Source organism: Pistacia vera, unplaced genomic scaffold, assembly GCF_008641045.1.
Source record: "Pistacia vera cultivar Batoury unplaced genomic scaffold, PisVer_v2 Contig970, whole genome shotgun sequence".
NCBI classification, from domain to species: Eukaryota; Viridiplantae; Streptophyta; class Magnoliopsida; order Sapindales; family Anacardiaceae; genus Pistacia; species Pistacia vera.
In genome coordinates this window covers 28,016-315,170 of record NW_022196857.1, presented here as the reverse complement: position 1 = coordinate 315,170, position 287,155 = coordinate 28,016, and the positions used below count along the sequence as shown (strand labels likewise).

Here is a 287,155-nt window from a genome sequence, read left to right as displayed (position 1 = left end):
TACTTAGGAGCTTCAAGGCTGTCACCTTCATTTACCATTTGAAAATGAAGTTCCCTAATCCAATAGGGATTGAGGAAGTAAAAGGATCTCAACACGAATCTCAGACTGCTACGTGAGAGCAGTGCAGATGGTGTGCAAGGGAAAAGGGAGGCCAACAAGCATCCCCAACAGGCTATGGCGATCAATAGGATCAAGCCACAACCAGGCCTAGTGGAAGATGGTATAGATCCTCGCATCTAGGGGGAGTATTCTCATAGTGGGCTAGTTAAGACTCTGTCTGAGATATCAGTTGACCAGAATGAGCTGACTTGAGTGTTGAGAATTGGGAGTAATCTCAACCCTCAGCTCGCGGAAAACTTGACGAGCTTTCTCAGAAAGAATGTCGATGTTTTTGCATGGACTCATGTTGATATGATTGGGATCAGCCCCGAATGTGATATGTCATGTACTCAACATTGACAGTGCTGTCAAGCTAGTTCGCCAAAAGAGAAGAGTCATGGACCTGGAGCATTATGCTACCTTAAAAAGTGAGGTAGATAAGCTCATTTCAAGTAGGTTTATTCGGGAGGCGCATTACCCAAGTTAGGTCACCAATCTGGTTTTGGTGAAGAAGTCCAATGGAAAGTGGCGAACCTACGTCGACTTCACCAACCGTAACAAAGTCTTTCTGAATGACAGTTTTCCTTTGCCAAGTATCGACTAACTGGTTGATGCCATCTCTGGGCATGAGCTACTGAGCTTCATGGACGCCTACTCGGGGTACAATCAGATCCCGATGTATGTACCCGATGAAGATCATACCTCGTTCATTCAGATAAAGGACTGTACTATTACAAGGTCATGCCTTTCAGCTTAAAAAATGCTGGGGCAACCTACCAGAGGTTGGTTAACAGTATGTTTTTCGAGAAGATCAAAAGCTGATGGAAGTCTATGTTGATGACATGCTGGTCAAGTCACATGTCTCTTCAAATCACATAGCGCATCTCGTTGAGATGTTCGACGTGCTCCGAAGGTATAGAATGAAGCTCAATCCTCTTAAGTGCTCATTCAAAGTATCCTCAGGGTAATTCCTCGGGTATATGATTAACCAAAGGGGAATCAAAGTCAACCCTGAGAAGATCCAAGCTCTCTAAGATATGAAAAGTCCCACCAACCAAAAACAAGTCTAAAGCCTGAATGGGAGGATAGAGGCTCTCAGTCGCTTCATATTGAAGGTAACAGATCATTGCTTGCCATTCTTTAATATAATGAGGGCCAACAAGAAGTTCGAGTGGACTTCAAAGTGTGAGCAAGCCTTTCAGAGCATAAAGGAAAACCTCTGATATCTAAGCCTCTTCCTAAGGAAACTTGTTCCTCTACCTATCCATGTCTTAGCACGCGGTCAACGCAGCTCTCATTCTGGAAGAGGGTCGGGTTCAGTGGCCAGTGTATTATACAAGCAAGCGATTGCTGAACGCAGAAACGCAATATCCAGAGTTGGAGCAATTAGCTTATGCCCTGCTGATCGGCTCCAGAAAGCTACGACCTTACTTCCATGCTCACACCATCTATATTTTGACCAACTACCCACTCAGGCAAGTTCTTTAGAAGCTAAAGGTTCCGGGTAAGTTGCTCAAGTGGGCTATGGAATTGAGTCAGTTCGATCTACATTATAGATAGAAGACAGCAATCAAGGGGCAGGTTGATACCGATTTTATTTCAAAGTTCTTGTACCAGCTAGATCGAGAATCCAAACAATCAGCCAGTGAAGTCATCAAGGAAACCATTCAGAACTTATCAACATGGGGCCTCTATGTCGATGATTCTTCAAGCAGAAAGAGAGCCGGAGCTGGTCTCCTCCTCCTCAATCTCGAAGGGACTCGCGTCCACGGAATCCTTATGTTTGGGTTCAAGGCTACGAATAATGAGGCTAAAAATGAAGCACTACTTACTAGTCTACGACTAGCAAGAGAAATGGGGTCGGACATAATCGACGTCAATAGCAACTCCTAGCTGGTTGTCAATCAGATTATGAGAGAATATCAAGCCAAAAAGGAAAACATGATCAGTTATCTCAAAAAGGCTAAAGTCGCGCATGAGCTCTTCAAGCATTCAATCAAGCAAATCCAGAGAGACAATAACTCTATCGCGATGCCTTAGCGAAGATAGCCTCATCACTAGACTCCAATGTGTCAGACAATATCCTAGTTCGGTATATCAAGATACCAAGCATAATTTCCTCTGAACAGATCGTAGCTGCAATAGAATTTGCCTCCTAGATGACTCCAATCATTCAGTATCTCCAAGATGGGACTTTTCCCAATGACAAAACTGAGGCAAGAATCCTACGCACAAGAGCTAGTCGTTACACACTCATCGAGGATCAACTGCACAAACGGGGGTTTAGCGCTCCCCTCCTCCGTTATATAACCGACAAAGAAATAGACTACATCATGAGGGAGATACACGAAGGGATCTTTAATAATCATACTGTCGCGCGATCTCTTGCCAATAAGATTATCCGTTAGGGATATTGTTGGCCCCTACTTCAGAAATACACTTTCAACTTCTTGAAGAAGTGTGACAAGTGCTAAAGGTTCTCGAACATCCCGCGTGCTCCTTCCCACTAGTTGACAACAATGACCAGTCCTTGGCCATTCTCTATGTGGGGGAATAGATCTCATCGGGCCCAAGCCAACCGGAAAAGGGGGCGTCATGTACACAGTGGTCGTAGTAGATTACTTCACTAAATGGGTTGAAGCGGCGCCTTTGGCCGTGATCACTACCAAAAAGCTTAAGGACTTTGTCTTCAAGAACATAGTGTGTCGCTATGGGATTTCTCATATGCTCGTCTCTGATAATGGAAAACAATTCAGCAAAGAGGAATTCAAGCAGTTTTGCGATGAACTGGGGATTCATAAGAAGTTCACCTCAGTCACAAGACCACAAGCCAATTGTCGGGTTGAAGCTGTCAACAAGACCATTAAGCACACATTGAAGGCCAAGCTTGGCACTGCCAAGGGCAATTAGGCCGACGACCTCCCAAAAGTTCTATGGGCATATAGAATGACTTCGAGAACCTCTACTTCAAAAACACCATTCTCGCTGGCATATAGCTAGAGGCGATGATTCCAATGGAAGTAGGAACTGGTTCACTTCGAAGAGACCTATTCAATGAAATAGACAATGAAGCACTTTTGCGTGCAAGTCTGGACCTAGTTGAAGAGCACTATGACAAGGCTCAATTAAAGATAGCATCCTACCAGCAACAGGTGAAAAGGTTCTTCGACTCTAAGGTCAGAAGAAGAGACTTTTAGGTCAGCGACCTGGTTCTGAAGAAGTCCTTCTCGGCACAAGGGAACCAAATACGGGGGTATTGGGACTTAACTGCGAAGGCCTATACCACATCGCTAAGGTAATACGACCTGGCACGTATCACCTCAAAAGGCTTAACGGTTCTAAAGTGTCGTGAGCTTGGAATGATGAACATCTTCACCCCTATTATCAGTAATTCCAAACTTGCTTTTAATCTTGTTCATTTCTTGTACTTGTAAAGTTTCCCTTGTAATTTTTATGAATAAGATTGTTTCGCTTTCTCTTGAATGAATATTTGTGTCATGTTCTTTTGAATAATCTTGTTCGTTATAGTATCTTTACAAGTCACATTGTCATATATCATAATATTTGTCTTGTGGAGTACTTGAGTTATAAAAGTATTATCACAAATGACCAAAAACTTATATATATATTCAATAAAGCGAGTACAAGGGACAGGGAAAAGCTACTGAAAGTTAAAATGAAAAACTACGAGAACAGAAAGGAAAGGCGATCACTGGTCTTCGTTCCCCGGCCCCTCAGGTGCGATCTCTTGATCCATTGCTTGGTTATCAACCTCTGGATTGTCTGTTTGGTCTTCAGGAACATCTGTTCCTTTTTGTTCATCTTCTAGAGGAGGCTTCTGCTCCTCTTGCTACTCGACACCCTCGTCCTGGATCATGGAGAAGAGAATGGCCCAATACTCGTCTGGAAGGTCAAAGATGTCCATCTTTGGGTTTCTTGGCCGTAAGCTATAAATAGCCTTTATCGCCCAATGAGTCACTTTCCTCTCGAGCTCAAGGTTTTGTCGCTTCATCTATTCAGTCAATGAAGCAACTCGCCTTTGGAACAGCTCGAGGTCGGCCTCTATTGCCCTCTTCTATTTCTCGGAGTTCTCCCACAGTTGAGCACGATTCTTCTTCGCCTTCTGTACACTGTCACTGCTCGCCTTCAGCTCATTCTCACTCTCTCGCCAAACTTTCTAGTGAGTTGAGCCACTATCCTTTGGAGCTCCTTATTGTCCTCGTTTCTCTTCTCAAGCTCAGCCTTTTGGAAGTCCACTGTTCGAAGAGCTTAATTTCTCTCTACCAAGTACTGATTCGCTAGAATGTGAGCCGCTTTCGCCTCTGCATCCAAAGTTGCAAAGTCCTATTTCAACTTGGCATTCTCCTCCTTCAGTTCATGGAGTCTTCCAACAGAGTCTATATCGATCTTCTGTTGGGCCATGTGCAAGGCAAGCAGGGACTGTATGAGAAAAAGAAACGAGAGTTAGCTTCCTTTTTCTAAAAATCATAAAAAGTTAAGGAATCGACTAGTACTGAAAAGTTCTCAATGAGAACTGACTGTTTTACCTAGCTTTCCAACTGAAGTGCTGTGGCCACTAGGTTTGTGGGTCGGGAAGCCATGAACTCCTCGAAGGCTGCAGCTAGTTGGCATTCCAGCGGGGTTTACACCATCGGCTGCAAGTGCTTCGACAATTGCCCCATGGAATCCAGCAACAGGCGGGTGTGGTCCCTAAGGGGCATGTGCCTCATCGACCCGTTGCTTGCCCACTCTCCTTTTGGTAGTCGTGGTTGCCTCTTCTCCTCTGTGTGAGCTCTCAGGAGCCGCCGAAGTGCCAAGGGAACTCCTTGGGGGCATCCCTGAGCAAAAAGTGTGGTAAGGTTGCGATATCTCCGACAACACCCCAAAGCCCTCCGGCTCGGACTCTGACTCCTCCTCAGTGGCAGTTGCTTCCTTTTCTTGGTCTTCTGGCCCATGGTCTTCTACTTCATGGCGTGAGTAGCCACGAGCCGAGGAGCTTCTTCACATTGCTCCGTGGATGGTCGCCTTTCAACACCAATTTGTATCCCTCCTATGGGGATATCGTTGGGGAAATACGAACCCCCTAGTCCTCGTCGATGGCCTCAGAACCCTCGGTGGCATGGTTGCTGCGTGCCATGAAAATGTGTCAATGAAAAGGTCACCTTTGATAAAGAAGTCAAGAATTTTTCTAAGTATGAAAACACTTACGATTATGAGGTTCCAAAGATGCCTCGGGGTTGAAAAAATCGTACTTTTGCAAGTTGGCAGTAGTCACGAGCAGTCTTACGTCATGATTCTGTTCGGATAGACGACCGAATGCCATAATGCGATTAAAATCTGTTAGAGTTGTCAACCTAGTCGTCTTGTTTTCTGCAAAGAAACAAAAGTCTGTTAATCTTAAATATCGAAGAGGAGTTGAAGAAAAAGGGTAGTTCGTAAATTAAAGGGAAAAACCTACTCGACTCCCTAAATTTACAAATGTTGTTGTATTCAAAAAAAGAAAAATTTGGTTTCATAGGCCTCGACATTGTTGGGGTAACCAAAAATTCCTCCGTCGATCATAGATCGCTTCGAGAGGTAGAAAGAATCTTTATCTTGGCTCTTCTTCAAATAATAAGCGCAGGCGAGCTCCAATGTTGTCAGCTCGCCAAGACCACTTTCGCCACATACATAGTAACCCCTATCATATACGCATTAGGCGTTAATTGGAATGGTGCGACCTCGAAGTGGTCGAGGATCGACATGATGAAGGGGTGAAAAGGTATCAACGCCCCACACTTAAAGATCGCCTCGAAGATCGCGGCCATTCCTTCTGGGGGTTCCAAGCTGTGTGCAACCTGTGCTTGTAGACGTTTAAGCTGAGCGCGAACTAGTCCATCGTTTTCTGTATTTCATCCCTGGTGGTCATTGATAATGTCTCTTACACGAGGCTCGCTAAGGTGCTCGATGACTATGAGCTCATCCCCTCAATTGCTCTAGTCCCTAAAGTGTCCATTGCTCTTAAAGTCTAAAAAAAAGGGAGACATGCAGGGATGACTTAGTCTCCGTATAATGTTCCATACGATGACGTGGAAGAGTAAAAAAAACCCTAGTTTATCTTCCTCGACCCCTAAAAAACCCTAAAAACCCTTAAGAATGGATTCCCAAGGATCTGTGCCCTAAGTTTTCACTTTTAAAAGTGTTCCTTCTCAAACACTGTCCAAGGACATACATCGTGTAAGTTTACTAGGCAGGTCATACCCGTCATTACCATAAAAACCAAGCTTTTAAAAAAAAAAAATGGAGGAGAATTCTCCTTACCTGTTGGTTATTGGGAACGAACTTTCTATCATAACGACAAGTGCGCATCAACCAGGAGAAGGATGAACTGATTTCTCGTGCGCAAAAGCCTTGCTTTTTCCTATGAAAATTTGAGTTCTATGAAAAACTCAGAGTAAACTTGGGGTTTTATAGGGAGAAAGATGACATTTGGCTTCCCTAGCAAGCGATGTTTGGGCAGGACACGTTTCTCGCCATTGATCACGACCACGTATCATTAATCCTCGTAAAGAGTAACCTTCATGCTTTGCGAAAACCAATCAACGGTTCCCTCTATCGAAGTAACCAAGCGTCGGCGCAGTTATCTCCACTACATTAAATGCGCCCCCATCCGCATTTAATGCTTTGAAAGGGAATATTGTTTTAGTATGGCTCACATTTAATGCGCATGGCTGACACTTATTGCGCAAGAGACACGTCTGTCAAAATAAAGTTCACTATATTGACCAAGCCAGTTGTCAACCGCAACGGATAACATATGAAGAGGCCATTCAAGTAAAACACTCTTTTCCATATATTGAGCTCGAGGTGATGTGATTCCCAGCTTTCGAAAAAAATGTGCTAAGTATTTTCAAGTCGCGAACGATGGATGAAGTCCAAAGCATGTTGGTATAGTACTGAGCAGGGTCCGACCCAAGTCGTTGAACCTATGGGAGAAGACCACCTCAAGTTACTTGTGCAATTCTTAAAGACCCATGCTGCGACCTCCTTTCAGCTCGCTGGTTGAGTTGGGCCAATAGTTTCGCATCATTTGGACTGTTTGTCTCATGCAGCTTGATCGAGCGTTTCTTAGGATAAGTCGGATCATGGCATAGTCATGAAGTTCTCAAGGTTTAATCCTTAAACCTTAAGAACTGGGGGGCTTCTATTATATATGCCTAAAAAATCAAGGCTGACGTAAGCCCACATTAGCAAAGGCTAATCAGAGTTCAAGAAGGCTTTGTGCCATCTACATGCTGCCATGTCGCCCAGCAAAAGAGGAGGTAAGGTTGTCGTTAGCGTGGTAGGCAAGGGCTTGGCTTGTGAGTGGTTGGGAATTGTCCACCTGCCTAAGCCCTACGCGATTTAAGGATATCTCCTGTACAGTCACCCAATCGAAGGCATGGTAGGAATTGTACTACATCTGCCCGTCTGCAAATCATGATTACTACCTTGAACTCTTCGACTATAAATAAAGGGCTCCCCTCTCGTTTATAGGATTCGGGAATTTTGATATTCTGATGACAAACACTCTCCCTCTCTCTCTCTCTCTCTATATATATATATATTTCTAATCTCTCTGGATTGTAACTTCAGCTCGCTACTCGCGACCTGATTGTAATCACTCATTAATACAAACACAATGGACGTATGATTCGCTTTTGAGCATCCAAACCACTTTAAAAATTGTCTCTTGTTTGTTCTTCCATTGCACTTTCCATATAACGTGTAATTTCTAAGACTTTCTTAGCATTTTGCACGTGCGAGTCATTGGGGTTGAAATCATTGAACTAAACCTACTTCTAAAATTTAATTTTGCTTTCATGTATATTTTAAGGTTTATCTATTTTTGTCTTTGGTTATTTCTTTATGATTATGAGTATGGATACCTTATAATAATTACAATAGGTTGCTAATCGGAGGAATTCTTTAATGGAAATGTATTTAAGTGATTTAATTCACCTTTAAATCCTTAATTTTCTTTTAACTCTTTAATTCTTCTTTTTCCTTTTCACGTTGTAGCTTCAAAGCTCCCATGGCTTCCACGTGCACACTCCTTCATTGTCTTTCTCAACCAAACTCTGCTCACCTCAATCATCCCATCCCATCCCATCAAAACTTGTCTTCCATAACCAATTATCCAAAACCCACTTATCCATCAAATGCAGTACCACTTCAAACAACTTAACCCCCACTCCAGATGATGGTAAACAAATTTTTATAACTACTCGCATCAAAACAACCAAAACAACAACAAATCACACAGCACAAATCCAACAGAAAAATGCACACACAACACACCAAGATTTACCGTGGTTCACTTGCTCAGATTGAGCAAGCTACGTCACGTTGAGCTCGGGAAACCAGCGAGCTCGCTGCACTATATTGATCAAGATTACAGTACATACCTTTTCTCAAGATTAAACCCTTTCCTAATCCCTTCTGAACCCGTAACACCTGGAGACACAGATCTAGTATCCCAAATACACTGTGAACCCTAGCACCCTCAAGTAGCCTCCAAACCAGCCACTCAACTCCTAGTTACAAGATTCAAGATCACAAACAAAACCCAAACCCTAGCAAATACAGTTTCGTTTTATAGAGAAGAGAAAATACAAATTCATTCAATCGATTTGGACTGTTTGGCTGCTTTTATACCGTTGACTATCAGGCTGCTTTCTCACCGTTGGATCCTCAACCAGCCAACGGACATGATTGATCTTTACTTGGCTCAAAACAACGTCGCTCCACTTAATGGTGAAACGTCACCATATAAAGCCATCACCCTAACACAAATCCAAGACTTTCCTTCTTCTTCTCCAAACTCAGTGGTCACCACCAGCCCTGAGTCTTTCCCCATCAAAAAGAGAAGAAAATCTGAGATACTACGGGAGAGAAACTCAAAAGCAGGTTTTTTGAAGCCAAAACCACCAAACTTCGAAGTAGGTTGGAGAAGAGCCAGAGAGATAAACTTGGAGAAGCCAATAGGGTATGTGAATGAATAGAATGTTGTGGTTATGGCTTGATCACAGCCTCATTACGTACTATGAATACATGATTTCGATCGAATTCTTGTTTTACATTCAAGCCTTACAATAAATATCGTTCCTACTTCCCTTTACATACACAATGCAGTGCATTTTGTTTGGAATATCTTATTATAGTTTACATAACTTAAAAACTTTTAGCTTCACTTTGAATACTGAACAACATAACTGCAATACCAAAATCTGTTGTGACAACTTCAGAAATATTTGAATTGAATAAACTTAAGAAAATTAGAAATTGAATAACATTAGAAAATTAGAAATTGAATAAACTGGACAAGCGCTTCTGTAATTTTCACGGCCTGGTTTAACTATATTCAAAAGTAAAATAAAAATAGACAAATAAATCTAAATTATAACTAATTTTTTTTGGTAAGTCTGGATCATAAGAAGGAGATTTAGGTCTTGAAAAATAAACGAAGAAGCAACACAACACGCCACCAATGCACAGGGCCGTCTCAAGAACATTTATGACCCTAGATAAGAGTTACTTTGGGGCCCTTTTAATAATATAAACATATATTAAAAAATTATTTCAAATTTATTTTTCTTGTCTTTTGAGATGCAAAATCATTAATTAAATTTTTATATTCAAATTTAGAAACCAAATCTTTTTCAATTGATAATATAGTCAAATTACCTAATCTTTCTTGTGTGGGCGAGCGGTAGATGGCGGGCTACTGGGGTCAGGTAAGTGAGGGGTTTTGGGGAGGGGGCTGAGGGGACGAACATGGTGGTGTCGGGGAAGGTCAACAACAACGGATACGTGCCGAAAATGGTTGTCACATGCGGTGAAGAATGAAAATGGGTTGCGAAAATCAGCAAAAATCGACCAAATTGAGGGTTGTCAAGGCTGAGAAAATGTTTTGGAAATGATTAAGTGATGAATCCAGTCGATTTTGGTGAGAAAATTGACCAGAATCATCACTTTAATGCCGACAACGACACTATGGTGGTGTAGAGGGGTGGAGATGCAATGTTTTCATCATTTTAGGGATTGAATGGGTGTTTTGAAAATTTAGACATTTAAATAACTAGTTTAGTCAATTTAGGGGTGTGAATGAAAGTATGAAACATGGTTTTTTTGTAAATTTCTGTAAAAAAATTATAATGAATTTGGGCCTTTTCGGCTTTTTTGGGGCCCTTTGGACCAGTTTGGATAAAAAATTATAAACTTATTTAGGTCCAATGATATTTCTGTAAATTTATTTAAAAAAATCTTAAAATAATTTTGGACCCTTTTTTGGGGCTTTTTTTTGGGGGGGCCCTAGGCAGGTGCCTCACCTGCCTTCCCCTTAGGCTGGCCCTGCCAATGCATTACCAAGAGAATCTGCTATCACATTTTCTTCAACAGAAAAAAAGAAAAAAAGAAAAAAAAGCAAAATTATAATGTGATGACATTTATTCATCAAGCTGAACCTCTCGGACATGAGCAATCTTCGACTCATCACGTCTGCAGCTTTCACTCAGAGTAGGACAGCCTTGAATCTTCAGTTGTCCGAGGACAGTAAGGCATTGCATCCCTTCTAGAAGACATGACAAGCTCGGGCAATCTAAAATCTCCAGTGTTTGAAGTGATGTGAGATTTTGCAGCCACTCCGGTAGTTCTACTAACTTGGTACAATTTTTAATCATTATGCACTATAAAGTGTTTGCCGATCTTTGAAGAATAAGTCGGGGCAAATCCACTGACGATGGCAAATTGATAATTATAAATTTTCGAATTCCCATCATCCCATGCAAAGGTTGTCTTTATCTTCTCCTTGAAATTCCATCTTCAAGTTAAGCTGTTCACAGCCACTAATCATTACCTGCTCTAATCTCTTTTAAGGTACTTGATACTATAAAGCAAGGAGGTCAGAGAACAAACATGAACTCTCAATCTTCAGAGGCTTGTGAGACCTTGCATCCCTTCAAACAATCTTACTAGATTCCTGCAGTAATATAAGCCCAAAATTTTAAGAGAACTCAAACATCTGTGTTGGTTTGAATGCCATATTATACAAAGAAAGAAAAGAATCCGGAGAGAAGAAGCTTAATTCATTGAACCATCATAGCACAACTTATACAAAATATTTGCAGTCATAACCACTCTGTCAGGACACTTTTGCATGATCAAAACTAAGCCACACAATATAAACTAATACAATACAATTAAGGGACAGAGAGCCATATTTCCAGCTCCATCTACCTAATTACATCACAACAAAAAATATCATCACTACAAGAAAAGTGTCTTTCGGCGTCTAGCAAAATTAGACACAGAAAGTAAAATTTAGATGCTAAATCTCTTTCACATCTAAATTTCGTAGTCGCCACGTAGTTGAAAAATCGATGTCGCAAAAAGTATGGGCGTCTAAATTGTTGGTTAGACGCGAAAAGTTTTTTTTTTTGCGACTAGCAAATTAGTCGCTAATTGTTGGTTAAAATAGTCTCCCCACTTAGACGCTAATTGTTCAAGGGTAATTTGGTAAAATAGTATCGCAACTAATCAATTAATTAAAAAATGTACCTTTTAGTGTTTAATAATTTGTCGCGAATGCCACAAAAATTAGACGCTGAAGGTGTAAGGGTACTTTCATAAAAGGTTTTCACAACTATTTTATTAGTAGACGAATGTATCTTTTGGTGACCAAAATTTGGTGATTAATGCTAATACTTTTAGACGCTGAATGTGAAATCCAAAAGGTTTTTGTGATTATTTTATTAGTGACCGAATGTATCTTTTGATGACCAAGATTTGGTGGCCAATTCTAATAATTTTAAACACTTAATGTGAAATCCAAAAGGTTTTCGCGACTATTTTATTAGTGAACGAATGTATCTTTTGATGACCAAAATTTAGTAGTTAATTCTAATCATTTTAGATGCTGAATGTGGAATCCAAAAGGTTCTCACGACTATTTTATTAATGGACGAATGTATCTTTTAGTGACCAAAATTTAGTGGTTAATTCTGGTTACTTTAGACGCTGAATGTGGAATGCAATTATGATAAATTACTTTTTGCTACTAAAAGATTAGTTGCAAAATGTGTTTTTTTTTTTTTTTTTTTTTTGAGAAAATAATTAGTGACAAAAGCATTTCGTATTGATCTAGTTTATGCATTCAACATCAACAAAATAATTGACACTATAAAAATCTGATCACTAATATCAAATATCATATTTTCATACATATATATATTTTTATATATATAGTCCATACATGGATTTTTATGCATGATGACAATAAAAATCCAAAATGCACTATCACGTGTGCATAACCAAAAAAAAAAAAAAAAAGCATGTACCCACATTTTCCCCACTAGCTATCTATCTGTGCATAACTAACAAAAAAATGCCCACCCCATGTACACCATCTAACAGATATATGCAAATAATCCTAAAAAGACAGTCCTATCCCCATGTCAAAATATCTACTGCCCATACAACAAAAAACTAACCATTAATACTGTTAGCATCTCAAGTGTCACCAATTGAGGTTTTTGAAATAGCTGTAGCTAATGAGGACAAGTCTTCATCAGTTAAAGATGGCAATGGCTGTCGAGTTGGAGCTTTATCAGATTGTTGTAGTTCAAGGGCTATAGTTAGCTGCTTCATCATCTCCAATAGGACAAATTGTTGTTGTTCAAGGGTTTTTATTTTCTCTTTTTGTTGATCAAATAAGATGAGCTGCTCCTCCAACTGTTTAATCTTATTTTTTTTTTTTTGGTTGCACTATGCACCTTAATTTTGCTTCTGTTGTAGTATCATGATGTTGAATCTATGAAAATGCAAAATTTTGATTATATCCCACAGCTTTACCTAGAACTTCCTCACATATTTCTGCTTCTGTTTTTTCACTTTCCCTTACTTGTGTTTCATGTTGCAGCTGTATCATTTTTTCCTGCCATCAATTCAATGCATAATCAATAAGTTAAGCAAGAAACTAAATAATTACATATAAATTATAATTAACAAGTCAATGCATAATCAATAAGTCAGATAACCATGGATAAATTGCTCGAAACCAATCTTGTTGGAGCCATCACTTTAATAATAGTAAAAAGATAACTCAAGAAATTACCTATTGTAATGCAAAAGAAAATGACTAAAAATTCTGTCAGAACATTTACATTGAGAAATAGTTGACAAATGGCTTAGGGGGTGTTTGTCTGAGCTTATGAAAATTAGCTTATAAGCAACAAGTACTTATAAGCTAATTTTAGCTTATAAGCATTTGAAATTTTAAGCAATTACGTGTTTGGCTAAAGTATTTATAAGTGACTGATAAGTAGTTGACGTGTTTGGTAAAATGTGGCTTATAAGTACATTTTATTATAAAATGACTAAAAAAAGTACCACATTAAACAAGGGTATACTATGGAATTTTAAAATTAAATATGGATAATGTGGTAATATATTTGGTCAAACTAGCTTATAAGCAGAGTGCTTACAAGCCAAAAACAAAAGTACCTCCCCCCCAACTTATTTTTTTTGGCTTATAAACTCAACTTATAAGCTCAAAAAAATTATAAACAAACAGGTCAGCTTAATTTTAGAGCTTATAAGCAAGTTTGACCAACTTATAAGCTTAGACAAACACTGCCTTAATATTGAATGGAAAAAGCTTTGATACTATTTACCATGGAAGAAACACCCTTACTTTCAGAGGTTAAATCTCATAATTACTTTTCCACATTTTGTACAACTGGATGATTATTAGCATTTAAAGAAATAAGCAGATAAGAAAAACATTTTACCAGCTTTGTCAGCTGCATGGAAGAGCAGCTCCTCTATTAGGTGTTGTGCAGGATCACCATCTGGAAACTTCTCCATGAAACTCTCAACATTTGAAACCACTTCCTGATTGGTCAGATATTGATATAAGCCATCAGATGAGAGGATCAAAAATTGATCTCTTGGGCAGAGTCTATGGTGATGAAGAGAAGGCGTGTAGGATATGTATGGAGCAGTTCCAATATACTCATTTCGAAACATTTCCAATAATGAATCGTTCAACTTGGGCTTCTCCAAGATGCCATGATATTATTGTGCAAGTTTTTAAAACACACCATTGGATAAAACAATACACTGGGAACTTCATCAATTGAAAAAATGAAACATAAGTGTAATGCTCAAGTGTGGTTTTGTAAGAGCAAGAATGCATAAACAAGTGAAGCATTAGCAAAATCAGTAATGATATTCTTGTGGTTTGTTAGAGCAAGGACACATATATTGAAACATTAAAAAAATAAGTACAGTAATGATATTTGGTTGGCTCACATGACATGGCATACAATAGAAATGATATTTTTATGCACTGATAAAGGTGACCTGCAACTTGAATCATTTCCAATGCTATATACAGCATTTCCTCTATCACAACACTTTTAAAAGATATCCAAAAATAACAACATTTTAATTTATACACTGCATTATCTGTAAAAGCCAATGTGTCTTATCCATATATCGTAGTGATGAATATTATTCATGAGGATATAATTTACTAGAACATAGCAAGCAATGAGCACCTATAACGAAGATATATGCTACCATAATGTACAAATCACCAAACAGTAATAATCATCAACCATAATTACTTTTTATCAGAAATCCTTGCAGCAAATAGTTATTACAAAGGATATACGACAAACCTTTTTCAGAAATCCAGCTCCAAATGCTCTGGTGACCTTAAGACGACCTTTCACATTCAAACCTACAAGTAACCATCCAAGACTTTAATGCATATACATGAGTGTTCTGATTATAAAATTGGAATATAAAAAAATGAAAATTACCATATTTTGAGAGTCATTATCAGAATTCTGCTGCTCAGATGCCTTAATCTTGTCCTGAGCATCTCCAGAACTTTTCTTGATTTCATTTTCACTCTGATTCAGATCAATGACCTGTTTGATGATATTATCTGTTTGAGACCGATCAACATCATTTGTTGTAGACAAAACTCTAGCTAATTTATGCTATCTTGATTCTGCTCATACAGCAAATTTAACCCATAAGATACAAGTACTGACAACTTCCCAATAAAAGTTCTTGAACTCACCACACAAACAATGAGAAAGAATCAAAAAGCCAACCTGAATAAACTATTCCAATGGGTACTTTACGGGTTGTGGAAGATTCCTATATGCAACAAGGAAGAAAAAAAAAAAGAGATTTTGAAGGGATAATATATAAAGATCTGAGCTTTATGAGTAAGAAACTATTTTAAAAAACAAAAAACCCATGAACATACAAGCACTTGGGGAAGAAGATTTAGATGGATGGCATCACCACTGACAGTCTAAAGAGAAAAAACGAAGAAAGATTGAAACTTTACTATCTTATCTTGTTTGAAAGACAAGGGGTGAAAAAGGAAAGTTGGAAAAACTTACAAAAGCTAAAAGATCTTCAAGAAATTGGTTTCTAGCTGCAAAAACGAAACAAACCCAGAAAAATGTTAATTGAAGAAGAAGAAACAAGGTATGAAATTGAGATAGGAAAATAAATTAATTGATGAAGAAGATGAGGACATACAAAAGAAGCCTTGAAAGAGGCAGAGAATCTATCAGTATAGAGAACAATAAGAGCTATAACCGTAACACATAACATCAGCAACACCAAATTCCTGGTCTTCATTTTGGTTTCAAAAGCAAAGAAGCACTTTTAGATCTTTCTTTTTGAAGAAATCAATCTTTGTTGGTTTTAATATAAACGGAATTTCATCAACAACAACATTATTGTATAATACACACACCAACCTTTAAGATTCATCACCTATTTTTAAATTCTAAAAACTCTTTGCCTTCTTTTTCGGGGTTCAAAAGTAAAGCAGTAGGATTTTGTAATGTTTTATATGTGGTGTGGAAAAATGGAGAAGAAGATGCGAACGGAGTGGAGAAGTGGAGAGTGTTTTGCGTTTTAGGGTAAAATTAGTTTGGGGATTTTGTATATGTGGGTTTACTATCTTTTTAATTTTAAGTTTCAAAAATTTCTATGCAACATTTTTTACTTTTTTTTTTATGTTACCCTAAAACCGGGTTTGGGGTTTTGTTTTTCTTTAATTGTAAGGATTTAGGGACTTTCAATTTGTTTACTTTTTAAATTCTAAGGAAAAATTGTTTACTTTTTAATTTTTTTTTTTTTAATTGGAAATTCAGTTTTTCGTCTTTTTGTGGACCACAATCAAATGGTTTCCCAGATAAACGAAAAACTGGTTAAGTTCCTGGTTAGGTTTGGTTTCTACATTTTTCTAAACACTGCTATATTTGGGTGTTCGGGATACGCCTAGCCAAAACTCATCGAAGTTAACAATCTCCATTGAAATAGACATAGAATAAGTGTCAGAGTCAGTGAGCGAGTCATTGTTACTGAACGAGAGTGAGAGTGGTAGAAACTAAAACTGTTGTTCCAGTGCCGGAAGGAGGTCAACTATTAAGGTTTGTACAAATGAGTGAAATAGCAGTTAAGCAAAAGTTGTAGGGAAAAACTGGTAATGTCAGATGAAAGAGAAGACAAAATAAAATCAAACACCATTCATTTATTAGTAACAATAAATGAATTTAAAGCACTCATTACAATTATAATAGCCATTGTAATGTTAGATGAAAGAAAAGACAAAAATAAAATCACCTATTACAAAGTTAAAGCCACCCATTTAGGAACGTCAATAACAACATATGCTTAAACAAATTAAAGCAAATGTTGTGAAGAAACGGATTGAAAAACAAACAATAAAATTGAAATACCATATGTAAAAGAATGAGCTTTGACATAAAAATAAAAATAAGTTACCTTCAATGGGGTAATGTAAGCGGCGAAAGTAGAATCAAAGAGATGGTAATGTAGGCAGCAAAAGTAGAATCAAACAATAAAATTGATTTTGGTTACTAGTAGTATATATTATTTTTAATAAACAATATTTAGTGGCTAACATTTTGGTTGCAAAAAAATCCTATTAACAACTATAACTTTAGTTGCCAAAATAACATACCCAAAATTTCAATTTATTTCAAGTGGGAACATGGGGCGCTCAAAATTTACCATACATTTGGCAACTAAAATCTTAGTTGCCAAAAGAAGATAATTTGCAACTAACTAATTAGTTACGCAACAGTAATTTTAGTCACAAATTAAAATAATATTTTTTTCATTTTATCGGGAAAGTTGGGGTAAAAAAAATTCATCAACTTTTAGCGACGAAATACATTTTAGTTACTATACATGAGTTTTTGCAACTAGTTGTAATATGCACAAAATAATTAGTTGTCAAATGTACCATGGGCCCTTTGTAATTATTGTCAAAAGCTTGGATATTTTAGTAATTGTATTATTTTGTAACTAATAAAAATAGTTACAAATTAATTAATTAATATGTGCATCCAATTTAACAACTATTCAGTAGTTGTAAATAATTGTTTTCTATAACCATAATTTTAGTTGCAGAATCCCTTGTTGTAGTTGCCAATTGTGCTCGCGCAAGAATTGGCAACCAAATAAATTAGTCCCTGATGTGATATTTTGGGCAACAAATCACATTAGTCACAAAATATTAATTTTAGACGCTAAAGGCGGGAATAAATAGGCCCTATAACTTTATTCCCTTTGGCCGACTAATTGGAATTTAGTTACTAAATGTGGGGTATCTACAACTATTTTTGCCTAGTTGCAAAAAAAAAAATTGGTTGCAAAAAGTACTTTTTCTTGTAGTGCAGCCAGTTGCCCCTTAACCAACTTCTTCCAGCACAGCACACTGCATTTCCTTGGTGCCAAAAACCATCTTCAAATTACCAGCCCTTGAACATTACATTTCCAGCAAAATATCATAACTTTATCACTCCTCCTTGATATTTTTGCTGGAAACACCAAGTTTTAGGCTTAAGTCTTCAAACTTGGCTTTGGATAAGGCTTTTGTCATAATGTCAGCAATCTGATTTTCTCCTCTGCAATGCACCAAACTGACTTCCCCACATTGTCTAGCTTCCCTCACGACATGGTACTTGATCTTAATGTGCTTGGTTTTACTATGGAGTACATGATTTTTGGCCATGGCTACAACAGATTAATTGTCACACAAAATCAGTGTTGGATTTCCTTGAGTTTGTTTCAAATCATCCAAGATTTTCCTTAGCCATACAGCTTGGTTCATAGCTGAAGCAGCGGAGATATACTCTACTTCTGCTGTGGATTGAGCCACAGTCTCTTGCTTCTTTGACAACTAACAAATTGCACCTGAGTTTATGTAAAACACATAACCAGAAATGCTCTTCAAGTCATCAAGGGATCCGCCCCAGTCACTGTCAGTATACCCCAACAGCTCCAAGTTTTCTTATTTCTTAAACCAAATACCAAGCATGGTACTCCCTTTCACATATCTCAAAACTCTGTTGGCTGCTCTAAAATGCAGCTTACTTGGATTGCTCATGAACTTGGAAAGGTAGCTTGCGGTAAATATGAGATCATGTCTAGTGGTTGTAAGGTACATCAGGCAACCAACCAGACTTCTATACTGACCTTTATCCACTCTCTCTGCACCATCCTCTTTGCTCAGCTTCAGATTGGGAACCAATGGAGTATCCATAAGTTTACAACCTTCCATGCTAAACTTCTTGAGTATCTCACTTGTATACCTCTGTTGGCACACAAAAATACCATCTCTAGACTGACTTATTTCCATACCAAGAAAGTAAGTCATCAATCCCAAGTCAGTCATTTCAAATTCATTTTGCATGGTTGTCTTGAACTGATTCAATTCTTCAGAGTTGCTTCCTGTAATCAGCAAATCATCAACATACAATGAGACCATAGTCAAGCCACTTTTAGTCTTCCTAACATAGAGTGTATGTTCATTAGGACTCCTAGTGTATCCTAAGTTGCATGGATGGTCATTTATCCAGCTATACTAGGCTTTAGGGGCCTGCTCTAGGCTATACAAGGGCTTCTTCAGCAGATACACCTGGTCCTCTTTACCTCTAACCTTATAACCTTTCGGTTGTTCCATATAAATCTCCTCAGTAATCAAGCCATTCAAGAATGTTGATTTAACATCCAACTGGAAAAGTTTCCAGTCAAAGTAAGCTGCAAATGCAAGCAATAACCTGATGGTGTCATGCCTGGCTACATGATCCAAAGTGTCAGAAAAATCTACCCCTTGCTATTGTGCAAACCCTTTAACTACAAGTCTTGCCTTGTGTTTGTGGACTGATCCATCAGGATTGACTTTCTTCTTGAAGATCCACTTCACTTGGATCACTTTTCTATTTTCTAGTCTATTAACAAGTTCCTAGGTGTTATTCTTTTCTATCATTGATAGCTCCTCTTGCATTGCAGCCTTCCACACTTCTGATCTTGCAGCTACATTATAATTTTGGGGTTCAAACACAGCCAAATTGCACCTTTCATACACTTCAGCTAAGGATCTGGTTCCTCTAACTGAAGGTTCTTCCTCTTCATCAGAATCTGCCTCATTAATCAATTCCCCTGTTGGCTCTTCCTATCGTGGCCAAATTCCTTCATCTATTCTCTTCTCTTCCCTGTTCCATACTGATGTTTCATCAACCCTTACATCCCTTGTAATCACAATCTTCTTGGACTCAAGAATGTAAACTCTGTAACCTTTTAACTGATTATTGTACCCTATAAAGATACCTACCTTAGCTTTGTCATCCAACTTTGTTCTCTTGCTTGCTGGAACCATGACATAGCAAATACTCCCAAATATTCTCAGGTTGCCCACTGCTAGTTTTACTCCACTCTAGGCTTCAACTAGAGTTTGGTTCTTGACTATTTTAGTTGGTAGTTTGTTTAGGAGATAAACTCCTGTATTAATAGCTTCAGCCCAAAACATCTTGGGAAGCTTCTTCTCAGCCATCATGCATCTTGCCATCTCCATGATGGTTCTGTTTCTCCTTTCACTTATCCCATTCTGCTGTGGGGTATAAGAAGTGGTAAACTAATGCAAAATCCCAACCTCTTTGCAAATTAAACTAAACTCACTTTATGTATATTATATCCCATGGCACTTCTTATGGCTTTGATCTCTGACCCAGCTTGATTCTCCACTAAGAGATTGAATTTTCTAAATACAGCAGCCACTTCACTTTTCTGCTTTAAGAAATACACCCAGGCCATCTAGGAGAAATCATCAATAAATAGCACAAAGTATCTACTTCCAATTAGAGATTCAGTCTTCATGGGACCACACACATCAGTGTGGATCAGCTGCAGTTTATCACTAGCTTTCTAAGCCTGATCTGATGGAAAAGATAGCCTGCTGAGTTTACCAAGCTAGCAGGTTGTGCAAAGGATTTTCTTCTCTTCAATTTTAGGTAGGTCTAGGACCATGTATCTACTTCTAAGTTCTTTAAGACCTATGTAGTGGAAATGGCCAAGTCTTTTGTGCCAAAGCTCAGATTCTTCTGACCTATTGGTTAGTGCACAAATTCTGATTTTTTCCACTCAACCGGAAAGCTCTTTCCCAACATCTTCACACTCATCAACTCATTTCCTTCACTATCTAATATAACACATGATTGGTTTTGAAAATGCAGGGAATAATCATTTTCTAGCATTTTTCCTACACTTAATAAGTTTTGAGTGATTTCGGGTACATACAAAACATTTGAAATAACTTTGGTACTGGATTGTGTTAAGACAGCAACATCACCAATTCCCTTGGCCTTCACATAGTCTTCATTCCCAATTTTGACTCTAGAGTAGTAAAACTTATCCAGCCTGATGAAGTTCTGCAAATCTGCTGCCATGTGGTTGGTGCAACCACTATCTATTAGCCACACTTCATTGTTGGCCTGAGCTGTGTAACAGGAAGCCACAAACAATTGTTTAGACTCATGGCCTTGCTGTTGATCTTCTACAACTTGAGCTTGTTATGGTGGCTGAGTTCTTTTGTTCTTGCACACCTTCTCAATGTGGCCAAATTGTTTGTAGGCCCTGCATTGAATTCCAGGCCTAAACTAGCACATGTTCTCTGAGTGACTCTTTTTCTTGCAGTGGGGACATGGTCGATAGCCCCTTGTTCCACTTGATTTTCCCCACTGACCATTGGTCTTTTCTTTCCCTTTCTTATCTCCGACTGTAATATCCCACTTGAGGTACGTATTTAAGATTTACTGTATTAGTTAAAAGTTTACTGCTTCAGTTTCAATTGAGTTTGTATGTTGAGTTGGTTGAATGGTTGCCTTGAAATTGGTTGAATTTTGGTGAAGTTTGGAAATCCAATCTTCGCTGAGGAGCTGCACCCACGGGTAGGTTCTACCCTGTTTCGCCGGGGCGACGGAAAGTGCTTCGCCGCGGCGACGAGCCTAATACAAAGTTTCTTGAGTTTTCTAGAGAATTCTTCTTTTGGGGCACAATGACCATTCTACCCCTAATTAGTAGGAAAAGTGGAGAGTAAAATGAAAGGAAATTTAGTAGAGATTGTGTTTGGATGTATTTGTAAAGAATCAAAGGATATAGATGGAATTTCCAAAGAAGGGCAAGGGCAAAATGGGAAATGATGCTTATAATATGAACTAAAAAGGGTTAAGTGTAGAGAAACCCTTTAGTCCATCTATTCCACTGCCTCTTCCATTTGCCTACTTTCTCTCAATTTTTCCATCCAATCTTCCAAGATTTTTAATGGATTTAAGAGGGTTTTTGAGTAGAGATTTCATCTAAAGCATCCTAAGGTAAGGATTCATGCTTTAGATGTGAGTTTTCTTATAATTGTAGTGAAGTCTTATTTGGTTGTTGTTGTTCTTGTTGTGGTTTTGAGTTGTAGAGAGGAGATAAGACAACAAAGGAAAGGAAAAGTGCTAAAGAAGTCACCTTTGACAAGGTAAGTAAATCCAACCCAAGTTAAGGTTCAAGCAATCAAATGATGAATATGTATGCTTATATTTATGAGCTTGAGATTGATTGTTGAGAATGATATTATTGATGAGTTGATGGCTTTTGATGAGAAGATTTGAGCCATGAGAAGTAGAAATGAAGTTGTGGTAACCAAGTTGGGGGTGCTGGATATTCATCACCCGCCAACTTGAGGGGGGGTCTTGGATTGTTATATTTGTTGTTATATTTGATGTTAGTTAGGTTGTGGTTTAGTTAGTAAGTCAGTTAATTTAACTGTGGTGTAGTTGGTTAACTGTGGTATAGTTGGTTTAACTATGAGTTAGTTGTAAATGTATATAACGAAGAGAACATTGTATTTCCTGCTGGCTTTGTAGCTTTATAGCTGAAATAATAGATTTGTGAATATTCATCATCTTCTTCTCTGAATTAAAACAGTAAGAAAATAATATGCACCAAAAAAAGATTGAGTTCTATAAGGTCCCCAAATATCACAATGCACTAAATCAAAAGGTGATTGACTCTTACTAAAAATTAAAGGAAAAAAATTTTGAGTTTGTTTAGCACGATGACAAACATCACAACATTTATTTGAATCATTAAAAGACAAATCAGAAAATTGAGTAATTGAAGACAAACGATTAAAGGAAGGGTGGCCTAAACGTTTGTGCCATAGATTTGGTGAGGAAGAACAGGAAGTAGCGGCAACAAAAGGTATGCGAAGCCCACTAAAGTAGTATAAGCCATCATGAAATTCACCCATTCCAATCAACTTCTTCAAGGTGAGGTCCTACAATACACAAAATGTAGGGAAAAAGTCACGGAGCAATTAAGATCTCTTGTCAGTTTACTTATGGAAATAAGATTACACTTGAAAGAGGGTACATAGGGAACATTGTTTAAATTGATGTTGGATAACATCATTTTACCATGAGAATGTACAGGCAATGTTGACCTATTGGGTAATCTAACAGGTAAGGAATAATTTGAAAATGTTATATCAAAAAGAGAGGATTTATTGGAAGTGAAATGTTCTAAAGCACCAAAATCTAGAATCCAATCAAAAAGTTTTGTAAGGCGTTGAGATGTCTTACCAACATAATTTGATGTTAGGATTTCTATCAGAAGATAATAAAGACATGAGTTGGCCATATTATTCTTGCGTTAGAGTAAAGCCCCCATTCGAAGACTATTCATGACCCAAAATGATGTTGTTAGTAGAGGTTGAATCTGTTCCCCCTTTCGTGAATTTCTTTTTTCTTTTCCATCTTGGTGGGTATCCAACAATTTTAAAACATGTCACCTTTGAATGAACCATGAAACCACAGTGCTCAAACCTATTCTTGATAGCCCTCGTGATTGCTCTTTCTAGATATCAGCCTTGGGATGACTTGTGTGTTTAGCAGCAAAGGCAGTTGCCTCCACTATTTGTGTTCGAGTTGCAACAAGACTTTGTTGCTCCTTCTCTTTTGTCACAAGTGCATAGGCTTTGTTAAGTGTACGGAAAGGCTCCATGTTTAATATTTGGGAATGAATAAGTCCATATTGGTCATTTAGACCCATAAGGAATTGATGAGTCTTTTCCTTTTCCTTCTCTGCTAAAATCCCCTTTCTAGCCCCCAAGTGGAAGACGGAACCTCAGAATATGTAGCCAACTCATCCCACAATCCCTTTAATTTCGTGTTGTAAACTGCCATAGAGAGGTTCTTTTGTTGTGCAAGACATATTTCTTGCTTTAGTTTGTGAATACGCAGGACATTTCCTTGATAGAAATGTTCTTGTAAATCGATCCACATCTCATAAGCCGGATCTACATATGCAACACTATTATGTAATTCTGGAATTAAAGCATTAAAGATCCAAGAGATTACCATAGAATTGCATTTTTCCCAGGTTTGTATCTCATGTTCTTCTACTTTTGACTTCGATAGAGATCCATCGACAAAGCAGAGCTTGTTCTTGTAGAAATCAATATAGGAGAGGAGAGGTCATGTCCAGGTATCAACTTTGATGACAAACTTTTTGTGGTTGCTGAACTTCCTAGGGAATGTTCTGATGTCTTTACACCATCCATGCCTCCAGGTTTTGGATCCATGACTAAAGGTTTTTGGGAAATCAATATTGATTTCTTGTTTACTCTGATACATGTAAAATAATGGAAAAGTGAAAGTTTTTCTATTTCACCATATGTCTTCATATACACGATACATTGATGAAATTTAGGAGAGAAATTAGCAAAAAAATAAGCTAATCTAACTAAGAAGGGAATACAACTAATATTTATCGAATAAAAGATTCAAGAGCTAATGTTTATCTCCAATACAGCTAATTTATGTCTCCAATATAATGTCCATCTCCAATAGGATTCAGCCATGTTTTATTTGAAGAGAGCGAGAATTAGGCAGTTTAAGAGAAATGAATCAGCAAATAATGGATATTTGAGCATATTCAGCTATATTGCTAAAACTAAAACCTTTAGGTTGTGTTTGCTTAAGGCTGTGGAAAGATAACTCTGGTAATCTATCTTTAATTCTGGACATTCCCTTGTTTGGTTGTCAAGTAATAAAAGATTTCAGTAATCTTTTAACACCAATAGTGATTACTATAGGTTAAATAGGGGGTAATCAGATTACCTCCTCAGGGGGTGGTATTTAAAGATTACTGGGGTAATCTTAATTTTATACCCATTTTTCCCTTAATTAAATACCATTCCGAGCACAATTGCCCTCAAATGTCTACCAAATAACAACCCCCTAGACCCCCTACATTTTAGAATTTAGCTAAAACACCCCAACCACAAAAAGTTTAAAAGTTATCAAAATACCCCTAGCCACCACTGTCGACCACCGGCAATAGTCGCCAGATTGACACACGACTGGCGGGATTTGGTCATGTGCCAATCTGGCTGTTTCCAGCAAGATCAAAGGCCAAAAACAACCAGATTGCCATGGATCTGGCCAGAAACGACCAGAATAGATCAACCATTTGTGGCCGTTTCTAACCAAATCCACGGTGATTTGGCTAGAAACGGCTAGATCGCCATGGATCTGATCGTTTTTTGCTAGATCCACAATGATCTAGCTATTTTCGGCCTTTGATCTGGCCGAAAACAACCAAAATGGCGCACGACTAGCCTGATCTCGCCGATCATGCATCGTTTTGGTGACTGACGCTACTGGCCAATGGTGGTCTTAGGTGGCTGGGGATATTTTGTTAAAATTTAAACTTTGTTGTTGGGGGTGTTTTAGCTAAATTCTCAAATATAGGGTGTTAAAGGAACTTATTTAAAAAAAAATAATAATGGTCTTGGATGGTTGGGAGTATTTTGTTAAAATTTAAACTTTGTTGTTGGGGGTGTTTTAGCTAAATTCTCAAATATAGGGGTTAAAAGAATTTATTAAATAATAATATTATAATGATATTAAAAAGGAAGGGCAATTCAGTAAAAGCCTCTGTCAATAATATTTTATTCTTCCCAACCAAACATCTTAATTATTTATACTCACTAATCTAACCAAACATATTGATATAATATTTTCCCGTAATCTTCAAAGTAATCTATCTCGGTGGTAATCCTACCTTTTTAGTAATAAAATATTCCCTGAACCAAACACACCCTTAAAGTCGACATGCGGAATAAAAAATGCATGAGAAGTTGGTAAAAGTAACTACTAACTGTCGAATTGTATCTAATAAAATAAAGTGACGTGGGTCCTTATTATTTATTCTTTTACCATTTTTTTTCAATATTTTTAACTTTAGTGCTTTTATTGGAATGACATCTAATAAAATAAAGAAAATAGTGGAAAGAAACTGATCTGGGTTCTCATAATATAATAAATATTATTTATTCTTTTACTTTTTATTTTCAATATTTTTAACTTTAATGCTTTTCTTCAAATGGCATCTAATAAAATAAAGAAAGTAGTGAAAAGAAACTGATGTGGATCCTTCTAATAATATAATAAATTAAAAAAATTAGTAAAATATTATTTATTCCTTTTATTATTTTTAACTTTTATGCTTTTCTTCGAATGGTATTGTTATCTAATAAAATAAAGAAAATAGTGGAAAGAAATTGACGTAGGTCCTTCTGATAATATAATAAATTTATAATTTGAGTAAAATGTTATTTATTCTCGTACTGTTTTTAATATTTTCTTTTCTCTCTTCAAACAAAAACATCATTTTAAATCAAAACTTATAATGAAAATCGAGGATCCTATGGATTTGACCTTACTTACCGGTAATTACAGTAATTATATTAATTTTGTAGCCATAACGATTGGTTCGACAAAATGACATATTAAAAAAAAAAAAAAAAAAAAAAAAACCTTTTTGAGACAAATAACCTATGGTAATTTGAAGTGGTTTTACCTATTTGGTAAGTAATAAATTTTGTATTTTTATTTTTTACATTGTTAAATAATGTTTTCAGATAAACATATTAAACACGTTTTTATTTTCATATTATTCAATTATTATCAATATTTTCAAAAAACCAGAATACAAAAACTCAAAATTCATAACCAAACACACCCATGTTTGTTTGAATATTTAAGACCATAACCCCTATTATTAGTTCCCTAATATTGACAATGCCAAACGGCTTAGTATGACATTGTAAAATATTATATAATCATTTATTTCAGAAGTTGAATCTGTTTCACTTCATCGAGTCTAATTTGTTGGATTATTATGGTGTATATTTGGATTGGATATAGGGTTTAGGATCTTCTTCGTTTGAGTTAGCTTTTGAAAATCTCTGTTTGTTTAAGTATTTAGGATAGCATTCTATTCTGAATATGAATTTTGGAAAATAGGATAGGATTCTGAGAATATTTTGGTACATTTTTGGAAAATATTTTCTAAAAATATTTAGATTATCTTTAACCACCTAGGTTTGTTAATTTAACTAAACACACCCACAATAAAAGTTTATGAATTGACAAAAACACCCCTACCTACCCAACTATTGCCAACAATCAGCCACCACCGCCAGACGGTGGTCAAAAGTCATCGGAATGGCATACAATCGATTAGATCTAACCAGTTGTGCACCGATATGGTTGTTTGCAACCAAATCCATGGTTGATTAGGCCAGATCAGCACACGACCAGCTAGATTTAGTCGGTCGTATGCCATTCCGGTGGCTTCCTACCACCATCCAATGGTGGTGGCCAACTGCAAACAATAGTTCGATGGGTGGGGGTATTTTTGTTAATTTATAAACTTTTATTGAGAAAAATAGTTATTAAATGTTTTTGAGTTGAATAGAATATGATTAGATTTTGAATTGAATTGTGAATATTAAAACAAATACGTATTTTGATATGATTAGATATGATAATAGGATAGGATAGGATAGGGTGAAAATAATGAAACAAACGAACCTAATTCTTCCCAAATCAATACATCAAAAAAAAGCCACATGTTATAATTGTTTACATCATTGAATAATAACCTTTTAGTCATATCAAACATTAAGAACTAAAACACACACACACACACACACACACACACACAAAAAAGCAACAAATTAAACCCTAAAAATCAAAATGCACTTAGTTATATATCTCTTTCCAAGAGGTTCCAAGCAGTAAACCATAAAGTACTGAAGAGTAAAGATCAACTTATTATTGGTTGTTGGGTGCCAAAGAGTGCAAGTAGCCTACACTAGCAGTGAAATAGTTGACAAGCTTTTCTCTTGGGGGAAGGTTTTCTTTGATGAGAGCAATTTGGATGAAGTTATGGCACCATTCATTCAGCAATGGCAATTTCTCACCATCAACCAACTTCATTTCTCCAACTTGTTCCATTAGCTTTAGCCAGTGAGGGATCCAACCCAATGCTAGATCCAGATATCCTATTTCTTCTCCACCTAAATATTTCTTTCCTTCAATCTGCTTCTCAAGAAAGGCAAATGATTCTATTACAAACACCACTGTTTTGTCTTTTTCTTCTCCTTCTTTCCAGCAAGCTCCAAATGCACCCATCAAACACTAGTTTCATACAAATTTAAAACAAGATTAGAAGCCTTGTATAAGCACAAAGTTAAACACTTGATTAATCAAACATATTTTTCATGTACCTTCTCATCAACAAATTTAGGCCAAAAGCGAGCCATGGCTCTCTCACATGGATTTTCAAGCGGTCTTTTCCTTCCACAACTCATCGATATATTCAAGAATTACAAGAGATTTAGCAATCAGTTTGTCGTCAGAACCAGCACAGGGACTTTCTTATGCACAAGATTGTATTTCACAAGGATTGGACTCTTATTCATTAAATCTTCCACTATGTATTCATATTCAACCCCTTTAAGCTTTACAGTCCATTCAATTCTTGTGCAGAAAAGGCTTAAAGTTGACCCAATCACCTTCACTTCACCCATGTTAATAAACTTCGATATTAACTGTGAACTCAATTTGAAATTTATTCCAACTATCTTCTGGTGATTATCGATCTAATATAAAGTATTTAGCAAAGAGTTGCCTTATGTTTTTCGTTTGAAAAGTCAAATGACTATAAAATATGCAGACGTGCATTTTGACTTCAAGGATAAGCAAAGAAGTTTCACTCATGGAGAATTCGTAACCGACGACTCGCGCATGCAAAATGTTAAGATGTTCTTAGAAATTACACATGAATGATTATGAGAGCTGATTATGGTGCTGAGATGATATATGTTTGATAAAACATAAATAAAAGATCGACAAGAATGGTTTTTATAGTGGTTCGGATGCTTAAAGCGAATCCTACATCCACTATTTCCTATATATATATATAGGAGAGATTACAAGAGGTCGCGTATAGCAAACAACGAACAGTGAGCAGAGATACAATAACTAAGTATTCAGAAAGAATATCAAGTTAGTCTCTTTCTCGTAGGTTATCTGATAAGAGTGTTACTTATATATTTTTTATTCCTTCCATATTATGTTTTTTGTTATGTTTTATGCCTAGCTGAGTTTATTTATGTTTATTTTGTAAGTTTGGCGTATTTGGATAGACTTTATGAAATAATTGAGAAAAGATTAGGAAATTCCAGATTTTTGTTATTCTGACCAGTGCTGCGTTTTTCAGGTTTTTCATGGAGTTAGATTTCTCGATTGCAAAAGTGTTCTTCAGAAAAAGTAAAGTAGATGAATCAAGCCTTCCAGGAAGGTATTATGGGTGAGAATCCGGGTTCGTTTGGGCCCTCGTTAGTTGTTGTGAAACCGGACCTGGAATCCTATTCGCGGAAGGATTTCCTGGCTGAGTATTGAGTCTTTGAATGGGCTTAACTAGAGCTTCAGATATCGAAAGCAAGTGATTCAAAAGCCCAAATACATCTACACATCCAGGACTACAATGTTTATGAAGTGACCAAGCCTAGAAAAGTTCTTTTACATTGTAAGAACCCTGGTGCAAGCTGGATTACAAATTCTATTTTCCATATCTGATAAGATTTTGACAGTTTTGAAAGTCTATCATTTAGGAAAGATCTAGGAAAGTAATTTCCGTGATTCATGGGGAAGAATTAAGGAAAAAACACATTATTTATTTATGAGTTGTTAGGTTAAACGGGGGAGAACAGCAGTGGAGTTTTGTTTTGAGTTTTTTACTTTCTACGTCAATATGTGCAGCTAATCTTTCTTCTTCAGTTCAAGGGGATTTTGAAGCCTGAATTCATGTCATTGGTGTAACTTAACTCATTAACATTGTTCTTAATCTCGTTCTTATTGGAATTGTTTATGTTATTCTGTTTTAATTGTTTATGTTATTCTGTTTTAATTGTTTATGATTCTTGTTTGGGTGATTTAGTAATGGCCTGCTAAATTGTTTAATCGGAATTTTATCAGTTAGAATTAGGAATTGTGATATGTAATTGTCCTCTTTCTATTCAATGAGTAACACATGATGATAGATGATTATGGACAAGTTCTCAATCTGTCACCTTGAATAACATAACCTAAGTTAAATAATCCGATCTTGTGTGATTTTTGCTTGGATTGATCTATTTTCCTAATTCTTAAGGCTGCCATTGAATTAAACTTAGAGAGCTTATTCTAGGTTGTTCAAGGGTTAGGATCTAGTTGAAGAGCTTATTTCAGTAGTGACAATTAAGGGGAAATTCGGGTAATAGAGCTTGTTGTTTCCTAGGGTCAATAATTCCATAATAATGAGATAGAATAATGTTACGGTTAGTTCATGTCCAATGCATGTTTAGGTGGATCTTGAACCGAGGACTAGTTGTTTTTAATCTGATATTTTCTACCATTGGAGATTTATTCGTTTCACTTTAGATTGCGTTGTCTACAACCCCTTTCATTATTTTGTTGTCATGTCTACTATTTAGGATTTTATTTTATTTTATTTTTATGTTGTTTTCGTTGTGGTTATTGGTTAGAATATAGGATTTAATTGAATCATTTCATGTGGGATCGACCCTTGCTCACCCTATATGCAATTTAGTAGTTAGGTTAGTAAGGTTATTAATTTGGAGCATTTGGCACGCTACCATTATCTTTGCTCTGAAAATAAGGTTTACAATCAGAATATGGGTTCAGTATCAGAATCCCAAAAATGAGAGAGGGAGTTCTCTATTTATAATAGAGGAATTCAAGATAATGATTACAAATCTGCAAATGGGTAGGTGTCGTGCAAGTCCTTCCTTGCCTTCCATTGGCTGATAACTTAGGAAATATCCTTGAATTATCTTGGGCTTGGACAAATGTGCGGTCCTCATTCACTCACAGACAAAACTTGAATTTGTTGGGTTGATGACAGCTGTATTCTTTCTGTCTTGGGGCGACAAGGTAGCTTCTGGATGGCGCAAAGCCTTCCTAAACTCTGATTGGTGCTTGTTGATGTTAGCCCTGATTTTTTAGGCATAACAGAAGCTCCCCAGTTCTTAAGGTTCAAAGATTGAATCTTGAGAACTTCATGATTATGCCGTGACCTAACTTGCTTCGAGGAGTGTTTGCCTAAACTAGCAGTTGAGAACAGCCACATTGCTGCAAACAACATGAAGCTGATAGTTTGACCTGACCAATGAAGTGAGTGTAGATTGTGACATAAGTCTCAAGAACTACACAAGCAACCTGACATGATCGTTCACAGGGGTCTAGCAACCTAATCCAAATCATGATCAGTGCTATGAAAATGTGTCTTGTACTCTACCTATCATTCATGACCTGAAAACACTTAGAATATTTCGCTATTGAAAATTGAGAATCGTTTTGCTCAATGTTTGAATTTGACATGTGGAAAAAAAATGTCTTATTCGAACGACCTCCTCAGGTGTTATACGTTGCGCTTGATAGTTGTCTTGGTCAATAAGATAAGCTTTATCTAATAAAGGTGTCTCTGCACAACGAGTGCTAGCCATAAGCATTAAATGCAAGCCATGCTGAAATGACATTCCCTTTTAAGGCATTAAATGCGGATGAGGGCACATTTAATGTGAAAGAGATAATCACACCAGCGTTTGGCGATTTCAATAAAGAGAAACGCCGGTTGATCTTCACGAAGCATGAAGATTACTCTTCACGTAGATCAGTGACACGTGGCCATAATCAATGGCTGGAAATGTTAGTAATCGATCCAGTAACATAGCGGAAAAACAAAACATTTACAACATAGATCGTTACTTAGAACCAAGATCTAGGTACAAATTTACAGTTTATATATATTAAATAAGAATCTGCAGATTTTAGTTTAGAGTTTAAGAAATCATACGCACGTTTGGAGGCTCCTCCAACTTGTCTCTGAGCGTATTTCGCTATCGACCCAAGTGTAGGATCAAACCGGTGTAGTCCACACGAAAATAACCTCAAGGAACTAGAAAGGGATTTGCTAGATCCTCTTTAGCCTTTAAGAACCAAGAAGAAATCAAGTGTATTTGATTTTTAGCAAAAAGCAAAACTGGCGTAAGAGTGTTTAAGGGGCTAGAATTTTTCCTTTCAATGAAATGAATGAGAGAATTAAAATATTTCACAAAGTGTGCACTTATATAGTGCACACTATACCCTATTCCATCATGGAATGGGCTTAGGCTCCAACCCAAACACCCCTTGTATCCAAACATCCCCTTTAAGATATTTTAATTTTAATTTATCATTATCTCAATTAAATTCAATTAATATATATTTACAATATATATATATATTAACATTTAACAATAATGATAATTTATTTAAATATATGCAAACACATATTTAAACGTAATCTCACTTATTTAATTTTAATATCAAATTAAATAAAGGCTACGACCTTAGCAAATTTAATTGCACTATGAAATTACCAAAATACCATTTCACCTAAAAAGACAAAAACGCCCTTCTTCTAAGCTGGCTCTTAAATTATCTTCTATATGTGTGACTCATAGGCTCCTCATCATACCGGTAGTGTGTAGTATCGCGATTAACACCAATTAATCGTCTCACTACACACAGACCAAGATTGGTCCCTAGCTAGGCATCATGGCCACCCGATAGATTCGGATTCAGCGAAGCAACTACCTATCAACGATATGGTTACCGTACAATTCAATCCTTTCATCATCCGTTATCTCGACGAGACCAAGGCATAGAAATAGTGTCAACCTTCGGTTACTCTCGATATTGTGTATTCAGTTACTAGACCAATAACCTGTATTATAAACTGGATAGAGCAACAACTCAATCCCATTGTGGCCACAGTTTTAGTGTCATTGCCATTTACTGAACTACGCCGTGAGATAACTTCTCCCATACCCGAGAGTGATGAATCCTCTGTCTATCCACCATAGTCTTGATACACTCCTTGATGCAGCCAATCACCACCGTATTGATAGCTTTGAATAAAACTGCGTTAGGCTAGTGTCAAACTACACCAATCGGTGCATAAAGTGCTCCAATGATCTCAAGTCTAAGGATCACATGCACCACCATTGGTTAGAGGATTTGTTCTATAGACACTGGGGTTACCATCCAAATGGAATCCTCTAGTGGGTCAGTCCAGTGAACTTGCCTACAGCAAGCGCCTATGTGTTACACCAGGTTGTCACCAAACAAACTTGATAAGTGAGATCAATCACTACCTTTCGACAAGGTCGTTCAACACTATGATAGCCTTACCGTATTATCTGTGCCCTTACTTCAAAATAATACTGAGGCTACAAAAATTTCTAGAATGACCACCATATGTGCTCATAGGGTTCTCACTATCAAGATTTGAAACACTTGATACCCTCGTCACGATTCTACCATTCTAAGGACATATATCAATACATACAATGATAATTTACCCGATATAGTATAAAATGCCCTTTATTGATCAATGAACATTATTACAAATAGTCAATTCTACAATAATTGATTGGCTCTATGGCATCTACTCTAACAGGAAACATATTCCTGCCCAGTCGTCACTTATAAAAGAAACCAAGCATCGTCTTCCACCTTATAAAACCCAAAGCCTATTCCAAGTTTTTTCACATAACTCAAACTTTCAGAGAGAAAAACAACGTTTTTGTACTTAAGAGATTGGTTCATTCTCTTCCCGGTTGATGCGCACTCGATCCTATGATAAAGCATTCACTCCCAGTAACCAAGAGGTAAAGAACTTTCGTTTCTTCCTCTCTTTTTTGTTCCTGTCAAAAAACTTAGTTTTACTATAATGGTGGGTGTGAACGTCTAGTAGGCTTAGATGATGAACACATCCTCGAGTATTGTTTGGAAAGAACACTTTTAGGAGTTAAAACTTAGGGCACAGATCTTTAGAAAATCTTTCTTAAGAATTTTTAGGGTTTTGGCAGCTATGGAAGAGGAACCAAGGTTATTTTATTCTTTTGAGTCGTCGTACGAGGTAACTTATGCAAAGTTTGAGTCACCTCTATATGTCACCCCTTTACAGACTTTAAGAGCAATGGATATCCTTGAGCTGAGAATAGCCGGAAAGGGAAGCTCGCAACCACCGGGCATCTTAATGGGCACCTCGGCGGGTTTTGAAAAGGTGATACGATCAACAGTTACAAAGGATGAAATCCAAAAAGCAATTGACCAATATGCGATCAATGTAAACGTGTTCCAACATAGGTCATACACTGCTCAGGATCCTCATGAGGGACTAGCCCCGATTTCGAAAGCGATCTTTAAATGTGAGGATACCCCTTCACCCCTATAGCAGGTTGATTCTCAATCACTTCGAGATCGCACCATTCCAGTTGACACCAAATGCATATATGATAGCGGTCACTATGTATATCACATTTGGTGAACATGACCTTGGCAAGCCAATAGTAGAGAAAATCGGCTACGCCTATTACTTAAAGAGGAGTAAAGACAAAGATTCGTACTATCTCTCCAAGCAATCAATTTGGTTACCCCAGCAACGTAGGGGCTTATGAAACCAAGTATTTTTTCTTCGAGTATGATGGAGTCTATAAATTTAAGGAGCCAAGTAGGTTTTCCTTTTAATTTCCAGATTACTCATCTTTTAACTTTAGTATATTATGCTAACGAATCTTTTGCTTTCTTGCAAGAAGTAAAATGGCTAAATTGTCGGCACTAGTTGATCGTAGCTGCATTGAAGCATTTGGTCGATTGCCTAACTAGAGTCGTGAGGCAAGACTCCTCGTGACTACCACCAACCTTCGGAAGTATGGGTTTTTCAATCCCAATGCATCTTTGGAAGGTCCAACTCATAAGTATTTCTGACACAGAAAACTTTAATTCTTTTTTAACAAAAGAAGACTCTTTTTGCTGACGCAACTTTATGCCATGTAGCAACTATGCCACCGAAGCTCATGAAGACAACGAATAAGCCCAAGGGGTTCGCATTCCCTCAGATTAATCCAACTGAACCAACTGGAGCGACCTCCAGCGATACCCCTGCAAGAGGGATACAAATTGGTGCTGAAAGGCAACAACCCATCGAGCGACATGAAAAAGCTCCCCAACCCGCTGCTGCCCATCCGCAAGGAAGAAAACCATGGGCCAAAAGTCAAAGAAGAGGAAGACAATGCCCATTGAAGAGGAAACTAAATCTGAGCCAAAAGGTTTCGGGATATTGCCAGGTAGACTACAGCCCTATCAACTCTTCTCTGTGAGGATGACCTCAAAGGACGCTCTTGGGACGTCGTCTGCTCTTGGGAGCTCACAAGGGAAAGAGGGAGTGACTACAGCTGTTCAAGGGAAGGCTGGCGAGTAGCACGCACGTGAGGAGCAGGTCGAAGGGGTCCCTGCTATGACGATGCTTGACCCATCGGTGTTGGATCTTCTAAGGCAACTATAGGACCATCTACGGCTGGTGATATACACCCTATTGGAATGTCAACTCGCCACAACCTTTGACAGGTACGTGGCCTCTAGACCTACCGACCTGGTGGCTACTGCACTTAAGATGCAAATTTAAGTAAAATGACTTGTTCTCTTTGAGAACTCTTTCATATGAGTCGATCTTTTATCTTTTTAAGAAAAAACTTAACTATTTATTCCTTTCCATGCAGTCTTTGCTTGGCCTAACTATGGTCCATTATAAGATGAAGATCAACTCTACTGGCAAACTCCACGAGATGAAAGAGGAAATTGCCAAATGGATGCAAGACCTTGCGGCTTCAGATGAAGAGGCAAAGGCTACCCACATTTAGGCAAATGTATATATGACTGAAAAGAATTCTACTCTGCAAGCAACAAACTTCTAGAAGATCGAGTTCAAAAAGAAAGATAGTAACAATAAAGAGCTCCAACGAACAATAGCAAGGCTCACTACAGAGTTGGGCCAAAGAGAAAATAAGTTGCAAATGAATTTAGAGTGCGAAAAAGAAGTGGAAAAGAATCAAGCTAAGTTGTAGGAAAACTTAGAGAAATAGAAGAAGGCACTGCAGACAGGCCTTAAGCTAGCTCATGGGTGAATCACGTTGCTGACCGAGCAAATGAAGTAATGGAACCTCGAAATGGAGAGGAAGGCTACTCACTGGGCGTTGCAAGCTATTTGTAGCTTGCGGCCGAACAATCCTAACATGGATATCTCCAACCCCCCTGAGGAATACCATGTTGCTCTTACTTCTATGGTCGAGGTCGGTGAGCAAGAAGAACAAAAGCCTACCCTAGAGGACGATCAACAAGAAACAGATGTCCCTAAAGATCAAGAGGACGACCCAGAGGTCGGCGATCAGCCAGAAGACCTAGAGGTCGAGGTGGCCAAAATCAAGGATCCTGGTGATCAAGACCAGCGATTGTTCTTGGTTATTCTTTTTTCTTTGATGTAGCTCCTAGTCGTTCCTTATACACATTTTTCAAATATATAAAAGGAACTTTTGACTACTAATAGCACTTTTATAACTTAAGTACTTCACAAAACAAATATAGCATAAAACTTGTAAAATGTTATAAATAACAAGATTATTAAAAACTTGAGATTACGAGACAAGTGATTCTTTGAGAAGAATTGGAATAATCTTATTCATGGTATTTACAACAACGAAAACTTTTCAAGTAAAAAATGATCAAGCTATAAACGAGTTCAAAATTACTGATAATAAGAGTGACGATGCACAGCATTCCAAGCTCACAGTACTTCTGAACCATTAAGCCTTTTGACGTGATACGTTCTAGGTCATATCACCCTGGCATCTCGATATGGGCCTTCCTAGTTAGGTCCCAATACCCCTACACTTAGTTCTCTTGTACCGAGAAAGACTTCTTTTAACATTAGGTCGCTAACTTGGAAGTCCCTTCTCTTAACTTAGAGTCGAATAATCTTTTTGCCCGTTGCTGGTAGGAGACTATCCTTAACCGAGCCTTGTCGCGATGTTCTTCAACTAAGTCCAGACTTGCACGTAAGAGTGTTTCATTGTAAAATTCTCTCCAAAGTGAACCAGTTCCCACTTGCACTAGAACTATTACTTTGTAACCATATGCTAGTGAGAATGGTGTTTCTAAAGTATAGGTTCTTGAAGTCGTTCTATATGCCATAGAACTTTTGGGAGATCATCAATCCGATTGCCCCTGGCTACGCCAAGCTTGACTTTCCATGTGTGCTTGATAGTCTTGTTGACAGCTTCAACTTGACCATTAGCTTGCGGTCTTGCCACTGAGGCGAATTTCTTATGAGTCCCCAACTCTTCGCAAAATTGCTTGAATTCCTCATTATCAAACTGTTTCTTATTATCAGAGATAAGTGTGTGAGGAATCCCATAGCGGTACACTATGTTCTTGAAGATGAAGTCTTTGAGCTTCTTTGTAGAGACCGTAGCCAAAGGCTCTGCTTCAACCCATTTAGTGAATTAATCCACTGCAACCACTGCATATTTGATGCCACCTTTATCGGTTGGCATGGGTCCGAAGAGATTAATTCCCCACATAGAGAATGGCCAAGGACTAGTCATCTTTGTTAACTGGTAGGAAGGAGGTCGTGGGATGTTCGCAAATTTCTGGCACTTATCACACTTCTTCACAAAGTTGAAGGCATCTTCATGAAGTATAGGCCAATAATATCCCTAGCGGATAATTTTATTAGCGAGAGATCATGCAACTGTGTGATTACCACATATCCTTTCATATATCTCTCTCATGATATAGTCTGCTTCATCATCCGTTACACATTGGAGGAGGGGAGTGCTAAATCCTCGTTTATACAACTGATCTCTGATGAGAGTGTAATGAGCAGCTCCAGTTCGCAGGAGCCTTGCCTTAGTCTTGCTGTTAGGAAGAACTCCATCTCTGAGATACTGAATAATCGGAGTCATCCAGGAAACAGATTCATTTACGGCTACGACCTGATCGGGTGAGCTGATGCTTGAAGCTTCGAGGTACTTGATTGGAATACTATCTGGAGCATCGAAGTCCAGTGATGAGACTATCTTTGCCAAAGCATTTATGATAGAATTACTATCTCTTGGAATTTGCCTGATTGTATAGTGCTTGAAGGGCTCGAGTGCGGCCTTGGCTTTCTTCAAGTGACTGATCATATTCTCATCTTTGGCTTGATACTCTCCCATAATTTGATTGACAACCAATTAGGAGTCATTATTAATATCGATCATATCTGACCCCATTTCTCTTGCTAGTCGCAAACCAGCAAATAGTGTCTTATACTCGGCCTCATTATTCATAGCTTTGAGTCCAAATTTGAGGGCTCCATGAATGCAAGTTCCCTCAGGGCTAATGAGCAGAACCAGCCTCAGCTCTTCTCTTATTTGAAGACCCATGAACATAAAGACTCCAGGTTGACAAGTTCCAAACAGTTTCCTAAACAACTTCACTGGCTGGCTATTCAGATTCCTGATCTGGCTGATGAGAAAACTCTGAAATAAAGTTAGCAACAACCTACCCTTTAATTGTTGTTTTTGGTCTGTAAGGCAGATCGAATTGACTTAATTCCATAGCCCATTTAAGTAACTTACTCGAGGCCTCTGGCTTCTAAATGAGCTACTTGAGTAGGTAGTTGGTTAATACATGAACGGTATGGGCATGGAAGTAAGGTCATAACTTCTTAGAAGCGATTAGCAGGGCATATGCCAATCGTTCCATCTTTGGATACCAAGTCTTAGCGTCCAGTAGTTGTTTGCTCGTGTAATAAACTGGCCACTGAATTCTGCTCTCATCCCGAATGAGAGCTACGCTGACCATATACTGAGAGACAGACAAGTAGAGAAATAAGATTTCATTGGGAAGGGGCTTGGACAGAAGAGGTGGCTTTCTAAGATGCTCTTTTACACTTTGGAAGGCTCGTTCACGCTCTGGAGTCCATTCAAATTTCTTGTTGGCCCTGAGTATATTAAAGAATGGCAAACAACGATCCGTTGTTCTCGGTATGAAGTGACGGACATCCGCTATTCTCCCATTCAAGCTCTGGACTTGCTTTAGATTGGCAGGACTTTTCATATCTAAGAGAGCTTAGATCTTTTCGAGTTGACTTCAATTCCCCAATGGTTAACCATATACCCCAGGAATCTCCCTAAGGATGCTTCGAATGAACACTTAAGAGGATTAAGTTCATTCTATATCTCCAGAGTATGATGAACATTTCTGCAAGGTTAGCTTTGTAATCTGAAGCAACATGCGACTTGACCAGCATGTCATCAACATAGACCTCCATTGACTTCCCTATTTGCTCGAAAAACATACGATTAACTAGACGCTGGTAGGTCACCCTAGCTTTTTTCAAACCGAAGGGCATGACTTTATAGCAATACAGTCCTCAATCTATGATAAACGAGGTGTGCTCCTCATCAGGCGTGTACATCGGGATCTGATTATACTCTGAGTAGGCATCTATGAAGCATAACAACTCATGCCCAGAAGTGGCATCAACGAACTGATCGATTATGGGCAAAGGGAAACTTCGGACAAGCTTTGTTGAGATCCGTGAAATCAACACAAGTTCACCATTTGTCTTTGGGTTTCTTTAACAAAATAGGATTAGCAACCCAACTCAAGTAGTGAGCCTCCCGAATGAACCCGATTGAGAGGAGCTTATCCACCTCAACCTTAAGAGCAGCATAACGCTCTAGGTCCATGGCTCTTCTTTTTTAGCGAGTTGGCTTGATCTCATTGTCGATGTTGAGTGCAAGACAAATTACATTCAGGCTAATCTCGTTCATGTTAACATGAGTTCATGCAAAAACATCTATATTCTGCCTGAGGAAGCTCATTAGATTGGTAGTGAGCTAGGTATTGAGAACTATCATAGCGTTGAATGACCCTATTAAAAGGCAGTGACAAATCTCACTTGTCAAAGTTGTTTGCCGATAACCTGGTGCAACGCATGGGTGCTTACTGGAGGCAAGTTCACTAGACAGAGCCACCAAAGGATTTCATATGGATGGTAACCCCAATGTCTATGGAATAGTTCCTCTAACGGATGGTGGTGCATGTGATCCTTAGACTTGAGATCACCGGAGCGCCTTGTGCACCAATTGGTGTAGTTTGACATTAGTCCAACGTAGTTCTATTTAGAGCTATCAATACAGTAGTGATTGGCTACATTGAGAAGTGTATCGAGACTATGGTGCATTAACAAAGGATTCATCACTCATGGGTATGGGAAAAGTTATCTCACTGAGTAATTCAGTAAATGACAATGACACTAAATCTGTGGCCACAGTGGGATTGAGTTGTTGCTCAATCCAATTTAATATTCCTATCATTGGTCCAATAATTGAATACAAACATGTCGAGGGTATCTGAGGTTGACACTGTTTTTGTACCTCAGCCTCAATGAGATAACGAATGATGAAATGATTTGATTGCACGGTAACCATATTGTTGACAGGCTGCGATTTCGCTGAATTTGAATCTATTGGGTGACCATGATGCCTTGCTGGGGGCCAATCTTGGTGTATGTGTGTAATGAGACGATTAATTGGAGTTAATCGCGATACTGCTCACTGACGATATGATGAGGAGCCTACGGGTCAGACACTTAGAAGACAATTTAAGAATCAATCCATGAGGGGGTATTTTCATCTTTTAGGATGAAAGGGTATTTTGGTAATCTCACAGTGCAATTAAATTTGCTGAGGTTGTTGCATGTATTTAATTTTAATATTAAAATTAAAATTAGTGAGATTATATTTAAATATACGTGTGCATGTATTTAAATGGATTATTATTAATAATTAAATGCAAATATATATATATATTAATTGATTTTAATTGTAATAATAATTAATTAAAATTTAAAATACCAATTAAAGGGTGTTTGATTGCAAAGGTGAACTAGGGTTGGAGCCCATGACTATTCCTAAGTGGAATATGGTTTTTAATTGTGCACCATATAAGTGCAACATAAAATTAAAAACATTAGATTATTCATTCAATAATTAAAACCTTAGCCACCCAAAAGCTCTTTCTCACGTTTTCACCTTTTAATGCAAAAGAAAAAAAAAAATTTCCCTTGATCTTCCTTGATTCTTGAAGCCCTTGGTTGTCCTAGCAAAATAATCAAGGGTTTTACGGACTGTCTTCGTGTGGACTGCGTGAGTGCATTTCTACGTTGAATCGAGTAGCGAAATCATATCTAGAGATATTCAAAGGAGCCTCCAAACGTGCAAAAGCGTTCTAGATCCTTTTATGGGTTGTTTATTTTACGCATATCTGTTTTTATACATTTTAAGTTTATGCATGTAAACAATATAATTTGTGCCTGGATTTTGGGATGTGTAAGTGATCTTTTTCATTTTAAAATACATTTTTCCATTGCGCAAAGACGGTCACTTACCTACGCTAGTGTCATGTATTCTTCTTTAGTAGAGGATATAGCCACAGCTTTCTGCTTTCAAGAACTTCATTGAATCAGATTTGGATCTAGAAATAGACAACAACCACTTGTGGATCTCCTGTCCTAAACACTACTAGCCCAATTAGCATTAGTGTAACACTCTAAACTGAGTCTTTGAGCTTTATGAAATTGAACACCATAAGTTAAAGTTCCTTTGATATACCTAAGAAGTCTTTTATAGTCTTGCCAATGTAGCTGATTTGGTGCTTTCAGAAATCCACTCAGCTTATTACGTTTACAACCTTTATGGAGAATTTGAAAGGCAATCCTACACATTTAATTTACCCTTTTCACTACACAATCAACCACCACAACTCTATCTCCGTACATGATTGTCAACACTTCCAATTGAATCCACCAGCCAATTTAAAGGCAATTCCACCAACAATACATTTAATTCAACATGGTTGAAAAGTACCTTAAATTAATGAATTAAAATTTTGACATGAAGTTATATCTCATATTAATTACAAATATCAACCGAAAATTTTAGCATGCATGCCTTAAAAACTAAGGGTGTTCAGTTCCGGGTACCCTGTATTTTTTGAAGGAATCGGAACCGAAACCGACGGTTCCTTGAAATTTGGAACCGAAATCGAAACTGACAGTTTCGGTTCTTAGGTACCCAGAACTGAAACCTGTAACAATGGTTTCGGTTCCGGTTTGGGTATCCTATAAAATTTCAGTACCCCCCAAAAGTTTTTAAAATTGCAAAAAAAACCCTTAAAAACTTGCAAATACTGCCCCACCTGGCACTTGTTAACAAAAATAAAATTATAAATTATAAATTCAAAATTACAAACTCCATTACTTTGTAAAAGTAGATTCTCAAAAGTAAAACAAACTTGCTTTAAATGTTATGAAATATAAATATAAATGTATTCACATTACTTTTTCTACAAAAGTTTTTATTAACCCCCCTACTCTTTAATTTTATTTTATATTAGTCTCGGTTCCCAGTTCCGGTTCCTAACTAAGGAACCGAAACCGCACAGTAACAGTTACAAAAATTTGGAACCGAAACCTACCCGTTGACGGCTGATTCCGAGTAGGAACCAAAACCAAATCTCGGGCCGCCAGTTCCGGTTCCAATCGATTCTTTTGAACACCCCTATTAAAAACTCAATATTTCTACACATGTAAAAGCTTTTCTCCATCTATTCTTCAACAACAACAACCACAACTCAATTATATCCAAAAACAACATATCCAACAAATGCAATCCTTTTGAAAACAATGACACTCCTTGCATGTAAACTCCATCAACAATTTCAAGTCTAAAACTCAACACATTAATTCAGTTTAAACACACAAGCTTGAATTTGAAGGAAAATCTTAGTTTTTACCACTCACAACTTTTGATTTTCAACCCTTAAGCTGAAGAAGGTTCATGGTCCTCTAATGGTGCCCCCTGCTTGTCTCCTGGTATACAAAATTCAATAATCTTCATACAAAGGTCTCCCTATGGTAAAACATCAATATTAAAATCATAAGACATCTCAAATACAAATGTTTAAACTTAACTTACTTTTAACTACAACTGTCCTCAAAACAAAACGCTCATCACTCTCGAAATTTTCATAAAAACTCCATGCACCTGATCAAGCTATAATTTTCAATGGGGCATTTTAAACACATATATGTTAATCCAGTAATAATTTCAAGTCATTTTAGAATCAAAAATTATTTCAATCGTGATTTTCTTCCAATCTTTATAAAATTGCCAAATTGATTTAAGAATTGATATTGTTGCCTTGGAAAATTCATATCAAATCAACCTTTAATTAAAAATTCATGAAACTTTATAGAATTAATCAAGACACATGATGAAATCACCAGAATTCAAAATCACTAATTTTGGATGAGTATAGGTGTATCAAATTAGTTCCTAAAAATGCATACTCTGTAGAAAACTTAAGCGCTTGTTTGGTAGATTATTTGAAAAAATGATATTCTGAAAAACTATTTTAAGTTGAGTTGAGTTGAGTTGAATAGGATAGGATTCTGATAATGTGTTTGGTATAATATCTGAAAATTTTATCAGAATTGGATAAAATACTAAAAAGTTGTTCGGTACATTTTTGGAAAATATTTTCTAAAAATACTTAGACTATTTTTTAACCCCTTACATTTGTTAATTTAGCTAACACCCCCCCCCCCAACAATAAAGTTTAAAAATTAACAAAAACATCCTCACCCACTCAAGTCACTACCAACCACCGACCACCACCGTCAGATGGCAATCGCTAGAACGGTGCACGATGAGCTAGATCTGGTTGATCGTGCGTCGATCTGGCTAAATCTGGCTGTAGATTTCGTCGTTTTCGGCCAGATTCATGGTAGATCTAGCTAGATCCATGGTGGATCCAGCCAGATCGATGCATGATCGGCCAGATCCAGCTGGCGACAAGTGGTGGTGGTCTTGGGTGGATTAATTTTCATATTGGAAAGAGTGAAAGGTGATTGTTTTAAGTTGAATAGGATTGGAAAAATGTTTTGAGTTGAAAAAAATAGTTTAATAGAAAACAACTCCCCTCTTCTTTTCATTTTCAACATAAAAAATCTTATTTGATTTGGATTAATTTTCAAAATAATGATTCCAATAAGTAAACAAACACATATTGTGTTTTTTAATCCAAATGAAATAACAGAAAAATGATTCAAAAGAGTGAAACAAATAGGAGCTAAAATTCAAGGATCACATAGCATATTTCAAAAATTCATAAAAAGTCCAATACGTAAAATTTTTGGGTGAAATAAGTTTTTAAAAAATCCTCAATAAGTCTAAAATAAAATAGCTGGAATTGAGCTTCAATTGCAAACCCAAAGCATAGATAGAATTTTCGGAAACTCATATTGTCAGAATTTCACAGAAAACTTTTTATATCAGAAGTCATAATTAAGCAAACTTTGGTCTTTAAGATCAACATGTATATACATATTCTGCCCATATAAAATTATTGTACTTAACCTCCCAATTTCTGTTTAATCTCACACGTGAATAGCCCAAAAACTTATTTCAGTTCTGCGGCAACCTCCAATCATCCTTAGAAAGATAAACTGTTGCAAAGTTACTTTTCATCAATTCCTTATCTAACAGGAGGATACTGTGTTGGGAATAAACATTTTAAGATGGTTCTTGAATTTACTTTAGCTGGAAATCATAGCCATCTCCAAGGTCCTTGATTTTGTAAGGATCCTCTTTTTGAGGATTCATTCTTTTATTCTTTATAAATACCTTTACCCAAAAAAAAAAAAATCATAGCCATCGTTCATCGATCATAAAAATTATTTGATTTATTAAATATCAAATATTGCTCAATTGAGCTGAGGCAATAGTACATATTACATAATTAATTTAGTATCTGAAGCAGCCCTTTATTTAATTCTAAGCGTTCCATCAACTTGGAAGAAACATATCATGGATATGTAAAAACAAATCCATTAGATAGGGATTGGTTCAATGAAGAGTTTGGCTATGTAATCTTTCAAACACTCTGGAAATGAGATCCCATCTTTGTTCTTGTAGAAGACAATCACCAAGCGTGCAATATTCACTACTCTACGTAAAATTTGCATGAAGACAAGTGTTGGCTTCATGCATTCTTCGTTTATATCCTTCCATGCATTAGAAATCGTTGTGTTAAACTCCTTAATTGCTTCTTCTCTGGAGGCTCCATATTGCTTCATATAGCATTCCATAGTAGAGGCAACATGTCATCTCTCTTGCTCAAACTAATTAATGATAATACAAAAACGTTATATTAATTAAACATTATAAGATAGAAATACATGAGCTTCACATTAGTAGTAGTTCTATCTACCTTGTGAGATACCATGTCACCCCTGAGACGGCCAATTGTATATGCAGCTCTAACGATTTTCGGAAAGTTTTGCAACCATTCAAATGCGTTAATCCCTACAATTTCTCCCATTCCCACAAATAATGCTGCTATGCCGTAAAAACAAGTAGCAGTGACCAATGCATTTTCCATACGTTCTTCGAATGATGGGACAAGTCCTTCGTGAAACCACTGGGCCTCGAGCAGATAGGCCCTCGCAAGCTCCTTCAGCTGTTTATTTACAAAATAAATAAATACATAAACACCAACTGATGCAATTATATATAAAAATTGAGTAGAACAATCTACACTTGTATACAAGACAGAAGTAATAGAGAAAGAATGTTGATTACTTTATCCTTTGTAAATAAGACACTATAAGATCTTCCTTCTTTGCTCATTTCTTCGTCCAATTCATCGTAAAGATTCAAGATAGCGCTATAAAGAGCTTACATATATTCTGGCAAATCAACTAGCGCACTAGGATCCCACCTAAAAGTATTAAAGATTTTAATTACAAATTAGATATATGGATGACTATAAGCTCCTATAAAATGGTAAGATTAGATTTGTTAAGACTAATAATAAACTAATAAAAACCTTTCTAGGGCATCTGTGAAACTTTGGAGCTCTTCAACTGTACCATATGCGTCATATGTATTATCCGGGCCATCGAGAAACAAAGCTCAAAATAATCTGCTATCAACCAAAAGTAGATCTCCACAATTCTGTCTCTTGAGTAAGGATACTTTGATGCCAAGTCACAATCCTTCCACCTTCTGCAATGAGATTGTAAAATTCATCATGTTCAGAACTTTCTTCAGAAAAAAAATAACTAAAGTGAGAGATATAATGGTGTAGAGATCATAATCATTATCATCCGCAAGGTTAGGTTGTGCTTCAAAAATTTGAGTTAGTTGATCTTCAATTTCCGTCTCAAAGTGATATGACACACCAAGACGACATATAGAGTCAATCAAACAAACTTTCTCCACTGGATCACTCGTTGAAGCCATTAACATTTCTTTCACCTGTTGCCTTAGCTCTTCAGCGAGTTTATCATTTGATTCAATTTCCTAAAACCAAAACAACATAAATTTATACGTTAGAATTTAGTAAAACATAGAGAATAGTATAGTCATATCTCAAAAAATTACTGAAGAATACGAAATTAATTAGATATAGCTAATTATTTAACTTAACGAGGACCAATCAATTTGCTAAAACATGAAGATTAATATGGCATGGAAAGGAAACTAATATAAATTAATTATACCGAATGAAGTATTTCAGAAGTGAAGATGTTGGGGTCTTTCCAAATGGTTGGGGCAAAGTTTGCCACTGGACGATAAGTTCCTTGGTTGCTTCTAGATGCTAAACATGGCTGCAGCCTCCTTGATGCTTGTAGTGAGTTTGCAGAATGCTTAATAATATTGCCGGGAGAAGCAAAAAAATCATGAACAAATATTTTAGAGGGAGGATTTGCGGATGATAGTAGAAAGCATTTGGAGGAGTTCAGTGCTGGTACAAGAGTTTGCATTGATGAGTTCATGGAAATGTAAATGAAGTAAGATACATGACCAACTTGTGCTAATCAAAGGCTCAAATGGACCCTATTTATAGAAAGCATTCGATCATATTCTGACTGGTAAATAACGTGTTCCATATTCTCTAATATTTCAGGAGGTATCTGCTCAGACGCCTCATTTAACACTATGGAGTGAATGGTTCATAACAACTAATGGCACAGAAGGAAACCCTGGAGCTCAAACAGTGCAAAATTGGTTTAAATTTGAGAGGGCATTTGGAACTACAATGCAGCGAGATTGGCGTTTTTACCACTTCAAGAGGTTTGGCTCTCAAGCCTGATAGAGAATTTTTAGTTTTTCGGATAATTAGTTTGCCACCAGCTATGACACCGGCAAATTGCATAGACAATTAGTTTGCCATTAGCCGGCTAGTTTTCTGTTAGAAGTTAGATAGTGTGCGATTTGTTTTTAGTATTTTAGATAGTATTTTTGAAAAAGTAAAAGTTTGGTAGTAATCACGAGGTATGATTTAAAAATTAACAAAAACACTTCCTTGGGTTTGTTAATTTACTAAATACCCCTGTAATAAAAACATTAAAAATTATAAAAACACCTCCACCTACCCATTAAATACCGACGGCCGGCCACCACTGCCAGAAGGTGGCCGAAGTCATCGTATCGATGCACAATTAACTAGATCTAGCCGGTTATGCGCTGAGATCGCCTTTTCCAGCCAGATCCACCATGGATCTGGCCGAAAAATGTTAAATCTACGGTAGATGTGGCCATTGACGATCAGATCCGGCTGCGTTTGGTTGTCAACGACGGCCACCGTCTGCTTTCTTCTACTTTGTTCACTTAATCTCGTGTCTATTATTCATGACAATATGGATTTTGCCTGGTGAGCTCCAGTTAAATTGTCCACATTAATAAAAAAAATATTATATATATAATTATTTTACTTTTTCATAGGAATAACCTTATTATATATATAATTATATAATTATGTAAATGCTAAACTAGTGATAAACTTGAACGAGTGTCTTTTGTACGATAGACTAAAATATAAGTAATACAATACAGTATAACTTTTTTAAATTAATAAAATTAGGATCATATAAATTCTATTAATTAAAAGAGGTATTAATTAATCGATAAATTAATATATTGTATTAATTTATGGAACATACATTTAATCAACTAAAAATTCATTATATTTTACCAATCTAATCAATTGAATATAAATTAATCCACTAAATATACATTAAAGCATTAATTTAAATTCATTGTACTTATTTACTTAATTAAATTGTGATGATGATGTGGCTTGTGTATGCCACGGTGGAGTCAGCATCAGTCAAAGAAGTCAGCCTCAAATTAAACCAATACGGCAGCGTTTCAGCCATCAGTTTTAAGTGCCTTATCTGGCACACGAATTTCATTCTGTTGCAACAGAATGCGCAGCTCCTTTTTACGCCTTCTCTGGTTCACTCTCAGCCCTAACAATAGAAGATTCTAGTGCTCCTTTGCTCTAACAAACTGCAGATTTTTCTGGACAGCTAGAGGATGATCAATGGAGTCCTGATCTGTATAAAATTAGATCTTTTGTGCTGAAGAAAAACAGAGTTTTCAGAGGGATATTTCGGGTGTGTTCTTTCTTGTTTTTCCTGGTTGTTTACTCTTTGTAATCTTGGTTTCCTTGAGTAATAAAATACCCTATAGTGTGCCTTGAAGAGTGGATGTAGGCTACCTTTATCTGACCCACTATAAACCCCTGTGTCAATTGTTTTTCTGTTATTTCATGGTTTTCTTAATCTCTACTTTGATTGCTTGTTGATTGATAGATCGTGTTAGCCCATTGATTGATTTGATATGCATAACTGAAAGCCCTAATTAGTCACTACAAATTGGTATCAGAGCCTAGTTCGAATCTAAGTTAGGGTTATTTGAATTCATTTTCTGTCGTTGAAAATCTTATTCCAAAACATGTCCACTAATTTGAACTCGAAAAGTTACAGGGGACAATGATTTTGGACTCTGGAAGATGAAATGGAGCTGTGCTGATTAAAGAAGGACTAGCATTAGCTCTGAAAGGGGAATCTGAGCTGCCTGACACCATGACTGAAGCGGAGAAGCAGGATGTGCTCAACAAAGCTAAGAGCTCCTTGATCCTAGGACTGGGTGACAAATCCTGCGAGAAGTGAAGAAGGAGAAAACTGCTGCTGAGATCTGGAACAGGTTAGACTCCCTGTATCAATCTAACTGTCCCTAATAGATTGTATTTAAAACAAGTCTGTTTGGTTTTAAAATGGATGAGCAGAGATCTTTAAAGACAATAGGATGGTTTCTGAAACTTATACAAGATTTAGAAAGCATATCAGTAGAGGTTGATGATGAAGATCAAGCTGTAATTCTTCTAAATTCCCTACCTAACCTACTCCAATTTTGTAGAACATTAAAATTGTAGGCAGTCACTTAAATTAAGAGGTTGTAGAAGCATACACAGCTAAGGATAGAGAGAACAAAATAACATTAGGCAGTGATGGGGAAGGTCTCATGGTAAGGGGTAGATCAGAAAAGAGAAACTGGAAAAAGGGGGGACAAATAGGAATAGATCTAAGTCCAAACTGGGAAGTGGAAGTGTTTTTTCTGTCACAAAGAAGGGCATCTTGGAGGACTCTGAGAGGAAAAATAAGAAAAAGCATGGAAATAGGAAGAAGAGGGCAGTGCTAGTGTTGTTCTGAAGGTTATGAAAGTTCAGAAGTTTTAGTCATCTCTGAAAGTAAAAACATTGAGAATGGATCTTAGCACAGGATGTACCTACCACATGACACCAAATAGGGAGTGGTTTAGCTCTTTTCAAACTATAGATGGTGGAAAGGTTGTGATGGGAAATAATGCAGTATGTGGCATAAGGCATAGGTACTGTTAAGCTAAGCCTTCACAATGGCCTAACCAAAACTCTCACTGATGTAAGATACATCCCTGACCTAAGAGAAATCTAATATCACTAGGTACCCTAGACTCAATAGGACTAAGTTACAAAGCTTCAAGTGGATGTCTTAGTGTAATGAAAGGGTCATTAATAGTGATGAAAGGTGAAAAGAAAAATGGTCTCTATGTGTTAAAGGGTAGGACAGATTATGGCATAGCTGCTGTAGGTCTCTATTAACACAGGATAAAACCTCACTGTGGCATCAAAGGTTGGCACATGTTAGTAAAAGAGGGTTAGATGAGTTGAGTAAACGAACCTGTTGGAGGGGATCAAACTGGAAATTACCTTCTGTGAACACTGTATTTTTGGCAAATGTGCAGGGTAAAATTTGGATCTGTAAGCATTACTCAAGCTCACCACTTGAGTATGTTCACTCGATGTATGGGACCGCTAGACACTACTCACTAGGAGGCTGTAGGTATTTCATTAGTTTTGTGGATGATTATTCTAGGCATGTCTGGATATATTTTCTGAAGACTAAGGATGAGCATTTCTTAGTGTTAAGGAATGGAAAATAATGGTTGAAACTCAATCTGGGAAGAAACTTAAAAGGCTTAGGACGGATAAGGTCTTGAGTTTGTGAATGATGAATTCAATAGTTTCTGTAAAAACCATGGAATTGTTAGGCACAAAACTGTTAGAAATACCCCACAGCAGAATGGCCTCTGTGAAAGGATGAATAGGACCATCCTAGACAAAGTTAGAGCATCCTGTCAAACTCTAACTACTTGTAAATTTGGGCAGAAGCTGCACATACTGTGGTGTATTTAATTAATAGAACCCCTTCATCTGCCATAGGTTTCAAGGTACCCTTAGAAAAATGGACTGGACACCCTATAAAGTTGGACAACTTAAGAGTTTTCGGGTGTCTATCTTATGTTCATGTAAAGATGATAAGCTGAAACCTAGAGCTGTAAAGTGTCTGTTTCTTGGATATCCAGAGGGAGTAAAAAGCTATAAGTTCTGGAATCTAGAAACCAAGAAGTGTATAATCAGTAAGGATGTGGTTTTTAGGAAGAAGTCCTTCCTGGACTAGAATGTGAACCTGAAAATCAGTTGATAGTGGCTCAGACAAATCAGTTGATAGTGACTCAGGATCAGACCTTTTAGAACTGGAAATTCAGGATGTAGTTACTAATCATCAAGGTGGAGCTGATGAAACAGAGGAGAATCTTGAAAATCCTAATACAGATGAGTTGATGAGCAAGGAGAACAGGAACTAGACTTGATACCTATCAGCTAGCTAGGGATGAACCAGGAGGTCATTAACCTCCCAACAACTAGGATATGCAGATCTGGTAGCTTATGCACTTCAGGTAGAAGAAGAGCTAATGATGAGCCTAAAACATTTCAGGAAGCTATCTTAGGACCTGATAAAACTGAGTGGAAAAGGGCAATTGAGAGAATTCAGTTCCTTAATGAAAAACAATACATGGATCCTAGTTGATAAACCAGAAAACTGCAGGGTGGTTAAGGGCAAGTGGATCTTCAAAAGGAAACCAGGTCTAACCCCAAAAGACCCACCTAGGTATAGGCTAGACTGGTTGCAAAGGATTACTCAAGTGGAAGGCATAGACTATAATGAAATATCTCCCCATTTGTAAAGCATGCTTCAATCAAATTCTGATTTCTCTGGTTGTACAGTTCAATCTGGAACTGGAGCAACTGGATGTAAAACAGCCTTTTTACATGGTGACTTGGAAGAGATATTCTAATGGAGCAGCCAGAGGGATATTCAGGACCAGCAGGTAAAGTTTGTCTTCTTAGAAAATCACTTTATGGCTTAAAACAGTCACCACGACAGTGGTATAAGAAATTTGACTCTTTATGATTGAAATTGGCTTTAATAGATGTCAATTTGATAGCTGTTTTTATTTTAAAAGAATTCTGATTTGTCTTATACTTACTTATTGCTTTATGTGGATGACATGTTGGTTGCTTGCCATGACAAAACTGAGATTATTCGTTGAAGAAAATTCTCAATACCAAGTTTGAAATGAAGGAGCTGGGTCAGCTCAAAAGATTCTTGGTATTACCATCATAAGAGACAGAATGCAGGAAGATTGAAGCTGGTTCAAGAAGAATATGCAGAGAAAATTCTACAGAAATTTAATATGCAATGCTAAGGCTGTCCAAACTCCCCTAGGCACACATAAAGCTTTCTCATGACATGCCCAAAACAGAAGAAGAGCAAAAGGAATGTCCACCATTCCATATGCAATGCCCTGGGCAGTCTATGTACCTAATGGTTTGCACCAGGCCAGATTGGCATATTCTGTGAGTTTAGTAAGTAGATTCATGAGTAATGCAGGAAGACTCCATTGGTCTGCACTCAAATGGTTTGAGATACTTACAAGGATCAAATCTGTGGGCATAGTTTTTAGTAAGAACAAGGAAGAAAAATACTGCATTAGAGGTTATGTTGATGCTGATTATGCAGGGGCCTTGATAAGAGAAAGTCCACTTCAGATTGTGTTTTTACCTGTGGGAAATGTGATTAGCTGGAAGTCAAAGCTTCAGCATATGGTTACTCTCTCATCAACAGAATCTGAATATGTAGCCTTGACAGAAGCATCAAAGGAAGCGTATGGCTTAAGGGTTTTGTGAATGAATTGGAGCTGGACAGAAAATTGTGGAGATCAAAAGTGACAGTCAAGTACAATATATCTGTCCAAGAACCAAGTCTTCCATGAGAGGACAAAACACATAGATGTAAGAATGCATTTCATCAGAGAATTGATTGAAAAAGGAGAAGTCAAGGTTGAGAAGATAGAGGAACTCACAACCCTGCAGACATGCTCACCAAACTAGTCACTGCAATAAACATAGGCTCTGTAGGAGCCTAGTACATGTTCAAGCATAATTCAGTTTTGCCAAGGCCACTTAGGGTGTCAATTCACAACCAAGTGTGAGAATTGTGATGATGAGTGGCTTGTGTATGCCACGGTGGAGTCAGCATCAGTCAAAGAAGTCAGCCTTAAAATTAACCAATACGGCAGCGTTTCACAGCCATCAGTTTTAAGTGCCTTATCGGGCACACGAATTTCATTCTGTTGCAAAGATCGCAGCTCCTTTACGCCTTCTCTGGTTCATTCTCAGCCCTACAGCAAAGATTCTAGTGCTCCTTTGCTCTAACAAACTGCAGATTTTTCTGGACAGCTAGAGGATGATCAATGGAGTCCTGATCTGTATAAAATCAAATCTTTTGTGCTGAAGAAAAACAGAGTTTTCAGAGGGATATTTCGGGTGTGTTCTTTCTTGTTTTTCCTGGTTGTTTACTCTTTGTAATCTTGGTTTCCTTGAGTAATAAAATACCCTATAGTGTGCCTTGAAGAGTGGATGTAGGCTACCTTAGCCGAACCACTATAAATCCCCTGTGTCAATTGTTTTTTCTGTTATTTCATGGTTTTCTTAATCTCTACTTTGATTGCTTGTTGATTGATAAGATCGTGTTAGCTCATTGATTGATTTGATATGCATAACTGAAAGCCCTAATTAGTCACTACATAAATAATGTTCATTGTCTATAATAAATTCATTGTACTTATTTACTTAATTAAATAATATTTATTGTATATAATTGCATTAATTTAATTAAATGTATTCAACAAAAAACTCTGTGTGCATAATTTAATTGAATTAAATGTATTCATTGTACTTAATATTTTTAATTGTATTAAATGTATTCAACGAATTAGATTAAAAATAATCTTTATACTTTATAAACAAATACAATGTCTTATTATATTTCATAATTATAATGGGTTCCCATCTAAAATTGTTAAAAAATCAATCATGACAGATTTAATAAAATATCATAGTCAATTAGCAAATTATTTATTTATGATATGAATGAGATTATAGAGTTATGTAAGGTTTTCCAGAAAAGTATTATTTTATTAATTTATTGAAATAATCAATTTAACCTACTAGCTCAAATCGGGACCGTAAGAAATTATTATATAATAAAGGTTATTAATTTATCGAGTATTAATTTATAGAGGTTATACTGTATAGGGTTAAAGAATATACCCCCCTGAGGTAATATAAAATAACAAAAATCCCCTTTTCGTTAATATACTATTAGTTGATCATTAAATTTTCCTTGTTAGAAGTTCATAAATATTACCAAGTTGCCTCTCTACCCTTTTTTTTTAACACCCAAACCTTAAAGGCAGGGGTACTTTTGTTATTTCTGAAACCTCAAAGAATTATTTGTTACTTTATCAAACTTTTCGTCAATGTCATTAATTATAATATACACACTTTTATGAAATAGTTGTGTAAATATTATGATTAATGTATCTGAAATTTAAACATTCAAAACATAACTCTACTTCAAATAGTTCTTCTTCCAAGCAACAACAAATATTGAACTAATACATTATTAGTTCATAAGTCTTAATTAAATAGGAATTGGATGAATGATAAGCTTGGTGATGTAATCTTTCAAAGCCTCTGGGCATGTAACTGCATCTTTTTCCTTGTAGAGAATTTCTATTACGCGCGCACTATTGACAAGTGTAATTAGGACTTTTGATGACACAGCTGTTGGCTTCATGCACTCCTTATTCAGATCCTTCCATCCATCACTCATAATTCTCTTAAACTTTTCAACTGTTTCCTCTTTCGAGATGTCATATTCCTTCATGCAACACTCCACGGTAGAGGCAACATGTCCCCTCTTTTGCTCATCCTTCAAATATCAATTTATAATTAATTAGATACATACAAATTCAATATATTTATAGGGTCGGAATTTAGTCTAGTTTTTATATATTACTTCTTTAAGCAAGTTCTACTGTGTTACACGAATTGATATTGCTACAAACAAATTAAAGATTGAAATTTCATATATATATATATATAAAATACCTCGTGAGATACAATATCACACTGGAGACGGCCGATTATATATGCAGCTCTAACAATTTTAGGGCCGCTCTTCAGCCATTCAAATTCTTTAATCCCTACAGCTCCCATTCCAACAAAATAAGTTGCTGCATAGAAGGAAATACTACCAGCTGGGGCTAACTCACTGTTCAAACGTTCCTCAAATGGCGGGACAAAGCCTTTACGGAACCATTCAGCCTCAAGAAGGGAGACTTTCAGCAGGTCCTTTATCTGAATATTATAAACGAAGTATATAAATAAATAACAAACATATACACATGAGATGGAATACTCATTAAGAGTTAATTTCTCTACGCAGACTTTATCTCTGATTTTTCATCCAAAATGGTTTCTATTTATGTTACAATGTTTTCATAAAAATAATGTGATGATGTGGTATATACCTAACAAGGTTATTGCTGTTAATTTGTAATAAAAAATTTCCATGCTACAGAGGTTGCACAAACACAAAAGTTTCTTTTCTTTTGTGAATGTCTAATTTTTTTTTATATAGTTCACGAAGTGACCAAGGTAACTGAATTCTTGGTAGTGAATTGCCCATCTACTTTTAATAGAATCCTAAGGCGACCTCTGTTGAGAAACTTTAAGGCAGTCACTTCGATATACCATCTGAAAATGAAGTTCCCCACCCTGACGGGGATAAGGGAAGTCAGCGGATCTCAACGCCCATCTCGCGACTGTTATATGAAAGTAGTATAGATGACATGCAAAAGGAAAGGTATCTCGTGCAACATTCCCCGACAGGCAATGGCGATCAGTCGGATCGAGCCACAGCCCAGCCCAATCGAGGATAATATGGATCCTCGTATTCAGGAATGCCCTTCTAGTGGACCAGTTGAGGATCTTTCTAAAGTATCGGTCGACTAGAGCGAGCCGAGCAGAGTGTTAAGGATTGGGAGCAATCTCAACCCCCAGCTCGCCACCAAACTGATCAGCTTCCTCAGATAGAATATCGATGTGTTCGCATGGTCACATGCGGATATGGTCGGGATTAGCTCGAATATTATTTGCCATGCATTGAACATCGACAATGTAGCCAAGCTGGTTCAAAAAAAGAGAAGAGCGATGGACCCGGAGCGATATGCTGCCTTAAAACTTGAGGTGGATAACCTAATTTGAAATGGATCCAACCGAGAAACGCTCTATCCGACTTGGGTTGCCAACCGGTCCTAGTGAAGAAACCTAATGGCAAATGGCGAACCTGCGTCAACTTCACCGACCTCAACAAGGCATGCCCAAAAGATAGTTTTCCCCTGCCCAAGATCGACCAGCTCATGGATGCCACCTCAGGGCACGAGCTGCTGAGTTTTATGGACGCGTACTATGGATACAATCACATTTCGATGTACACGTCAGACGAAGAGCATACATCCTTTGTTACAGATCGGGGGTTGTACTGCTATAGAGTTATGCCCTTTGGCCTCAAGAATGCTGGCGTAACTTACCAGCAGTTGGTTAACTGAATTTCTCCAAACAGATTGGAAGATCGATGGAGGTCTATATGGATGACATGCTAGTCAAGTCGCATGTCGCTTCAGATCACATAACGCATCTCGCTGAGATGTTCGACATCCTCCGACAGTACGGAATGAAGCTAAACTCCTTCAAGTGCTCATTTAGAGTATCCTCGGAAAAATTCCTAGGATACATGGTTAACCAACGGGGAATTGAGATCAACCCCGAGAAAATCCAAGCCCTTTTTGACATAAAAAGCCCGAGCAACAAAAAGCAAGTCATGAGCCTGAATGGGCGAATAGCGGTGCTAAGTCGCTTCATATCAAGGGCAACAGATCACTGCTTGCCATTCTTCAATGTTCTAAGGGCCAATAAAAAGTTCGAGTGGACTCCCGAGTGTGAACAGGTATTCCAGAATATTAAAGAACACCTCGAAAAGCCACTTCTTCTGTCCAAGCCTCTCCCACAAGAGATCCTCCTCTTGTACCTGTCCGTCTCTCAGTTCACGGTCAGTGCAACCTTAATTTGGGAAGAGGATAAGGTCTAATGGCCAGTATATTACACGAGCAAGCGTCTGTTAGATGCTGAGATGCGGTATTTGAAAATGGAACGATTAGCTTATGCCCTGCTGATCACTTCCAAGAAGTTGTGACCTTACTTCCATGCTCATATGATCCATGTAATGACCAATTACTCGCTCAAGCAGGTCCTCCAGAAATTAGAGGCATCGGGTAAATTATTATAATGGGCCATGAAATTAAGTCAGTTCGATCTGAAGTACAGACTGGGAGCAACTATCAAAGGGCAGGCTGTTGCTGACTTCATATCAAAATTCTCACATCATCCAATGAATGAGTCGGAGCAACAGTCCAGCGAAGTCATTTAGACAACTGCTCAAAATCTATCGACCTGGAGACTCTACGTCGATGGATCATCGAATAGAAAGAGGGCCGAGGCGGGTCTTCTCCTTTTGAGTCTCGTAGGGGCTCACATTCATGGCATTCTCCGGTTTTGTTTTAAGGCAACCAATAATGAGACCGAGTACGAAGTTCTGCTCTTTGGACTACGGTTAGCCAGAGAAATGGGTGCTACTGCGATCAGTATCCACAGTGACTCCATGTTGGTTGTTAACCAGATTTGGGGGGAATACCAAGCTGAGGAGAAAAATATGATCAGCTATCTAGAGAAAGCTAAGGTCACACTCGAGCCGTTCAAGCACTTCACGATCACACAGATTCCTAGAGATAACAACTCTGTGGCAGATGCCTTGGCAAGAATAGCCTCGTCATTGGACTTAGATGCACTGGAGAGCATTCCTGTTCGACCCATCGAGATCCCCAGTATCAGTCTGATCAAACAGACCATGAATGTAACAAAACCAGATTCATGGATGGCCCCTATCACTCGGTATCTCGGAGATGGAACCTTGCCTGACGAAAAGGTCTAAGCAAGGACCATCTGAACAAGATCTGCTCGTTATACCCTCATCAGAGACCAGCTATACAGGCGAGGGTTTAGCGCCCCTCTCCTCTGATGTGTAAACAGCGAAGAGGCAGATTACATCATGAGGGAGATACATGAAGGGATCTGTGGTAATCACGTCGCTGCACGGTCTCTCACCAATAAAGTTGTTCGTCAAGGGTACTACTGGCCCCTAATCCAAGAAGACGCCTACAACTTTGTCAAGAAGTGTGACAAGTGCCAACGGTTCGCGAACATACCGCAGGCTCCCTCCTACCAACTAATAACTATGACTAGCCTCTGGCCTTTCTCCATGTGGGGGATTGATCTCATCGGTCCCCTGTCAGTTGGTAAAGGAGGAGTAAAATATGTCATGGTCGCGGTGGATTACTTTACCAAATGGATCAAAGCCGAACCATTAGTCGCGATCATGACCAGAAAGCTCAAGGACTTCATCTTCAAAAACATCGTGTGCTGCTATGGGATTCCTCATACCCTTATATCCGACAACGAAAAGCAATTCGATAACGAGCTGGGTATTTACAAAAAACTAACTAAGGTTCTCTCTATTTCTCAATTTCAAGAACTCAAACAAAACTAACTGTTACTGAAGTTAAGGCCTCTTGACATAACCTTTTGTCCTGTCATGTTGCAGTTGTTATTCCTTCCAGAATTTGTGTATTTTTTTCATGATGCAGCTATTATTCTTTCCAGAATTTGTGTATTTTTTTTCATGATGCAGCTATTATTCCTTCCAGAATTTGTGTATTTTTTTAGAAGAATTGATATCTTTCAATGAAGGAGTGTTGTAGAGGAGTATTATGCAGAGTAGTGTTGTGCAGAAATGATGATTTTGTTTTGTCATGTTTGTCATGAAGGAGTTCTACAGAGAAGTGTTTATGCAGAGTAGTGTTCTGAAGTATTATGTGGGGAAGTGTTTATAAAGAGTAGTGTTGTGAAGTATTATGCAGAGTAGTGTTCTGTAGAGTGATGTTAATCACTACTATTAAAATGTAGATTTAAGTTGCTATTTTTAGAGTGATGCAGTGCACTATTCAGATTCTTTTTCAGTTCATTAAGTTCAGTTGGTATGCAGAGGAATGCTTTACAGAGTAATGTTATGTAGAGTGATGCAGTTCCTTTTTCATATGCAGATTTAATTTCAGTTGGCTGAGTTCAGTTATTATGTTGAGAAGTGTTATACAAAATAGTGTTATGCAAAGTAATGTAGTTCACTATCTAGATATAGAGCTTCAATTTTGGTTTTGCTTCTTCAGTTGTTTGATTTTGCTTGCAACTCTAATTTCATTAGTTTAGGAGTAAAGCTCATATTCGTAATTCAATTGCATCAGCTCAGATCAAGTTATCTGGCATTAATACAGCCTAGTTAACTCAACTAAGTCTTCAGCAGTCTTGATAAAAGCTTAGTTGAATCAATGTTTTTGATCCAATATAGACAAGTTGGTTGAGAGTAGTCCAGTCTACAAAGGCATGTTGGCCACAAATATAAAAAAGAACTTTATAGGTAAACAACTGCAGTTTAGTTTAAGAGGGAGTGTTGGTAAGAGGCTGAAAAGAGCAATAATTAAAAGGTTGAGGAATCAATCTGTAATTTCTCCTATTTCTCTCACAAAGAAAGGTGTCGTTTTTGTATACTCAATAGCTCTTATCTTAGCGTACTCAGTCTCTCCAGCTTTGTATATAAATCTCCAATCGTGTAATCTCACTCTCTTAAGTTCAATAATACAGATTCTTTCCAAAGTAATCTAGAATTTTGGTTTTTCTTTCAATTCCTTCACATTTCCAATGCAATAGCGAAAAGAAAAAAAAAATTAACCCCTTTAAAAGGACCTGGTATTAGCTAGCTATTTATTATTACAAAAATTTTCTTATTATATGTTTTATTAGTTCTCCTACATAAGATAAATCTATCGTGCATGGTTAAAACGTGAGATGTTCTGCTAGATAGTCTTTTTCTATATTCAATATTCAGTGTTTTTTTTTTTGTTATTTAATTTGTTGTCAACAGATTAGGTTAGGTTTTCTTCTATCTTGTCATTTCATGCTGATTCCATATCTTTTTTCATATAAGCCTTGTTGCTCTTTATTTACCATTAATTAATGTTTATGCCAAAGAATTTTTCCTTAATATCTTTTTTTTTTCTTGTTGAATGACAAAAGTAATTTGTAACATGTTTAAAATGAAAACAGATATTCTTTTCCATGCCTAACACCACTCTAAAAATGAAGATGGCATTTTTTTTATGAATCCTCTAATCTAAACATCAAATTCTATTCTCAAGACTTTGTTTGCTTGCAAACGATTTGGAGTGTTGATCATAATGACTCATCAACCGGTCAGTGGTTTATGTTGCTCCCCCTTCCTGGGCGTCCCTATTAGGGTTTGTTCAACGAGGCGAGCCGCTGTTAGAGTAGGTGCCCTAGAGCCAATCAATTATTGTAGAATTGACTCTTTGTAATAATGTTCATTGGTCAATAAAGACATTTTATTCTATATCGCGTAAATCATTATGATGTATTGATATATTTCCTTAGAATGGTAGAACCGTGACGAGGGTATCAAGTGTTTTAAATCTTGATAGTGAGACCCTTATGACACACATGGTGGCATTCTAGAAACGTCTTAGCCCTAGTATTATTCTGAAGTAAGGGCACAGATAATATGGTAGACTATCATACTGTTGAATGAGCATGTCGAAAGGCATTGACTATCTCACTTGTCAAGGTTGTTTGGTAACAACCTGGTGCAACACATGGGTGCTTGCTGTAGGCAAGTTCAGTGGACTGGCTCACCAGAGGATTCCTATGGATGGTAACCCCAATGTCTATGGAACAAATCCTCTACCGAATGGTGGGTGCATGTGATCCTTAGACTTGAATCACCAGAACGCCTTATGCACGATTGGTGTAGTTTGATACTAGCCCAACGCAGTTCTATTCAGAGCTGTCAATATAGACAGTAGTGATTGGCTGCATCAAGGAGTGTATCAGACTATGGTGGATCGACAGAGGATTCATCACTTTCAAGTACAGGGGAAGTTATCTCACGGTGCAATTCAGTAAAGACGATGACACTAAAATTGTGGCCACAATGGGATTGAGTTGTGTTTCGATCCAGTTTATAATTCAAGTCATTGGTCTATAACTGAATACATAATATCAAGAGCAACTGAGATTGACACTATTTCTATGCCTCGGTCTCGTAGAGATAATAGATGATGAAAGGATTGGTTGTATGGTAACCTCGTTGACAAGTAGCTGCTTCACTATCTGAATCTATCGAGTAGCCATGATGTCTTGCTAGGGGCCAATCTTGGTCGTGTGTAGTGAGACGATTAATTGGTGTTGATCGTGATACTACACACTACCGGTATGATAAGCAGCCTATGGGTCACACCCTAGAAAATAATTTAAGAGCCAGTTTATAAGAAGGCATTTTCGTCTTTTAGGTGAAAGGGTATTTGATAATTTCACATTGCAATTAATTTGTTGAGGTCGTAGCTTTATTTAATTTGTTAATAAAATTAATAAGTGAAATTATATTTAAATATGTGTCCGCATATTTTTAAATGAATTTTGTTAGTGTTAATATTAATATTGAGATATATATATATATATATATATATATATATATATTATATATATATATATATATATATATTGAATTTAATTGAAATAATAATAATAATAATTAAAATATCTAAATGGTCCTGTTTGGACATAGGGGTTGTTTGGGTTGGTGCCCAAGCCTATTCCATGATAGAATAGGGCATAGTATGCACTATATAAGTGCAACACTTTGTGAATTAATCAATTCAATTCATTTCATTCACAAAATTAAAACCCCCTGCCCCCTTTTTCTCTCCCATGCCATATTGTTTTGGTGCTTGAAACAAAATTTAGCTTGATTTTGTTCTTGGTTCTTAAGGCTAAAGAGGATCTAGCAAATCTCTCTTTAGTTCATTGGGGTTATCTTCGTGTGGACTAACGGTGGTTCGATCCTACCCTTGGATCGATAGCGAAACCCATTCAGAGATAAGTTAACGTGCGTATGGTATCTTAACTTTAAATTGATTTTCCTGCAGATTTGTATTTAATGTACAGATTGTTAAATTTGTGCCCTGATCTTGGTTCTAAGGAACGATCTATGTTGTATATGATTTTTGTTTTCTACTGCCATGACTTGATCGTTTCCTAATAGCCGCTCGCGAGCCGACTTGGCTTGGCTCGAGTACTGCTCGTTAACGACTCGCCTCATCTGGAATCGAGCAGGCTCAGCTCGACTCGTTAGGCTCACGAACCGAGCCAGGCTCAAATTATTAGGGGTGTTTTAGGGGTTTTATTAAGTATAGGGGATTAAACTAAAATTTTTAAAACAAAAAGTTTGCAAAAATGACAAAGAACACCCTGATGTTAAAATCCCTAAAAAAAGGAGACTAAAATCCTTTCCCATAAAACCAAACCAAATCAAACCATTTTAGGCAAGTTGTCGGTGTCAGATTTGGTGGAGAGTGTAGTGAAACAAGGAGAAAGAATGAAAGAAAGAAAGAAAGAGAAAATAGGAAAAACAGGCGTCTTTAGAGAGAGAGTAAAGAAGAGAAAGCAAAGAGTAATAATTAACAAAAGAGAAGAGGAAGAGAATTCAGAGTTGGTGGAGACTAGAGAGAGAAAGGGAAATAGGGAGAAAGAAAGAAAGAAAGGGAAAAAAAAACTGTGAGCCATTGGAGTCTGGAGAAAGAGAAAAGAAGAGAAATCAAATCAATAATAAATTAGAGGGGAAAAGAAGTGAAAGAGAAAGAGTAATAAATGACAAAGAGAGAAAAGAAAGAGTAATAAATCAGAGAGAGAAAATATGCACCGAATTTTTAAAAAAAAATTGCATACTTTTTACTGGGTCACGAGCCGACTCTAACTCGGCTCGTTAAGCTGGCTCGCGAACCAGGCTCGAAAATTTTTTCTCTCTTTACGAGTCGAGCCGAGTCAGAAAATTAAAGGCTCTGCTTGACTCGGACTCGGCTCGAATTCTTCTTCCTTTTCATGAGCTGAGCTCATTAAGCCAAAAACTTGGCTCGGCTCGGCTCATTAACAGCCCTAGTCCCTATCCTATGGGATCTAAGTGCTCTTGAGGAACTCAGGATTTCGAGAGGAGGGTAATTATTTAGAAAACATTTTACAAAATTCATTTTTATAAAACATAAATAAAGTATGTTACAAACTAGAATGCTCATAAATAAAGTTCTGAAAGCGGAAATACATAAATCCAAGTTCAAAGATTGTATCAGAGTGCATGCACTAGAGCTTTATAAAACATGCAGATGAACACACGTCAGTGGATCAACCTAAAGCGTAGATTAAGCTCCGCACGAACCTTGTTTAAAACAGTTAGTTGGCAAGAGATTTAAAACAGTGAGTTGAGGAGCCCAGTGAGCAAATAATACATTTATATGCAAAAATAATATTTTTGTTTTAAACATGTTACAATATTTTTTGTCATTAAACAAGGAACAAAAATGAAAGATATTAAAGGAAAATCTCTATGGTATAGAGCTATTTATTGGAATTAGCAACATGTATATTGAGCTATATATAATATTAATGTCATATCTTATGAGATTAATTAGTATTACTATTATTTAGAATCCAGGAAACAAATTTGGGTTCAGTTGTACATGTTAAATTGTATGAAGTTTCTGTTCGTTTAGCTTTGCTCTAAATAGTATACATTCCAATGTGATGCACATGACGTGAAAAAGAACCTAGCCTAATCTTGTCAATGTCAAAATACATTGAATATAACCTTAATAGGTATGCTAGTCCAAACTCATAATGTTTAACTCGAAGAATAGGAAATTTTATCTTTTCTGCGGTTGTGGTCTAATTACCTAACGTTTTAATCATGTATCTATTGACCTGGAAATTTACCATTAATTTCTTCAGTTTCATTAACTCCCTTTTTAAAAATTTACAATTCTATAAACATGTTGTCCTAAGTCACAATTCTGGAGACGATATTGTTTGAAGTTCTAATCGAAATTCCTTAACGGGTTTAATAAATACAAACAAAATAATGTTTCAAGAAGAAATGGTTTGTGTCCGCTGGATGTTTTCTTAGACATTAATAGCGGCCTACCATCATTATATACTTTCACCAGCGACTGAAAATGAAGATGGATTTGTTTATGATTCCACTGATCTAAATATCAAATTCTCCAGTCTTCTACATATTCCAGATATTCCCTGCTCCAAGCCACTAGTTTGGAGATTGGAGGGTTGATGATAACTATGACACGTCAAGGAGGTGAATGGTTCATAACAAGTAATGGTATGCAATTGAAGGGATTTAGAGAAATTTCAATACATAAAATTTAAAATTACCTCTAATCTATTTTTTTGTTAAATATTTTATGATAAGGTCATCATAAATTATTACTTTCTTCTGTACATTTGTTCATGTAATTTATATATCTTTTATCTGTTGATTTTCTATCCTTTGTTTTTTTTTTTTTCTTTTTTTTTTTAACTTTCTATAATTTTTTTTTTTTTTAAAGCAGGGTTGCCTATATTGTTTAATGATTTTACAATTAAAAATAATGGTCAAACACGGTTAAGTATCCTTTATACACTGTTTCTGAAATTTGCGTCTTCTATAAACATATATCATGTTGAGATTGCGGTTTAACAACACTAAAGACGAAGATTTAATTTTCTTGTTTTAGTAGTCTCAATCAAACTTTCAAATCTCAAATTTAAGATTAACTACCATCTGCCAAAGAGTTTTTCTCTGTCCTTGATAAGTGTTCAATAATTGATATTTTCAATCCTTTTATATCAATTTTCATGATATATTTTGTGATTAATTGGGCTGATTAATATATCTTGTAAATTAGGAAAGGAGTGGAGGCATGCGAATGAAAGTGGAGCATAATGTGCAACTTTTAGACATTGGCAAATTCGACCTCTGAAGGTTCAATGAAGACTTTGACAATCTTAAAGTTCTAGAATGAGAAAGAGGTCTTCTTTGAGGTTTGAAGTAGACATCTTGAGCTTTTTAGATTAGGCTTACGTGTTTTAATCCCAGTAGATTTGGGTATTCAAAGATTATATCCAAGTAGAAGATCTAATCCTATCACAACTTGGGTATAGGTCAGTAATTGGACTACAAAATAAGTTTTAGAAGTCCAATTGAGATTATTGAAGATACGTTGGAAAGCTTATAACCACGGCTACAACTTTCATACGGAGCCTAGGCCCAAATTCAGTTGTTTTCTTACTAAAAATCTGCTCACAAGTTCTAGCAGAAAATTAGTCAGCCTGTTTTGGAAAGAGTAGGATTCGATTCCTATAATTTAGGAATTTGAGTTGTAAACCGTTTGGGGAGGCTGTACGCATGTTTTTTAGGGTTATTTGAAGGGGCTATAAAGAGAACATTAGGTTTTTAAGAAAAAAAGGACCCCACACACACAAGGAAATTCATTCAGAAACACTTGTGATTCTCAGTTTAAGATGTTTGGCTAAAGTTTTTCAGTTCAGTTCGAGGGAATTTCAATTCCTAACACATATCGATGGTATAATTGATAAAGTAATGAAATTTCTTACCTTTCTATGGATTTGATTTATGTCATTATGTTTTAATGGAATATGATATTTGATTCGTTTAATTTACTTCAGGCCTAGTAGATTGATTGAGTTGATATCTATTAGATATAACGTAGAAGAAGTGTTTTGGATGGTTGAAGAGAAGCTATGTTTGAGAGGGAATATTAATATAGTGTAGAAGAGGTGTCCTGTATGGTTTACTTTGTAATAGTCCAAACAACTCAAACGCAGCGTTTTTAGAATGCTGTATGTTCCAAAACGCTGCGTTTCTGATGTGTTTCACCAACTATATAATAGTTGGCTTTCATCTTCTTCAGATATAGAAAAAAACGCAGGTTGTTCGTGAAACATATAGCAGTTTTTTTTCTCTGTTTTTCCTTTTTTGTTCAGTTACAAATTCTCAACAACATCTTTTATGGTATCAGAGCCAAAGACTAACGTCAATGGCAAATGTGAACTCTGAATCCCTTTCTAACTCTTCCAAGATTGATGCAAAGCAGGTCAGTAATGGCAGATCTCAAAGTTTTACAGGTCACTCCTCACTACCAAATCTGTCCGTAAAGCTAGTAGAGAAAAATTACAACTACTGGCGCTCTCAGATTGTACCAGCCCTAGCCTCTCACGAGCTAGATAGCTTCATTTTAGGTACGAATCCTTGCCCTCCTCTGTTTGTAATGGAGAAAGTTGAAGGTACTAAACATTCAATTAAACAACCAAACCCTAAGTATTTCAATTGGAAGAAGACAGATCAGTTCCTAGTGAGTTGGTTGCTCTCATCAATTTCCGAATCCATGTTTAGACATGTATCAAAATGCAATAGTGCATATGAAATTTGGCACACACTTGAGTTACATTTTCAGTCTGTTTCAAAGGCCAGAACACTTCACCTTAGAAATCTGTTACAAGTTACTAAAAAGGAATCACAAAGTATGAATGATTACATTTTAACAATGAAGGAATTAGGCGATGAATTGAATGATAGTGGAGTACACATCGTGATGAAGAGTTGTTGTTATACTATTGGATGGGTTAGGCTCAGAGTATGATGCAGTAGTAGCCAACCTTGTATCTAATGTGAGTCATACGAATTTTCAAGAAGCACAATTTCACTTCATAAGCATAATGCTTTGGGAAACAGAACAGTGCATTACTACCTTCCACAACAGATGTCATCTGCTTTAATGGCTTCTAAAAGTGGCACAGGTAAGGACCTACCACTATTACTCAAACTAGTTCAGGAGGTGTGTTAATCACTCTCCAGGTATGAAACTCAGTAGCAAATGTCTATACTCAAGCTGGAATGACGACTCACCAAACACAATCTCCTCAGATGTTATTTTGGAACTGTTACTCTCAACATTTCAATGGGTTCCAGGACCAAATCAAGTAGGACAGTACAGATCTGAGTATGACAGAATGGCCTATATCCGGACCACAGGTTACTCAGGTGGTTTTGTGCCTCCACAAGGTTACTCAGGTGGTTTTGTGCCTATTGGTAGAGGCCGGGAGAGAAGAAGCTATAATAAGCCAAGGTTATGTGCCAATTATGTGGAAAGCCGGACATTCAGCTCTTCATTGCTACCACAGTTTGATCATGATTACCAGGGTTCCCTACAGCTGGATTTCCTAATGCAGGACATAATCAATCAATTCTGGTCCTGGTTCAACTCATTCATCGTTTTCATATCATCCATGAATCTGCACAAGCACAAGCTCTGTTTGCTGGAACAAATGTTCAGGATAAATCTTTTCATTGGATGTTGGAGCTCATCATGACTACACCTCTTATGCTGTCCTCTGGGAAATCAGTTTAAACCTGGATCTGTTAATACCACCTATCTCCTCAAGGAGTTACTCAATATCAGCAGCAACGTTGCTTCTCCATGAATAATGTAATGCTAATCATGCTGGAAATCTTGGTGTGAACTTAACCTCAGGTTCTCAAATGGCCACCCCACAAACTGTGAAGGATCAGTCCTGGTACATGGACTCAGGAGCCTCCAATCACATGGTTCTGAATCATCCATATGTTGAACAGAACCAATTATTCAGGAGGGTCCAGGTTCATTGGCAATGGAGAATCTCTGCAGATCACTCATACAGGTACATTGTTACTCTCCCTCACTTATCAAACAGACTTGTGCATCTTCGAAACATTTATGTGTTCCAAAAATTGCCAAGAACTTATTGAGTATATCACAAATAACAAGAGAAATAATGTGATAGTAGAGTTCTATTTTGATCATTGTGTGATAAGGATAAAGCAGCAACTTGATACTTCTTCAAGGTACAGTCAAGGATGCCTGTACCAGTTGGATTTTCCTTCTCCTGCTGCTGGTGTTCCTATGACAGTTCCAGTTCTGGTGATAACCTGGCCCTCCAATCCTCCAGTGATAAACCAGAAACATCTTTCCTTCAGTTGTCAATAGCTGTCGTAACTACTTTTGTATCAAATAAAGTTTCTGCTTGCAATGTGTCTGATGATGTATCTGCTTCTTCATTACTGTGGCATGCTCGACTTGGGCACCCTAGTGCTAAGGCTTTACAAGTTGTATTAAATAATGCATGTAAACATTCTTCTATTACAATGCAAGGTCTGTTTGTGAAGCTTGTTGTTTGGGAAGTTAAAGCAATGCAGTTTTCCTACTTCTTTATCCCGAGCAAAGGCCCCGTTGGAGTTAGTACATTCTGATTTGTGGGGGCCTGCTCCAATATATCCAGAGAAGGGTATCGTTATTACATCTCTTTTGGATGATTTCAGCAGATTTACTTGGATTATCCCCTTAAAGTCAAGTCTGAAGCATTTGAGGTGTTTTATCAGTTTCACACACTTTGTAGAGACCAGTTCAGTACTAGGATTAAAAGTCTACAAACTGATTGGGGTGGGGAATTTCGGTCATTTTCTAAGTATCTCATCAGCATGGTATATATTCAGGCACCCTTGCCCCTATTTACACCAGCAGAATGGAAGAATAGAAAGAAGGCACAGGTCTATCACTGAGTTTGGACTCTCTCTGCTACTCATGCTCATATGCCACTCAATTTTTGGTGGCTGGCCTTCTCTACAGCAGTATATCTGCTTAACAGACTGCCTTCCAATGTGCTTGAGTTTGTATCTCCTCTGACTGTTTTAATACAACAAGAACCTAATTACCATGACTTAGAGTCTTCGGATGCAGTTTTTTCCATATCTCAGACCCTACAACAAACACAAACTCTCATTTCATACTGAAAAGTGCATATTTATGTTATAGTCTGTCTCACAAAGGCATAAGTGTATGTCAAGTCTGGAAAAATTTTTGTTGCAAAACAGGTGAAATTTAATGAAGAAGAGTTTCCCTTTAATCTGGTTTTCTGATGCTGAAATTCTGGTTTTTCTAGTTCTGTTTCAAATTCAAATCTTCTTTAGTTCCTTTAAGATCAACTCTGGCTGGTTCATTCCTGGTCAGACAAAACTTCTCTAATAGAATATTGACACAATGCTACTGCAGAATTATCTACAGAAAATCTGGTTGTACTAGCAAGATGTGAATATAAGAACAGGGCCTTCCAGTAGATCTAACAACCAGGATACACTGCATATTTACCTACTGCAGTTCCAATACATGAGCTGGTGCTCTATACAGCCTTCAGTTCTGACCTCCTCAGATAATACTCTATCAGCTCATCGGGGATTATCTGGAAGTAGTACTGCCCATAACAGACAACATACTGTTGTGTCTACTGCTAATATACACCTATGGCACACGACTTAAATCCAAAAATGTCCAGTCATCAGCTAAAGCCCTCCTCACTACTCACACGATTCTTAAAGAACCCAGCAGGTTAAAGAGGCATTATCTATTCCTGAATGGAAGACTGCTATGGAGAAGGAATATCAAGCTCTCCTTGATAATCAAACCTGGGAATTGGTTCCGTATGAGGAAGGGATGCACATAGTGGGCTGCAAGTGGATTTTTAAAACTAAACTCAATGCTGATGGACCTTACGAAGTATAAAGCTAGGCTGGTGGCTAAAGGGTTTCAACAAACCCCCGGGCTAGACTACTTTGAACATTTTCGCCAGTGGTCAAGGCTGCTACAATTCGAATAATGTTCACTTTGGCAGTCCATCACACTAGATATTCATCAGTTAGATGTGAACAACGCATTTTTAAATGGGGATCTTACGGAACAAGTGTTTATGATGCCTCCTGAAGGGTTTTCTCCTCTCACTCATCCTCCACAAGTATGCAAACTTAGAAAGGCATTATGGTCTAAAGCAAGCCCCCAGGGCCTCGTTTGATAAATTGAAAACAGCCTTTCTGTCTTGGGGATTTAAAAACAGCACCTCTGATGTGAGTTTGTTCTTTTACAATGCTGGATCATTGTAGTGTATCTATTGGTGTTAGTGTGTATGTATTTAGTCCTGGAATGCTCCTGATCTTATAACTAAAGTAATTCAAGACTTGAACAGTAAGTTTGCATTGAAGTGATGGGTCCAGTTCATTTTTTCCTTGGATTCGAAGTTGCAAGAAGTGCTTCTGGTCTCTTACTTACTCAGTCAAAATATGCACAAGATCTGCTGGAAAAGGCAAATATGGCAAGTTGTAATCCTTGTTCAACCCCCATGGCCATTGGAACTAAACTCAGAAGAGGAGGGAGAGTTTTTTGATCAACCTACCTTTTATAGAAGCATTATTGGAGGATTACAATATCTAACGCTGTCTCGACCTGACTTAGCCTTCACGGTGAATAAGTTAAGTCATTTCTTCAGCATCCAACTGTCACACATTGGGTAGCATGCAAAAGGGTGTTGCGTTACATTCAAGGGACTCTGAATTATGGTCTGCAATTCACAAAACTCCACATCTGGCACTGGAAGCTTATGCTGACCTGACTGGGCAAGTGATATTAATGACCGCAGGTCTACTAGTGGCTATGCCATCTTCCTTGGTAACAATCTTGTTCATGGAGTTCCAAAAGCAGAAAGTAGTATCACTCTCATCCACAGCTGAGTATAGATCATCAGTCAAGCTGCCACAAAGTTTTTGGATACAGCATTTATTTCAGGAACTGAGTGTTATAGTAATCTTACTCCTGTATCTGTTGATAATATGAGTGCAGGGGCTCTTTCCTCAAATCCTGTTTTCATGCACGTACTAAGCACATAGAAATTGATGTTCACTATGTACAAGAACTGGTTGCAAAAAAGCTTAGCAGTGCATGTGTTGCTTCAGTACCAAAAGGCAGATTTTTGACCAAGCCGTTATCTGGAGCAAGATTTATTTGTTAGGGAAAAGTTAAATGTAACTACACGCTTACCTGTTGTGTACACTGCCAAAGTTGATCAGAAAACTGATGAATGTAATGCTGAAGTTGAATGCAGAAGAACTTGCAGAAAGTTGATCAGGAAACTGATGAGTGAAATGCTGAATCTGAATGAAGTAAAACACTGCAGAAACTGAATTTGTGTTAGCAAACTGAATTTGTGTTTGGCATAGGAGAATGAAGTTGACTTTACTTGTGATGGTGTTTCTTATTGCAGAAACTGAATTTGTTTTGCAGAAACTGAATTCTTGTTGGAGCATAGGAGAATAAATGCTGAATTTTCATGAAGTAGAAACACTGCAGAAACTGAATTTGTGTTGGAGCATAGGAAATGAATTTTGATTTCACGTGTGATGGTGTTCTTAAGCAGAATTTTTTATGCGGTCCAGCAGACTACTTATAGTGGTTTTGATATGCAGAAATTTTGTAGAGCTTTGATGTGATGATGCAGAAATGGTCATTAATTCTTGTTGTGTTGTTGCTAATCTAATTTTTATGCAGTGTTTTGGATTGATGCAGAATTTGTGATGAGAAAAAAAAATAATAAATAATGCAGTAGATCAGATTGATGATGTAGCATAATGTGGCAGATTTTATGCAGTTTTGGTGGTGCAGAAAATAGTGCAGCAGATCAGAGTTTTGTTTGTGTGAAGAATATTTGATTAAGTGGAGAAGAGTTGTACTGGATGGTTGAAGAGAGTATGTTTGAGAGGGATATTAGATATAACGTAGAAGAAGTGTTTTGGATGGTTGAAGAGAAGCTATGTTTGGAGGGAATATAAATATAGTGTAGAAGAGGTGTCCTGTATGGTTTCCTTGTATAGTCCAAACAACTCAAACGCACGTTTTTAGAATGCTGTATTTTCCAAAACGCTGCGTTTCTGATGTGTTTCACCACTATATAATAGTTGGCTTTCATCTTTCAGATATAAAAAAACGCAGGTTGTCGTGAAACATATAGCAGTTTTTTTTCTCTGTTTTTCCTTTTTGTTCAGTTACAAATCCTCAACCAACTCTTTTAATATCGATTTCTAGAATTAGGAATTGTATTGATTTCTAGAATAGGAATTGTATTACCTAATCGATCTATTCCTAATCACACAGTAGCAATTAGTAATAAAGTTAGGGATAAATTTTCTATTTTATTACTTGAATAACAAACCTAAGTTAATAATCCGAGCTTGTGAGATTGTTGCTTAGGTTAACCTATTTCATTGAAACTTAAAGCAACCATTACATTAAATCTAGAGAGTTGGTTCTAGGGTTTCTAATGTTTAAGATTGTTGAAGAGTCTATTTCATTAGTCAAAATTAAGAGAATTTCGGGTAGTAGAGTTTGTTACTGCCTAGGTTGATACTTCTATTAAAGGGTAGGTTGCATTGCAATTGAGAATATACATTGATTGTGAGGATCAGATTGAACCGAGAAGTCAAGTTGTTTTCATATGATTTTCATTCATAATTTGTATTGGTATTAATTAGTTTCCTTGATTTTACAAACCGCCAATTTATATTTTGGTTATTTAGGTCAATTTGGTTATCAAGATTTAATTTTAATGATTGGAATTTAGATTCAACTACTTCCTTATGGGATTGACCTCACTCACGCTATCTACGGGTTAATATTAGAAGTAAAGTTTATTAATTTTGTAGTGTCATGACACTGTCAATCCTATTGAAGACTTTTGAAACAACAGACAGAAAGAAGAAACAATTCAGAGAATTAGAAACTCAAGAATGATGGGTAGTTTTTCATTGATGGAAACGGTTGCATTCTCTTTTTTATAGCCAGCATGCGGCTGTTAAAACACAAATGAACTTACAGAGGTTAAAAATTGAATCATTTACAGTATATAAACTTAAATTAAAGAAAATATCATCCCATCATTAGAGTTTTCAAAATAGTCAAGCGGAGAGTCAGTCTTAATAGTCTTATGGATGTCGGCCACAAAGATCGCAACAAATTAAGTGAGAGTAAGAAAGATAAATGTAGTTTCTCTCAACAGCAAGCTTTTGCCTTGACCCGGTCAAGGGTCGGTTCCCCGTGTTGACCGATCAGATCGGTGATATCAATAACTAAAATAGTTTTAAAAATTTGCTAGTTAATCCCTAAAATTTTAATATATTTTAAAAATACCCTCTAAAAATTTAATTAGTCTCTAAAATTTAAGATATTGCAAAAATACCCCAAAAATACATTATTAGGCTCTAAGATTTGAATATTAAAAAACCCCTAAAATTACCAGTTAGTCCCTACAAAATTAAAATATAGCAGAAACCCCCTAAAACCTGAACCGGATTGGAGAGTTGCTGGTTCTTGGTCCGACCAGTCCAACCAGCCAGGTCTGGTCCGCTTTTCAGAACACTACCCAGCAGCTAGTAAGATAATTATAATCACATATGCTAACTATATTTCAACACAAAATAAATAAGAAAATAATAAATTAAGCACGTAGCTTTTATTTATGATAATTTTAAACACCTTGTCTTACAACATTACCTTCTACACCACTTAATCTAGCTACTACAGTCATGCAATCCAAGGATCACACAACGATTTTATTTTAAGGAACTCGGTTCAACTAGATTTGTCGAGAATCCATCATCTTATTTAATTCACCATGCGAATGATATTTCTATCTGCATGAAGAAAATTGTACTCCTCAGCCTTGATGAAATTAATCAAGAAATTTCCTGGATCAGCTTTGAGAACCAAACGTCTTGTTCCACTCAACAAATGAACGCCAACGTCGCCGCACAATGTTGCACAAGTGTCGCACACTTTTGGACAGTGAACAATTTTGTATGAATGTGTATTTCCAAACCTCTCAAATTTAAACCAATTTAGCAACGTTTCAGCTCCAGGGTTTCCTGCAACTCCACTTCGGGTTATAAACCACTCACCAGTTGATGAGTCATAGTCATTAACCCTCCACACTATCTGCAAGCACAAAGCGTCTTGAGAATAGAATCTGATATTCAGATCAGAGGATTCATAAACAATTCCATCTCCATTTTCAGTGGCTGGTGAAAATAATAATGGTAAGCCCTTATCTAAATCGGATGGTAGTTGGATAACATTACGCGGGCAGCGATCTCTGGTAGGGAAAACGCTCACGCCGCCACCACCAGCTCCTCTGATTGCCGATACAATGTAGTAAGGAGTTCCAGTAAGGACCTTCTCACCATTGATGTCGAGCAAAGGCTTAGGATCCCCAGCCCCCAACAAGGGTTTTGAGGCAATCAAGGCAAGAAAAAGGAAGGAAAGCACTAAAGGAATCTTCATGGTTAATAGCTAGCTTCAAATTAAGGCCGGTTTGATGTGTGTGGAGGTGAATGCAAGGAGAGATTCAATTTATAGAGGTAGAGGATTGGTTCATTGGTAAGTGCTTCATGCACAATTTATTGAGGATAACTTTGGATTTCAGATGGTCCAAACACCAAATTTGGCATTTTGCACATAATATTATTTTGTTTTTTTCTTTTCAGAGTGGGGGCAGGCATGAAAAAAATATACCGAGTTTTCATTTTAAACATGTTACAATATTTTTTGTCGCATATGTATGAATATGATAAAATATAAAGTGATACATTGTTTCTTGAAAAAGAATCCATTCTAAATATTTTCTGGATCTATATATATAGAGCTAACACGTATGCTGGTCTAAACTGGACGTGAAACTCGATCCTGAAGATTTTTTAGCTTTTCAAGGACTTGTTTGGCAAGAATATAATATATCTCACGTTTTAACCGTGAATACAGGAAAAATCAATAATTGAACTTTCTAGATTCCTTATTATCTTTTAAGTGGATGGTCCAAATTAGTAGGTTACCTTTTGTCTTTGATTTGATAATCTTACTAAAACACGCAATTTAAAATTTAAAATGTCAGACTTAAAGTATGTTAAATATCCATATATAGGTGGAATAAAAGTCAGACTTTGATCACCTTTCCAAGTTCATTAATTATTGATTTTTACGCATAGGCTAAAGTTTGGCATTTCATATTACTAGTTACTTACAGAAATACCACTCTCCGATAAATTATGTCAATAAATTTTTGAATATTTGTCAAGCTTGGCTCTTAATAGCCAATACATAATTAATTAGTTTAGTGAAGAAGTGATATGATACCGTCTCCTAAATTTATTCCTTTCTTCGATTGGTTTGTGATAGTTTAAGGTATTTAATTCCATCTACCTAATTAAATGAAATTTTTTTTATTGGCATNGCGAAGAAAAGATATGATACCGTCTCCTAAATTTATTCCTACCTTCGATTGGTTTGTGATAGTTTAAGGTATTTAATTCCATCTACCTAATTAAATGACATTTTTTTTATTGGCATTAAAAATTTTTGTATATTTTTTAAGAAAAATTTAACTTACATAGGCTAAAAATTGAATCATTAATTAAGAAAAGTCCAATCCTTATTTTGAATGCTAGGCCTGTCTAGCATTAGGGTCTCCCCTTTTCTTTATGTTCATTCTTTTTTTTTTTTTTTTTTTTTTTTTTTTTTTTTTTTTGGTATCTAGGGGTGTCCGGGTCAGCTTACGCACATCTCGCCTAGTCTCTCAGGCTCTAAAGTTAACGGTCAGGTTAGCCTCCAGTGGCTACCCCTTATTAGTAGTTGTAGATATTTGAACTCAAGACCTCTTGAGTAATACACTCAAGAGTCCAAAGGAAATAATCAAACTACCTAGAGATAGTTGTGTTTAGGACTGTCAGCCGAGCCAAGTCTCTCACGAGTCGACTCGGCTCAGCTCGTTAATTACTAGAACTCGGTTCGAGTAAACTCAAGTCAAGCCAGCTCATTTAAGGCTTGCATTAAGTGTCGAGCCAAGTTCTAGTTTACCTCGGCTCAGCTAGAATAGGCTCGCGAGTTAAAAAGTGGCTCGTTTGGGTTTTTTTGTGATATTTATAAATAATAGGTCTGTTTGGTAATTTGACATGCAAAAGGTTGAAAAAATCACAAATTAACCCCCAAATCCCTATTTGTGTTTCTTTTTGTCGTGGATTGTATAATTTGTTGTGTAACACATTATTTTTGTTGATTTGGATGTGATTTATGTTGATTTAGATGCAATTTACAAGGAATTGGATCTCTTTTGTGTAAAAAAAGAACTACAGGTTTAAAAAAAAAAAAAAAAAGGAGAATGAAGCCGTAATCAAGCTGGCTCAAGCTCATGTGACTCGAGTCATAATCGAGCTCCCTCAAGTTGAGTCAAACGAGCTCAAATTGAGTCACAAGCCGACTCAACTATAAACGAGTCGAGTCACGAGCCGAAATTTTCTGACTCGTGACTCGACTCAGACTTGCCTAACGGTAAACCGAGTCAGACTTGTTTAGTGTGAAACTCGACTCGTTTACACCCCTCGTTGTGTTCATTCTTTGTTCTTTATAATATTGCCCTTTACCAAAAAAAAAAAAAAAAAAAAAATGTCCAATCCTTATCATCATTATCGTCTACAATTGGTAAGTGCTTCATGCACGATTTATTGAGGATAACTTTGGATTTCAGATGGTCCGACAAACAAATTTGGCATTTTGCACATAATATTATTTTTTTTATTTTAAACATGTTACAATATTTTTTGTCGCATATATATGAATACGATTAAATATAAAGTGATACATTGTTTCTTGAAAAAAGAATCCATTCTAATTATTTTCTGATCTATATATATAGCTAACACGTATGCTGGTCTAAACTAGACGTGAAACTCGATCCTGAAGATTTTTTAGCTTTTCAAGAACTTGTTTGGCAAGAATATAATACGTCTCACGTTTTAACCATGAATACAGGAAAAATCATTAATTGAACTTTCAAGATTCCTTATTATCTTGTAAGTGGATGGTCCAAATTAGTAGGTTACCTTTTGTCTTTGATTTGATAATATTACTAAAATACGTAATTTAAAATTTAAATGAGAGACTTAAAGAATGTCAAATATGCATATATAGGTGGAATAAAAGTCAGACTTCGATTGCCTTTCTAAGTTCATTAATAATTGATTTTTACGCATAGGCTAAAGTTTGGCATTTCATATTACTAGTTACTTACAGAAATACCAATCTCCTATAAATTATGTCAATAAATTTTTGAATATTTGTCAAGCTTGGCTCTTAATAGCCAATACAAAATTAATTAGTTTAGTGAAGAAGAGATATGATACCGTCTCCTAAATTTATTCCTATCTTCGATTGGTTTCTGATAGTTTAAGGTATTTAATTCCATCTACATAATTAAATGACATTTTTTATTGGCATTAAAAACTTTTTGTATATTTTTTAATCAAAATTTAACTTACATAGGCTAAAAATTGAATCATTAATTAAGAAAAGTACAATCCTTATTTTGAACGCTAGGCATGTCTAACATTAGGGTCTCCCCTTTTCTTTATGTTCATTCTTTTCTTTTTCTTTTTTTTTTTTTTTTTTTTTTTTTTTGGTATCTGTGGTTTTCCAAGCTAGTTTAGCGCACCTCAACTAGTTCCTCACTCCCTAAAGTTAACGGTCAGATAAGACTCCAATAACTATCCTTATTAGTAGTTGTGGAGATTCGAACTCAAGACATCTTGAAGAATACACCCAAGAGTCCTAAGCGAACTATCAAGCTACCTAGAGGTAGCCGTGTTTAGGACTGTTAGCAGAGCCAAGCCGCTTGCGAGTCAGCTCGACTCGACTCGTTAATTACTAGAACTCAATTCAAGTAAACTCAAGTCGAGCCAGCTTGTTTAAAGCTCCCATTAAGTGCCGAGCCAAGTTCGAGTTTACCTCGGCTCGGCTAGAATAGGCTCGAGAGTCAATAGTGGCTCGTTTGGGTTTTTATGCGATATTTACAAATAATAGGTCTATTTTGGAATTTGACATGCAAAAGATTGAAAAAATCATAAATTAACCCCCAAATCCCTATTTGTGTTTCTTTTTGTCTTGGGTTGTATAATTTTTTGTGTAATAAATTATTTCTATTGATTTGGATATGTTGATTTAGATGCAAATTTACAAGGAATTTGATCTCTTTTGTGCAAAAAAAGAACTACAGGTTTTCAAAAAAAAAAAAAAAAAAAAAAAAGAAAAGAAAATCAATCCGTAATCAAGTTGGCTCGAGCTCATGTGACTCCAGTCATAATCGACCTCGAGTTAAGTCAAACGAGCTCGAGTTGAGTTGAGTCGCAGGTTGAGTCACGAGCTGAAATTTTCTGACTCAATTGACTCATAATTCGAGTCGAACTCCCGTAATAGTAAACGGAGTCAGGCTCGTTTAGGGTGAAACTTGACTCGACTCGACTCATCTACACGCCTAGTTGTGTTCATTCTTTAAAAAAAAAAAAAAAAAAAAAAAAAAAAATCCAATCCTTAGCATCATTATCTTCTACAAAAATTCTTTGTTTTCAGTCTTTGATGTACTATTGGACTCAAATATAAATATTGAATCACCGCCTACTAACTTAAGCTTTAAGATAAAGTATCAATTTAATAGGTATCAAAGGTTTTAGTATTAAATAAAACTTTAAAATTTAAGAAATTAATCCATTATTACTGTTCACCTCTAAAGTCGTTATGATGTTCTTAGTGCTTGTAGGTTAAAAAGGTTTTCCTAAGAAATAAATAAAAATAGAAAAATACCAGTAAGTACCATTTTTGAAATTGTCATGCCAACAGCGATTATTGTATTTTGTGCCAAACAAAATCATCAATTTTTTCTTTGATCCGAAATAGCTATTTAATATAATGCATAAGATATTCTATTGTTTAGGCAGAGATTGTCTTGCCAGCAGTGATTAGTAAGATAATTAAAATCACATTTCTAAACTAAATAATAATTTCAAGCAAATTAAATGAGATAATAATGAAATTAAGCACTTAGCTTTTATTTATAATTTTTTTAAACACTGAAAATATTACAATCATGCATTCCAAGGATCACACAACCATTTTATTTTATTTATATTTTTCCAGTGATTAAGTTAAGGAACTCGGCTCAACTAGATTGGCCGAGCATCGATCAATAATATTTTTCCATGCAATTGCTCTTTCCATCAGCATGAAGAGAATTAAACTCCTCAGCCTTGATGAACACGATCCTGAAAATTCTTTCACCCTTGATAGCCAAACGTCTTACTCCGTCAATCTCGTAAAGGCCAACCTCGCTGCACAAACTCACACAAGAGTCGCACACTTTTGGACAATGAACAATTTTGTATGAATTTGTATTTCCAACCATCTCAAATTTAAACCAATTTTGCAATGTTTCAGCTCCAGGGTTTCCTTCAACTCCATTAGTGGTTATAAACCACTGACCGGTTGATGAATCGTAGTTATCAACCCTCCAAACTGTTGGCTGGAAGCAGATACTAGCTGGAGTAGAGAATTTGATATTTAGATCAGTGGATTCATAAAGAACCTCTTCTTCATTTTGAGTGGCTGGTGAAAATAGTAATGATTGGCCCCTATTTGTATCTAAATTTTGTTGGATCACATCGAGCGGACAGAGTGTTTTGCTAGGGAACAAGCTCAGGCCACCGCCACCGCCTCCTCTGATTGCCGATACGATATAGTAAGGAGCTCCAGTAAGGAGCTTCTCACCATTGACGTCAAGCAAAGGGTCAGGATCCGCAGCCCCCAACAAGGGTGTTGAGGCGATCAAGGCAAGGAAAAGGAAGGAAAGTAAAGATGAAGTGTTCATGGTTGCTTCAAGTTAAGGATGTTTTGATGTGTGGAGATCAATGCATGGAGAGCTTCTATTTATAGAGGTAGAGGATAGGTCATTGGTAAGTTTAGCTGGTAGCATATGTGGACTTTAACCCAAATTCTCTCCCGTTAATAGAAGAAGGCTGCGTTTAGTACACTTTTTTTAATAGGATTTGTAAAATTCTGTTTTGAATACATTTTAGGATAGGATTCTGAGAATGTGTTCGGTATATTAGTGGAAATCATTTTCTAATACTTAGATTACTTTTTAACCCCTACATTTGTTAATTTAGGTAAACGCCTCTCACAAATAAAGTTTATAAATTAACAAAAATACCTTCATTCACCCAATCGACTTCTACCAATCGACCACCACCCTTAGATGGTGGCTATCAGTCACACTAGATCTAGCCGATTATATGTCTATCTTGCCTTTTCCGACTAGATCTACCGTGGGTCTGGTCGAAAAAGGTCAAATCTATAGCCAGAAACTATCCGTCAATGACGACCAAGATATAGTCGTCGTCAACGGCTAGATCTGGCAGTTGATGCTAGATCCAGGATGGATCTGGCCCAAAAAGGTAATACCGGCACATGACCAACCAGATCCAACGGTGTAGTATTGGGTTAAGTTGAACGGCGTTGTTTCATGGAAGTGTTAAGTGAATCTAGACCACAGTTTTTCATCAGATCCAGCGGCCATCATTCAGCCTCCGGGTCAACCATATATAAACCCAATTTTTCCCCAAATTCTCAGTTCGATTGTTCTTTCCATTATTCGATTGAGTGAATCCTAGGGTTTGTGGAAGTGCTTAATCAAGATTGGTGTAATCAGGTAGACTTGAGTGATTAGGGCTGTAATCATTCTTGGGAGGGTGTTGTTCTCTCGAATTAGAGTTTCCAGGTGAGATTCCCTAAGGGGCTGGTTACGGGATATCTTGTATTAAGGTAGGGTGATTCTTTTAGATTGATTCAACTGTGACTATAACTGTGATTCTTGAGTTAATAGTTAGTGCAATGAGCTCTTCCCTTTCCAGATCTCAACATGGATGTAGCTTATTCTAGAAGGATAAGTGAACCACAGTAAATCGTTGTGTTCTTTCTATTCCTGCTTGATTGAGTGTGTGCTTGGTGTTTAGTAGAGTTCTTTAATTTGCATAACAGAAATAAATAGTAACTTGTCCAATGCAATAGCGAAAAGAAAAACAAATAAACCCCTATAAAGGGACCTAGTATTAGGTAGCTATTTATTGTTGCAAAAATTTTCTTATTATATGTTTTATTAGCTCTCCTACAGGAGATAAATCTATCGTGCATGGTTAAAACGTGAGATGCTCTGCTAGACAATTTTGTTCTATATTCAATATTCAGTGTATTTTTTTTTTTTTTTTAATTTTTTGTCAAAAAGATTAGGCTAGGTTTTCTTCGATCATTGTCATTTCATGCTGAATTCCATATCTTTTTTCATATAAAGCCTTGTTGCTCTTTATTTACCAGTAATTAGTGTTTATGCCAAAGAATTTTTCCTTAAGAATTTTTCCTTTAATATCTTTTTTTTTTTTTTCTTGTTGAATGACAAAAGTAATTTGTACCATGTTTAAAATGAAAACATGATATATCGTTTCCATGTCTGACACCACTTTAAAAATGAAGATGGCATTTTCTATGAATCCTCTTATCAAAATATCAAATTCTATTCTCAACACTCTGTCTGCTTGCAAACGGTTTGGAGCGTTGATCATAATGACTCATCAACTGGTCAGTGGTTTATATGTCACTCCCCCTCCTGGGTGTCCCTATCCTGTGGGATCTAGGTGCTCTCGAGGGATTCCGAGAGCAGGGTAATTATTTAGAAAACATTTTACAAAAGTCATTTTTATAAAACATAAATAAAGTACGTTACAAACTAAAACGCTCATAAGTAAAGTTCTGAAAGCGGAAATACATAAATCCAAGTCCAAAGATTGTATCAGAGTGCACTAGAGCTTTATAAATCATGCAAATGAACACACGTCAGTGGGTCAACCTAGAGCGTAGATTAAGCTCCGCACGAACCCTGCATACAATCCTTTTTTTTTTTTTTTTTTTTTTTTGCAGGGGGGGGGGGGGGAATTTAAAACACTGAGTTGGTGAGTGATTTAAAACAGTGAGTTGAGGAACCCAGTGAGCAGATAATACATTTCTATACGAAAATAATATTTAGTTTAGTAAAGAAGAGGTATGATACCGTCTCCTAAATTTATTCCTATCTTCGATTGGTTTGTGATAGTTTAAGGTATTTAATTCCATCTACATAATTAAATGACATTTTTTTTATTGGCATTAAAAACTTTTTATATATTTTTTAAGCAAAATTTAACTTACATAGACTATTAGTAGTTGTGGGGATTCGTACTCAAACACCCTTGAATAATACACCCAAGAGTCTCAAACGAACCATCAAGCTACCTAGAGGTAGTTGTGTTTAGGACTGTCAGATGAGCCAAGCCGGTCGCGAGTCGGCTCGGCTCGGCTCGTTAATTACTAGAACTCAGTTCGAGTAAACTCAAGTCGAGCCAGCTCGTTTAAGACTCGCATTAAGTGCCGAGCCAAGTTCGAGTTTACCTTGGCTCAGCTAGAATAGGCTCATGAGTCAAGAGTTGCTCGTTTGGGTTTTTATGCGATATTTACAAATAATAGGTCTACTTTGGAATTTGACATGCAAAAGATTGAAAAAATCACAAATTACTCTGTCTGCTTGCAAACGGTTTGGAGCGTTGATCATAATGACTCATCAACTGGTCAGTGGTTTATATGTCACTCCCCTTCCTGGGTGTCCCTATCCTGTGGGATCTAGGTGCTCTCGAGAGACTCAGGATTCCGAGAGCAGGGTAATTATTTAGAAAACATTTTACAAAAGTCATTTTTATAAAACATAAATAAAGTACGTTACAAACTAAAATGCTCATAAGTAAAGTTCTGAAAGCGGAAATACATAAATCCAAGTTCAAAGATTGTATCAGAGTGCACTAGAGCTCTATAAATCATGCAAATGAACACACGTCAGTGGGTCAACCTAGAGCGTAGATTAAGCTCCGCACGAACCCTGTATGCAATCCTGTTTGGGGAGAGGAGGGGAGATTTAAAACACTGAGTTGGTGAGCGATTTAAAACAGTGAAAAAAGGAAAAAAAATGAAAGATATTAAAGGAAAATCTCTATGGTATAAAGCTATTTATTGGAATAAGCAACATGTATATTGAGCTATATATAATATTAATGTCATATATTATGAGATTAATTAGCATTACTATTATTTAGAATTTAGGAAAAAAATTTGGGTTCAGCTGGACATGTTAAATTGTATGAAGTTTCTTTTCGTTTTAGCTTTGCTGTAAATAGTATACATTCCAATGTGATGTACATGACGTGAAAAAGAACCTAACCTAATCTTGTTAATGTCAAAATACATTGAATATAACCTTAACACGTATGCTAGTCCAAACTCATAATGTTTAACGCGAAGAATAGGAAATTTTATCTTTTCTGCGGTTGTGGTCTAATTACCTCACGTTCTAATCATGTATCTATTGACCTGGAAATTTACCATTAATTTCTTCAGTTTCCTTAACCCCCTTTTTAAAAATTTACAATTCTATAAACATGTTGTCCTAAGTCACAATTCTGGAGACGATATTGTTTGAAGTTCTAATCGAAATTCCTTAAGGGGTTTAATAAATACTAAACAAAATAATGCTTCAAGAAGAAATGGTTTGTGTCCGCTGGATGTTTTCTTAGACATTAATAGCGGCCTACCGTCATTATATACTTTCACCAGCGACTGAAAATGAAGATGGATTTGTTTATGATTCCACTGATCTAAGTATCAAATTTTCCAGTCTTCTACATATTCCAGATATTCCCTGCTCCAAGCCACTAGTTTGGAGATTGGAGGGTTGATGATAACTATGACACATCAAGGAGGTGAATGGTTCATAACCAGTAATGGTATGCAATTGAAGGGATTTAGAGAAATTTCAATACATAAAATTTAAAATTATCTCTAATCTATTTTTTTGTTAAATATTTTATGATAAGGTCATCATAAATTATTACTTTCTTCTGTACATTTGTTCATGTAATTTATATATCTTTTATCTGTTGATTTTCTATCCCTTTTTTTTCTTAACTTTCTATAATTTTTTTTTTTTTTTTAAAGCAGGGTTGCCTATATTGTTTAATGATTTTACAATTAAAAATAATGGTCAAACACGGTTAAGTATCCTTTATACACTGTTTCTGAAATTTGCGTCTTCTGTAAACATATATCATGTTGAGATTGCGGTTTAACAACACTAGAGACGAAGATTTAATTTTCTTGTTTTAGTAGTCTCATTCAAACTTTCAAATCTCAAATTTAAGATTAACTTCCATCTGCCAAAGAGTTTTTCTCTATCCTTGATAAGTGTTCAATAATTGATATTTTCAATCCTTTTATATCAATTTTCGTGATATATTTTGTGTTTAATTGGGCTGATTAATATATCTTGTAAATTAGGAAAGGAATGGAGGCATGCGAATGAAAGTGGAGCATAATGTGCAACTTTTAGACATTGGCAAATTCGACTTCTAAAGGTTCAGTGGAGACTTTGACGATCTTAGAGTTCTAGAATGAGAAAGAGGTCTTCTTTGAGGTTTGATGTAGACATCCTGAGCTTTTTAGATTAGGCTTACGTGTTTTAATCCCAGTAGATTTGGGTATTCAAAGATTATATCCAAGTAGAAGATCTAATCCTATCACAACTTGGGTATAGGTCAGTAATTGGACTACAAAATAAGTTCTAGAAGACCAATTGAGATTATTGAAGATACGTTGGAAAGCTTATAACCAGGGCTACAACTTTCATAGGGAGCCTAGGCCCAAATTCAGTTGTTTTCTTACTAAAAATCTGCTCACAAGTTCTAGCAGAAAATTAGTCAGCCTGTTTTGGAAAGAGTAGGATTCGATTCCTATAATTTAGGAATTTGAGTTGTAAACCGTTTGGGGAGGCTGTACGCATGTTTTTTAGGGTTATTTGAAGGGGCTATAAAGAGAACATTAGGTTTCTAAGAAAAAAAGGACCCCACACACACAAGGAAATTCATTCAGAAACACTTGTGATTCTCAGTTTAAGATGTTTGGCTAAAGTTTTTCAATTCAGTTCGAGGGAATTTCAATTCCTAACACATATCGATGGTATAATCGATAAAGTAATGAAATTTCTTACCTTTCTATGGATTTGATTTATGTCATTATGTTTTAATGGAATATGATATTTGATTCGTTTAATTTACTTCAGGCCTAATAGATTGATTGAGTTGATATCGATTTCTAGAATTAGAAATTGTATTACCTAATTGATCTATTCCTAATCACACAGTAGCAATTAGTAATAAAAGATTGTGGATAAACTTTCTATTTTATTACTTGATAACAAAACTTAAGTTAAATAATCCGAGCTTATGAGATTGTTGCTTAGGTTAACCTATTTCATTGAAACTTAAACAACCATTACATTAAATTTAGAGAGCTTATTCTAGATTGTCTAATGTTTAGAGATTGTTGAAGAGTCTATTTCATTAGTCAAAATTAAGAGGAATTTCGGGTAGTAGAGTTTGTTACTGCCTAAGTTTGATACTTCCATTAAATGGTAGGATTGCATAGTGATTGAGAATATACATTGATTGTGAGGATCAGATTGAACCGAGAAGTTAAGTTGTTTTCATATTGATTTTCATTCGTAATTTTGTATTGGTAATTAATTAGTTTTCTTGATTTTACAAACCCCCAATTTATATTTTGGTTATTTAGGTCAATTTGGTTATCAAAGATTTAATTTTAAGTGGTTGGAATTTAGATTCAACTACTTCCTTATGGGATTGAGCCTCACTCATGCCCTCTACAGGTTAATAATTATAAGTAAAGTTTATTAATTTTGTAGTGTTGATGACACACTGTCAATCCTACATGAAGACTTTTGAAACAACGGACAGAAAGAAGAGTGGGTAGTTTTTCATTGGTTTAGAAACAGTTGCATTCTCTTTTTTATAGCCAGCAGTGACGGCTGTTAAATACACAAATGAACTTACAAAGGTTAAAAATTGAATCATTTATAGTTATATAAACTTAAATTAGAAAAAAATATCATCCACTATCATTAGAGTTTTCAAAATAGTCAAGCGGAGAGTCAGTCTTAATAGTCGTATGGAATAGTCGGCCACAAAGAGATCGAGCAACAAATTAAGTGAGAGTAAGAAAGACAAAAGTAGTTTCTCTCAACAGCAAGCTTTTGCCTTGACCCGGGCAAGGGTCCGTTCCTCGGTTGACCGATCAAATCAGTGATGTCAATAACTAAAATAGTTTCAAAAACTTCCTAGTTAATCCCTAAAATTTTAATATATTTTAAAAATACCCTCTAAAAAATTTAATTAGTCTCTAAAATTTTATGATATTGCAAAATGCCCCAAAAATATTATTATTAGGCTCTAAGTTTTGAAATATTAAAAAAACCCCTAAAAATTACCAGTTAGTCCCTACAAAATTAAAATATAGCAGAAACCCCCTAGAACCTGAACCGGACTGGAGAGGTTGTTGGTCCTTGGTCCGACCGGTCCAACCGGCCGGTCTGGTCCGCTTTTCAGAACACTACCCAGCAGCTAGTAAGATAATTATAATCACATATGTTAACTAATAATTTCAACCAAAATAAATAAGAAAATAATTAAATTAAGCACGTAGCTTTTATTTATGATAATTTTAAACACCTTGTCTTACAACATTACCTTCTACAACACTTAATCTAGCTACTACAGTCATGCAATCCAAGGATCACACAACGATTTTATTTTAAGGAACTCGGTTCAACTAGATTTGTCGAGAATCCATCAATATTATTTAATTCACCATGCGAATGATATTTCTATCTGCATGAAGAAAATTGTACTCCTCAGCCTTGATGAAATTAATCAAGAAATTTCCTGGATCAGCTTTGAGAACCAAACGTCTTGTTCCACTCAACAAATGAACGCCAACGTCGCCGCACAATGTTGCACAAGTGTCGCACACTTTTGGACAGTGAACAATTTTGTATGAATGTGTATTTCCAAACCTCTCAAATTTAAACCAATTTAGCAACGTTTCAGCTCCAGGGTTTCCTGCAACTCCACTTCGGGTTATAAACCACTCACCAGTTGATGAGTCATAGTCATTAACCCTCCACACTATCTGCAAGCACAAAGCGTCTTGAGAATAGAATCTGATATTCAGATCAGAGGATTCATAAACAATTCCATCTCCATTTTCAGTGGCTGGTGAAATAATATGGTAAGCCCTTATCTAAATCGGATGGTGTTGGATAACATTACGCGGGCAGCGATCTCTGGTAGGGAAAACGCTCACGCCGCCACCACCAGCTCCTCTGATTGCCGATACAATGTAGTAAGGAGTTCCAGTAAGGACCTTCTCACCATTGATGTCGAGCAAAGGTTAGGATCCCCAGCCCCACACAAGGGTTTTGAGGCAATCAAGGCAAGAAAAAGGAAGGAAAGCACTAAAGGAATCTTCATGGTAATAGCTAGCTTCAAATTAAGGCCGGTTTGATGTGTGTGGAGGTGAAGCAAGGAGAGATTCAATTTATAGAGGTAGAGGAGGTTCATTGGTAAGTGCTTCATGCACAATTATTGAGGATAACTTTGGATTTCAGATGGTCAAACACCAAATTTGGCATTTTGCACTAATATTATTTTTTTCTTTTCAGAGTGGGGGCAGGCATGAAAAAAAAATACCGAGTTTTCATTTTAAACATGTTACAATATTTTTGTCGCATATGTAGAATATGATAAAATAAAGTGATACATTGTTTCTTGAAAAAGAATCCATTCTAAATATTTTCTGGATCTATATATATAGAGCTAACACGTATGCTGGTCCAAACTGGACGTGAAACTCGATCCTGAAGTTTTTTAGCTTTTCAAGGACTGTTGGCAAGAATATAATATATCTCACGTTTAACCGTGAATACAGGACAAATCAATAATTGAACTTTCTAGTCCTTATTATCTTTAGTGGATGGTCCAAATTAGTAGGTTACCTTTGTCTTGATTTGATATCTTACTAAAACACGCAATTTAAAATTTAAAATGTCAGACTTAAAGTATGTTAAATATCCATAAAGGTGGAAAAAGTCAGACTTTGATACCTTTCCAAGTTCATTAATTATTGATTTTACGCATAGGCTAAAGTTGGGCATTTCATATTACTAGTTACTTACAGAAATACCACTCTCCGATAAATTATGTAATAAATTTTTGAAAATTTGTCAAGCTTGGCTCTTAATAGCCAATACATAATTAATAGTTTAGTGAAGAAGTGATATGATACCGTCTCCTAAATTATTCCTTTCTTCGATTGGTTTGTGATAGTTTAAGGTATTAATTCCATTACCAATTAAATGAAATTTTTATTGGCATAAAAACTTTTGTATATTTTTTTAAGCAAATTAACTTACATAAGCTAAAATTGAATCATTAATTAAGAAAAGTCCAATCCTTTTTGAACGGAGTAATGCTAGCCTTACTCACTCTCCCTAATCACTTCTCTTACTCACCTTTATTAAAAAGTTAGCTTTATTCACTTCTCACCTTGTTTAACAAAGGTGAGTAACAGAAGTGAGTAAAGGAAGTCATTAAGGCTAGTATTACTCTTTTGAACGTCAGGCCTGTCTAGCATAGGTCTCCCCTTTGCTTTTCTTATGTTCGTTCTTTTTTTTTTTTTTTTTTTTTTTTTTTTTTTTTTGGTTGTCTAGAGGTGTCTGGGCCAACTTACGCACACCTCAACTAGTCTTTCAGCGCTAAAGTAACGGTCAGGTAAACTCTAGTGGCTCCCCTATTAGTAGTTGTGGAATTCGAAGTCAAGACCTCTTGAATAATACACTCAAGAGTCCAAGTGAACCGTCAAACAACGTAAAGGTAGTTGTGTTAAGGATGTCAGCCAAGCCAAGCGCTCGCGGTCGACTCAGCTCGACTCGTTAATTACTAGAACTCGGTTCGAGTAACTCAAGTCGAGCTAGCTCGTTTAGGCTGCATAAGTGCCGACCAAGTTCTAGTTTACCTCGGCTCAGCGGAAAAGGCTCACGAGTCAATAGTGGCTTGTTTGGGTTTTTTTGCGATATTTACAATAATAGGTCTGTTGAAATTTGACATGCAAAAGGTTGAAAAAATCGCAAATTAACCCCAAATCCCTATTTGTGTTTTTTTTGCTTGGATTGTTAATTTGTTGTGTAATACATTATTTTGTTGATGGATGTGACTTATGTTGATTTAGATGCAAAATTACAAGGAATTGGATCTCTTTGTTTAAAAAAGAACTACAGGTTAAAAAAAAAAACAAAAAAAAAGGAACAATCAAGCGTAATCGAGTGGCTCAAGCTCATGTGACGATTCATAATCGAGCCCTCAAGTGAGTCAAACGAGCTCAAATTGAGTCACAAGCAACTCAACTATAAACGAGTCAAGTCACGAACCAAAATTTTCTGACGATTCGAACTTACTAATAGTAAACCAAGTCAGGCTCGTTTAGTGTGAAACCAACCCGTTTACACCCCTAGTTGTGTTCATTCTTTATTCTTTAAATATTGCCCTTTACAAAAAAAAAAGTCCAATCCTTATCATCATTATCTTCTACAAAAATCTTTGTTTCAGTCTTTGATGTACTATTGGACTCAAATATAAATATTGAATCACTGCCTACTAACTAAGCTTTAAGATAAAGTAGTAATTTAATAGGTATCAAAGTTTTTAGTATTAAATAAAACTTTAAAAATTAGAAATTGATCCATTATCATTTTGCTAAGTTCTGCTTCATCTTGAAGATCTAACATGGTATCAGAGCCAGGTTCAAAGAGTTTAGTGTTTGACCAATGGGTGAGGAGTTAGAGCCAGCACCACCTAATAACAGGCATGAACCAACATATGGGCTTGACCGTGAGGGGGAGTGTTAGAGTCCCACATCGACTAGGCACGCTCAAGCTTATTGGGTTATAAGAGGGGCAATCTCCCATTCAATAAGGCCTTTGAGTGAGAAGTTAGGGCCACCTCAAATTCTAACATATCAATCTTCACCTCTAAAGCGTTATGATATTCTTAGTGCTTGTAGGGTAAAAAGGTTTTCCTAAGAAATAAATAAAAATAGAAAAATACCAGTAAGTACCATTTTTTAAATTGTCATGCCAACAGCGATTATTGTATTTGTGTTCAAACAAAATCGGCAATTTTTCTTGATCCGAAGTAGCTATTTAATATAATGCATAAGATATTCTATTGTTTAGGTAGAGATTGTCTTGCCAACAGTGATTATCTCTGCAGTAAAAGTACCATTTTTAAATTGTCATGCAACAGCGATTATTGTATTTTGTGTCAAACAAAATCATCAATTTTTTCTTTGATCCGAAGTAGCTATTAATATAATGCATAAGATATTCTATTGTTTAGGTAGAGATTGTCTTGCCAACAGTGATTATCTCTGCAGTAATTAGGAAGATAATAAAATCACATTTCTGAACTAAATAATAATTCAAGCAAATTAAATGAGATAATAATGAATTAAGCACTTAGCTTTATTTATAATTTTTTTAAACACTGAAAATATTACAATCATGCATTCCAAGGATCACACAACCATTATTTTATTTATATTTTTCCAGTGATTAAGTTAAGGAACTCGGCCAACTAGATTGGCGAGCATCGATCAATAATATTTTTCCATGCCATTGCTCTTTCCATCAGCATGAAGAGAATTAAACTGCTCAGCCTGATGAACACGAGCTGAAAATTCTGTCACCCTGATAGCCAAACGTCTTACTCCGTCAATCTCGTAAAGGACAACTCGCTGCACAAACTCACACAAGAGTCGCACACTTTTGGACAATGAACAATTTGTATGAATTTGTATTCAACCATCTCAAATTTAAACCAATTTTGCAATGTTTCAGCTCCAGGGTTTCCTCAACTCCTAGTGGTTAAAACACTGACCGGTTGATGAATCATAGTTATCAACCCTCCAAACGTTGGCTGGAAGCAGATACTAGCTGGAGTAGAGAATTTGATATTTAGATCAGTGGATTCATAAAGAACCCGTCTTCATTTTGAGTGGCTGGTGAAAATAGTAATGATTGGCCCCTATTTATATCTAACTTTTCTTGGACAACATCTAGCGGACAGCGTGTTTTGCTAGGCAACAGGCTCAGGCCACCGCCACCGCCTCCTCTGATTGCCGATACGATATAGTAAGGAGTTCCAGTAAGGAGCTTCTCACCATTGACGTCAAGCAAAGGGTCAGCATCCGCAGTCCCCAACAAGGGTGTTGAGGCGACCAAAGCAAGGAAAAGGAAGGAAAGTAAAGGAGTCTTCATGGTTGCTTCAAGTTAAGGATGTTTTGATGTGTGGAGATCAATGCATGAAGAGCTTCAATTTATAGAGGTACAGGATAGGTCGTCGGTAAGTTTACATGCACAATTACTCATGATAAGGAGATTTTTTTTTTCCCCTTCTGGTGGGTCATTTTGTTAGGCTGGCAGCATATGTTGACTTTAAATGAAATTCACTCCCGTTAATAAAAGTAAATTAGTAAATGTAATAGTTGACAGAATTTGGGAAACTCTTATTAAATTTCAGATACAAAAGTTATTAGCAAGAGTTCAAGTCTGAATTTAAAAAAAAAAAAAAAATAGTATGTCAATAAGAAAGATAAATTGTGGACTTAAATATATTCATTCGGAAATCTGAGATATCTCTTGTTATATCATGTGGTCCAACAAATGAAAATGATTGTATACGTACTAGGTAGGATATGTTTTTTACCACAATCTCATCTTAGATGTACTGGATAAGTTTTCCATTAGTGATTTTTCTATAAATTGAAAAGATTTTTACTAAATTTTCTGGTTATACATTGTTTTTAGGTCTGTTCTCCACAGAAAAGAAAGACTAAGAGTTACAAGTATTTGAATTTGAAAACGTTTGATCAGATGGTCCAAACACCAGGTTTTGGCTTTGTTCACATAATTTTTTGTCGTTGGTTTTTCAGAAGTGACAGGCATGAAGAGATATATCAAGTTTTCTTTTAAACATGTTGCAATAACTTTTGTCATTGGATATTGAAAACGATACATTCTTTTGTTGTTAAGATTATTATGAATATTGGAATTTCTGCAGCTTTTGGCTTTACTCACAATTTTCGGATCTCTAGCTAACACGTATGCTGGTCCAAACTCAACGTGAAACTCAATCCCTGAAGAAATTTTAGATTTTCAGGATTGTCTTGCAGGAACAGATCTCACGTTTTAAACAATAACCATGCATCCATTGCACAATAAAATTTACCTTATCTAGAAGAACTAGAAGGAATAGTCCCGTAAATCAATTCAAAACAATTAATTCATAAACGTTAATGAGAACAGTTCTTCCAAGCTTTATATATAGAGTCAAACTTCTCACACTCAGAAATTGTAAAATTTTATCTTCTAGTAATATTTTCAGATTAACTTGATCTGAATTTTAGAAACTTAAAAAGATGCTTGGATTGGTGGACCAAAAGCTATCCCAGTGACAACAGACCCCAGACCTCTAGTAAGAAAATGACTTTATATTGGATCCAAAAGATGGGTAAGATATGGATTTGTGAACCTGCGTGGTTCGCAATATGTAGGCCTTCCTGTGAAGACGCCAAGAGTTGTAAGATCAATTTTAAGGGTGTTTTTTTTTATTTATTTATTTATCTATTTACAGATATATGATTTAACTGAATAACATTACAACTACACATCCTAATTAAGAGATAAAAACAAAAAAAAATTAATAATGCATGAAGAAGTCCTAGAATCGAGAAAGGAAAGTCGTAAAACTTTCCAGAGAAGAAGAAATGAAATTTGACAAAAAAACAGAGCAAGGAAAACTTGCTAAAGAAATGTTTATTAGAAACATATCAAAATGTTACAATGCACTGATCGTGCAGTCCTTTTTATACAAATTCTAAGATGTAACTGAATCTGAATCAAGTTGCAGAATAACAGAATCAAGTTGCTTCGTTTGGCAACGGCTGTAACAGCATCCAGTTGTAACAGAGTCAAGTTGCAGAATCAAGTTGCAGAATCAAGTTGCAGAGTTAGTTCGGCAACGGCTGTAACAGAATCCAGTTGTAACAGAGTCAAGTTGCAGAGTTAGTTCGGCAACGGCTGTAACAGAATCCAGTTGTAACAGAGTCAAGTTGCAGAGTTAGTTCGGCAACGGCTGTAACAGAATCCAGTTGTAACAGATTCAAGTTGTAGAATCAAGTTAATCAGTTTGCCAACGTAAGTGGTGAGGTGGTGAGGTGAGTGGTTGATGCAGGTTGCACTTCGTAGCAACTGATGCAGCACACACACGTCCTTTTGCATCGTAATATCCTCCCTCGAACTGAGCAACAGTAAGTTGTGATAGTTTGAAAAATAAACACCATAATATCCTCCCTCGAACTGAGAACTTTTAATAACGAATCTACAACGAGCTGATGAAGTTAGCGAGCTAATTAAGCGAATAACAGCTGATGAAGTTAGCAAGCTAATTAAGCAACCAACAGCTGATGAAGCGAACAACAACAGCAAACTGATGAAATGAGCAATAGCAAACTGATGAAGCAAACAGAACAACAACTGATGCAGCGAACAACAACTGATGAAACGAACAACAGCGAATTGATAAAGTGAACAGAACAACAGCTTTTAACCATTACAAAATGAAACTGCAACGAGCTGATGCAGCGAACAACAGCTGATGCAGCGAACAACTGATGAAACAAACAATCAACAGCGAACTGATGAAGCGTAAGGTGTGAAAACAAGTTTACAAGTTTACTTTTGACTTGAGTGGATGCTCAAAGAGGTTAACTAGTTACAAGAGGGAACAGGAGACAGAATGTCCTCCCTGAAACTTATAGGACAGTTGATAGTGAATTGTGTGTCCTCCCTGAAGCGGGTAAGAGAGATCAAACGCAATTTATCACACAACATTTGAAAACGTGTGACCGGCAGAGGTTTTGTAAGTATGTCTGCAATTTGAAACTCACTGGCTATGTACTGGACAGCTAACCTTTTGGAGAGAACTAAGTCTCGGACGTAATGCACATCAATTTCGATGTGCTTAGTTCGAGCATGAAACACAGGGTTTGCAGCCAAGGCATTTGCACTTTTATTATCACACCATAAGACTGATTGATTAGGAATAAAAATCTTCAATTCATATAACAATTGCTGAACCCAAACAAGTTCGGTAGAGGCTTGAGTAAGTGATTTGTATTCAGCTTCTGTAGAACTTAAAGCCACCACCTTTTGTTTGTGAGATACCCAGCTAATGAGATTGCCAAAGAGACAAATACAGAAGCCGCTGGTTGATTTTCTATCATTCAAATCATTGGCCCAATCTGCATTAGCAAAGCCTTCTAACACTATAGTTTGGGAAGGCTGAAACTGAAGACCAACGTCAAGAGTACCTTTGATGTAACGAAGGACTCTTTTACAGGCAACCCAATGGGACATAGATGGACTTTGTAGGAACTAACTTAACCTATTCATAACAAATGCCAATCTGGTTGTGTCATTGTCAAATATTGCAGACTGCCAATAATACTTCTATACAGAGCTAGGTTGTCAAATAAGGCACTATCATCTTTAACCAACTTAGTATTTGCGGCTATAGGTGTTGAACTAGCATTGGCATCAAACATACTAACCTTTTTTAGTAGGTCAGCAGCATACTTAGATTGATTTAGGTGAATACTAGCAGTAGTTCTCACTACTTCAAAACTAAGAAAGTAACTCAACTCTCCTAAATCTTTTAAGGCAAAAGTGTTATGTAATTCGTCAACTAGCTGCTGAATATAAACAGAATCATTGCCTGTAATTAAAATGTCATCCACATATACTAGCAAATAAACAACCTTTGTAGAGGAATGATGAATGAACAAGCTACTGTCTGATGAAGAGTTCTGAAAATCCTTTTTCAATAGCACTCCTCTGAGCTTTTCAAACCAGACGCGAGGGGCCTGCTTAAGGCCATACAAAGCCTTGTTCAACTTACATACATAAGCAGGCTTGTTTGTGTCAATAAATCCAGCTGGTTGTGTCATGTAAACAACTTCAGTAAGATCACCATTTAAGAAGGCGTTGTTGATGTCAATTTGCTAAATTTTCCAATTGAATTGGACAGCCAAAGCAAGGATTATTCTGATGGTACATGGCTTGACTACTAGAGCAAAGGTTTCAAAGTAGTTAATTCCAGGAGTTTGCTGAAACCCCTTAGCCACCAACTGTGCTTTATACCTAGAAACACTGTCATCCATGTTATACTTAATATGAAACACTCATTTATTATCCACCAAGGTCATTTGACTTTCATATGAAACTAACGTCCAGGTGTTATTATGCTGCAGTGTATCATATTCTTGTTTCATGGCTGAAAACCATTCTGGAGAGCTCAAGGCTGCATGTACATTAGTAGGTTCATGAATTGGTGCTACAGATGATGTCTCGGCAATTTCAGCAACCAGAGCATTCGTAGGATTATGAACTGGTGCTGCAAATGACATCTCGGCAATTTCAGCAACCAAAGCATTCGTTTTGCGTTGAGATCTAGTTATCATAGGATGTTTGTTGGTTTTTAACTACTGTAAGGCTGATGAATTTTGAGGTAAAGGAAGTTCAACGTCTAGGTGAATTGTAGGAGTTGATGAGGATATTTTATTATCCATAACTTGGTAGAGTCCTAGAGGCTGATGTTCTGCCAATATTGGAACATTTTTAGTGACCTTTTCATCAGGAGTCTAACTTTGAGGTTGAGTTGAAGAAAACGACGCAGTCAGATTGTCATCTGAGGGTGTTGTTGCTGATTTCGGTAAATTGCCATCAGTGGTAGGTGTGAGTGAATCTGCAAATTTTTGTGAAAAATTTAGTTGGTAGTGCACATGGAAGCTGCCAGTTAAAGGGATACCTTACTGACTTAGTTGATTGTTGTTGAGATGCAGAAATAACACTTTGCACATCCTTGGATGAAAAATTTGTTTCATCAAAATCAGCATGTCTGGAGATGTAAACTCATCCTGTTTCACTTAGACATAAGTAGCCCTTGTGAGAAGAGCTATAACCAATAAAGATGCAGGATTTTGTATGATAATCCATTTTATGAGAATTATATGGCCTTAGGTAAGGAAAACACCTATAGCCAAACACCTTTAACATGGTATAATCAGGAGGCTTATGAAACAACTTCTCAAACGAGGATAAGAACTGAAGGATTGGAGTTGGTAACCTGTTTATTAGATAAACTGCTATATGAAAGGCATGCCACCAAAATTGAAAAGGTAGTGAGGATTACGCTAGTAATGTCATACCAATTTCTGTAATGTGCTGGTGTTTCCTTTCAATTTTTCCATTTTGTTATGGACATGGGAACATGGATGCCTGAACTTGATGCCATGAGAATTTAGATAAGGTAGAAAACATCTAAACTCACCCCACACAACCCCCCCCCCCCCCCCCCCCCCCCCAAACACCCACACACACACACACACACACACAATCAGTTTGAATACATTTCAATTGAGTTTTAAGTTGTCTTTCCATAAACACATGAAATTGTTTGAAAATGGCAAAGGCTTCTGATTTTTTGCTTTAGTGGATATATCCAAGAATAGTGGCTGAAATCATCAAGAAAGGCAATGTAATATTTGTATCCTTCCTTTGAAACTACTGGTAATAGACCCCATAGGTTAGCAAAGATCAACTCCAAGGGCTTTGTGCTAACTGTTGCTGACGGAGAGAAAGGTTGCTGATGCAACTTCCCAAATTTACAGGTTGAACAATTGTGTAACATAGATTCTGGAACAAAAGTTTTTTTTATTTAATGCATTATGTAACAGGGCTTGAAGAGTTTTATAGTGAGGGTGGCCAAGTCTCATATGCCATACAACTGAGTCATGCTTATTGATAGCAGTAGCTATATTTGAAAAATGTAAATTTTGAAGTCTTGAATTGTTAACTGTGGAGACAGCTTCTATATCAGTGGACGACTTTATTCTTCAGGCAAACTTATCAGAACCTAGGGCTAATGATCTTTCATGGAAACTTTGAGACAGAGTAATAGGTGAAGATATCTTATACAATCCATTGCTAAGTCTCCCTTCCAACAGAATTGTTTGCGTTTCCTTGTCCTTTATAATACACAAGTTAGCAAGAAACTCAACACTAACTGCATTATCTTGAGTGAGTTTTGATATGCTAATCAAATTCTTTGTAATTTGTGGTACAACTAGCACATTATTAACTAGTAGTTTATGTGAAGATGATGATGTAAAAAGATGCAGATTACCAGTATAGGTGATAGTGAGACACTGACCATTTCTAACCTACAATTTTTCTGGACCACTATAAGGTGTAACAGTCTCCAGAGATTGAATGTTTGAGTTGATGTGATTGGTGGCTCCAAAATCAAGATACCATTGAGGATCTGCTACTGAGATAGGTTGAGCAAAGTAAGACATTGGACCTGCATGCTGAGGAATTTGCTGCTGATGTTGCTGTAGTTGTGATGGATTAGATTGTGGTGTAAGAACTTCTTTTGATTGATTGGTAGAGCCATGATCCTTTTGCAGGTAGTACACTTGATTTGCCTGTTCTAAAAATTCAGTTTGATTGGGTGATATTGAGACTGTTAAGGCTGGTCTTGATTTTGAGGACCATTATAGGATAAGTCAAGCCTATGATAGCATTGTACAGCCATGTGACCAGGTTTCCCACATACCTGACAAAAGATTTTTGGTTTGAAAAAATTTTAACCTCTCCCTCGTCTAGAATTTGGATTTATTCTTCTTGTGTCTTGCACCATTAAGGCATTGTGAGGTAAAAAGGTGTTGTTTGAGTTGCTGAAGTCTGAAGCTGGAGTTGGTGATGGATTGTAGTGTAATAAAGGTACATAATATTGTGGTGAAGAAGTGTATGGTGCTGGTATTGACTTAAAATGTTGAATGTATTTATGCATGGTAAGTGACTTGTATTGACAACATGATAAGGATGTATCGAGGACTGTTTCTGTGCTATTAAGGCTGAGTTATCATGGTATATGTTGTGTGCACTATTGTATCTCTCTAGTCGAATTTCATGTTTGTGGAGCAAGAGTTGTGCCTCCTGGAGAGTAATATCATCTCCTCTGGCTGATAGGTGTACTGATACAGCATCATACTCGGAACCTAAGCCATCTAGAATATAGGCTATCAATTTGTTAGTGGTTAAGATCACTCCACTTGCAGAGAGAGAATTATCATATCCTTTCATTTTGAGCACAAATTCATTGATACTTAAGAATTCTTTCTTTGTATTCTGCAATAAGTTCCTAAGATGCATTGTTCTAGCCTTTGATTCGGTAATAAAATGATTCTCTAAAGTTTTCCAAATTTCAAAAGAACTTGAGCATTTTGCAACATATCCAAACATTGATTCAGAGATTGAGGAATATAACTAGCTCATAAGAAATTGATCAATTCTTTTCCATAGAAAATAATCAAAATTAGTTTTTCTCACCAGGTTTCCTGTTTCGTCATCTTTGTTCAAGATAAACGGCTCAGGACAGGGATGTTCACCATTGACAGAAACTTCAAGCTAAAATGATGTAAGAGCTGGTAGTACTTAAGATCTCCAGTAGTTGTGGTTCTTTTCTCCTAATTTGACAGCAACATTAGGTAAGGAACTTGGAAAGCTGAAGTTCTTCAGCTGATCATTGCTATAGGCTGATTTCTCCAAATCTGTCATTTTGATCTTACTTTTGGAGTTGGATAAGTCTTCAAAATTATCCATGTCAACTGAATAGCTCTGATACCATGAAGAAGTCCTAGAATTGAGAAAGGAAATTCGTAAAACTTTCCAGAGAAGAAGAAATGAAATTTGACAAAAAAACAGAGCAAGGAAAACTTGCTAAAGAAATGTTTATTAGAAACAGATCAAAACGTTACAATGCACCGATCCTGTAGTCCTTTTTATACCAATTCTAAGACATAACTGAATCTGAATCAAGTTGCAGAATAACATAATCAAGTTGCTTCGTTCGGCAACGACTTAACAGAATCCAGTTGTAACAAAGTCAAGTTGTAGAATCAAGTTGCAGAGTTAGTTCGGCAATGGCTATAACAGAATCCAGTTGTAACAGAGTAAAGTTGCAGAATCAAGTTGCAGAGTTAGTTTGGCAATGGCTGTAACAGAATCCAGTTGTAACAGAGTCAAGTTGCAGAGTTAGTTTGGTAACGACTATAATAGAATCTAGTTATAACAGAGTCAAGTTGCAGAATCAAGTTAATCAGTTTGCCAACGTAAGTGGTGAGGTGGTGAGGTGAGTGGTTGATGCAGGTTGCACTTCGTAGCAACTGATGCAGCACATGCACGTCCTTTTGCATCGTAATAATGCATATCGTTCTGACTGTGTTTAAATCTTAGGCATACTTAGATTTTTTGTTTCTTAAGGAAAAATAAAGAAATAAATGCTAGCAGAAATTAATGGATGTGTGTAAAATTTTAAAAGAAAGTTTTGCAGAGTGATGCCCTGACTATAAGTATATAAGCTTATGTTTATACTGTTGGGATATTGTGACTCATTTTCCTATTTTTTCCCATATAAAACTATATGTCTTTATAAAAAAATGTTTAATAAAGAATACAACTGTAAATAGGAACAGAATTATGGGATTCCTATTAGGAATTGAAATATGAATCCTAATAAAAATAGAATATCTCATATCCTACATATAAATATAGGGTTGAAAACCAATTCAAGGTTATGAGAAAATGTGAGAACATAGGGTATTTGCTGTAAGGGTTATTAAACACCATGGGTAGAGTGTCTTAGAAATTAGGATTGTTTCTACTCTATGTACTGTGTTGAGCGTGGTTAAAAACTAGGATTGTTTCTAGTCTATTAATCATGTATCGGCTTTACGGTGTTGTGGACTCTTATCGATCGTGTTCATAAAACTATAATGGATTTTTCTTATCAGTGGATCTTGGCAGGTTATGTCGAACCACTTAAATATCGTGTCTTTTTATGTAGTGTGGTTTTAATCTTAAATTATTTATCTCAAAAGTATATTTTCCGCTATACAATTCCCTACCAAGTGATATCATAGCTTTAAGTTGCGACTTAAGAGATGAGTTCTTTCAAGATGGTAGATGCACATAAGAGACAAACTACAACATGTTCAAGTTGTAGGTGGAGTGGTTCTCAAATCTTGATGGCAAAATTTGGCATGGTTATTATGCGACCTAGATGCTAGCATTTACTCAATGACATGTATGTCGTGATGTTGGAGCGTTATCTTCGTCGTGTTCACTCTCACGGTCATTGTTGTGATGGAAAACTCGCCAAGGTGGAGATTGTTAGAAAATTGTGGCTCATTTTCCTATTTGTTCTTATATAAAATTGTATATCTTTAGAAAAACTATTTAATAAAGAATACAATTGTAAATAGAAATAAAATTATAAGATTCCTATTAGGAATTAAAATATGAATCCTAATAGTAATAGAATGTCTCATATCCTACCTATAAATATAGGGGTGAAAATTAATTAAAGGTTACAACAAAATGTGAAAACACAAAATATTTGATGTAAGGGTTATTAAACACCATGGGTAAAGTGTCTAAGAAACTGAGATTGTTTCCTCTCTAGGTACACGGTTAAGCATGGTTAGAAACTAAGATTATTTTCGCTTTGTTAATTGTGTATTGGACTTATGGGGTTGTATACTCTTGTATATCGTGTTTATGAAACTATAGTGGATTTCTCTCATTCGTAAATATAGGTGGGTTATGCCGAACCACGTAAATATCATGTCTCTTTATGTGGTTTGATTTTATTTCTATGTTATTAATCTTAAATGTATGTATTCCGCTATGCAATCTCCTAACATATCCAAGAATTATTTTATGTCCATTAGTATATAATAACTCCAGTTCACCAATTGAATTAATTAATAATTATGATTCCCAATTTTTTCCCGTTCCAATCTATTTTCAATGATTTTATTATATTTGAGGAGTTGTTTTGAGCAGCCAGTGGATTACACAATTATCTGAGTAAGTGAAAAAATAAAAATAATGGTTCACTCACGCTTATATCACCAGTAATTTAAGTCAACAAATGACGTAATTTAAGGAAATAATTTCACATTATTTAAGGGAAGAATTATGGATCTTTCAAAAATCCAAGGGTTATATATATAGCTTCTGATTATGATAATGGTTCAAATCATATCAAGACTTTAATAAGATATCTCCTACTATTATTTGTTCATTACAAATTTTTGGCCGCCGATTGTATGCAACATTTCTTTTGATACATTTTATTTTTATCCATCTTTTTCCTTTCCTGTCACCATAATTTTATTTAATCATTCACTTTATTCATGGAATAGATGAGAGGGACTACAATGAATTAATTTTCATTACTAATAGAAATTGAGGTAGACTTGACTCCTCACTCAATAAGGTTTTACCTCTTATAAATTAGTAGGCCTGAGCGTGCCTAGTTAGTGTGTATTAGTATAATAGGGTATATTTGTAATCTTTTAGAATATCATATGGGGTTTATTTTGTAAATATCAAAACCAGGAAGTTAAAACTCTGCGTTTTGATACTCATTAACCAAGTATAAACAACTTCCTTCTTGTAACGATTTTTAGTTAAGGAAATACAGAGCTTTCAGCTCATCTTTGTTCTTCTTGCTTCTTGCTTCTTCTTCAAAGTCATTCATGGTATCAGAGCTCTAGACCAACGTCAAGGTGCCCCTTTGATCCTTAATCTCTCAATTTTTGCTTCTTGAACAATGGAAATGGAGAACAACTTCACCATTTCAAACAATTTCAATCTACCTCCCACTCTGCCACTAATCTCAATCAAGTTGCAAGAGAAGAATTACACTTTCTGGAGATCATTAATTCTTCCAGCTTTGACCTCCCATGGTCTTGATGGCTTTATAACTGGCGAAAAAGCATGTCCTTCACCATTCTTAGTTGACAAGGAAGAAGGTTCTGATAAATCAGTCAATCGATCAAACCCTAGCTACTTTACCTAGAAAAAGGTCGATCAATTCCTGGTTAGTTGGCTCTTATCATCTATTTCTGAAAATATGTTTCATCATGTTGCTAAATGTGGTACGTCCTATGAGATTTGGAATCTATTAGAGTTGCATTTTCAGTCGGTATCTAAGGCTAGAACTTTACATTTGCACAATATGCTTCAAAGTACTAAGAAAGATTCTACTAGTATAAGTGAATATGTACTTAAGATGAAGGAGCTAGGTGATGAATTGACTTCGAGTGGTGTTCATGTAAGTGATGAAGAATTGTTATTGTACATTCTGGATGGGTTGGGGCCTGAATATGATGCAGTTGTAGCTAATCTTGTTCATACCAATAGCCAAACCACTTTACAAGAAGCCCAGTTTCTACTACAAAAGCATGAAATTAGATTGGAAAAATAGAACAACTGTCTTACAAACTTTCATGATCAGCTAGCCTTAGCTTTAATAGCTACTAAACAGGTCTCCAATGAGCCCGTTTTAACCTCTCCAAATGTCCATATGAACACTGACTCCACAAAGGTTTTTAACCCTCAATAGTTGGCTAGTTTTCCATTACAAAATCAGACTCTTCCTACCTCACAACACCAGACCTTTAACCCTCCACAACATCAAACTTTTCCTGATCCACAACACCAGACCTTGCACAACACCAGACCTTCAACCCTCAACAAAACTTTGGTATTCCTCACACTTTGGTAACAATGCCAATCAAAGCAGTTTTAGACCTGATTTCAATCAATCCTATCAACAGTCCCATACAGATGTCTCGCGGTTTTTATCCTCTGCAAACGTTATGTTTAATCCTCAAGGAGTACAACGTCATGGCATGGGAAGAGGCTATTATCGACCAAGACTCTTCTGTTAGGTTTGCAACAAAGGAGGGCATAGTGCCCTTCAATGCTATACAGGTTTAATCATGGATTTCAGGGGTTCACTAATACTGGATTCTCCAATCAACTAACCTCACGGGGATTTCCTCAAAATTCAGTTACTGATTCAGCTCAAGCTTTGCTGACCAGCATTATGACAAGGCAGTCTGGACTAAATTCAGTTTCAGCTTTTGTTCCTTCCAATCCTGTTTATCCTGGACAAGTTGGTACCACTCATCCTCAACATAACATGGTTCATTCTAAGCACAACGTGACTAGTCCTTGTGGTCCTAATAATTTTCACCAGAGTGTTCCTTTTTACCATGGTTTTCCTGGTAATTCTACCTCAAACTCTGGCTCAAGTTCTGTTCCAAGGGGTGGATACTCTTCTACAACATCTCTAAGAGCACATTCTTCCTCAACTGTACCAGTTGCAACCCCTCAAGTGGTTAATGATCAGACTTGGTATGTTGACTCAAGAGCCACAAACCACATGACAACTAATGCAACCAATTTAGTTGTTAAGGACAACTATCAGGGAGGATCCATTGTTCAAGCTGGGAATGGACAAAATGTGTCTGTTACTCACATTGGTGAGTCTTTATTGTTTTCCACCACCTGTCCTAGATTATTACATCTTAAGAAAATGTTGTGTGTTCCCCATATTGCAAAAAATTTACTAAGCATTTCTCATATTATTAAAGATAATGATGTGATAGCGGAATTTCATTGTGACCATTGTCTTATAAAGGATAAAGTTTCTAAGGTAGTGCTACTCCAAGGGTTCTTAAAGGATAGATTATATCAAATACAAGTTTCTCTCCCAAAATTTGGCACAGCTTTCATATCATCTGCAACTCCACAACCAGCTGTCTCTGTACCTATTGGATCTACTGTCTCTTTGGACATTCCAACATCAGTCCCCCATTCGGCTACTGTCTCTTCTAGTGCAAGTAATGCTGCAATAAACAATAGTGTTTCTTCTGGAGTTAACAATAGTGATAGTTCTGAAGTCAGTAATGTTTCAACTTCCTATATTCTTGCAAATAAGTCTGATGTAAGGAGCCAGCTTACTAGTTTGTGGCATGCTAGGTTGCGTCACCCAAATGAAAAGAATTTGAAGCTTGTAATGGATAAAGTCAATGTAGCTAGATCTTTTGAAAATAAAATGCCTTTTTGTGAAGCTTGCCAATTTGGTAAAATGCAACAAGCCACTTTTCCTCTGTCCACATCCAACACTGATGGCCCTCTTGAATTGGTTTATTCAGACTTGTGGGGTCCTGCACCAGAATGTTCCTATGAAAGTTTTAAATACTACATGCTTTTTGTGGATGATTTTACTAGATACATGTGGATCTATCCCTTGAAATTAAAATCTGAAGCTTTTACTGTGTTCAAGCTGTTTCACAGTTTGGTTGAAAGACAAATTGAGGTTAAATTAAAGTGTTTGCAAACTGACTAGGGTGGGGAATTTCAATCTTTTACCAAGTATTTACAAGAGCAAGGAATCGTGTTTAGACACCCTTGTCCTTATCTCCATCAACGAAATGAAAGGGTAGAAAGAAAGCATGGAATTGTCACTGCGTTTGGCTTAACTCTCCTGGCTCATGCTGCCATGCCCCTCTGTTTTTGGTGGCAAACTTTTAGTGCAGTTGTGTTTATAATCAACAGGTTACCCTCATCAGTTATTTAGAATATTTCTCCTTTCTAAAAGCTATGCCATGAAGAACCTAACTACAATGATTTTAGAGTTTTTGGGTGCTATTGTTATCCATTCATCAAGCCCTACCAACAACACAAGTTCTCCTATCACACTGAAGCTTGTGTTTTTCTAGGATATAGCACTTCTCACAAAGGGTTCAAGTGTTTGTCCTCTTCAAGGAAACTATACATCCTTAAACAAGCCAAGTTTAATGAATTTTCCTTTCCTTTCAAACATGGTTTTCAATGTCATCTGATCAAAATGGTTGAACTTGCACGGCAGATTTCCACACCTCAATCAGGCTACTTTCCTTGGACATTGCCAAGGTGTGTGGATGGTGATGTCACAACTGAGATACCAGCTATTGAGATACTAGTTGAGTGTGTGGATGGTGATTTCTTTGTTGGTGCAGACTTACCAACAGAAGCTACTGCAACTACTGCTCACTTAAATACTAATAATGATCCCTTAACTATTGGTTTGTCACCTACTAATAATAAGTGCAATTCAGCAAATCTAGCCACAATATCTACACATGAGTATGTAATAGCCCTAAGAGCAGAATCTAGTCCAGTTTATGCTCCACCTGGTAACTCTTCTCAAGGTATACAGTTAGAAGTTGTCTTGCCTTTCAACAAACCATAGTCTGGTCCAGTTCTTATGCCTACAAATAATGTTCCTTCCATTCCTAGAGTGTCTTCTGCTAATCATGGTTTTAGTTTGACTAATTCAACTACAAAGACTGCATATGAGTCTGTCACACTTCCAGGATCAGAATCTAGTTCTGTTTGAATTCCACATGGTAACTCTTCCCAAGATATACAACTGGAGGTTGTCTTACCTTTCACCAGACCACAACATTCATCTACAAGTGGAAACTGTCATCCTATGAGCACCCGGTCTAAGCACACAGCAGGACAAGCACTACTCTCAACATGCCACATTCTAGCTGAACCAAAGACTTCCCTTAAAGCACTAAAAATTCCAGAATGGAAAGCTGCCATGGCTGATGAGTTCCAAGCTCTCTTGAGAAATAAAACTTGAGATTTGGTTCCTTATTCTCCAGACATGCACATAGTAGGCTGCAAGTGGGTATTCAAAACCAAACTAAAGTCAGATGGAACTTTACAAAAGTACAAAGCAAGGTCGGGAGCCAAGGGTTTTCAACAAACCCCTGGCTTAGATTACCTTGACAGTTTCTCTCATGTTATTAAGCCTACAACCATCAGAATTATGCTATCTTTGGCTGTGTATCGTCAATGGGAAATACAACAAATTGACATTAACAATGCATTTCTAAATGGTGATCTCACGGAAACTGTTTTTATGCAACAACTTGAGGGGTTTTCTGATGTTACTTGTCCTCACCATGTGTGTAAACTCAACAAAGCCTTGTATGGTCTAAAACAAGCCCCTAGAGCTTGGTTTGATAAGTTAAAAATAGCTCTTATTGGTTGGGGTTTCAGCAACTCAGCCTCAGACACTAGTCTCTTTTTCTTCAAACAAGGGAGTCAAGTTATATATCTCTCGGTATATGTGGATGACATCCTAATCGCAAAGATTGACTCCACACTAATAGCAAAAATAATTGAAGATTTAAATCGGCAGTTTGCTCTGAAACATCTTGAGCTTTTACAATATTTCCTTGGTTTTGAAGTTCAAAGGAATGATTCTACATTACTTCTCACTCAATGCAACTATGATCGGGATTTGCTAACTAAAGCTGGCATGAGTGAGTGTAAAACTTGTAGTACCCCTATGGCTATGGGAGTAAAACTTGGTAAAGAAGATAGTGACTTCTTCGAAGAACCTTCTCTCTACAAAAGCATTGTAGGAGGTCTACAGTATCTTACCCATTCCAGGCCTGATTTAGCCTTCTCTGTCAACCAGTTAAGTCAATTTTTTCACGCTCCTACCACTGCCCACTGGACTGCTTGTAAAAGAGTACTATGATACATTAAAGGGGCCTTACACTATGGACTTCTGTTTACAAAGAGGACATATTTTATTCTAGAAGGCTATGCGGATGCTGATTGGGCAAGTGATGTGAGTGACAGATGATCCACAAGTGGTTATAGTATTTTCCTTGGAGGTAGCTTAGTGCAATAGAGCTCAAGGAAACAAAGAGTGGTCTCCTTATCTTTGACAGAAGCTAAATATAGAGTCCTCTGTCAAGCAGCCATTGAACTTGTCTGGATTTAGCATTTATTTCAAGAACTTGGCATAGACATCAACCCAACCCCGGTTTTGTGGTGTGACAATATGAGTGTTAGAGCACTCTCATCTAACCCGGTCTTTCATGCTAGAACAAAGCACATTGAAATAGATGTACATTATGTGCGAGAATCTGTTACTGACAAGCAACTAGTAGTTCAATTTGTTGGTACAAAGTACCAAATTGCGGATGTTTCAACTAAGGCCTTGCTAGGAAACAAATTTCAATCTCTAAGGAAGAAGCTGAATGTAACTTCTAGTACTGAGTATGAAGAAGACAACAGTATTGATTCTAAGTAAGTGTTGGAGTTACTGTTTGTAGTTGGAATGTTGGTAGTGATAATGTATTGTTTACTAATTCGTACTGGTTTTGAGTAAGTGTTGTAGTTAGTGTTGGTATGTTGGTGCTGTGTTGTGTGTTGTTTCTAGTGTTGTATTGTTTACTGATTCTGAAAGTTGGTGTTAGTATGTTGGTGTTGTGTTGTGTGTTGTTTCTGGTGCTATGTTTGTTTACTGATTCTGAAAGTTGGTGCTGGTGTGGTAGTGTTGTGTTGTGTTGTGTTGTGTGTTGTGTTGTGTTGTGTTGTGTGTTGTATCTGGGTTTACCTGTGTTTGTTTACTAATTCTGAAAGTTGGTGCTGGTGTGCTGGTGCTATGTTCTGTTGTTACAATTACAAAAAAATTTAGAAGATTGGTGTTTGCAATTGGAATGTTGGTGCTAGTGATGTATTGTTTACTGGTTCTGAAAAAATTCAGATCAAAAGACTAGTGATGTTGATGCTGGTGTTGTATTGTTTACTGATTCTGAAAAATTTCAGAAAATTGGTGATGTTAGTGCTGGTGCTATGTTGTTTAATTTTCAAAAGTTGGTGCTGGTGTTGGTAGAGTGTTCCACAGTTCAGATTAAGGGAGCATATTAGTATAATGGGGAATATAGTTCAATCTCCGAAAGTTTATAGCATGTTGTTACACAGTTACATAGTTTAGTTTAAGGGAGCACATTAGTATAATTGGGTATATTTGTAATCTTTTAGAATATCATATGAGGTGTATTTTGTAAATATCAAAACCAGGAAGTTAAAACTTTGCGTTTTGATACTCATTAACCAAGTATAAATAGCTTCCTTCTTGTAACGATTTTTAGTTAAGGAAATACAGAGTTTTCAGCTCATCTTTGTTCTTCTTGCTTCTTCTTCAAAGCCATTCAGTGTGGAACTCCAACATCAACTCTCACGGTCAAGCCTATATGTTGGGTCGGTGTGAGACTCCAACACCAACCCTATATGTTGGGTCGGTGTGAGACTCCAACACCAACCCTTACAGTCAAGCCCATATATTGGGTTATGCCTGTTGATAGAGGTAATTGCTGGCTCTAAGTCACCCAATAACCAGTAGGCTTAAGCGTGTCTAGTCGGTGTAGGACTCTAACACCGATTGTGAGGTCAAGCCCATATGTTGGGTCATGCATGTTGATGAAGCACTCTGCTCAACTAAACCTAGCGCTGGTACCATGATAGAATTTGAGGTGTGTTTGACTCCTCACCCAATAAAACGTTGTTAAATGTAAGAATTACCCTCTCTTATAAATCAATAGGCTTGAGTATGTCTAGTCTGTGTAAGACTCCAACAATTACTTATTCCTTTTTGTCGAATTTTCTTGCCCTAATCTACTAGATTAATTCCTAACACTCATGAAAATTCAAACACAATAAACAACATTTATGTTATTCAATTTTCATTTATTCCTGTACAGGCTTTGCCTATACACATAAGTTGTTGATTGAAAGGCTAATTACAAAGTGGGATTGTATTACATTCTTTGTTTCACAATCTGTCAATATCACTCTTACAGTTAGTGATCCATGTGGGAAGCATTCATCTTTCTCTATAGTTGATCCTAATGAAAGAATATAATCCCAAAATCTATTTCAATAGTTAACAATTGTTATAGGACCATGAGCTCCCATGGTGTGCAATTGTGGGGTGGAACTAGTGAAGTGCGAGCTCGACAAGAACAATCTGTGAGGCCGCTTCTCCTTTGTGGTGACAATGACTCCTGATTCATCCATTGGGAATTAAATCACACATCCAACAGAGCTTCGTTGATCCATATCGCCTAGCTGGTATTGTAACACCCCACTTGAGGTACGTAGTTAAGATTTGATGAATGGCTTGAGATACCGCTATTGGATACTAGTTGAGTGTGTGGATGGTGATTTCTTTGTTGGTGCAGACTTACCAACAGAAGCTACTGCAACTATGCTCACTTAAATACTAATAATGATCCCTTAACTATTGGTTTGTCACCTACTAATAATAAGTGCAATTCAGCAAATCTAGCCACAATATCTACACATGAGTATGTAATAGCCCTAAGAGCAAATCTAGTCCATTTTATGCTCCACCTGGTAACTCTTCTCAAGGTATACAGTTAGAAGTTGTCTGCTTTTTCAACAAACCATAGTCTGGTCCATTTCTTATGCCTACATAATGTTCCTTCCATTCCTAGAGTGTCTTCTGCTAATCATGGTTTTTAGTGACTAATTCAACTACAAAGACTGCATATGATCTGTCACACTTCCAGGATCAGAATCTAGTTCTGTGTTAATTCCACATGGTAACTCTCCCAAGATATACACCTGGAGGTTGTCTTACCTTTCACCAGACCACAACATTCATCTACAAGTGGAAACTGTCATCCATGAGCACCCGGTCTAAGCCACACGCAGGACAAGCACTACTCTCAACATGCCACATTCTAGCTGAACCAAAGACTTCCCTTAAAGCACTAAAATTCCAGAATGGAAAGCTGCCATGGCTGATGAGTTCCAAGCTCTCTTGAGAAATAAAACTTGAGATTTGGTTCCTATTTCTCTCAGACATGCACATAGTAGCGGCAAGTGGGTATTCAAAACCAAACTAAAGTCAGATGGAACTTTACAAAAGTACAAAGCAAGTCGGAGCCAAGGGTTTTCAACAAACCCCTGGCTTAGATTACCTTGACAGTTTCTCTCATGTTATTAAGCCTCCAACCATCAGTTATGCTATCTTTGGCTGTGTATCGTCAATGGGAAATACAACAAATTGACATTAACAATGCATTTCTAAATGGTGATCTCACAAACTGTTTTTATGCAACAACTTGAGGGTTTTCTGATGTTACTTGTCCTCACCATGTGTGTAACTCAACAAAGCCTTGTATGGTCTAAAACAAGCCCCTAGCTTGGTTTGATAAGTTAAAAATACTCTTATTGGTGGGGTTTCAGCAACTCAGCCTCAGACACTAGTCTCTTTTTCTTCAAACAAGGATCAAGTTATATATCTCTCGGTATATGTGTGACATCCTAATCGCAAAGATTGACTCCACACTAATGCAAAATAATTGAAGATTTAAATCGGCATTTGCTCTGAAACATCTTGAGCTTTTACAATATTTCCTTGGTTTTGAAGTTCAAGGAATGATTCTACATTACTTCTCACTCAATGCAACTAGGATCGGGATTTGCTAACTAAGCTGGCATGAGTGAGTGTAAACTTTGTAGTACCCCTATGCTATGGAGTAAAACTGGTAAAGAAGATAGTGACTTCTTCGAAGAACCTTCTCTCTACAAAAGCATTGTAGGAGGTCTACAGTATCTTACCCATTCCAGGCCTGATTTAGCCTTCTCTGTCAACCATTAAGTCAATTTTTTCACACTACCGACCAGCTAGCCTCAGCTTTAATAGCTACTAAACAGGTCTCCAATGAGCCCGTTTTAACCTCTCCAAATGTCCATATGAACACTGACTCCACAAAGGTTTTTAACCCTCAATAGTTGGCTAGTTTTCCATTACAAAATAAGACTCTTCCTGCCTCACAACACCAGACCTTTAACCCTCCACTACATCAAACTTTTCCTGATCCACAACACCAGACCTTCAACCCTCAACAAAACTTTGGTATTCCTCAACACTTTGGTAACAATGCCAATCAAAGCAGTTTTAGACCTGATTTTAATCAATCCTATCAACAGTCCCATACAGATGTCTCGCAGTTTTTGTCCTCTGCAAACGTTATGTTTAATCCTCAAGGAGTACAACGTCATGGCAGGGGAAGAGGCTATTATCGACCAAGACTCTTCTATTAGGTTTGCGGCAAAGGAGGGCATACTGCCCTTCAATGCTATACAGGTTTGATCATGGATTTCAGGGGTTCACTAATACTGGATTCTCTAATCAACTAACCTCACGGGGATTTCCTCAAAATTCAGTTACTGATTCAGCTCAAGCTTTGCTGACCAGCATTATGACAAGGCAATCTGGACTAAATTCAGTTTCAGCTTTTGTTCCTTCCAATCCTGTTTATCCTGGACAAGTTGGTACCACTCATCCTCAACATAACATGGTTCATTCTCAGCACAACGTGACTAGTCCTAGTGGTCCTAATAATTTTCACTAGAGTGTTCCTCTTTACCATGGTTTGCCTGGTAATTCTACCTCAAACTCTGGCTCAAGTTCTGTTCCAAGGGGTGGATACTCTTCTACAACATCTCTAAGAGCACATTCTTCCTCAACTGTACCAGTTGCAACCCCTCAAGTGGTTAATGATCAGACTTGGTATGTTGACTCAAGAGCCACAAACCACATGACTACTGATGCAACCAATTTAGTTGTTAAGGACAACTATCAGGGAGAATCCATTGTTCAAGCTAGGAATGGACAAAATGTGCCTGTTACTCACATTGGTGAGTCTTTATTGCCTTCCACCACCTGTCTTAGATTATTACATCTTAAGAAAATGTTGTGTGTTCCCCATATTGCAAAAAATTTACTAAGCATTTCTCAGATTATTAAAGATAATGATGTGATAGCGGAATTTCATTGTGACCATTGTCTTATAAAGGATAAAGTTTCTAAGGTAGTGCTACTCCAAGGGTTCTTAAAGGATAGATTATATCAAATACAAGTTTCTCTCCCAACGTTTGGCACAGCTTTCATATCATCTACAACTCCACAACCAGCTGTCTCTGTACCTGCTGGATCTACTGTCTCTTTGGACATTCCAACATCAGTCCCCCATTCGGCTACTGTCTCTTCTAGTGCAAGTAATGCTGCAATAAACAATAGTGTTTCTTCTAGAGTTAACAATAGTGATAGTTCTGAAGTCAGTAATGTTTCAACTTCCTATATTCTTCGAAATAAGTCTGATGTAAGGAGCCAGCTTACTAGTTTGTGGCATGCTAGGTTGCATCACCCAAATGAAAAGAATTTGAAGCTTGTAATGGATAGAGTCAATGTAGCTAGATCTTTTGGAAATAAAATGTCTTTTTGTGAAGCTTGCCAATTTGGTAAAATGCAACAAGCCACTTTTCCTCTATCCACATCCAACACTGATAGCCCTCTTGAATTGGTTTATTCAGACTTGTGGGGTCCTGCACCAGAATGTTCCTCTGAAAGTTTTAAATATTACATTCTTTTTGTGGATGATTTTACTAGATACATGTGGATCTATCCCTTGAAATTAAAATCTGAAGCTTTTACTGTGTTCAAGTTGTTTCACAGTTTGGTTGAAAGACAAATTGAGGTTAAATTAAAGTGTTGGCAAACTGACTGGGGTGGGGAATTTCAATCTTTTACCAAGTATTTACAAGAGCAAGGAATTGTGTTTAGACACGCTTGTCCTTATCTCCATCAACGAAATGAAAGGGTAGAAAGAAAGCATGGAATTGTCACTACGTTTGGCTTAACTCTCGTGGCTCATGCTGCCATGCCCCTCTATTTTTGGTGGCAAACTTTTAGTGCAGTTGTGTTTATAATCAACAGGTTACCCTCATCAGTTATTTAGAATATTTCTCCTTTCTAAAAGCTATGCCATGAAGAACCTAACTACAATGATTTTAGAGTTTTTGAGTGCTATTGTTATCCATTCATCAAGCCCTACCAACAACACAAGTTCTCCTATCACACTGAAGCTTGTGTTCTTCTAGGATATAGCACTTCTCACAAAGGGTTCAAGTGTTTGTCCTCTTCAAGGAAACTATAAATCCTTAATCAAGCCAAGTTTAATGAATTTTCCTTTCCTTTCAAACATGGTTTTCAATGTCATCTGATCAAAATGGTTGAACTTGCAGGGCAGATTTCCACACCTCAATCAGGCTACTTTCCTTGGACATTGCCAAGGTGTGTGGATGGTGATGTCACAACTGANATCAAGATACCATTGAGGATCTGCTACTGAGATAGGTTGAGCAAAGTAAGACATTGGACCTGCATGCTGAGGAATTTGCTGCTGATGTTGCTGTAGTTGTGATGGATTAGATTGTGGTGTAAGAACTTCTTTTGATTGATTGGTAGAGCCATGATCCTTTTGCAGGTAGTACACTTGATTTGCCTGTTCTAAAAATTCAGTTTGATTGGGTGATATTGAGACTGTTGAGGCTGGTTTTGATTTTGAGGACCATTATAGGATAAGTCAAGCCTATGATAGCATTGTATAGCCGTGTGACCAGGTTTCCCACATACCTGACAAAAGATTCTTGGTTTGAAAAAATTTTAACCTCTCCCTCGTCTAGAATTTGGATTTATTCTTCTTGTGTCTTGCACCATTAAGGCATTGTGAGGTAAAAAGGTGTTGTTTGAGTTGCTGAAGTCTGAAGCTGGAGTTGGTGATGGATTGTAGTGTAATAAAGGTACATAATATTGTGGTGAAGAAGTGTATGGTGCTGGTATTGACTTAAAATGTTGAATGTATTTATGTATGGTAAGTGACCTGTATTGACAACATGATAAGGATGTATCGAGGACTGTTTCTGTGCTATTAAGGCTGAGTTATCATGGTATATGTTGTGTGCACTATTGTATCTCTCTAGTGGAATTTCATGTTTGTGGAGCAAGAATTGTGCCTCCTGGAGAGTAATATCATCTCCTCTGGCTGATAGGTGTACTGATACAGCATCATACTCTGAACCTAAGCCATCTAGAATATAGGCTATCAATTCTTCAGTGGTTAAGATCACTCCACTTGCAGAGAGAGAATTATCATATCCTTTCATTTTGAGCACAAATTCATTGATACTTAAGAATTCTTTCTTTGTATTCTGCAATAAGTTCCTAAGATGCATTGTTCTAGCCTTTGATTCGGTAATAAAATGATTCTATAAAGTTTTCCAAATTTCAAAAGAACTTGATCATTTTGCAACATATCCAAACATTGATTCAGAGATTGAGGAATATAACTAGCTCATAAGAAATTGATCAATTCTTTTCCATAGAAAATAATCAGAATTAGTTTTTCTCACCAGGTTTCCTGTTTCGTCATCTTTGTTCAAGATAAACGGCTCAGGACAGGGATTTTCACCATTGACATAATTTTCAAGCTGAAATGATGTAAGAGCTGGTAGTACTTAAGATCTCCAGTAGTTGTGGTTCTTTTCTCCTAATTTGACAGCAACATTAGGTAAGGAACTTGGAAAGCTGAAGTTCTTCAGCTGGTCATTGCTATAGGCTGATTTCTCCAAATCTGTCATTTTGATCTTACTTTTGGAGTTGGATAAGTCTTCAAAATTATCCATGTCAACTGAATAGCTCTGATACCATGAAGAAGTCCTAGAATTGAGAAAGGAAATTCGTAAAACTTTCCAGAGAAGAAGAAATGAAATTTGACAGAAAAACAGAGCAGGAAAACTTGCTAAAGAAATGCTATTAGAAACAGATCAAAACGTTACAATGCACCATCGTGTAGTCCTTTTTATACAATCTAAGACTAACTGAATCTGTGAAGAGTTGCAGAATAAACATAATCAAGTTGCGTTCGTCGGCAACGAGCTGTAACAGAATCCAGTTGTAACAAAGTCAAGTTGTAGATCAAGTTGCAGAGTTAGTTCGCAACGCTGTAACAGAATCCAGTGTGTAACAGAGTCAAAGTTGCAGAAGCAGTTGCAGAGTAGTTTGGCAATGGCTGTAACAGAATCCAGTTGTAACAGATGTCAAGTGCAGAATCAAAGTTAATCAGTTGCCAAGTAAGTGGTGAGGTGGTGAGGTGAGTGGTTGATGCAGGTTGACTTCGTAGCAAAGAATGCAGCACGCACGTCCTTTTGCATGTAATAATGCATATCGTCTGATGTGTTAAATCTAGGGCATACTTAGATTTTTGTTTCTTAAGAGAAAAATAAAGAAATAAATGCTAGCAAAAATTAATGGGATGTGTGTAAAATTTTAAAAGAAAGTTTGGCAGAGGATGCCCTGACTATAAGTATATAAGCTTATTTATACTGTTGAGATATATGTGACATTTTCATTTTTTCCCGTATAAAAACTTATGTCTTTATATAAAAAAAAAAAAATGTTTAATAAAGAATTACAACTGTAAAATAGGAACGAATTATGGGATTCCTATTAGGATTGAAATATGAATCCATAGATAGAAATAGAATATCCATATCCTAATATAAATATAGGGTTGAAAACACAATTCAAGGTTATGAGAAAATGTGAGAACATAGGGTATTTGCTGTAAGAGGTTATAAAACACAAGGTAGAGTGTCTTAGAAAGTAGGATTGTTTCTACTCTAGGTACTGTGTTGGCGTGGTTAAAAATCAGGATATTTCTAGTTATAATAGTGTATCAGGTTTACGGTGTTGTGGACTCTTATCGTATCGTGTTCATAACACTTAATGGATTTTTCTATCAGTGGATCTGGCGGTTATGTCGAACCACTTAAATATCGTGTCTTTTGTAGGTAGTTGGTTTTAATCTTAAATTATTTATCTCAAAAGTATATATTTCCGCTATACAATTCCCTAAAAGTGATATAGATAGCTTAAGTTGCGACTTAAGAGAGGAGTTCTTTCAAGATGGTGAGATGCACATAAGACAAACTTCAACTGTTCAAGTTGTAGGTGGAGGGGTTCTCAAATCTTGATGGCAAAATTTGGCAGTTTGGTTATTATGCGACCTAGATGCTAGCATTTACTCAAATGACATGTATGTCGTGATGTTGGAGCGTTATCTTCGTCGTGTTCACCTCACGGTCATTGTTGTGATGGAAAACTCGCCAAGGTGGAGATTGTTAGGAAATTGTGGTCATTTTCTATTTGTTCTTATATAAAATTGTATATCTTTAGAAAAACTATTTAATAAGATACAATTGTAAATAGAATAAAATTATAAAATTCCTATTAGGAATTAAAAATGAATCCTAATAGTAATAAGAATGTCTCATATCCTACTATAAATATAGGGGTGAAAATTAATAAAGGTTAAACAAATATGAAAAACACAAAATGTTGATGTAAGGGTTATTAAACAACATGGGTAAAGTGTCTAAGAAACATGAGATGTTTCCTCTCTAGGTTACACGGTTGAGCATGGTTAGAAACTAAGATATTCTCGCTTTGTTAATGTGTGTATTGGACTAGGGGTTGTATACTCTTGTATATCGTGTTTATGAAACTATAGTATTTCTCTCATGGAATATAGGTGGGTTTGCGAACCCACGTAAATATCATGTCTTCTATGTGGTTGATTTATTCTATGTTATTAATCTTAAATGTATGTATTCGCTATGCAATCTCCACACATATCCAAGAATTATTTTATGTCCCTTAGTATATAATAACTCCAGTTCACCAATTGAATTAATAATATTGATCCCAATTTTTCCGATTCTCCCAATCTATTTCAATGATTTTATTATATTGAGGAGTTGTTTGAGCAGCCAGTGGATTACACAATATCTGAGTAAGTGAAAATAATAAATAAGTGTTCACTCACGCTTATATCACCAGTAATTTAAGTCAACAAAGACGTAATTTAAGGAATAATTCACATATTTAAGGGGAAGAATTATGGATCTTTCAAAAATCAAGGGTATATATATATAGCTTTGATTATGATAATGGTTCAAATCATATCAAGACTTTAATAAGATATCTCCTACTATATTTGTTCATTACAAATTTTTGGCCGCCGATTGCATACAGCATTCTTTTATTACATTTATTTTTTATCCATCTTTTTCCTTTCCTGTCCCGATAATTGATTGTAATCATTCACTTTATTCATGGAATAGATGAGAGGGGACTACAATGAATTAATTTTCATTACTAATAGAAATTGAGGGTAGACTGTGACTCCTCAATCAAAAAGGTTTTACCTCTTATAAATTAGTAGGCCTGAGCGTGCCTAGTTAGTGTGTATTAGTATAATAGGGTATATTTGTAATCTTTTAGAAATATCATAGGGGTTTATTTTGTAAATATCAAAAACCGGAAGTTAAAAACTCTGCGTGTTTTGATACTCATTAACCAAGTATAAACAACTTCCTTCTTGTAATGATTTTAGGTAAGGAAATACAGAGCTGTCGCATCATCTTGTTCTTCTTGCTTCTTCTTCTTCTTCAAAGTCATTCATGGTATCAGAGCTCTAGACCAACGTCAAGGTGCCCTTTGATCCTTAATCTCTCAATTTTTGCTTCTTAAACAATGGAAATGGAGAACAACTTCACCATTTCAAACAATTTCAATCTACCTCCACTGCCACTGATCTCAATCAAGGTGCAGAAGAATTAACTTTTAGAGATCATTAATTCTTCAGCTTTGACCTCCCATGGTTGATGGCTTTATAAATGGCGAAAAAGCATGTCCTCACCATTCTTAGTTGACAAGGAAGAAGGATCTGATAAATCAGTCAACGATCAAACCCTAGCTACTTTACCTAGAAAAAGGTCGATCAATCCTGGTTAGTGGCTCTTATCATTATTTCTGAAAATTGTTTCATCATGTTGCTAAATGTGGTACGTCCTATGAGATTGGAATCTATTAGAGTTGCATTTTCAGTCGGTATCTAAGCCTAGAACTTTACATTTGCGCAATATGCTTCAAAGTACTAAGAAAAGATTTCTACTAGTATAAGTGAATATGACTTAAGATGAAGGAGCTAGGTGATGAATTGAATTCGAGTGGTGTTCATGTAAGTGATGAAGAATTGTATTGTACATTGGATGGGTGGGCCGAATTGATGCAGTTGTAGAATCTTGTTCATACCAATAGCAAACCACTTTACAAGAAGCCCAGTCTACTACAAAGCATGAATTAGATTGGAAAAAGAACAACTGTCTACAAACTTCATGATCAGCAGCCTCAGCTTTATAGTATAAAGGTCTCAATGAGCCGTTTGAACCTCCAAAGTCATATGAACACTGACTACAAAGCATGAAATTAGATTAGAAAATAGAAAACTGTCTTACAAACTTTCATGATCAGCTAGCCTCTAGCTTTAATAGCTATAAACAGGTCTCCAATGAGCCGTTTAACCTCTCAAATGTCCATATGAACACTGACTCCACAAAGGTTTTTAACCCTCAATAGTGGCTAGTTTCTCATTACAAAATCAAGACTCTTCCGCTCACAACACCAGACCTTAACCCTCAACATCAAACTTTTCCGATGCAACAACACCAGACCTTCAACCCTCAACAAAACTTGGTATTCCTCAACACTTTGGTAACAATGCCAATCAAAGCAGTTTTAGACCTGATTTTAATCAATCCTATCAACAGTCCCATACAGATGTCTCGCGGTTTTTATCCTCTGCAAACGTTATGTTTAATCCTCAAGGAGTACAACGTCATGGCAGGGAAGAGGCTATTATCGACCAAGACTCTTCTTTAGGTTTGCGCCAAAGGAGGGCATAGTGCCCTTCAATGCTAACAGGTTTGATCATGGATTTCAGGGGTTCACTAAACTGGATCTCATCAACTAACCTCACGGGGATTTCCTCAAAATTCAGTTACTGATTCAGCTCAAGCTTTGCTGACCAGCATTATGACAAGGCAGTCTGGGACTAAATTCAGTTTCAGTTTGTTCCTTCCAATCTGTTTATCCTGGACAAGTTGGTACCACTCATCCTCAACATAAACATGGTTCATTCTACAGCACAACGTGACTAGTCCTGTGGTCCTATATAATTTTCACAGAGTGTTCCTCTTTACCATGGTTTCTGGTAATTCTACCTCAAACTCTGGCTCAAGTTCTGTTCCAAGGGGTGGATAATCTTCTACAAACATCTCTAAGAGCACATTCTTCCTCAACTGTACCAGTTGCAACCCCTAAGTGGTTAATGATCAGACTTGGTATGTTGATCAAGAGCCACAAACCACATGACATACTATGCAACCAATTTAGTTGTTAAGGACAACTATCAGGAGAATCCATTGTTCAAGCTGGAATGGACAAAAATGTGCTGTTACTCACATTGGTGAGTCTTTATTGCTTCCACCACCTGTCTAGATTATTATACATCTTAAGAAAAGTGTGTGTGTTCCCATATTGCAAAAAATTTACTAAGCATTTCTCAGATTATAAAGATAATGATGGATAGCGGAATTCATTGTGACCATTGTTTATAAAGGATAAAGTTTCTAAGGTAGTGCTACTCCAGGGTTCTTAAAGGATAGATTATATCAAATACAAGTTTCTCTCCCAAATTTGGCACAGCTTTCATACATCTCAACTCCACAACCAGTGTCTCTGTACCTGGATCATATGTCTCTTTGGACATTCCAACATCAGTCCCCCATTCGGCTACTGTCTCTTCTAGTGCAAGTAATGCTGCAATAAACAATAGTGTTTCTTCTGGAGTTAACAATAGTGATAGTTCTGAAGTCAGTAATGTTTCAACTTCCTATATTCTTCAAATAAGTCTGATGTAAGGAGCCAGCTTACTAGTTTGTGGCATGCTAGGTTGTCACCCAAATGAAAGAATTGAAGCTTGTAATGGATAAAGTCAATGTAGCTAGATCTTTTGGAAATAAAATGCCTTTTTGTGAAGCTTGCCAATTGGTAAAATGCAACAAGCCACTTTCCCTATCCACATCCAACACTGAGGCCCTCTTGAATGGTTGTTATTCAGACTTGTGGGGTCCTGCAACCAGAATGTTCCTATGAAAGTTTAAAATATACCTTCTTTTGTGGATGATTTTACTAGATACATGTGGATCTATCCCTTGAAATTAAAATCGAAGGCTTTTACTGTGTTCAAGTGTTTCACAGTTTGGTTGAAAGACAAATGAGGTTAAATTAAAAGTGTTGCAAACTGACTGGGTGGGGAATTTCAATTTTTACCAAGTATTTACAAGAGCAAGGAATGTGTTAGACACCTTGTCCTTATCTCATCAACGAAATGAAAGGGTAGAAAGAAAGCATGGAATTGTCACTGCGTTTGGCTTAACTATCGTGGCTCATGCTGCCATGCCCCTCTTTTTGGTGGCAAATTTTAGTGCAGTTGTGTTATAATCACAGGTTACCTCATCAGTTATTTAGAATATTTTCCTTTCTAAAAGCTATGCCATGAAGAACCTAACTACAATGATTTTAGAGTTTTTGGTGCTATTGTATCCATTCATCAAGCCCTACCAACAACACAAGTTCTCTATCACACTGAAGCTTGTGTTTTCTAGGATATAGCACTTCTCACAAAGGGTTCAAGTGTTTGTCCTCTTCAAGGAAACTATAATCCTTAAACAAGCCAAGTTTAATGAATTTCCTTTCCTTTCAAACATGGTTTTCAATGTCATCTGATCAAAATGGTTGAACTTGCAGGCAGATTTCCACACCTCAATCAGGCTACTTTCCTTGGACATTGCCAAGGTGTGGTGGATGGTGATGTCACAACTGAGATACCAGCTATGAGATACATAGTTGAGTGTGTGGATGGTGATTTCTTTGTTGGTGCAGACTTACCAACAGAAGCTACTGCAAACTATGCTCACTTAAATACTAATAATGATCCCTTAACTATTGGTTTGTCACCTACTAATAATAAGTGCAATTCAGCAAAATTAGCCACAATATCTACACATGAGTATGTAATAGCCCTAAGAGCAGAATCTAGTCCAGTTTATGCTCAACTGGTAACTCTTCTCAAGGTATACAGTTAGAAGTTGCTTGCCTTTCAACAAACATAGTCTGGTCCAGTCTTATGCCTACAAATAATGTTCTTACCATTCCTGAGTGTCTTCGCAATCTGGTTTTAGTTTGACTATTCAACTACAAAGATTGCCTATGAGTCTGTCACACTTCCAGGATCGGAATCTAGTTCTGTTTGAATTCCACATGGTAACTCTTCCCAAGATATACAACTGGAGGTTGTCTTACCTTTCACCAGACCACAACATTCATCTACAAGTGGAAACTGTCATCCTATGATCACCCGGTCTAAGCACACAGCAGGACAAGCACTACTCTCAACATGCCACATTCTAGCTGAACCAAAAACTTCCTCTAAAGCACTAAAATTTCCAGAATGGAAAGCTGCCATGGCTGATGAGTTCCAAGCTCTCTTGAGAAATAAAACTTGAGATTTGGTTCCTTATTCTCTAGACATGCACATAGTAGGCTGCAAGTGGGTATTCAAAACCAAACTAAAGCCAGATGGAACTTTACAAAAGTACAAAGCAAGGCTAGGAGCCAAGGGTTTTCAACAAACCCCTGGCTTAGATTACCTCGACAGTTTCTCTCATGTTATTAAGCCTACAACCATTAGAATTATGCTATCTTTGGCTGTGTACCGTCAATGGGAAATACAACAAATTGACATTAACAATGCATTTCTAAATGGTGATCTCACAGAAACTATTTTTATGCAACAACTTGAGGGGTTTTCTGATGTTACTTGTCCTCACCATGTGTGTAAGCTCAACAAAGCCTTGTATGGTCTAAAACAAGCCCCTAGAGCTTGGTTTGATAAGTTAAAAATAGCTCTTATTGGTTGGGGTTTCAGTAACTCAACCTCAGACACTAGTCTCTTTTTCTTCAAACAAGGGAATCAAGTTATATATCTCTCGGTATATGTGGATGACATCCTAATCGTAAAGATTGACTCCACACTAATAGCAAAAATAATTGAAGATTTAAATCGGCTGTTTGCTCTGAGACATCTTGAGCTTTTACAATATTTCCTTGGTTTTGAAGTTCAAAGGAATGATTCTACATTACTTCTCACTCAATGCAAGTATGATCGGGATTTGCTAACTAAAGCTGGCATGAGTGAGTGTAAACCTTGTAGTACCCCTATGGCTACGGGAGTAAAACTCGGTAAAGAAGATAGTGCCTTCTTCGAAGAACCTTCTCTCTACAAAAGCATTGTAGGATGTCTACAGTATCTTACCCATTCTAGGCCTGATTTAGCCTTCTCTGTCAACCAGCTAAGTCAATTTTTTCATGCTCCTACCACTGCCCACTGGACTGCTTGTAAAAGAGTACTGTGATACATTAAAGGGACCTTACAGTATGAACTTCTGTTTACAAAGAGGACAGATTTTATTCTAGAAGGCTATGCGGATGCTGATTGGGCAAGTGATGTGAGTGATAGACGATCCACAAGTGGTTATAGTATTTTCCTTGGAGGTAGCTTAGTGCAATAGAGCTCAAGGAAACAAAGAGTGGTCTCCTTATCTTTGACAGAAGCTAAATATAGAGCCCTCTGTCAAGCAGCCACTGAACTTGTCTGGATTCAACATTTATTTCAAGAACTTGGATAAACATCAACCCAACCCCTGTTTTGTGGTGTGACAATATGAGTCCTAGAGCACTCTCATCTAACCCAGTGTTTCATGCTAGAACAAAACACATTGAAATAGATGTACATTATGTGCGAGAATCTGTTACTGACAAGCAACTAGTAGTTTAATTTGTTGATACAAAGTACCAAATTGCGAATGTTGCAACTAAGGCCTTGCTAGGAAACAAATTTCAATCTCTAAGGAAGAAGCTGAATGTAACTTCTAGTACTGAGTATGAAGAAGACAGCAGTATTGATTCTAAGAAAGTGTTGGAGTTACTGTTTGTAGTTGGAATGTTGGTAGTGATGTTGTATTGTTTACTAATTCTTACTAGTTTTGAGTAAGTGTTGTAGTTAGTGCTGGTATGTTGGTGCTGTGTTGTGTGTTGTTTCCAGTGTTGTATTGTTTACTGATTCTGAAAGTTGGTGTTAGTATTTTGGTGTTGTGTTGTGTGTTGTTTCTGGCGCTATGTTTGTTTACTGATTCTGAAAGTTGGTGCTGGTGTGGTAGTGTTGTGTTGTGTTGTGTGTTGTCTCTGGGTTTACCTATGTTTGTTTACTAATTCTGAAAGTTGGTGCTGGTGTGGTAGTGTTATGTTGTGTTGTGTGTTGTCTCTGGGTTTACCTGTGTTTGTTTACTAATTNGCAACTAAGGCCTTGCTAGGAAACAAATTTCAATCTCTAAGGAAGAAGCTGAATGTAACTTCTAGTACTGAGTATGAAGAAGACAGCAGTATTGATTCTAAGAAAGTGTTGGAGTTACTGTTTGTAGTTGGAATGTTGGTAGTGATGTTGTATTGTTTACTAATTCTTACTAGTTTTGAGTAAGTGTTGTAGTTAGTGCTGGTATGTTGGTGCTGTGTTGTGTGTTGTTTCCAGTGTTGTATTGTTTACTGATTCTGAAAGTTGGTGTTAGTATTTTGGTGTTGTGTTGTGTGTTGTTTCTGGCGCTATGTTTGTTTACTGATTCTGAAAGTTGGTGCTGGTGTGGTAGTGTTGTGTTGTGTTGTGTGTTGTCTCTGGGTTTACCTATGTTTGTTTACTAATTCTGAAAGTTGGTGCTGGTGTGGTAGTGTTATGTTGTGTTGTGTGTTGTCTCTGGGTTTACCTGTGTTTGTTTACTAATTCTGAAAGTTGGTGCTGGTGTGCTGGTGCTATGTTCTGTTGTTACAATTACAAAAAAATTTAGAAGATTGGTGTTTGCGATTGGAATGTTGGTTCTAGTGATGTATTGTTTACTGGTTCTGAAAAAATTCAGATCAGAAGACTGGTGATATTGATGCTGGTTCTGTATTGTTTACTGATTTTGAAAATTTTCAGAAAATTGGTGATGTTAGTGCTGGTGCTGTGTTGTTTAATTTTCAAAAGTTGGTGCTGGTGTTGGTAGAGTGTTCCACAGTTCATATTAAGGGAGCATATTAGTATAATGGGGAATATAGTTCAGTCTCTGAAAGTTTATAGCAGGTTGTTACACAGTTACATAGTTTAGTTTAAGGGAGCACATTAGTATAATGGGGTATATTTGTAATCTTTTAGAATATCATATGGGGTGTATTTTGTAAATACCAAAACCAGGAAGTTAAAACTTTGCGTTTTGATACTCATTAACCAAGTATAAACAGCTTCCTTCTTGTAACGATTTTTAGTTAAGGAAATACAGAGTTTTCAGCTCATCTTTGTTCTTCTTGCTTCTTCTTCAAAGCAATTCAGTGTGGAACTCCAACATCAACTCTCACGGTCAAGCCTATATGTTGGGTCGGTGTGAGACTCCAACACCAACCCTATATGTTGGGTCGGTGTGAGACTCCAACACCAACCCTTACAGTCAAGCCCATATATTGGGTTATGCCTGTTGATAGAGGTAATTGCTGGCTCTAAGTCACCCAATAACCAGTAGGCTTAAGCGTGTCTAGTCGGTGTAGGACTCTAACACCGATTGTGAGGTCAAGCCCATATGTTTGGTCATTCATGTTGATGAAGCACTCTGCTCAACTAAACCTAGCGCTGGTACCATGATAGAATTTGAGGTGTGTTTGACTCCTCACCCAATAAAACTTTGTTAAATGTAAGAATTACCCTCTCTTATAAATCAATAGGCTTGAGTATGTCTAGTCTGTGTAAGACTCCAACAATTACTTATTCCTTTTTGTCGAATTTTCTTGCCCTAATCTACTAGATTAATTCCTAACACTCATGAAAATTCAAACACAATAAACAACATTTATATTATTCAATTTTCATTTATTCCTGTACAGGCTTTGCCTATACACATAAGTTGCTGATTGAAAGGCTAATTACAAAGTGGGATTGTATTACACTCTTTGTTTCGTAATCTGTCAATATCACTCTTACAGCTAGTGATCCATGTGGGAAGCGTTCATCTTTCTCTATAGTTGATCCTAATGAAAGAATATAATCCCAAAATCTATTTCAATAGTTAACAATTGTTATAGGACCATGAGCTCCCATGGTGTGCAATTGTGGGGTGGAACTAGTGAAGTGTGAGCTCGACAAGAACAATCTGTGAGGCCGCTTCTCCTTTGTGGTGACAATGACTCCTGATTCATCCATTGGGAATTAAATCACACATCCAACAGAGCTTCGTTGATCCATATCGCCTAGCTGGTATTGTAACACCCCACTTGAGGTACGTAGTTAAGATTTGATGAATGGCTTGAATGCTTGTTAATTTATCCTCATTTGAGTCTGTATGTTGTTAATATTGCTTGGTTTACCCTTAGTTGAAAAGGTGTTTTGGTTTGGTTGAGTGAATGCCCTGAAAATTTATAAGACTTGGCGAAATCTGGATGTTACAGTCTTCGCCGGGGCGAAGAAGAAAACTTCGCCGCGGCGATAAAGTGCTACATCCCGTGTAGCTGCTATGAGTTTTCGCCGGGGCGAAGAAATAGCTTCGCCGCGGCAAAGACTCGGTTGAATTGTTTTCCTTGAATTTTAGGGAATTCTTCCTTTTGAGACTCAATGACCATTCTACCCATTTTTAGAAGGAAAAGTGGGGAGTGAAATGCAAGGAAATTGCATGGAGAATAGGTTGAATGGGGTTGTTTTTGCAAAGAATGAAAGGTCATAGGTGGAATTTCAAAGAAGGAGCAAGGGTATATTGGGAAAGAGTGTAGAAAATATGAGATATTAAGGGTTTAGCTTTAGAAACCCTTTCATTTGCCTCTTGACCACCGCCTCTTTCATCCTTTATTTCTCTCAAATTTTCATTCAAGTTTCCAAGGATCTTTGAAGAGCTTTTGACTAGAAATTGTTACAAGTTGATCCTAAGTACTAAAAGGTGAGAATCCTTACTCTAGATGTAAGTTTTATTTTTGAAAGAGTAGGATCCTTATTGAGTTTATATTGAAGGTTTAAGAGGAAGAATCAAGCCTTCAAGAGTAGAAAGCTTAAGTGGGTTCTCCTTGAGCTTAAGGTAAGTAAATTCACCTATTGTTATTTTACTTGATTGAATGATGTGTAGAGATTTATATATGTGCTTAATGCTAGAATTTCTATGTTTGAAATGAGTTGATGATTCAATGTTGTTATATGAAAGAATTTCCACCATGAGAAGGGTGGATTGTGTTGTTAAAGTTTGGTAGAAGTGTGGATAGAATTAGAAGAATTGAGAGGATATTGAAGGTGTGTTTCCTTACAGGATGTATGATGTTTTAAAGGAGTTGAACTCCTATTTTGATGATTAAGAGAGAAATATCATTACAAAATAGAATAGAGTTTATGTATGCACACATATTGTTTGATGAAATGTCTAAAAAGCATGAGTAGAAGTAGAGAACCTTACTTTATGCAACATAGCATATTTGCATGTCATGAATGCATATAGAAAGATTTTAGGCATGAGCCATCCATATGCTATGTTTAATTGAGTAATCACATGAAAAGAAATATGAGAATGAAAAGAAACTCTATGATAGAGATAAAGAAATAACTAATTCTCTTAGAGTAAAGAGAAAGAAGAACTAGCACTGAGGATAAAATGATATTAAAGAAAATACAATTCTTAGAGTAAAGAGAAAGAAAGAACTAGCACTAGAGGATAAATGATTATTAAGTGTACAGAAAGAAAAGAAAATAGGCTGTGCGATGGGGAACTCGTGAGTGTAGAGTTACCCTCATGTAAACCGCATGAAAAGAGCGGTCTCCACCATGAGGAGCGGAATGCATGTAACCGCTATAGAAAGAGGCGTCTCCACTGAGAGAGCGGAATGCATGTAAACCGCTATGAAGAGAGAGCGGTCTCTGCTATAAAAGCGAATGAGAATGAGAAAAAGAAAAGAATAGAAAGAAAAGAAAAGAAAAAAATGAGATTTTGAATTAGAAAAAAAATGACAAGAGTACGAAAAGAATTGATGAGTAATGCACGGGGTATAGAGTAGGAGATTTTACTTACTGGGCATCTTTGTGCTCACTCTGTTGTTTTCTTTGTTGTACAAGACATAGGTGAGGACCTGGTCGGATGGACATCGGCAAGCGGGGAGACTTGGCTGCACTGTCCACTGTTTTCGTTTTTAGAGTCTTTTGTACAAATGATGTTGTCTTTGTAAAGAATGTAATTATTAAGTAAGAAAAAAAAAATTTGGGCCCAACTGTTTGATAAACATGCTGTCTTTTTATTAATATATATTATGAATATGGTAGTAGAAAGAAGTTGTTACAGGTTTCTCCGGTTCTTTGAAGAACCCGAAGGTAATTAATGTGAAGACTAGAGGCCCACCAGGGATGGTATTTTGAGAAGTTGGCATCATGTAAGTGAGGTTAGACTTGTAGCCAAATGCTTGAATGAAGAACTCTAGATTTCTTCATTACTTAACTAAGAATTTGAGATATAGGAAGTATCTTATAGAAGTGATGAACGAAATAGAGACAACAACAGGAACAAAATATAATAGTAAAACAAATCAAACAATAAACAAAGAAAAAATAATACGCGCGATTTACCTTGGTTCACCCAATGTAGGCTACGTCCAGCTGAGTCAATATTATTGCAATATGCCTCATCTCTCTCGTTTACAATCAATGAATTGCTCTCGCACTCATAACAAGAGAAAAGTATGTTTATATACTAGGTTTAAGAGATTAAACCTAGTTTTACAAGGATTCCTATTCCTAAGCCCAACCCAAAAAGGAATTAATAACTTAAAAGAAATCCTACAGCGGTTATACATGGAAAAGCCCAAAACCGCCTACGAGCTTGGGGGCACTGCCCCCGCGATCTCCGCCTGCTCACTGAGGAGCGGGGTACCCGCCCGCTGACCGGGCAGCGGGACCCCCGAGTGCGTCTCGGTTACCCATTAATGCTAAAGTAGTTGACAACTCCAACAAGTGAGGAGGCTAGATTTCTAACACTTCTAACCCCGAGCTTGGTTGCAAGCCTTTTTGACTCCTTTTATACCGTTTTTCATATTGTAAGGATTGGAAGTGTAATTTCTTCTTTCCTTCGGTGGAGTAGAGATGGACATAGATGGCCCATACATGCACTACTGTTCAATCATCTTCAATTTCTGCTTTTTTCAAGCATGCTTCCTTTTTTAATGGATTGAAAATAGTTATTTTTCCAGTTTTTCGCATCAATACGAAGAATTGGTGTAATGCCAACATCTGTTTCCTGTCTCTCAACATCTTAGAAGAGAATTAAAATGTGTTATAAATCATACCACATTTTAATTTTTCAGCTAGCCCATGTGAATTCCCATTAACATCAACTCAATTGCAAAGGACAAAGTACCAATTATGAAAGTCACAGATAACATGCAAGATATACCCAAGAAAAATCAATCTCATAATAGTGGGTTTAAGTATGTGGGTAAAACAGATTCAAAAATGGAAATAGCATTTGGAGAACATCATCCATTCTTGTTCCTTCCACCTTCCAGGCTGTTTGATGGGCAAAATTCAATGCAAAAGAGCTTTAGATTTATTCATATTCAAAAATTATCGGTCCTGATGGGATCAGTCGACTTAAATCCAATTAGCGGTTCCTTTTTCTTTTTTACTTTATGGGTTTTGCTTCAAGCAGTAACCTAACTAGCTCTTTTATTTCTCCCTAATGTTTTGTTGGATAAATCCGATAATTGTATAAAAAAGAATAAAGAAAATTACAGTCTAGGAAGGAGGAGTCCTTCCCTCAAAGAAACTTGAACAGGCCCAAGGAACAAACAAAGCAAACAAAGGCCAGAAATTAAAGGAAAACAAAATCTTTTACAAGCTAAGCCCAATCAAAAAGAAGGCCCAGGAAACTAAACAAAACCAAGCTATACAAAAGAAAACTAGACTGCAGGCCAGAAGCCTAACAAAGACACCAGTTCCTTAGAGGTGTTCAGAAAAATATAAAAATCGAATCAAACAAAATTTTCAATTAATCAAAAAATTGGTTTGGTTTTGATTCATAGAAATTAAAAAATTATTTTTTTGTTCGGTTATCAGTTTGAGAGAAAATGCAAACCGGTTTTACTAACCGGTTACAATATTATAATATGTAGATTAAATTAAAAAAAAAATTCCCTAAACCTAAATCCCTTTTACATATGTATGAATATTTAATTTTTATTTGGATATGTATTGTTAATGTTTACAATTTAAATCAGAAAAAACTAAAAAAAAAATTAGTTTAAGCCTGAAGGGGAAAACCAGTTCAAAACTGGTTAACCGGTTTTTTGGTTAACTAAAAAACCAATTTTCTCCTAAGCCGGTTGGGTTTCGGTTCATAAAAATTCTTGAACCTAAAAACTGGTTCAGTTTAAGAACCAATTTTGAACCGAACCAGTTTTGAACACCTCGATTTCTTCATAAACTAAGAAGAAAATAATTTGGAGGATTGTGTCCTGCTATATATATATATATATATTCAACGCGAATGAAAATTCAGTTAGTAATAATGTTTCCAGCTAACCCAAAATGATTTCAATTTGACTACTTGAACTCGCGTGCTCTTCAGTTTGTTGCTAGTTCCTACCAAAATTAATATGGTCGAAGTTTCTACTTTACATTTTTCTGTAAAAAAAAAATATTTTCCCTTTATTTCTATTCTTGGATGATAAATTATTGTAAATTTATCATGATAAACAAGGACCCTGATGCCAAACATGATAAATATGATATGAATGTTTGTGTAAAATGCAGAATATCACTAATTGATTGTATGTTTAAACATGAATTAGCCAAAAAAAATAAAAAAAAAATGTTTTCAACATGAACTGAGCATGCGTGTAGAATTTAATATCAAGTACCTAATCCCTAGCTCTATAAGAATTCAAGTGCTCGATCAACTTTCTAAATTACAATGAAGAATTCACCACTAACAGTACTCTCTATCATTCTCTTTACCTTCATCACGAAAACATTAAGGGCGGCGAATACACCAGTGCTCGATCTCACCGGCGAGATGGTCGTTACAGGCACTGAATACTATATGCTAGGAATATTTGAGGGACCAGTGATACATGGAGGCCTAAATCTATACAATGGCTTAAGCAACACCTGCCCACTGGATGTAATTCAAGAACAGTGGGAAATTTTAAAGGGTCTCCCTTTAATATTTTCATATCCTAATGATCGTCGAGGAAGTGTTGTTTATGAATCCACTGATCTAAACATCAAATTTTCTGCGGCGGATAGTACTTGTTTCCAGCCAACAGTGTGGAGAGTCGGTGACTATGACAATTTAACGGGGCAGTGGTTTATAACTGGTGATGGGATTGAAGGAAATCCTGGAGCTCAAACATTGGAAAGCTGGTTTAAATTTCAGCGGGGGAATGTCAATGCATACAAGATTTCTCATTGTCCTGCAGTTTGTAGCTCCTGTATAAGTTTGTGTAGCGCTGTTGGGATTTATTTAGGTGATGGCATAAGACGTCTGGCTCTAAGTCGCACTCCATTTTCAATTGTGTTTGTCAAGGGAAGTAATGCTACAAACTAGTTTAATTTGGTTGATCAATCTAATTTTATTAATATTCAATTCACGTAACTAGTAGCATGTAACATGTATTCTCGGTAGATTTATTTAAGAAACTCCTTTTCATTCTTAATATGAAATTTTTTTTTTTATACAATATGATGAAATACAACAAACCAATGGAAGAGTAAGTGTATTCCACTCACATTGATGTGACATCTTCTTATTGATTTATTGTATTGCAACATATTGTATTGAAGACTTTCTCATATCATATATAGTATTTGCTCAACTTGGTAGATCATAGGTCTCCTATACATAATTTGGTTCAAATTGTACATAGCCTGATTTTGAAACAAGAAAAAGTCAAATAATTTTATATAAAATTTTATTAATTATCTAATTAGAACAAATAGAGAGTAAGAGAGGCAGAAAATAGAGAGAAACTGTGGGCAACCGAAAATAGAGAGTAAGAGAGGCAGAAAAGCTGGGTTTTGGTGGATTGGAGAATCTGATTGAGCCGAAATTTTGTCAGTATGCTCGTGACTCGTAGTTCTTCAATCTGAACGGCCGGATTTTCATTTGGAGCTCCCTGTGTCAGGTTTTCTGTCCTACATTTGGTGAGATTTATCCTTAATTATTTCTTGTGAAATTCCATTGTGATACTAAGATTGTGGTTCTTGATGATAGTGTTGTTGTATGTGTCTAGTTTTAGCTAGAGAAGAACACTGTATACCCATTATTCATTTAATATTGGAGTTTTTTAGGGGATTCTGGTCCCGTTGTTTTTTACTCCTCGCACAAAAGAGTTTTTCCACGTTAAAATTGACTTGTGTTTGTGTATGTGACTGGTGTTGTGATATTTCAGTTGATACATTGTATTACGTTATTGCTTCCTATTAGGATTACGTTAGAGAAGGGAGAAATTCATCCCGTTGTGCTGCCGGCCGTTATTGTTGTTTCTCCCAACATTTAATGAGTAGACGTATTGAGAATTTTGGTTTTCTTTAATAATCAATAGTCACAATCTTGAACATCGGTCCGGTAAAATCACACATCAAAAGAAAATCATGATCCATGTTTTAAATTCACACATCAAATTTGATCCACGTACGTAATAAATTAGCAAGTTTGAATTTGAACCCAAGTATGAAAACAAAATTAGTGTTTTCAACATGAACTATGTCTATTCGTGCAACAAAATATCAGTGACCTATCCTGTAGCTAGCTCTATAAATTAAAATTCAAGCTATTCTGACATCAATTTCTACACATAAACCCACCTTTCAAAATAGCAATGAAGTGTACTCCACTACTAGTACTCTCCTTCATTTTCTTTGCCTTCATCACAGAACAGTTATCAGCAACTAATACGCCGGTTCTTGATTTCACCGGCGAAAACGTCCTCACCGGCACTGAATATTATATCTTGACAACATCCCAGGAGTCTGCAAGGACTTGTGGCCTTAGTCTCTTCAATGGTGAAAGCAAGACCTGTCCACTGAATGTTATCCAAGAACAGTTGGAATTCCTAAAGGGTACCGCATTAACGTTTTCGCATGCTCATGATCAAGGTGGTGTTTTTTATGAATCCCTTCGTCTAAACATCAAATTTTAGACCACGGAAAGTATTTGTGGCCAGTCGACAGTGTGGAGGATTGGTAATTTTGATGATTCAACCGGACAGTGGTTTATAACTGGTGGTGGTATTGAAGGAAACCCTGGAGCTCAAACAATGCAAAGCTGGTTTAAGATTGAAAAGGCATCAGCACATGCATACAAGATATCTCATTGTCCTTCAGTGTACAACTCTTGCGTTAGTTTGTATAGTGATGTTGGCATTTATTCAGGTGGTGGAGTGAGACGTCTGGCTCTCAGTCATACTCCATTATCGGTTATTTTTGTCAAGGAAAGCAGTAATAATACATAATTTTGCTCGACCAATCTATTTATGTACATGTAATTCACTGAGTTGATACAGTTATTGAAATCAAGATTATGCTTTATTTTTTAAAAAAAAAAATTGTTTTCTTTTGATGAAACTTCCATATATAAATTAAACCCCTCAATCTAATTCCCAAACCTCTGGTACAATTTGAGGAGATCAAACCATTTAAACTAGTTAGTATCCCATTCCAGCTTATGCTGCTTCAGCCTTAATTTTGTATAAATACAATCTAAATATACNCCCATTATTCATTTAATATTGGAGTTTTTTAGGGGATTCTGGTCCCGTTGTTTTTTACTCCTCGCACAAAAGAGTTTTTCCACGTTAAAATTGACTTGTGTTTGTGTATGTGACTGGTGTTGTGATATTTCAGTTGATACATTGTATTACGTTGTTGCTTCCTATTAGGATTACGTTAGAGAAGGGAGAAATTCATCCCGTTGTGCTGCCGGCCGTTATTGTTGTTTCTCCCAACATTTAATGAGTAGACGTATTGAGAATTTTTGTTTTCTTTAATAATCAATAGTCACAATCTTGAACATCGCTCCGGTAAAATCACACATCAAAAGAAAATCATGATCCATGTTTTAAATTCACACATCAAATTTGATCCACGTACGTAATAAATTAGCAAGTTTGAATTTGAACCCAAGTATGAAAACAAAATTAGTGTTTTCAACATGAACTATGTCTATTCGTGCAACAAAATATCAGTGACCTATCCTGTAGCTAGCTCTATAAATTAAAATTCAAGCTATTCTGACATCAATTTCTACACATAAGCCCACCTTTCAAAATAGCAATGAAGTGTACTCCACTACTAGTACTCTCCTTCATTTTCTTTGCCTTCATCACAGAACAGTTATCAGCAACTAATACGCCGGTTCTTGATTTCACCGGCGAAAACGTCCTCACCGGCACTGAATATTATATCTTGACAACATCCCAGGAGTCTGCAAGGACTTGTGGCCTTAGTCTCTTCAATGGTGAAAGCAAGACCTGTCCACTGAATGTTATCCAAGAACAGTTGGAATTCCTAAAGGGTACCGCATTAACGTTTTCGCATGCTCATGATCAAGGTGGTGTTTTTTATGAATCCCTTCGTCTAAACATCAAATTTTAGACCACGGAAAGTATTTGTGGCCAGTCGACAGTGTGGAGGATTGGTAATTTTGATGATTCAACCGGACAGTGGTTTATAACTGGTGGTGGTATTGAAGGAAACCCTGGAGCTCAAACAATGCAAAGCTGGTTTAAGATTGAAAAGGCATCAGCACATGCATACAAGATATCTCATTGTCCTTCAGTGTGCAACTCTTGCGTTAGTTTGTATAGTGATGTTGGCATTTATTCAGGTGGTGGAGTGAGACGTCTGGCTCTCAGTCATACTCCATTATCGGTTATTTTTGTCAAGGAAAGCAGTAATAATACATAATTTTGCTCGACCAATCTATTTATGTACATGTAATTCACTGAGTTGATACAGTTATTGAAATCAAGATTATGCTTTATTTTTTAAAAAAAAAATTGTTTTCTTTTGATGAAACTTCCATATATAAATTAAACCCCTCAATCTAATTCCAAAACCTCTGGTACAATTTGAGGAGATCAAACCATTTAAACTAGTTAGTATCCCATTCCAGCTTATGCTGCTTCAGCCTTAATTTTGTATAAATACAATCTAAATATACATAGTAATTAATCCTCATCAATAAATGAAGTACATAGTAATTAATCCTCATCAATAAATGAAGGGATCATGAAAAGTATATAAATCAATAAAAGCTAAGAAGAAAAAATAACAAGAAAACCTTGATTTCTATGTAGGAAATTAAGATGGATGTACCTCTCCCCTAATGGCTAGATGGCAAACCCTTTAGCCACTAGGATTAATTATACTTAAGAGGTCTTGTATTCGAGTCACAAGAGAGGTATCTACCATATTTGTATAATTATCTTGATCTATTACGCTTGTATAGTGTTCCATGACCTTAAGAATTAGGCAAGCTCTAATATAGGCATGGAAACCTCAATTATCTTAAAAAAAAAAAAATTAAGATCGATGTGCAGACTTTTGCAGTTCTCTTATCTCTAACCATTACTTCTCTTGGCGATATTATAGAGAGAGACTTAAATATTAATATTGAGTCTCAACCTATTAACTTAAGTTTTCATGTTAAACACATATGAATAATATTATACTTATAATTGAGTCATACAATTAGATATACAATTAGAACCAGTTAAAAAATATAAGATAAAATAGTCATTTTACATAAATTTTATATAATTTTTATCTGATTGTACAACTTGTAACCATAACATTATCTAACACTTAAATAGTAAAGTAGAATCGTCTGTACTAGCTTTACTTTTTAGGACAAATGGTAACTTTAGGAGGTGTCCGGAATTCACCTGAAACTCAAGCATGAATGACGTTATTATGCATCCTGCTGATGCAAGATGTACTGTAGATAAAAAATTAAGAATCATTTTTACAGTTGTACTGGTTAGTTTTGTAAAATATAGATGTTCAAAACCTAATGCTATAGATTCAAATCCCACATATATAGTGTGATCTTGAATACATAGACTATTATCAAGATAAATGAAAGTCTTAAAAATGCAAAAATCAAAATAATTATGCATATTAAATCCATTTTTCGTTCAATTTGGAACGAACAGCGACCAACTAATACTTTGACTTTAAATTTAAGATTCTATTATGAACTGAACTTTACCTGACCTTTAGTTTATTGTATGACTATAGCCAGTGTAAATTTGTAGGGTCGTGAGATTCATCTATTTCATCTCAACATCGTTAAGGATTCATTGATAAACAAGTCCCTTTTGCACCAAGAATTTCTGCTTTTGGTAACAAAGAGATCCACCTGACTGAGATAATCGTAATTTATGTTAGATATGGTATATACTGCTCTTAACCTTGACGGATTGTCTCTCTACGATGACTCATTCTATCATAAATATTTTGTAATAGTGAGAAGTCTAATGTGAAAAGTATAGAGAGTAAAAGTGAATTGTCGTTGTAATTACTACAGAATTCTAATACTCAATAAAAATTCTCTATTTAAATGTTAAACGTATTTCTTTAATTTGAATGAATTAGACTAAATCATGTATTTTATCTTTTATTTATATTTTATTTGTTGGTTTATCCTTTCAATAATTCATAACACTTATTTATTTTGGTAACACTTCTTTCGCAAATCCCCACTGGGGAACAAGTCACATATCTAATGAATTGGCAAGTTTGACTTTGAACACAAATTGACCAAAAATGAAAACAAAAATAGTGTTTACAACATGAACTATGTCTATTCGTGCAACAAAATATCAATAACCTATCCTGTAGCCCTATAAAATTCAAGCAGTTCTTGCATTAATTTCTACACATAACCACCTTTCAAAATAGCAATGAAGAGTCCACGACTAGAATTCTCCTTCCTTTTCTTTGCCTTTATCACAAAACAATTATCAGCTGCTACTATTCCGGTTCTCGATTTCAGTGGTGAAAAACTCCTCACAGGCACCGAATACTACATTCTGTCGACATTCCAGGATCCTGCAAAGATTTGTAGTGGTCTCAATATTTTCAATGGTACAAGCAAAACCTGCCCACTGAATATTATCCAAGAACAGTTGGAATTTCAAAAGGGTGTTGCATTAACATTTTCGCATGCTGATGATCAAGAAGGTGTTGTTTACAAATCCCTTGATCTAAACATCAAATTTTCGACTGCGGAAAGTATATGTAGCCAGCCAACAGTGTGGAGAGTTGGTGACTTCGAGATTTCAACAGGACAGTGGTTTATAACTGGTAATGGAGTTGAAAGAAACCCTGGAGCTCAAACATTGGAAAGCTGGTTTAAGTTGGAGAAGAATTCAGTAAATACATACAAGATAAGACATTGTCCTTCAGTGTGCAGCTCTTGTGTAAGTTTGTGTAGCGATGTTGGCATTTATTCAGGCGGTGGTGTGAAACGTCTGGCTCTCATTCACACTCCATTAGCAATCACGTTTATCAAGGGAAAGAAGTAATACAAGCTAGTTTTGCTTGAGCGATCTAAATTATTAAATTATTGATCCAAACCAGGTTATGTTTTATTTTCGAAAAAATTTCCCTATTTATGAAACTTTCATATATAAATATAATCCCCATAAAGCTCAGGGGTCTGAGCAAGATTAATTTGATCCGAAAACCTCTTATATAATTTCCGGAAATTCAACCAGTTGAACTAGTTAGTTTCCACATATACTGTAACTCTGGAAGTACAAAAGTATAGAATCTCTTTTATCTTAGTTAACTTGGTACTAGTTGATAGAACATAGGTCTCCAGAACCTATTAAGGTAGGTTAAAATCCGACATAGCTTTGATTCTAATAATTAATTGACTATTAGTCTATTATCAAACTAGCTAGGTGAACTTTTTTATTTTTTTTGGGAAAAAAACAACAATTAAAAAAAAAAAAGCTGTATATATGGCATCTATTTCTTGTTTAATTCTGAACGAACAACCACCAACTAATATTTGGACATTAAAATTAAGATGTCTCTTAATCTGAATTTTTCTTCACCTTTATTGATCTTGCGATTTGTGGCCAATATAAATTTGTAGGGTATATATATATATATCACAGAATCCTAAATGACTCGTTTTATTTAGACAAAAGCAAGTCTTTTACAATTTTGAGAAGAAATTATGGCTTCGGCAGCGAGGAGATTCACGCACATAGAGTTGATCAGATTTCGCAATAAGTTATTTATTTTGTCAATTACTATTCTGTGAACAAGGTTCAAGAATCCCTTGTACAAGTGTCCCAAGATAACAAAATCCTTGACAGCCTCATTTGAGTAGAACTATATATATATATATATTGACAAAACACATGATATTGGAAAATGTAAATTCAGCTTGAATGAAAATTCAATTAGTAATAATGTTGACTGATCTTTTACCAATAAAAATTATTTTAATTAACACTTTGCTTGTGCCCTTCAATCTCTTCTTTATTTCAATCCACTGCTTTGCCGAACTTTCTATAAAATGCTCTCTAAAAAACTCCAAAGGGTTGGTCTGCTGGTCAAGCTAAATTAAGGGCCTATGGGGCAAGAAAAAGAAAATGGCATATAGGGGCCGTTTGGATGGGGGGAAAATAAGATAACGAAGATAATCTTCGTTTATTTTGTAAGATTCCTGTGTTTGGCTTGGGAGTAATAAAATATTATGATAATCTTTTATTGCAAATAATGTTTACTATTGGTAATGTGGGAGGTAATCTTATTACCTTATTAGGGGGTGTTATTAAAACATTATCGGGGTAATCTGATTTTTCTACCCATTTTACCCTTAATTAAAAACCATTTCGGACACAATTGGCCTCAAATGTCTACCAAATAACAATTACCTAGCCCCCCTACATTTAAGAAATTAGCTAAAACACCGCAGCCATGAAAAGTTTAAAAATTAACAAAATACCCAACCACCCAAGACCATCGCTGGCCGTGACTCACCACCGTCGGCGTCAGTCACCGTAATGGTGCATGACCGACGAGATTTAGCATTTCTGTGATTGTTTCATGGCCAAAGATGTGGCCGTGAAATGGTCATAGATGTGGCTATTTTTCAACCATGGATTTGTGATTTATGCCTATTTCTGGCTTTGTCGGCACACGGCTGACAGTATACGGCCAGTCATATGCCATTTTGTCAACTACTGACGGCTACCAGCTATGGTAGCTAGCTACCGGCAGTGGCTCGGGGTGGGTGGGGGTGATTTTGCTATAAATTAAAATTTTATATAGTTGGGGTATTTTAGCCAAATTTCAAATGTAGTGGGTTAAAAAATGATTTAAAAAATAATAATAAAAAATACTATTATATTAATATTTAAAAAGGAGGACAATTTAGTAATCTATACAGCATACCCACTCATTTATCCTCCCAACTAAACATATTTTCACTAATTTATTCAAACCAACTAAACATATTTTCTAAATATTCCTAGTAATCTTTAAGATGGTCTTTCTTTCCGTTAATATAATCTACTTTTATAATAAAATATTATATGATCCAAACACCTCATATAGTAGGAAATATAATGAAAGGAATATCACAAATATATTATAGTCATAGACCATCATACTTGTAATATTTAGAAATCACATTTAATTATAAATTTAACATGTCATGTCCCACGAATTTTATTCCAACATAAATTTAATAATATATTTATTTATTTCATTTCCAAATAAACTTAGCGAGACCCCAAAAAATGTACTAAATTGGATTGATTTGTGAAAATTTATTAGGAAAATTCGAAAAATACATCTACATCCACAAATACGTAATTGAATTGGTTTGTGAACATTAATTTGAAAATTCGACAAAAAGAAAAAAGAGAAAATGAAAACAAACAAAAACGTTTTAAACATGAACCATACTTGTATTGTTCCTAAATATCAATTCACTTGTATATCTGTCACTCTATAAAGTTCAAGCTCTTCATTCATTACCATACACAAACCAAAAAGCTCTCATAATAACAATGAAAATTCCCCTACTAGCAATCTCCTTCCTCGTCTTCGCCTTCATTGCGAAATCAATACAGGGGCTGCCTAAAAATAACGAGCCGGTGCTTGATTCCACTGGAGAGAAAGTCGTTACAAGCGCTGATTATTTCCTTTTGCCAGCAATCCCGACTCCTGGAGGAGGCGGCGGTGGCGGCCTCAATCTATTCGCTGGCAAAAACATGACATGTCCGCTCATAAACGTTATCCAAGAACACTTTGATTTGTTAAAGGGTCTTCCAATGAAATTTTCAAATGCTAAAGAAGAGGAAGGAGTTGTCTATGCATCCACTGATATAAACATCAAATTTTCGGCGGCCGAAAGCCTTTGTAGCCAGGAAACAGTATGGAAGGTTAACGACTATGACAAAAGAACAGGACAATGGTTTATAACTAATGATGGGGTTGCAGGAAACCCTGGAGTGGAGACATTGGAGAATTGGTTTAAGATTGAGAAGGTAGGGTTAAATGTGTACAAGCTAGCTCATTGTCCTTCAGTTTGTGCCTCTTGTGTGACTTTGTGTAGCGGTGTTGGGTTTTATCCAATCGATGGAATCAGACGCCTGGCTCTCAGTCGCTTTCCCTTAGCAGTTATGTTGGTCAAGAGATATTTTAATGCAACGGACTAATGGTATTGCTTCTATAAATATAAATTTTCATTTACCGTGTTCATAGATATCACTAAATTTTATGCAGCCTATACAGTGACCTTGTATAAATAATGAGTGGGAATATTATTGTATTGCTTCTTAATTAATGAGTATGAAAATATGTTGGAATGAACATAAAAGCCTTAATTAATCGTTCAATTATGTGCTGTTTAGAACCCGTTTTGCTCATAATATAATTAAAGAAGTTTTGGTTCACTTTGATGGAACATCTCCTAAATTAAACCTGGATTTCAATTCCTACGTAGAGTGACTTTTGAATCTATATATAATGAAATGCATGGAACTCAATTTCTTAATGAAATGTCATAATATAATTGTTGACTTTTGACAGTGATTGTGTGGAATTATTTATTTTGGAACAAACAGCAGCCACCTAAAAAATTTTGACCTTTAAGTTAATTAGTAGATATTAGATAGGCGGTGGGTTCATCACTACACCAAATATGATAAAAGGGTTATCCTAATATACTTCTATTCAAATAGGTTATACTGAAACTTACATGATAAAAGGGTTTTTCTTTCTTTTTCATGAAGTTTCTTTTCAAGATTTATTTTTAAGATAGAAGTTTATATACAAAGTTGTGTTTGCATTTTCTTCTTGAAAAGAGATAATGACTCAATCCTGAACATTCTACCCCAAAATTTTGTGGCAAGTTTCACGTTTCTAAGGTGGTGGCCGGGAGAGTTTGCATCTATCAAAACCACTCCAAAAGCTCATCTTCCTCTCTCCTTGTGTGGGCCAAAAATTGTCTTGGACCTTGTCAGACCCAAGCAAGTAACTTCTACTGTATAGGCCCAAGGTCGTGGGCCAATTCTGATTGGACCCACATTAAAGTCCACGTCATGGGCCAGGCCCCCGACCTAAGCCTAGCTTCTCTCCGTATTTGGCATCACCATTAATCCACCTAGGGTCAGGCCATTGGTCCATGATAACTTCTAAGGGCTCAAAGTCCCACTAAAAGCTCTAGTACACCTACTTCATATTTGGGTTTTATTCTAATTCATTCAAGATCATGTATCTTATATGAATCAAGACTCTCAATCCTACTATGGTAAGTAAATTAGGTTATTTCTTATATACTAGTACCCTGCCATTACGGATTCAAAGTACTACTAGGAATCAAAGACCCTATGACCACTATATAAGGAGGGGTCTTACCTCTTACTAGACATTCAATTTCAATACCACATACTTGCTCCCAAGCTCTTACTCTTAAGAGCTATACACTTACGCTGTAGTTCTACTCATTGACTAAACTTCTGATAACCTTATGACAGACATCACATTGGTGTTTACGTAAGTTTCGCCCTTGTTTGCTTTGTGTACAGGTTCAACGGATTATCAGTGGCCTCAACCTTACAGGATCAGACCTTTTTTTCGCAATCGTACTTTCCCGACCCAGAATTATAGAATATATATCTGGTTTTGCATGTAAAACATGTAATCTTGATTTTTATATTTTCTTTCCAACATGTGGGCTGTTTAGGCTTATTCCATGAAGAGCCGCTAAAAGATTTTTCTAAATAATTAATTCCTAATTGGGTTTGGACTTAAGAAAAGAGATTTTTGTAATAGAAGATTAATTTGATGAATTAGAATAAATCATGCTAATTTTTCTTTCTTTATATTAGTTTGATATTTGTGTGTGTTTGGTTGTTTGACTTCATAATACTCTAGATTGTTTCAGTATGGTCATCATAAAATTTACAATAATAGAAGGATGTAATGTATTGACATCTCATGATTAACCAACTTAATTAAGCTCTAACACTAATTATTTTAAGATATTAGTAGATTAATTTATATATGCAATGGGGAAACTTTTTGCCGTGGGATCTTTATTTTGATGTATTAATAATTCTAGCAGACTTCAATTGAAAGGATTTCTCATATATAATAATAAATCAGGTACAATAGATAACTAATCGAAAACGAATGAATTCAATTTTTTTGTTCATTAATAAAAGTAGAATCCGTGCATTTGAAGCAAGCAAAGCGGCAAAAGTTGAGTGTCAATAGTCTTAGTCTTTGTATGAGTGTTATGTGGTTAGTATTGAAAGGCCTAAAGAAGTAGTGAGAAACATAAAGTGTCACGAGTGTATGCAAGTCTTCCTTGTTTGTCAAAATCATCTGCATTGTGAAGTATATTCATTTGAGTTTACGTCTGGTAATCTAAGAGTTCATCAAGTTTTGATGAACATATAACTGTCTAGGAGAATATAAATGTTGTATTATCCAATAATAAAATTCTCGTGGAATTGCGTATACAGAAAAGACAAATTACATTGGCACTTTAGAGAATTTATATAAGAGTCTAGGCCACATTAGCATGGCGTCAAGTCCCACAAGTAACTTCATTAATCGTCTCTGAAAACGAACCCTAAATTTCTCTCCATGAAACCACAGGCAACTCATGATACAAACTCAACTTTGTTGGAATCACTCATGGACGAGAAACTGATAACCAAACCACATAAAGACCCTTTACCCAAGTTCGAGCTAGAAGAATACATGGCCAAGATGGCTAAACAAATCAACAAGGCACTAGATGAGGCAGTTCCATTGCAAAATCCTCAAACACTTCATGAGGCAATGAGATACACTTTTCTAGCGGGTGGAAACCGCGTATTTTCAACTCTATGTATTGCTTCATGTGAGTTGGTTGGAGGAAACCAATCTTTGGCGATGCCAATGGCTTGTGCAATGGAGATGATCACAACATCAGCTGTAATTCTTGACGATCTCCCTTGTATGGACAACGACGATCTTCGACGAGGCAAGCCAGCAAACCACAAAGTTTTTGGAGAAGCAGCATCCGTACTTGGCAGCCACGGTCTCTTCTGTCTTGCAATTGAGCATTTCGCTAACAAAACCGAAAACATTTCTCCTGACCGCAAGCTTCGAGCCATTGTTGAAATATGCTCAGCATTTGGCTCAGAAGGAGCTCTGGCAGGACAGATTACAGACCTAAATAGTGAAGGAAAAGAAGTAAATTTGAGTGAATTGGAGTTTATTCATAGGAATAAAAGTGGGAAATTCGGAGAGGCGTCAACTGTTTGTGGGGCTATTTTGGGAGGGGGGAATGAAGATGAGATTGCGAGGTTGAGAAATTATGGAATGTGTGTAGGGCTTGCATATCAAGTGATGGATGACATTTTAGATGCAACTGGTAATAAAAATAATAAAGATCAAGAAGGTGGGAGGGATTTGCTACGCGATAAGGCTACATATCCAAAGCTGATTGGTGTCGATGAGTCGATGAAGTATGCAAGGGAGCTGGTGGCACAAGCCATTAAAGAACTTGAATATTTTGATTCTGTAAGGGCTGCGCCATTGTATCAAATGGCTAACTTCATTGTTTCTGGAAAATGTTAGCTCATTTCTCTATGTATGCACTCTTGAAACTTAATGTAAAGCCATTGGAATTATTTCTTAATTTATGTGGAGATAGAGATTGTGTTCAATGTTGAATTTTTATATTTGAATTCATATTTCATTTATTATGAATGAATTATAGGTTCTGATATAAAAAGCATATTCAATCCATGAAAGGGAAATAAAAATATAAATTTAATTCATGGTTTATTGTATATCATCTTTTAGTTTTAGATAATAATTAAAGAAAATAAATAAAAATAAATCTAATTTTCTTAACCAAAATAAAATATTTAAAGAAAGAAATCTCGAATTAATAAGGAAATAAAAATATTAAATCTAGTTAGTTTCCTATATTATTTGCCTCTAGACTCTTAACTTTAGAAAAATGTTTACATAGATTAACTATCAAAGAAATTTAAAAAAAAAAAAAAAAAAATGGCTGCAAACTTTAAGTTAATTATATAGAATCTGCAACTCGAAGAGGATTAAGGGGCTACCAGTGCCAGTCTGCCAGAGTACCAATTCGATTGAAATTGAAGAGACTGGGGCTAGACATAACTTACCAGAACAAGAAAGATCATCCATTATTTAATGACATGAAAAAATCGTGATTCAGTTTTCAACAACCATGACAATTTTGCATGCATTATTTCAGTAATATTAGTAGCGTTAATATTTCAAAAGCCTTATTGCATGTGAAATCGTTCAAATACTTTAGAAATTTTCCTCATTGTGAGCTAACATTAATTATAATTTTGTTTTAATTAAAACCAGATAAATGTACCGCCCAAATAAGATATCATAATGGGTTTTATGTGATTGTTTCAAGATTCTTCAATACACTTAATTATAATAATCTAGGTTAACTACTAGTGTTTAGTGTGGGTTTTAACCTTTAATAGATTTCAAGGTTTATTGGATTTTTAATAGCTTGAGGGTTTATTGGGTCTTTAATGGGAGGACCTAATTAACCAATATTAAAATTGGTTAAGTCTCATTTCTAAACGCATCAGAATAGTTTAACCCATTGTAAGTTCGTCATTCAATGTGCGTTTTTTAAAAGGAAGACCTATCACTGTCTGTCACTCTTATCAGTTGAAGAACTGGCAGGCATAAATAGGTTTGTTTATAATCCCTAATTGTTAATTCAGTCTTTTATAACATATGCGATTTTGTGATTCTGAAATTGATTAAATGATGATTGTTCATTATTATATTGTGATTTCAATTTCAAAATAAATTGCAAATTTGATAGAAAGGAACTCAAGGTTTGACGTTTCTCACGGGTATAAATAAACATAATTTGTTATTAAAATTTGATATTAATACGTATTCGAGGCACATCAAGGTCATGTGATCACCTTCAGAACAGTCAATTTTTTAACTTACATATTAATTATATAAAAGAAAAATCAAAGTTTCTAATAGCTACTCAAATTGATTAATTATTGGACAAAGCAAAACACAAATAAATATTGGCTAATGGCTGAGATCCCATTATTAGCAATCGAAGTAGAGAAATTATATTCATCAACAGAAATTATATTATTAGCAAGCGAAGTAGATCCAGATAGTTTGGTCAGAATTCCAGATAGTTTGGTCGGAATTTGACAAAACTTGAGACTTTGAAGCATGTAGAAGTAGAAGCTGCTGTTTGGAACCAAATTAATCCAGAAAAGTTGGTTAATCTTCGAGAGCTGTGCATGTCTTTGTACTATGATGCAGAACAAGACGAGTTCACTTTCAATTCCATTGCTAAACTGAAATGGTTTACATTATCAACGTTTGGAGAAGATTGTTTTTTTGGTTCACTGCAACTCCTTTCTCGTTGCCAACATCTTCTAGACTTGAACTTAGTTGGGAAGCTACAGAACCTACCTGGAAACCTGCATAAACTGGTGCCAAATCTTGAATACATATCATTAGACTATTCAGATCTCAGAGACGACCCAATGCCTACACTAGAGAAGTTGCTAAACCTCAAGCATCTGCAACTGGGCAGGCATCACTTCGTATCATGGAAAGCAGATGATCTGCTCAGCGAAGGGTTTTCCTCGGCTTGAAACTCTAGTTCTTTTTACGAAAAAACTACAAGAGTGGCAAGTAGAGGAAGGAACTATGCCTGTGCTTAAGCGTTTACGAATCCAAAAGGACTCCAAATTCACAATTCCAGAAAGGTTGAACTCCATCGCCATAAAATTCTCAAATGAAGTGCGACTCCAAAGAACAAAACTTCTAATTTTTTTTTTACTTTCTTTGTGTTGTGCTTTCCTTCAATCTGTAATTTATAAGTGGAGTTTCCTTATGATCATTTCATTTGCAATCCCAACTAATATATTCAGTATTATAAGGTTATACAGACGGATTAATGACTAAAAATTTATTAATAGTAACTTTTTGCTATGCATTTCTAGGAGTGACAGTGATAAATATAACGGTTCCATATTTTCATCAACTTTATCAAAATCTAACAATATATTTATAAATGAAAACGAATTCATATTGGATCTTAACTACTTAAATTCAAACTTTAGAAGAAGGCATTTGGTAAGTAGTCTCTTTTGTTTTGAATATAATCTTAATTCAATCTTACTCCTCGTATCATTATTAAGTTTACTTTATTTTACTGTAAACTTCTAAACTAAATGTTCTAAAACTTTAATAACTGGTAACACTATTCTGAAACCCAGCCCAGCCCCTGGTGTCAATATCGGCCGAAATCTAGGGGGAAAAATCAATTCAATTGCGGTGGTATACGCAAGTCACAACCAGCGAATAAGGGGTTACCAAGTGTTGGAGTTAGATGAGTTTTATAGAGTGGAGACCAATGATTCAGGTGCTGGTGTCGGATTAAATTTTGGCCGCCAAATTTGGCCTAGAAAAGTAAAATCCTAATAATGTGTCAGTATCATAGGGTATGTTTGTTGGATTTCAACTTTCAGGGACTGATGGTATTTATCAGCTGTATGTTTGCTAAATTTCAAACTTACTGAATCACCGGTCGGACCAGTCAACCCAGGACTCGGTCCCTTGGCCGGCTGACAGGTAATGGATTGAGACTAACAGAACCTTATATTTTAAAACATTGACATTTGCATATAACAAAAGCTGTAGTTCAGAAGTCTAATCAGCTGGACTAATTAATTTCTCGCATCTCTTAAGAAATATAATATAGATGATCAACAAATACATGACAGCTTAGATAATTACAAAACAACAACCTAGAATTTGAAAATAGGGCACTGATTAAAGGATTAGGTGTTAAAAAAAAAAAATTACAATAATCGAAGTCAAACGAACATTAACGTCACCCACGTTAATCTGGAAGATTTAGCATAAATTAAATTTGAAGCAGCAAATAACATACAGTCTAGCATATTATTATTGCTATCCACTAACAGGCAACTTCCATATTATCTATACATTATAAGAAATAAACAATTAACATACAATTCAGCATTAAAAACTAACAACAATAAAAGGGATCTCATCTGTCACTTAAACTACCACAACTCAAAGCAAGAAAACTCAAATTTGTGAAGTATGATCAATGCACTAGTCTCATTTGTGATTCAGAGGCTTGGGGACTATCTCATTCAAGAACTGGTCTTCTTGCAAGGAGTGAAAAATGAAGTGGCATCACTGAAGAAAGAGTTAGAATGGATGCATTGTTTCATAAATGATGCAGAGAAAAAACAAATTAATGACTATACGATACGCCAGTGGGTAATCGACATCATAGACATCGCTTACGATTGTGAGGATGTCTTGGATAAATTTATGATCCAGATTCATGATGAAGGGAATTCAAATATGCTCAAAGTTGACCAAGGCGAGACTTCAGAAAGAAGGCAGAGACGGCTCTTTACATTCCTGAAGAAGTGTTCTTGCATTTGCAGCAAAGGCAAAGAACAGATCGATCTCTATGGAATAGGCAAAGAGATTGAAGCACTAAAAGAGAGACTCAATGATGTCTCCCGTAGACGTCAATTATATAACCTCCAAAATATTAACGACATCAACAGGGAAGGAGAGAGCTCAGTCCTTGGCAGATTGAAAGAACTAAGAAGAGTCAATTCCTTGCAGCTTGAAAACATTAAAAGTGTTGGCTACAAGGATGATATTGACACATTGTTGGCTCGACTACTTGATCAAAATAAGCCACAACGTTTCGTAATTTCAATTTTTGGCACTGGTGGCTTAGGTAAAACAACTCTTGCTGGAAAACTTTATCATCATGAAGTCATCAAGCATAAATTCAATCGTCGTGCCTGGGTTTCTGTTTCTCAAGATTATGATAATAAAGATCTTCTTCAAAGAATTTTATATTCTTTCAATAAGGATTGAGATATGACAGAGCTGGAGAAGATGAGTAAAACAGGACTGGAGAGATATCTTCAACAATCGTTGCAAGGACACACATATTTGGTGGTGATTGATGATATATGGCATAAAGAAGCTTGGGAGAGTCTCAAAAGGGCCTTTCCGGACGAAAATAATGGCAGTAGAGTAATTATTACCACTCGGATGAAAGACCTTGCTGAACGTGTAGATGAGGATACTTTTCCTTATGCACTTCGATTTCTAAGGCCAGATGAGAGTTGGCAGTTATTTTGTGAGAAAGCTTTTAAAAATTTCAATATAGATGAAGGATTGGAGAAGCTGGGAAGGGAAATGGTGCAAAAGTGTAGCGGCCTACCACTTGCCATTGTTGTATTGGCTGGGTTATTATCTACAAAGAAGCCGCACAAGTGGTCTTCAATGCGTGACCACATTTGGAAAGATTTAAGCAATAATTCTAGTGAAATCACATATTTACTGGCTTTGAGTTTCAATGAATTACCTTCTGAATTGAAGGTGTGCTTTCTTTATCTGGGCCTTTTTCCAGAAGATCGTGAAATCCAAACTGAGAAATTAATTCACCTATGGGTAGCTGAAGGTCTCATATCGCAGAACGAAGAACAAACAATGGAAGAATTGGCTGAGGATAACTTGAATAAGCTGATTAATAGAAGCCTAATTCAAATAAGCAAAACAAGTAGGGGGAAGATATTAACATGCCGAGTCCATGATCTCTTACGTGATCTAGCAATTCGAAAGGCAAAAGAGCTCAACTTCATGTGCATTAATGAGGAAACCAAAAGTTCAACACAATCTTCAAAATTAATTCGACGACAAGCTGTTTATCTTGGGGGAGAGACGTGCTTGTGGCTTCAACATTGTAACCCAGTCTCTCGTTCCCTTTTGTTCTTCGATCAATACTCTCTCTCTAGTAATCTGCCAACTCTTGTGGAAGACTTATTATTATACGTTTGCACAAGATTCAGAGTAGTAAGAGTGCTCGATCTTGAAAATTGCTTCATTGGAGAATCAGAGAGCTTACCTGGAGCTATAGGAATGTTGATTCACTTGAAGTATTTGGGATTAAGAAATACATCTGTTCTTCATCTTCCACCTTCCATTGGCAACTTGTTGAGCCTACAAACTCTGGACTTACCAACACATGTTCGTCGACGTGCTCTTCTTCAACTGCCAACTGCAATTTGTAAGTTGACAGAGTTAAGACATCTTATTCGATGTTTTAATTGGAATTTGCCAATAGACAATTTGACAAAGCTTCAGACTTTGAAGTATGTAGAAGGTAACGTTTGGTCTCGATTTAATCCAGAAAAGTTGGTTAATCTTCGAGAGCTGTGCATATCTTTGTACTATGATGCAGAACAAGACGAGTTCACTTTTGATTCCATTGCCAACTTGAAAAGCCTATGGATTTTATCAATTGAATTATCAATGTCCATGGGAAGTTATTTTTTTGGTTCACTGCAGCCACTTTCTCATTGCCAACATCTCCTAGACTTGCACTTGGATGGGAAGATAGAGACCCTACCAGGAAACCTCCATGAACTAGTACCAAATCTTGAATGCCTATCACTAGAGAATTCAAAACTCAGTGATGACCCAATGCCTATGTTAGAGAAGTTGCCAAGCCTCACGCATCTGCAACTGGGCTTCACTTCATACTATGGAAAGAAGATGATATGCCCGGCAAAGGGTTTTCCTCGGCTTGAAATTCTAGTTATTCGATTGAAAACATTACATGAATGGCAAGTAGAGGAAGGAGCTCTGCCTATGCTTAGGTGTTTGAGAATCAGAAGACACTCAAAATTCACGATTCCAGAAAGATTGAGCTCCATCTACATTATAAAATTATCAGATGAAGTCGAACTCAACAGAACTAACTACTTCGAACTTTGACTTCCGTTTGTTGTGCTTTCATTTAATTTGTAATTTGAGAAGCGGAGTTTTCTTTATAAACAATTCATTTGCATTCCTAGCTAACTACCTGTATTCAGTATTTATCAATCCATGTCAGACTCAAACTAGACCTTCCTATATACTCAGTAATAGTCTAGTCAATTTCAAGGCACTAACTACAATTAAATGTCGAAAATTTTACCCATTTATGTAGCTCTCCATCGAGCTCTGCGTTTTTTCTTTCACGTTCCGTTGCATTTGTGAAGCTCAATTGAAAGAATGTCTGCTTCGACTTTGCAGATGGATGGCACCTATTTTTTTTCACATAATTAATTATTAAAATTAGAAAAAGAAAATACAAATAGCAGTGAAAGAGTGAGTGAACAGGAAGAACTCACTAAGTCGTAATGAGAAGTGGAGGCGTGAATAGTGAGAATGACGGAGACAGTGGCCAGGAAGAGAAGAGAGAACATGGCGGAGGCAAAGATCCGGTGGGAGAAGAAGCTATGTAAGCCCACACCAACTCCGGCGCCTCGGCCTCCTCGGATAGCCACCGCGATTGAATGTCGAAATCCGATCGTTAACTTGCAGGAAACCAACTCAATGGCCTTGGCCTACTCGGATAGCCACCGGGATTGGCTGTCGGAATCCGATCGTTAACTTGCAGGAAATGCGACGATCACTGCACTGATAGCACAATACGTCGTTACTTTTCCACGAAGTGTGAATGGTCGCTTATCGTTTAACGTCAATGTCAGTTAATTATTAATTAGGTAATGAAACATTACGTACGACAAATGAAAATATGTAGAGTGCGCCAAATCATCCGCAACCGCAAGTCTCGTACGATATATATCATAAAGAGGTCAGCTGGTCCAAGTACCCGGCCCAATCTCTTGGAACCGGAATCGAATTTAGGAACCGAATCCGGTCAATTCCTTCTGGATCCTGGTACCTGACACTGTTTACACAAATATACACACCCGTCATATTCGCGAAAATGACAAATATACCCCGTAAAAAGTATAACTACACCCTCAACTATTTACAGAAATTATAAATACACTTTGGGTACCCGAAGGTGGTTGGTTCCACCCTATGTATCTGGACCTTGGTTTCAATTTCAGGTCTAGATCCGATTCTTGAAGTGGTGAAACTCGACCCAAACTTGTGTAGTGTGAAATCAAAACTAAGACCCTGAATACTCATGGTTCCGATTCTACCAAAACAATTTGCTTACCCCTAAAATCATCTACTTCTAATAAATGATAAGTCATCTAAACACCTCATACGACTTGTTGTCTACGGTACACACCAATACAACATCCATAACCATAAACCATAATGCTTAAGAGTATTTGGACATGTCGTTTTAACCACTTTTTAAATGAACAATTGATTTAAGTTGGGATAATACTATATTTATAACCCAATTTTATAACCTCTCGGTGATAGTTCCCAATATTTTGCATGAATTTTCCCAAATTTGAATTCATCAGCAAAAAATTATGAATGATCACGCAGGGTTTGTGGGATTGAATTGTAAGTAATTTTTTATTATTTAAGTCATGAGTTCATGACCCGGGAACTAAGCCAAGGACGACTTGACCACTCCGGGTAAAGAAAGCATAAGAAAGTTTAAATTTCTACATTAGATTCAATAAAACTTTTCTAAGTTTCAATTGACGAGAGCCACTTCTTTACATGTACGGTCCTTTTCAAACACTTAACACACGGTTTAGTAGTCAAACATGACTCGACTATTTTGAAGAAAACGAAAAGTTGAAAATTCTAAATTTAATGAAATGTGGAAGTTTTTCATTCAACAAGAGAATATATAAATCACAAATTCTGTAACCCATTTTCTTATACTCGTGAATTCTGAATGTAGAAATTTGTTTTTGTTTAGTGTTCATACGTGAAAACAAATAGGAACTATTCTTCATCAGAATGGTTGATGCCGTAGTATCATTTGTGATCGAGAGGCTTAGCGATTATCTCATCGAACAAGCAGTTTCCCTAGGCGGCGGACATGAAGTTTGCTTAGGCAGCGGAGTGCGTGAAGTGGAGTCGCTGAAGAGAGATTTGCAATGGATGGTTTGTTTCATAAAGGATGCAGAAGATAAACAAGTTGAAAACCCTTTGATAAGGCAGTGGGTTTCTGATATCAGAGACATTGCTTATGTTTCTGAGGATGTGTTAGATAGATATATGGCTTCCAATAGAAGGCAAAATGGACTCTTAACGACGTGTTCTTCCATGTTCGATCGTTACAGCATGCGCAGGGAGATTGAAGCAATTAAACATAGACTCAGTGACATCTCTCGAAGATGCGAGTTATTTGGTCTCAGAAGGATTGATAAAGTGAGTGAAGGAGGGAGCCATGCTCTTTGCAGACTGAAACAACTGAGAAGAACCACCTCCTTCGAACGCAATGAGATTAATGTTGTTGGATTTGAAGATGATATTCGCAAGTTATTGGCTAAACTGCTCGAGAATCGTCCGCAACGGTATTTAATCTCTATCTTTGGCACAGGTGGATTGGGTAAAACAACTCTTGCTAGAAAACTTTATCACAATATCAAAGTCAGGAATAGGTTCTATCATCGGGCTTGGGTTTATGTGTCTCAAGATTACAAAACTCGAGATCTTCTTCTAAGAATTATAAAGTCATTCAACATGGAGGGCACACCAGAGCTGGAGAAGATGAGTGAAGAAGATATGGAGAGATATCTTCATAAGTCTCTACAGGGATGCTCATACTTGTTGGTGATTGATGATATATGGCAAAAGGAAGCTTGGATGAGTCTGAGAAGAGCCTTTCCGGACAACAAGAAAGGCAGTAGAGTAATTATCACAACTCGCATCAGAGATGTTGCTGAAAACTTGGATGAGATAACTTTTGTTCATCCTCTTCGATTTCTCACGCCAAGTGAGAGTTGGCAGCTATTTTGTGAGAAGGCTTTTCATCACATAAACGACGAAGGATTGGAGAAGCTGGGAAGGGAAATGGTGCTAAAATGTGGCGGTCTACCACTTGCTATTGTTGTATTGGGTGGATTACTGTCTACAAAGAAGCCACAGGAGTGGCTTCAAGTGCGTAATCACATTTGGCGAGATTTGAAGAATGGTTCTATTGAAATCTCTCATCTACTGGCTTTAAGCTTCCATGATTTACCTTATCAATTGAAGTTGTGCTTTCTCTACTTGGGAAATTTTCCGGAAGACTCTGAAATAAGGATAAAGAGACTCANCCGCAACCGCAAGTCTCGTACGATATATATCATCAAGGGGTGACCGGGTGAGCTGGTCCAAGTACCCGGTCCAATCTCTTGGAACCGGAATCGAATTTAGGAACCGAATCCGGTCAATTCCTTCTGGATCCTGGTACCTGACACTGTTTACACAAATATACACACCCGTCATATTCGCGAAAATGACAAATATACCCCGTAAAAAGTATAACTACACCCTCAACTATTTACAGAAATTATAAATACACTTTGGGTACCCGAAGGTGGTTGGTTCCACCCTAAGTATCTGGACCTTGGTTTCAATTTCAGGTCTAGATATGATTCTTGAAGTGGTGAAACTCGACCCAAACTTGTGTAGTGTGAAATCAAAACTAAGACCCTGAATACTCATGGTTCCGATTCTACCAAAACAATTTGCTTACCCCTAAAATCATCTACTTCTAATAAATGATAAGTCATCTAAACACCTCATACGACTTGTTGTCTACGGTACACACCAATACAACATCCATAACCATAAACCATAATGCTTAAGAGTATTTGGACATGTCGTTTTAACCACTTTTTAAATGAACAATTGATTTAAGTTGGGATAATACTATATTTATAACCCAATTTTATAACCTCTCGGTGATAGTTCCCAATATTTTGCATGAATTTTCCCAAATTTGAATTCATCAGCAAAAAATTATGAATGATCACGCAGGGTTTGTGGGATTGAATTGTAAGTAATTTTTTATTATTTAAGTCATGAGTTCATGACCCGGGAACTAAGCCAAGGACGACTTGACCACTCCGGGTAAAGAAAGCATAAGAAAGTTTAAATTTCTACATTAGATTCAATAAAACTTTTCTAAGTTTCAATTGACGAGAGCCACTTCTTTACATGTACGGTCCTTTTCAAACACTTAACACACGGTTTAGTAGTCAAACATGACTCGACTATCTTGAAGAAAACGAAAAGTTGAAAATTCTAAATTTAATGAAATGTGGAAGTTTTTCATTCAACAAGAGAATATATAAATCACAAATTCTGTAACCCATTTTCTTATAGTCGTGAATTCTGAATGTGGAAATTTGTTTTTGTTTCGTGTTCATACGTGAAAACAAATAGGAACTATTCTTCATCAGAATGGTTGATGCCGTAGTATCATTTGTGATCGAGAGGCTTAGCGATTATCTCATCGAACAAGCAGTTTCCCTAGGCAGCGGACATGAAGTTTGCTTAGGCAGCGGAGTGCGTGAAGTGGAGTCGCTGAAGAGAGATTTGCAATGGATGGTTTGTTTCATAAAGGATGCAGAAGATAAACAAGTTGAAAACCCTTTGATAAGGCAGTGGGTTTCTGATATCAGAGACATTGCTTATGTTTCTGAGGATGTGTTAGATAGATATATGGCTTCCAATAGAAGGCAAAATGGACTCTTAACGACGTGTTCTTCCATGTTCGATCGTTACAGCATGCGCAGGGAGATTGAAGCAATTAAACATAGACTCAGTGACATCTCTCGAAGATGCGAGTTATTTGGTCTCAGAAGGATTGATAAAGTGAGTGAAGGAGGGAGCCATGCTCTTTGCAGACTGAAACAACTGAGAAGAACCACTTCCTTCGAACGCAATGAGATTAATGTTGTTGGATTTGAAGATGATATTCGCAAGTTATTGGCTAAACTGCTCGAGAATCGTCCGCAACGGTATTTAATCTCTATCTTTGGCACAGGTGGATTGGGTAAAACAACTCTTGCTAGAAAACTTTATCACAATATCAAAGTCAGGAATAGGTTCTATCATCGTGCTTGGGTTTATGTGTCTCAAGATTACAAAACTCGAGATCTTCTTCTAAGAATTATAAAGTCATTCAACATGGAGGGCACACCAGAGCTGGAGAAGATGAGTGAAGAAGATATGGAGAGATATCTTCATAAGTCTCTACAGGGATGCTCATACTTGTTGGTGATTGATGATATATGGCAAAAGGAAGCTTGGATGAGTCTGAGAAGAGCCTTTCCGGACAACAAGAAAGGCAGTAGAGTAATTATCACAACTCGCATCAGAGATGTTGCTGAAAACTTGGATGAGATAACTTTTGTTCATCCTCTTCGATTTTTGACGCCAAGTGAGAGTTGGCAGCTATTTTGTGAGAAGGCTTTTCATCACATAAACGACGAAGGATTGGAGAAGCTGGGAAGGGAAATGGTGCTAAAATGTGGCGGTCTACCACTTGCTATTGTTGTATTGGGTGGATTACTGTCTACAAAGAAGCCACAGGAGTGGCTTCAAGTGCGTAATCACATTTGGCGAGATTTGAAGAATGGTTCTATTGAAATCTCTCATCTACTGGCTTTAAGCTTCCATGATTTACCTTATCAATTGAAGTTGTGCTTTCTCTACTTGGGAAATTTTCCGGAAGACTCTGAAATAAGGATAAAGAGACTCATTCGATTGTGGGTGGCTGAAGGTTTCATACCACAAAATGAAGATATAATGGAAGAGGTGGCTATGAATAACTTGCTCAAGTTGATTAATAGAAGTTTGATTCAAATAGCTGAAATAAGTACGGGGAAGATTGTAACATGTCGAGTTCATGATCTTTTGCGCGATCTGGCCATTGAAAAGGCAAAAGAACTCAACTTTATTCACATCTATGACAGATCTGAAAATTCAGTGAGCTCCTCTGCAATTTCATCAAGTCGACGACAAGCTGTTTATTCTGGGAACTGGGAAAGATGCTTGTGGCTTCAGCAATCTAATTCAATCTTACGTTCTCTCTTGTTTTTCATTGTCCATGGAGAGCTATCTGCAATAACGAAGGAGTTAACAACAATATGTACAAAGTACACGTTACTGAGAGTGCTTGATCTCGAGAATTGGAGAATTGGAGGATCGAATTCAAGCAGCTTACCAAAAGAGATAGAAAAGTTGATACACTTGAAGTATTTGGGATTAAGAAACACAGCTATCCATCATCTTCCACCATCAATTGTCAACTTGATCAGACTACAAACTCTGGACTTACGCATGAGTACTACTCCGGAAAATCGGCATACTCAACTACCAACTGAAATTTGTAAGCTCAAAGAGTTGAGACATCTAACTGGAACCTTTTCAGGACATTTGCAGGTAGACAACTTGACAAAACTTCAAACTCTGAAGTCTGTAGAAGGTGACTTGTGGACTCGGATCAATCCAGAAAAGTTGGTTAATCTTCGAGAGCTGAGCATATCTAACTTCTATGCAGAACAGAGGGTGTTTACTTTTGATTCCATAGCCAAACTGAAAAGTCTTCGAAGCCTATCGGTAATACTTGCACGACCGGTGACACCATCTAAAATTTGTTTTTTTGGTTCTCTGCAACCACTCTCTCAGTGTCAACATCTCCAAGAGTTGAGCTTAAATGGGAGGATGGAGAGCGACTTACCAAGAAACTTGCATGAACTTTTGCCAAATCTCGAATGTTTATCGTTACGGAGTTCATATCTCAAAAATGACCCGATGCCTACATTAGAGAAGTTACAAAACCTCATGATTCTCCAACTGGGTTTCAGTTCTTGTTTTGTAAAGAAGATGATTTGCAGAGAAAACGGTTTTCCTCGGCTTGAAACTATGATTCTTCTCGTGGGAGCATTAGAGGAGTGGCAAGTGGAGGCCGGAGCTTTGCCTGTGCTAAGAGCCTTGAGTGTTGGAAAGAACTCCAAATTACTTGTCGAAAGACTGAGATCCATCCGTCTTCCAAGCCAAGCGGACTTTGACAGAGTTAATTTTATTTAACTTCGATTTCAGTTTGTGTTGTGTCTTTCTTCCATTTTTTATTTGAGCATTAACTTTTGTTTGATCTTTAATAAACTCCGCCGGTTAGATTGCTGGGTGGGTAAGTGAACTTTACTCCGCCAAACGTTCATTTCCTTGAAGCCAGTTAAAGTTGACTGTTCGCCTCAAAATATTCAATAAAGTTGACTTATATAACGCAAAAAGGTTCTTGTGTCTAACAGATCTAAAAAATGGCTTCCATAGCAACCCAACAAGCCTGTGTCTCTTTTCCATCATTTTCTGACAAAGCTCAATGGGTTCATGATGTGTTCATCAGCTTCAGAGGCAAAGATACAGGCAACATCTTTACAAGCCATTTGCACCATGCTTTGAGTGAGAAAGGTTTGAAAACATCCTTCACAGATGTTGATGATGAAGAGATTTCAGCTTCAGTTTTGGAAGCTATAGGGAAATCAAGAATTTCAATGGTTGTATTGTCGAAGAACTATGCGTACTCCAGAGTTTGTTTGGATGAATTGGTGAAGATCCTCGAGTGCAATGGGCAGATGGTTTGCCCTATTTTCTACGATGTGGAGCCATCAGAAGTGAGGAAACAAACTGGGAGTTTTGAGAAAGCTCTAGCACAACATGAAGAATCTTGTGGGGAAAATGCAGAGAAGGTTCAGAGATGGAAAGCAGCTCTTAAACACGTGGCTAATTTGTCTGGGTGGCATTTGGGTAATGAGTAAGTCTTTAACTTTCTCAACTGCTTCTGTTTTCTAATGTTTAATGTCAAACTCAGTATATAATTTCACATATTCTGTTCACTTGCGTAGCCTTTGGTTTGTGGAACTTTTTATTATTGAAAAGATACGATAGATTACCCATCATCATCAACGTTTTGATCATAAATAATTAATATGTTTTATTGAAATAAAATATTATTGAAGGGATTTTTATAATATTCGTTAGATTATCCATAAAGGTCTAATCAATCATGTGCTATTCCGACGATTATCGATGGCGATCGGCGGCTAGCGGCTGACAGTTGTCTTAGGTGGTTAGGGATATTTTGGGTATTATTCATGTAAAAAGTGAGGATATTTCTGTTAAAAAATTAATATATGAGATTATAGAAGTCATTTCGCATATTTGGGTTAATTGTTATTAACTTGACATATGAGGACATTTGTGTCCAAAATGTTTATTAATTAAAGGTAAAATTAGTATAAACAGTAGATTATCCCAATAATAGATAAATAACAACCTTTCAGATAGTAATTTAATTACATCATATAGTATCTACAGTAATCACTATTGGTATTAGTTGATTATTAGAATTTTTCATTACTTGACACTCAAACCTGACAATTGTCGAATTAAAAAATAGATTACCGATGTTATTTTTTATAACCCGAACCAAACGCTCACTTGATGTATTTTACAATTACCAGGCATGAAGCTAAATTCATTCAGAAAACTGTTGCAGAAGTCTTGACTAAACTGAAGGGAACTTCCTTATTAAGTGTTGCTGCATACCCTGTTGGAATAGATTCCCATTTGCAGGAGACTAATCTGCTGCTAACTTCTAAATCCAACGGTGTCTTGATGATCGGTATATCCGGAATCTGCGGAATAGGTAAGACGACAATTGCAAAAGCTATTTATAACAATTTAGCTCATCAATTTGAAGGTAGTAGCTTTCTCACAAGTGTTAGAGAAATCTCAAAGCAACCTCAGGGCTTACTTCAACTTCAAGAAATACTTCTTTTCGAGATTCTGGGAGATAAACAGATTAAGCTGTTTGATACTGACAGAGGAATCGATGTGATACAACGTTGGCTTGGCTGCAAAAGGGTTCTTCTAGTTCTTGATGATGTTGATCAAAGAGAACAATTAGAAGCGTTAGCCAGAGAGTGCGATTGGTTCGGTGAAGGAAGCAGAATTATTATAACCAGTAGAGATGAAAGTTTGCTTGTTGATCATGGAGTGGAAAGCGTTTACAATGGAAAGGAATTGAATTTCAATTATGCAATCCAGCTTTTCAGCTGGTATGCATTTAAGAAGCCTTGTCCTGAAGAAGGTTATGAAGAGCTTGCATACAGAGCAGTTAACAATGCTAAAGGCAGTCCATCAGCTCTCAAATTGTTGGGTTCTAAACTTCATGGTCGAAGCATTTCTCAATGGAAAAGTGAATTAGATAAACTGGAAAGATTTCGCAACAAATAAATAATCCGAGATACTCCAAAAAATTTCAGTGACTGGGATGACCAAGTTTGAAGATGTAATGTCACGGCATCAAGCAAATTGTAGAAGAGAAATGAGGTTAAAATTTTGTTGACAATTGATTTCCTCTGAATTATGGTACCTATTTTATTTGATTCAATAGTTGTAACAGAATTTTTCAAGTTTTAAAAGAAAAAATACTGCTAACATTTTGCAATAAATTTGACGAAATAAAATACAACCACTGCATCGTAAATATTTAAACTCAAAACTGTAATTAGTAAGAAAATGATACACCAAAAGATGGGTCATTTTATAGGAGTAGTTGATAAGGATACTCCAACATCAGTCCCATTAAGAAAAAGAAGAAATGAAGTGAACAAGGCATTATACATTAAGAATATAATACATACATATATAATTTTTTGTCGAACGGGATGACCAAATACCTCCTTTCCATCTGTACATGGCCCCTGCAAAGAGATGCATACCAAAACGATTATTACTAGCGGTTACTAGTAGAAGATGAAGGATATATGTTCCAGCCATCGATGGCAAAGAAGATGCTGAGCAGCCCAAGTAATGCCCAAATGTCATAAAACTTATACTAAAAAGTACCTTTGACAATCTAGTAATGTGCTAACAAAGCCTTGCCTGAACTGATGCCAAATCTGAAACTTTCTTGATGCTGCACGTAGCCGGGTAGAACATAATGAGATAGGTGACATAAAAGAAGTACCAATGATGATGTCTTATAGTTCATTTTTCATGCATAAACATGACCTAATATCGTAAACTCACTTGTACATGATATCTCCACCAGGTGCCTGCTTCCTGCAAATCCAATCTGGAACCATTTTTTCAAGATGCTCAATCTGATCTTCAACCTCTCCTGCAAAGAAGAAAAAACCAATTCATTAACTACCAAGTCATAAGAGTATGATTTAAAGCATGAACTACTAGGACAACTCAATTAATACATACTTCTCTCAATGATATCCAAATTATTCATAATTATCTTGTGTACAAGTTCCTGTTTTGTGATTGAAGCACGGTTGACTGACTGAAAGATCTGGTGAATCACAGCAACCAGGTCAGCCAGACAAACAGATATTTGCTGGTCTACTGCTAAACCTGTTTGACTCATTTTGCAATCCCCAACTTCGCCAAGGCTCCCCTTTACCTGCAAGAGTGAACTCTGGATCAATAGTACATCACTAAAATGACAAAAAGTACAAGAAATTTGAGTCACTCATTACAACCACTAGGACGTAAAACAAACTGGCAGCGCAAATACGGAATATATGCATGCCTCACATTTTGGATCAAAATATGATATGATAAAACAACATAAAATAAGCATCTTTAGTTATTAATATATATATACATGGATTCTGCAGAGCTTTTTCCCTGAGAACTGGCACCTCATTACTAAGTTTTCCAAAAATAAACCAATAAAGTGTAATGCCACATAGAGATTTTTCAAAACAACTCAGCCACTCACCATATCATCCATTCATTATATTTTGGGGTTCTATTAAAAGAACCTCAACTCTATAGCATGACACTGTTACCGTTTCATTATAATTATAAAAGAAATCTGACTGAAAGAATAATCTAGAGCAAATTCAAGCATAGAAATGTCACTTATTTTTAGAAACATGCCACCACAAGCAAAACAGTACAAGCTGAAGAACAAGCCCACCTTTTCAAGTACTTCAGGAGAACCAACGACACCCCCTTCCTCAATAAATTCTTTTGTTTCTACTTCTAGAGCCTTAGGGATGTCATAATCTGAATCATTGTAGTTGTATGTTGACACCCCAGCAGAGTCCAGTACACTTTCCTCCCCTTCTAAATATGAAAAGTCTAAAGACCTTTTTGCAGGCTTATAATGAGATTTGCAATTTTGGGTGGTCATAGCCTTAAGCTTGTCATTACAACTGGGCATTGATCTCTTCGGAGTCACCTGTGCAGGCGTTTCTATGAGCAAACTATCAGCAGGCAAGGCAAGCTTTTGCTGTGGGCTGTCACAAGCATCAGAAGTAACTGAGCACTGAGGACTTATCAGCCGGAAAGGAGGATTAACAATTGAGGATTTGGAACATGTAAAAGGCAACTTCATCTGTTGATTGCTTTTTTCATTAGTCTGATGATCAACAGGGCACTCTTCTGATTGCCAAGTTCTAACAAATTGATTATTCAGATAATCTGATGTGGTGGAAGACAGAAACGCTGAAGCAACACTTTTCCTAGAGAAATGTCTGCAGAAAGATGGATGTAGAAGACATGACATTGACAACATCTCAGTCTCAATAGAACTAGGCAGAGATCCTAAAGAATCAACAGGGAACTGCTCAAGAGCAGTTGTCTGACTTTGTTCACATATAGACTCAAGTTCCTCTGGAACTTCAGCAACCTTGTTCTCCAAAGAAGCCAGACTTCTTCGGCCAAATGGCTCTGGCAATATAGTCTCTGGAATGTCATCAGCCTAGTACCCAGAAACAAACAAAAAAAAAATGAGTTCAACTCTTGCAAACGCTGTGGTTAATCTAATCAAAAACATGGATGCAGAGAACCAGGCCTGTCCAAACATCAAACTAAAAATAAAATATGGAGAGATGCGGTGAGTTATGAATAACAATCAGCAGTCTCCTAGATGGCACCACAACCCAAGGTAGCCAAGTCATCCACGTCTTGTTTTGTATATTAACATTTACCAAAAAAGTAATTAATACTGGCCAACTAAAAAGTCTCCCAAGATGATGCACAAAATTGTCTAGCCTTTCAATTTGTGATCAGAGCCGAGTAATTTAAACATAGGCTAGAAAACATTAATCTAGCTACTCAATTTTTCACTACACACTATCAATTGCAAACCGGAGTTCTCATATGTGCAGCTCTTGATACAAGACAACAACAAAAACGCTGTCATAGGGAAGAAGTACCTCAGGATGCGCACTAAAATAATTCAAAAGCCTAGAAGCAAAAACTTGATGCAGGGCTATAAAATCTGAGTGTTCAGAGTGGCCTTCTATGACATCAAATAGCAACGAAATTTTCATATCTGGCTTCATGCACAAGGTTTTCTTGTCATGCACAAGGATATTATCGACTTGTATGGCTTCAGGAAGTATGTACTTTATCTGTGCAAGATGCTTCAATGAGATCTTTCTGAAAAGAACAACATGTTCAACAATTAGTCATAGAATGCATAAATTTAAGATCTATGTTTAATTAAGGAAAATTGGAAATGTTCTAGCTACCTTTTTGTTAATACTTCCACCTGAGTCGAAATATTTTGAAAAGTTGGAGATTTTTTGCGCAGGCTAAGCAACCTCAATGAACAAGTCATAGAATCGAAGATCTCTACCAGTGCATTATATCTGAAAACAAAGAAACACGCCTATCATCAGGTTCAAACAAGAATATTTTTACAAGATGGAAGGAAAGCATCATTGAGATAACCCACTTTTCTAGATGTTTAATTCCGTCCTCTTTGACCTTAGTACGTGAAGGCTCACTTGTTTTCTCTGGTGTCGGAGCTGCAATCTTCATTTCAAAATTCTGGCTTCCAGCATTTCCTTGTTTTTGCACAAGGGCACCTTTCTCTTCTCCATTTATAATTTTTTCACACTTAAAACCCAACACATTCTGATCACTCTCCTCAAATTTCCTTTGATCCATGCTTCAGTAATTCACACAACAAACAACCACACAACTGCGAAACTCTTGAATCTGGAAATTTAAAATATATAAAAAAAAATAACACGAAATCACCCTTCTTCCCAAAAAAAAAAAAAAAGAAAAAAAAAAAAAGGAAGAAAACCTTAAATCAATCAAGAAGAAAAAGAAAGAAACTAATACAGATTAATGTATTTCAGTTCATGCGTTGTTATCCAATACATAGACGGGTCATTCATTACGACATAATTTTTCACAATTTGTCAATATGTCCCCTTCAATAAGCTGTATAAAGTAATAGAAGTGAGAATACTCTCCAATTTGTACATTAATTTTTCAAGATTTCTAATTTAATAACCTGTTGACACACAAACATCGATCAATGTTTCAAACAGATTTCACGACCTAAATTTGTCTCACTTTGGTGAATCAGATTAGAAAAAAGTAAAGTGTTTCGTGAGAGAATTGAATGATATGAATGAAAAAAGAATTATTAAAAGAGAAGAAACCTGAGATTGTAGTCGGATTGATTTGATTCACGAAACCCTAATCAGTGACTGAGTGAGTGTGGAGGGAAAGTAAGGAAACAACTGTGCCTTCAAATAATAATAATTAATAATAAAATAAATGTGAGATACGTAAAGACGGTATTGCCCTTGCTGATGTGAAAATTCGCGCACTCCCCTTTTTTGCTTCTTCCACTCCTGATTTTTGACCGTTGAGCCTGATGTTTATCATTTCAAATTTTAGACCCTTTGTATTAATCACCCTCCGTGATGGGAATGGTTAAATAAAGATTCTTTGTGTATTATTTAAAAGATCTTAAGTATAAGTCATCTTGATTTTTAATAGAGATTACCACTAAAGGGTATATCTAATCCTTAATTTTAGAGTCTCGAGAGATTAGTCGAAAAAGTCCTCTAATCAGAATAGTTGAGATACGCGCAAGCTAATATAAAAATCCTTTAAAAAAAAAAATCGAGAGATTAGTCAATATGCTTCATACTGGCCTAGAAATCTCCCCAGGGCTTAGAAAAAAAACTAGTTGTACTTTTAAAGATAAAATTGAAAAAAAAAAAAAAAGTTGTACTTTTATTGATAAATTAATAATATTAAATGTATACATATTACGTTGTCATCTTTATTGAAGAAAAAAAAGTCTTAAATAGTTTAAATTATTTTGTGTTTTAAGTTAAATCAAATTAATAATAACATAAACATGAAATTACATATTTTGGTTTTTTCCAACACTTCTGTGGCATGAACTATTGAGTTCATAAACTATAGGAAAAAATATAAAATACCACAAATGTGTTACGTCATACATGGTACAATTGAATCTGATTTCGTTATATTTCAAGTTTTTACTTTTTCTTTTTTTCCTTTTTTTTGTCATCTATCTTTATATGTCGAAAATGTATATGGTATGTATGTATTGGTTTGTGGTACCATTAATACGGTACCAAAGTACAACTAATAGAAATTCTCGAAATTTTAGCTACTATCACTCTACTTGCACTAATTTAAGACGTTGAACTACAGCTACTTTCACTAATATACTAGGCTGATAACTCATGTTAATTTGCTTGTTTCAATCTCCAAATAAACTAACTTCTTAACTACTATAACTTGTTTCTATTTGTAGCTTCACTCACTTGTAAAATCTCCCACTATTTTATTACTTTGTTTCTATTTGTAGGTTGATAACGAACCAAACCAAACCAAACTACCTGCATTTTTTTTAGCCGGGAAGATGACTCACACCGTTGGTAAAGATATGATCTATTACACAGTCACAAATTCTAATGACGACCCACTAAACCCTATACCTGGAACCCTGAGATACGAAGCCACTATAATCTCTAGAAAGGTATGGATCATTTTTCAAAGGCACATGAATATCAAACTTAAAAAACCACTTCTCATTAGTAGTTTTACCACCATTGATGCTCGCGGTTCACACATTCATATCTCAGGCGCTGCATGTCTCTTGATCTATGAGGTAATTAACCAATAACACTTTTTCTTCATTTTTTATGCCTCTTCAAACTTATTTCAACAGTTGAACTAGTAATTACTGTGCAAGTGAATATACAATCATACAATGACTTAACTGATGAATTTTCTTCATCGGGCAAGCAATGTGATCACTCACGGGTTGTATATCCACCATTGCCAATCTGGAGGGTCAGGCTCTGTGATTGGTCCAAACTCAAAGATTGTGAAGTTGGGAGCAATAGACAAGATGGAATCAGGCTGGTTACAGCATCAAAGGTTTGGATCGATCACAATACATTATATTAATGTCAAGGTGGTCTGATTGATGTCACCCGAGGCTCCATCGATGTTACAATCTCCAACAACTAGTTCAAAAACCAAGACAAAGTTATGCTTCTCGGGCACAATGATAAGTACTATATTATTCAACCATTTTGGACCTAACTGTAACCAACGAATGCCAAGGTGATTACTTATCAAATTTTAGAACGTGATTAATTCTTTTTTGTTTTCCAATTTTTAGCCTGAGATTGAACTTTAACATGAAAAATAATGCAGGGCTCGCTATGGATTCACTCATGTAGCTAATAATTTGTGCTAAGATTGGACAAGCTATGCTATTAGGGGAAGCATGAACCCTAAAATCGAGAGCGAAGCCTACTAGTTTATCGCACATAAATCAAGGAAGAAGAAGATAATTTCGATAACTCATATAACTCTATGTTACTAAGGTAATGTTCCTTTATAGTTTATGTTTCATGACTCTAATTTGATTGAAATACTATAACGTTGCGTTATAACATTCTTGGTCTCGATATAATAATTATATTCATTGACGATTAACTTAAACAGGTGACATGGAAGTTAGGAAGCTCATCGAAACTTTATTCAGTCGAGAATGTCTTTGAAAACGATGCTTCTTTTGAAGCAACAGGTTTTGGAATTATACAATCAAATTACAACGATGAACGAAGATTTCAAGTTGCAAACTAGGGTTGCAAACAAACTGAACACGAACAAACACCCTCATTCGAAAATCATTCGATAAGTGTAATAGGTTGTTTAAGATCGTGTTCGAACTCGAAGGAACACAGAATCACCATTCGAAATCATTCAATTAACAAAACGAGTTGTTCGAAATAATGTTCAAAATCGATCGATTAAGCATTCGAATAACTTTGGATTTGAATACCTGTTCGAATAAAAAGTATACACCAACTTTCCAATTCATGCTCTAAAAAAAAAATATACAACAAATTTTTAATTCATAGTTTGCGCCTCTGGAGTCGGTCACAAAAGGGAAATTAGAATAGGGTTTTGGATTTTTGTTTTAAAATGTTGGCTGGGCTGGGTTAATTGATTAGTTTTATCATTATTATTATTATTATTATTATTATTATTATATAATGTGTCATTGTGTATATATTAAATTATTATCATATATATATTAATCATAGATTAAATATGTTTAATATATTATTAAATCATCAAAATAATATATTATCATGTACATATTATCATTACATAAATTATCAAATATATTTTAAATGTCTACATATATATTCTGTATCAATACTCATAAATTCATAGTGAAACGGGAGTTTATTATAATATATGATCCATATATATTACAATTTGCAATATAGTTTTATATTCTATTAGATTACGTATTATATAATAGAACGAGGGTCTATTATAAATTTGCAATCATATATATATATATATATATATATATATATATCTTGGGTTTAATTAAGCGATTATATTATTAAATTTGTCATGTTATATATCACTTGAATATACAATATGTTATGTTCATCAACTTGCCATAATATATCTATTATTTATTAATTGAAATGTTATATTATAATATTTAATTATTGATTACATTTGGAAAAATATGAAACTATTATGTTATTAAATTTGCTATATTATATATCGCTTGATTATACAATCTATTATATTATTAAATTTTTCATACTATATATCATAATAATTTATTATTTATTAATTGAAATGCTTATAATTATATAGCAAATTATTGATTACATTTAAAAAAAAAAAAAAAATCATCCAAACATATATATGTATATATATAAAGCATTATAATATTTTATTATTGATTCCTTTAAAAAAAAAAAAATTCATCCAAACTAGACCAAATATAGTATAAAAAAGAAAATTATGAAAAATATAAATATGATATTAATACAACTCGAACTAAAAACCTTAAAGTCAAAAGAATTGCATTTTTAATGCTAAGATATAGAAAATCATTAATAAACTTAACACCATATAAATATATATAATAATGTATACTAATGTTTTCAAACATAACCGGATGAAAAATCGAACGAAGGAGTGTCGCAAACAGACGGATCATTCAAACGAAGTTATGTTTGCGAGCATAATCAAACAAACACCCTTTGTTTGAACTTGAATCGAATACCTTATCAAACTTGAACTCAAACCATTTGTTATCTAGTCGAACAAACTGTTATCGAACTGTCCACGACAGATCAATTCATTTGCAGCCCTAGTACATGCAAATGCAAATTCTATGTGGTCATTAACAGAGACATCAAGTGTTTTAGTACGTTCGTGGGCATTTACATGCTAAGTTGATCACCGGCAGATTTTAAAGGAAAGATCGAGTTATATTTATACTGTACAAATTAAATTCATTTGTCTCTTTACAACATAATTCATCAACTAGTTTTCTGTTGTTATACAGAGAATTGTTGTACTATATGTGCAGTTACATATTACGCAGCCATTTGTTCTAAACACATATATACCTTTTTACATTCGGACTCCCATATGCAAAGCTTATCAAGCTATTAATTACCAAGATTATATTCGGCAAATGAAAGAAATTATAGAATTCCCTTCATTACCTAAGGATGTCTGTATCATATTGTCTTAAATTGGGGTCACATAATAAAGGGCATAACCCCAAAAAACAATCCCATTAAATAATGCAGCTTCCTAACTATGGAGGATGAAAAACCCGAAAAACTCTTTTATATAATATTTTTTATACAATTTCACCCAAGATCCTCTCATATCAAATGTTAACACATCCACCCAAATTTACCTTGGCTCTTGGTTCTTTCACATTCCAATCTTAAAATCAGGAAATTGAATAATTCGGCAGGGTTTCAAGGTATCCAGGAAATACATTTGATTTGGCAAGTTTGTAGTATTGACTACATAAACAATTTGTCAATTGAATTGTCATCCACGAAAACAGAACATATCAAACCAATTTCCCTGCGTTGGAAACAAGATGACAATATTGAATACTCAATTCTCAACATTAAACGTCAAGATTGCCAAAGTAAAAGTGCAAACTGTCATGGGAACCTTCCCACTCATCCATTTATTTCATTCCACATGGGTCAGGGGTAGTGACTTTCAGGCCTTAAGGGCTTCCCCGGCTTTGACAAGGTCTTCGAGCACCTTCGAGATCTGTGCCTCACTCAAACCTTCCAACCGAATGCCCTTCTCAACACCAAAATCTGTATAGATAATAAAGCGTCACATAGATGCGATGACAACAGAAAATTCAAGTCAAAAGCACAAGGCTAAAGTGGCAAGGGAAAGAAAAATAATAATAAAAAGTGCGCTGCTCCTGTAATGCATACAACAGTCATTGAGTATAGCACAACATATAAGCAAACCAGGAATTTCAATACTCAACAAGCATTGAGGTCTAAATTTAAAATGTGGCAATGTTAATCCAGAACCCCCCCAAATAAAACCCAAGTATAATAATCTTCACGTTTAATCCATGGAAAGAGGACGAAGTCTCTTTGTCTACCAGGGTGTTTGCCGCATTGTGTCTTAAATTAGGGTTAAATTAGAAAGGGCCACTTCTAAGAATTGTTGAAGGAACCCCCACACTTTTGCTCTTAGCATATATTGGAAAAAAATAATAAAGTTCTGTCCCACCCACAAAAAAAAAAAAAATTAATAAAGGAAAAAAGCATTTAACAGACAGCAAGACTCAGACCCTGGAGCTGAAAAAAAACTGACTTCACAATATATGAGACACCAACTGAATTCAGCACAAGAAATTGTATTGCAAGAGAAAGTAAAGGTCCGACCTCAAAAGAAAACCAACTTGGATAAGCACAAATTTCTCATTTTTTATAAAAACAAGGAAATGTGTAGAATATGAAAATATTGGTTTATATGAGTGGAAATCTAGAGGGCAAACAAGTTCTCCTCACGAAAACCTCAAAGATACAATTAAAAGGTTTGTGAATTCAAAACAAAAAGAAGGAGCTTCTTATTAGGAAAAAATAAAAAATAAATAAAAAAAAAAACGAAAGCAAGAAGCTCCTAACATAACCCCGAAAACAAACCCAAGAATAACAACCAAAAAATTAAACTTGTGCTGATCAGAACAATGAAGCTTCCTAATTATGGAGGACGAAAACAAGCAGAACTTTCTCTACTTCGGAAAACTAGAAGCCTAAAATTTTACCTTATCCTGTACCATTAAGACCTTCTCTTCACCAAAATATAAGAATTTCTTCTATTTCTCTCGTTCCATATCACCCACAAGATGCAATTCGCCACCCAAAGCACTAAAAGCTTTTTTCTAGACTTTTCAACCAGTAAAGCAGAAGTGGATTGAGGCACCACCGAAGAAATCTCAAGAGCTAAAATATTGTAAATTCAAGATGCAAACACTAGGGAAAGCAAGAAGATGGACATTATTGCAGATAACCATTAGGGTTAAGAAATATAAACGATCTCCAAACCCTAAATGCAAAGCTTAGTCTAACAAGGCAAGGCTACAGATTTGACAGGAAAAGGATGGTTTAGTCCTGTAGCTTTATTTAGTCACCTTAACATCAAGAAATTTATGTGTCTTGAGTATGAGTGTGTTCTACATATGTACTCGAATTTCTTTTTCTCTCATCACTAATACTCTTTTGAGAAATTTTTCTGAGTTAAATCAATTTCACGACTGAAAGTAGGGAACTCTGATTCTTTTATAACGTGGACTCATTTATATAATATTCTCTAATCACTAGGGTTACAGTTAAATGCTTAATGAGTTGTAAGAAAATGAATAGAGAAGGCACTCGTGCAATAGCAAGAATCACACTAATTACTAATCACTTTGTCAAATTGAGATACAAAAACATAAAGAATGATAATAAATCTAAAGTCTATTGTTTTGTTTTCATAAAGCAACCACATTTCAACTCTATCAAATTTAAAGAACTAAACTTCAACTTAAAAATCCACGACCACCACCTCCAGCTCGGTTCTCACCTAAATCCAAACTATAAATTAACAAAAAATAACAATATCGCAAAAAATAACACAGAACAAAACCCATAATTTTTGTTTTTCAAAAGTCATACTAAATTTGAAGAACATAAAGATAAAAAAAATCGTCATAACAAGGCAATTTTCAGGCGAAAGAAGAGAGTAACAGTACCGTATCTAGCCCATAACTGGGGCTCAATGCCACTGCATTCACGGATCAAGATTGGGAGTTTAGGGTTTAAAGTCTTGAGATCCTTATAGTTCTTCTCTACAAATGATCTACAATAAGAACAAATTTCTGTAAGTTTAAATTGTTTCTGGTTAATTAACAGGTAGTCCAACAAAATTAGATAATGTTTGCGAAACCCTCATTGTTAAATAAAAAGCAAACAAACAAATGAATAAATACCTAGTGGCGGAGCTCGACGGCGAAGTCTGGCACAGTAAGATCCTCAGTTCCTTCATAGCCCGAGATAGATTTCCTCTCCATGCCATCTCTCTCTTTGCTGTTTGATCGCACTCGATGAGACTATGTTAAGAAGGATTCAACCCATTTCTTTCTCGGTTTTAGAAATCTAATGGGTGGAAAAAAGAAGGGGTTTTTGTTATGGTCCTCAATGTTTGGAGTGTTTCTATTTAGTCCTAACATTTGAAAAAATAACAGTTTAGGCATGGGAGGTCGAAGACTTAACAACAATTGAAAAGACTTGTTAACCAGAGCCGAACGCTTACTAATTATAAAAAATAAAAATAAAAGTTTAAGAATAATACTCCCCATACATCATTCTCATACAACATTTCTCATACAATATTATGTGGCAAGATATGATTAGGTGAAAGTTTAATTTTAACTTTAAATTAATCAATCATATTATGTCACATAATATTGTATGAGAAATATTATATGAAAATTATGTATGCGTAGTATTACTCAAAGTTTAATTAGGATGAGTTGTCTTTCTTTCCATTTATAAATTGGAGACCTAACTAATTTCTATCTCTACTTAATCACATAACAACTTGACACATTCAATATTGTCACACACTACTTAACCCTTTTTTAGAAACTTGACATTTGAAATAGGAAATTCATAATCGGCCTAAGGTGAGACCCTCCTTTAACCTTGTAACTCGTGATTACTTTATCCTCTTCTCATGTACCAAAATCCGATGAAGATATAGGAATCTCATCAAACGGACAAGAATTTAAATCTATTTTGATATCAATATTGACGGGTCAAATACTTAACTACTATGCCCTATATGTTGCATATTCGCACTTAAAATTTTGATATTCTTTTTTTCTTTGTAATATCTAAGGTATTCAAACTCACATTGGAGTCTGTCTAATTCTTAGATACTTAATAAAAAAAAAACCAACTGATATTGAACCTTTTCTACCCAATGTAGCATTGGAACACCTCTTCTCAATCTCAATTTTACAAATATAATGGGGGTTTTCTTTGGGTCTTTATTATGTCCTTTAAGTCCTAGCATTTTAAAAAATAACAGTTTAGTCCAATTTGATAATGGATCTTAGTTTTACAAATCAAATGGCGAGAAAAAAAATTCACTTGGAATCGGCTCAGGAGGTGAAAGCATACCCGTTTGGTTGTATTAATCAAATAATAATGTTACATATTATTTATTTACTATAAACCATAACAACAATATTGCTATATTGGAATCATTTATGGGCCCATTATATGAAATGTATATTGGACCATTGAGGCCCATTATGTCCAAGACTCTGAATTGAGAGAATGTACTCAGAAGGTGAAGCAGATAGAATACCAAGTAAAAAACTTCTCTCATTCTCTCACGAGTCGTATATAGATCAAATACCATCTCCATCAGGCTTTTCCTTATCAAATCAAGCTCTATTATTTTAAAGAAACTACTAGAGACATTTTTCATCTTTTGGAAAATTATATCGTTATGGTTACAAAGAATCACAAGAAGATATAAATCTGACACAAGTCCAAAAAAAGACAATTCCAGTGATTAAAATGATGATTTTTATTTTATATCAACAAGAAGTAATGAAAGTGAAATATATCAAATAAAATAAAATAAAAAATATCAAATACTCTTGTTAATGACCAAGATAGATACAGTGAGGGTTCGATAGTTTTTGTTATTTTAAAATCCAATATTCATTAGCCGGTGTAAATAAATCTTAGAATACAAAATTTTATAGTTTTTTATACAAAAATTTGGCCAAATTTTTGTCTTTTATCATTAGTTAACACCAATGAACAAGGATTCTATCTTTTTTTTTTTTTAAATGTAAATATTGGTAAAAGAGATGGATATGTATGAATATACTAGTTGATTATGTTAGTAGAGGGAACAATTTGTTATACGTATGTTCTATTTTGGAAGTTTTTTCTCTTAACATTAGTCTTGAGGGGTAGATTACTTTAGTAGGAGTTGTATAAATAATTAAGAATATGAAAGACTCTACTCTAATATGGAACAGGATGATTGAGGCAATTTAATTTCTATAATTTTATTTTATGATATGAATGAATAAAATCATACATGTAACACAATACTACATGTTTGAAACATGAAATAATAATTTTTTTAAAGGATCTTCATCTTGTAATATAAATTTTTGACTTAAAATTATCAAAAAATTTAACATTTGATTTCGATTCATGCTCAATGTTGCCCAACATGAAATCAATATCAAACTTTTAAGTATTTCCACACCTTACAGAAACTATTCTCTCAAATAATCCTATCTTATCAATATTCTTATTTAGAATCCTAAATAAATGAAGTGTTTAAAATTTTGTTGAGTAGTATTAAAAACTCCTAATAACATTTCATGTCCAATAAATTACATAAAATTAAAAATTAAAAAGTCGTGTTACAATAATTTCACCCATTATCCAATCAAAAAGTTATATGCGTTTATTTATATTACTCTAACTATATTATTAAAAAAAATTATTTAAACATTACTAAATTGTTAGTTAAGGGTATGTTTGGTAAGCGATACACCATAGCAATAAATACACTGCATAATATTAAATATACAATACAGTGTTTGATTACAAAAGAGTATAGTATATTTATTTTTTTTCTTCTATTTATTAGAGAACAGGAATAATACAATACAATGTTTTATCAAATATCACACAATATTTTGTACAACATTATAAAACATAGTGCAATACTATAGTATGTAATTTGCTTAATGATATGATATGTCGCGTGCGCCAAAACATGCCCTAACATGAATACATGATAAGAATGGATTACTAAACAAATTTAATCAAAATAACCAATCAAAAAATAACGGCAATGGGTATTGGCTACAGTTCTAACATTTTGCTAAAAGGTAAACATTTTAATATGAATAAGAAATTTTTTTCCACCCAAATATTAACTTAATAACACATTCTCATTCATAGACTTTTAAAATACTATTTTATTATCTAAACTTATATTTTGTTTCTAATTACAGCATTGTTGCGACCTCACACTACTACTATTCTCTTCTCTGATCGTCACTCATTAAAACCCCTCAAACCTTACTCCCATCGATCCCGCCAATCGCCGGCAATCAAATAATTAAGGTTTACACAACCGCCCCTCCTGAGTCAAATTTCGATGAATCTCAACCACCAAAATCCAACATTCTACCACCAAAAGACTCATAGGCCTCCCCTTTTCAAAAGCTCTAATAGTATAGACCGAGTTTCACCAAAATATAAATTTAGATAGTAAAATAGTATTTTTAAAAGTCTATAAGGGGAAAAAATGTCTTTAAACCATTATTTGGGTAAGAAAAAATCATTATTTGGATGAAAAAAAATGTGTTAACTCATTTTAATATTTGGTAATGGATTGAGATTGACGTAACCTTAATATTAGAAATATTGCCATTTGCATATAACCACAGAATCAAGTGCATAAATTAATTCCTCGCAATAATAGATTACTTATTCTAAAATATATTCCAAAAATTGCATCTCAATGATGCGATGTCGTTTATGACATTGTCGTGTCATTTAACATATTATTAATTTAACATCATCATTTATAATGTAATTTTTTTAATATATGATTCTAATTAAATAATAGCACAGATAATTACCCAACAACTACATAGTATTTAAAAAGGAGCATTGAACAAGTTGCTATTTAAAGGGGATCTTATCGGTCATTCAAACACCACAACTTAAATCGTCAACGCTCAAATCCTTTGTTATTTAATCTTCCAAAGAAGTATGATTGATGCTCTAGCCTCATTTGTGATTGAGAGGCTTGGAGGATTCTTCATCTTTTTTTAGATCTCTCACCTCCATTGAAGGCTTCAAGTGTTGTTTGACTTCAAAAGGTATTTTTTTTCTACTAAACTTTGTCATATTCATCCTTATTCATATTTGTCATGTTTTTGTTCATGTATTCATCAAGTTTAGCCCAAATAGCATAGAATCTTTCAGAATCTGGTTGTTGTCATATCTATTTCAACGTCCACAGCCATTGATGTATTGGCTGGGTTATTATCTACGAAGGAGCCAAATGAGTGGTCTTCAGTAAGTGACCACATATGGAAACATTTAACAAATGATTCCATTGAAATCTCAAACTTATTGGCTTTAAGTTTTGATGATTTACCTTCTGAATTGAAGGTGTGCTTCCTGTACCTCAGCCAATTTCCAGAAGATCATGAAATCAAAGCGAAGAAAATAATTCGACTGTGGGTGGCTGAAGGTCTCGTCTCACAAAAGGAAGAAACAATGGAAGATCAGGCTGAGGAAAACTTGAATAAGTTGATTAACAGAAGTCTGATTCAAATAGGTCAAGCAAGTCGAGGGAGGATAAAAACATGTCGAGTCCATGATCTTTTACGGGATCTAGCAATTCGGAAGGCAGAAGAGCTCAAGTTTGTATGCATTAACGATGAAGCCAAATTTTCAACACAATCCTCAAAATCATTTCGGCGACAAGCTTTTAATCTTGGGATAAAGACGGACATTGTGCTTCAAAATTGTAATCCACTCTGTCGTTCTCTTTTGTTGTTCAATCATCTCTCTTTACGGGTTCCCACTCTTTTCGAAGCCTTAGTTTTAAATGTTTGCAGAATGTTGAGAGTAGTAAAAGTGCTCGATATTGAGAATTGCATAAATCAAGAATCAGAGAGTTTACCTGAAGAGATAGGAAAGTTGATTCACTTGAAGTATTTGGGATTAGGAAATGCATCTGTTATTCGTCTTCCACCTTCCATCGGCAAGTTGTCAAGCCTACAAACTCTGGACTTACAATCAAATCCTGGTTCTGCTACCAATTTTCAACTACCCACTGACATAGGTAAGCTGACAGAGTTAGAGTTGACATAGGTAACCACATAGCAAAACAACAAATCTTGAATTTGTTGTGTTGTTCATGTGTTGTGAAGTGGGTGAATAAATCAGCCAACAGCTTAGGTGTTTGAGACTGAGAATAAAACTCCAAATTCACAAATCCAGAAAGATTATGAAATTACAAGATGAAGTGGAACTCTACATAACTAACTACTTTCATTTGTTCTTGTAATTTGAGAAGCGGAGTTTTCTTTATAAACACTTAATCCGCATTCCTAACTAACTATCAATTAATATATTTAAATTTTAGTTATTATTAATCTAAACAACGGTTTATTACTAAAATATATTTACTATAAACCAAATTAATATTGTGTTATCAAGATATTTAAGAAGTATTGTAACCCTAACAACAACATTGATACCCACTCTGTATATTCGAATCATTTATGGATCTATTCTATCAAATGTAAAATTGGATCATTTAGGCCCATTATGCCCACTAAAGAGCATAAGTATTTTCTTCTTTCATTTGCACACAAAGAGGTATAGAATGGATCATCAAACACTATCTCCATCATGCTTTTACTTATCAAATCACGATTATAGAGCTGTCACATAGAGACATTTTTCATCTTTCAAGATCGTTCGGAAATTATATCAAATGATTACGAGGAATTAAATCAAACACAAGTCCCAAAAAAGACAATTCCAGTAACTTAAACAATGTTTTTCATGATATATCAATATATACAATAAGAAGTAATAAAAGTGAAATATACAAAAATCAAATTAGATATATATCATATTAGGTTGATTTCTGATAGCTGTTGAGAGAGAAAAGATTTTCTTATTACAGTTATAAATACAATCATAAAACATCACATTTGTTATTCGATTTATATAAAAAAAAAACTGTCTCATTAATTAAGAGGGTAACGTTACCTTCCATCTCACTGATTCTCTTACCTTCCAAGTACGTGGTACAGCTCTCACACGTGGTACATTTCACCTTTCACCTAAAAATATTGGGTCTGATCCCCAATCAAACTATCACTTTTTATTGATCTCAATTCTGAAATGCATGAACAAAGAAGGCCATGCATCATGTTAAATGTTATTAAAGGCAAAAGGAGTCGTGGCAGGGACCAAATAGTTGGTCCAGCTCCATGATTGGGGACACCTTGCACATTTTTAGCCATTTAACGTGGTCAGACGGCTGATCTCAATCCCATCTCCCTAACTGTAAGGTAGCATGATTAGCATCACTGTCTCCTACGCGTGGCGCACATTCAATGGGACATTTAATCTTCCTTCATATATCTTTGGCGCCAAATAACGTTAACATTAACCCAATATGGCAATATCTTGTCACCTGCCTTTCAAGTTTTCTACATCTTTTCCACCTTACACGTGTCCCCCTCACATGATTTATATGCCATATAATTTCATTTTAGGATTATTTATTTCGTTTGCCTCCCTTAAATTCATATAATAATAAAGATATTTTTCCCATTTTTTATTATTTAATATTTTATCCTTCAACTATAAATTGAAATATTCCATACTAAAGCAATTTTATTAATCTTAATTCCCAATATGGCACGGATTTGTTTAAAATAAGATTTAACCATAAACCTACACGAATTTAACCTAATTACCTTTAATAAAAAATTGAAACACAAAAATAATTGACATGCGGTAAAATATTAAGTCTAACACCATTTAGCATAGTTTAACATTTTTTAATCAAATTATCAAACCATATTATTAAATCCTAGACTCATGAAGATTATCAAATCTAGTATAGTCTAGCATTATATTATATATTAGTAATATAACATTTATTAGTTCATTAAGGATATAATTGGCAAATCATTAGATTTTATGACTGGATTTATGCTTTTAATCAAACTTACACATTTTGGGAAACTGTTATTAATAATTGAATGTTGTAACAATTAATACAGAGTTGTAAAGAAAACACGAATTTCTTCAATGCACTCAGTTAGCAAATTTGTATCATATCTGATTATAATTAATAATTATTAAATGCAATTAGTACTTCTTACAGTACCACCTTTTACGAAATAAATAGTCTAAAATCTTGAATGCCTATCATTAGAGAATTGATATCTGAGAGTTGACCCGATGCCTGCATTAGAGCAGTTGTTGAACCTCGCATATCTCCACTTGGGATTCACTTCGTGTCATGGAAAGAAGATGATATTACATGATTGGCAAGCGGAGGAAAGGAGCTCTGCCTCTCCCATGACCAGAATTTTGATTATCTTCAGGTTTTGAGCCACATTTTTCATCCTCATTTTCCTGGAAATTTTTTGTGTTGTTTATGTTTGTGAAGCGGGTTAATAAATCAGCCAACAGCTTAGGTGTTTGAGAATGAGAATAAACTCCAAATTTACAAATCCAGAAATATTATAAAATTCTGAGATGAAGTGGAACTCTACACTACGTAAAACTCTAAAGAACTAACTACATCGAACTTTGACTTTCCTCTAATTTGTAATTTGAGAAGTGGAGTTTTCTTTATAAACACTTAATTTGCATTCCTATCTGTGGATGTGTGATTTTGACACCAATGATCTCGCATACGTAAAGTGTTAAACAAGTCTTTGAAATTACACGTGATATGATTATGGAGCTGAGATGATACATGTTTGTAAAAACATAAATAAAAGACTGACAAGTGGGATTTTTATAATAGTTTGAATGCTTAAAGAAAATCCTACATCTACTGTTATTTTATTATTCTCTGATATGTCTAGCCAACCTCTTTTTCATGAAGAGATGTGCCCATTTAAACACCTTTGAACTCAACGTAGTGAGCACTTTTGTAAGTTGCTTTGACATATGGAGAGCTCTCATTCATCTTGATCCTTTATTTTGATAAAGGTGGACAATTATTATACAATATCTTTTGAGACGGTTTGAGTTTTGACAACTAATACATTTTGTCTTTTAGGTTGTGCTGACATCAATGTGATTTTTTAAGCATAATACTAACTAACTATCAATTATTATATTTAAATTTATGTTGTTATTGATCGATTACTAAAATATATTTACTATTAACCAAATTAATATTGTGTTATATTAATTATCAAGTTATTTAAGAACTATAGTAACCCTGACAACAACATTGCTACATGATTGATACCCACTCTGTATATTCGAATCATTTATAGGCCCATTCTATCAAATGTAAAATTGGATCATTTAGGCCCATTATGCCCACTAAAGAGCATAAATATTTTCTTCTTTCTTTTTCTCACAAAGGAGTATATAATAGATCATCAAATACTATCTCCATCATGCTTCTACTTATCAAATCAATATCATAGAGGTGTCACATAGAGACATTTTTCATCTTTCAAGCTCGTTCGGAAATTATATCAAATGATTACGAGAATTACAAGAACAAATAAATCAAACACAAATCCCTAAAAAGACAATTCCAGTAACTAAAACAATGTTTTTATGATATATCATGAAAGTGAAATATATAAAATAAAATATACAAAAATCAAATTAGATATAGAGTAAAACCTCTTTATAGTCATAATAGTAGGGTTAACTAATTTTATTACTCTAAATAAGTTATAACTTAATAGAGGTGTAGTTACAAAAATTTCTTATTTAATAATTCATGTTTTAGTAGTACAATATTAGGATTTCAATTTATGTTTTAATAGTATTATGGTTTCAATTCAGCTCTTCAATTGCCTGCTTTTAAAACGGATAGAAGATTATGTCTTGTAACCAATAAAGATAACTGTCTTTAATGGAATTGTAAATGCAGTTACTGCATGGTCAATTGATGTAAAACCATAGACAACTATCAATTGTTTTAAGCATTACAAAATTAAGACCCTGATGTTGATGAATTACAAGTTACAATTGAAGTGGATGAGAAAAATCAAAGAGTCATTGTAGAATTGAGTGATCAGATTTGACAACTTCACTACATTAATCAAATAGATATTAATGTCTTTCTTAATCATCCAAATGAGTAACAAGTCATATATGCTTTAACAGAAGAATAAATCATTATTACAATTAGACAAGAAAAGAAAGAAAATAATTATGAGGATGATAGTATGGAAATACAAAAAATTTCGTAAGAAAAAGCTCTAAACATGCTTGAGAAGTTATAAATATTTTGGTTTCAACAAGAAAATGTTTATGCTAGCGAGTAATGTACTCGCAAGTTAAAAGATTGGGTAACAACTCTAAAATATAACTTATTGTCTCAAACAACTTTAGATAAATATTATATTTCATCTTAAACTTTTAATGTAATATATCATATATTTTTTTACAATATACATATAATTATTACTATATGGAGGCAACTTTTCTTAAGATGGGAATTAGAAAAATTATAACTTATTATAATATAGAGTTTACTCTTATTTATAACTATTCTAAATTAGAAATATAAAATTTTATGATTATATAAAGTTTATTTTTATATAAAATATCACTATAAAGAGGAATATAAAATTTTATGATTATATAAAGTTTATTTTTATATAAAATATCACTATAAAGAGGTTTTACTGTATATCGTATTAAAACTCAATAGGTTGAGAGAGAAAAGATTTTCTTATTACAGTTATAAATACAATCATAAAGCATCACATTTGTTATTCGTTTTATATAAAAAAAATTGTCTCGTTAATTAAGAGGGTAACGTCACCTTCCATCTCACTGATTCTCTTACCTTCCAAGTACGTGGTACAGCTCTCACACGTGGTACATTTCACCTTGCACCTAAAAATATTGGGTCCGATCCCCAATCAAACTCACTTTTATTGATCTCAAATTCTCAATTCTGAAATGTGTGAACAAAGAAGGCCATGCACGTTAAATGTTATTAAAGGCAAAAGGACTCGTGGCAGGGACCAAATAGTTGGTACAGCTCCATGATTGGGGACACCTTGCACATTTTTAGCCATTTAACGTGATCAGACGGCTGATCTCAATCCTATCTCCCTAACTGTAAGGTAGCATCATTAGGATCATTGTTGTCTCCTACGCGTGGCGCACTTTCAATCTTCCTTCATATATCTTTGGCGCCAAATATCGTTAACGTTAACCCAATTTGGCGATATCTTGTCACGTGCCTTTCAAGCTTTCTACCTCTTTTCCACCTTACACCTGTCCCCCTCACATGATTTATATGCCATTTAATTTCATTTTAGGATTATTTATTTCGTTTGCCTCCCTTAAATTCATATAATAATAAAGATATTTTTCCCAATTTTTTTATTTAATATTTTATCCTTAACTATAAATTGAAATATTCAATACGATAAGCAACTTTATTAATCTTAATTCCCAAAATGGCAAAGATTTTGTTTAAAATCAAATTTAACCATAAAAATACATGATTAAACCTAATTACCTTTAATGAAAAATTGAAACACAAAAATAATCGGCATCCGCTAAAGTATCAAGCCTAACACCATTTAGCATAGTTTAACATTTTTTGATCAAACTATCAAATCATATTATTAAATGTTAGATTCATCAAGATTATCAAATTTAGTATAGCTTAGCATTATATCATATATTAATAATATAACATTTATTATTTCATTAAGGATATAATAGGTAAATCGTTAAATTCTATACTTTTAAATTTTAATCAAACTTACACATTTTGGGAAATTGTTATTACTGAGTTGAATGTCCAAATCCCTTATAAATTTGCAATATGATAAATTATTTTCTAATTTGCAGTGCAATATTAGTTTTCTTTAAATATCACTTAAATCTAAACCATTCTCGTTTTAAAAAAAGATTTTTAATGGATTTAATTTAATTTTATATTTTAAAATTTTCAAAGAAATTTGTTGTCTATGCAAATTTGGAGTAAAAATTAAAGATGAATTCAACAAGTCAAAACGGATGACATAAAAAAAAAAAATACGTAGAAATAAAAGTTAATGATCAATAATTATAAAAGGAGTTAAAACAGAAAATAAAAATAATTAAAGACTTTTCATTTTTAAATATTTAGGCACCGTCCTAGGAGGCGAATGGTCCAATCAAAGGCAGGCTTTAGATCACGAAGATGATATAGCAGCTGACGTTATGCAAACGTAATGCCACGTGTGCATGCACGTGGAAGGCTGATAACATTGGACGGTGGCGTTTTGTAGGTTAGTCATTTGTCTGGTCCCTACAACATTTGAATTTTGAACTTCCAAATTATTTATTGTTAATATTTTTTTTTTCTTTTTTAAGGATTTTTGTGTTTTCTTGTTCAATCAAACTTCAATTCAAATTACATCAATTTTTAGCAAAAGTGAGGTTTTGGCTTCTCCCCTTGACATGGAGATCCTTTCATGAAATGTTATCCTCAAATATCTGATTTAGATTTATAGAGAGATGATCAATCGATTTCAATTGTACGGTTTTATTCATAATGATACGATTTAATTTCTTCGAGTTTTTGACAAATCATAATCTATTCATATTACGATTGATACTTGATGAATATGGAGGGAACTATAAACGCATTGTCTATAAAAAATCCAAATATAACTCATATGCAAGTGATTTAGAGATATGCATCCTTTGGCAGCTAAGTGATAAGACAAACACTGGGATGTGTGGTTAAGCCTTAGTCTCAAGTTTGAATCCCCTTCGCTCACAATATTTAAATATGTGATCATGGCGGTAGGATGTTATATTAGTGGGATACTATGCTAGTCACCTATAGGGATTAGTTGATTGATCATGACGATATGATGTTGTGCTAGTCACCTATAAAGATTAGTCAATGTACGCGCGACTGTTAGCCTGGATACCCTGTTTCAAAAAAAAAAAAAAAAAAAAAAATTTCCCTGGCTCCCAAGATTTAAGCGGGTGATCATGTCGGTAAGATTTTGTGCTAGTTACTTATAGGGATTAGTCAGGTAATCATAGCAGTGGGATGTTGTGCTAATCACCTATATGGATTAGTCAAGATGCACGTAAGCATTGGCCCAAACACCCTGTTTCAAAAAAAAAAAAGTGATTTAGAGATAGTTATATATATTCGAGATTTATGGTAATGCTAAAAATACGAATAGTTATTGTTTTTTTTCTTTGAATTTAGTTAATTATAATAAACCGGTACGATGTTATATTAGTGGGATACTATGCTAGTCACCTATAGGGATTAGTTGATTGATCATGACGGTGTATTATTGTGCTAGTCACCTATAAAGATTAGTCAAGGCACGCGCGACTGTTAGCCCGGATACCCTGTTTCAAAAAAAAAAAAAAAAAATTTCCTTGGCTCCCAAGATTTAAGCGGGTGATCATGTCTATAAGATGTTGTGCTAATCATTTATAGGGATTAGTCAGGTGATCATAGCAATGGGATGTTATGCTAATCACCTACAGAGATTAATCAAGGTGCACGCGAGCGTTGGCCCAAACACCCTGTTTCAAAAAAAAAAAAAAAAAAAAAAAGTGATTTAGAGATAGTTATATATATTCGAGATTTTGGTAATGCTAAAAATACGAATAGTTATTGTTTTTTTTCTTTGAATTTAATTAATTATAATAACAAACCCCACACCCTAAAACCTTTTTAGAAGGTAAAGAAACACCATGGATTGATAAAATTCACTATATTTACAATTATATATGATTGATGGATAAAATAAATCTATGTAGTACAATAAATACTTAACAACACCTACAAGAAATATAATATATCAATTCACGACATTAAATTATAATTATAAGAGATAACATTACCGACTCAAATTATAGTAATTTTGATCTGTGTCATTTGATATCAATTTAATTAAGTTTTTTTTTTTTTTTTTTTTTAAGCACATAAAGAGGGGATTTTATTAAGAAGGGAAATTTAGGGATCTGGTTTGCATGTTTAGTAGTATCAAGTCTTTAGAATGCCAATGACAGCAATTGAGAGAAAATAAATTAAATAAAAGGCTAACATTTTATCTATGTCTTTTCCCTAATTATGATACCAACACATGTCCCTAACTAATTGCATACATATAAATCTTCATATAATTTAAAAAAAAAAAATCTTTCAATTTAGAGCCTACTAATGACAATATGACAAAGTCAAGGAGATATTTAGCGACTACAAATATATGTGATTATTCAATGTCCTACTTCCACGCGTTAACATATTTAAGGATAAAATTATTTTTTTTTATAAATAAAATACACCGTTTAAATGCATATACGTTAAGACAACATATTATAATATAAAAGGGCATACTATTAGAGGAATTTGAAATTTAAAAAAAAAAATGCAAAAACTTAATTTTCTAATGAAGACTTATATATATGGTTAAGAAGGAGGAAAATTATAAGATTAAATTAAAATTGAATCACTTTCACATCATATGCTATAACAAATATACACTTTGTTTTAGTTATCTTTTGATGTCATGCGTAGGAAACTTATAGTATTCTCAATAAAGAAATAAGTCAACATGCTAAGACCATCTCCAACCACAAACATCAAATTAGTACAAGTTTCATATCAAATTAGTGTAATTTTTTTTGTATTTCACTATTGCATCTCCAACCTATTGCATCAAATATTATATAAAAAAGAATATTTTTTAGAATATTCTCTTTCTTTTCTTTCTATTAATAATCAACAATTAATCGATTTTACTAATTATTTTTGTATATATTAATTAAATATTAGAAATGATATTTTTATTAAATAATAATAACTTTGAAAATTATACTAATTTAATAAAATTAAGCATTTATTTAATCAAATAAATATTACATTTAATATAGAAAAAATTACATCTAATATAAAATGCCACAAAAAAAAAAAAAAGACAACAACAACACAAAAGTAAAATTTCATATTGATAGTAATTTAATTTTTTGAATTAGTATATTCTTCCCACAAATGATCAATTAATGCATTTCGAAGAGCATGATGAGCCTCTGTATCCTTGATTTATTGATGTTGAACAAAAAAAATTTGAAATCGGATTTGAATTTCATAACCGATCCAAGCTTGCCTGAGTTTTTTTAAAATGCGTAATTAAGAATTATGCAAAAAATAGCTCAACAACAAGGTCAAGGATTTCAAAATAGCTCTAGTTCTTTCCAGTATTTTGATGATCTTAGAAGACTCGTAATTAATCTACTGGAATACGAAATTGTTATTTTAGTTTATGTTGTATTTTTTTTTAATTTTAGTGTTAATTTTTATTTTGAGTTATTATACTTTAATATTTGTATTAAATTAAAGTGTTGTTTCTAATTTTTCATCATTTTTTGAATTATATAATTATTAATATAAATAATAATCAAATTAACATAAATACAAATAATAAAAATAAAATATATTTTATAGTAGATGAATAGTGCCACACCAAATTGGTGTAAATGAATAGTGTTACACCAAATTTGACGTAACACTGTTTACTTACACCAATTTGGTGTGGATGAATAGTGTTACACCAAATTTGACATGATAGTGTTCACTTATACCAATTTGGTGTTAGGTTGGAGCACATTTTACACCAAAATGACTCTAGGTTGGAGATGCCCTAAGTATGCTAGGAATCTATCCTTAGCAAATTGCCTACTTGATTTTGCTCAAGATCCCAAAAAAGGGGAGGAAAAATGTTTTTATTTTGTGTTGTTCCATGAGATGTCAATTGTAATAAATGAACCCTAATATTCTTTCATATATTTTTTTTAAGCATATATCTTTTAATTAATGACAAATATTGTTATAAATTAAACCCCTATTCATGCTCGAATGTCAACATCTAGGCCCCTTTGGTATACAATTTTTCAGTATTCTATTCCATATTCTATCTAAAATATACATTTATTTCCTTATTCTCAAAATATTATTCTATATTATTCAATACTTTTTAAACCCATAAATTTGCTAATTTAACTAAACACTACCCATTTTTTTTTTTTTTGAAATTGACAAAAACACCCTAACAACCCACATTTGCCAAATTCCGGCCACCACCGCATGAAGCTGGTCGGAATCTGGTATAATGGCACACTATCGGTTGGATCTGGTCAAAAATGCGCCGATTTAGCATTTTTCGACCAGATCTATGGCCAAAGATCTGGCTGTTGACAGTCAAATCTTTAGCTTTAGCCAATCGTCAACGACGGCCATATCTATGGCCGTCGTTAACGACCAAATGCGGCTAGATCTGGCTTTTTTTTCCAGATTCACCGTAGATTTGGCCGAAAAAGACTTTATCGACGCACAACCGGCCAGATCCAACCAGTCGTGAGTCGATACGATGACTCCGGCCACCCTTTGGCAGTGGTGACTAGCTGTCGGTATTTAATGGGTGAGTGGAGGTGTTTTTGTTAATTTTTAATATTTTATTATAGGGGTGTTTAGTAAATAAACAAATATATGGGGTATTTTTGTTAATTTTTAAATCTTATATCGTAATAACCACCCAATTTTACTTTTTAAAAAAATATTATTCTAAAAAGTATCAGAATAATGAATCAAGTGCACCCCTACTGTTTCTCAAAACTCTTGAAAATAAATATAATATCGGAATGCTTTCGGTGTAAAATTAAGAGTTAATGTGTTGCACCCCTAAAACTCGTAATAATAACACTTTACAGACCAAATAACTATGGTAATTATCAGAATGCTCCCTTTTTTAAATTTCTTCCAGCTCTTCTCGTGCACAGAACTTTGGGTTTTTTTTTTTTTTTTAACTAATGTGTTCAAACCAATCTAAGCGCACATTAACTAATCCTTTGATTAGACTAGCGTAATAATCTATCGCCACGACCCCTCACTTAAATCATAGATGCCTAGATGAGGAATTAAACCTGAAGCTGTATGCTTATTCACACAGTCCCTAATTTGTCCTAAGTCTAACCATCTAGCTACCCATAAATGGGTTGATTTGTAGGTTTTACCCCTATTTGTACTCTAAGAGCATGTTTTTATTCAATAATGCTAAAGCTACCGATTAAACTACCGATTTGACATACTGACTCTTGGTGAATTGAGTTAAATTTTGAGATTTGAATAATTGGGCAGTGGGTCGGTTTATCAAAATCGGTAATTTAATCAGTAAGTGTAGCAAGGTCCGTTTTTATTTCATGATTATATAACATTTCAAAGATATCAATGAATAACAACGTGTTTATTTAGTATCGGCATAATCAAAATGTTAATTTTTTTAATTAACATTAACAACAATGCTTGTTGGATCAATTAATCCAGATAAAATATGGATATATTTGACTTTTCACATGGTGATTCATATGGAAAAGACCTATTTGTCCTTGTAGAATTAAAAAATAAAAAAAAAATTTAATGATGAGAGAGATAACTAAATAAAATTTGAAATTCGAGGAATTCCAATGACATATATTGGGTTTGTTACTAATATTTTAATTTAATTATATGTTAAGAGTTATTATAAAGTTGACTTATACCAATAATTATAAATTTAATTATAATGAAGATATTTGTGATAAAAATTCAATTTCAAATAAAATCTATTTTTCACGACTGGAAAAAGCAGTTGCTCTGAGATGCATAGTTCGTGGTGATTAGCCATGGTTTCTTTAATATTCCTTTTTTAAAGAATTAAATTTTTTACTTTAATCTAATTGTCATTTCAAATCAACTGCAGGACATGGAATTTAAAATAATATATTATAAGATTTTAGTGTGCACTTAAAGTTAATTGCTCGGACTTGAAATTTAAAACAATATATTATATGATTTCACTAACTTAATGCGGTCAAGTTTATACAGTAAATTCAAAAGTTAATGTATAGAATCAATTTTTTTTTTTTACTTTAATCTAACAGTCATTTCAATTCCTAGTACTTATAATTTAAAATGAAATATTATATGCTTTTAGTGTCCTGACTTCGAACTTAAAAGGGTGATATGGATAAAACAAAAATTAATGTTAAATTTGACTCATGCCAACAATTATAAATTTAATTATAATTGACAAAACAATGCTTCTCAAATAAATACTTTAATCAATAACTAAACTACTGTACTTGGCTAAACATTCAAGCTAACTCAACACACTTTGTACATTTGTATGAAAATGTGTTGCAAAGGATTCTTACACTTGCAATAAAGATTACACTTCAACTTTGGATGATAAAGGTCCGTATGATACAAGAAAAAAGCTTATACTTACAAAAGAGATTACACTTGCAAACGGGTACCTTTTACATGTTTTGTTTTGTTTTTTTTGTTTTTTTAAAGCAATTTAATTATTACGATAAATTAATTCATACTTTCCAACTTTCCAATAAATAAATTATTATTATAAATTAATTTCTACTTTCCAACTTTTATTTTTGGAAATATTGAAATAATAATTATTTATCTCTCATCCTTAAATTGTTTTCTCTCCAAAAAGCAAGGTTTATGGGCCAAAAATAATTTTATTTTATTAAAGGATAAATTTGTAAATTTACCTTTTCAAAAAAGTTTTTGATCCAGAACAATTGGCACAAATATCACTACTCTAACATTAATTATGAATTTATATTGGTAAATGGTGGAGGGAATACACTCCGACTAATAAAAGGTGAGAATTGCGAACATTCCAAAGCAACAAATTGCTACATTCCTTTGATCGTCTTCCTTATACGTCAAGGCACTACGTCTGTCAGACACGTGTCGCTTCGTCTACCGTGATGCTTGTTGGATTCATTTGCTTCTTGCCGCCACCATCAGACAGACAATCACTAGCCTACATCCGTAACTATCTGACGCGTGTCTTTTGTCATCTTGCTGTTCTCTCTGTACCTATCTTCTACTTCACAATTACATAACCTAAATGGCAACGTTCCTTTTCTTAACAATCCTTTCAAAATTTTATTTTATTTATTAAATAATTGTGAAATAAATTTAAATTTATTAAAAAATATTATTCTTCTAATCTTTAATCTGAAATTTTTTCATATTTCCATCTTAATTTCTGTCTAATTGTCAATAGAACCACTTAATTTATGATAATTAAGGATGCGTTTGGCTTATTGTTTTTATTCATATCCCTAATCTTATTCTTCAAATGTTGTTTGACATGTTTTTTCTAAAATATTAGTCTATTTTTTAAATTATTTTAAGACCCTATAAGTTTATTAATTTCATAATACCCTCCAAAAAAGTTTAAAAACTAACAAAAATACCCTCACCCAGCCGGAATCTGTCAGAACAGTCACACGACCACCGTAAGTGGACGGTAATGGCTAGATCTGGCCTTTTTCGGCCAGATCCGTGGTGGATATGGCCGGAAAAGGCCATATCGATCGAATACTCGGCAGATCCGACATGTATGAGTGGTTATCCAATTTTCCGGCCAGATTCCGGTGGTGGTGGCCGGAATCTGGCATTGCTGGTGGTAGGGGTGTTTTTGTCATTTTACAATATTTTAATATATTGAGGTGTTTATTAAATTAGCAAATGTTGGGGCTTTTTCATAAATTTTTAAATTTTATCCCGTAATACTCCCTTATCCAACTATCCAATACTATCTCTAAAATCCTACCCAAAATAATAAACCAAACACACCCTAAGATGTTTTTCATAAATATTGTTGTGCGGGGAATTCTTGAAGTACGAAGTCACACCACATATCATTTTTTTAAGTTAACTTTATTTACAACTTTATCGTTGTAACAATATATAAACTTACTTTTCATTCAGATTAAGGGGTTTGATTTTTTATTAATACTTTGTAAATCGTACCAGTGCACAAAGAAAACAATACATAATAAAAGTGGATGTGAGATTTACATTAAGCATCAAAACCACTTTAAAAATCGTTTCCTTGTGCTATTATTCAATTTTTCATTCATTCATCAATTCAACATCGAGACTACAAGTTTTATACAAATTCCTATGTAGATTCCACCACGCATCTTACATACTTCAAATCACAATATCAATAAATATTAAAAAGTTTTTACACAAGTCTAGAAAGAAATCATAATAAATCTCAAAATAAACAAGGTGGGTATTTAAATTAATTATTCTTAAGGGGTGTAAAATATATTTTCTAATTTAATAATTTGAAGGAATATACATTATGCATAATAAGACAATTGAGATCATGTTTGCATTTTAGTAGTCTCTAGAATTAAAAAAATCGATAGTGTTAGAAAAATGTCAAAGCTTCGAGTGGCTTCATTAATAATGTTATAATTTCCGAATAAAACAAATAATAATACAGTAAAAGTGTTTGAAACTAGATTAATTAATTTTTCATTTTTATAAAAAAAGAATGTGGGGCCAATATTAGTGGAAGATAAAAAATAAAAAAAAAAAAAAAATTTGGGTTGTTTTTTAAATTTAATATTTTTGGCATTTTTTAAAGAAGAACAAAAACACAAGTGGTTTGGCGAGAAGCCAAGAACACAACTGGAAACACTGGCAACAAGTCTCAATTCAAATCATTTCACGTGTGTTTTAAGGCGCCGCGTTTGACAAATCTCTCCCACTTTCAAGTGTTCCCTATTTTTTGAATGGGTTGTAATAAAGTGTGTTTCGTTAAGACATATGTTAATTATGCAAGAAGATAAAATATTTATTTATTATATATACAAAAAAAGATTTAAAAAAATATAATTTTTAATTTATTTTTAATCTTTAAGGGTAGTTAAAGTGTACCTTAAGAGCACATGTTGAAATACTAATTATGGAATTATTCTCAAATACTAATTAATAGAGGCTTTATAGACACCCTTGATGTTTAGTGAGATACCGAGAGATCCATAGGTTTTAGAATGAAACGCTTGCACCCTTGTAGTTGAATGATATTTGTGAAAAATAACTATAATAAGAGTAAAACATACAATACTAAAAAAAAACAATTTTTTATTTCTCAAATGTTTTAGAGGGTGTTTGTCTAAACTTATAAGCTGATCAAACTTACTTATAAGTTCTAAAATTAAGCTGACCTGTTTGTTTATATTTTTTTTGAGCTTATAAGCTAAAAAAAAATAAGTTGGGGAGGAGATACTTTTTTTTTTTGGCTTATAAGCACTTTACTTATAAGCTAGTTTGACCAAGTATATTATCACATTATCCTTATTTAATTTTAAAATTTCATAGTGTGCCCTTGTTTAATGTAATACATTTTTTAGTAATTTTATAATAAAATATACTTATAAACCATATTTTACCAAACACGTTAATTACTTATCAGTCACTTATAAATACTTTAACCAAACACGTAATTGTTTAAAATTTCAAATGCTTATAAGTTAATTTTAGCTTATAAGTAATTGTTGCTTATAAGCTAATTTTTATAAGCTCAGACAAACACCCCCTTATTGAATTGTCAAAGTTTAATATTTTTAAATTATTTAATAACTTAATTATATGACAAATTTCAGGTATTAGTTTCTTTTTGTTGTAGCGGAAAAGATAAAATAATGGTATATTAGTTATTGTACCAAGATTCTGTGTCCAGATTAACTTTTTAAAAAGTGCTTGTCAATTATAAGGGTATAAGTGCTCTATTATAAAAACCTGTGGGTCTAATCTCTCTAAACCTAAAATACCTTCTACTTAATAGTATTTTAAACTAAAACATTCTTACCATGAAATATTATATCATCGATTTTTTTTTTTTTTTTTTTTTTGAAACTATATCATGGATTTGATAGAAAAGAATTTTGATGGGTGACATTAATTAACTATATTATTAACGATTGAGGCATACATTAATAGAGATTATGCATAATTGGACTATATAACCTTACATTAATATAAATATAGTACTAGGTGATTCTATGATGTTAATACAATATCATAATTGAATGCTTCAATTATATTCTTCAATTAAAGCATAGGATATTAATACATTGTATAGTGTCCACAACTAGGTGGTGAACTTAGGCGCACTTTATAGAACTTTAGGTTAGTTATATTGTACACGCTACAAGATCACTAAATTTTATTAAAACTCATACTTTTTAAAATATTAACCTGCATCTACAAAACCTTTTAACCCAACCAGAAAATCTAAACCAAACCAAATTAATTTTTTAATATACCTACATGGGACAGTCTTTACCACATTATTTGATTGACATGGTGAGACTGTTAGATAATATAGTGGCATGTTATCTCATATATATATATATATATATAATTTTAACTTTTATCTGTCTATTATTATAATTGATCAATAATTACTGTCTATCATTCATCAATAACTACCATTATGATAGATGGTTATAAAAACTATACTCTATATGTCATTATACTATTAGACGGTCTCATCATGTCAAATAGGTGAATGTGGTAAGACAATCCACGTTCTTGTTTTAAAATGACGTGGCAACATTTTTCCCATTAAACTTATCTCAATAAGGGGAGTTTGTGATACTTATCAAAACCTAAAGGTTTAAGAAGGGGTAAGAGAGAGTTAAGGGAGTTAGGTGCTAGTAAGATAGCAAAGCGAAAATTACGTACTTAATATAAATGGTTGCAATTATCATCAGTTTTCATTAGCATATTCTCTTGTGTTTCTAGCATTTTTTTATTTTATTTTATTCCATTCCATTCCATTCCAATCCAATTCAATTCTCTCTTTGTCTCTCTCTCTCTCAAGTTTCAATCATCCAATTACCCAACCCTCAATTTCTCCCTCTTTCAGTTAGTTTACTCTCCGCATTTCTTAGGGTTTGAATTTCATTTGATATACAAAGTTTCAGTTTTTCTTATACTCTCTTCACACCCAACACCCTTTTCAATTCATGGTAAGATTTTATTCAATTTCAATTTTCATCATTCCCATTTCATCTCCGTTTCAATCTCTTCAAATGATGTTAATTCTGGTTTTTTATGATCAAATTCTTCTCTGAACAACTGGGTTTTTGTTGCTTTTTGCGTGAATTTGCTCTTCTGGGTTTTCTGTTTCTTGCGTTTTCTCAGCAAGTCTGAGGAGTGTTTTTCTTTTGGTTTATTTTGGTCGTTTAATTCATAGATACGCAATTCTCAGAATAATAAACTAACAGACGAAGCAATCGCTTTGCTTTGTGTGTTGCTTGTTTGAACTCACTTGGATATTCTTTACTCGTAAAATTAATCAATTTTGGACTTTTTTCCTGCTATTATTTCATTTCAATTTTTGTGAACTTATATTATCAGACTCATGCCTAGCTTTGATCTATTTGTCACCTACCCTTTTTTATTTTATTTTATTTTTATTTTTAGCTGGGTTGAATTCGAAATCTTTTCCTTCACATTTTTCTTTTGAAATTTCATTTGTAATTGTAAAGCATATGATACAAGTTTTAATATTTATTTATTTAATTTTTTTTTCCTCTTTTAAAAGGAAGTAAATTTTCATGCTTTACTTGTGATGCATTGCCTTTAACTTGTCTTTTGTTCTGGTGCAGAAACTACTTCAACTTTTGACCCATCACTCAAGCTTCTGATAAGAGCACTAGGTGAGAGAACTTAAATTTTTTTGTGCATTTTGTCAAATATATTTATGAAAAATGGACCGCTCATTGAAGGTAGAAAAGAGAAGAAAAAATATTTTAATTTATTTTTGAAAATCGTTAGATGGAAAAGTTCTCATTTTCGAGAACTTTTGGAGAGTTCCAGTGAGTGTGATTTGGATGCTACTCGTGAGTAACCAACTGGTTCAGCTGTTTGTTAGTTGAACATTAATTGTCTCTGCTGCTACTTGTCCACTTGTGATTTTTGTCTATATTCTTTGAACTTCATTTTCTTATATTGTACTTTTCCCAGTTCATATTTATAGTTGTTGCCCTCTGTATGAGAGGCATTGAGTACTTCGAAAATTTAATTTGATTTTTGGTTTCCTTAAATTGGTAGATACAATAAGTTTGAGGATATGGGATGCTTTTTGTCAACGTCCAAGGATACGGTTGGAAATAGAAGGAGACCAGGAAATATTGGAGATGTTTCTGTTTATGTACCTGGTTTACGAATTCCTATACCTGTTGATTTCTCTCAATCACTTGGTGATAACTTGTCGAAGAATTTGGTGGAGCGTTTATCTGCTCTAAGAACACGTATAGTTGTCATGGCAGCCCAAGAAGGACCAACAGTTTCAAGAACAAGAAGAAAAAGTGCTACACAACATGGTTTGTTTCTCCGAAGTAGGAAAGAATGATATTTATTAAGAGTTCATTGGCACTAGTTGATGTATTAACCTGAATTGTTATTTGCAGGAGGTTCAACATTGGCTGATCTTCATCAGGCTCTCGAAGATTACTTGCCTGTACTTATGGGATTAGTAAAAGATGGTAATGAATGCATTTGTTGTGATGTTTGGAAGACTGTTTGAACTGCCTGATTGTGTAGGGTAAATTCTAATGTTGTTGATTGTTTGTATTGTGCAGGAAACCATCTACAACACAAAGTACAGTTTGTTTGGATAAACCAGGAGGATGAAGCAGAGGTGGGAGTATGATTCTAGTTTATTGAGTTACATGTTTTTGTCTATGTTTATTTTGTCTTGATTTGGGATTCCATTCCTCTGCTTGTCAAAATGCTGGATTGATATGAATCACTTTTTTGCAGGAAACAGCCATTTCTAATACTTGGTATGAAGTGTTGTCAGTCTTGCACTTGATGGCAACGTTATCATTATCACAGGCCAACTTATTGCTTCTTCCAAGAACATCTGCTGATGGTTATCAGCCAAAAGTATCTGAAGGTAAGTGCTGATTGCAAATTTTTATGCTGGTGATGTTCCATCTCTCTCTCCTTTTTCATCATCATTATTTTGATGTAATTACAAAAGCTTTGAAATGTTTACTTGAGGACATGAAGTTAAAGTATTCTCCTAATTGAAGGATACCAATAATGTACCTAATGTGCTGGACATGTATATATGTCTAACCTCAATTGTTCATTTTGCAATTTATTTGATCTTATCTTAACGAATTTTGAATTAATATGAACTTCTTGTGACAAAACAACAGCGTATGTCCAGGTAAATTGTCAAAAATCTGTCTATTCTAGCTCTAACATAAGAGAAGCTAGCCAGTATATTAAAAGCTTTTACATTCATACTGGATACTAGGGCTGGAGGATTAGATTCTGCTATTACTAATAATTATACGGGAAATGGAAATTGGTTTTATTCTTTTCATTGTTTGGTCATTTACCTCAGATGGGTTTTGGGACTATTTGCTTAAAAGTCTATTGGTTAGGTTAATCAGGATTTTGTCTGTTTCCATGTACTAATCTCATACTTGTTAACTACACTTGATATGTTCTGTTACTGAGATTTAAGAGTGTTGTATGAAACACTATACTTAACCTGGTGACTGCTCTCTGCTGTGTACTTTAATGGTTTAATTGCAGGATCTGTTCTCAAACATTTTTTAATTCAATTGAGTTCATAATAGGGTTATAATTTTTTTATTTCCAGCCTGCAATCTGAAAGGCTTTTCTGTTTTATCTGATAACAAGATTCTAAACAGTTGTTAATATCATCCATTTTCCTGCTAAGATAATTGCTTGGGGATATATCGAGCGAGATGTGGTAGTTTCAAAATTTTTATGTTGCTTTTATGTATTCATTCCTTATCATTTGTGTGCCACATAAGGAAATTTAATTTGTCTATTCCTACTGAAAAGGTGTCATTTTCTTTCTTGTGTGATAGAAAGCAGGCGAGCTTCAATTGACATTTTCTTGAAGGCAGCAGGATACCTAGATTGCGCTGTCCGACATGTTCTGCCACAGTTATCTTCTGAACTCAGGTTTACAAAGATAAAGACTTGCACAAAGAGCAACTTCAAGTGTTGTAAATTCTTCACGAACTGTGGGGTCTTTTTTCTTTATTGACCTCTGCTTTTGGTTGCAGGAGGGACTTACCAGTAGACCTTGCAGAAGGAGTTCTCCGAGCACTTTGCCTGCAAGCATTAGGGCAGGTACTTGCCGCTCTTTGTATGGATTTAGTTCATGAACTGTTCCTCTACACATATTCTTCTTCTTATAATGGTATAGATATGCTAAAGAGTGGATAGTGACAAACCCTTGTTCTTTCTATTCATTCTCTCTCACTCTGTCTTGTCCGCTATCTTGATATTTCGTCCTCTTCTACCAAATGGGTGAAAGAAAGGATGAAGTCTTTTCCCTTCTTACTTTTTTTTTTTTTTTTTTTTTTTTTTTTTAAATTCAAGCAAATGTGAAAGAAAGGATTAAGTCTATTCCCTTATCACTTTCATTCCTTCCCGCCTATCCGTTAACAGATTAAAGAGCTGCATGACTATATAACTCTCCCTACTATTTAGCGTACATGTGAGTCTACTGAAGTGCCACCTCCCAGTATATGGTCTTATGTTAATTACCTTTTCCAAAATTATCTGTGATAACTAGTGTTGAAGCCGTTGTAGTAATGGTCTTTTCTGTAATATATCATTTCTAGTTTGCATTATGATTTTTTCCTCCAATAAACTTTAGTAGTAGTCACTTAGACTCATGTAATCAATGGTATATTTACAATCTCTCAATGAAAATTATAATTTAGTTGTACAAGGTAATATGTAAACAACTGAAACAGTCAGGAAAATAAAAATCAATGTAAGGAGGAACAGAACTCTCAAAGCTGAGATACGAGATGATGTGTGTGCACCTTTCTTACTTGCCCAAAATTTGATGAGTTTAAATTTAAACAGACCTTATATCTCCACGCTTTTATCTGTTTTTTCTCTCACTTTGTTTCCCACTCTTTGTGTTTTTTAATGTAGTGTAATGATATCCAACTTGGAATGGCCATTGATAGTACAAAAGCCACTTTGGCTGTTAAGCGAAGACTTGCATGTGAGATGGTAAAGTACTGGCAGCAGGTAAATGCATTACCTTTAATCATTTTTCTTAGCTCATATCAACGAAGAATGTTTCCTGAATTCTGGGATATTGTAATAAATTTGTTGTACTTTAATAGTTATCCATTTGTTTAACTATTATCCAACTGAGGAATCTAAAATGTGTTACTTTTTTATGCATTTGCTTCACAGGCTCAAGACAACATCATGAATCTTCCATTAACAAATGGCTGGGGGGAAAAACATCGGCTCTTTATAAAGTGGAAATATGTTGAAGCAAAGGTATCTCATGACTCCTTTCCCGCACTTACCTTTTCTGTTTTGCTATAATTCTCACTGCTCACTTATTGTTGTCATCTTATCTCCTAACTTTATTTATTTTTTATTTTTTATTGTAATTAATTGTTTATACTTGATTACTGTTATTACTTATAACTTCTAGCTAATCTGGGTATGCGTGTTCATGGGTTTGGATCCAATGGATTTGATTGTTTATCATCTGGATCTCTAAATGGACAGTCCAAGTTTGGATGTTGCTAGGAGTGTAAAGTACTAAGTATTAGGCAATATTGTTCTTGGATAAACTGTACATTCTATCTTCCTAGTGTTTTATTGGGAGTTTGTTTTTAATCATTAGTGATAATATGGTATCAAATTGGGTGTTTGTACTTGATATTCTAGGTCATATTGTAGTGGAGTAAAATATGGTTATTTAATACTGATATCCAGAACCTGTTATAAGAAATGATTACCATTCAAACGTGTATGAAGTGAGGAAATTTCCAAATGCATCTAGTATTTTCCTGGTTAGTTTCTATGGTTCTAGAAATTAAGTATGAGGGGTGTTGGAAGAAAATTTGGAGAGTTTGAGATCTCATGTAACAAGGAAATCAATCTGTGGATGAACTCATGATTTCGTTAGATCTTTTTGGATCATAGTGGTGGGCTGTTAGTGGTCATGAGATGGTTCTTTTCTTCTCTTTCTGAAGTGGTGATATGGTCAATTTTGATTTTGTTTAAATCAGTGGCAAGCATATATGTTCTGGATGGTCTATATTTATGATGTGTGTTTGTGTTAGAAGGTAATGTTCTTTCAGAATGCTCCAAGATATGTTAAAGGCCTCCTGTATAGACATGTAATCAATGTCATATGGATGATTATTGCATACATCTGATTCTTTATTATTTTGTCTCCTTATTTGAAATTTGATTGGTTATAGATCAGCACTTACTTTTCCTGACCATTTTTGGAAATCAAATCAGACCCCACTCTCTGTGGTGCTATTAGGCTGAGATTTCATTGGCTACATCAGGAATATTCTCTTTTCTTTTTTTCCCCCCTTTTGGATCCGCGATTGAGTTAACATTGTCAGTGGCAAAGTGCAGAGGAATTTGGAATAACTTTTTATTGTGAAAAATTTCCTGTCTATGTCTTTAGTTTTATATCCTTTGAATCACTAATGTTTTTTCACTGGCATGTTGTATGCTTGCAAAAGTCTGGCATATTCATCCAATAGCTAGAAAGTATAAGGGGAATGAGTATTGGAAGCTAAATATCTTGTCTAGGTCTGAAAATAATGTTTAAAGTAGTTAAAGGGCCACAGTTTGACTATATATTGCATATAACTAATTATCTTTGGTGGATTTGATTTGACTTTGGCCACTTATCTTGCTGTCATTCTTTATGGCCCAACTTGATTTCGTCTGCTTCTAACATCTGGTCGGATGTTCTTAATAAATTTGCACTTGTCTTTGCACTTTCTAGCTAAGTGATTAATGTTTTTGCATTGTGCTTCTTTTCTTCTCTCTTATTTCCTACTGTATAGGCTGCAGCATATTACTATCATGGTTTGATCCTTGATGAGGGGAACACGGAGAAATTTCATGGTATGGCTGTAGCTGCTTTGCAAGCTGCAGATGAGTATTTCAAAGAGAGTAAAAAGGCTGGTGAAGCATTTAATGCAGCTCCTCCTTTGTCGAGGTATTCTATAGAACCACTATACTTTTTTTTTTTTTTTTTTGGATGTCTGTTGTTGTAATGGATCATTTATCTTTTGAGCAAATTGACTGTTATCTATAATTTTAATGGTAGCACTGTTTCCACGATATTTGTCTCCTTTTGTGGATAAGCAGTAGCAGCCTTATATAGTGTAGATATGTTTTGCCAAACCACCTTAATCATTAGGTTATGGCACTTGTATATTTTAACGGCCTCATCTGTTATGCTTGGTGTGCTTACATGTGATACTTCTATGTATCACGTTGGATATCATATCATACATTTGATGCAAATAAGCAAACCAACTCTTAATCCTGATTAGAACTGTCGCAAGAACAACTGTGCCTGTCACCAAGTCAGTTGTTTTATTGAACTATAAATAATCATCATATAGTGGGTTTCTTGAACCTAATACTTGATTTACGATTTGACTTGTGCTTCTATTTCCTTCTCTAGAAATTATAAAATCTGGAAGATCCAGACTTGTCTTAAGAACTTTCTTGAACCTAATACTTGATTTACGATTTGACTTGTCTGTAACAGCAAGCAGTCATGTGGCTTTCATTATCCATTTTAATCTTATGAAACTATTTAACTGGTACCATGTTTTTGTACAACATGTTTGCATGTATACATACATTTGAAGCTGGTTCTCCCTATTCTTGTTACAGTGCTTTCTATATTGAAGATTTTTCTCGTGACCATTTTGGTTTATACAAAGCTTAGATCTCGTTCTATTTGCAAAACAATGATTTTTATATCAATTGAATTTTTTTCTTTTATATTTTCTTTGGTATGTGGAGTAGTATAACAATTTGATTTATTTGGAACTACTTCCTAATTGTCATTCTTGGTGTCTGTAGAAATCCGCCGCTTTGGGGAACCATGAAGTATCTCTCTGAGAAAATTCCAAAAGATACTTCAAGCAAGGTTCGGATAAACCGTGATCTATACTCCCATGAAAAGTAAGTTGTGTTATCATATGATAATTAATTGAGTCTTAATGCAACCTTTTTATTATGGTTGAGAGAGGTTGACAATGAATGATAACATGGATATTGGTAATTTTCACTACAGAATCATGGAGACGGCACCAACCTTACCTGATTTTGCTCTGGCCCTGAAACCTGATGAATTTCAACTTCCTCCAGTGGACCCCTCTTGGAACATGGAGAACATGAATAGGGTGCAAACCACCTCCAACCAACTCAAGGGTGACCGAAGATAGGCCGTATATGATATAAATTTCAACTTACAGATATACATGGGCCAATCTCAAGCACAGATTGGCCAGTCAACCAGGTGGACAATTCTTCTATTGTTGTGTGCATCAAAGGTTCAATTTATTCAGCTGTCTTTTTCCGACTTTTTTCTTTTGTATCTTCCTTTTCCATTTTCTTCTTTATTACCATGATATTCATAACTCATCCTGTGATAGATCCTTGCACAAGTTCCCCATTGTGTGTAAATTGTTTGTTTCCAGCGAAGGGATGGTTTTCTTTGCCGAAACTGTAAAGCTATGTATGCTCTCTCTTCACTTAAATGAGCCATGAAAATGTCCATTTGTTTGGTAACAGAGATGTACAAGTCCTTGCTTGTACTGCTTGAATGACACTGTTGTTCTTCGCCATTACAGCTTTAATTATCTATGAAGTAGCCAGCAATTATGTTGTGTTGCATACTGAAACTGTATCCTCATACATGTTATTGGTTCAGGGTTACCATCTGTTATATCATCATATTGTTCTTTGCACTTAGTATCATTTTGTTAATTTATTTTCCTTTGTCAACTATTGTAAGCTTTTTGGTAAAATCTGCATTAAGCGCTTTCCTGGATTCATTAGAATCCGCAAACATCGATAAAACAGAGAACGTGAATGAGTACTTCCCTTGTGAAAATGCTGTAATAGCGATAAACTTGTATCATTTAACTATAGCCTTTTAATAATGGAAGTTGTAATATAGAATGTTACATTTGAAACATGTTCCAAACTTCAAATCACTCATTGATGTTGCTGGAATTGCATCCCTTAATGTCAATTCTTGTTTAAAATCTCGCTTGGAGAAGCCCTTTTATACTTTCACCAACAGGATTACTTTTCAGCTTTCGAAAAGGGAGATTATTTGACATTCAATACTGGTGTGAATTCTCCAAATTTCTCTCATTTGACATAGTCAAGAACTTTACTTTGCCTTGAGTTCTTACCTGGACAAAGATAAGAAACTTGACGATATATTAATGGTATTAAATGTCCTATATCACAGAATCTATAAAAGCTATGATATATTCATACAAGTTTGCAGATCAAAAGAAACTCAAAATTAGAGAGATCACAAAACTTCCAATATAACTGAACAGCTCAAATTCTAATATTGCATCCAATCTATGTCAGAATCCGGACAAAAATGTGTATTTGTATATAGCCTGCATACAGTAATCAACTCTACTGACAAAACATACTACATAAGTACATTTACTGGAAAAGATAGCAACTCTTATAAAAGTGAAGTGCGTAAGTTTCAGAAGTTTTATGTTGACCAATTCACTACTATAATTGTAAGTTGTTCCTCGAGGTAGGTCAACAAACTGTAGTTCTCAGTCATTTGTTAATGATCATCGGGGTTCTTCAGCAGATGTTTTGCTTTGTTGGATTCTAATTTGAATCTTCCACTGCATTTCCGCTTTCATCTTCAGCCAACTGCTTTTCTTTTTCTTGTTCTTCTGAGGAAATAACAAAGTAAAATCAGTTAAAACAAATTTGACAAGAGATATAGACAGTTTCATTGCATCATCAAATTATTACACCAGATCAATGGAGACTTAGGCACCAGAATAAGGAATCTGTGAAGAAGATGAACTAATAAAAAAAAACTAAATATCTTTCAAAGAAAGATCATGGGCAGATCTTTTGTGGGGACACTAAAGAGATGATCAACTCTAGCTAACCAGTAAAGTTTTCGATTATATCTACTAATAGTGCTATATATATATATATATAGTGTCCATTGATGGATCATTATGGAACATTGGAGAAAATTCATAATATGCTGCTTGATGTTTTATAATTAATAGAATAGGCATGGAAGCAGCAGAAAGTATTCAAAAAACCTAACACTTTTAGTAAGTCACATAATAAAACGTTGGAACTTGCAATCTTACATCATTTAAGGAAACTATATTTCCCATTAGAACTGGTTTAACTTTGAAGAATTAGGTTAAGATGCTCAGAATTCAGAGTGAAAGTCTATAATAAGTGTTTGGACCGTATTCTACACTTTGACCTGATCTGAATGCATAAGCATAATCCATTCCTAGTCCCCATTTGACCCATACATGAAAAAATCAGAAAGCTTGTAATCCAAAACTAAAAATAAAAGGTGCAGAAGATCCTAATTTCAAAAAGCAAAAGATGAAATAACAAAACATTATTCTCCAAAAGAAGATGAAATTTCATTTTGCTTAAATAAAATCACAAGTCAATCATATTGATGAATAACACTATGTCTTACATTTCAAATCTCACCACCATATCCAAAGCAGATAAAAAAGAGAAAAACAAAAAAGCATCAGTTATGTTTATAGGAAATATGTATATATTCCTGCCATGTTGTATAAAAAATAGCACTTACCCATAATTTTATATATTGCCTTTTGTGTGCGCCTTTCAAGCTTATCAAGCTTCTTTTGCACATCCCTCCGCAGGTCCCAATTTGGCTTCTTTGGAGCAATGTTGACGAATGGATCCTAATCAGCATTCCAAATTTAGAAAGCATTGAAAAAGGGACATGGGTACAATCAAAATAATAAGTGGTGAAAAAACAAGGAACATTAAGAGGAAGATCAGTACCTCTTTCTTTTCTGGAGCAGGCGGTTCTGCTGCAATAGGGTCTTCAAACTTTGGTAGCACTGGTGGAGCGAGTTTACCTTCCTGGAGCTGCTTATCATGAGGGACATAATTTCGAAATTTCATGTTGGTGTTACTGCACACGAAAATTGTACATGTTCAGATAAGAATTTCACGGAGAAATGGAAAATATTTATATGTCTAACTGAGTCGTCCAGATTTTAACATAAAGCAAGTAAAGGAGATATAACTATAAGTGCAAGATCACCTATTCTTCCCAAAAATATGAATTCTCCTGATATTACAAAAAAAGAAAAATTGTTTTCTATTAAACTTTTCTCTAAGATGAGGTTGTGCTCCATAAACTTAAACATCTCCAATGCAGCTCCTCTAATTTACAACAAAGCATGAAGAAAAGATATTAACAAAAAAATTTACCATGTTATGCTTTGGAATATGTCAAGATCTTTTTTTGTTTCAGACGTAACATAAACCCAAATTATGTCATTCAGACCACAAGTTACAAGATGTCTTACCAAATTGAGATGAAATCAACTATTTTCAAGCCCTAATTTTCAGGCCAAACACATTGAAGGTCTATAGTAGTAACGAAATATACGAACGAGACTCATACTTTCTTCACTGTAAATCATTTCATAGATGTCGAAGAGGATTTCATTCTCTTCCGGCAAAAATCATGCACAAAAAAAAAAAAAAAAAAAAAAAAAAAATATATATATATATATTATATAATATATATATATAAAACAAAGGCATGCAAAACATCCATAAGACGAACAGCTGATAACATTGAACACGAGTAATCATAATGCTTTGAATTTCGCTTCAATACATGTAAAAGTTATAGCTTTCAGCTAAGTTTCTATGACATTAATGAATTAAATTTCATCAAATACTAAATAAAATCCAGAATATGTTAAAACAAAACCCTAAATAAAAAAAAACTAATTTAGCAAAGTGATCTTAAATCTCCCCAAAAATTGAGCTTTATTGAAGAGAAAACAACCCTTTAGAAAATTTACAAAATTGAGACAAACCCGAAACCAAATTGCAATTTCAGAGCATTAAAGTAAGATGAAAATACTCACCTTCTTCATCAGTTCCTTATCGTCAGCTTGAGGACTGAATCATCGTCTGAGAGTTTAGAAGTTCCTGAGCAGCTCTCAAAGCCTTGACCTCTCTCGACGCGCTGCAGCAGCTTGCTCGATTGACTCCTCTTCACTTGCCATCGCTGAACCAACCAGGTTTACCAACGAGATTATATAATAAAAGGGTTAAACTCCCTCATAAGGGGGTTCTTGTATACCTTAAAATATTGTGGGTGGAAAATTTTTAGGGTGTATGTAATTTATATTTTTAACCCACATTTTCATAAAGTGTCCGAAAAGCCCCTTAGATAAAATTTCCCTCTTACAAAATCTAAAGGAGAACACACACAACAGAGAGTGTAGCAAGTAGTATGGAGGAATGTCAAGTTGCGAAGTGAATAGATTCAAACACTGATAGATCAAATTGAAAGGCTACCTTCATCAACCAACATCACCCGTTCATCCAAACAAACCCTCTCCAAATTAGCCCTCTCTGAACTCAACTTTCTCTCTCGCTCTTCCGTCACTCTTCCCCTCAGGTACTCTATTCTCTTCATTCACTTTCATTACATTTTCTTTAAATTTTCATTCTTTTATTGATTTTTGAAAACTTTTTTTTTTTTCAGTGTTAACATCGGTCACCTTGAGGCTGTGCTTTATGTGCTTCAACACCCTCTTATAAGTGGGGTTTCACGTGTTTGCAAGCCAATAAAAAGTGGATTTAAATATGTTCATGTTGATTTAGTTTGTACATTTGATAAAATCCCAGTTTGGATTCTTGTTTCTGATAGAAATCCTAAGTATGTTAGTTGGAATGAATATCATAAGAGTAAGGGTTTGAAGTCGAGAGTTGAGGAAGTCTTGGCTGCGGCCAGGTCTTGTGGGACTTTGAGACCTAGAAAGGTAATTCTTTTCTTTAGTCATGGAGTTGGGGACTTTGTTCGTGATCACCTTCGAGGTGAATTTGGCGCTTTGGAGATTAGCTTGTTTGAGTTTGATTCTTGTGAGGAAGAAGAAGATGCGTGGGTGCATGTGCTTTCGAGATCATTTCATGAGGCGTGTGTTTTTGAAATAAATGTTGATTTCAGTGGGAATGATGTTTCAAGTTCAGAATGTGGTGTTAAAGACGCGACTTTTGATACTAAAGGGTCTAATGTTAGAGAGGAGATTGCAAGCTTGAATTTGGGTGGTAGTTTCGGTTCTCTTGTATCACAAATGAAATTATGTTCTATGGGTGAACCGGATCATTTGCTGAGTGAGGGTGATCTTGTAAACTTTGATACGACAGCTTTGATTGCTCTTGTATCAGGAATCAGTAATGGTTGTGCAGAGAAACTTTTGGCTACATCAGAGATTGAACTGAGGCAGCGATTTAAGGGCAATGTTCAGTTTGTGATTGCACAGGTAACTTTTTATTCAGTTCTTGTGACCTTGAATATCTTAGCACATAAGGTGGTCAGACATGTAAAACATTATTAAGGTTCTATCTTTTTTCATTTTAGCTTAACATTTCAATTTCGTGTAACTAGTATTTGTCAACTTATGTTAAATGCACTTACTGTTGTCAGCTGATTTTACTAGGTCTTATATGGAATGATGAATACTTTCCTAGCTAAGCTAGTTGATTGCCACCACTTCTGGATAGTTATTGCTAGACAATCATTTGGCATTGAGGTCTTTTACTGAGAATCCTGGATGAGCTGCCAAATATCTATGTTTAAACCTCTTTAAAGTTTAACGTATTAGGTAAGTTCCCAACATTGATAGTTAAGTCTAACAGTCCATTCAAAAGTAAAATGAATCGGATGTGAAGTTTTAACGGATTGGATGAGATTGTAGGGCTAAACTGAGATTGATTGAATAAATTATTGACATTATGTGACACATGAGAGATTTGAACACGAGACTTTTAGCTTGGATTCTATATTGAGAAACTACTTTACACAAAGCTTAAGTTATTGGTTAAGGATCCAACATGGGTTCTTAATTCATTAAACTTCAAAATTGGAATTCAGAGTCTTTTAGCTTTTGTCCTGATGTGGAGGTTGCTTTCTCTGTGCCATGAGTTTGAGGTGAATTTGCATAGCAATGATGCAGATGCTCTTTTTGTCCTTTCTCCCTCATTTTACTTTCTGGTGATGTGCAGTGTGTTCTAAGAACTCTTGTAATTACCACTTATAATTATTTTTTTATAAACTCTTTAGGCTGTCATTCTACTACCTCTATTATGCTACATTCTTTTTAATCTTTTCCACTAACAAAGTTTGCCAGGCTATGTCAGAACTTCAGAATCCAATTTGTGAGGAATTGGGTGGTGTATTAGCGGGAAAGAGAGGCATAATATGTGAAAGTGTGCTTTCTGAATTCAAGGAGTTGGTCTTGATGTGTGGAGGGCCTAATGAAAAGTTGAGATCTAATCAGTTATTGAAATACTTCATGTGAGTTTGTTTACCACTTTACTTTTTCTCGAATTCTTTAGTTTTAAAACATTAATATTGAAAGGAAACAGGATTCAAAATTGATTATGCTATGCTGGAGGAACATAAGTTGGTGGTTGCACTGCTCTTAACTACAGAATATGCAAAGTACAAAAATGTATCTGATATTTAGATAATTACCATTTAGCTTCTTTCTCTTGTGATGTCTTAGGTTGGAGTGTTGAAGAACTGGAAACTGTAGTCTGAGGGTGTTAACTTGTTAGCTTATTTTTTTATGATCCATGTGGTGTTAAAGTCAAGTTAGTAATCCCATCTATTGTGAAAAATAAATGGGGTTTAGACATATATAGCCAATTCAATAATCACACTTTCCCAAAATATAAAGGACAAATCAAAACATAAAACTGAGTTACTTACCAATTATACCCTTAATGAAACCACAATTGATATATTCCTAATATATAATGCTAGACTAAACAAGACTTGATGGTTTAGCATTTAACTGTATGGTTTAATAGTCTAATTAAAGTATGTTAGACCATGCTAGATAGTGATAGACTTGATAGTCTAGCGCATTCAGGTTATTTTTGTTCTTGTTATTTCATTAAGGGCTGTTGGAAATTCAGATCTAATTGAAATCCCAGTATTCTTGTATTTAGCAATAATCATAGGGATAGCAGTAATCATAGGGAGTAATTATAATCAATTAGCTGTAAATTAGTAGTTAATTGTTTTATGATTTATGGGGATTAACTTCCTAGAATAACAATTCATTACTGTATAAATTCTTTGTATTTAGTCATGTTTAATAAGAATTAAGAATTCCATAATTTTCTTCCAGGGCAATTAAGTTAAGTCATGTGATTTTATGGCTACATCTGTCCTTTAAACAAAACATTGACATTTTGAGAATTAAAATTAGTAGGATGGTTATATATTAATTATTTTCATTGTAGTTTTATTAAGATTATCTAATTTTCTACTAAAAGTTGGGACTAGTAAGTATTCAACAGTTAAGAGAGTGGGTGTGTGCTTTGGAGAAATTTATCGGGAGGGATTTGTGGAACCAGCGTTCAGACCACTACTGAGGAGCACAAATTCATGGGCATGATTTTGTCCAAACATTGGCCTCAATTCAACCTCACTTGCTAAGCAATAAGCTTGTCAGACTGACTTGTGGTTCATCATTGGGGCTTGCTTTGATTTCTGACCTTTAGGCTGGGTATAGATCACTTAAAATCAAGTTGGACAAACCTTTGACTTTCTTTTGAGATAATTTCAAATACAACTAGGTCACGGTGAGCCTTGAAAATGTTTAGATAAGTCACTATTAAGAAAAGTAGTCAGATCAGAATGGGATTTAACTTTGTTCTCACTACTTGATTTGTTGATTTTGGGTTCTTGATTGGTTTTAATCCAGTAAATCAATCTCATTATTTTTTCCACTTGATAAAATTGTGAATTGGAACAGTGTTGTGAATGATAGTCCTTCTGAGCGTCTGATGTGGCTTCCAACCACTAGAAAGCTGGCACTGAAGAACAAGGTTGTTTTTGGAACTGGTGATTGCTGGCACGCACCAACTTTGACTGCGAATATGGCATTTGTAAGAGCAGTTTCACAGACTGGGATGTCTCTTTCTACCATTGAGCATAGACCACGGGCTTTAACTGGTGATTAGCCATATATATACTATGGGGACTGTACAACAAGGAGGTTTTATATGCAGGGCCATTAGAGGTAACAAAATCCCTTATATGAACTTGATATTTTGCATGTACCAGCTTATTGAATGTACACCAATTGTAGCCAAATTACGCTTCATACTTGCTCATGTTCTGCTACCCAGTTTCGCTCATTGTCATAACTATATAGTTCATCTTAAAGTGGATTATTTTTGCAATTTCCTGCTCTAAAAGATATTAATAATTGGAACCAGGTTGTGCCTGATGTTCCTTAAGAATGCCTGATGATCTTCCAATCACCATGAAGCTGGTGCTGAAGAACAAGGCCGTTTTCAGGACTGGCCATCACTGGCATGCATCACCTTGAGAGCAAATATCGCTGCTGTTTAATGGGTGGGGGTGTCTCCAACAATAGCTGTTAAAGGTGTGTTTTCCGGATGCATTTTTAAGGGAGAATGATCTGATGTCCTATGGAACTTTGTATATACAAATGGTTGATAGTATGGTTGGGATAAATACATAATTTTCAATGATTTGTTTCAGTCTCCAAATATGTCCCTTTTCAACATATTCAAATTCTTTTGCAAATTGTTTTGTTTATGTTGTCAAAGAGAACCAACCCCTTGAAGTTGCAGATATTTCATATACACATTCTGATGGTTAGATTGCATCAAAATTATATTGTTTTAAAATGCATTAATTGTGCAATTTAATTTGATACGTATGAGTTTCCAATTTAATCATTTCTAAACTCTATTATTGGGCTATATATCGTTTGATCAAATGGGTAAAAATTTAAAAGTGACATCGATACTAAAAAGAACAAGAAAAAGCAATGAGTTATTTTAAAAATATAGTGAAATAAATCAAAATAATGAATAGTAATATGCCCCATATAAATACATATATAAAAAAAGAAACCTAAAGAATGCAACGAAAAAATAAAAATAAAAATCAAACTTCCCAATTAACATCTCAAAATTAGGGAAATAGAAAAAGTGGAAGAAAAATTAAAAACAAACATGTAGAAAATATTTAAAGCTTCAATTTAAACTTGCAGTTACTAGCTTTGATACTGATCTGATTGTTAGCAGATAAACTATCAACAACCAACAAGCATTCCCCCAAAATCCTGACTTTCCTGAGCTTCAACCTGCCAAGTTTGATCGCCACCGGTGCATCGACCTTAAGATCCAAAGGAATTCTCCCTGTTTGTTGCTGTTGTTGCAATGCATTCATCAAAGTGTTACCATACTGATTTTGGCCTGTCAATTCCACATCAAGTTTTGTTATGTTCTGATGACCCTGGTAGAATTTTGGCAGTGACCCTTCACATAGCTGAGTTTTTGTGTACCAAACACTCAATCTCCCTCCTTTTTCATAGTAAATTCCAATCTTTTTGTTTGGATTGTTGGCTGTAATCTTTACATCAAACTTTGCATACAATGATAAGTCCAAGTTGAGCCTTAAATCACTTATTTTCAAGCTGTCAACTGAGTACTTTGGCAGTTTTGGTTGGAACGCAAGGTAAAGAATGCCAATAACTGCTGCAATAATAATTATGAGAAGAACCAGGATGCTAATTGTCCAGCAGAAGCACTTACAGAAACAGCTTCCGCTTTTCCTTGGTGGGTTCAACTGCATTACTGGGATCGTTCTCTGCGGAGGAACTTGTGCTTGTGGCCTAATACCAGTACCTTTGTCTGATACTAAAGGCACTCTTGATGTTGCAGCTTCAACATCCACCATGGGATGAATTTTCTGATGATCAGCCATTTCCTCTCTTGTTTTTCAAGTGAAGTTACAAGTCATGAACACGAAACAAGAAACTATTAAGAGTTATAAAGCCTTTGCTTGTTGAAATGGTGAAGCCATTAAATAGATAGTTGGAATTGATGAGCTTGCTTGTTTTGTTTGACTTTTTTACATTTGTTTAAGTGATTGTAGGTGTTGTGTGGGGTGGAATTATTTGTGTTTGAGAGACAAACCCTTTTTGGGTTGAGAAATTCTCACCAGTCTTACCTAATAACAACATTATACAAGGACTGGTAAAGGTGGTAGTTCAGCTAAGCAGGAAGCTTTTTAATTCAATTTTATTACTTTATCATGCGCAAGTAAGAGATGTTTTTCACACTTTGCCAATCACCTTGGAGCTTTTTTTTTCAATTTAAAGGGAAATACAACGATGTTTAAATTATTCAGGTTGTTAAGTTATTAGAACTACTTACCTAAAAATATAATAGTAAACGCCTTTTTCCCACCCAAAGTTTGCCTTAATGACGCTTTTCTACTAAAAAAGTTTCAAAATGTCACTTTTTCACCCAAAGTTTATATTTTGTAAATATCTAAAATTCACTTCACTTTTTCAACCGACATTCATAGAATTACTAGAAGCTAGGGTAAGAGGGGTTTTATAGAGTGGAGACCAGTGGATTGAACGGTGGTAACTGATTGAATATTTACCATTGGAATCAATCGAAAATCAACTAAGAATAAAAAATCCTAACTTTATGGTGGCCAGCAATCAGAGAGAAATCAGGTATTTGAGTAAGATGAGTTTTATAGAGAGAAGACTGAAAGTTCAAATGATAGCGATGGAGAGAATTTTTGTTACTAGAATCAACTTTGGGTAGTAACAAAATATTAACTTTTGGTGGGAAAGTGTCATTAAGGCAAACTTTGGGTGGGAAAAAGTTGTTTACTGAAAAATATAAGCATCTAACTAGAGACGAATCTTTCTTATAATGAGGAAGGTATGCCCTTTTTAATATTTAACAATAATTTAAATGTTTTTAATATTTTATTTAAGTAATGAAATTTGCTTTCATACTAATTGTACCATGATTGTTTAAAATTGATAAAAACGTTGTTAAAACATTTTTTATTTTTTTATTTTATTTCAAGCAATAAGCCGAAAGATAGTTAAAAGGTGAAATCCCAATCTTTTGATGATCATTATGATCAACAATATAAATTTTTTGATTTTATTTTATCATAGTTTATTGTTTCTAATTTTCAATTAATTTTGTACACTTATAGAACTTATAGTTTGTAATTTATTTATTTATTTTTAAAGGAAACATAAAGAGCACAATTGTTTATCTGCTTGATTGATAGCTAAGTAAAGATAATAATAATAAAAAAAGAGTATATATAAAACAAGGATTGGAAAAGTAAAACCCGAATGATAAAAATATAAATGTAAAGGTTATTTTGTAAACGGATGAGGTTTATTTAGACATTTAAATAAGTTTAAAAACTTTAATGGGGTAAATTTAGAAATGGGTTAATAGCATTACTTTTCTTAATATAACCATATAATGACATCAAAACACAAGAATCTTTTTTTTTTTTTTTACTAATTTCTACAATAAATTTTCTTTTTATTTTAACAAGTTTAACCAATAAAATTACTATAAAGAACACTAAATTCTAAGTACAACTTCTACTTTATTTGATATTTCCTTTTATTTATTTTTTATAACATTTAAAATTCATAGTTTATCCTTTTAACTAAAAAAAAAAAAAAAAAAAAAATCCCTTTTCACTTTTCTATGTATTAATTTTTCGGTTAAACTCAAATATGGTTTTTATATCCTCATCTTCCTTTTTACTTTCAATTATCCACTCCAAACTCCAATATGTTAGTTCGTCTTAAACACAATTATCTCACTTATGGTGGAGTTCTTAGAATGATAAGTACGTAACTGTGCACTTAACAATTATTGGTTGATGAAAGAAGTATATAAAGATATAGAAAATTATTAGTAATTAAGAAGACAAAATCTTGAGTTTAAGAAATTAAAAGGAAAAAAAATAAATTAAAATAGATATTTACCACTTCTATTATAATTGCTATATTTCAATGAATTTTGACGAACTTAGAAAAAAAAAAAAAAAAAAAAAGGAGAAGATCTAAATATCAGAAAACTAAAAAATCAGGATAAAGAAAAACCAATTAAGTTTAAAAGGGTAATTTTTGTATTAAGGGGGGTTTAAAAAGAGATTTTAAAATATAAAAAGGTTGTACTTAATAATGGAGGCTAAAAATCACTTCTCAAATTTGGCTTGGAAAGCTTAAAAAGACCCTATAAAGAAGAAGATTGATAATAGATCTTTATTGAAATGGAAGCCCCGAAAATTTGATGATTGATGACGATGGTGGTTCAACAAGAAAGCAATGATACTAAATAATTCCATAACCTTCACAATGATGCTCATCAAAACAGAAACCTTGATTGAAATTTACAAAGAGTCACTTTGGCAAGAATATCTGTTCATTGTAATCTAACTTTATAGCCCCATTGTACCTAGTTTGGCATGTGGATGACGCAGCGCAAACACTTCCCTTCTTTCATGAGATTGAAAGCTTTGTTGATATCCTCGAACTGAAGATCATGAGTGATGAATTCATCGATCATGATTTCCTGTGTAGTGTACATAATTATCATGTTAATGAATGATTGGTTGAAGATGAAGTTCTTAGGAAAGGAATGGTTCAAAGAATGAAGATAAGTACTTAAACGAACAATTAAAGCTAGTTTAAACAGAATTCCACCATGAAGAATTTCTACTCTTTTCTTACTCTTACCTTCTTTGAGTACATGTCTAGTAGTGAAGGAAGATCAGATTTAGGTTTCCATCTTCCAAATAGAGTTCCTTTTAACGTTCTTCCGCTTAGAAATAGCCCGTAGTGTGCTGCTACTTCAGGTTTCACTTTTGGTACACCAAGAGTAACTGTCAAACCCCATCCCTATAAAGAAAAAAGAAATGAAAAATTATAATTGTTAAGTCATGTAGCTAATAAAGCTCCTCAAATGGAAAAGAATTATCTGATTCGATGAAAGGAAATTACATCACAACATGACTGTAATGCTGTAGTTATCATCCCTGTATCACCAATACATTCAAACGAGTAATCAGCCCCTCCATCAGTAATTCGCTTAATAACCTGAAGAGTTACATACAAAAGAGTCCAAATCAAACTTCAATAGTAATGAATTATATTGTATATTGCATGTTTGTGGTGCATAAATTTGTGTCTCTGCTGATACGCGCTGCACAAGCATGATAATTAGAAGATTACAAGGTTATTTAAATGATTTAATACCTGTTGAATAGGTTCATTGCAGTCATTGGGGTTGAGAAATTCTGTTATTCCAAAAACCTTTGCTGCAACCATAGGAGAAAACTGTTATCGACTTCATTGTATTCAAGTGACTTGCAATGGAAAATCCCAGAATACAGAACTGCAATCTGCTTTACACAAAATACCTTTTTCACTCTTTTCAGGGTTAGTGTCAACCCCAATAATTCTACATGCCCCTCTGATTTTGGCTCCTTGAGCAACCTGATCATACAAATTATTGATTGTGGTCATGTTAGAGATAGTTGAATGGGATGGTTCGGACAAGTACAAGAGATAGAGATGTTAATAATTTTCCATATGCTTACAGAAAGGCCTACAGTTCCAAGACCAAAAATCACTACAGTTGATCCTTTTGATATATCAGCCACATTCCATGCTGCACCTAGACCTGAATACAGCCTCAGATGAGAAACACACTCAGAAGGGACAAAGAATTGCGTCCTCAAACTCAATCACATGTATCTACGAGAAATAACAAGTATATGCATTTGTTCATTAGGAAGGTATGAACTGCCTGTGGATGAAAAGGGCAGTCAGGACAAAGAATTACAGCCTCAAACTCAACCACAGGAGTCTTCAAGGGTATACATGCTAACGAATGTATGAATGAGCTTTTGTTCATGACAAAGGTATGTATTGCCTGTGTGTGTATTGGCAACCACCAAAAACACATTTTTAGAAATTTATCACAAGAAAGAAAAATGAGAAATTATAGTTAAATTGAATCCCATATCTATTATTGTAAGGGAAATTATACTATCAGGTGGGTGTACATTTGTTTACATTAGTGGATTTTTCTGATTTTAAGAAACAATTATAGCAGTCCTGTCTCATGCATTGTTTAAGTTAAAGATCTAAGAACATAAGCTTTTTCCCTATGACTAATTGGCTAAATCTAGCTTGAAAATTTTACCTGCTGCAAGTCCACAACTCAGTAGGCATATTTTGTCCAGTGGGGCAACTGAGCTGACTTTGACAGCACATCCAGAGTGAACCACTGTATATTCACTGAAACTTGAAACCGCACAGTAGTGATAAACAGGCTTGCCTTTAATTGAGAAGCGGGTCTGCTGATCACTGTGCATCACACCTCTCCTTTCCAAACCCAGAACTTCACATGTGTTGCTTTTAACTGATCTGCAATGTTTACATGTCTGGCATTCCCCAATGAATACTGTAAGAACATGGTCCCCTTCTATAAATTCTGTGACTCCTGCTCCCACACTCTCAACAATCCTACACAAGATGATTACCAGAGACACAATACATTTTATGTTCTCAAAGATATTAGGGGTATTTAACCAACTACAGCGATCATATTACAAAAATAGTGCACACGAAGTGATCATCCAGGGCTCCAAATCTTACCTACCCCAGTTTAACCCTTAATTAGACCTACATGATGCTGCTGTGTATCTATTTCTAAACATAGCTTAAGCCTTAGTAGAACATAGACATCTAGAGCAGTGCCATGGCCAAACTGATTGCCAATGACTCACCCAAGCTTAGCTTCTCAGATGTAACAAGACAACATTTTTAATCTTTAACTCCACTTAAAAGCCTTGAACCCATAGGCCATTTTCAAGGAATGTCCAAGAAAAAAGAATTATTGCCGGTAAGCATTCATAAAAATCTTAATGGTTGCCCAATAGTTGGAAAGCTTCTTAAGTTTAGATAGAACTGTCCTCAAGTCTTTAAGTATATTTGCTCAAATTAAAAATGGAAAGGTTTGGAAAATACCCAGATGCTTCATGGCCAAATATCCGAGGAAATATAGCCTGTTTGAAACAAAATGGCTATGTTAGACATTTAAATTGTCATTTGGGAATCCACAGAAACAGTAAAATTACAAAAATTAAAGGAGTTATATGTATAACAGCCTCATTCTGGACTATAACAACATGATTATAGAAATAAAAGTATTCCGTAGCTTCACTAAGCAGAAAAAAGTAGTACACTGCTTTTTGGCAGATCTTCTTAAGTCTCAAGTACGAAAATACTCAACATTCTAAGGTAATAAAATCTTCCAGGGACATGTTTCTGTACCCGCATAGTAGGAAAAGACCCGGTATCAGTACCGGGCCAGTACTTCAACAATCCTAATCTTCAACATAAATGTTAAATCACGAGTATAACAAGTCAAACATGCATTTATCTATTCAAAAATTGAATAAGTTTATGGAATCTCATCATCCCAATTCCCAAAAGCGTATTCTTATTTTGATCAAGCTCTGCAACATATTAAAGCAAGTTTCTAAGTTTTAATAAATGGTAGCAAAACAAAATGCCAAAAGAGCAAGAAAAATAATTACTTGGGTTTCCCAAGCGGTTAAGTCGCTGCGACAGAGAGAGGTTGAGACAACTTTGATCCTGATCTCCTGAGGCTGTGGTGGACTCACTTGAACTTCTTCGATCACCAACGGCTCTCCAGGTCCCCATGCAACCGCAGCTTCATCAATTTTCACATTTAACCATTAATGGTTTCGGAAAATATTCATAAAATGAAAAAGAAAAAGATGGGTTCTTAGCCATTTCATCATAAATTACCTTTGCAGGTGATGGCATGGGGTTTGTTCATGGTGGAAGACATTTGTTTGAACAACGCGAAGAAGAATAAAGGAGTTCAAACCAAAAAAGGAAAATTTGTTTTGCTTTTGTTTTGGGTTGGTAATTTTTTGGTCCCGTAAGAAGATGGTGGCAGCTGGTGGGAGCTTGGCGAGGTAGCTGGTGGGAGCTTGACTAGGTAGTTGGTGGGAGCCAGAGTGGCAGCCGGCAGCCAAGCATGTTTACTAATTGCCATAGGGAACCATGGGGCCTTTTTTTTTTTTTAATAAATACTTGTAAAACATGAGGGAAGCTATTAATATTATTCATTTTTAACTTTTATTTTTTGTTTTTTCTATCACTATATTACCATAGGGAACCATGGGGCCCCCTTCTTTTTATTTTTTTAATACTTGTAAAACATGAGGGAAGCTATTAATATTATTCATTTTTAACTTTTATTTTTTGTTTTTTCTATCACTATATTACCAATAAAATTCCCTTAAGTTTACTTGAAATGAGAAATTTTTATGTGTCATTATATTTATTTGATATATCTTGAATGATTTAATATGCGAACTATAATTATTAGTAAAATTAAAGATTTTAATCATAAAATGAGAAAGTCTCCACTTAGTTACAAAACTACAACAAAAAAAAGCTCTACTATTAATTTGCAGAAAATATTTGTATAAACAAAAAACAAACTTCATTATTATTTTGCACAAAAAAAAAATGTTTTCAGTTTATTTTAAAATTTTGATTTTGCACAAAAAATGGAAAAGTATTGTCAGAAGTGGGATTTGAACCCACGCCCTCTTTCGAGGACCAGAACTTGAGTCTGGCGCCTTAGACCACTCGGCCATCCTGACAGGTGCTGATTTGAAGACAAACAAATTATTAATGCCTTAGATAAAGTGTAAATCACTACTTCATTTTAGGGTGGATCGAGTTGACTCCGTAAGAGGCCTCTGCAGGATTTAGTACCTATAGTCCTTCAACAGTATTCGAGGCAACATCCAGCCTAACTTGAGTAGAAGTCATGTCATACAGTACAAGAAACAGAACAAATTGGAAATCCTGCACATGGAAATGTTTATCAGATGGTACACACACTTCTCATCTTGTTAAAAAGCTATCAGGGCATCACCAAACTTCTCAGAAGTTTTTAAAACATCACTAGATAAAATTAGATAAGGGATTGAATTGAAACTTCTGATGGAAAAGGGTGGAAAGAGGCATAGCTTTATGAAACCACAGTTCTATTTATAAAAGTAAACACATCAAAAGGTTGGTATTGAGCCGTCATAGGCCTGAATACATCCAGAGTTTATAGCTATTGACTAGCACGGTCATATCCAGAGATTATTTCTGAACTTGCCAATCAACTTTTGGCCCTACGGCGTTTTTGCTTCTTGTAAAAGTGTGTTGTACAGTCTGGTAGCCGGTTTGATCCCACATGGGTGTTTTCTCTAACTTTTACTTCTTGACTAGGATGTACATCACAACTCGACAGCTGCAATAATCTGGATGCCACTGTGATTGATCGACACGCCCAATCACAAAATCCTTCATTGCAGCTTCTAAAAAGTATTCTAGGATGGAATCTGCAATGGTAGAAGCGTTATGAACCCATGGGCTCCTAGAAAATGAAGGAAAGAGATAAATAAAAGAGAGAAAAGTCTTGCCATTTCGAAGTTCTCCAGCCAAAAAAATTGTTGTTTGGGTTCCACAAAGTTGCCGTAATGTGTCCAATAAATCCACCACTGCTCCTTCACCATAGATCACATCTGACCCTAGCACTAAAAATGGAGTATACATACTAAACTGGTAAAGAAATACCCTCATGATCCAAACTCAAGGACAGCAAATAATTTGGAGACAGTCATCACCAAGAAGCATTCAAGGAATCATGCAAGGAGCTCTCTAGTTCTTAAAGTAGAAACTCTAGAAGTTAATAGTTTCTTGCAATGAGTCTAGAGTACAAAGCTGACTATATGCAGTTGTTCAGATAACACTATTGGAGGTCATATAGAAAATCACACATGAGATTTCTTTAGAATATGAAAAGAATCATCATACCTTATTTATTGCAAAACCAGATTCAGGAAATCGGAATTATTACAACTCTCATCTATGGGAGTTGAAGTGTGAATTAAAAAAAAAATCATTTATATATACAATTTTTCTTAAGAAAAGGATTGTAAGTTGTTTAAAATTCAAAAGCAATTAATTACTCCCAAGTTTTCTTGATATATTCTAGTTTAGTAGCTCAAAATTTGAGTAGCAGGGTGATGGAACCACCTGCTAAAATAACTCAACTCCAACACACACACACAAGAACTGTATGAAAGTAAAGCTCAAGAGAATTAACTAAAGATTATTATTGAAACAGAAAGAAAATAACAGTAGCAAGAAAAAGTGATTCCAGTCTACTTCCAGCAATTCGAGGAGCTGGAGACCTCCCACAAAACCAAAATGATTCAACTTGATACCTCCCTTATCACACCCTAACTATTTATACCCAATTACTTCCTATACTACCCTTCCATAACAACTTTTATTCTACCCATCCACATGCATGAGAATCCCGTAACAAACTGTAACAACCTCACCCATATTCTGTAACCATACACACTCACGCCCCTTTCCCCTTAGTGCCTTTACTCTTAGTGCTGCCCCTTGACTTATAGACTATATTGACAGGGGGTCTATCACAGGGCAATTATCTGATATCATAAATAAGAAATAAGAAAAAATAACGAGAGGCATTACCATAATCAGGTAAAGGTTGAATCAATTCCTGGTCAGGGTCATCTCCCCATGTTAGCTCCCTAACTGTGGCAGAGCCCTGCAAATCTCCATGACTCAGATTGGTTTCAATGTTCTTTTTCAGTAGTCTCAGTCTATCCGGCAAATCTGTGAGGATAACTTGAGCACCCAAAAGAGCTGCAATGCAGCTAATAAACCATAAAGTAAGAACAAGAGAGTTAAAGTGATAAGCAAGAAGCTAAGGGTGAGGGATAGTGATAATGATTACCCAACTAAACCACAACCAGAACCCAACTCCACGATCTTCTTTCCTTTAAGAAAAAGCAATCCTGAGTCCACAGCTTGCTCTAGAAACTTTCCTAATACAACTCCACTGTCCCACATCACTGATCCAGTTACTCCCGGTTTGCCCTGAAGGTAGAATAAAGTCAAGCAATAAATAGCTTGTTTAGTTTGTGATGCAAAAATAATTTAAAAGACTAAGATTTACATAGGAAAAGACTTTTCTTTTCTTTTTTCTCATTTTACTTCTTTTTTTAGAACTGTATCGGAATCTGTTTTTGATAATATTCCAACCGAACTTGGTTTATAAAATTTCTTATGTTTCTTATTCCCAATAACAAAGAATTGCATTCAAAATCTAAACCAGACAGCGAAAAAAACACAAGGGGGTATCTACTGAAAAGAATCACTACTGTATCAAAAGGGAAATGAGTTACAATGCCAAAATGGTGATGTTATGAACAACTGTGTTACAACGTTTTCTGCTGAAAGGGAAGCAGTATGGTACTGACTCCTGAGCCCATAGCATTATCAAGCCAAACTTAGAATATATGAAAATGGTAATATCTATCAGTTCAGGAGTAGTACGTTACTAAAGTAAAGTCCTAATCCTTGTTTTTAGTATTATTTGGAAAAATTGTTTTCCAAAACATTTCAACCAATTTCTTATATCAATTGTTCTCGAGAACAAAGAATTGTATTTAAATTCAATAAAAACACTCGAAAACACAAGTGGGTATTTACAGAAAAGAATCACCTAATGTGAAGTTGTGAACATGGTAATATTGAATACTCGAATAAAATTGAATAAGAAATGAGATAGCCTACCAAGGAAGAAGGAGACTGAAGAATGTTGAGAGAATGGCCACAAGCGTCAATGTGGAGGTTCAGAGACGATTGGGCGACGAACGCGTTGGGTTTAGAGAGAGTTGGCTGTTGAATTCCCCACAGTAACATGGTCTCTTCTGCAGCTGATTCTGACTCTGAAATTGACTCACCACCACCACCATCATCCATCAACAACTTCACTTTCCCTTCGTACGATCCCAACTTCACCAGCTTCTCCATCTCTGTCTCTTCCAGATCATCTCCCATCTCCTTCGTCTTCTTCTCTTTTAGGGTTTTACTCGCTCAGGGGTTTCTGTACTATTACAACTTCACTTGCCTTTCTAATTCTCAAGGAAAACATATAGAGCACAGTAATTTTTTTTTTTGGGAAGGGGGGGAGGAGAATGCAGTACAGCTTTGTATTTAGCATTTTGTTTTTGTTTTTGTTTTTTATTTTCGTAAATGGAAATAAGAAATTTGTATGTTTTTATTTATTTAATAATTATCCATGATTTGCTTGCTTTTTGTATTAGGGCTATTAACTATATGATATAATTTCCCATTCATTTTCAGTTAATTTCAATAACAAATAAAACATCAATTAACACTAATGTCTAATATGAACTTGAAATCATCCATCATTTAGACTGGTCAAATATTTTATTATTTATACACTATTATGATACAAGATTTCATCATTCAATCTCAATTTGTTCTGGGACTTCTTCTTCAGTCTTTGAGCCTTGAGCATTGATTTCTTCCTCTGTAATTCCGGCGGCATCAGCAGTTCTTGTAACCCACTCCTTCAATGGATCTTCATTCAAATCAAGCCTCAAAAGACCAGCAAAGATCCCACCTGCGAATGCAATCGGCTCCTGAAACAGATAGCTATGGTATTAGAAAACATCATTTTATCGTTTTTCTTCAGGCCATTGATAGAACACATCATTTTATCTTTTTTCTTCAGGTCATTGATATTTTGGCAAAACCGAAGCCAGTGCTAGAAGCAGCAAAAAGGATGCTTATTGGTAGCAAAGTGAAGGAAGAAAACAAAGTTTTGGGGCAACTGAAATAATATTTTTCGATATTCCTACTGAAACGGAGTATAAAAGTACAGGGGTTTAATAAATTAGGAATAGGTGACATAAATTGATGCCAAAAGAAGTATCATTTTCTAATACTTATGGGCAAGTGGAATGCATTTTTCAATATTGCCATCAGGAAAAGAATTGGCTTAATTTATGAGGACATTACCCAGAGCCCAGCAAAAATTAAAAGAAATCGATGAATGTCTCTGTACCAAGCAACGGATAAGTCCTAGAAGATGATTGTTGGTCCTGTAGACTTGGCACCAAAGGAAGAAGCAGGCAAAAGACTTACTCCTTTACACAAATAACATGTTGATACTCCATAATCTTGACGGAAAATATGAGGAAATGAATTTTTTTAAGAAAATAAATTAATAAATCACATACTTGTAGGGAAACAAAATGGCTGATCCATGGAGCCTCGCAACTAGTGGAATTACTGTGACCAAAAGAAGGTGACATGACACGAGACTGAACCGAAAGGACTAATTAGCCATGAGGGATCAATCCAGCATAGAAGTCTGATTGGCCCAAAATGCCATGCTAATTCAGCACATGAAAACAGAGACAATCTCTAATGTCAAGCTAATTCAGCAAGTAGAATCCAACAAGAAAATAAAAAAGTGAAGCTAATATCAAAACTCTGCTAAAATATTATAACAAAACCAGGCATCAGAATATTTTGCAGGTACCCTTGCATAAAGAAATTGGGGAGCAGGATCCATCCACCTCAGGTAAGAAACATTTAGCAAACAAACTAATTTAGATTCTACAATACTGAAGGCAATTGAATACTTAACATTGTATATAACTTAATACAAACCCACCATGTAGATGTGAAGATATAATACTGTAGCCAACTGGACCTATGAGATAGTTTTCTATATTTCTTAGCGTAAAAGCTAGAGTACTCAATCAAAAAAGAGAGACATACATGCTCTCTATGAGTAGTTATAGCTTATACATACAACTAATAAAACATCTAATTCAACGAGAGTTGTTCACGTTTCTATTACTTAAGAGATCTAAGAGATTCCTCCTGTTCACCAGCTAGTCTATGAGAATCTTGAGCGAAATATATATGCCATAGGATGCATGGATAAACTCAATAAAAAAAGAAAAGAAAAACACATCCAAGTTTCATGTTAATGGTGTCTAAAAGAAACCCTAGAGAGGATCTAATCCCAACAGAAATGAAAGTTGGCTTTGGCATCTTTCAAATAAATATGCCGTAGGATGAACTGCCAACCGTTGGAACAAGGCATAAGAGTTGACCATGGCTCCATCCAAGGGATGCCACATGGGAGTATTGGTTAACCGGAAGCCCATTAAGAGCATATCTTTAAAGTTGCACATCTCCAATAAAATGGTAAAGAAACAAATCCCATTCATCCCAGCAACACTACCAGGAGTTTTACCCAGCAAGGAGATTATACATTTCCATAAACAAAGGGATTGGAAATTCTAAAGCCACGCAACAAAAAGATGGAAAACTGACAATATCGAAGCCTCTTAGACTTACAAGGCATATGGGTCTGCATTATTATTGATAGATAACACAGCCAAGATTGAAATTCAGAGATTAAAAATAGTAGCAGTAGTACCTTAAGAGCTTCTTTGAGAATGGGTTCTTCCAGTGGACTCAAGAAACAAGCTACGACCCCATTTCTGTTTCGATAATTACGATTCTGAAGTCCAACACTTGTACTTCTATCACTAATACGGGTGCGTTTAAGCAGTGAAGACGATGACGACGGGTTCTTCAAGCTATGATACTGCCCAAAAAGAAAGCAAAATTACGAAAAAAAATAAATAATTTAAAAGCTAATACTGAAAAAAATTATGGGCATACCAGTGCAGATGGAGAGTTCTGGAGAGAAGAAGCCATTTGTGTGGGAGAGTTCTAGAGAGATAACGCCACTTTTGTTTTGCTTGCTTGCTTCCTTTCAACAAGCAAATTTATTGCCACTCGCGTTGGGCGCTTGAGGGGGGTTTGTGATACTTCTGTAAAATCGTGGGTTTGAGTTGATTTTCTGATCATTAAGGGGTGAAGAAATTCTTCTATTTTTTCTGAAATTTACCTCGCTTAAGTCTGGTAATAGTAATGTTGTATTACATCCCATGAATACATATATCGATTTAAGATGAGATAGTTTATTTTAAAGAAGATATTATGAAATTAATCTCATAACTTTGACATTTGCTAGATATGCTTTGTATAAATTTTAGATCCACCCCTCTTCTGTATCTTAATAGTTTACAAGCAAGCTCCATATGGTCTTCCTATTTCCTAACGAACAAAACAAACTGCTCACAAACAAGGGATAACTCAAATGCAACATTAACTATATCACAAATGGGGTCTCTTCATCCTCTATATACACAACACAAAGGTCAATCTTATTGTTCAAACTTGCTCATTCGGAGAAACAAAACTGTAATCACAGATAAAGATAATAACATGTTAATCTAAAATTTGAACATCTTCACCAAATACAAGTTTTTTGTCTACAAAAGTAAGATATGAAGATGTTGCAAGGTAGCAAGAGTGAGAATGCTCTAGTCTGAAACTGTTGTTTGAAGCGGCAGAGAGCTTTCAACTCCATTGGTGTCAGCATTCCTCTCTGCAACAATTTTCGACATTCCAAACATCTGAAAATCAAACCATACCATACAAACAGGTGAGAAAAGCATAAGCATAAATTATATATAAAGAAGTAATTTTCTATGGTGAGGCGACGCATAAGCTTGGAAGATGAGTCTGGAAAAGAACCTTTTGGATGGTCTTCTTAAAACAAGTTTTGTGTTCATCCATTGACGCATGGATGAACTCATCAATGTGGTCCTTAACATCCTCCAAGAAAGTGGCACTTTCACTCTTCTTCTTTCGACATGAATCCATGGCAGGGTTTGGAGCAACAGGTGATTGCTGTTTTTCGGACTGACTTTTTTGTGCTTCCATACTTGATATCTACAATTTTACTAACAGAAAATTAATGAACAAATTTAAAAAAGAAACTTTTTACGGGTTCAATAATAATAATAATCAAATCATACTAAACAACAGCATAGCAACATCAAAGAACAACAAAATCACTTGAGTTACTTCAACATAAAAAATCAGGCAGAAAAATCTTACTCCCTTATATCTCGTAAGATGAACACCAAACCAAGTTTAGATTTAAATAAATTACAATGATTATCAAAATACTCTTGCTTCATTTACTTTGTTTTATCCTCATTTTTTTATATCCTTTTGGCTCCCTTACCCTTACTCCCAAAATTCAAATTAAATCTCCCTCAACCAAAGATAATAAGATATAACATCCTAAGACCTCTTTTACAACCACTGGAGACCTTACCAGCGAATCACATAATTAACTCTTATTTCACACATCAAACAGTATATCAATCAAAAACTATAGTCAACAACGATATGGATGAATAATCGCTCCGCCATAGTCCAACCAAATCATAATATGTTAATTACTCAACAACACAAGTAAAAACCCTAACTTGTTCAAATATGATCATATGCAAGCATAAGCATGTCATGAAACAATAAGCACCAGTAAATTTTGTTCAATTTTTTTATTTTTTTAAAGCCTCTTCATTGTATCCCATATCTACATGGAAACTTAATTCTCTCTTTTGATGATAAATTAAGCCCAGAAAAATTGAAAATTATCAATGTTCATGAAACTGCATACCAAATATTCGATAAAATGTCCCAGAAACGCAATACATTACAAAACAAATTCACATCAAACCCAGAAGACCTCGTCTATCTGTTTGAACTCTAATAAATATTTTAACTCTTATAATCTCAGTTGCAATTGCTTTGCTTTTCATAAAACTTTTGACACAAATTCTTTCAAGAAAAATAAAATAAAAATCTAACAAACGAACGCCAAATAAATTATATGCAACTGAACAATAACACAATTTAAATGAGAAACTTACAATTTGATCTTTTTCCAGTTTTTTGGTTGCCAATTTTCACCTTTTTAAATTATATGGTTGATGTGCTGTCTTGTAGAGCAAGTTTGTTTGGAGGGCAAGTTTGTTTAGTTGTAGGCGTTCTTTCTGTGATTCTGAAGAAACTACTAGAATTTCAATGGGCCGGTTCGGCCCAGCCCAGCACCGAGTCTAATTCAGTTTCATATTATCTGATTTATTACGATGTCGTATGATTATTAATTATCCATGATATTGCTTGCTTTTTCTGTTAGGGCTATAACTATATGATATAATTCCCATTCATTTTCAGTTAATTTCGATAACAAATAAAACATCAATTAACACAATGTCTAATATGAACTTGAAATATCCATCATTTAGACTGGTCACGTATTTTATTATTTATACACTTTATGATACAAAATTTCATCATCAATCTCAATTTGTTCTGGGACTTCTTCTTCAGTCTTTGAGCCTTGAGCATTGATTTCTTCCTCTGTAATTCCGGCGGTCAGCAGTCTTGTAACCCACTCTTTCAATGGATCTTCATTCAAATCAAGCCTCAAAAGACCAGCAAAGATCCCACCTGCGAATGCAATCGGCTCCTGAAACAGATAGCTATGGTATTAGAATAACATCATTTATCTTTTTCCAGGCCATTGATAGAACACATCATTTTATTTTTTCTTCAGGCATTGTATTTTGGCAAAACCGAAGCCAGTGCTAGAAGCAGCAAAACGGATGCTTATTGGTAGCAAAGTGAAGAAAGAAAAAAAGTTTTGGGGCACTTGAAATAATATTTTTTGATATTCCTACTGAAACAGAGCATAAAACTATAGGGGTTTAATAAATTGGAATAGGTGACATAAATTGATGCCAAAAGAAGTATCATTTCTAATACTTGGGGAAGTGGAATGCATTTTCAATATGGCGATCAGGAAAAGAATTGGCTTGATTTATGAGAACATTAGCCAGAGCCCAGCAAAAATTAAAAGAAATCGATGAATGTCTCTGTACCAAGCAACGGATAAGTCCTAGAAGATGATTGTTGGTCCTGTAGACTTGGCACCAAAGGAAGAAGCAGGCAAAAGACTTACTCCTTTACACAAATAACATGTGATACTCCATAATCTTGATGGAAAATAAGAGGAATGAATTTTTTTAAGAAAATAAATTAATAAATAAAATACTGTAGGGAAACAAAATGGCTGATCCATGAAGCCTCGCAACTAGTGGAATTACTGTGACCAAAAGAAGGGTGACATGACACGGACTGAACCGAAAGGACTAATTAGCCATGTAGGATCAGTCCAGCACAGAAGTCTGATGGCCCAAAATATCATGCTAATTCAGCACATGAAAACAGAGACAATCTCTAATGTCAAGCTAATTCAGCAAGTAGAAACCAACAAGAAAATAAAAAACTGAAGCTAATATCAAAACTCTGCTAAAATATTATAACAAAACCAGGCATCAGAATATTTTGCAGGTACCCTTGCATAAAGAAATTGGGGAGCAGGATCCATCCACTCAGGTAAGAAACATTTAGCAAACAAACTAATTTGGATTTACATACTGAAGGCATTTGATAATAACCTTGTTATAACTTAATACAAACCCACCATGTAGATGTGAAGATATAATACTGTAGCCAACTGGACCTATGAGATACACTGTTTTCTATTTCTTAGCGTAAAAACTAGAATACTCGATCAAAAAAAGAGAATAAATCATACATGCTCTATGAGTAGTTATAGCTTATACATACAACTAATAAAAAAATCTAATTCACGAGAGTTGTTCACGTTTCTATTACTTAGAGATAAGAGATTCCTCCTGTTCACCAGCAATCTATGAGAATCTTGAGTGAAAAATATATGCCATAGGATACATGGATAAACTCAATGAAAAAAAAAAAAACACATCCGTTTCATGTTAATGGTGTCTAAAAGAAACCCTAGAGAGGATCTAATCCCAACAGAAATGAAAGTGGCTTTGGCATCTTTCAAATAAATATGCCGTAGGATGAACTGCCAACCGCTGGAACAAGGCATAAGAGTTGACCATGGCTCCATCCAAGGATGCCACATGGGAGTATTGGTTAATCGGAAGCCAATTAAGAGCGTATCTTTAAAGTTGCACATCTCCAATAAAATGGAAAGGAACAAATCCCATTCATCCCAGCAACGGTACCAGGACTTTTACCCAGCAAGGAGATTATACATTTCCATAAACAAAGGGATTGGAAATTCTAAAGCCACGCAACAAAAAGATGGAAAACGACAATATCGAAGCCTCTAGACTTACAAGGCATATGGGTCTGCATTATTATTGATAGATAACACAGCCAAGACTGAAATTCAGAGATTAAAATAGTAACAGTAGTACCTTAAGAGCTTCTTGAGAATGGGTTCTTCCAGTGGACTCAAGAAACAAGCTACGACCCCATTTCTGTTTCGATAATACGATTCTGAAAATAAGAAAAAATAACGAGAGGCATTACCATAATCAGGTAAAGGTTGAATCAATTCCTGGTCAGGGTCATCTCCCCATGTTAGCTCCCTAACTGTGGCAGAGCCCTGCAAATCTCGATGATTCAGATTGGTTTCAATGTTCTTTTTCAGTAGTCTCAGTCTATCCGGCAAATCTGTGAGGATAACTTGAGCACCCAAAAGAGCTGCAATGCAGCTAACAAACCAGAAGGTAAGAACAAGAGAGTTAAAGTGATAAGCAAGAAACTAAGGGTGAGGGATAGTGATAATGATTACCCAACTAAACCACAACCAGAACCCAACTCCACGATCTTCTTTCCTTTAAGAAAAAGCAATCCTGAGTCCACAGCTTGCTCTAGAAACTTTCCTAATACAACTCCACTGTCCCACATCACTGATCCAGTTACTCCCGGTTTGCCCTGCAGGTAGAATAAAATCAAGCAATAAAAAGCTTGTTTAGTTTGTGATGCAAAAATAATTTAAAAGACTAAGATTTACAGAGGAAAAGACTTTTCTTTTCTTTTTTCTCATTTTACTTCGTTTTTTAGAACTGTATCGGAATCTGTTTTTGATAATATTCCAACCGAATTTGGTTTATAGAATTTCTTATGTCCTTTATTCCCAATAACAAAGAATTGCATTCAAAATCTAAACCAGACAGCGAAAAAAACACAAGGGGGTATCTACTGAAAAGAATCAGTAATGTATCAAAAGGGAAATGAGTTACAATGCCAAACTAGTGATGTTATGAACAACTGTGTTACAACGTTTTCTGCTGAAAGGGAAGCAGTATGGTACTGACTCCTGAGCCCATAGCATTATCAAGCAAAACTTAGAATATATGAAAATGGTAATATCTATCAGTTCAGGAGTAGTACGTTACTAAAGTAAAGTCCTAATCCTTGTTTTTAGTATTATTTGGAAAAATTGTTTTCCAAAACATTTCAACCAATTTCTTATATCAATTGTTCTCGAGAACAAATAATTGTATTTAAATTCAATAAAAACACTCGAAAACACAGGTGGGTATTTACAGAAAAGAATCACCTAATGTGAAAATGGTAATATTTAATACTCGAATAAAATGGAATAAGAAATGAGATGGCCTACCAAGGAAGAAGGAGACTGAAGAATGTTGAGAGAGTGGCCACAAGCGTCAATGTGGAGGTTCAGAGACGATTGGGCGACGAACGCGTTGGGTTTAGAGAGAGTTGGCTGTTGAATTCCCCACAGTAACATGGTCTCTTCTGCAGCTGATTCTGACTCTGAAATTGACTCACCACCACCACCATCATCCATCAATAACTTCACTTTCCCTTCGTACGATCCCAACTTCACCAGCTTCTCCATCTCTGTCTCTTCCAGTTCATCTCCCATCTCCTTCGTCTTCTTCTCTTTTAGGGTTTTACTCGCTCAGGGGTTTCTGTACTATTACAACTTCACTTGCCTTTCTAATTCTCAAGGAAAACATATAGAGCACAGTAATTTTTTTTTTTGGGAAGGGGGGGAGGAGAATGCAGTACAGCTTTGTATTTAGCATTTTGTTTTTGTTTTTGTTTTTTATTTTCGTAAATGGAAATAAGAAATTTGTATGTTTTTATTTATATTTACATTATTATTATTCATGATATGGCTTGCTTTTTCTGTTAGGGCTATTACTATATGATTAATTTCCCATCATTTTCAGTTATTTCGATAACAAATAAAACATCAATTAACACTAATGTCTAATATGAACTTGAAATTATCCATCATTTAGACTGGTCACGTATTTTATTATTTATACACTATTATGATAACAAATTTCATCTTCAATCTCAATTTGTTCTGGGACTTCTTCTTCAGTCTTTGAGCCTTGAGCATTGATTTCTTCCTCTGTAATTCGGCGGCTTCAGCAGTCCTTGTACCCACTCTTTCAATGGATCTTCATTCAAATCAAGCCTCAAAAGACCAGCAAAGATCCCACCTGCGAATGCAATCGGCTCCTGAAACAGATAGCTATGTTATTAGAATACATCATTTTATCTTTTTTCTTCGGCCATTGAAGAACAATCATTTTATCTTTTTTCTTCAGGCCATTGATATTTTGGCAAAACCGAAGCCAGTGCTAGAAGCACACAAACGGATGCTTATTGGTAGCAAAGTGAAGAAAGAAAATAAAGTTTTGGGGCACTTGAAATAATATTTTTTGATATTCCTACTGAAACAGAGCATAAAACTATAGGGTTTTAATAAATTAGGAATAGGTGACATAAATTGATGCCAAAAGAAGTATCATTTTCAATACTTGCGGGCAAGTGGAATGCATTTTTCAATATGGCGATCAGGAAAAGAATTGGCTTGATTTATGAGAACATTAGCCAGAGCCCAGCAAAAATTAAAAGAAATCGATGAATGTCTCTGTACCAAGCAACGGATAAGTCCTAGAAGATGATTGTTGGTCCTGTAGACTTGGCACCAAAGGAAAGCAGGCAAAAGACTTACTCCTTTACACAATAACATGTTGATACTCCATAATCTTGAGGAAATAGAGGAAATGAATTTTTTTAAGAAAATAAATTAATAAATCCCATACTTGTAGGGAAACAAAATGCTGATCCATGAAGCCTCGCAACTAGTGGAATTACTGTGACCAAAAGAAGGTGACATGACACGAGACTGAACCGAAAGGACTAATTAGCATGTAGGATCAGTCCAGCACAGAAGTCTGATTGGCCCAAAATTCATGCTAATTCAGCACATGAAAACAGAGACAATCTCTAATGTCAAGCTAATTAGCAAGTAGAATCCACAAGAAAATAAAAACTGAAGCTAATATCAAAACTCTGCTAAAATATTATAACAAAACCAGGCATCAGAATATTTTGCAGGTACCCTTGCATAAGAAATTGGGGAGCAGGATCCATCCACCTCAGGTAAGAAACATTTAGCAAACACTAATTTGGATTCTACAATACGAAGGCATTTGAATACTTAACCTTGTATATAACTTAATACAACCCACCATGTAGATGTGAAGATATAATACTGTAGCCAACTGGACCTATGAGATACACTGTTTTCTATATTTCTTAGCGTAAAACTAGAATACTCGATCAAAAAAGGAGAATAATCATACATGCTCTCTATGAGTATTATAGCTTATACATACAACTAATAAAACATCTAATTCAACGAGAGTTGTTCACGTTTCTATTACTTAAGAGATCTAAGAGATTCCTCCTGTTCACCAGCTAATCTAGAGAATCTTGAGTGAAAATATATGCCATAGGATACATGGATAAACTCAATGAAAAAAAAAAAACACATCCAAGTTTCATGTTAATGGTGTCTAAAGAAACCCTAGAGAGGATCTAATCCCAACAGAAATGAAATTGGCTTTGGCATCTTTCAAATAAATATGCCGTAGGATGAACTGCCACACCGCTGGAACAAGGCATAAGAGTTGACCATGGCTCCATCCAAGGGATGCCACATGGGAGTATTGGTTAATCGGAAGCCAATTAAGAGCGTATCTTTAAAGTTGCACATCTCCAATAAAATGGTAAAGGAACAAATCCCATTCATCCCAGCAACGGTACCAGCTTTTACCCAGCAAGGAATTAACATTTCCATAAACAAAGGGATTGGAAATTCTAAAGCCACGCAACAAAAGATGGAAAACTGACAATATCGAAGCCTCTTAACTTACAAGGCATATGGGTCTGCATTATTATTGATAGATAACACAGCCAAGACTGAAATTCAGAGATTAAAAATAGTAACAGTATACCTTAAGAGCTTCTTTGAGAATGGGTTCTTCCAGTGGACTCAAGAAACAAGCTACGACCCCATTTCTGTTTCGATAATTACGATTCTGAAGTCCAACACTTGTACTTCTATCACTATACGGTGCGTTTAAGCAGTGAAGACGATGACGACGGTTCTTCAAGCTATGATACTGCCCAAAAGAAAGCAAAATTACGAAAAAAAATAAATAATTTAAAAGCTAATACTGAAAAAATTATGGGCATACCAGTGCAGATGGAGAGTTCTGGAGAGAAGAAGCCATTTGTGGTGGAGAGTTCTAAGAGATAACGCCACTTTTGTTTTGCTTGCTTGCTTCCTTTCAACAAGCAAATTTATTGCCACTCGCGTTGGGCGCTTGAGGGGGTTTGTGATACTTCTGTAAAATCGTGGGTTTGATTTGATTTTCTGATCATTAAGGTGAAGAAATTCTTCTATTTTTCTGAAATTACCTCGCTTAAGTCTGGTAATAGTAATGTTTGTATTCATCCCATGAATACATATATCGATTTAAGATGAGATAGTTTATTTTAAAGAAGATATTATGAAATTAATCTCATACCTTTGACATTTGCTAGATATGCTTTGTATAAATTTTAGATCCACCCCTCTTCTGTATCTTAATAGTTTACAAGCAAGCTCCATATGGTCTTCCTATTTCCTAACAACAAAACAAACTGCTCACAAACAAGGGCTAACTCAAATGAAACTTAACTATATCACAAATGGGCTCTTCATCCTCTATATCCACAACACAAAGGTCAATCTATTGTTCAAACTTGCTCATTCGGAGAAACAAAAACTGTAATCACAGATAAAGAGAATAACATGTTAATATAAAATTTGAACATCTTCCCCAAATACAGTTCTTTTTTGTCTCCAAAAGTAAGATATGAAGATGTTGCAAGATAGCAAGAGTGAGAATGCTCTAGTCGGAAACTGTTGTTTGAAGTGGCAGAGAGCTTTCAACTCCATTGTGTCAGCATCCTCTCTGCAACAATTTTCGACATTCCAAACATCTGAAAATCAAACCATACCATACCATCAGGTGAGAAAAGCATACGCATAAATTAGTATAAAAGAAGTAATTTTCTATGTCAGGCGACGCATAAGCTTGGAAGCTGACTGGAAAAGAACCTTTGGATGGTCTTCTTAAAACAAGTTTTGTGTTCATCCATTGACGCATGGATGAACTCATCAATGTGATCCTAACATCCTCCAGAAAGTGGCACTTTCACTCTTCTTCTTTCGCATGAATCCATGGCAGGGTTTGGGGCAACAGGTGATTGCTGTTTTTCGGACTGACTTTTTTGTGCTTCCATACCTGATATCTACATTTTACTAACAGAAAATTAATGACCAATTAAAAAAAAAAAAACACTTTTTATGGGTTCAAAATAATAATCAAATCATACTAACAACAGCATAGCAACATCAAAGAACAACAAAATCACTTAGTTACTTCAACATAAAAAATCAGGCAAAAAATCTTACTCCCTTATATCTTGTAAGATGAACACCAAACCAAGTTTAGATTTAAATAAATTACAACGTTATCAGAATACTCTTGCTTCATTTACTTTGTTTATCCTCATTTTTTTAATATCCTTTTGGCTCCCTTCTCCCAAAATTCAAATTAAATCTCCCTCAACCAAAGATGATAAGTATTAAGATCCTAAGACCTCTTTTACAACCACTGGAGACCTTACCAGCGAATCACATAATTGACTCTTATTTCACACATCTATCAATCAAAAACTATAGTCACACGATATGGAGAATAATCGCTCCGCCATAGTCCAACCAAATCATAATATGTTAATTACTCAACAACACAAGTAAAAACCCTAACTTGTTCAATATGATCATATGCAGCATAAGCATGCCATGAAACAAAGCACCATAAACTTTGTTCAATTTTTTTTTAAAGCCTCTTCATTGTATCCCATATCTACATGGAAACTAATTCTCTCTTTTGATGATAAAATAACCCAGAAAATAAAACATTATCATGTTCTGAAACTGCATACCAAATATTCAATAAAATGTCCCAAACGCAATACATTACAAAACAATTCACATCAAACCCAGAAAACCTCGTCTTCTGTTTGAACTCTAATAAATATTTAAACTCTTAAATCTCAGTTGCAACTGCTTTGCTTTTCATAAAAACTTTTGACACAAATTCTTTCAAGAAAATAAAATAAAAATCTAACAAACAACGCCAAATAATTATATGCAACTGAACAATAACCAATTTAAATGAGAAACTTACAATTTGATCTTTTTCCAGTTTTTTGGTTGCCAATTTTCACCTTTGATAATTATATTGGACGTGCTGTCGGTAGAGCAAGTTTTTTGGAGGCAAGTTCGTTTTGTTGTGGGCATTCTTCTGTGACTCTTAAGAAGCTACTAGAATTTCAATGGGCCGGTTCGGCCCGCCCAGCACCGAGTCTAATTCAGTTTCATATTATCTGATTTATTACGATGTCGTATACTCGTATGGTCTATACATATTTCTCCGTTCTGATTCATAATGACATATCAAACGAAGATGTTTGAAACTTGAAAAAGTTCGTAGGGCTTTTTTATCTTATGTTTTTGTGATTGGTGTCTGAGCCAACTTGCACGTATTTCAATTAATTTTGAAATCCATTAAACACCTTACAGTTTAATAGGTTAATAAATCACAAATGTGTAAATGATCATTTGGTGGACTCGAACATAAAACCTATGTGTCTTAGACTATGCTATCCAACTATAAGTCGATGGTTAGTTTGTAGGCCTTTTAAGTGACACAAAATTGGTCCATTTATTAAAGATGGGCTTTACAATTCATTTGGGCTTGTAATTTCCGTACCCAAACTCAAGTCAAACTAAAGTCTCAAATATTTTGAACACATGAATGGTTGCATGTGAGGTATCTCATTTGAAGTCAAAATTTTGAAGTATAAAGGGGTTTGTCTGAGCTTAGTGAAAATTAGCTTATAAGCATTGTTATAAGCTAAAATTAACTTATAAGCATTTGAAATTTTAAGCAATTATGTGTTTGGTTAAAGTACTTATAAGTGACTGATAAGTAATTGACGTGTTTGGTAAAATGTGGCTTATAGTGCATTTTATTATAATTACTAAAAAATGTACTACATTAAACAATGACATACTATGGAATTTTAAAATTAAATAAGGATAATATGGTAAATACTTGGTCAAACTAGCTTATAAGCAAAGTGCTTATAAGCCCAAAAAAAAAGTACCTCCCCCCCAACTTATTTTTTTTAACTTATAAGCTCAACTTATAAGCTCAAAAAAATTATAAACAAACACGTCAGCTTAATTTTAGAGCTTAGAGCAAGTTTGACCATATAGCTTAGACAAACACCCCCAAAATCTAAATGCTACCGTGTAAAATTCATTTAATTATAGGGAGCACCACGTTCTTAAAGCATTAATTGGTAATGAAAATTGAGCTTTAAAAATATAAATTAAAAAAAAATGACAACCCTCAATCATTAACATGCCACCCTCATTCATTGCCTCGGGAATTTTAATCAAACTCCAAATTCAGCACCTAATTTCTTTGAATACCAAATAATAGGCCGAATCACATCAAGCGACCGCCCAACCTTAGCAACTTTTGCAGGCTTCACAAATTTTTTTTCGAAGAACTAAGCGACGTTACTTTCTTTTAAATCAAGATAGCGAGTTTTGTTGAACATTATTTTAAAATTATTATTATCAATTAATAAGGGGTTTCAAAAGGGTTATAATCTTTTTTTTTTTTTTCATAGATTTATTTATTTTTTAATTGATTAGAACCCATTGTGTGTTCTTGAGCTATAAAATATGCTTTACTTCTTTTTCAAAGAATGTCACCACGATCTTGTTCCTAGTTATGATAAGCAATATTGTCAATATAGTGTAAAACTTTATAATATTTACACTATCATTAGACAAATATTTTCTTATTTTAATGGGTTATCAAGTTTCCCACTATTTTTTAAAACTAATTTCTTTGAACATACACAAATAATTTATTGAACCTTACTCTAAACAAAAGAATTAACATACCCATACAAACTCTATAAAATTAATTTCACCAAATTCAAGTCAAGATAAAAAAACAAAGGAAAAAAAAAAAAAAAAACCTATACTTATATCTATTATGTTTAATTTTAACGCGTTTAAAAAAAATATAAAACAATTCACCGAATGAAGGTTATATTCGTATGAGTAATGCTACAGTCACCGAAGGTTATGGACCGAATCTGTGCACCGAATGACGTGCAAATCCTGACCGTTGATTTATTACAGTTATATTAATCAACGGTCAAGATTTTGTCACGTCATTCGGTGCACAGATTCGGTGCACAACCTTTGGTGACTCTATCATTTTCGTAGTCGTATTGCCAAACTAGTGTACAAAATATCAATATATATATATTAATAATCTGCTAAGATTGGAGCCGGGTCGTTTTGAAATATTCTTAATTAATTTTTTAACAAGGTTTTAATCAATGGATTTGGGATGAAATTAATTGTAAATTATATATAAGTGGGATTCTTTTATCAGTTGAAGTTAGTTGTGTTTTGTGTTGGTATGGTTAGTTGAAGGAAGCAAATGGTATTAAATATTTAATTATATGCTTCATATTAGCTGGGATTTGGCTGGCACATTGTGATCTATGATCATTCCCTACTCTTCTTAATTAATTTAATTCTTATAATATTCAGAGCCCTTGATTCTTGGAAAAGATTAACTGTTGAACTGTCTTAATTGCTTGTTTGACTTGTTTAGTGTCTCTAAATTTACTGTTTATAGCTGGATTTTGATGTTCATATTCTCTGCAACCCCAGCTCTGTCCCCGTTATATAATTCACATTTGCCATATACAACTTCACATGTTCACACTATATTAAAATTCATATAAATATTTTATTTATAAACTCAGTTGAGATGACATAAGTTCCAACTAGTTAAAATAAACTTGGATATATTCAACCCAAATGACAAGTTGCTGAAAAAAAAAAAGATAAACCCATTCATTGACACAATATGAATGATAGCCTGGTGTTATTGATGAATGACTTTGATAGTTTGTGTTGATGTATGTTAGATCCAAACATATGGTAAGTGAGTTTTGTCTTGAAAATGTGTATTTGGGTGGTGAGGGTGTCCTTGTATTATATAAATGACCAAAGTTTTCGTTTCCTAATCGATGTGAGACTTGGCACCAACATAGTCCCCAAGGGACAAGGGGCTTGAGAGTGGCCTAAGCTCTCCTTTTAGTGTCAACTGTTGATGTATGTCAGATCTAAATATATGATAAGTGAGTTTTAAGAGACATTATCCAAAAGGCAGTGTTGAGAGTGTCTTTATACTATATAAGCGACCAAAACTCTTGTCTTCTAACTGATGTGAGACTTTGACATCAATAATTTGTGAAAGGAGAAATTTAACACGATTTCATTAGACGGTCTCATTATTTTAATGGAGGGAAGTGATGCGACAATTATAGAACACAACAGTAGCACCGTATAGGCGTATACAATATCAAATTATACGAAATACTGGTCGAGCTAAATGATCAATCCAAATAATCTAAATCCGATTAAATTAAAAAAAAAAAGGCACCTGAAAGGGTAAAAAATATGAGTGAAATAAAGTAATGTTGGTGTGTTGCTCAAGGATGACATTACGGCCAAGAAACAAATATTAGTCTGACCTCGAGCTCTCAACTTGCAATAGTGGTCGATGTGCCTCAAGTGAACGGTGGCAGTTTTCATTTAATTAATTCCTTAATTAAATGGCTTTGCTTGCTCCCATTAACTATTCAAGTCAAACTTGAACTAACTTTGTTATGTAGTTGATGTGAGAATCTCCTCTCTTCAACTTCAAGATCACTCTCCTATTTTCATGCTTTTCTTTTTTAATTTAATCAATCTATTTACTTGCATCAATAAAGCTAAGTTTTGGAATATTATTGCTCACCCTTTTTTATTTTTATTATTATTCAAATAGTAAGAAACATAATAAGTTATCGAATCACTATTAGATGACTGATAAACGAATAAAGAAGGATATAAGTTTATATGGTCTTTCGAGTTCGAGTTTCCACCCTTATTAATAGGTATAGTTACTAGAGCTCGTACCTGATTGATAATTTTAAAATCTTAAAAGAATAATTGAGCATTAAAAAAAAAAGAAGGAAAAAAAAAAAAAACGTAATAAGTTATCAATGGAATTTTTATTTTTAGTTTTTGGTATTTCACTGGCTTTCACGTATAATATAATCTTCTTAACTAAGATTTGATCTTACCTTAGTGTTTGGATAAAATATAATTTTGAATGAAATGTACACGTTCGGATCTTTTTAAATGTAAGAGTTTAAAGTCGGATTTTAAAATAAAGGTCAACTGGAGCTTATAATTTGCAAATTATATTATTCATTTTTCTACTACAACAAAGAAAAAACACCCAAAGGGGGTGCAAAAAACCGTGGGGAAACACCAAACAAAAAAAAATCAGCTAACAGCCCCCCTACCCCTTTCAACTTTCCCACCCGTCAAGTTTCAAACAACATTTTCCCACCTACCGTTATGTTCGTCATGAAAATCTTTTCTTTAACATGTTAAACAGTGTAAAGACAAAACTACCCTTCTCTTTTTTCTTCTTTCCCTTCGCTAAAAAGGCGGCCGATTTCCACCTTACCCTGGAAGCCTGACTTTGCTTTAGGTTCCATGGATTGTGTTACAATATTAACATTGCAACAAAAAACTGATTTTAAAAACAAATCATCCTTTCCAAAGCTGCAAATGGATTAAAATATTTATGTTAAATGACTGTGGAAGCTTGACACATAGAACTGGTTTTCAGAAATATGAAGCAAAACTTCATGCGGTATAGTAGACGATTAGTGCAGTGTTACACCTTTCAAATTCTGAACAAATGACATTATTTTTCCACCGTTATTCTGATCAAATGGAGCTCTTCGAATCATTCTCAAACTAAAATTTCAAGCAAGAGTTCTCTACTTGAAAAACTACACTAAAATTAGAAGGGAGATAAAAGGCAAAACTACTCTCTTTGACATCACACAACTTCAGAGCAACAACGATCTTCCTTTTCTCAGACAGAATATTAGAAACTACCAAAATTGGTTGCACAACCATTGTGCTCAGCAGATCAATGCGTTCAAGGGCTTCCTCAACATGACCTCTCATGAGAAGATTTCCAATACCTTGGCGAACCAAATCGCATCTGGCCAAATCGACGGCGGATCTCGTGCGATTCCCTTTTTACCATCACTTCTCTGCCACATCAATTCCCCAACAATTCATAAACAAAAAACAACCCATTTTCCAAATAACAACAATATAATGCCAGATCTGGCAATTGGTGGGGGAGGGGAAATGATAAGTGATACATTTGGCGCAGAGAGTATGTTTCTTGATTGAGAAGGAGAAGAGTTAACTTGGCATAGAACTGGCAAGGGGAGAGCTTGACCGATATGGCGTTGATAGGAAAAGTTGTGGGAGAGCGGTAGTGCGGTGAGGAAGCGTTTGATTCGGGTATTTTTTTTCAAAAGTTTATATATAAGAGATAAATGACATAAATACCCTTTATCTGGTTTTTAAATTTACCATTCTATCCTTTTTCGTTAAAGTTAACACTGTGGGTGAGAAAATGGTCTGTTTTGAAACTTGATGGGTGAAAAATTGTCATTTCGCCACTTTGGGTGGACACATGTCGTTCTCTCTTAAAATAAAGGTCACTGGAACTTATGAATTAATTTGCAAATTATATTTCATTTTTCACTACAACAACTGTTTTTTTTTTTTTGTTTTGTTTTTTTTTTTTTTTAATTATAAGCATATTATATTGAACTTACTATATATGAAACCATGAACTGATCTTTCAGCTCTGCAGCGTTCAATTCTCTCTCTCTCTCTCTTCCCCATTTTTGTTCCCAAAATGGGAGAAATTTATCCCGCAGAATTGTCTGTTATGCTCTTCTCAACATTACTGTTCATCGTTTTGATTGTAAAAATCGTGTTTAGCAAAAAGAATTCAGTTGATAAAACCACCTATAGGTTGCCTCCAGGAAAAAGAGGGTGGCCCCTGGTGGGTGACAGCTTCAACTGGTACAATGCTGTGGCAAGTTCTCACCCTCCAGGTTTTGTTGAAGAGCAAGTCAAGAGATTCGGCAAGATTTTCAAGTGTAGTTTGTTTGGTAAATGGGCTGTGGTTTCTGCAGATCCCAGCTTTAATCGATTTGTGATGCAAAATGAAGGCAGGTTGTTTCAGTCAAGCTATCCGAAATCTTTCAGAGATTTGGTTGGCAAAAATGGTGTCATCACAGTTCAAGGAGAGCAACACAGGAAGCTTCATAGCATTGCTTCGAATATGATGCGTTTAGACAAGCTGAAATTCCATTTCTTGAATGATATTCAGATGATCATGTTTCAGACTTTGAAGAATTTCCAGGATAATCAGGTTATTCTTCTCCAGGATGTTTGCAGAAAGGCAAGTACAATTTCTCGTTCTCCCTCAGGATTCTTAAATTCAGTTAATTGTAGAGCAGGTTTGCTGATAATTGGTGGTTGATTTTAATTCCAGGTTGCTATCAATCTCATGGTGAATCAACTGTTAGGCGTTTCGAGTGAATCCGAAGTCAATGAGATGGCTCAGTTGTTTTCTGATTTTGTTGATGGTTGTCTTTCTGTTCCCATCAATTTGCCAGGATTCACTTACCATACTGCCATGAAGGTAAATTGGGAAATGATTTTATAGATTATGCTTCCGAACTGCTAAATTAGTATTATGAGATTTGAATGTTAAATGTCTTGACAGGCAAGGGAGAGGATCATAAGCAAGATAAAGAAGACTGTTAATGAGCACAGGGTAAAAGGGTCATCAGAAGCCAGTAATAATGGTGTTCTTGGAAGAATATTAGATGAAGAAAACTTGCCGGATGAAACTATATCAGACTTCATTATCAATCTTCTGTTCGCTGGAAATGAAACTACAGCTAAAACAATGCTTTTTGCAGCTTATTTTCTTACTCAATGTCCCAGAGCCATGAAGCAACTTCTGGTACACTTAAATGTTCTTTATGTGCTAGATTTGGTATGAACTTTTGCTTCAGAATTTCAAGGGTCTCTAATTAACCCTTTCTTTTCTTTTTTGGCCTATAGGAGGAACAATACAGTCTAAAGAGGGATGAACTGCTAACATGGCAAGATTACAAATCAATGCCTTTTACTCAATGTGTAAGTTATTAGTAATTTGGAATTTGGTGAATGTATTAGAATCGGGATAAACATTTACATGGTATAGTTTTACTGTCTCGTTTTGTTGTCATGGTGAGACTGTTCAATGTTAAAATTTCTTAAACTCATTTGAAATGATACATAATATAGGTTATCGATGAAACACTGAGGATCGGAGGCATTGCAATTTGGTTAATGAGAGAGGCCAAAGAAGACGTGACATATGAAGGTACATCCATATGTTTCTTGTCAATAATCATATCATAAATTGAATTTCTGAAACAAAAGAGCTGATTTATTTGTAATTATCTTGGTAGATTATGTTATCCCTAAAGGATGCTTTGTAGTTCCATTTCTATCAGCAGTTCATTTGGATGAGAATTTGTATAAGGAAGCTGTCACATTCAATCCCTGGAGATGGATGGACCCTGAAAATGAGGTTAGAATTAGCAAAAAATTCATCAAAAAATTATTATTATTTCACCATTTTGTATTTTTCTAATTTAATTTATTTCATGTGTAGAAAAAGAGAAACTGGAGAAATAGCCCATATTATTCCCCTTTCGGAGGGGGTGCTAGATTTTGTCCAGGAGCAGAGTTGGCTCGCCTCCAAATTGCTCTGTTTCTTCATTACTTTGTCACTACTTACAGGTTAATTTGGACTTAGGATTAGCTATAATTTTTATATTATAGTTTTGATTAAGATTATAATTAAGCTTATGATTTTATTATATTAATTAATTCTTTGGATGATTTAATTAGGTGGACTCAAGTTAAGGAAGATCAAATGTCATTTTTTCCATCAGCTCGATTGGTGAATGGCTTCCAAATTTGCTTGATGAATCGACAATCACAAATTATATCAGAGTGAAAAAAATAGAAAAATAAAAAATTGGATGGTGTACTTATTTATTATTTAATTTCTATTGTAATTTCTTACAATCATTTTTATTTTATTATTTTTTGATGATGTGTAAATTCTCTCTTAAAGCTAAAATTTATGTAATATAGTGAAAAAGCGTTAAAGTATTTTTTTTTTTCAATGTTAAAGCATTGTTGATAAATAAATTCATTCTTGAAGAATTATAATACTTAAGGATGAAATTCTCATGAATATAATTTTTTTTATGTAAATTCTTTTATATGTAACAAAGATATTGGGTGAATGAACCAATCCTGGGTGGCCAAGTGGTAGAATATGAACTCTTTGGTGTATTATTTAAAAGGTTTTAAGTTCAATTTTCCTTGATATCATTGAAACATTACCATTTACCTTACTGTCAATTTTAGGATAGCCTTAGAGAAAAAAATGTCTGGTTGTCAATTTCAAGGTCTTAACGGATTAGTTGAGGTACGCGTAAATTGACTTGGACACTTTCGGTTACCCAAAAAGTTGCTACAATAATAGAATATTATTTTATATTAAATAATTTGTAATTATAATATTATTCAAATTAAAATGGGAAATGGGGCTCAAATTCCACATCGAAACTAATTTAAACCAATTTAATAAAAACTAATTAAACATTTTAATTAGTTTTTAATGAATGTATTTATATTTATTATTATGTAATAATATAATTAATTTTGTTATTAATTGCTTATGTATAAGAGTTCTAACATAAGCACACACCTTCGGAGTTCAAAATTTTCTTAAATTAATTATTTTCAAAACAAATTTTCTATTTAAATTCGATATTACAGTGGCCCCAAATTTTTATGAGTGATGCTATGGGTACTAATGAATGAGTACTAATTTATGTACTAACTATAGCATAGTACCTGTACTATGCACATAGTACCTGTACTATGCTTTAGTTAGTACACAAATTAGTACTCATCCATTAGTACCCAAAGTATTATTCAATTTTTATATAAGGTTATGAGTGATGCTATGGGTACTAATGGATGGGTACTAATTTGTGTACTAACTAAAGTATAGTACCCGTACTATGCGCATAGTACCCGTACTATGCTTTAGTTAGTACACAGATTAGTACCCATCCGTTAGTACCCAAAGTATTACTCTAAGGTTATAGTAGTCTCAAATGGAATCAAGCTTTATTTCTATTCATGGACCATTTTGGGCCTTGTGTTGTGTGGGCTAGGTTTATAAAAGGCCCATAAACTCTAACACTGAGGAGATACACAGAAGACAAAGATTAAAAAAAGGCGAAAAATTGTTAAAATCTAGAAGAATCATCCACGGCTGAAGCAAAGTTTTCAGAGGAATCGATTGTTAAGGAGTGTAGACTGAAGATGGCAGGAAGAGAAGTTCGTGAATACACAAATCTCAGTGACCCAAAAGGTGGGACAAGCTTTTTAATCCAATCCAATTATTTGATTTTATTAATTAATTGATTAAAATCAATTAATTGATTAATCATACTATGGTTTTGAATTGATTTGGTTGCAGATAAGAAGTGGGGTAAAGGCAAGGATAAGATTGACGATGAAGACATCACCTTTCAACGAATGGTTGCCAAGGTTAGACCGTCCACTTCTCCCTCTCTTTCTGCATATGGGTCTGTTTCCTTTTTGGATTTTATTCTGTTTTGTGGAAGAAAGTTTGAACTTTAAGTGGTTGTTGAGAGATCTCTCATAATGTTTGAGAACTTTATGTGTGTAGAGAGGTTTGTGATGACATTAATTATGTTTTGTGAGAGTGATGACATTAATTATGTTTTGTGAGAGAAGTAGAAAACTTAATGTGGTTATGGGTAGGTTTCTGATAACATTAGTTCTCTTTTTGTAAAAAAAGGTTGAAAATTTGAGGTCTTTGTTGAGATTTTTGATTACATTGATTATGTTTTCTAATAGCGGGATGAAAAGTTGAGGTTGTGTGGTTGAGTTTTCCGAAAATATTAGTTCTGTTTTATTAGAGAAACTTGAGAAGTTGAGGTTTTTGGTGGAGAGGTTTCTGATAACATGCCCCGACAGGGATTTTGGCTTCCTATTGGGTGGTTGATGTAAGCAGATGCAAGAGGTTGCTGGAGAACGTGGTGGCTATCTTCATGGCCGAGGCGGTAAACCCTTTTGACCTTTTTCGTTATTCCATGTGCTCTACTGTTTGTAGAGTTGTTTTAAGTATGGTGTGTTTGAGGTTTGTTTATGCAGCCTTGGACAGTGATGATTTGCTCTATCTTAAGGAGCAGATGGAAGCTGAGGAAGATGCTGAACGTCTCCTAAGGCGTACTGAGAAACGAGCTTTTGCTGCTTTTAAGATATCCTTTCATGTGCCTGTTTGGAGGAAGATATTTAATTTACCACTAAACTTGTAGTTCAGTCCTTTTTCTGTGTGACATTGATTAGTAGACTCTTCAGGGAATGACAAAAAGGCGAAATGAATGTATTTTGTTTACCAATGGGATGCTTAATGCAGGCTAAATATGGGCTTTGTGAACTAATTATCTGTTTCATTTTTGAACCATCTAGCACTAGATGTTACTTCATTTCAACCGTTGCTGCAAAATTATATATTTGCTAGATTTTATACCTTTAGTTTTGTTGTCACTGCAGAACACATATTACACTGTCATTTCCCTACATATTGTTTTTGGAAGTTTGTACTTTTACTCTTTTCATTTTTTTACCTCCAAATATCCATTTGTTTCAGTGACATGAGTATAATAACCTTGTGTTCCAGTATCATTTCCATAATTTGTTCTGCTTAGTTTGGTGAAACCGTAGTTGACATTTCATTTTACAAAGAATTTAGACTTCAAATGCTTCAGCATCATTACGGTGTCAATCACCCCGGTACTGTTGCATTTCGTTTGGAGAAAAAGATGCAGATGTTGATTGGTTTATCTTAAAGTGTATAATCCTCACCTTTTTCCTTGACCATTGGACACAAAGCTGCAAGTTTGGCTGATTCTTCACCTGCATCTGTTCCCTTGTCACTTCGTGTTGAGCCCAAGCCAAAGAGCGGAATTAGGTATCTCTTTCTGCAGACTCTAGATCATATACACATGACAAAACCTACTCAAGTCATTATGTTTACACTCCATGATTACCTTGCTTATATTGGCTAATCTTTGTAATTTTTATCTGTTTTGTAGACAACATGATTTGCTGAAAAAGGTAGTTGAGGTTAAACCGAAGAGACCAAGAGTTTCTAGCCCATTGGTTGGTAATCAGTCGAGCCTTGTTTCAAGTAACTCCGCATCAAAAAATTTAAGGTCTGAGGTTGACCAGAAGCATGGTGGAGAGCGAACTTCACCCATGTCAAACAAACCAGAAACGCAGACGGAGGTGGAAAATCCTGTGAAGAGCTTACTAGGCTTAGCATATGCGAGTTCTGATGATGAGGACTAACTGTAGAAATAAGGGTTATGTGTTTAAAGCAAGAGTAATTCATTCATTGTTATGTAACAGACAACTGTTTCATTGTTACATGCTTTGGTTATTACTTATTAGAACAACACATACATTGTCTAAACATAACTAATTTATGGTGAGTTGTGTTTGACAAATCTGAGTAGATATGAAAATCTTATCAAGTATTTGCTTAAATCCATATAGTGTTTTGAGAGTATAATTCGTTTAAAATTCTTGGTGGACTTGCATCTTGCTCCCTGATAGCGTTGAGCACATAAGAACTTGCAAAAAGTTGCAAAAAGTATTATGACACATCATAGTCATGATTCATCAATTATTTCTTCAAGTACCTTTTTTTTTCCTTTTAAGGTTCCATTAAATAACATGTTATCCTTGAAGTATAAAAACATAACGATTTATCCCTACAATCAGTTTTCGAATAAAACTTTGGTGTTTATTAAGGAACCAGAGGTAAAATCTGTTAAATAGATGATAAAAATTTCGATTACTGAGAATATAAATTATAATTTAGTGAAACCTCATGCGGAAACTGCAATTTGCTTTTGATGATCAAAGAAAGAAAAATTCTGCTTGCGGAGAGACTTTGATCACCCTTGGCTTTTTCGTTAATTATCAACGTCCTGCAGTTATAAATACTAGTAAAGTACTAGGGGTGAGCACAGGTAACGGGTAGAACCGGAATCGGAACCGGAGTCTCCCTGGAACTAACGCTGTGCGAGTAGGTTTTGGTTCTTCTTTTTTGGAACTGAACTTGGAAAAAAGAACTTGCAGCCTGTACCTGGCTTGGAACCTGCTTGAAACATGCAGTGGGTACCCTGTTTTCGAACTTGGGTTGAAATGAAATATTTGTGAAAAATAGGGGGTCTCTTGTATTTTACATATAAAAAAATTTAAAATGGAAAAAGTTAAATTTTTACAATAACCTAATTAAATAAATATATAATTATACTTATTACATATAAACTATACCATATAAAAAACTTTAATATATTATAATATATTAATATTAAATTTTCGATTAAGTAAGTGTATAATTGGAATTAAGACCAATTAAAAGTGTTTTAATATTATTAAAAGAATTATTTTTGAATAAAATAGTACATTTGATTGAATAATAATATAATATTTAGTTATTTACTTCAATTATCAAGTTCTAAGTATATCTGTAATAAATTAGTAATTGATTAATTATATATGATAAATTGATAAATATTAATACATGACTAGTTAAATGATTATTTAATCAATTATAACATTACATTATAGTCAAATAATTAATTAATTAATTATAAGTTTATAACATTATATTAGTAATATAGTACATTACTTAATTAAATAATTAGAAATTTAATTAATTATAACATTACATTATAGATTTATAGTATAATTATTTAATTAATGATAATATTATATTATAAACAAATGATTACTTAATTAAATAGTTACTTAATTAATTATAACATTATATTATAAACATTAATAATTTACTACATTAGCACAATACTTAATTAAATTATTAGAAATTTAATTAAGTATAACATTACATTATAAATTTATAGTATGATCACTTAATTATTATACATTAACGTTATAATACTTAATTAATTATACATTAATACAAACTTAATTAAATGAATAAAATTTAATTAATTATAACATTACATTAAAGATTTATGTATGATTACTTAATTCATTTTAACATTACATTATATATGATCGCATAATTAATTATAACATCTAATTAAGATTCTTAATTAATATAACTCTATTATAAACAATAGTACAATATTAATTAAATGTTTAGAAATTTAATTAATTAAAACATTACATTATAATTAAAAATTACTTAATTAATAATAACATTACATTATATTTAATCACTTAATTAATTATAACATTACATAGTTAAATGATTACTTAATTAATTATAATTTATAACATTACATTATATACATTAGTAATTTAAACATTAGTACATTATTTAATTAAATATTAAAAATTAATTAATTATAACATTACATTATAGATTCATAATATGATTACTAATTAATATAATGTTCCATTATAAACAATAGTACAATACTTAATTAATTGATTAGAATTTTAATTATAATATTAATATAGATTATAGTATGATTGTTTAATCAATTGTTTGTGTTTTAGTTTTGATTGAGAATTTTATGTGAATTGTGAGGAATTGATTGAATTCAAGTGTTATCTGAGATTAGAGGATTTATGAGTCACATTGGACACATGAATGAGCGATCAAAATTTGTTAGGGGTTATTTGTAAACTTTTAAGGTATTTTTGTTATTTTTTAAAGTAATAGGGGGGTATTATTTTTTATGGGCACACGGGAAATGAGCCGGAACCTGCATTTTAGGTTCCGGTTCCTTGAATTTAGAACCTGATTGTGCGGTTCCCTTGAAAATGCAGGTACCGAAATTGCTCACCCCTAAAAAGTACTAAAGTTCCCCCTCAAATTAATGGATTCTGTTATGTGACAATGAAATGACCAAAACATACTGAAAGTTGTAATTATAAAAACTTGAGTTGTTTGACTCGAACCCGAGACTTTGAAGTCAAGTGGCACATAAAACATAACTCTTCCATTTCCTCTTTTGCCCCTCTTATTGATATTCTCCCCACCCTTCCCTTCTTTTCTCCATTTTCTCTCCTTTCATTATAAATATCTAAAATTAAACAGTTGGCCAGTTCTGATTTGAGAAGTCGATTTTACCCCTCAACTGTTTGATATTAATTAATGTTAGTCTTCTTAAAGGGGGCACATACGGCTAGGGGTGATCGGTTCTAAGTACCCTACATTTTTTGAAAGAACCAAAATTGGAACTAGAACCAGCCAGTTCCTAAGATTTGGAATCGAAATCGGAATTGAACGTTTCCTAAAAACCTGGAACATAGGTTTCTACTGGTTAAAAAATAACAAATTCACCTCTAAAATATTATAAATACACCCTCAATAGTTTACAAAAATTATAATTTAGTCCCATTCTTGCCCGAGTACTCGGACCTTGGTTCTGGTTCTGATTCCCAGTTCTAGCACTATAGGAACCGGAACCAGACCCAGAAATTCGTGGTTCCAATTTTCCATAACCGGACCCTAATGGGGTTGGTTCTAGTTCTACCACTCATGCTCAACCCTGCATATACCAGTATTTAAAGTGATATGATCTTGATAATAGTGGACCAATATATGAAAGATAGTCTTGTGAATGATAGACGAAAGAGGTACATAACAGGTTTTTATTGCATTTTAGTACAAAAACAGGCTAAAACATAGCAAAGGGAGCTAGACGTAGTAGACAGTCACAGCTCTGATCAAACATGTATTGTATCAATGAACAACTTGATGATGTAATCTTTCAAATCCTCTGGAAATGTGAATCCATCTTTGTTCTTGTACAGTATTTCTGCTAATCGTGCAAAATTGACAACTGTAAGTAAGATGTTTCTTGAGACATCAGTTTGTTTCATGTACTCTTCCTTAATATCCTTCCAAGCATTAGCAAATAAATTTTCAAACTTATTGCTTCCTCTTTGGAGATCATGCCATTGCCATATTGCTGCATGTAGCAGCCTACGGTAGACGCAACGTGTCCTCTCTTTCGCTCAAACTTCAAATACATTTTGTATTGGTAATTAATTAGATGGCCTTCATGAAATAAATACAGAAAATATTTGTACAAAAAAAATTAATTTTTTTTTATGTACCTCGTGAGCTTTGATGTCAGCCTTTGAGACGAGCGATTGTAAATACAGCTTCAACAATTTTAGGATGATTTTGTAGCCATTCAAATTCGTTGATCCCCGCAGTTTCTAGCTCCCATCCCCAAAAATGATGCTGCTATTATGAAAGCAGGACCTGCTGTGATTATTGCATTGCTTAAGCGTTGGTTGAATGATGGAACAAAACCTTCATCGAACCATTTGGCCTCTACAAGACAGGCTCTCACATACTCTTTCAGCTGGTTATTAACAAAAATAAATACATAGATAGATGTTAATACAATTACAAAAATTGATTAGCGAAAATTTACAATTATGTGTTTTGAAACGTAATAGCAAACAGATATGGTTACCTTATCCTTCGTGATTGATACACTATAAGATCTTCCTTCCTCGCTCACATCATTATTTAATTCACCAAAGAGATTAAGGATAACACTATATAGTTGTTAAGAAATATATGTTATTTTGTTTTATTGTTTATTAAGGGTAGATCTGTCTTTTCATTATTTCTTTTGTTTAGCCTATATATATCTTTGTATTTAGGTTAAATCATACTTTTTGTATTCAATTGAATTGTGCAGTATCAATGAAACCCTAGCCTCCTCTTTTTTATTATTATTTCTTTGGATTGTTTAACATGGTATCAGAGCCAGGTTTCATGGGACGAGGCTTAATCTTAAACATAGCTGCGCGGATCCAACTTTTTGGAGAGGGTATTTGTTCAGTTTCTGCAATCTGATATTTCGTTGTATCGTTCAATTTCGGCAATCTGGTATTTCGTTTTCGTTTCTTTTGCATTCTGGTTTTCTTTGTGTTTGAATATGGCTACTAAAAGAGACGATTCGCTTCAGTCTGTAAGTGTGAGGTTAGATGACAAGAATTATTCGTATTGGAGTTATGTGATGAAATTTCTTAAGGGTAAAAAGAGTAGGGATATGTTAGTGGAACTTCTGTGAAACCTAAGAATACTGATGAGGGTTATGATGCTTTGATAGACGCCTGGGAAGCAAACAATAGAAAATTATTATATTGGATTAACAATTGTTGGGCATTCCATAGGTACACATTAGCGAAGTATGAGCACGCAAAGGAGGTTTGGGATCATCTACAAAGGTTATTACTCAGTCAATTTTGCAAAGCAGTATCAATTAGAGAATGACATACGAGCTTTCAGCAGAAGAATATGAGTGTTCATGAGTTTTATTCTGTATGACAAATCTTTGGGATCAATTGGCTCTTACAAATCTGCAAAATTAAAGGAGTGGTGCCTAATTGTCCATAGGGAGCAGCAACGGTTGGTACAATTTTTGACGGCACTCGCTGTGATTTTGAAAGACTTAGAGGTTCAATTTGCGTCATTCTCTAATGCCTTGTTGACTCAGTTGTCAGTGAGTTATTGCCTGAAGAAATAAGCTCTTAAGTCTCATTCTAAAAAGGGAATTCTTTTGCTTCTACTCTATCCTTTGTGTTAGCAGTACCTTCGAAGCCAGTCTTTAATAATCAGAAAAACTTACACAGAGTTGCCTTCGAGAGTGCAAGTTCTGTAAGCAAAAGGTCATTGGAAGGCTCAATGTCCAAGTTGAGGCAGCAGAATCAATCGCAGCAGCAATATTAAGCTTGGAAGTGGCTACCAGTCATAATCTAAGCTTAAGACCACCTCGGGGTACAAACCACCATAGTCTAAACTGCAGTAGTAGTTTCATCAGGTCCTTTCACCGATCCTAGTACTCTGGCTGAGCAATTTCAGAGTTTCTCTCCTTACAGCCACAAGCTTGTCTGCTTCTTTCGTAGGTCAGTTACTCATAATCTTCAGGTATGTACATTCTTGATGGGTTTTGGATTGGTGCTTATATCATATGTCTCCAGATTCTTTTCTTTTGCTTCTGTGTTCTTTGTCTTCTATCCGTCATGACTGCTGATGGCACTCCTATGCCTTTAGCAGGTGTTGGTTCATTGTCACACCTCACTTGTCTCTCTCAATGTTTATATTCCAAAACTTACATTAAATCTTGCTTCTGTTGGTCAGTTATGTGATTTGGTAATTAGTCACTTTCCTCTCTTCTTGTTATGTGCAGGATCTACAGTCTCAGAAGCTGATTGGACAGGCGCGGAAGGGGGGATATATATTTGGATGAGGTAAAAGTGCCAGTTGCAGCTGCTACTAGTGCTGCTACCACTACTAGTGTTGATTTGTCTTCTTTTCGTTTGAGTCTTTTTTTCTAGTTTTTATTTATGGCATTCTGTTTAGGTCATGTTTTGTCTTCTCGTTTGAGATTTTTGGCATCCACAGGGGCTTTAGGAAATTTGCAAACTTGTGATATTTCTGATTGTAGTAGATGTAAACTGGCAAAATTTTAGCTTTACCTTTAATCGAAGTATTTCTGTTTCTTTCTCCATTTGATTGATTTATGTATGGGGACCTTCTCCTGTTGCCACAAAAGGAGGGTCGATATTATGTTTTTTATTGATGATCATAATGTTATTGTTAGGTTTATTTAATGAAACATCGTTCTGAATTCTTGAGTAATATACAGCCTTTCGAGCTCTTGTCAAAACTAACATTCTGCTATAAAAATGTTTTAGGTGTGATTTGGTGGGGAATACACTTCTAATAAATTTTGAGTTGCTTGCATTAGATGGAACTGTTCACCAAACCCGTGACAGATACTCCTGAGCAAAATGGTGTTGTTGAAAGAAAACATAGGCACATTGTTTGAAACTGCTCTTTCTCTCTTATTGTCTGCCTCTGTTCCTAGTGTGTTTTGGGGTGAAGGTTCTACTGCTGTAGGTTTGAAATACAATTCCATCTTCTCATATTTCAAGTTTTTCTCCTCGAAAAGTTGTATGGGTATGGCCCTGATTATTCTTCCTTTAAAGTTTTGGTTGTATGTTCGTTCTTCGTCTCATGTAAAACGCAGCAAGTTGTCCTCTGATCTGCTATTTGTGTCTTTCTTGGTTATGGTGAAGGTAAAAAGGGTATCGTTGTTTTGATCATAACATCAGAACTTTTGTGTCTCGTCATGTTGTTTTCTTGAGATATACCTTTCTTTTCTATTCCATCCACTACTCATACCTTGACTAGATTGATCTAATTCGTTATAGTCCTTTTTCTGAGGATTCTGATAGTTGTCATCTCAGGTTCCTAGTATTGATCATGCAGGTACTGACATTTAATCTCCAGCACACCTGAAGCTCCCTCTTTTCCTATGGGCACTCAAGTTTTGCTGAGATTGGGATCACCTCTACCTCAATCCATACGCATTCGTAAGTCCACAAAGTTACCAGATTTTGCTTGTTCTTGTTTTCTGTTATCTTCATCTTTTGCTTCTTTTTAGCTTATATTCATTGTCTCTCTGAGCCTCTTCCATAAAGAGGCAATTCTTGATCCTCTTTGGTAGCAAGCTATGGATGAGGAGCTTTCTGCTTGCATAAGACAGGTACTTGGGATTTGGTTCCTCTACTCTGGTAAGACTATGTTGGTTGTCGTTGGTTGTATAAGATCAAGACTAATTCTATGGATCTATTGAGCGATACAAAGCTAGGTTGGTTGCAAAAGGGTACTTCTATAGTATGGTATGGATTATGAGGAGACATTTGCTCCTGTTGCAAAAATGACTACTATTCGTACTCTTAGTGCAGTAGCTTCGGTTCGTCAGTGGATATCTCTCAACTTGATGTTAAAAATGCCTTCTTGAATGGAGATCTTCAAGAGAAGTTTATATGGCGCCCCTCCTGGTGTTTCACATGATTCTGGGTATGTTTGCAAGCTGAAGAAAGCGTTATATGGTCTAACACAGCACCTCGTGCTTGGTTTGAGAAATTTTCTATTGTGATCTCTTCCCTTGGATGCTTTAGTAGTCATGATTCTGCTCTTTTGTTAAGTGCACTAGTGCAGGTTGTTCATCTGTTATATGTGATGATGATTATTATGGTGATGATATTGATGGTATTTCAATTTGAAGACAGAGTTAGCTCAACAATTTGAAATGAAGGATTTGGGTTTCTACGATATTTCTTGGGTATGAGGTAGCATCCACCCTAGGGTTATTACTCTCTCAGTGAAATATGTTGCAATATTCTTGAGCGGGCTAGACTTACTGATAATAAGCCTGTCGATACTCCGATTAAGGTTAATGCAAAGTATCTTCTTTCTAATGGTTTACTTTTGTCAAGATCCTACTTTATACCGTACTGTTGTTGGGAGTTTGGTATATCTCACTATTACTCGTCCAGATATTGCATATGCTGTTCATGTTGTTAGTCAGTTTGTTGCTTCTCCTACTACAGTTCATTGGGCAGCTGTTCTTCGTATTTTGCGGTATCTTTGGGGTATAGTCTTTCAGAGTCTTTTACATCCACCTCTTCCTTGGAGCTGCGTGCTACTCTGATGCTGATCATGGCAGTGATCCCATGGATCGCAAGTCTGTTACTGGTTTCTGTATCTTTTTGGGCGATTCTCTTACTTCTTGGAAGAGCAAGAAACAATCCATTGTTTCTCAATCTTCAACCGAAGCAGAATATCGTGCTATGGCATCTACTACCAAAGAGATTGTTTGGTTACGTTGGTTACTTGTAGATATGGACGTTTCTTTTTCTCATCCCACTCCCATGTATTGTGACAACCAGAGTTCTATTCAGATTGCTCACAACTCGGTTTTTCATGAACGAACTAAGCACATTGAGATCGATTGTCACCTTACTCGTCATCATCTCAATCATGGCACCATTACCTTGCCTTTTGTTTCTTCTTCTTTGCAGATTGCAGATTTCTTTACCAAGTCGCATTCTATTTCCTGTTTTCGTTTTCTAGTTGGCAAACTCTCGATGCTTGTAGCCGCCGCATCATGAGTTTGAGGGGAGATGTTAAGAAATATGAGTTATTTTGTTTTATTGTTTATTAAGGGTAGATCTGTCTTTTCATTATTTCCTTTGTTTAGCTTATATATATCTTTGTATTTAGGTTAAATCATACTTTTTGTATTCAATTAAATTGTGCAGTATCAATGAAACCCTAGCCTCCTCTTTTTTATTATTATTTCTTTGGATTATTTAACAATAGTGTTTTCATATAATCTGGCAAGTCACCAGTTGCATGAGTGTCCCACCTGAAAGTAACATTAAGATTTGAATTAATTACACAGGGTACCTTGACCAAACTCACACACACACACACACACACACACACACACACACACACACACATATTCATATATATGCCTTTCTAAGGCGTCTGTGCATGAAACTTTGAAGCTCTTCAAGTTTACCATATGCATCATCTATAATCGTTAATATCATTATAAGTTTGGCCTGTACTATACGGACACGTGAATAGCAAGGCTCAAAATAATTTGCAGTCGTCCAGAAGTACATCTCCACAATTCTATCTCGAGTAAGAAAACTTTGATGCAAATTTATTATCTTTTCCACCAACTGCAATAAGAATGACAACACAATCTAGATTTATTATTATATAAAATCGCTACCTGATCTTCAAAAACACGTAGCTCGGTATCCAATCATATGAAAGATGCTGGTCTTAGGGGTTGATAGGGTGAGCACTAATTGGATGAAAGCATGACAAAAAATTTTCAACAAACTTACCTGGTGACCTGGTTGAGCTCTTTTTGGTGCTATAATTGTACCCGATTAAAATCTAGTTTTGCTAATATGAGTAGAGTTTCGTTTCTTTATTCGCCTGGATCTTCTTGGTAGAAAGAGATGTATTTGTGTGTCACCAATCTTGGTACATTTTTGTGCAAGGGCGCTTCTAGAGCACTTGTTATATGTTTTGCTAGATGATCTGGACTTGATTTAGCCAAGGACTTGAGATGAGTTTTTGTAACCATGCTGTCTAAAAACTCGAAATAGAAGAGCTACAATGTAGAGATCATAATCATCATGTTTGGCGACATTAGGTTGTGCTTCAAAAATTTGATTTAGTTGTCCTTCAACTTCATTCTCAAAGTGATATGACACACCAAGGCGACATATTGATTCAATGAAGCTAACTTTCACTACCGGATCATTTAGAGGAGTAATTAGCATTTCTTCCACTTTTTGTTTCAGCTCTTCTGCACGTCTATCATTTGATTCAATTTCCTGAAGCCAAATAACAACAATTAATATTGAAATTTGAATATAACATAGAAAATGAAAACGGTGTATTGATATATATTTGAGTGATTACTATAGGAATGCAATAGCTCTCATATTTGAGTTTACTCTTAGCTTCTCAGTTGGCTAAGTAAATAATATATAGAAAAATTCTATGATACTCAAGGGAATAATACACTATACTATAATTATGATGCTAGCTAGGGACCCAGTTGATTACTGTAATAGGTAGAGAAGAAGTGAAGATGCTGGAGTCTTTCCATACCGTAGGGGTGAAGTTTGCGAGAGGACGATAAACTTCTTGGTTGTCTTTAGCTGCGAAACATGCACTCATAGATTCTGATTTATTTACTGAGCTATTAAAGGAAACTAAGGGATGGCTACGAATTTTTGGGGGAAATTTGACTGATGGAAGTGGATTAATGCATGGCTTGGAGTTTGCTGCAACAAGTATTTGAAGTGCCATTGAACATAAATGGAGTGCTAGCAAGAGATGACCAATTTATTTGCCGTAATCAAAGTTTTAAATAGAGTCTATTAATATACAGTAACAAATGCAAATCGTGCATAACGTTTACACTTTAAATAGAGAATATTTATACTATTTATAGTTCTCTTTTCATAATAATAAATAAAGTTGAAACAATAAAACAACAATGATCTTATCCCTTTCTCACTTTTGTGCCCAAAAACTTTTTCTCTCCTGGACAAAGATCGCATATTTTAAAAAGTAAATCTTTTGCATGCGTTTCTTTCTTCAGATTTTTTCACAGGAAATAATCTGCTGGTCAGAATTAGTGTGAACTAAACCAAGTGCAAGTTGGTGAGTGTGTCGACTAAGTGGAAGAAAAAGATAACAAAAACTTGATCTTGATTATGTGAATCACATGGTCGAAGGACTTCGATTTTGCTCAAATTTGGAGTAAGGGCTTCTTGTATTATTTTCTTTATGTTCATTAGTTTCAATTTCCAGTTTGTGTTCTGTATTATGTTATTTGTTAAACTGATTTATAAGGAGACAAGAACCAGCTTTTTTTTTTTTTTTTTGGGGTCATATTGATTTGCATTAATTCGTCTTTTAGACGATGATAGTATGTTGTGCTTAAAACTAGAAGTAGTATAAAATTATACTACTTCTAAAGCAGAAGCACCAATAAAAGATATAGAAAAATAAAACTAGCTGAGCAAAAATTTAAATTAGAGAAAACACATGATTTTATGAGGTTCGACAAGTGTGCCTACGATCTCAGGTCGTGATGACCAATTCACTAATTTCGAGAATTGCAAAATTATTTGAACCTCTCACTTACAAATTAAAACATTCACTCAAAACATTCAAGAGGAGTAAATTGTATGAGCCAAAAAACTTATCGAACCTTATCAGACCCAATAACGAAATCAATACTTTACAACCCAATGTCTTAACCCAATGTCTTAACCAATTCCGGTTGAGTTCACGCTTAAAGCCACCTTGTGTAAGAGACCATTCAATGGGATTACCTATCTTATAAGAAGATCCATTCTATGGGTCGGCCCAATGTTCTACGAGTTAGACCACACCACGAGTCAATCCTCTTCATAAGCTGGGTTATTTTATGAGTTGGATCACTTTATGATTAGCCACCCTACAAACTAGGTCAACTTATGCTTTGGGCCAATCTATGAGTTGGGCTTTCAACAAGTTAAGCTAAATCGGGCTTTAGCCCATTAGCCTATATTAATTTCAAAATAGGATTTAGAGTCCTACTTACTTCTTAGTTCATCTAAGATTCTTAATCTTTCACGAATTAATATTTCTACTTCTACAAGGACAAACACTATGAGTTTCCTGTTTACCCAAACTCTTATTGTGAGAACGCCTAGTTCTACAAGGACTCAAGCTCTTTTGACTCACTATATAAACAGAGGTCAAATCTCTCATTATACATTGACGTACAACCCATAGCTTAAGTTCTCAGAGTTCTTGCTCTCAAGAATTGCCACATTTCCCACTGTAAAGCTTAGTTCCGACTAACTTTACTTCCCCTAGTTGTCGTGCTCTGGCCACTTTACGATAGTCTTGCCCTAGCCAAACACTTTTGATAAACTTTTTCCCGCTCTTAGCCTCATTTAAATATTCTCTTCTACCGTGCTAACTTGAGTGTCAGAGTACCTATGACAAACACTACACTGGTGTCTCCCGAGACTTCACACTCACTTTCTTTGTCTTTGCAGGTCTACGCAATTATCAGTGGCTTCGTCCTTACAAGATTGTCTCTTGATTCAACGTAAATTTTATTGTCTACATAAATGTTTACAAATTTGTGGGACGCTCAAACTAAAGCTTAATACCTCTTTATATAGCTAACAAAAAACTTGACATTTTGTTAACTACCCATATGGTATCTAGGAAGGTTCCACTCCCTTGACTTCTTAGTTTTCTAACAATGCGAGATATAAGTTACATCATATTTTCCAATATTCAATGTTTTTGAGCCATATTTCTCACACTCTTATTATTGTCAAAGATAGCAATGATTAAGGTTATTTATGTAAATTTACTTTACATAGTAAAGTCAAATAATTTAAATTTTAGATCCAATCAAGGAATGGTACGTTAGAAACAAAAGTAAAAAATAAAAAAATGAATAATTAAAGTATGATTCTAAGTTAACGTGTTCGTTGTTACAATAAAACACTAAGGGGGTGTTTGGTTAATGAAATATTATATTACTGTGAATGTTATATTAATAGAAAAATAGATTACCTTGAATATTACTTGGAATGTTATATTAATGGAAAAATAAATTACCTTGAAGATTACTGGGAATATTATATTAAATATGTTTGGTAAGATTGGAATAAATTGGTGGGTGTATTATATTGATATGTTTGGTTGAGAGGAATAAATTAGTAGGTATGTTTATATAAATTATTGAATTGCCTTTCTTATTTATTATTATTTGATTGGATATTATTTTAACCCTTACATTTGAGATTTTGCTAAAACACCACACGCCACAATAAAACTTTAAAATTTAGCCAAAACACCCCTAACCACCCAGAGACTGCTGGCTGCCGATCGTGACCGTATCACCAAAATGCACATGATGATCGAATCTCATCGGTTGTGTGTCGATCTGGTCAGAAAGAAATGACTAGATCCATAGTCGTTAACAGCTAGATCAGAATGGATCTAGCCATTTTCGTTTTGATCCATTTTGATCTGGCCGATCCGGCCAAAATGGATCTGGCTGTTTCTTTCTAGCCAAATCCATGAGGATCTGGTCGTTAACAGCCATGGATCTGGTCGAAAACGACCAACGACGCACGGTCGGCCAAATTCGTCGATCATGCATTGTTCCAACGACGTCGACGCGTTGGTGGCAATATCTGGCTGTGGTCTTGGGTAATTTGGTCGAAGTATAAGAGTATTAATGTCTTAAAAATCTTATATAAGGATAAATAGTTCATGAATATTTTTGTAAATTCGTGGTAGAACATAAGCATTAATGTCCAAAAAATTATTAGTTAGGGTAAAATTGTAACAAAATTAAGATTACCAAGTAATCTTAGAATACCAAAAAATGGTAGTATTAGATTACCACCTATACAACCTAAATAATTAAGTGTCATTGAATGATTACTAGAATCTTATTATTTGACAACCAAACATGATAATTCAGTAATATAAGATGACATTGCTGGAGTATAAAGGATTATCCCCAACCAAACACACCCTAAGAATCTTATCATAAAATTTGTATGATTGTCTAGCGGTATAGTTGGAAAGCTTTAACTGATTTGTCCACTAAGGTGTCTCATGGTAGACCTAGAGAGATTTAACTTATTAAAAATTTACTAATAATAATAATAATGGATTCTCATATAATTAGTATAAGGAGGTCAAGATTATAAGCAAATAAACTTTGACGATTTTAGTTCTAGCAGTTGACAAAAAAGTATTTGTGTAGTTTGAGTGACCCATACATTAAAAAAAAAAAAAAAAAAAAAAAAAAAAAAAAAAATTAAAAGCGTAAAGCATATCTAAAAAAAAGGCATATTCCATGCATGGAGCATTAGTGAATTTATTATCTCCTTTTTCGATAATTAAATGATTTTTTCATTGTAACTTTGAAAAAAATATAAAAAAATTTGCTTATGAAAATTTGGAGGAAACTTTTGACTGTTTCTCTCTAATTTAATGAGGAAAAAAGATTTTTAAATAGTAGTTACTAACATGTGCTGTAACTATGGCCTATATTTCGATGAAGCATGTTGCTTAATCCACAATTCATGGGTCAATAGTTATTAACAATTTAACATGGTTGATGCAATTTGTTCTTTTGTCAAAAGAAAAATCTTCACTCTGACTTACATGCGTATTAATTGAGAAGATAATAAATGAGGAATTGTTTTTAACCAATTTACAAAGTTAATAATTAATAAATTAAATCAGTAACACGTTTATTTGAATATATAAAATTTCAATGAATGATTCTTACTATTTATTATAACCACATACTTGTTAACTTATAATCATACTTATTATGTTCAAATTTTCAAGCTCCAGAAATAGAAATTAATGCATTACAAAATTATTTCCACTTTTATTTATGATAAAGATATATTTACAATTTTTCAAATCATATCTTTTTAGACATATTTTGCATGTTTTTATTGTATAACATACATAATAAGAAAAACTGAAAAGAAAGCAAAGTCAATAAGATCCCCTAAGCAATGTTAACCTGTAGAGGACCAATGTCTCAATATAAGCCCAGCCCAAACCCGAAAAGCACTCCCCATTCCAACCCTCTCTGGTGGTCTTCAACCCATCTTCAGTTGACTTCTTCCGTATCTCATCCGAAACAACAACCAAAAATAATTCTTTTAGACTATTTTGCATGCATTTATTGTAATACCATACAAAATTAAAAAACCGAAAAAAGCAAGTAAATCATAAAAAAGATCCCCTAAGCAATGCTAACGCTGCGGAGGACCAATGTCTCAATAGTAAGCCCAGGACCAAACCCGAAAAGCACTCCCCTTCCAACCCTTCTCCTGTGGTCTTCAACCCATCTTTCATTGACTTCTTCCGTATCTCATCCAGAACAAACAACACAGTTACGCTTGACATATTACCATACTCAGCAACACTGTCTAGTTGCACCTAACTTTTCAGTTTAAGACCCAACTTGCATCCACTTGTTCAAAATCGCAGGCCCACCAGGATGTCAGCCCAAAGATTGAGTTCCAATCTGTGATACCTAAAGGTTGGAATACCTCAATCAATTGCTTCTCAATATGGTTGAAATGAGGCCAGGAACTTCCTTCCCAATAGAAACGTAAGCCCATGCTCACGATACTTGCACACAAATAGCCCCAGCGCTATCAGGCACTATTGTTGGGGTTGCAGAGATGAGTTCAAAGATGGGCTTTTCAACATCAGGAATCGGATTGCACCAACTATGAGAGCTCAGAGCCATCCCCAAATAAAGAACTCACAAGAACATCAACATTGTTTCAGTAGGGCAATGGAACCGACAGTTATTTCGTGCATACAATGGACACGAGCACCTTTATGTTCTCAGCTAGGTCTTTAGCAATGCGAAGTATGGTGCCACCTCCATGACAACCTTGTTGGTACAACATGACTGCTTAATAGATAGATATCAGGCCCAAGAGCTGGACAATTTGGAAGTCATACCCAGGAATGAATGGTCCCATAGTGCTACAACAAATTAGTGAGTGAGTTTTGACTTGGATTGGCCCCATTCCTCAATGGCCTTGGTTGCACTTCCTGCCTAACTCTGGTATCAATGTTGCTGCCATATCTTGCCTGTATCCAGTAAGGTGCCTGTATGAATTAATGTTGGGATTTTCTTTTATAACATCTTCAGTTGAGTAAGTGTATCGCTTTTAATCGTGGTTCTTCACCTGAAATCATTAATTTGTATCTTTTTAGTCACAACTTAATGACATTCACAGCGGAAAGAAATATCAAAAGCAAACGATTTCATAGATGAAGCAAACTGAATCCTAAAAATCGTTCAATCCTAAAATACTGCTCAATATCTCAAACACAATTAAGACTTAGAAAATATTAAAAGCATGATAACTAAAAAAACAAAGTTAGAAAAGTAGCAATACTTCATATGAGCTTATTTTGTTTGAGATGGGTCAGTGCTCGGCATTGGTCATACGAAGTAAGCGTCGATATTGCTTTGATCATAGACATTTGGAGGATTTGCTGTTGCATTGCCATAGTTGTGGCAGTGCCATCAGCACGTTGAGCATTTCGAAGTTCATCCACATTAACCATTTTTGCTCCAATGAATATAATGCAACTTCAATTTCTCTGATCTGGCTAGTGTGTTGTGTCTTTGTGATCGGGGATCCATTTATTTATAAATACTGATTAAGTATTAAATATTGTTCATGTATCATGATGTTATTAATAATGGTATGGAAATCATCATGGATGATCTGTACCCAATAGAAAATATGTTAACGGTACAACAAATTTGAAGAGACTGTTAGCTAGTTATTCTAGTTCACGTCAAGATTCTGGCATGCACAGATGACAGAATATTTTTTTGAATAATTCATCTTTAAGGTTTCTTATTTTGTACACGAACAAAGAGATCTCACTCTTAGTTTCATCATTTGACAAGAAATAATATATAACAATTTGAATTCATTCTATCCATTTCTGTATTTAATTTATAACTATGAAATTTATATGCCTTTTTTTTTTTTTTTTCTTTGTATGCAATCTAAGGTATTGACATGAATTTGTCAGCTAGCTCAAAATAGAGACTAGATCTAGATGGAGATTGAGATGGGTGAATTTTTAAATAAAAGGGTGACGATTAAAGTTGATTTGTAGTCTTTTTTTATTGTGATCGATTTGCTCTAAGCGGCCTTATTATTAGGAATTGAGTTCCCGGAAATGCTAGATGAGATAAATTGTATATTTAAAGGAGACATATAGGAGAGGGAGCTCCAGATGCTCAAACTCTACGAATGACTAACGACGGTAATGCCAGTCAAAGTATTATGCCTCAAAAGAGGCTCGTCTATAGGAGCTGTGTAAGTCTTTGTTCTTTGGCAAAGGTACTGTCATGTAATGTTATGTTGATGCTTGCTTTTGACACCAATGAACTCGCAAGTGTAAAGTGTTAAGTAGTCTTAAAAAACACGTGATTGAATTTGTGAGTTACGATAGGAACAAAACACATTTGAATGCAAAGACTTAATAAATAAAACAGAAGATTTTTATTGTGGTTCGGATGCTTAAAGCGATTTCTACATCCACTGTTTCTTTTATGTAAATGTGTTCAAGAGTACTTACTGTATTCAGAGAGATATTAAGTTAGTTGTTTCTCATAGGTTGTTTTTGCTATTGAATATTATGAAAATCAGAGAATGATTGATCATCCCGAATTTGTGAGGGGGAGTCTTTATTTAAGCTGCTGAATCACAGGTCAGATTACAAGTCTGCAAGTGGTAGGTGCCATGCAAGTCCTTCCTTACTTCCTATTGGTTGATAACTAGAAATATCCTCAATTATTTGGGGCTTGGACAGTGTGCTTCCCTTTTACTTGAAGACAAACCTGAATCTGTTGTTTGGTACAGCCGTACCATCTGTCTTGGGGTGACGTGACAGCTTCTGGACGACGCAAAGCCTTCCTGAACTCTTATTGGTGCTATTGACACAGCTTATGTCAGTCTTTATTTTTTAGGCATACAATTTATAACTTGAGCGTCAGTAGCATGCTAATGCCTAATGGTGGAAATAATGTAATTCTAGATTATCCGGGACTAGGATTCTTCAGAATTCTATTATGATATATTTCCTTTTTATGTAATTTTATTTCTTTTATCACTTCTACAATTGATTACTTTTATCTTTCAAGTTTTGTAGAAATCTAGAATTTATTCTCTCTTAGATTATAATAAAAGATACAACGTATTAGTATTTAAACCAAGCAAATAAAAAATAAAAGAAAGCAGACTTGAACTAAAAACTCTGTTTTTCCTTCTCTGTAGTTTTGCAGCAATGAAATACTTTCTGCCTTTTACAGATTTTCTTAATTTATTCAACAAAAATGGTACTGAATTGGAGCAGTTTTTCAAGAACTGGGATGAAGCATGTTAGCGCTTAATATTCCACAATTCATGGGTCAATATATTGACAATTTAATAGCGTCAGCGTCACTATACAAGAACTCGATTAGCTCTATCCATTTCATGGGTCAATAAGTATACATGGTGGTAACTAGTGTTGACCACATTGTTTCTTTTGTAAAAGGAAAAATCTTCACTCAGATTACATGTGCATTAATTCAGAAGTTACTAATAATATTCTTCATAAGGAAGGAATTGTTTTTACCAATTTGCCAAGTTAATAAATTAACAAATTAAGAATCATAATACGTTATTACTAAATATATATGAGATTTTCTTAGCACTCCATAGTTTCCACTTTCCGAAGAATTCAAAATATAATATAGATAAAATCTTAAAAAGATATGCTTGACAAAAACGTGACCATGAAAACTATGAACAAATCAATGAAGCTTAAATATCATTAGTCATTAATTTGGTCTAGTTAAATAATTTAATTAGACGTAAGCAGTTTTGAGAATAGGTAACTAGTATATAGTAATCATATTAACTAGATCACGGAAAACTACACTGAATTTTAATAATGGATTAAAAGATTATTTAAAACCTTAAGATGAATTATTCAAATAAATATTCTCTGCGACAAGATCTTTAACTGACGATCATGTTTGGTGATTTGTCCAGGGCGGCTTAAGGGTAGGAGGCGTGAGGCACCTGCCTAGGGCCCCCAAAAAATGGGAGCCCAAATCTTTTAGAAAATTTTTTTTTTTTTTTTGAATATCTTACAAAAAAAAAAAAAAAAAGGTTTATAATTTCTTATCCAAGCCAAAGGCCCCCCTCCCCAAAAAAAAAGCCAAAAAAGCCCAAATTTATTATAAACTTTTTACATATATTCTCACCAAAAGTTTGACAAAATAGCAAGTTTGTACCTCTAGTTTCATATATTCCAGTTTATACCCCTAATTTAACACATTGAATCTTTTTTAACAATGAAAGGCTAAAATAGTCATTTCCATATCTCAAATTACTCACCCCCAATTCAATCCCAAAATTCGTTATTCACATAAATCATCTTCAGCCATATTCTGCCGCTAGTGGTTTGGAGTTGATTTCGGTCGATTTTGGTTCCGGTCGATTTTCTCACCAAAATCGACCGAAATCATCATTTTATCATTTCCCAACCTTGATAGCCCTCGATTTGGCCAATTTTTGATGAATTTTGCAACCCAACTCCACCATACGACAGCCATTTCCAGCCTTTTCGGCATATACCCGACATTGTTGGCCTTCCCCGACAACACCATCTCCTTCCCCGTAGCCCTCTCACCAAAACCCCTATCATACCTCATCCGTTTACTCTGCCAATCGCTGGCCACCGATACTTTTTGGGCCATGACTTCTCAAGCCTTTTCTTATCAATCTTGGCATTGGAAATCACCCATTTCACCACTCATCACTTCTCCAACATCTACTCTCCAAAACTCCCCACCAACCTAACCTTGTTAGCCTGCCGATTGCTGTCCACCTCTCTTAGTGATTTTTCATCTCAAAAGGCAAAAAAAATAAAATAATAATAATTAAAATAATTTTTTTAATATATGTTTATATTATTAGAGGGCTCCAAAGTAACTCCTGTCTAGGGTCACAAATGTTTTAGAGACGGCCCTGGATTTGTCCTACTAAGGTGACTTGTAGTAGAGTTAGAGAGTAGAGATGAGCGTTTGACCTATTTAGGGGGGGACCTGCCATTCAGGGGCGGATCCAGCCCCTCTGGGCCTACCCTCATATTTTAAAATAAAATTACTCATATATTAGCCTGCCAAAAATTGCTATTAATATATATATCCAGATTCAACCTTATATTTAAAAAAAAAAAATAAGAATTATTATACATATATCCAGGCCTACAAAAAACTTGTTATTAATATATATATTTCAAGTCCACATCATATTAAAAGTGTAAAACTCTCTCTACTCTTTTTCTTCACAGCTCCACCTGCTTTTTATGAGTTTATTCCCAAAATTCTTTACTCTCTTATTCTTTTTCTCATGCTATTCGCTTTTAAAACTTTTGAAAATTAAAATTGTTGAAGCTTTCACTATTCAATATGTCATAATTAGCTTCGTTTTCTCTTTTATCAGTTTTAGGTATATATATTGCTTATTTCAATTTAATTTATTTTAGGATTGAATCATGCTTTTTTTTTAAAGATTTTTTATTCTAATTTGAGAGAAAAAGACATGGATCTTATGAGTTTATTTTGTGTTGTGTATCTAAGAATGAACCTGCTTTCCCAAATCAAAACTTTAAATATATTTTAAAGGACGTTATTCTTCACATTTTACCCACCACTTTCTTACATTTCAAACGTCACCGTTCTGCTGCTCAAAATTATTAATGAAATTTGAGTTACTAACTATATTTATATCAAGGAAATTCTTTTTTTATTTTATTAATTCATATTAAAAGTCAATGTGACATTGACTTGACTTAAGTTTTGGTTGACTTTAACTTAGGCTGGGTCTGATCAATGTCATAAAAACTTATATTATAATTTTTGGAAGCCAAAAATAAAAAAAATTAAAATTAAAAGAAGGTTTTGCTCAAGGTTTACTCAACAATTAATTACTCAAATTTTGTTTTCTCATAGATTTATTCAAGTAGAGATTACTGTGTTATTACATTCTTTTCTCTCATATTCTTGATATAGTATTATTTTCTTTTTTTTAGGTTTGATGTTTTTTATTAAGTTTTCACTAGTTGTTTGACAAACAATGGTGAAGCCGCCGAGGCCCCACTGGGCAAAAATCCTGGATCTGCCACTACCTGCCATGAATGGGTCAAGGAATCCTTGAAAGAGTCGAGGATCAGGGTGGGGCCGGGCCAAGGAAAATTCCCCAGTCCTGAGGACAGGTGGGGATGGGGTTTGGCCCCTCCCCATATATATATATATTCTATACAATCTTATCAATAGTCAATAAGTCTTATTAATCTTATATTAATTTGAATAGTTGAAAATTAATCAATGAAACAAACTAAACATCTTATTTATAAGAAGGAAGGAAAACTTTACATAAGAGCAAATTAAAATCATTTTAAATTAAAATTAATGTGAACTAAACCAAGTGCCAGTCGGTGAGTGTGTCGACCAAGTGGAAGAAAAAGACAACAAAAACTTGATCTTGTTTATGTGAATCCCATGGTCGAAGGACTTCGATTTTGCTGAAATTTGGAGTAGGGGTTTCTTGTATTATTTTCTTAATGTTCATTGGTTTCAATTTCGAGTTTGTGTTCGGTATTATGTTATTTGTTAAACTAATTTGTAAGGAGACAAGAACCAGTTTTTTTTTTTTTTTTTTTTTTTTTTTTTTTTTTTTTTTTTTTTTTTTTTTGGGGCCATATTAATTTGCACTAATTCATCTAATAGATGATAATAGTATGTTGTGAATGTTGTGCTTAACTAAAAGCAGTATACAATTATACTACTTGTTATGCCTGGGAAATCAAGGGCTGACGTGAGAAATCACGTGATGAGGGGTGACCTGCTCCCGTCAGAACGGTAAGCGCACGTCAGGCCTGCAAGATGCTGTGGAGCTCCCACGTGTCCATTCCTTGCTCCAAATCGCGTGAAATCAGCTTGGAAGGTGGGCAATGTGACGTAAAGCCGGATTTAGTCCTGACATTCACACCAACCCACGGATTTAATAATGATTATCTGCACTCATCTCACTATAAAAAGGAAAAACCCATTCATTGAGGGGATTCGGCCTTTTTACACTGTGAACTAGCTTTCTCTCTCTCTTGTATCTTCGTATTTACTTTTCCCTAATCATTTGTAAGTCAGTCTGCTGTTGCGACCTGACCCACGCTTCTAATACAACTATCAGTGGACATAGGATTTGCTACCTTAGCAGCCGAACCACTTTAAAAAGCTCTCATTGTTGCATTTACTCTACATTTTATCCATAATCACGTGTGTCTCTTGACCAATCAACGTTATGCACGTGTCGATTAGTTGGTGTCAAAAGCACGCATCAACAGTTTGGCGCTAGAAGGAGGGGTGCAGAGGCGACCTGGGCCTGCTCGTTTTGCCTCTCTCTCAGCCTGTCCAGAGCTCGCTGCAGCTCCTCAATTTGTGGTAACGAAGCCAGTTGGGGATTGCTTTCACCCATGCGAGTCCAGCCCTCACGATTACGGTTCAGGAAAGTACAGAGGTCGGACTCCTCTTCACCTCGGCCGGCACTTCTGGCCGCTCTTGACACACGTTGGCTAGAGGCGTGTGAAGGCGACGGATGGTGCGGGGTATTTTCATGACCCTTGCAGTGGTACGAACCGCCTCGCGAGGTGTGGAGACCACCCGCATGATAGCGATCATAATCATTCTGCTGACGATGATAAGAATCACTTCGCCTAGCACTTTTGCTTGGGTTCATCTGTGAAGTGGCATGGGACAACTCGAGATTCACTTTTCGCCGAGTCTTAACTTTGTCGGCACCCTGCTTGGGGAATGATTTGTGTTCGTTGGCCCTTTGGAGCCCGTAGGCTTGCTTTTTGCCACTTGCTTACCCTTACGTCTACGCGCTGCAGTGCTCATGGCACGGGCTATTTCCCTTTGCCGCACCTTCGCGTGACCTGCAGGCATTTTTTGTAGTTGCACCGCCCCAGCTGTTCTAGATGGCACGCCCTGGTCCAAACGGTCCAGCCTTTGGTTGACCGTTTGGAGAGTATTGTCGAACCTTTCCAGGTAGCTTCTGATGGCGGGGTCAAGCTGCGAGACTGCTGGGATATCCACCGCAGCATTTTGTGGAACTGGAAGTATTCTAGAAGAGGTATCCCCCTGGGTTAGGGGACTCCCTTAGCACGTTGGTTGGCTTGCTCAGGTTCAGATTGGCAGGCCATTTGTTGCTGTAGGACTAGTAGGTTAGAGATTCTCCTGATGAAGGATGAACACTAAATATGGCCTTCCTTTTAGCGCCAAACTGTTGATGTGTGCTTTTGACACCAACTAATCGACATGTGCGTAACGTTGATTGATCAAGAGACACACGTGATCATGGATAAAATGTAGAGTAAATGCAACAATGAGAGCTTTTTAAAGTGGTTCGGATGCTAAGGTAGCAAATTCTACGTCCACTGATAGTTGTATTAGAATGGGGGTCAGGTCGCAACAGCAGACTGACTTACAAATGATTAGGAAAAAGTAAATACGAAGATACAAGAGAGAGAGAAAGCTAGTTCAGAGTGTAAAAAGGCTGAATCCCCTCAATAAAGGGGTTTTTCCTTTTTATAGTGAGATGAGTGCAGATAATCATCATTAAATCCGTGGGTTGGTGTGAATGTAAGCGAGCAACAGCCTGGCGAAGCCATCCGGGAAAGTATTTGGAACCTGTCGACCTGGAACCTTTACGTCGACGGGTCATCAAACAGAAAAAGAGCCGGTGCAGGTCTTCTCTTTGTGAGCCTCGAAGGGGCTCAAATTCATGGTATTCTCCGGTTCGGGTTTAAAGCGACCAACAATGAGGCTGAGTATGAAGCCTTGCTCGCCGGGTTGTGACTTGCAAAAGAAATGGGTGCAACCACGATCAGTGTTTACAGCGACTCCATGCTGGTCGTCAACCAAATTTTGGGGGAATATCAAGCCAAAGAAGAAAACATGGTCCGCTATCTGAAAGAAGCTAAGGCCACTCTCGGGTTGTTCAAACACTTAGAAATCACTCAGATTCCCAAAGATAGCAATTCTGTAGTGGACGCCCTAGCAAAGATAGCCTCATCGTTGGATTCAAAAGCTCCAGATAGCATTCCTGTTCGGTTCGTCGATGCTCCAACTATCAGTTCAACCGAACAGGCCATAAATGTGACTCAACCAGACTTCTGGATGACTTCCATTTTCCAGTACCTCAAGGATGGGACCTTGCCAGACGACAAGGTCGAGGCAAGGGTCCTGCGAGCAAGATCTGCTCGTTACACACTCATCGGGGACCAGCTGTATAGGAGAGGATTTAGTGCCCCTCTCCTCCGATGTGTAACCAGTGAAGAAGCAGACTATATCATGAAGAAAATTCAAGAAGGGATCTGCGGTAATCACACAGCTGCTCGATCTCTTGCGAACAAGATTGTTCGTCAAGGGTATTATTGGCCCCGGATCCGAGAAGATATGCACAATTTTGTCAACAGGTGTGACGGGTGTCAGCGGTTCGTGAACATTCCGCGAGCCCCCTCCCATGAGCTGATAATAATGTCTAGCCCTTGGCCATTTTCCATGTGGGGGATCGACCTTATCAGTCCCATGCCAGTCGGAAAAGGGGGGGTTAAGTATGCTGTGGTCGCGGTAGACTATTTCACAAAATGGGTGGAAGCTGAACCGCTGGCCGCGATCACAACCAGAAAGCTGAAAGACTTCGTTTTCAAGAATATAGTGTGCCGCTACGAAATTCCCCACACTCTCATCTCGGATAATGGAAAGCAATTCGATAATGAGGAGTTCAAGCAGTTCTGCGACGAGCTGGGCATCCATAAAAAATTTGCCTCAGTCGCCAGACCGCAAGCAAATGGCTAAGTTGAAGCTGTCAACAAGACCATCAGACACACTCTAAAGGCCAAACTTGGGGCAGCCAAGAGAAATTGGGCCGACGATCTCCTTGAAGTCTTATGGGTGTACAGGACAACTCCAAGAACCTCCACCTCAGAAACACATTTTTCGCTAGCATATGGCTGCGAAGCAATGATTCCTATAGAGGTAGGAACTGGTTCTCTTTAGAGAGACTTATACGATGAGGTTGAAAACGAAGCACTTATGAGAGCGAGCCTGGATCTTATTGAGGAGCACCGCAGCAAAGCTTCGCTAAGGATAGCAGCCTACCAGTAGCGTGCGAAGAGATTCTTCGATTCGAAGGTCAAGTGAAGAGACTTCTAGGTCGGTGACTTTGTGCTAAAAGAAGTTCTCCTCGGAACTAGAGAGCCAAGCGCGTGGGTATCAGGACCGAACTGGGAAGGTCTGTACCAGGTCGACAAGGTGATCAGATCAGGGACTTACCATCTCAAAAGGCTAAACGGTTCTAAAGTACCTCGAGCTTGGAATGCCGAGCACTTCCGGCCATACTATCAGTAATCGCGAACTCAGTGCTCATTGTAAATTAGGTTTTGATTTTGTTAGTTTCCTTTTTATTGTAGGATATTATCCTGTTCGCTTGTAACAATTCGCATGTAATATTGCCTATGTAAACAAACTGAACTGTAAACTGCACTCATTTATGATTAAGGGAATAGTGATTGAAAACAAAGCGTATCTCATAACAACAAAAATTGTTAAGACCCTATTAATTCCTATGGAGTCAGTCTCATCGCACTATGCCTGGTCGGTGGGGGGATCCTTCGAAGCAAGACCTGAACCCTCTGCCTGGTCGGATCCTCGGGCGGCTTCTGCTGCTTGATCATCTTCCCTCGCCAATATCTGTAAGGTCTCTTGCCACCCTTTTGGGAGGTCGGACATATCCCGATCTGGGTCTTTGGTCGCAGGGTATAAATGGACCCGATCGCCCAGTCGGTGGCCTTATCCTCGATCTCCTCTGACTGGATCCGCATTTCTTCAGTCAGGGAAGCAATTTTTCCCCGACTCTCCTGCAGTTCGGCCTCGAGAGCTAGCCTTTCCTTTTCGGAGGCCTCCCTTTCTTGTTCTGCTCGCTGAGCTCGTATTAAGGTTGTCTGGAGCTCCTGGTCCTTCTCTTCGACCTCCTTGGAGAGCCTAGCAGTTGTCCTCTAAAGCTCTTTTACTTCCTCCAAACGCCATTCAAGCTGTGTCTTTTGGAAGTCAACTGTTCACATAGCGGCCTCCTTTTGGTTCAAGTATCTGTTCGCCGCCTCAAACGATTGCGTTCTTTCCACTTTGATGGTCTCCAGGCTCTGTTTGAGCTTCGTGATCTCCTCTTTCAGATCATTTACACCCTTTGCGGCCCCCAGTCGAGCTTTCTCCATGGACATCCTCATGGCAAGCAAAGCCTGCGAACAAGAAGTGAGAGAATGAAAATGGCGGACTAACTTTAAGAACAATTTGTTTACCTTGCTTAGATACTGGAACGACGTGGTCATCAGGTCATCGCCTGTATCGACGTACTCATCATATGACTCCGATAGCCCACACTCAAGTAGAGAGTAGACTATTGGCTGCAGGTATTCAGGCAGGTTCCCCAACGAATCCAACACTGGTGTGTCTTTTGCCTTGTCGACAACAACCGTCTCGTCCACAGATTCCTTGCCCTACCTCCTTCTGATGTCCTGCCGCGACCTTAGTGGTTCTTCCTCATATTCGGTCTCTGACTCATTGACCTGAATCTGCTTCCTCTTCTTTGACCGCTGGGCCGGAGCCTTCCGCCTCGGGCGAGCAGGTGGTGGCTGAGGGACCGTTCTGTCCTGGTCGTTTCTTGCTCAGGATAGGACTGGGAAGGCGCGGCAGTTCGCACCGGTTGTACCGCTGTGGGGCGAGCAGCTTCGGTCGCCCTTTCTTTCCTCGATCGAGGGAAGTTGAATGGTGCTCGCCGGGGCTGCTCGGACTCTTCGGAGGCATGGTCGCTACATGCAGGTGCGTTAGTAACTAAGCAAAAATTATTCCACGACCAGAAAGGAATCAGTGTGCAACTTACATTCTGGGGACTCTAAAGACGCCTGGTCGCTGAAAAAACCGTACTTTTGCAAGTTCACGATCGTCACGAGCTTCCTCGCGTCCCGGCTTTCTTCAGGGAGAACCCCAAAAGACACGATCCTGTCCGGCTCGGTGAGCAGGTCCAGGCTGGTCATCTTATTAACTGCAAAAGAATGCAGGTCGTTAGAAAAAGCGAGCGTACAGTTAATGAATCTAGCGAAGAGGGACCTACTTGGTTTCTAAAAGCGGCAGTAGCCGTCATAGCAAAAGAAGAAGAACTTCGTCTCGTAGGCCCCCACATTGCTGGGATAGCTATGTATCCATTCGGCGATGGTAGATCGCTGAGACAAGTAATATGAGTCTTTGTCCTTACTCCTTTTGAGGTAATATGAACAGCCGAGCTCCACCGCTGTTAGCTCGCCCACGCCGCTCTCACGGCATGCGATGTACATCGCAACAGCGATGACATACGCATTTGGCATTAATTGCATTGGTGCGATCCCGAAGTGATCCAAGACCGACCTAATAAAAGGGTGGAGAGGAATCATCCCCCCACCTTTGAAGATCTCTTCGGAGATCGCAGCCAGGCCATCAGAAGGATGCCGCGATGACCGGGTGGCGTCGAGGAACACCTCCGCGCAGACGCCGAATTGTCTCTTTATCCTCTTGAATTCTTCTTGGGTGAGAACCGAGAAGACCTCAAGGGATTCGTCCACGGGAAGATCCCGCGAAGACGAACCGGTCTTTCTTCGGATCTGGACGCTGAGGGTTCCATTCCGCAGTCTGCAACACCGACAGACAGAAGGTCATTTTAGCCATCGTATGTCACCCCGTACGGCAGCTTGGAGCAAATTCCCTAAAACCTAACAGTGATTCGAGCCGCCATTCACGGTAGGAACCCGACTCCATCGTCGCGCCTCTGATGAAACATTAGATGACGCAACGCCATTGTACCACAAAAAAAAAAAAAAAAAAAAGGGGAACAAAAAACCCTTACCTTTTGGGGGACGTGACCGTGTACGGTTCTTGCTTCAGGTATCGGAGAGATGTCAATCGGAAAAGAAAGGCTTCCGGTTTGTAGAGAGTTTTCGCTCAAGGCAAATGCGATTCTGGTGGCCTCATCTGGAAAATCTGGGTTTTTATATGGACTACGAATCGACGTTTACCGCCCCTTGGAATCAAAACGATGTTTCTCTCTCTCTCCGCATTAAATGCACCCCACGCCGCATTTATTGCTATGATGAGGGTTCTCATTTCGGGCATGTCATGCAATTAATGCTCTGCCAAAGCAGTAACGCGTCAGCACACAACACATTTAATGTGCCTAGCAGACGCCTGACACGCGCAGAGCGCCTGTCAGCGCAGAAACGACCTCATTAAATCTCCATCTCTAAGGCACAGTAAGGAACGCCCGATGAAGTCAGGACGCTTGGGCGATGGTTGTTAGGTCGTTCGGACGAGGTTTGCGCGAGGTCATGTTCGTAAAAGGTCCTATCCCGAGCTTCTTTCATTCAGGTGGGAATGGTCAGGGCCTCCAATCGCGGCATGACTTAGTTTCCAAGGTTTGATCCTCAAACCTTAAAAACTAGGGGACTTTTGTTATGCCTGGGAAATCAAGGGCTGACGTGGGAAATCACGTGATGGGGGGTGACCTACTCCCGTCAGAATGGTAAGCGCACGTCAGGCCTGCAAGACGCCGTGGAGCTCCAACGTGTCCATTCCCTGCTCCAAATCGCGTGAAATCAACTTGGAAGGTGGGCAATGTGACGTAAAGCCGGATTTAGTCCTGACATTCACACCAACCCACAGATTTAATGATGATTATCTGCACTCATCTCACTATAAAAAGGAAAAACCCCTTTATTGAGGGGATTCGGCCTTTTTACACTCTGAACTAGCTTTCTCTCTCTCTTGTATCTTCGTATTTACTTTTCCCTAATCATTTGTAAGTCAGTCTGCTGTTGCGACCTGACCCACGATTCTAATACAACTATCAGTGGACGTAGGATTTGCTACTTTAGCATCCGAACCACTTTAAAAAGCTCTCATTGTTGCATTTACTCTATATTTTATCCATAATCACGTGTGTCTCTTGACCAATCAACGTTACACACGTGTCGATTAGTTGGTGTCAAAAGCACGCATCAACACTATTAAAGCGGAAGCACCAATAAAAGATATAAAAAAATAAAACTAATTGAGCAATAATTTAAACTAGAGAGAACACATACATGATTTTATGAGGTTCGACAAGTGTGCCTATGTTCTCAGGTCGTGATGACCAATTCACTAATTTTGAGAGTTACAAAATTATTGGAAATTCACATACAAATTAAAACATTCACTCAAAACATTCAAGAGTAGTAAATTTTTGAAACCTTATTAGGCCTAATAATGAAATCAACACTTTTAGGCCTATTGCCTTAATGCAATTCCAATTGGGCTCACGCTTAAAGTCATTTTGTGTAAAAGACCATCTAATGGGATGACCCATCTTATAAGAAGATCCATGGCCGTTAACGGCCAGACCATAATGGATCTAACTGTTTCTGTTAAGATCCACTTTGAACTGGTTGTTTTTGGTCATAATGGATTTGGCTGTTTCTTTCTGGCTAGATCCATGGGGATCTGACCATTAACAGGCCGGCTATGGTCTTGGGTAATTTGTTGATTACAAGGGTAACAATGTCTTAAAAATCTTGTATATAAAGATAAAATAGTCCATTAATATTCTTGTAAATTGGTGGCAGAACAAGAGCATTAAATACTGTCCAAAAATTTTATTAGTTAGGGGTAAAATTGTAACAAAATTAAGATACCAAGTAATCTTAGAATACTTAAAAAAATGGTGGTATTTAGATTATCACTTATATAACTTACAGTAATTACTATTGGTATTAGAGGATTACGAGAATTTTTTATTACTTGACAACCAAACATGATAATGTTAATAATATAAAATAACATTATTTGAGTAATGGAGGATTACACCCAACCAAACGCACACTAAGAATCGTTATCAAAAAAATTTTACAGGTTGTCTAGCGGTATAGTTGGAAAGCTTTAACTTGATTTGTCCTACTAAGGCGTCTCATGGTAGAGCTAGAGAGCTTTAACTTGTTACAAATTTTACTACTAATAAATATTATATGGATTCTCGTACAATATTAATATAAGGAGGTCAAAATTATAAACAAATAAACTTTGACCGTTTTAGTTCTAGTAGTTGACAATGAAAAAGTATTTGTGTATGTTTTAAGTGATGCATGACAATTAAAAAAATGTAAAGCATATCATAAAAAGTCAAAAAAAAAGAAAAAAAAAAAAAGAGGCAATATTCAATGCATGGAGCATTAGTGAATTTATTAATCTCCTTTTTCGATAATTAAATGATTTTTTCATTGTTAACTTTGAAAAAAAATATTAAAAAAATTTGCTTATGGATAATTTGGAGAGAAACTTTTGACTGATTTTCAACAGTAAGTTACTAACATGTACTGTAACTAGTGCCCTATATTTCGGATGAAGCATGTTGCCTTCAACCATAATTCGTGGGTCAATAGTTAATTATTAACATGTGATGTAACTAGTGGTTGATGCAATTTGTTTCTTTGTAAAGAGAAAAATCTTCACTCTGATATTACTGAAATAAGTGAAGGAATTGAGAAGTTAATAAGTGAAGGAATTGTTTTTAACCAGTTCGTCAAGTAAATAAATTAATAAATTAAGAATCAATAACACGTTATGACTGAAATATATAAAATTTCAATGATAATGATTCTTAGCATTTTATTATAACCACGTACACTTGTTAACTTATAATCATACTTTATTATGTTCAAATTTTCAAGCTCTAGGAAAAAGAAAATTAATGCATTACAAAAACTATCTTCGAAATTTTATTTATGATAAAGAATATGATTTACAATTTTTAAAATCATAATTCTTTTAGACATATTTTGCATGCTTTTATTGTGAATAACCATACAGAAATAAGAAAAACCGAAAAGAAAGCAAAGTAAATTAATAAAAGGATCCCCTAAGCAATGTTAACGCTGCGGAGGACCAATGTCTCAATAGTAAGCCCAGGACCAAACCCGAAAAGCACTCCCCATTCCAACCCTTCTCCTGTGGTCTTCAACCCATCTTCAGTTGACTTCTTCCGTATCTCATCCAAAACAAACAACACAGTTACGCTTGACATATTACCATACTCAGCAAGCACGTGTCTAGTTGCACCTAACTTTTCAGGTTTAAGACCCAACTTGGCATCCACTTGGTTCAAAATCGCAGGCCCACCAGGATGTACAGCCCAAAAGATTGAGTTCCAATCTGTGATACCTAAAGGTTGGAATACCTCAAACAATTGCTTCTCAATGTGGTTTGAAATAAGGCTAGGAACTTCCTTCCCAATATGAAACGTAAGCCCATGCTCACGAATACTCGCACAAATAGCCCCAGCGCTATCAGGTACTATTGTTGGGATTGCAGAGATGAGTTCAAAGATGGGCTTTTCAACACCAGGAATCGGATTTGCACCAACTATGAGAGCTGCAGAGCCATCCCCAAATAAAGAATGACTCACAAGAACATCGACATTGGTTTCAGTAGGGCAATGGAAACCAACGAGAGTTATTTCAGTGCATACAATGAGGACACGAGCACCTTTATTGTTCTCAGCTAGGTCTTTAGCAATGCGAAGTATGGTGCCACCTCCATGACAACCTTGTTGGTACAACATGACTCGCTTAATAGATAGATCAAGGCCCAAGAGCTGGACAATTTGGAAGTCATACCCAGGAATGAATGGTCCCATAGTGCTACAACAAATTAAGTGAGTGAGTTTTGACTTGGATTGGCCCCATTCCTCAATGGCCTTGGTTGCAGCTTCCTTGCCTAACTCTGGTATCAATGTTGCTGCCATATCTTGCCTAGTATCCAGTGAAGGTGCCTTGTATGAATTAATGTTGGGATTTTCTTTTATAACATCTTCAGTTGAGTAAGTGTATCGCTTTTTAATCGTGGTTCTATCACCTGAAATCATTAAATTTGTATCTTTTTAGTCACAACTTAATGACATTCACAGCGGAAAGAAATATCAAAAGCAAACGATTTCATAGATGATAGCAAACTGAATCCTAAAAATCGTTCAATCCTAAAATACTGCTCAATATCTCAAACACAATTAAGACTTAGAAAATATTAAAAGCATGATAATCTAAAAAACAAAGTTAGAAAAGAGTAGCAATATCTTACATATGAGCTGCATTTTGTTTTTGAGATGGGTCAAGTGCTCGGCATTGGTCATACGAAAGTAAGCGTCTGGATATGTGCTTTGATCATAGACATTTGGAGGATTTGCTGTTGCAATTGCCATGATTGTGGCAGTGCCATCAGCACGTTGAGCATTTCGAAGTTCATCCACATTAACCATTTTTGCTCCAATGAATATAATGCAACTTCTATTTCTCTGAGTCTTGGCTAGTGTGTTGTGTCTTTGTGATCGGGGATCCATTTATTTATAAATACTGATTAAGTATTAAAATATTGTTCATGTATCATGATGTTACTTAATAATGGTATTGGAAATCATCATGGATGATCTGTACCCAAATAGAAAATATGCGTTAACGTGTACAACAAAATTTGAAGAGACTGTTAGCTAGGTTATTCTAGTTCACGTCAAAGATTCTGGCATGCACAGATGACAGAATATTTTTTTGAATAATTCATCTTTAAGGTTTCTTATTTTAGTACACGAACAAAGAGATCTACACTCTTAGTTTCATCATTTGACCAAGAAATAATAATAGTAACAATTTGAATTCATTCTATTCCATTTCTAGTTATTTAATTTATAACTATGAAATTTATATGCCTTTTTTTATTTTTTTTTTCTTTTGTATGACAATCTAAGGTATTGACATGAATTTGTCAGCTAGCTCAAAATAGAGACTAGATCTAGATGGAGATTGAGATGGGTGAATTTTTAAATAAAAATGGTGACGATTGAAAGTTGATTTGTAGTCTTTTTTTATTGTGATCGATTTAGCTCTAAGCGGCCTTATTATTGAAGGAATTGAGTTCCCTGAAAATGCTAGATGAGATAAAATTGTATATTTAAAGGAGACATATAGGAGAGGGAGCTCCAGATGCTCAAACTCTAGGAATGACTAACGACGGTAAATGCCAGTCAAAGTATTGTTGCCTAACAAAAGAGGCTCGTCTATAGGAGCATGTAAAGTCTTTGTTCTTTGGCAAAGGTACTGTCATGTAATGTTTATGTTGATGCATGCTTTTGACACTAATAAACTCGCAAGTGTAAAGTGTTAAGTATGTCTTAAAAATTACACGTGATTGAATTTGTGAGTTACGATAAGGAAACAAACACATTTGAATGCAAAGACTTAATAATAAATAAGACAGAAGATTTTTATTGTGGTTCGGATGTTTAAAGCGATTTTTATATCCACTGTTTCTTTTATGTAAATGTGTTACAAGAGATTCAGTTACTGTATTCAGAGAGAATATTAAGTTAGTCTGTTTCTCATAGGTTGTTTTTGCTATTGAATATTATGAAAATTAGAGAATGATTGATCGATCCCGAATTTGTGAGGGGGAGTCTTTTATTTATAGCTGCTGAATTCAAGGTCATGATTACAAGTCTGCAAGTGGGTAGGTACCATGCAAGTCCTTCCTTACCTCCTATTGGTTGATAACTAAGGAAATATCCTCAAATTATTTGGGGCTTGGACAGGTGTGCGGTCCCTATTTACTTGAAGACAAAATCTGAATCTGTTGGGTTGGTGATAGCCGTATCTCATCTGTCTTGGGGTGACGTGACAGCTTCTGGACGACACAAAGCCTTCCTGAACTCTTATTGGTGCTGCTGACATCAGCTTATGTCAGTCTTTATTTTTTAGGCATAACAATTTATAACTTGAGCGTCAAGTAGCACATGCTAATGCCTAATGGTGGAAATTAATGTAATTCTAGATTATCCGGGACTAGGATTCTTCAGAATTCTAGTATGATATATTTTCCTTTTTATGTAAAAGTTTTTATTTCTTTTTATCACTTCTACAATTGATTACTTTTATCTTTTAAGTTTTGTAGAAAATCTAGAATTTAATTCTCTCTTAGTATTATAATAAAAAGATACAACGTATTAGTATTTTAAACCAAGCAAATAAAAAATAAAAGAAAGCAGACTTGAACTAAAAACTCTGTTTTTTCTCTTCTGTAGTTTTGCAGCAATGAAATACTTTTCTGCCTTTTACAGATTTTCTTAATTTATTCAACAAAAATGGTACTGGAATTGGAGCAGTTTTTCAAGAACTGGGATGAAGCATGTTAGCGCTTAATATTCCACAATTCATGGGTCAATATATTGACAATTTAATAGCGTCAGCGTCACTATACAAGAACTCGATTAGCTCTATCCATAATTCATGGGTCAATAAGTATTAACATGTGCTGTAACTAGTGGTTGACACAATTTGTTTCTTTTGTAAAAGGAAAAATCTTCACTCTCAGATTACATGTGTATTAATTCAGAAGTTACTAATAATATTCTTCATAAATGAAGGAATTGTTTTTAACCAATTTGCCAAGTTAATAAATTAACAAATTAAGAATCAATAATACGTTATTACTAAAATATATATGATGGATGTTCTTAGCACTCCATAGTTTCCACTTTCCGAAGAATTCAAAATATAATATAGATAAAATCTTAAAAAGATATGCTTGACAAAAACGTGACCATGAAAACTATGAACAAATCAATGAAGCTTAAATATCATTAGTCATTAATTTGGTCTAGTTAAATAATTTAATTAGACGTAAGCATGTTTGGAGAATAGGTAAACTAGTATATAGTAAATCATATTAACTAGATCACGGAAAACTTACACTGAATTTTAATAATGGATTAAAAGATTATTTAAAAACCTTAGTCCGATTCCGGCCAAAAGTGATCTGGCTGTTTCTTTCTAGCCAATCCATGAGGATCTGGTCGTTAACCCATGGATCTGTCGAAAACGCCCAATCGACGCACGGTCGGCCAAATTCGATCGTCATGCATTGTTCCAACGACGTCAGCCAGCGGTGGTGGCCATATCTGGCTGTGGTCTTGGGTAATTTGGTCGAAGTATAAGGTATTATGTCTTAAAATCTTATTATAAGGATAAATATTTCATGATATTTTTGTAAATTCTGGTAGAACTAAGCATTAATGTCCAAAAAAATTATTAGTTAAGTGTAAATTGTACAAAATTAAGATTACCAATAATCTTAGAATACCTAAAAAAATGGTAGTATTAGATTACCACTCTACACCTAAAATAATTACTAGTGTCATGAATGATTACTAGAATCTTTTTATTATTTGACAACCAACATGATAATTCAGTAATAAATGAACATTGCTGGAGTAATAAAGGATTATCCCCAACCAAACACACCCTAAGAATCTATCATAAAATTTGTATAGATTGTCTAGCGGTATATTTGGAAAGCTTTAACTTGATTTGTCCTACAAGGTGTCTCATGGTAGACCTAGAAGATTTAACTTATAAAAAATTTACTAATATAAATAATAAATGGATTCTCATATAATATTAGATAAGGAGGTCAAATTATAGCAAATAAACTTTGACATTTTAGTTCTAGCAGTTGACAATGAAAAGTATTTGTGTATTTTTGAGTGACACATGACATTAAAAAAAAAAAAAAAAAAAAAAAAAAAAAAAAAAATTAAAGCGTAAGCATATCAAAAAGTAAAAAAAGGCAATATTCCATGCATGGAGATTAGTGATTTATTATCTCCTTTTTCGATAATTAAATGATTTTTTCATTGTTAACTTTGAAAAAAATATTAAAAAATTTGCTTATGATAATTTGGAGGAAACTTTGACTGATTTCTCTCTATTAATGAGGAAAAAGATTTTAAATGTAGTTAACAGTGCTGTAACTAGTGGCCTATATTTCGGATGAAGCATGTTTGCTTAATCCACAATTCATGGGTCAATAGTTATTAACATTTAACATGGTTGATGCAATTTGTTTCTTTTGTCAAAAGAAAAATCTTCACTCTGACATTACTGCGTATTAATTGAGAGATAATAAATGAAGGAATTGTTTTTAACCAATTACAAAGTTAATAATTAATAAATTAGAATCAGTAACACGTTATTACGAAATATAAAATTTCATGATGATGATTCTTACTATTTTATTATAACCACATACCTTGTTAACTTTAATCATACTTTATTATGTTCAAATTTTCAAGCTCCAGGAATAGAAAATTAATGCATTACAAAATTATTTCACATTTTATTTATGATAAGAATATGATTTACAATTTTTCAAATCATATTCTTTTAGACTATTTTGCATGTTTTTATTGTGAATAACATACATAAATAAAAAACTGAAAAGAAAGAAAGTAAACAATAAAAGGATCCCCTAAGCAATGTTACGCTGTAGAGGACCAATGTCTCAATAGTAAGCCCAGGACCAAACCCGAAAAGCACTCCCCATTCCAACCCTTCTCTGGTGGTCTTCAACCCATCTTCAGTTGACTTCTTCCGTATCTCATCCAAAACAAAAACACAAAAATAATTCCTTTAGACATATTTGTGCATCATTTATGTGAAAACCATCAAAAATTAAAAAAACCGAAAGAAAGCAAGTAAATCAATAAAAGGATCCCCTAAGCAATGCTAACGCTGCGGAGGACCAATGTCTCAATAGTAAGCCCAGGACCAAACCCGAAAAGCACTCCCCATTCCAACCCTTCTCCTGTGGTCTTCAACCCATCTTCAGTTGACTTCTTCCGTATCTCATCCAGAACAAACACACAGTTACCTTGACATATACCATACTCAGCAAGCACGTGTCAGTTGCACCTAACTTTTCAGGTTTAGACCCAACTTGGCATCCACTTGGTTCAAATCGCAGGCCCCCAGGATGTACAGCCCAAAAGATTGAGTTCCAATCTGTGATACCTAAAGGTTGGAATACCTCAATCAATTGCTTCTCATATGGTTTGAAATGAGGCCAGGAACTTCCTTCCCAATATGAAACGTAAGCCCATGCTCACGAATACTTCACAAATAGCCCCAGCCTATCAGCACTATTGTTGGGTTGCAGAGATGAGTTCAAAGATGGGCTTTTCAACATCAGGAATCGGATTTGCACCAACTATGAGAGCTGCAGAGCCATCCCCAAATAAAGAATGACTCACAAGAACATCAACATTGGTTTCAGTAGGGCAATGGAACCACGAGAGTTATTCTGTGCTACATGAGGACACGAGCACCTTTATTGTCTCAGCTAGGTCTTTAGCAATGCGAAGTATGGTGCCACCTCCATGACAACCTTGTTGGTACAACATGACTCGCTTAATAGATAGATCAAGCCCAAGAGCTGGACAATTTGGAAGTCATACCCAGGAATGAAGTGTCCCATAGTTACAACAAATTAAGTGAGTGATTTTTGACTTGGATTGCCCCATTCCTCAATGGCCTTGGTTGCAGCTTCCTTGCCTAACTCTGGTATCAATGTTGCTGCCATATCTTGCCTAGTATCCATGGAAGGTGCCTTGTATGTTAATGTTGGGATTTTCTTTTATAACATCTTCAGTTGGTAAGTGTATCGCTTTTTAATCGTGGTTCTATCACCTGAAATCATTAAATTTGATCTTTTTAGTCACAACTTAATGACATTCACAGCGGAAAGAAATATCAAAAGCAAACGATTTCATAGATGATAGCAAACTGAATCCTAAAAATCGTTCAATCCTAAAATACTCTCAATATCTCAAACACAATTAAACTTAGAAAATATTAAAAGCATGATAATCTAAAAAACAAAGTTAGAAAAGAGTAGCAATATCTTACATATGAGCTGCATTTTGTTTTTAGATGGGTCAAGTGCTCGGCATTGGTCATACGAAAGTAAGCGTCTGGATATGTGCTTTGATCATAGACATTTGGAGGATTTGCTGTTGCAATTGCCATGATTGTGCAGTGCCATCAGCACGTTGAGCATTTCGAAGTTCATCCACATAACCATTTTTGCTCCAATGAATATAATGCAACTTCGGTACCTATGACAAACACTACACTGGTGTCTCCCGAGACTTCACACTCACTTTCTTTGTCTTTGCAGGTCTACGCAATTATCAGTGGCTTCGTCCTTACAAGATTGTCTCTTGATTCAACGTAAATTTTATTGTCTACATAAATGTTTACAAATTTGTGGGACGCTCAAACTAAAGCTTAATACCTCTTTATATAGCTAACAAAAAACTTGACATTTTGTTAACTACCCATATGGTATCTAGGAAGGTTCCACTCCCTTGACTTCTTAGTTTTCTAACAATGCGAGATATAAGTTACATCATATTTTCCAATATTCAATGTTTTTGAGCCATATTTCTCACACTCTTATTATTGTCAAAGATAGCAATGATTAAGGTTATTTATGTAAATTTACTTTACATAGTAAAGTCAAATAATTTAAATTTTAGATCCAATCAAGGAATGGTACGTTAGAAACAAAAGTAAAAAATAAAAAAATGAATAATTAAAGTATGATTCTAAGTTAACGTGTTCGTTGTTACAATAAAACACTAAGGGGGTGTTTGGTTAATGAAATATTGTATTACTGTGAATGTTATATTAATAGAAAAATAGATTACCTAGAATATTACTTGGAATGTTATATTAATGGAAAAATAAATTACCTTGAAGATTACGGGGAATATTATATTAAATATGTTTGGTAAGATTGGAATAAATTGGTGGGTGTATTATATTGATATGTTTGGTTGGGAGGAATAAATTAGTAGGTATGTTTATATAAATTATTGAATTGCCTTTCTTATTTATTATTATTATTATTATTATTTGGATTATTTATTTTAACCCTTTACATTTGAGATTTTGCTAAAACACCACAGCCACAATAAAACTTTAAAATTTAGCCAAAACACCCCTAACCACCCAAGATGACTGCTGGCTGCCGATCGTGACCGGTAGTCACCAAAATGGCACATGATTGATCGAATCTCATCGGTTGTGTGTCGATCTGGTCAGAAAGAAATGACTAGATCCATAGTCGTTAACAGCTAGATCAGAATGGATCTAGCCATTTTCGTTTTGATCCATTTTGATCTNTACGATTTCTTTGTTTATTAGGTTTTGTTGTTTGGATAGAATTCTGAAACCTTATGTTTTATATAAATGAATTGAAATCGGTAGAGGATGAAATTGCCATGTGTCTTTAGGCCCTTCAAACGAACAAGAGATCCAAATCCATAGAGAAAATCCTTACCGCAAAGGATTTGTAGTTGTGGGCTTGGACATAGACAAAATGTTGGCCGAACCATGACATATAGTATGTCCTCTGTCTATTTATTGATTCATGTTAAATCTAAATAAAATCTACACCTAATCACATGTGTGCTAAGGGTTTAATCACACGTGCACTTTATGTCCAATCACGTGTGAGACTTGTATATTCATTTAGCCTAATCATTATGTGATTACTGATCAAATGCACACCCATTTATTCATTAGCGTGGTCATATATATAGTTTTATGTGAAAAACAAAGAGACATCAATTAATCCGATCATGGACGTATCTAAATATTGATGAGTGACTCAAAATTTTTGTTTTCATTGATTTGGTTTGTTATTTTTGATTTCACCACCATGTATTTGTATTAATATTTTTAGATTTGACCCCACCTCGTTTACTTGATCCCCTATTTACTTTCAGAAATAACATAAATTCCTTTATTGTTAATGTGCCCTTAGATCTTACAATACGATGTGTTGATGAATATTTACCTAATTACTCATTTACCATTTGTTTTAACACCAAAAACTTAACGACAAGGGGATTTTTGTTATTGTTATAACTATAGGAGAATTTTTGTTATTTAATTATAACTAAGAGGGATTACTATTATTAACCTTGACATACATGTACATGAGGGAGAATTCCATGCTTTCTAGAAAATGATGCGTATAAATACACATATATAAGAACCAATATGCTTCCAGATTAGGAATTACTTAAATGAGACCAACTAATACATAAGGAAGCATAAACAAATCCACTTTGTTCTTTTGACGTAGCCATTTATGCTCACAAAGAGATTAATTACATCTTAACCAGAACCTGTTTATCACAAAAAAGGTCTGTATTCAAGACATATATAATTGACTTTATCTACCATTTTTAGGCCTGAGCTCAATTCCTTCAATAATGAGGCCATGCTTAGTGCAGAATCCATGGAAATCAAATACCCTAAACAACAAGGTTCCTTCATCGCCATTTACATTGAAGAATTCACTCATCTCAATCTCCATCCATCCATCTCCTCTGTCTCGACAAAGTTGAGATGCATTTGTTGAAGGATTAAGAAACATGACACGCCTTTTCCCATTATCTCTTCCTTCAAAATACACACCAAATTGTAAAGCTATTCTTTCATACTCATTTCCAGACTTTGAAAGCTTAAACACAAAATAAGCCGCATAGGTGGTTCTGGGGGACAAAATTTTGGTTTCTATCCTTCCCTTCACATCGAGCCACCACACATGCATCAGTAGTTCAACCACTTCATCGAACCTGTAATTGCATAGATATATACACACAACACAACTCATACTAAATTACCATCTACATCATCAGTAAGGAAACTTATTTCCAGAATTAGAATTTCTTAGAAGATATGTAGAATTTCAAAATATTTATGCTGTTTGAGTAAATTGAAATCTCATTTTGAGTATGGAATAAAATTGTAGTGTTATAACAGCATAATCAGAAACCTGTGAAACAAATACAAAGACGGTAGAGAAACAACACACCTGGATTCATGCAGAGATTGCCATTTCCACCATTGAGGTTTTTCTCTGCATAACCATCTAATAACAAGCTGTCTTGCCGCAACCATGTAACATTTTTTTCCGCTTTCTTTCTCCAGTGAAAAACTCTTAAGTCAAAGAATGACAATGTTAAGTTTCGGCGCTTTCAGACTTGATAGCAGTAAGATTTAAGTTTAATCAAATTTGAGGGATTCTAATTTCCTCCATACAATCAAATATTTGAACAGGGCATTTGAAAGCGGAGTATATTGTTTATGCATAAATTTGAATGTTTTGTAGGTGAACTCATGGATCATTTGATGTAACTAATCAGATAGTACTTAGCAAGTCCAGATCCTATATTTGAATGGACCATATGCAAACCACCATGTTTGGCACGGCATATTTGCTGAAAATATCCCCGTGAATATAGATATTCATAAATGTCCATCATTTCTTCTACTTCATTTAAATTATTTATGGGAGAAATGCCCTTCATCAATAGTATCACTTAAGGTCGAAATTCCCATCTCACAAGAGAATTCAGTTCTTAAAGCTATGGACGGACCCACCTATTGATGAGTGGGGGCTGGTGACCCCAGTCAAAATATTTTTTCATAAATATGCTTTAGTTTTTATTTTGATCATCCTATATTTGTATTAATGTTTCAATATCTAACTCAACTCATTTACTTTTCTCCTATTTTATATTCTATTATTTAGAAATTGTCCCATCTAAAGTTAAGTTCTGAGTCCGTGTCCCTACTTAAACAGGAACAAGAGATTAAAATTTAGAAGTAATAATTTTGAAAATCATCTTTAAGCAACATTGATTAACTCACTTATCATATAAACTCTAGAGCCATTACAGTTCAATCAGTTATAGTTCATCTTTGCATAAGTGCTCACATGGGCATTTATTCAGAAACTTGGAAGATAAAATTTTCAAAATACCTCCCAAATTAAAAGTTGTTCGACTAATCCCCAGAAGCAACAAGAATTACATATGCAAAGAACATAAACTACCATTTTCAACAACAGACCGATAACTTTAAAAGCTTAACCTTTCACTGCAAAACTACTCAAAAGTACAATACCCACCATAACATAATAATATAAAATTTATTAAATACTTAATTATTATATAGTTTAAACTGCTTACCATGGTACCATTGTTGAGGATGATGGGGTTACGGCAAAGATGAAAATAAAGATTCTTCTTGGAGGAGCAAGTGGCGAGGAGCTCGGAGGAGGCGGAATTACAAACGATATCCTTGTAATCAGAGGGCAGAAACGTGTCCCAAACGACTTCGGAATCTGCAGCTGAATTGAAGAGACGGGACACCGCTGATAATCTACAGGCATCGCGAGGCGATGTGAGGGAGATGATTTTCGATAAGCAATCTACGGGCAGAACATCAACACTCGTATTCTCCATTTCACTGCCAAAAACGTCTCTGAAAGCTCGGCTGAGATATTTTTTCAGAAGGGTCAAAGTGATTGAGAGTTGTTATTTATTGGCGAAGCAGTTAGTTATTTATTGACAGAAATGCAATGATTGGAATTGTATCTGCATTTGATACGTAATGATTGGAATTTATTCCCTTGAGGTTAAGGCAAATTAATTTATTCCCTTGAGGTTTAGGAAAATAACAATAACCCCAATAGTATTAGTTTTTACTAAAAGACCCCCTTAGTTATCTTTTGTTTCCAAAACTCAGAAGTGTGTATTCCTTGTTCGTATAAATTTGTGATATGGATGTAGCTATAGAAACCCTTAAAGGTGTGTTCGGTTGGGAGTAATCTATCATTACTGAGGTAATATCATCTTATATTACTTGATTATCACATTTGGTTGTCTAGTAATATAAGATTCCGATAATCTTTCAAAACCAATAGTAATTATTGTTGGTAATATAAGAGGGAATTTGATTATCTCAATTTTCTTAGGTATTTTAAGATTACTTGGTAATCTTATTTTGTTACAATTTTACCCTTAACTATTAAAATTTTTGGACTATAATACCCTTGTTTTGAAAAAAATTTACAAAAAAATTCAAAAGACTATTTTATCCTTATATACAAAATTTTTAGGACATAAATACCTCTATACTTTGAAAAAATTATCCAAGGGTGGATCTAGCCACCACCACTAGCCATCGACCGTTGGAAACCACCTTCGGCAATTGTCCACCGATGCTAGAATGGCATAAGATCGGTTGGATCTTACTGGTCGAAAAAGGTCAAATCTACGGCCTTTGGTTATTGTTAAAGGCCAGAAAATGAGATAGATCTAGTCGTCATTGATGACCAGATTATGGTGGTCAACGGCTGGAACACTTGCCGCCAATAGCCAAAACACTGCCAACGATCAAATAGAAAGCTAAAATGAAAGCCTTTAGAAAGCACAAGGCTCAGAAGAAGGCTATACAAAAAACATAGCTTAGGAGGCCCAAAAGAGAAAACCTGGTTATGCTCTACCCGCCACTCAAGCCCCACACAAAATAAGGCCTAGCCAACCCTAAAAATCTATACAAAATCAGATGAGGCTGATGTCCAAAATCACTGCCCAGCCCACCACGATCCAAAGCACAGAGGTCGGCCCGGATGGCGTTCACACAGCACCATCTCCCTCTCCATGACTATCGGGTGGAATTACATAGTACCAACCCGTTCCTAGTGACTACCGAATGGGGATCACGAAGCACCTACCCAGTTTTCGTAACTCGGGTGGAGACCACCTAGCACCTACCCGTTCCTCATAATTTTCGGGTAATGATCACCAAGCATAACCCGTCTCTAATCACTGTCGGGTGATGGTCACAAAGCATCAACCATCTCTAATAAATATGGGTGATGATCACAAAGCATCAACCCCTTTTTCTACTAATTAACTGGGTGATGACCACAAAGCATCCACCGTTTCTACTACCCATCGGGGGATGATCACAAAGCATCAACCCTTTAATGGCTAATCGGGTGATGGTCACAAGCATCAACCCGATTCTCATAACTATCGGGTGATGACACAAAGCATCAACCATCTCTAATACTCTTCATTCACTCCACTCTAGCATCTCATTCTCTACCCTTAAAGTAGATGCATCCACAAAGTTCTCTACTCATAGAGCAAGTGCATACACAAAGTTTCCTACCTTTTTAGGTCACTTCTCAATGCCCAATTAAAGCCTATGGATGGTTTATCTCATTAATGCACTATGAAATGCCAACATACAATGTTACAAGAATCAAGGTTCACTACTCATACTCAACCTCTATTAGGCATTTCATCAAACAACTCAAGTGCATTATAAAACTCTACTATAGCCATGATTCTAAACCTTTCTCTAACCATCCAAAATGGGGAGAAACCCCTCACATGGCCACATAACCTGCCAAAGAAAACACTTCCAAAAAGGATTCTCAATATCCTTTAATTCAATCTCAACTACCTTCCAACCACAACTCATTCTTATATTTGAAAGGCATAAACAATCGCAAAGCACTAGAAATCTCTTTTAGCCTCAATAACATGGCATATAACATGATATAACACACATACATAAGTGCTATCAAAACCCTAATCAAGAAATTTCTTAAATCTCAATTGGGTTGGGGTTTACTTAGTGTATGGAGAGACTTCACTACTCTTCCTTTCACTTGGTTTACTTGACTTTTTCCTACTCTTTAACAAAAGAACAAAAACCCTCAATATTCAATAAATAACAAAACCACAAGACTTCACAACCAAAGCAAGAATCTACCTTAGGATGCCTTAGGTTGATTTCTACCCAAATCACTCCAAAAGCCTTAAAAACTCCTTGATCAAAAGAAAGAGAATTTGAGAGGAAGCAAGAGAAGAAAGTGGCGTTGGAGAGAAGAATGAGGGGTTTGCAATGTTTAATTCCTTTTAATGAAATTTATACACAAGCATTCCCATTTTGCCCTTACTCTTCTTTGGGAATTCTATATATATCCTTTGATTATTACAAACACACCCCCATATCAAATATTCTCCATGAAATTTCCCTACAATTTACTCCCCACCTTCTTGCTAATTAGGGGTAGAATGGTAAAATTGCCCTTAGGGAAGAAAATATCTAAAACTTAATAAACATTTGGTCGGCTGTCGCGCGGCGCAGGAAAATTCTGTCGTGCGGCGAAACTATCTAGCGCTTCCCCCGTGGCTTCAACACCTCTTCGCCGCGGCGAAGCTGGCACACTGAACTTCTTCTATTTTCAACCAATTTCAGGACAAAGTATTCAACACAACACTCAATCAAAGGTGCAACCAAACAATATTACAAGAGAAAGCAACTCAAATAAGAGCAAAAGAAGAAACAATAACTACGTACCTCAAGTGGGGCGTTACATGGACGCCCGTCCATATATATGACGGACGTCCATGTAAAAG

At 35.4% G+C, this 287,155-nt stretch overlaps 30 protein-coding genes, 1 non-coding gene and 7 pseudogenes across 51 annotated transcripts; 15 read left to right on the top strand and 23 right to left on the bottom strand.

Moving 5' to 3' along the window:
• Positions 1-12,862: 12,862 nt before the first annotated feature.
• LOC116121214 (probable protein phosphatase 2C 23) lies at positions 12,863-16,067 on the bottom strand. 15 transcript variants are annotated; one of them, XR_004126676.1, is made up of 7 exons: positions 15,685-16,067; positions 15,543-15,577; positions 15,246-15,291; positions 14,946-15,139; positions 14,802-14,863; positions 13,908-14,172; positions 12,863-13,051 (listed from the first exon to the last, which is right to left on the bottom strand). XR_004126676.1 is itself a non-coding variant. In XM_031407157.1 (7 exons), exons 1-7 carry the CDS (start codon positions 15,919-15,921, stop codon positions 13,026-13,028), a joined length of 297 nt encoding a protein of 98 aa, XP_031263017.1. In that variant the 5' UTR covers positions 15,922-16,067; the 3' UTR covers positions 12,863-13,025. The 15 variants fall into 15 exon arrangements, 2 of the variants coding, with proteins under 2 accessions (XP_031263017.1, XP_031263019.1); XR_004126675.1 differs by having other exon boundaries at positions 15,246-15,577; positions 15,685-15,780; positions 15,909-16,067; XM_031407157.1 differs by lacking the exons at positions 14,802-14,863; positions 14,946-15,139 and adding exons at positions 14,220-14,245; positions 15,404-15,451 and having other exon boundaries at positions 13,908-14,010; positions 15,909-16,067.
• An 11,562-nt stretch (positions 16,068-27,629) lies between these two features.
• Positions 27,630-28,387, bottom strand: LOC116121210 (annotated as a pseudogene).
• A 16,301-nt stretch (positions 28,388-44,688) lies between these two features.
• LOC116121205 lies at positions 44,689-46,638 on the bottom strand (annotated as a pseudogene).
• A 7,377-nt stretch (positions 46,639-54,015) lies between these two features.
• On the bottom strand, positions 54,016-57,308 carry LOC116121203 (probable terpene synthase 6). The gene is made up of 3 exons (XM_031407146.1): positions 57,246-57,308; positions 54,486-54,734; positions 54,016-54,306 (listed from the first exon to the last, which is right to left on the bottom strand). Exons 1-3 carry the CDS (start codon positions 57,306-57,308, stop codon positions 54,016-54,018), a joined length of 603 nt encoding a protein of 200 aa, XP_031263006.1.
• Positions 57,309-72,957: 15,649 nt separating this feature from the next.
• On the bottom strand, positions 72,958-73,714 carry LOC116121225 (miraculin-like). The gene has a single exon (XM_031407172.1). It carries the CDS (start codon positions 73,649-73,651, stop codon positions 72,977-72,979), a length of 675 nt encoding a protein of 224 aa, XP_031263032.1. The 5' UTR covers positions 73,652-73,714; the 3' UTR covers positions 72,958-72,976.
• A 4,502-nt stretch (positions 73,715-78,216) lies between these two features.
• LOC116121226 (kunitz trypsin inhibitor 5-like) lies at positions 78,217-79,093 on the bottom strand. The gene has a single exon (XM_031407173.1). The coding sequence runs from the start codon at positions 79,053-79,055 to the stop codon at positions 78,375-78,377; it is 681 nt and encodes a 226-aa protein (XP_031263033.1). The 5' UTR covers positions 79,056-79,093; the 3' UTR covers positions 78,217-78,374.
• Positions 79,094-85,796: 6,703 nt separating this feature from the next.
• LOC116121202 (miraculin-like) lies at positions 85,797-90,535 on the bottom strand. The gene is made up of 2 exons (XM_031407145.1): positions 90,186-90,535; positions 85,797-86,413 (listed from the first exon to the last, which is right to left on the bottom strand). The coding sequence occupies exons 1-2, from the start codon at positions 90,483-90,485 to the stop codon at positions 85,973-85,975; spliced, it is 741 nt and encodes a 246-aa protein (XP_031263005.1). The 5' UTR covers positions 90,486-90,535; the 3' UTR covers positions 85,797-85,972.
• Positions 90,536-128,828: 38,293 nt separating this feature from the next.
• On the top strand, positions 128,829-130,378 carry LOC116121232 (kunitz trypsin inhibitor 5-like). Its single transcript, XM_031407178.1, has one exon. It carries the CDS (start codon positions 128,850-128,852, stop codon positions 129,483-129,485), a length of 636 nt encoding a protein of 211 aa, XP_031263038.1. The 5' UTR covers positions 128,829-128,849; the 3' UTR covers positions 129,486-130,378.
• Positions 130,379-131,897: 1,519 nt separating this feature from the next.
• LOC116121201 lies at positions 131,898-132,844 on the top strand (annotated as a pseudogene).
• A 1,993-nt stretch (positions 132,845-134,837) lies between these two features.
• On the top strand, positions 134,838-135,518 carry LOC116121187 (21 kDa seed protein-like). The gene has a single exon (XM_031407136.1). The coding sequence runs from the start codon at positions 134,845-134,847 to the stop codon at positions 135,466-135,468; it is 624 nt and encodes a 207-aa protein (XP_031262996.1). The 5' UTR covers positions 134,838-134,844; the 3' UTR covers positions 135,469-135,518.
• Positions 135,519-137,964: 2,446 nt separating this feature from the next.
• Positions 137,965-138,787, top strand: LOC116121231 (21 kDa seed protein-like). The gene has a single exon (XM_031407177.1). It carries the CDS (start codon positions 137,977-137,979, stop codon positions 138,625-138,627), a length of 651 nt encoding a protein of 216 aa, XP_031263037.1. The 5' UTR covers positions 137,965-137,976; the 3' UTR covers positions 138,628-138,787.
• Positions 138,788-141,115: 2,328 nt separating this feature from the next.
• On the top strand, positions 141,116-142,045 carry LOC116121200 (geranylgeranyl pyrophosphate synthase, chloroplastic-like). Its single transcript, XM_031407144.1, has one exon. The coding sequence runs from the start codon at positions 141,116-141,118 to the stop codon at positions 142,043-142,045; it is 930 nt and encodes a 309-aa protein (XP_031263004.1).
• A 3,652-nt stretch (positions 142,046-145,697) lies between these two features.
• LOC116121188 (putative disease resistance RPP13-like protein 3) lies at positions 145,698-148,380 on the top strand. Its single transcript, XM_031407137.1, is given in 1 exon segment — positions 145,698-148,380. A coding segment is annotated over 1 exon segment (2,592 nt). The 5' UTR covers positions 145,698-145,711; the 3' UTR covers positions 148,304-148,380.
• A 1,832-nt stretch (positions 148,381-150,212) lies between these two features.
• LOC116121199 (disease resistance protein RPP13-like) lies at positions 150,213-151,600 on the top strand. The gene has a single exon (XM_031407143.1). The coding sequence runs from the start codon at positions 150,254-150,256 to the stop codon at positions 151,598-151,600; it is 1,347 nt and encodes a 448-aa protein (XP_031263003.1). The 5' UTR covers positions 150,213-150,253.
• Positions 151,601-152,689: 1,089 nt separating this feature from the next.
• Positions 152,690-155,353, top strand: LOC116121198 (disease resistance protein RPP13-like). Its single transcript, XM_031407142.1, has one exon. The coding sequence runs from the start codon at positions 152,690-152,692 to the stop codon at positions 155,321-155,323; it is 2,634 nt and encodes an 877-aa protein (XP_031263002.1). The 3' UTR covers positions 155,324-155,353.
• An 8-nt stretch (positions 155,354-155,361) lies between these two features.
• LOC116121182 (TMV resistance protein N-like) lies at positions 155,362-157,705 on the top strand. Its single transcript, XM_031407132.1, has 2 exons — positions 155,362-156,047; positions 156,757-157,705. Exons 1-2 carry the CDS (start codon positions 155,554-155,556, stop codon positions 157,529-157,531), a joined length of 1,269 nt encoding a protein of 422 aa, XP_031262992.1. The 5' UTR covers positions 155,362-155,553; the 3' UTR covers positions 157,532-157,705.
• Positions 157,706-157,758: 53 nt separating this feature from the next.
• Positions 157,759-161,795, bottom strand: LOC116121213 (CDT1-like protein a, chloroplastic). 3 transcript variants are annotated; one of them, XM_031407156.1, is made up of 9 exons: positions 161,722-161,795; positions 161,001-161,216; positions 160,795-160,914; positions 160,477-160,702; positions 159,234-160,019; positions 158,513-158,711; positions 158,330-158,420; positions 158,147-158,216; positions 157,759-158,001 (listed from the first exon to the last, which is right to left on the bottom strand). In XM_031407156.1, exons 2-8 carry the CDS (start codon positions 161,213-161,215, stop codon positions 158,168-158,170), a joined length of 1,686 nt encoding a protein of 561 aa, XP_031263016.1. In that variant the 5' UTR covers position 161,216; positions 161,722-161,795; the 3' UTR covers positions 157,759-158,001; positions 158,147-158,167. The 3 variants fall into 3 exon arrangements, with proteins under 3 accessions (XP_031263016.1, XP_031263014.1, XP_031263015.1); XM_031407154.1 differs by having other exon boundaries at positions 161,001-161,279; positions 161,722-161,790; XM_031407155.1 differs by having other exon boundaries at positions 161,001-161,266; positions 161,722-161,785.
• Positions 161,796-162,627: 832 nt separating this feature from the next.
• On the top strand, positions 162,628-164,203 carry LOC116121197 (annotated as a pseudogene).
• Positions 164,204-166,333: 2,130 nt separating this feature from the next.
• On the bottom strand, positions 166,334-169,073 carry LOC116121223 (NADH dehydrogenase [ubiquinone] 1 alpha subcomplex subunit 2-like). Its single transcript, XM_031407170.1, has 3 exons — positions 168,909-169,073; positions 168,672-168,778; positions 166,334-166,731 (listed from the first exon to the last, which is right to left on the bottom strand). The coding sequence occupies exons 1-3, from the start codon at positions 168,992-168,994 to the stop codon at positions 166,628-166,630; spliced, it is 297 nt and encodes a 98-aa protein (XP_031263030.1). The 5' UTR covers positions 168,995-169,073; the 3' UTR covers positions 166,334-166,627.
• A 3,598-nt stretch (positions 169,074-172,671) lies between these two features.
• LOC116121230 (putative disease resistance RPP13-like protein 3) lies at positions 172,672-174,060 on the top strand. 2 transcript variants are annotated; one of them, XM_031407176.1, is made up of 2 exons: positions 172,672-172,853; positions 173,169-174,060. In XM_031407176.1, exon 2 carries the CDS (start codon positions 173,257-173,259, stop codon positions 173,854-173,856), a length of 600 nt encoding a protein of 199 aa, XP_031263036.1. In that variant the 5' UTR covers positions 172,672-172,853; positions 173,169-173,256; the 3' UTR covers positions 173,857-174,060. The 2 variants fall into 2 exon arrangements, with proteins under 2 accessions (XP_031263036.1, XP_031263035.1); XM_031407175.1 differs by having other exon boundaries at positions 173,149-174,060.
• Positions 174,061-190,546: 16,486 nt separating this feature from the next.
• LOC116121221 lies at positions 190,547-198,226 on the top strand. The gene is made up of 13 exons (XM_031407167.1): positions 190,547-190,599; positions 191,242-191,292; positions 191,687-191,958; positions 192,046-192,120; positions 192,217-192,275; positions 192,398-192,533; positions 193,489-193,585; positions 193,690-193,756; positions 194,576-194,674; positions 194,846-194,935; positions 196,480-196,634; positions 197,516-197,617; positions 197,730-198,226. The coding sequence occupies exons 3-13, from the start codon at positions 191,706-191,708 to the stop codon at positions 197,878-197,880; spliced, it is 1,284 nt and encodes a 427-aa protein (XP_031263027.1). The 5' UTR covers positions 190,547-190,599; positions 191,242-191,292; positions 191,687-191,705; the 3' UTR covers positions 197,881-198,226.
• A 774-nt stretch (positions 198,227-199,000) lies between these two features.
• Positions 199,001-201,747, bottom strand: LOC116121222 (coiled-coil domain-containing protein 12). Its single transcript, XM_031407169.1, is given in 6 exon segments — positions 199,001-199,374; positions 200,283-200,397; positions 200,501-200,633; positions 200,832-200,837; positions 201,603-201,693; positions 201,696-201,747. Coding segments are annotated over 6 exon segments (465 nt in total). The 3' UTR covers positions 199,001-199,306.
• Positions 201,748-202,008: 261 nt separating this feature from the next.
• On the top strand, positions 202,009-206,141 carry LOC116121185 (the record flags this gene model as incomplete). The annotated part of the gene is made up of 4 exons (XM_031407133.1): positions 202,009-202,145; positions 202,233-203,010; positions 203,878-204,044; positions 205,516-206,141. Coding segments are annotated over 4 exons (1,290 nt in total), but the record flags the coding sequence as incomplete, so codon positions are not given.
• Positions 206,142-206,746: 605 nt separating this feature from the next.
• Positions 206,747-207,664, bottom strand: LOC116121227 (NDR1/HIN1-like protein 6). The gene has a single exon (XM_031407174.1). The coding sequence runs from the start codon at positions 207,501-207,503 to the stop codon at positions 206,763-206,765; it is 741 nt and encodes a 246-aa protein (XP_031263034.1). The 5' UTR covers positions 207,504-207,664; the 3' UTR covers positions 206,747-206,762.
• Positions 207,665-209,853: 2,189 nt separating this feature from the next.
• Positions 209,854-213,690, bottom strand: LOC116121212 (alcohol dehydrogenase-like 6). The gene is made up of 10 exons (XM_031407153.1): positions 213,424-213,690; positions 213,189-213,325; positions 212,617-212,654; positions 211,790-212,112; positions 211,182-211,264; positions 211,002-211,077; positions 210,838-210,899; positions 210,583-210,678; positions 210,319-210,480; positions 209,854-210,154 (listed from the first exon to the last, which is right to left on the bottom strand). Exons 1-10 carry the CDS (start codon positions 213,464-213,466, stop codon positions 210,038-210,040), a joined length of 1,137 nt encoding a protein of 378 aa, XP_031263013.1. The 5' UTR covers positions 213,467-213,690; the 3' UTR covers positions 209,854-210,037.
• Positions 213,691-214,208: 518 nt separating this feature from the next.
• On the bottom strand, positions 214,209-214,292 carry TRNAL-CAA. Its single transcript has one exon. It is a non-coding gene; the product is annotated as a tRNA-Leu (tRNA).
• A 373-nt stretch (positions 214,293-214,665) lies between these two features.
• LOC116121196 (protein N-lysine methyltransferase METTL21A) lies at positions 214,666-217,569 on the bottom strand. Its single transcript, XM_031407140.1, has 5 exons — positions 217,303-217,569; positions 216,461-216,603; positions 216,196-216,380; positions 215,109-215,222; positions 214,666-215,027 (listed from the first exon to the last, which is right to left on the bottom strand). The coding sequence occupies exons 1-5, from the start codon at positions 217,567-217,569 to the stop codon at positions 214,900-214,902; spliced, it is 837 nt and encodes a 278-aa protein (XP_031263000.1). The 3' UTR covers positions 214,666-214,899.
• A 348-nt stretch (positions 217,570-217,917) lies between these two features.
• On the bottom strand, positions 217,918-220,498 carry LOC116121217 (UPF0426 protein At1g28150, chloroplastic-like). The gene is made up of 3 exons (XM_031407164.1): positions 220,243-220,498; positions 219,995-220,165; positions 217,918-218,177 (listed from the first exon to the last, which is right to left on the bottom strand). Exons 1-3 carry the CDS (start codon positions 220,276-220,278, stop codon positions 217,998-218,000), a joined length of 387 nt encoding a protein of 128 aa, XP_031263024.1. The 5' UTR covers positions 220,279-220,498; the 3' UTR covers positions 217,918-217,997.
• Positions 220,499-220,715: 217 nt separating this feature from the next.
• On the bottom strand, positions 220,716-222,416 carry LOC116121220. 2 transcript variants are annotated; one of them, XM_031407165.1, is made up of 3 exons: positions 222,354-222,416; positions 221,164-221,361; positions 220,716-221,042 (listed from the first exon to the last, which is right to left on the bottom strand). In XM_031407165.1, the coding sequence occupies exons 2-3, from the start codon at positions 221,350-221,352 to the stop codon at positions 220,950-220,952; spliced, it is 282 nt and encodes a 93-aa protein (XP_031263025.1). In that variant the 5' UTR covers positions 221,353-221,361; positions 222,354-222,416; the 3' UTR covers positions 220,716-220,949. The 2 variants fall into 2 exon arrangements, with proteins under 2 accessions (XP_031263025.1, XP_031263026.1); XM_031407166.1 differs by having other exon boundaries at positions 221,164-221,372; positions 222,354-222,408.
• Positions 222,310-226,264, bottom strand: LOC116121195. The gene is made up of 5 exons (XM_031407139.1): positions 225,953-226,264; positions 225,119-225,261; positions 224,739-225,038; positions 222,771-222,968; positions 222,310-222,319 (listed from the first exon to the last, which is right to left on the bottom strand). Exons 1-5 carry the CDS (start codon positions 226,217-226,219, stop codon positions 222,310-222,312), a joined length of 918 nt encoding a protein of 305 aa, XP_031262999.1. The 5' UTR covers positions 226,220-226,264.
• A 358-nt stretch (positions 226,265-226,622) lies between these two features.
• On the bottom strand, positions 226,623-228,893 carry LOC116121193 (annotated as a pseudogene).
• A 472-nt stretch (positions 228,894-229,365) lies between these two features.
• LOC116121192 lies at positions 229,366-230,055 on the bottom strand (annotated as a pseudogene).
• A 6,517-nt stretch (positions 230,056-236,572) lies between these two features.
• Positions 236,573-238,835, top strand: LOC116121234 (abietadienol/abietadienal oxidase). The gene is made up of 8 exons (XM_031407181.1): positions 236,573-237,155; positions 237,249-237,398; positions 237,483-237,725; positions 237,827-237,901; positions 238,052-238,130; positions 238,219-238,340; positions 238,425-238,552; positions 238,664-238,835. The coding sequence occupies exons 1-8, from the start codon at positions 236,604-236,606 to the stop codon at positions 238,770-238,772; spliced, it is 1,458 nt and encodes a 485-aa protein (XP_031263041.1). The 5' UTR covers positions 236,573-236,603; the 3' UTR covers positions 238,773-238,835.
• A 1,221-nt stretch (positions 238,836-240,056) lies between these two features.
• On the top strand, positions 240,057-242,405 carry LOC116121215. 3 transcript variants are annotated; one of them, XM_031407161.1, is made up of 6 exons: positions 240,057-240,209; positions 240,318-240,388; positions 240,879-240,927; positions 241,019-241,125; positions 241,756-241,838; positions 241,963-242,404. In XM_031407161.1, exons 1-6 carry the CDS (start codon positions 240,161-240,163, stop codon positions 242,216-242,218), a joined length of 615 nt encoding a protein of 204 aa, XP_031263021.1. In that variant the 5' UTR covers positions 240,057-240,160; the 3' UTR covers positions 242,219-242,404. The 3 variants fall into 3 exon arrangements, with proteins under 3 accessions (XP_031263021.1, XP_031263020.1, XP_031263022.1); XM_031407162.1 differs by having other exon boundaries at positions 240,140-240,209; positions 240,842-240,927; XM_031407160.1 differs by having other exon boundaries at positions 240,076-240,209; positions 240,879-241,125; positions 241,963-242,405.
• Positions 242,406-251,428: 9,023 nt separating this feature from the next.
• Positions 251,429-252,553, bottom strand: LOC116121189 (casbene synthase, chloroplastic-like). The gene is made up of 2 exons (XM_031407138.1): positions 252,327-252,553; positions 251,429-252,091 (listed from the first exon to the last, which is right to left on the bottom strand). The coding sequence occupies exons 1-2, from the start codon at positions 252,438-252,440 to the stop codon at positions 251,804-251,806; spliced, it is 402 nt and encodes a 133-aa protein (XP_031262998.1). The 5' UTR covers positions 252,441-252,553; the 3' UTR covers positions 251,429-251,803.
• Positions 252,554-272,749: 20,196 nt separating this feature from the next.
• On the bottom strand, positions 272,750-274,330 carry LOC116121211 (chalcone synthase-like). Its single transcript, XM_031407151.1, has 2 exons — positions 274,111-274,330; positions 272,750-273,888 (listed from the first exon to the last, which is right to left on the bottom strand). The coding sequence occupies exons 1-2, from the start codon at positions 274,286-274,288 to the stop codon at positions 272,894-272,896; spliced, it is 1,173 nt and encodes a 390-aa protein (XP_031263011.1). The 5' UTR covers positions 274,289-274,330; the 3' UTR covers positions 272,750-272,893.
• Positions 274,331-278,522: 4,192 nt separating this feature from the next.
• Positions 278,523-281,877, bottom strand: LOC116121191 (annotated as a pseudogene).
• Positions 281,878-281,939: 62 nt separating this feature from the next.
• Positions 281,940-284,261, bottom strand: LOC116121216 (putative F-box protein PP2-B12). Its single transcript, XM_031407163.1, has 3 exons — positions 283,904-284,261; positions 282,745-282,869; positions 281,940-282,505 (listed from the first exon to the last, which is right to left on the bottom strand). The coding sequence occupies exons 1-3, from the start codon at positions 284,177-284,179 to the stop codon at positions 282,100-282,102; spliced, it is 807 nt and encodes a 268-aa protein (XP_031263023.1). The 5' UTR covers positions 284,180-284,261; the 3' UTR covers positions 281,940-282,099.
• Between the last annotated feature and the right edge of the window lie 2,894 nt (positions 284,262-287,155).

Bases quoted from the DNA above. Each gene is read 5' to 3' on its own strand.
- LOC116121214 (XM_031407157.1), bottom strand. The intron at 15,452-15,542 runs GTAAGTTTTTCC...TTTTCTCTTTAG, and splicing joins TTGAAGATCTTTTAGCTTTT to ACTGTCAGTGGTGATGCCAT. The intron at 14,011-14,219 runs GTGTGTTTTAAA...CTGACCAATCAG, and splicing joins GTGTATTGTTTTATCCAATG to GAAGTGGTTTCAAATGTTGA.
- LOC116121203 (XM_031407146.1), bottom strand. From the start codon at position 57,308: ATGGGTCGAACAGGAATGCTCTCCAGTGCATCTAAGTCCAATGACGAG. The intron at 54,735-57,245 runs GCATCTGCCACA...TATAATATTCAG, and splicing joins ACGAGGCTATTCTTGCCAAG to ATAAAGGACCTGCTGAAAGT. The intron at 54,307-54,485 runs GTATTTTATATA...TGATATTTGAAG, and splicing joins GTGATATTGTATCTCACGAG to GATGAGCAAAAGAGGGGACA.
- LOC116121225 (XM_031407172.1), bottom strand. From the start codon at position 73,651: ATGAAGATTCCTTTAGTGCTTTCCTTCCTTTTTCTTGCCTTGATTGCC.
- LOC116121226 (XM_031407173.1), bottom strand. From the start codon at position 79,055: ATGAACACTTCATCTTTACTTTCCTTCCTTTTCCTTGCCTTGATCGCC.
- LOC116121202 (XM_031407145.1), bottom strand. From the start codon at position 90,485: ATGAAGACTCCTTTACTTTCCTTCCTTTTCCTTGCTTTGGTCGCCTCA. The intron at 86,414-90,185 runs TAAATATCAAAT...CATCCGATTTAG, and splicing joins TCTTTATGAATCCACTGATC to ATAAGGGCTTACCATATTAT.
- LOC116121232 (XM_031407178.1), top strand. From the start codon at position 128,850: ATGAAGAATTCACCACTAACAGTACTCTCTATCATTCTCTTTACCTTC.
- LOC116121187 (XM_031407136.1), top strand. From the start codon at position 134,845: ATGAAGAGTCCACGACTAGAATTCTCCTTCCTTTTCTTTGCCTTTATC.
- LOC116121231 (XM_031407177.1), top strand. From the start codon at position 137,977: ATGAAAATTCCCCTACTAGCAATCTCCTTCCTCGTCTTCGCCTTCATT.
- LOC116121200 (XM_031407144.1), top strand. From the start codon at position 141,116: ATGGACGAGAAACTGATAACCAAACCACATAAAGACCCTTTACCCAAG.
- LOC116121198 (XM_031407142.1), top strand. From the start codon at position 152,690: ATGGTTGATGCCGTAGTATCATTTGTGATCGAGAGGCTTAGCGATTAT.
- LOC116121182 (XM_031407132.1), top strand. From the start codon at position 155,554: ATGGCTTCCATAGCAACCCAACAAGCCTGTGTCTCTTTTCCATCATTT. The intron at 156,048-156,756 runs GTAAGTCTTTAA...TACAATTACCAG, and splicing joins GGGTGGCATTTGGGTAATGA to GCATGAAGCTAAATTCATTC.
- LOC116121213 (XM_031407156.1), bottom strand. From the start codon at position 161,215: ATGGATCAAAGGAAATTTGAGGAGAGTGATCAGAATGTGTTGGGTTTT. The intron at 160,915-161,000 runs GTGGGTTATCTC...CTTTGTTTTCAG, and splicing joins GGAATTAAACATCTAGAAAA to ATATAATGCACTGGTAGAGA. The intron at 160,020-160,476 runs GTACTTCTTCCC...TCTGGGTACTAG, and splicing joins ATTTTAGTGCGCATCCTGAG to GCTGATGACATTCCAGAGAC.
- LOC116121223 (XM_031407170.1), bottom strand. From the start codon at position 168,994: ATGGCATGGAGAGGAAATCTATCTCGGGCTATGAAGGAACTGAGGATC. The intron at 168,779-168,908 runs GTATTTATTCAT...TTCTTATTGTAG, and splicing joins CCGTCGAGCTCCGCCACTAG to ATCATTTGTAGAGAAGAACT. The intron at 166,732-168,671 runs GTACTGTTACTC...TTATCTATACAG, and splicing joins CCAGTTATGGGCTAGATACG to ATTTTGGTGTTGAGAAGGGC.
- LOC116121230 (XM_031407176.1), top strand. From the start codon at position 173,257: ATGGAAGATCAGGCTGAGGAAAACTTGAATAAGTTGATTAACAGAAGT.
- LOC116121221 (XM_031407167.1), top strand. From the start codon at position 191,706: ATGGGATGCTTTTTGTCAACGTCCAAGGATACGGTTGGAAATAGAAGG. The intron at 192,276-192,397 runs GTGGGAGTATGA...ACTTTTTTGCAG, and splicing joins ACCAGGAGGATGAAGCAGAG to GAAACAGCCATTTCTAATAC. The intron at 192,534-193,488 runs GTAAGTGCTGAT...CTTGTGTGATAG, and splicing joins TCAGCCAAAAGTATCTGAAG to AAAGCAGGCGAGCTTCAATT.
- LOC116121227 (XM_031407174.1), bottom strand. From the start codon at position 207,503: ATGGCTGATCATCAGAAAATTCATCCCATGGTGGATGTTGAAGCTGCA.
- LOC116121212 (XM_031407153.1), bottom strand. From the start codon at position 213,466: ATGTCTTCCACCATGAACAAACCCCATGCCATCACCTGCAAAG. The intron at 212,113-212,616 runs GTATTTTCCAAA...CATCTTGTGTAG, and splicing joins TTTGGCCATGAAGCATCTGG to GATTGTTGAGAGTGTGGGAG. The intron at 210,155-210,318 runs GTAAGAGTAAGA...TACACTACACAG, and splicing joins TAGACATGTACTCAAAGAAG to GAAATCATGATCGATGAATT.
- LOC116121196 (XM_031407140.1), bottom strand. From the start codon at position 217,569: ATGGGAGATGATCTGGAAGAGACAGAGATGGAGAAGCTGGTGAAGTTG. The intron at 216,604-217,302 runs GTAGGCTATCTC...TTCTACCTTCAG, and splicing joins TTCAGTCTCCTTCTTCCTTG to GGCAAACCGGGAGTAACTGG. The intron at 216,381-216,460 runs GTAATCATTATC...ATGGTTTATTAG, and splicing joins TCTGGTTGTGGTTTAGTTGG to CTGCATTGCAGCTCTTTTGG.
- LOC116121217 (XM_031407164.1), bottom strand. From the start codon at position 220,278: ATGGCTTCTTCTCTCCAGAACTCTCCATCTGCACTG. The intron at 220,166-220,242 runs GTATGCCCATAA...CTTTTTGGGCAG, and splicing joins AGAACTCTCCATCTGCACTG to TATCATAGCTTGAAGAACCC. The intron at 218,178-219,994 runs GTACTACTGCTA...TATCTGTTTCAG, and splicing joins TTCTCAAAGAAGCTCTTAAG to GAGCCGATTGCATTCGCAGG.
- LOC116121220 (XM_031407165.1), bottom strand. From the start codon at position 221,352: ATGGAAGCACAAAAAAGTCAGTCCGAAAAACAGCAATCACCTGTTGCT. The intron at 221,043-221,163 runs GTTCTTTTCCAG...TTTGATTTTCAG, and splicing joins TTAAGAAGACCATCCAAAAG to ATGTTTGGAATGTCGAAAAT.
- LOC116121195 (XM_031407139.1), bottom strand. From the start codon at position 226,219: ATGGGAGATGAACTGGAAGAGACAGAGATGGAGAAGCTGGTGAAGTTG. The intron at 225,039-225,118 runs GTAATCATTATC...CTGGTTTGTTAG, and splicing joins TCTGGTTGTGGTTTAGTTGG to CTGCATTGCAGCTCTTTTGG. The intron at 222,969-224,738 runs GTACTACTGTTA...CTAATACCATAG, and splicing joins ATTCTCAAGAAGCTCTTAAG to CTATCTGTTTCAGGAGCCGA.
- LOC116121234 (XM_031407181.1), top strand. From the start codon at position 236,604: ATGGGAGAAATTTATCCCGCAGAATTGTCTGTTATGCTCTTCTCAACA. The intron at 238,341-238,424 runs GTTAGAATTAGC...TTTCATGTGTAG, and splicing joins GGATGGACCCTGAAAATGAG to AAAAAGAGAAACTGGAGAAA. The intron at 238,553-238,663 runs GTTAATTTGGAC...TGATTTAATTAG, and splicing joins TACTTTGTCACTACTTACAG to GTGGACTCAAGTTAAGGAAG.
- LOC116121215 (XM_031407160.1), top strand. From the start codon at position 240,354: ATGAAGACATCACCTTTCAACGAATGGTTGCCAAG. The intron at 240,389-240,878 runs GTTAGACCGTCC...TGATGTAAGCAG, and splicing joins TTCAACGAATGGTTGCCAAG to ATGCAAGAGGTTGCTGGAGA. The intron at 241,839-241,962 runs GTATCTCTTTCT...TCTGTTTTGTAG, and splicing joins AAGCCAAAGAGCGGAATTAG to ACAACATGATTTGCTGAAAA.
- LOC116121189 (XM_031407138.1), bottom strand. From the start codon at position 252,440: ATGAGTGCATGTTTCGCAGCTAAAGACAACCAAGAAGTTTATCGTCCT. The intron at 252,092-252,326 runs GTAATCAACTGG...ATTTGGCTTCAG, and splicing joins CTTCTTCTCTACCTATTACA to GAAATTGAATCAAATGATAG.
- LOC116121211 (XM_031407151.1), bottom strand. From the start codon at position 274,288: ATGGTTAATGTGGATGAACTTCGAAATGCTCAACGTGCTGATGGCACT. The intron at 273,889-274,110 runs GTAAGATATTGC...TAATGATTTCAG, and splicing joins AAACAAAATGCAGCTCATAT to GTGATAGAACCACGATTAAA.
- LOC116121216 (XM_031407163.1), bottom strand. From the start codon at position 284,179: ATGGAGAATACGAGTGTTGATGTTCTGCCCGTAGATTGCTTATCGAAA. The intron at 282,870-283,903 runs GTAAGCAGTTTA...CTTTGACTTAAG, and splicing joins TCCTCAACAATGGTACCATG to AGTTTTTCACTGGAGAAAGA. The intron at 282,506-282,744 runs GTGTGTTGTTTC...ATGCAATTACAG, and splicing joins CAATCTCTGCATGAATCCAG to GTTCGATGAAGTGGTTGAAC.